This window comes from Anastrepha ludens, chromosome 6, assembly GCF_028408465.1.
Source record: "Anastrepha ludens isolate Willacy chromosome 6, idAnaLude1.1, whole genome shotgun sequence".
In the NCBI taxonomy this organism is placed as follows: Eukaryota; Metazoa; Arthropoda; class Insecta; order Diptera; family Tephritidae; genus Anastrepha; species Anastrepha ludens.
In genome coordinates this window covers 79,823,428-80,100,337 of record NC_071502.1, presented here as the reverse complement: position 1 = coordinate 80,100,337, position 276,910 = coordinate 79,823,428, and the positions used below count along the sequence as shown (strand labels likewise).

Genomic DNA, 276,910 nt, shown 5'->3' with positions numbered 1-276,910 from the left:
AAAAAAACGCTCTATGTTTTCGCAAGTGACATAGATGAAAATTTTGTGTGCTTGGAAAAAAATTAATCGGAAATATTTCACCAGAAATCAGAGTATAGTTTTCGAAAAATTTTCGACATGCTGAATCTAAATTTGTGGTGTGGCTCAAGTGTCCGAGATATTTAAGCTGAAGTGCAAAAAAACGCAATTGTGGCCAATACTGGAGATTATGTAACAACGCGATTTCTGTTTTTTTTTTTGGTTTATATAAACTACTTTATGCACCATCTTAAAGTAAAAGCTTTTTCATTCGAGCGCCATTAAAATTTACATTTTTTAATGTAGACATTTTTTAATGTATAAATTCCTCGAATTGAAAAATTATAGACAATATTCAATACTGAGGACCATGCAGGCATCCAACAGTCGAACAGTGGGTGAGTTAGACCACGTTGTCTTCTATTTTGAAGAACTTGTATAGACCCAGTTATCTATTTATATAACTGTATAATAACTTGCGTTCGAGTGTCAAGATATTTGCACTTCTGGAACTGTGAGGCGAACTCAAATTGCAAAATTAAATGTTTTTCTTTCAGGTGGAAATCGCTTTTCAGTAGTTATCCCGGCCGTTACAGTGATATATGGTATGGAGAAACTAGTAATGAAATCAGCTTAGCCACTGATAATGTTTTTTACATTCAAGCGTTTTGCAGCGCTAAATCTGTACTTTCGTACATTTTCATAACCAAAACGCCTTGACGCGAAAACTATGTCTTTAACCCAGATAACCCGGCAAGTTCACTAGTTTGCATAATTTTTTATCACTGACAAAATGTGTTACAAAACGAAAGAGTAAAAGTATTTGTTCATCACTATCTCCTGTAACACAACAACAAATCCGTTAGCAAATTTGAAGTGCTCTTGAAAAACAGGTGTCCTATATGTAGTACAGTTGGCATATCTGGGTTAATATAGACTCAATCTTTAAAAACGAGTCCACGGTATTCAGCTAATCAAATTACTTTAAGGGTATTTCTCATATGTTCTGGTCCCAATTTGAAATTTGTAGACTTGTGTAATAGAGGGAAGTTTAAGAGTGCTGAGTTATCGTATTGATTTCATCCATCGCTATACATTTGCGACTAAAATAATAGGAGGCGGCAACACAACTAAGAACTGAACTCAAAGTTTGTGACCAAAACTACTAAATAAGGAAGTCATTGTATAGTCAGTTATACCGTTATACCCCTGTGTTAATAGGTTTTTAGTCCTTGCCCACAAAAGAGACAAAACACCACATTCATTGACAAAATTTCCTTGCGATTTGAATCAGAATATTTCGAATACGAAAGTCTCTAACAGAAAGCGTCATAAAACAAAGAGGCGAGACATTTTTGAAAAAGCAAATGAGCAAAATAAATATTAAAATACATACATATGTATAATCGAAAATCAATGGCAATGACATTTTTTGAACTCAAAAACAGTGTGAGAGCGTATATGTGGGTATGAGCGTCGGTATCTGTTTATTTGCATGCCTACTCGTAGATGCCCTGCGAGGAAGACTTCAAAGAGTGTGACAAGTTTCTGAGGCAGAAATAGTAAAGCTGGCGAAAAAGCGAGAGCTCCTCAATATTTTGACAAGTTCTTGAATTTTCATTTATGTATTCATGAAATATTAAATGAAGAATTTTGTTTGTTTTATATAAGAAACAAAACTCACTCCATAACACAGGCCATATTAATCACAATTACATACTTTGTACCAAGACGAACCTCTTAAAAATGATAGCAATAGACTGGCTGATTTGTACTCAGGTATTTCTCTCGCCGTGTACCTCAGGGTGCCAGCATTACTAAAATTTATGTGCCATGAAATTGCATACCAACAAGTTTTATATAAATTCTAATTAAAAACCGTGAATTTGTGTATAAAGTTTGAAATTAGGATTTGTATGGTGTTTGTTACACAATGAGCAATTCTTAATAAAAAAAAAACAATTAACATTTAAAAAAGAAAAATAGTCCAAACTGGTAAAAATTATTGAGGTGCTATAGTTTTTCGACGATATATGTGTAATGTTCTCGCCCTTCAAAAAGTGAAGGAGGAGATCGACCAAACAAATCGTAAGATATGTGTATAATCCACGGACGAACTGTCAATGCGTTCCGAAAAAACTCACTGCTTGATATGGCTTGTGCGGTGAAGTCATAATCGGAGCGGTTTCAAATATTCGAAGATTAGATGAATGAAACCATTTGCCATCACTAATATCACAAAACTATTTACCGGTTAATAGAAAAATCATTATTTTTTTAACAACTCTAGAATTAATTTCCATTTGCAATTCTTCGCCTCGTTAAAAACACTTTGCTACTCGTGAAATTTGTTAAGATTTTTTGTGAGCTACGACTATACTTACTTTTTTTGGTGTACTTAATATTTTTGTCGAAAGATGCTGTTTTTGAGTAAAATACTTCAGTTCCCACAGGGAAGTCAACTTGAGATATCCAGAAGCATTGAAACTCAATATTCTATATAACATAAGTAATATATATTCACGCAAGCTTGAGTCTGAGACGCCAATGCGAGTAGAAATTGAACAAGGTGGCAACCTTCAATTTAGTTAAAACCATCTGAGTTTGCAACCCGAGGGTTACGAATTGTTTGAGAGATAGGATCACCTTGGAGTAAAAAACAAAACAAAAAAAAAATTTTAGTCTTTTGCTTTATTGTAAACAATTTGTGCAAACAAGCACATTTTCTTAGGAATATCTTAAGAGTTTTCTCACAAAAAAGTCAGAATAGAGAAGTTATGACTATTTAAATTTTTTTACCTTCTTCTGAGTTTCGCTCAGAACCACATTTTTCAAAACGGTGAGCCCGAAAAAGCATTTGAACAGATCTACCTAAATACTCGTACACATCTTCTTAGATATATTCTAAGTTGAATAACGTAGGATTTTTATTTAGAAGTTCATTACAAGTATAAAACGAAAATAATTCAATGTGAAAAGTTCTACGACTAATAGGTTCGTAAAAAAAAACAAATATTTGCTATCGTCAATATTTTGTAAGACTGGGGATTTGTTATTATTGGGCTCAGAAAATTTATCATATGTATATACATAACTACTATATGCCTGCCGGGGCGACCGCTATTAGAAAAACCGCTTCCTTAATTTTGGTGTTTCACCGAGATTCGAACCTACGTTCTCTCTGAATTCCGAATGGTAGTCACGCATCAACCCATTCGGCTACGGTGGCCTCATATGTACCTATACCATAATTAAATTTCCCTTTGTACGCGTAGAATACAATACCCGTTATTAAGTAGAAAATATAATTTGATTCTTGAAATGAATCCGGAAGACAACATTATGAGTTTGGTAAAAATATAGGGCACCTTAAAATATTCGAAAATACGTAATTTAATAGTAAATCCTGTAGTAGCTAAAATCCAAATTATATTTCCACCATTTTATAAAATTTCCATTAATTGTCATCGCCTGTACATTCCTGTACAAACTTATATACCTTTCCTATACCTCTGAGCGTAGGGAAGGTTTTCTAACATATGAAAAAAAAAATCAGTAAAAATTATTTATTTTAAATCATAAACATAAACCAGTAAATAAAAGGAAAACAAATTAAAAAAAACAATACTTGAAAAATTTTAAGAAGTTTTCTTCATAATTTAAACTGAAATTCTGGGATATCAGAAGTAAGTACAAATAGTGATATCTAGAGGACATCGAATGATCTGTAATTACAGGGTTTGATGTTATTAATTGTTAGATTGAGTCGAGACAGAAATTATAGAGATAGAATTGCAAACTTTCTTTGCTCTTCCAAATCTATTTCAACTCCTCCAAAGTAATTTCAAACATCAGGATTTGTCTCGCCTGTGCTGAGTTAGACTGATGAAAGTTAAATAGCGAATGAAAAGTACCCTTTTTATTTTCCAATATAAATCCCCCCAACTAACTTTTCGCTTCGTGAATAATACGCTTTATCTACCTTTATGCCACTGAAAAAATTATTATCTATTCTTATTATCTGTAGGGGAATATACAATATAACTCTAACTTAATTAGCACACTGGCTACTAGGGCCTTCGGGGTTCACTGAAAAAATATTCAAATATTTTTCAAATAAATTTCACATAATGAAAAATAAACAAAATTTGTTTGCCTTTCCAAAGAATTGAACCCGCACCTACTAAACTTAATATCAACACTCTCTAGTCCGTCTTTGTATAAAATTATAATAAGAAAATAAGAAATGTGAGTTAGGCTGGCTCTAAATTCACTTGATGTCCATTAGTTCGGTAGGAATGGATTTTCCAACTGGGTTTTTTGGTGTACACACATATACACATATGCCTACATATGCATACGTATGTGTGTAAGAAATCGTAGGATCACCTTTCACAGATGCTCAGCGGCCATGGCTGTTTTCAGGAATACCTGCACGGTTTTAAGCTGGCAGACAGCCATTTCTGTCCAAACTGCCCGAATACAGACGAAAACGCAGAACACGTATTGTGTTATTGCGACCGCTTTAGAGAGGAACGAGCTATACTGGAGCAAGCCCTGGGTTATCAACCGTCCTCCAGCACCCTCTTACGAGATATGTGCGCAACCAGCGGTAAGTGGGAGGCAACGCAAACGTTTGCAGGTAAGATTATGACGCCACATCGCCATATTGATTGGGAACGCAAAGCGTTTCAGCAACAGAGAAGGCGGACAGACTCTGACGAACCGACAACAAGCACAGACGTTTGAGTGAAACACTCAATACAGTATCATACAGAAGACAAGACGGTAGTGAATTAATATAACACTACTGCAAGCTTTCCGATGCCTCCTTTACTTTGGACCACCTATAAACATAGTGGGAGTAATTGAGACTATCGGCGGTGTATAGCCTTCATACGCCTACAGGAGAGGAACCTGGACGCGGCTCTACCAAAAAGTTATACTTTTGTGGTCCCAGGGTAGAACTAGCCGAGGTGGAGGATTGTTATAGTATTAGTGGGAGCGTGCCCCACATACCATAGGTGTGACGGCACCTTTGAGATGTTTCTGACATTTTGATTTCAACCTCCTTAAACAAAAAAAACACTTACTTCTTAAGGGGGCCCGTGTTAGGAAGGTGCCGTTGAAATACAGCCGGTCTGGTAAACCCCCTGACTGCAAGCAATAAAAACAAATAACACTCTATTTCGACACTGTCAATAAACTGTTTTTACATTTTGCCTTTTCAATTTTTTTAGAGTGAGTTGCGCGAATAACCTCGTTTTATCTTTATCTCTGCTTTGCAAAGATCACTTTGATGCTTTCGTTTTATCATTCAGTGACAAATTTTTACTTACCTTACTCGGACTTCAAATTTAAAATCAGAGGTTTTAAAAACCCTGGTAAAAGATGATCTTTCGATATTACATAATTATTAAATTATAATCAGGAATTGTTTGAAATGTTTTCGGTAACACGTCTGACAGTTTTTAATGTTATAAATCGAGCAGAAAAAGAGGGTAGATTAGAGCAAAAGCGTGCAGGTGGGTCTAAAACTAAATTAACTGGACGGGCAGAACGCTTGATGATCCGAAAATTGGATCAAACACCGAGAATTTCCTTGAGAACAATTTCAAAGGAGGTTAACGAGTAGTGTCGAATTTGTCAGTGCGTCAAGCCATACTGCACCACAAATATTCATCGCGATCAGCACGTAAGAAACCATTGCTGTCTGCATAAAATGTAGAAAAACATCTGTATTTTGCTTTGAACCACATTTCCGAACCAAAGGAATAATGGGACGACGCTTTTGCGATGAGACAAAGATAGTGCGGTATTACAACGATGAGCCGACTAGAGGTTGGCGCAAGCCCTTGACAGCTTTACAAAATAGAAATAAATATAATTCCCACGGTTAAACTTGGAAAAATGCCCGTTATGAAAAAGCGACTGGGGAATGTTATTGAAGCTAACGGTTATCATATTAAATATTAAATTAATCCAAAAATTACCTTTTCACATTATGTACGAGTATTTAATAAAAAAGCCTGTATTAAAGTTCATAAAAACAGTTTATTGACAGTGTCGAAATAGGGTGTTATTTGTTTTTACTGCTTTCGTTGTTGTTTTTTCAAAGAATTTTAGATTTTTTATTAATTTCCTTTAAATGCTGTGAACAAGTATGAGTATCAGTACAAAAAAAAAGTCAAAGATAAATAAAGACTGTTTTTTTTCATTATGGAAGTCCAAAAATTTAATTTATTTTCAATGCCAAAACACATTCCCTACATACTGTACATCAGATTTGGGCTCATATGCGGTAAAGGGTTAACTATTATATATATATATATATATAATTAGCGCGTGCACCCTTTCTGGGTGTTTGGTCGAGCTCCTCCTCCTATTTGTGGTATGCGTCTTGGTGTTGTCCCACAAATGGAATGACCTACAGTTTCAAGCCGACTCCGAACGGCTGACATTTTTTATGAGGAGCTTTTTCATGGCAGAAATACACTCGGAGGCTTGCCATTGCCTGCCGAAGGGCGACCGCTATTAGAAAAATGTGCTTCTGAATTTTGGTGTTTCACCGAGACTCGGACCAATGTTCTCTCTGTGAATTGCGAATGGTAGTCATGCACCAACCCATTCGGCTACGGCGGCGACGTTAACAATTATATGTGAAAAAAAACACCATGAGCACATCTACAGGATGTCATACGAGAATTAAAGCTTTCAAGCACTCGCTCACACATTCTCGCATTGCGTTGAGTAATTTCGGTTCGAATGTTGTGTTTCAGCTTTGGAATCGTTGTGGCTTATTCGCATGGACTTTACTTGCCAGAAAATACCTGTCTAGTCTGCCATTCCTTTTTAACACACTTTTATTAGCTCGTGTTGCATGTATGTATGTATGTAACGGAATCTTTGAGCTTAATTTTCACTGTTTCAATAATTTGATAAAAGTTTTCCATTATTCTTATTAGGATTGCCAGGATTAATATTTTCTTTTTTTGGATCTTCTGTAGAAGAGTAAGAAAGACATAGCTAACGCACGGTCTGCGCATGCCTGCACTCTCCGAGTTACTCTTACTGATTTCGGGAGTCTACGACTTACTCTTTCAAATTCGAACTTGCTCGGGCACGCGGCACTGCAGTACGAAGGCTAAAACGTCTTCAGGGTAGTTGTATAGCCTTTACACATGCGTAGATACTACAAGTCTCATACACGCAAATTTACTCTATTCAATGTTCATATAAGATGAAATAATTTTCATATAAAATGTAATTTTGTTAATTACAATAAAATAATCAAAACATAAATTTTGGAATTATTTTACGGAACAAAATTTTGGCAAGAAAAGAAGGAATTTATCATTACCATAATTTCATTTATAAAATTTGATCGATTAAAGTACAATTCACAACAAAAATTAACTAAAAAAACCAAACTGGAACTTTACATCTCGTTTTGATTGTGTCCATATAATCCACGGTCTCCTTTTTCTGTGCTGAGAGTATCTATTCTGTGTCAAGGCCAATGCTGGCCTTTCTTTGGACATGTAGTCGGTAAAGAAGGAATTAAATATAACACAATTAAATCGGACTATAAATCACTGACTAAATGAAAACAATAATTTTCATTCAGAAAAACAAGGCTCGACCTTCAATCAATGATCCATATGGGAAAAAGTATGTAACATATTGATTATGTCAGTATATTTTGTTGTTACCTCTCCGTTTCAGGAGTGGGGTAGCAGTAGTATGTATATTCCGGGCTACAACGCAATATCAAAAATATTAAAATTTTAATATTTTTATCATTTTAACTCAAAAATTTAACATTTTTACCATTTAACTCATTTTTTTAACTTACAGTTACTCAAAATTTTAACATTTTTTAACATTTAACTCATTTTTTTAGCTTATATTATCTCAAAAAAAAAAGTTAAAAATTTTGAATTGGGTCGATTTAGTCCACCCCTAAATTATAGTTACTCGTAGTTAATATTTTTAAGATATTAAAGATATCTATTTTTGATGTACTAGTAATCAATATTTAGGTTGGTACAGTTAAAATTTTGAGTTGGGTCTATTATTATTGATTGATAATTTTAAATATTTATTACAAAATATTTAAAGTAATCTATTCAAAAAAAAATAAAAAAAAAAGTTAAAAATTTTGAGTTGGGTCGATTATTATTGATTGATAATTTTAAATATTGATTACAAAATATTTAAAGTAATCTATTCAAACAAAAATAAAAAAAAAAGTTAAAAATTTTGAGTTGGGTCGATTATTATTGATTGATAATTTTAAATATTTATTACAAAATATTTAAAGTAATCTATTCAAACAAAAATAAAAAAAAAAGTTAAAAATTTTGAGTTGGGTCGATTATTATTGATTGATAATTTTAAATATTTATTACAAAATATTTAAAGTAATCTATTCAAACAAAAATAAAAAAAAAAGTTAAAAATTTTGAGTTGGGTCGATTATTATTGATTGATAATTTTAAATATTTATTACAAAATATTTAAAGTAATCTATTCAAAAAAAAATAAAAAAAAAAGTTAAAAATTTTGAGTTGGGTCGATTATTATTGATTGATAATTTTAAATATTTATTACAAAATATTTAAAGTAATCTATTCAAACAAAAATAAAAAAAAAAAGTTAAAAATTTTGAGTTGGGTCGATTATTATTGATTGATAATTTTAAATATTTATTACAAAATATTTAAAGTAATCTATTCAAACAAAAATAAAAAAAAAAGTTAAAAATTTTGAGTTGGGTCGATTATTATTGATTGATAATTTTAAATATTTATTACAAAATATTTAAAGTAATCTATTCAAAAAAAAAAAAAAAACAAAAAAGGATACATTTATTTTTTAAAGTACCTTTCAAAAAAAACGACGAACTCCTCAAAACAAGAGTCTTTGAGTCAGATTTGAACTTGCAACAAAATTATTGTTATAATTCCAACTGCTTAACCAACTCATCTAAACATCATATTCTGAAGTAATGTAATTACAGCTGAGTAGTATGCAAAGCAAGCAATGCTGATCTTATCAACATTGCTCACAATCTATAAATAGAATAAGCATAAGCACAAACCAAAAAAAAAATGAAATACTGTTGAATACGAGTCACAAACTGCAAGATAAGCATAATATTTGATAAGCTTTTATACATCAACACATGTTTCGACAGAGTCGAAACCGTTTGACTTTGTCAAACATGGTTACAAGTGCAGTATGTATTTAGCGTTAGAAGAGGGTGGACGCAAAATAATTGAAACTTCAAATTTGAACTCTTTGAAGTTCAAATTTATAAAATTTACCCAATATTAGTTCATAATTTAAATCTCTTATTAAATATGTTATTGGATTAGATGGATAAATTTTACTAATATAAAATATTTCTCGAGTCCAATTATTTTTATATTTGTTTTCAAATTGTTTTTTATGTGATTGAATTCTTACTTTTTCTCCAATTTTAAAAACTGGTTTTTCTAAATTGTTTCTATTAATTTTAAAACAATTATCAAATATTAATTGTTCATTTTTTTCATTTACTTCACAAGGTTTCATACCAATAGTTCTATGTACATCTTTGTAATTATATTCATATAATATTTTATCAATTACATCAATCCAATTAGTATTTTTCTGAATTTCAAATCGTATTTTTAGTTTTTCATTAATGGTTCTATTAAATCTTTCTACAATTGATGATTTCTTTTCACTAAATGTTTGATACATGTTAATATTGTATTTATCTAAAACTTCTTGGAAATGTTTATTTAAAAATTCTTTACCAGAATCTGTATGAAGTAATTTTGGTGCACAACCTGCTTTTTTAATAATATTTAAAAATGCTTCAGAAGTTGTTTTTCCATCTTTCTTTTTTAATGGTTCTATATAAGCAAATTTAGAAAATGTATCAATTACATTAAGCATATATTTGTATCCTCTATTAATTCTAACATTAACTGTTGTCATAATTAGTAAATCTGCTGCCCATAGTTCATTTATGCCTTTAGTAATAATTTTTCTTCTTTCAAAATTTTTTCTTACTGGTTTATGCAACTCTTTTGCTATTTTAAAATCATTATTTTTAGTATCAATAAATTCATCTTTCATCATCATCATTAGCATTACAGTCTTGTGCAGACCATTGCTTCCACAACTACGGTTCTCCACTCCGATCGATTCTCTACTACTCCTTTCCAGTTTGTGATACCCATTTTCTGCAGGTCGGCTGTGACCTCATCTACCCAGCGTTTGTTTGGTCTCCCTCGACATCTCCGTCCAATTGGTTGTCTATGGAACGCTATATTGGCAGCTCTCCATTTGGGCATTCGGTACATGTGCCCCAGCCATCTGATTCGTTGACTTTTTATAAAGCGTATTGCGTTTCCATTACGTATCAATGTGTCTAGCTCATGATTGTATCTTATCCGATACGTTCCGTCATCTCGCCGGGAAGGACCATATATTGTTCGCAGTATCTTTCTTTCAAACCTTAGTATTTGGTCCATGTCTTTTGTTTTAAGTACCCATACCTCACTGCTGTATGTTAGTATGGGTCTTATAAGCGCTTTATACATTGCTATCTTTTGATCTCTTGATAGCAATCGGGACTTGAATAATTTTATGTGAGCAAAGAATGCTTTATTTGCCGCACTTACTCGGTCATTTATTGCCACGGAAGTGTCAGAATTACTGCTGATGAAAAAACCTAAGTATTTAAATTTGTCGACCTTCTGTATGCATTCACCATCTATTTCAATGTGTGCATCTTCACTCGGTTTCTTTGCGAAGTGCATATATTTCGTTTTATCTATGTTTACCCGTAGACCCACTTCTAAAGCTGTGTTTTTCAATCGCATATAAATTTTCTTAAGCTCATGTTCATTCTGTGCAATCACGACAATGTCATCGGCATAAGCTAACACTTGCGAGCTGCAATTAAAAATCGAATTGCCACATTTCAGTTTGCATACTACCTCATGTAGTAATAAATTAAAAATTGTCGCTGATAGTGAATCGCCTTGTTTTATTCATCTTTATCCATTTCAAAAATATTTAAAATTTATTTTAATTAAATAACAATGATATCAGATAAAGTTTTAAAAGAATATATTAAAACACAAAAAGACTTAAAAAATAAACTTCAACAATTTAATTTAAACAAAGTAATAAAACAAGAAAAAATTAATGAAGATCTTCAAGCAATTATTGAACCATTAAATCAATCAGTTATTAATGTTCACAATTTAAATGATAGCTTTAAAAATTTAATAGTAGATTTAAATCAATCAAATCAATCATATAAAAAAACAATAGATAGACATTCACAAAGTGAACATGTTTCAACGGAGTCGAAACCGTTTGACAATAATGTGAATTTACAAACTAATGAATTTAACGAAAAGCAACTATCACCAATTAGAAAAACAAACAAACAAAAATTAGTTGAAAGTACATCAACAACTAGCACAGGTTCACGGAGCGAACAGTTGACTCCATCAACATCAAAAGACGCTCTTTTGCGTAGTGCAAATGAAACGTTATCTACACCAGTACAATTTATTTCAGACAAAATTGGAAATATGGCAATGAAATATTTAAATTTAAATAATTCTGATATGAAATTATGTGACAATATTTTTGGTCTAAGATCTGAAGATGGAAAAGATTTATGGATTGGTAATACTGAAGTAAAAATTAGTAATAATGATATTATTTTAAGTAATAAAACTTATAATGGAACAAAAGGGTTATGGGAATTAATAACTTTAAAAGAACCATCAACAGCTGTAACAAATAATGATTTACAAAATTATGAAGAAATTATATTATCAACATATGCTTACATGCAAAATAATGACAAAAGTTCTAAACGTATTAAATCTAGCGTTGGAAATAAATATATGAATTTTATTAGACCAATATTGATTAAAAATAAAATTATAAAAGAAAAAGTAGGATCTGGTTTAAATTCAAAAAATAATCTTTCAAAATCATTACAAAATTTTAAAATTAAAACTAGTTTACCTACTGAATATGTTCGTTTTGCGAATCGTTCACAATGTGAACGTGTTTATTGGAATGATATTAATGAATTAAAAGATAGATTAAATTTGTTGATAGGCGAGTATAATGCAGGAAATGATAGTCCAGAAATACATAATGAAATTATGAATATTATTGAGGAACTAAGAGAAGAAAATATGTTGACTCTCTCCGAAGGAAACGTATTAACTGTTTAATTAAATTACATATAAATTTAAATAAATTAAAAAATTTTTTTCTAATAAATGGGAATTGATAAGTTTGGACAAAAATCTTTTTCAGAAATAAATTCATCTAATGAATATTCTCTTAATAGAATAATATCATTAGAAAATGAAGTTGAAGAAATTCGTTCAAATAGTGATCAAATGAAAGATATTATTAGTAAATTAATGGAATTAAATCAACTACTTCAAAAAGAAGTTGAAAAACAAGAAAAAGATAATGTGGTAGCTTTTGGTGTTGTATATAAAGAAATAGAACAATTAGAAAATAATTTAAATCAAGATATTATTAACATAACTAAACAAGTAGATTTTATAGAAACAAATATTGAAAATTTTAAAAACAGTTTAGAAAAACAATTGGATAGTTATTCGGAAAAACAAATTTTAATTGATAATTATCTTAAAGATTTAGTTTTACAAAATAAAGACAATATTAATCAAAATAATATTACTAAACAAAATGATGAAACTAATAATAAGATTGATAAAAGTATTCAAGTAGATGAATATATAAAACAATTAAATATTGAAGAAAGTGAAACAGATATTGAAGAAAGTAAACTACAAATTGAAACAAATATAATTCAAAAATAATTTAAAAAATTCATACATATATAAATGATAAACAAAAATAATAAATCAAAATAAAAATTCAAATATTCAACATCGTTGAAATATGTTCACATCATATTTCATTTGAAATTAAAAAAAAAAACTTAATCTAATATAATTAATAATTTAATGTATAGTAAATAGGAGGGGTTCGTTTTAGTTACCTACATTTCCTATTTCATAATGTCCCCAGGGTAATTTGTAAGTCTTATTTAACTTATCGTTATCATTATTATTCAACTTTTTATTGAAATAAAACTTATCATCATAGGGTGACAATCCTATTTTATTCTCTTCTGTAGTATATAGTTTATTATCATATGATCTAATATTATGAACAGTTTCATTTTTATTTTTTAAATTAATTAAACAATTCTTATAATCTTCAATTGTTAACTTTTTAATATTATTTTTCTTTATTCCTTTACAAACTTTTTTATCACAAACATCGGTCTTAAATGCATACATTTTACTTCTAAGTCCACAAAATTCTCTAATTGGTATTCCATTATATTCATCTTTAAATTTTCCTGGTACTTTTTTATTAATATTAGATTTTAAATCTTCAATTGGAAAATTATCTATATAATCACTGGTATCATAATTATCTAGATCATCTTTCATTTCAGAATAAATATCAAAATCATCATCAATATGTTTACCTTCAAAATAAAGAATAAATGAATCAGTATCTGTTCCTAATAATTTCATTCTATTACCATATTTAGTTTTAAGTTGTACATACATTTTAAACATTAATAATTTTGATAAATCTAAAATATTTTGACCTCCAAAGATAGGTTTATTTAATTTAATATTTGTATTTTTACCAAACACTACACACATATTATGATCTATTATTTTTCTTGATTGATATGTATTTCTACTTATTAGTTTTCTCATAATTTTTTCAGTTTTAACTATTCTAACATTAAGTCTATTTCTAACATTTTCCATTTGCTTACCATATACACTATTATTCATAAGTTTGAAAAAATCTTTTTCAAAATCGTTTTTAGCTTCTTTTCTAAGTGTTGTATTTTTTTCAATATAATTTTTTAACCATGCTTCTTGTCTACATTTAATACCTCTATGAATTTTAGTTAAAATTACACCATTATTTAAATATTCTTTTAATAATCTTATATCAATTATATAATTTTTCTTTGGTAACAACGTACACATTAATTTTTTAATTTTATCATTTGGTTTACTACCAATCCCTTTATTAATTAAGTCTGTTTGATTTGGTGATAAATCTTCAAATTGTGGAACATAATGATGAGGTGCTGGAGCATAATCATTATAAAAGTTGTGTAATTCCGGAGGAATACTTATATCAACTTCTAATGTATATCCAATATTATTATCATCAAAATCTTTATTTAAAATATTATCAACATTACAAAAATATTTAATTTCATCTTCATTTAACCATTCATGATTACCAACACTTAATTTTTGTGACATGGCCCATCCATATAAATTATTTGCATCTAAATATAAAATATAACTTGTTAATTTTTTAGAATCGTATATACCTTTAAGAGAAGCTTCCTCTTTACTTAATTTATAAACTTGTTCTACAATATCAGCATGTTCACTCTGTGAACCGTTGACAGAGTCAACATGTTCCTTTCGGTAACCGTTGACATGGTCAATATGTTCACTCTGTGAACCGTTTCCTTCGGAAATGTAATAATAACAATTATTAGCTTTAGCATAGTTATGTGCAATTTGTGATATTCCACCTCTAGTTCCACTTTCATAAAATTCATACATATCTTGATCTGTTAATAATTCTAATTTTTGTTTGGTTAATTTTAAAGCAGATGAATTACTTAAATGTGGTGAACTTATATAATGTATAGGATCTAAATTATAATTTTTAAAACATTCTTTTCTAAAATTATCAAATACATCACTTAAAAGTATAACATCTAATTTCAAATACCAGTTATGATAGTCTCTAAATGTTTTACAATTAAAATGTTTCCAAAATTTATTTGCAAATTTATAATCGTTAATATTAATATTTCCATTTAATGATGAATTAAAATTTTCAAGATTTGGAAATTCTGTTATACTTAATTTTTTATAATCATCAATAAATTCATATGGATATACACCTTTTCTAAGTAAATAACATTTATTTTTTAATGATAGATTTTTAAAAATATTATTAAAGTTTTCTAAATGATCAAAATTAATAGGTTTTATATTTTTAGTATTACAAACTGAACAAATACTACAAGCATATATTTTATTCTCAGTATTTTTACCAACTTTATAAGATACATAATCTATATTTCTTATTTTCTTACATGTTACACAATATATATCATTAACATCTAATAAATTTTTAACAGCTTTATCTAATGAAGTATTTATAAATTCCATTGAATCTATAAATCTTAATTCTATTTTTTCGACAACTGTATATAATTCTAAATCTGTTGAATTACAATTACGACAAGTGTTTCTTGTCTTTAAATTATATTGATATTTACATTTTTCATTTTTACATTTTAAATATTTAGTTTCACCTACAATAACTGGTTTTTTAATTTGTTTAAATTTTTCAGTGCTCGTTGCTAGAACACTAGTTTCAGTTTCAGGATGAAATTCATCTAAATATTTTAGAAATAATTTTGAATCATAACCTTTTAAATTATGAATAATAATTGGTAAAAATTTTGGCATCTTTAACTTTAGATTACATTTATTACATAAAGCCATTCTATATTTACCAGTTGTATGGTCATGATCCCAACATTTTTTATTTTCTTCAGAAAATGGAATATCACAAATTTCACAATTGTTAGTATTATCAAACTTTAATATCGATTCTTTATCCTGAATTATATTATTCAATTTTCTTACTTCATAATAATCTTTAGCATATTTTATTAAATTATCTAAGAATGATTTCAATAGCACTTTTCTATTAGAAGTATTCTTTGAAATATATTGTTTGTTATAAGTGTTATAAATACCATAACTATTTGGAATGTGTTCATGAAGTAATATTGTATTTTTACATTTGTCAGATTTTTTTTTATTAATTTTTTCCAAAGTACATTCAAAATCAGCATATAAAGTATATGGATGAAATAATTCTGCACCATTAGATTTATATTTTAAAATATTTTCACCCTCTTTAGGTAACTTTATATTTTGTATTATATTATTATCATCTTTTAATAAATAACATGTTTTTATATGTTCTTCTAATTCATCAGATTTTTCAAAATGTTTAAAACATTTATTACAAATATGTAGATGTTCATGCTGATGATGAATTTTACCACTTAAAAATCCAGATAAATTTTTAAGTAGTACAAAGTGAGATTTGTATGTTTCTTCTGTAATATTTTCTTCTATATATATAATATTAACATGTTTTTTTGGCAAACCATTAACGAAATTACGAAAAGAGTTACTTTTATACATTAATTGAATTTGGTAATATTCATCATCATTTTTTTCTGAATCATAATGATAAAAATTCATGGTAATATTAAAATAATCTTCTAATTTTTTAACATTTTCTTCATTAATTATAAATGGAAATTCTAAATTTAGATTTTTAAATTTATCATCATTTTCTAAATCTTGAAGATATTTTTTATATTTTGTTGGTCTTTGAGGATCTTTAACAATTTCATCTTGATGAATAGAATATAAAATACAATATAAAATACATTTATTATCAGTATTTTTAATATTAACACAATTTCTATTAGTAAATGGAATATATGATCCAGCAAGAATTTGAGACTTATCTCTACTAATATGTGTTTTTACTATTCTAACAAAGCTAGTAGCAGATCCTTTTGTACATTTTTCTGAGAATTTATTATTTATTTCCTCTATCATTAAATAAAATTCTTTTGTATAGTTTAATCTATTAACATAATGTATTTCTGATCTATACCAATATTCATAACTTTCTTTAATTTTATTAGTTTTTTTATCAATAATCACAATATTTACCGCTGTTGCTAAAGACACTTTAAAATTACTATATTTTTTAAAACCTTTGAAAAAATATTTGAAACAATTTCTTTTTATTAATTCTAAATGTCTTTTAATATTAAATTCTTCATTATTTGTAAACTCTAAATCAGCAACCATATTGTTAAAACATGAACCATTTAATTGTTTTTCTTGAATATCAATAATATCAAAATCATAATCATCAAAATTTTGAAATATATTTTGAATAACATCATTATTATGCTTTTCTATTAAAACATTTATTATGTTTAATAAACTATTTTTATTTTTATTATACCAATATTTTGGCAATTGAAAAATATGTTTATTTGCTCTAATATATTTTTTTAAATTTTTTAAATTTTTAGATTTCAATTCTTTAATATTAAATGAATTCATTTTTATTTATTTGATATTTTTATTTAATTTTTCCTTATTTATATAGAAAATTTTTTTTTAAATATTTTGAATTATCGCCAATAAATAATATTTAAATATTAAATATGATGTGGTGTGATGTAAATTAGAAATTAATTTTATTAAACTTAATTGGATATTAATTTTTATCATTAATTTTTTCATTATTTTCTTTATTATTAATAAATTTAATATGAAATTGAGAATTACAATGACGTTTTTTATGTGATACTGTATACCACATTCCACATTCACACTTTAATCTTTCAAATCTTGATGGTAATGAGTTATAATATGCAATTTTTTGATTGTAACAGTTTTTACAATATCTCTTATTCGAAATAAAATTAGAAATAGGTTTCTCTTCTAAACATGAAAAACATATTTTTTTACTATTTATAATAGATAAACATATTTTTTCACCATTTACTATTTTATGATATAATCTTTGTTGTTGTTGTATTATTTCACCCATTGTTTCCAATTTATTAACAAATATTTTTTTTAAATTTATGTTAACTTTGTTAACTATTTTCTTCGAAAATATCAATTTACATTTCTAATATTTAATCTAATACTAATTTTTTCTTTTCTAAAATCAATTAAATTATTATCCTGATCAACAATATAAATAGTTATATTTCTAATAGTATTTGTATTTACTGGATAGTATATTAAATTTTTAGGTATTTCATTTATTTTTTCACCAGGTTTATCATTGATAAAAAATTCATGAATAATATTTGTTTGTTTATTATTTTCATAACTACCTCCTACAATATTACATTTTATTCTAATAGAATTAACATTCATAATATTTACTGGTAAATCAGATGATACTAATGTATTAGGTTGAATAATTTGTTCACTAAATCCTAGTAATGAAGCTATGGAATTTTTTTGTGTAAAATCAATAATATAATCACTTTTAATTTCAACTTTTAATGTTGTCATATTTGGTTTAATAGTAATACCCTTTATTTTCTCTTTTATAAAATTGCTTATATCATTTATTTCATATGAACCAGTTGGGAATGTAATTATTTTGTTAACACTGTTAATTGTATGTAAATTATCTTGTGAATCATTTCCTTCGAAAATAGGTTCACTTTGTGAACCAATGACAGAGTCAACATAATGTAAAATATTATTTTTTAATTTTTCAGATATGTTCGGTATAGAATTATAAGTAGAAAAATTAAGCAAACACATTTCAAAATCATGTTTAACTTCATTTGACTCTGTTGAAATATGTTTATTATCTAAAATTATTGGTTCATCAAAATTACATGAAATTATTGAAGTATTTCCATCTAATGATATAGTCGGCATTATTTAATTAAGTAAAAATTTTAAACATAGATGACCACAAATTATTTCATTTATTTCTTGATCAATATTATTATTAAAAATTACAGTATTTTCATTAGTTTTGAAATATTTTTCTATTAATATTGGTAATTTATTTATAGCAAAGGAATCATAGTAAAAAATATGATTATTATATTTTTTATATGCTACCCAGTGTGTACCATTACCATCATTATTATCTAAATTTATTATTCCACATTCTTTATCTTTTATCTTTTTTGGTAATCTATCTTTCATGAATACACCCCTAAAATTTGCTATATTAAATTTTCTAGCATATTTTTTTAAATCATAATTACTTAATGGTTTAATTGGAATTAATTCAAAATCAAATTTTTTTTAAGTAACATACCATTACCAGATTTTTTAAGTAACATACCATTACCAGATTTTATATTTTTTTCTTCTAATGCTTTATTATGACGTATTTTTTCTTCTAATAATTTATCGTTAGTTTTTTTATCATTATATGCTCTATATAATGTTGTTCCTGCAGTAACTGCAGCTCCTATTGCTGGAATAAGTGGTAATAGTGCTGGTAAAAATCCGCCAATTTTTTCATTATTAAAACTTTGTAACTGAGACATAGATAATTTTAATATAAAAATTTTAAAAGTAGTTTTATTATTATCTAAATGTTTTTTTATTGAATTAATTTGTTTTCTAGTTAATGGTAAATATGTTTCATTCATTACACTTTCTTTAGTTCTTTGTAATTGAATTGGTTCTAATTTTATAGTAATATCTGTTTTATTTTTCATAGCATCATAAACTTGTTTTTGTTGACCTTCATTTAGAGATATTGGATATTTAATATATCGTCCACATTTTGGAATAAAATTAATTTCATTTTCATTTGTATTATGTTCACTTTGTGAACCGTTAACAGAGTCAACATTTATCAATTCTTCAGTTAATGAATTGTGAGTTGTTAAACCCATACCCATTTTTCTTTTAAATTTCATAGCATTAGTAGTTAAATATGCATTTACTTTTTCTGATAAACTAGCATCTTTTGCTGAAACTCTTGACCATGCTTTATCTTCTAAAATTTTATCAGCTTCATGTCTTTTCTTTATATCGTTACTTTTAGAATATGCAATATCATGTTCTTTAGCTGCTTCATCTAATTTATTAATTGGATGTATATCTTTTTCAAGTTTTAATTCAAGATTAGTACCAGGTCCTAAATAATTATATCCTGGAGAATGTAATTCAAATGGAAGATTATTTATAAGATTATTTATAATACCACTACCATAATATCGTACCATTTATTATAATAGAAAATGTGATGTATTTATTTATTTATTTGGATAATTATTAATCATGAACTGAAGGTAAACTTGAAATATCATCATCAACTTTTTTATTAATATTAGACAATTCGTTTTTATTTTTCTTATTTATTTTAGTTACATTCTTTAAAAATCCCTCTGTTAAACTATTTGATTTAGTCTGTCGAGAATTGTATTCATTTGTCGAGAATTGTCGAGAATTGTCTTCTTTTGTCGAGAATTGTCGAGAATTGTCTTCATTTTTAGTGTTTTTGCCAATAATTTCAATACCAAGTAATTTAAGTCCATTATTAAGAGAATCGCGTGAAATATGATTTTGTTCGCAAAATTTTACTTTAGTTAATTTTGAAGTACTAGCTTGTTCTAAATAATTAATAGCTAAATTTCTTTCTCGAATTTGTTTAAGTTCATTAGCATTTTTTGGAATATGAATATTTTTTGAATTTCTAAAACTTTTTGTTTTCCCTTGTAGTGATACAAGTGGTGAAACAGTTTTAGTAGAAGGGCTTGGATGATTGTATAAATTAGTTATATTCTTATACATTTTATTCATTTTAATTTATTTATAAAAAAATTTTTTAAAATAATTATATTTTTCTTAGTGTTTCAATATAAAAAAATATTAAAAATTTTTATTATAATAAATGTCGAATATACATACAATTGAAGAATTTAAAACAAATACTGATGTGCCTATCTTGAAATTAAGAGGATCTAGTATAAAACTATTAAATAAAGAAGAAATAGAAAAAGAGGTTAAACAAACACAAGAATTTATTAGGCAACATAAATCTCAGTTTAATAATAGAAGTGGTTTTGTTCAATGTTTAAATGATGCACTTAAAAATAATGATCATGTATGGCATGAATATGCTGTTTGTATTATGAAAAGTGTTAAAAATATTAAAGATTATAATATTGAATTACATTCAGAATCAAATAAAATATTAGTAAATGAATTATTAAATGAGAAAGCTATATTAGAATTTAGTTTAATGAGTTATGAAGAAATTATTGGCAAATTAAATGATGATATGTATGAGTTACAAGTAAATTATGATATTCTTGAATCAGAACATAATAACCTTATAAATAGCATTGAAAATAAAAACGCTGCATTAGCTGAAAAATATAAGAACAATTTTATTAAAAGACAAAAAGCTATTGAAGAATCTAAAACAATGAAGATTGGACTAGTAAATAAAAAAATTACAACACAAAAACTCAATGATTTATTGAAAAGTGTAAGTAAAATGAAATAAAAAAAAAATATTGTTAATAAATGAATACTTGTGTTAATATTATTCCATATCAAAATGATTGTATATCACAGTTATACATAATTGATGCTAATAATAAATATAATGGAGGATGTAGATGTGTCATAATGGATCCGTCTTTATTAAAATTAATTTCTATTGTAATTTTTATTGTAATTGCAATTCTTATATTTTATGCAATATATTTAGATATACAAAAAAAGGTAATTGAAAATGAATGTAAAAAGATTAACAAAAAAAAAAATATTAAAAATATTTAGGATTTTTTCTATTGCATTAAATGAATAATTGTAAAAACAATTTTGATAAAAATAATCAATTATCAAAAATAGATTTTATTATTTCAAATGGAATAGATAAAATAATGCAAAATGAATACATTTCAATGGTACTAATTATTATTCTATTAATAATGTTTTTTTATAATTTGATAAGACAATTAAATACAAGACTACAATTATTTTAAACATAGGTTTCGACCTAGTCAAAACATATTAGTAAATTTTTAATAATATTTTTTAGTTAAATAAATGAAAGAAGAAAAAGGTATCGAATCTTATGACTTTTATGAACATTTGCCATCTAATTCTACACTATTAAATGAATATGGAAGACCAATAGAAATAAATATTAATAATCAAGACATTAAAACGTTACCATCAAAAAGTTTACTTAATATTAGAGGTCAAATTATTGCTAAAGATAAAGATGGTAAAATATTAGATAAACTTAATCCTGATAAAATAAATTTTGTGAATAATGGTATAATAAATCTGTTTAGTAAAATTACATATTTTATTAATTCAGTTGAAATTGATAAAATTGAAAATCCTGGAATAACAACAACAATTAAAGGCTTAGCATCATTTTCTAATGATTTATCATTAAATAATGCTGGTTGGCAAATTGTAAATAAAGGTAGTGTTTGTAATAAGAAAGGTTATTTTTCTGTTAGCATTCCATTATGTATATTAATTGGGTTTTTTGATGATTACAAAAATTTCATTTTTAGAATTAATCAAAAATTAGAATTAATAAGATCAAATGATGATACAAATTGTTTAATTATTGATAGTAGTTTAAGTGATCATACTTTTTCTATTGATATTAATCAAATTATATGGAGAATGCCTCATGTTAAATTTTCAGTTGAAGTTGATCATGAAATTAATAAAAAAATTTCAAATAATACAAACTTTCAAATGTATTTTAGAAATTGGAGATACTATTGTACTACTGCAATTCCAGCTGTAAAGACTTATACCTGGAATATAACATCATCTAGTGCTAAACCTAGATATTTTCTTATTGCATTTCAAACATCAAGAAATCAGAATAATTATGAAGACAATAGTAAATTTGACCATTGTAATTTAGAAAATGTTGTAGTTAAATTAAATACAAATAGATATCCAAACTATGATATGCAACTATCTATTAATCAAAATAAATTTGATACATTATATAATATGTTTCTAGATTTTAAAAATTCATATTATGGTTCTAGTATAAATAATTTACCAATAGTTAATTGTGATACATTTTTAAAAGAATATCCAATAATATGCATTGATACATCTAAACAGAATGAGGTAATTAAAGAGGCTGCTATTGATATTAAAATTGAATTTAAATGGACAGAAGATTTTCCATCAAATACAGTCGTTCACTGTTTAATTATTAGTGATGATAGTTATTCATATAATCCACTAACAAATCAAGTGATGCATGTTTGACTTGTTTTTTTTAATTTTTATAAAATTAAAATTAACTAAAAATTAATTGAAATAAATATGTAATTAATTATATTAATAGATTAAAAAAATTTATCTAAAATTCTAAATTATGGATGGTCATTTAAAAGTTACTAAATTAGATAATAAAATTAAATTAACTATTCAAAATTTTGATACTCATAAACCAATAAAAAGATTAAATGAAATATTTCCGAATATTATTAGAGCAATTATTTGTGGACCAAGTAATTGTGGAAAAACAAATGTATTATTAAATATATTATCAAAGATTTATTATTCTGATATAATAATTTGTTCAAAAACTTGCTATCAAGAAAAATATAAATTTTTGGAAGATATGATAATTCAATTCAATAAATTGTGTGTTAAAAATGATTTGGAATCTAAAGATATAAAATGTTTATCAATTCAATCTCTACCAACACCTGAAAATATTAAACCATATTCTGTAATAATATTTGACGATATCTCTACAGAACAACAAGATAATATTGCCAATTATTTTGCTTATGGTAGACACAATAACATTTCTTGTTTTTATTTATGTCAAACATATTCAAAAATACCTAAACAATTGATAAGAGATAATGCAAACTATATAATTTTATTTAAACAAGATAAGACTAATCTGAAACACATATTTAATGATCATTGTAATGATATTGATTATGATATTTTAAAAAATATGTGTATTCAATGTTGGAAAGAACAGTTTGGATTTTTAGTAATAGATAAAGAACAAGAAACAAATGATGGTAGATATAAAAAAATGTTTGAATTTTTCTTTACAATATAAAAAAATGTTTGAATAAGATTTTTATTTTTTATTATATCCAGTTATTTTGGAAATCTTTATATTTTTCATTTTTTTCATCAAAAACTATATCTAATATTTTTCTATATTTATATAATCCATCAATGGTTATATCTAAATTTTGCAATTTTTGGTATTGTGTTACCAAAAAGCCTATATAACGTAATTTACAAGCATAGCTTTCGCTTATCTTAAATTTTTTATATATATCTTTCATAGTTGTATATTTACATTTTACACCAATTTTTTTATAACCTTTTTCTAATTGCAATTTTCTTGCATATTCTTCTAAAATTAATCCTATTGTACAATTTATATAAAAAGTATTTTTCTTATTTTGTAATAATAATTTATTAATTTTATATAATTTTGTAATATTATCATCAATACTATCTTTTTGTAAATTTTGTATAAATTCATTATCAATTTTAAAATCTAAACCAACTGGTTTAGATTGGTTTACACGTTTTGATTCCAATAATTCTTTTAAATCGATGAAATCAAATTCTCTTTTATCTTTCTTATAATTTTTTTTATCTTTTTTATCCATAAACATATTATCCAAAAAATTTTTATATTTTTCATTTTTTAATTTTAGGCCATTGCCTTCAAATATATATTTTTCTTTTAGTTGATTAAAAGAAGAAATACGTTTTTCTATACAAAAACTGGTGAAGGTTTCAAGATCTTTAAAAAATTTTTCCCCTTCTTCATCAAATCCATCCTTGCTTTCATCGAAATCCATACTTTCTTCTGAAACAAATAAATAAATTAATAAAAACTTAAAAAATTACAAAAAAAAAAACTTACCAGCCATAGTTATAAAATCTTTTTGTTTTGTTTTTTTTTTGCGTCCACCCTCTTCTAACGCTAAATACATACTGCACTTGTAACCATGTTTGACAAAGTCAAACGGTTTCGACTCTGTCGAAACATGTGTTGATGTATAAAAGCTTATCAAATATTATGCTTATCTTGCAGTTTGTGACTCGTATTCAACAGTATTTCATTTTTTTTTTGGTTTGTGCTTATGCTTATTCTATTTATAGATTGTGAGCAATGTTGATAAGATCAGCATTGCTTGCTTTGCATACTACTCAGCTGTAATTACATTACTTCAGAATATGATGTTTAGATGAGTTGGTTAAGCAGTTGGAATTATAACAATAATTTTGTTGCAAGTTCAAATCTGACTCAAAGACTCTTGTTTTGAGGAGTTCGTCGTTTTTTTTGAAAGGTACTTTAAAAAATAAATGTATCCTTTTTTGTTTTTTTTTTTTTTTGAATAGATTACTTTAAATATTTTGTAATAAATATTTAAAATTATCAATCAATAATAATCGACCCAACTCAAAATTTTTAACTTTTTTTTTTATTTTTGTTTGAATAGATTACTTTAAATATTTTGTAATAAATATTTAAAATTATCAATCAATAATAATCGACCCAACTCAAAATTTTTAACTTTTTTTTTTTATTTTTGTTTGAATAGATTACTTTAAATATTTTGTAATAAATATTTAAAATTATCAATCAATAATAATCGACCCAACTCAAAATTTTTAACTTTTTTTTTTATTTTTTTTTGAATAGATTACTTTAAATATTTTGTAATAAATATTTAAAATTATCAATCAATAATAATCGACCCAACTCAAAATTTTTAACTTTTTTTTTTATTTTTGTTTGAATAGATTACTTTAAATATTTTGTAATAAATATTTAAAATTATCAATCAATAATAATCGACCCAACTCAAAATTTTTAACTTTTTTTTTTATTTTTGTTTGAATAGATTACTTTAAATATTTTGTAATAAATATTTAAAATTATCAATCAATAATAATCGACCCAACTCAAAATTTTTAACTTTTTTTTTTATTTTTGTTTGAATAGATTACTTTAAATATTTTGTAATCAATATTTAAAATTATCAATCAATAATAATCGACCCAACTCAAAATTTTTAACTTTTTTTTTTATTTTTTTTTGAATAGATTACTTTAAATATTTTGTAATAAATATTTAAAATTATCAATCAATAATAATCGACCCAACTCAAAATTTTAACTGTACCAACCTAAATATTGATTACTAGTACATCAAAAATAGATATCTTTAATATCTTAAAAATATTAACTACGAGTAACTATAATTTAGGGGTGGACTAAATCGACCCAATTCAAAATTTTTAACTTTTTTTTTTTGAGATAATATAAGCTAAAAAAATGAGTTAAATGTTAAAAAATGTTAAAATTTTGAGTAACTGTAAGTTAAAAAAATGAGTTAAATGGTAAAAATGTTAAATTTTTGAGTTAAAATGATAAAAATATTAAAATTTTAATATTTTTGATATTGCGTTGTAGCCCGGAATATACATACTACTGGTAGCCGTTTCTCAGGCTCCCTCCACGAAATAAGTTCTTCATCCGGATTACTTCTTTATTACGGCCGATAACTGCATAGCTTTAGACTCACAGTCGATAAGAAAGGAATTAAATATAACACGAATATATCGAATCATTAATTCACTGACTGCAATGATAACAATAATTTTCATTCATAATAAAAAATAGTTAAAAAAAAAAACTAAAAAACACGCTTTTTTGCTTATCGAACTAAAAAGTAGAAAATAAATTTTAATGACAAAGAGACCTATAATGAAGTAATAGCAAATCGAACGATCAGTCATAGTCAACTACCTCAGAACAGAATTATAACAAAAATTAAGATACAAATAGAATAATTCAAATTAGAGTTAAAAGCGTGGGATGCATTTTGCTTCACTTTCATAACCTTCTGTACATAGGTAGTTGCCAATAGAATGATTGTAATATTTACTATATCAAGCATCCCACGCTTTTAACTCTAATTTGAATTATTCTATTTGTATCTTAATTTTTGTTATAATTCTGTTCTGAGGTAGTTGACTATGACTGATCGTTCGATTTGCTATTACTTCATTATAGGTCTCTTTGTCATTAAAATTTATTTTCTACTTTTTAGTTCGATTAGCAATAAAAGCGTGTTTTTTAGTTTTTTTAAACTATTTTTTATTATATTTTCGACGGACTTTGAACTGTTTGCTCATTCGGACGATAATTTTCAGAAAAAAATGACGAGTTTTGCGATAAGTTCTTCTTAAAGATCGACCATTTTCATAATAAGTTTCAATAATTTTAACGCGTTGTTCTATCGTGTAAAATTGTAAATCTGTCTACTCGACAAAAAAAATTGTAGAAAATTGTTATGGAGAATCGTCGAATCACAATTAGAGAAGTTTCTGATGATGTCGGCATATGTATCTGGCTCATGGCCCATGCCACGCAACCTTTTCGGAAATTTGTGTTATTCGTTTGTATTATATGTTTTTCGTACCTATTGATTTCAGTTCTTAGTAAGCTATTTACATATATTTTTGAGGATAATTTAATTATCGTCTGATTGATTTACACTTAGACGTCGCTTAACATTTACTTTTCGTAGCATAGCCTCTCGTTAACATGCTTCATAATTCTAATAATTTTTCATTGTACGCGCCAGAAAGCGTTGCGAAAAATTTGAAATTTAATGCTAGCGAAGTTGACCGAGATCTCAAAGCTTGCGTGCTCAATAAAAGGTACAGGTGAAATATGCTTACCGAAGGTGCTCTTAGCATTGAGTAGAAAGCAATGGACTTGATTGAGATTACAGTATATTTGTAGTTGGGTAACACTAACTAAGCTTCAGCGCTTATCATTACGGGGCGATGCGAATCTGCCATACAGCTGCGATGGAGGTGACGCACGACCTGACACTGCTTCTCAGTAACCAGCCAAACGTACTCTGCTGAATATTACTCGTACTAAAGAAGGTTTCGGCAAAGGAGTAGTGATGTCATCTAAGAACATGTAATTGCTGAGTTTGAGTTTGCGGCTCTCACCTGTCCAGCTACCCAGGGATGATATTCCTAAAGTCATTAAATTGAAAAGAATTGAACTGGATTACAAACTAAACTAGAGTATACCTTCATTTGATGGCTCGAAAACCCTGAATGCATAGGCGTTGGAATATATGGCCCCAGAACCAAGAACCCAGAGATCAATTTAGACAGGAATCTCCAGAATGAGCGAATTGCCATTCTGAGCGGCAGTCAGGTACCACTCAAGACACAGTCATTCTGTGGGGTTAACCCCTAACCTCATTGGTGCTTGAGTGTATCGATAAACTTAATTTGTTAGGAACGCACAGTCGCATCTGATTAATTTGGGTACAATACACAGGGGTACTGGGAACGAAGTTCCGTATGTATTGACAAGAGAGACTATGACCTCGTTATTCCCGAAATGAAAGTACTGACTGGCTTACTCACAAGTCATTGCAGAATGAACAGTCATCTGCTCAGGTGTGGGATATGACCCACTGACTTTTGTTTCGCTCAGGAATCCCAAGAGGCTTTTATACATCTTCTCCTAGAATGCAGCGGGATAGCGCGGAGTAGGTGGAGACACCTCGGACAATTACAGCCAAATTAAACCCACATATGATCAGTACAACCCATCTCTATTTTAAATTTAAGAAGGGAACTGAGTTTGAATGAGGTAATGCGATGAGTAGAGTGTAGAGCACAAAAGACCATAAGGCCGAAGTGTAAATCTCAAATTAAATCTACCTGCATATATGTATGTATATCAAGCCTACGAATTTTAAGGTGTCTTGCCAACAGGCACCTTTTCAACAACTTGTTGTTTGTTCGAGAATAGATTTGAATAATAATAGAGATACTTTTACAATAGGTTGTTTTTGTTTTATTTATGTCTTTATTATCGAAAAATAATAATAAAATGGCTTTCAGATACATACATATTCAATATAGTTGCCTGATTGTGTCTATGCTATGCTATGCTATGTCTAAGATATATTAAAGAGAATAGATTACAGATGGGATACCTTTTGTGGAGTTATTTGAAGTCGTTGGTATAAACTCTCTTCATGCGCTAAAAGCCAATATTCAATCTGCTATTCATAATTTTTAAAGTGGTTAAGTCACTAGGTAAAAAGTGTGTTTATTATTCATTTGACATTTCGTTACTTTAATATAATGTTCACTAAAATTTGTATTGCGTATTATGAAGTTTATTGTTACAAAATAATAAAAATAATAAAACAGTTAAAATTTTTTTTAATTCAATACATATATTAGAAAAACAACAGATTCCGAAAGAAGAATTTCATTAAGAGGCGCATTGAACAGCTCAAATAAAATGTTTATATTGTAATATTGTAATACTAACACATATCAATTACATGTAAGTTCTTATATAAGCACCAACAACTTTGCTTTTTCAAGTCGTTAAGCCGCCACTTTTAAAAGTATCCGTAGGCGCGTTTGTAAAATACCTCTGGAAACCATTATAGTAGCCGTTGGAGTTTTCACCATAGGGATGACCATAGTAGGAGTAATAGTAGTCGCCATATCCACCATGATGATGATGAGGGTGGTGGTGGTGATAGTGGTGGTGGTGATGATGAGGGTGGTGATGGTGGTGATGATGAGGGTGGTGGTGGTGGTGATGGTGATAAATCGGTGGCTCATAGTAATGATGATGTTCGGTTATATCAGTTGGTGCCGATTCTGTTACCTGGACGATCGTCAATAACAGAGAGATGAGAACTACAGCAGACACCTTCAGCTTCATTTTGTCGTTTACGCGAAAATCACTCGATACCTGCACAACAGTCGCTTAAATCGTAATGAAATTCATATGCAACTATTAGCGCATTTTATAGAAATCTGAAGTTTGATTATTAAGAGAACTTTAATGAAATTAATAATGTCGACTGCTTCAAATAGTTTCTGAAGTACAGCACAGCAGTCAACGTTAAAACTTGATGTTGTAAGAACAAATACATGTGCGGTAGTATGTGCAGGCGTAAACAATTGCAAAATTAAAATATACTTCATTGCTGCTAAATGTATAAAGATGTAAACTCTGTTTTAAAAATGTCCCTTACTGGCCCCAAGAAGTTTGGGAAACGATTTCCGGAAGAATCCACAAGTTCACCAATCAATCGGAATTAATCAATTTTCATCACTCAAAATCATTTGCCTTTATTTAGTAAAAAAGTTATTCAAAAACAAAATTGTGTAATCAATTTCTCGTATTCTTTTATATTTGCATGTTCACCTATACACTTATCAAAACGTAGTGAAATTCTTCGAAAAAGCATCACTCAAAAACTAATATCCCGATTTGAGCCTTTTTTGCACCGTTGGAAAGCCTGCGTAGGGATGTATTCTAAGAAAAGTAAAAAAAAAAACCTTTTTTATAGCGTTGCCATCTGAATTTTATTGCAAAAATAGCAACTGATTACAAATTTCACTTGAATATTAAGGGGTTAGGGGTAGTCAGAATTTTCAAAAAATCGATTTTTTTGTTTTGCATTTTCTTAAAGTATAATGTTTTAAAAATATTGTGTAAAAATTTGAAGTGAATCCGACAAATACTTTTCAAGTTATTCAACAATTAACAAAGGGCGCTCGGCCGCTCCGGAGCCGATAGCAAAACTTTAAATGCGTTTTTCTCAAAACTATGTTTTTCAAACTGGTGAACACTGTAACTTAAAAACCGCTACGTAGATTTCAATAAAATTTAAACAGCTTTTGAAAAACATAAAAAACTTGTGCCTGATCGAAGGATTTTTTTTTTTTCAAAAATTTCGATTTTTTTTTAACAATTAACTGTTGGTTTTTTTTCTAAAATCTGGAAAAAATTTTCTGAGGCCGCCATTTTGTTCATTTTGAAAAAAAAGAAAGCTTCGATCCGGCTCGAGATTATCTATCAATAAAAATAATTTTTCTCATCCGATTGGTTTTAGATGAATCTGCAAGGACTTGTGATGTTCACCGCAAGGGACTTCTGGAGAAACGGGCTTCACACAAACAGCGATAACTTTTGCAATTATTAATTTTTTTTTTTTTGAAATTTTGGTGAAGTCAAGTTAAAGCATGATGTTTTTATGCTATGTTTTTATTTTTGTTAAATAAATTAATTAAGTAGCAAAAAAAAATTCGTGAAAATCATCATTTTTTCGGGCCTCTGACTACCCCTAACCCCTTAAGAAAGAAAGGTGTTTAAATAAGCGTTAGTAAAACGATAGTTTCAGAAAATTTGTGCCACTTGTTGGGGTTTTCGGTAAAAATTAAGAAGTATATATGCTTGTATCTAGGTGTCTATATACATACATATACATTTTCACCAATATACCTTTTCAATCGATTTCTTAATTCCCAACAAACAAGACAACAACAAACATGTGGCAAGCTCTTCTCTAAATACCTTAAATATTTCGTTTTAAATGCAAACGACCCGCGGGCACCAGTTAATTTATAATAAATGTGCCTGACCACTTAGACCGTTGCCGATCCATTGTGATACTACAGTACCAGTTTATCTGGCACTCCTCGTCCAACCATTTTGTTTTAAGTGGAAACCGATTGGTCTGGCTGACTCTTATATCCCTTAGGTCATCAGTATCATTCAAGAAGGATGAGCAACTAAGCCTAGTGGCATGTGACGCAGGGCAGCGACAGAGAAGATGTCTGCCAAACTATTCCTCCTCCTCAGTGTCTGCAATAGTGGGAATCAGGTACGTGCAACCTTTGAGCATGTCGCCCTGGGAACCAGTGGCCTAAGAACAAAGCAACTAACCTAGAGACGTTTTTCCCTGAGCGATTAAATAGCGCCTTTGAGCGACTGATGTCCCATTTAGTTTCTAATGGTGCTAATGTAATTAGTAGAAAAGGAGACGATAATCCCTCAGTAAACTCTATCCTTTTGCTATACTGCTCCTTAACCTGGTTTCAGTACTGGAGAAAATGAGAGTAATAACTGTATGGTTGGTCATCATGACCCCGGCTATGAATTGTATAAAATTCGCTTCGTTACAAGGAATTGTTTTTTTGTTCTTGTACCCAAAAACAAATGCATGGAAGAGGAAATTGAGTGTGTTAAGTTATACTTAATTTCGAGGAGAAGTTTGAAGTTTTACTGGACGTATTTTTAATTGCAATAAATTGTCAGTAAGAAACACAGCTGTTTGCCAGCATATACCGATACAATAAATACTAAAAACGGAATCTGTATTGAAAAACTCTAAATAAAAATAAAAAGAAAGTCTCATAATACAAGTGTGAAGCTATACTCTTATAGCTGTATAATTTGCAAACTTCCATTTTTCTTAATTTTTTTCGAGCGAATTTGTTTGTTTGAGCTTGTTTTCTTCAGAGCGAATGCTGACAAATTCTTAGACATTACCTTCCTTGCTAATTTTTATTGGAAAATTAGTATTATTTTTTCTTTTGGTTTCAGGGAGGAACAACGGGCCACTGTTAAGAAACCTATAAACTTCTTAAATTCTTATATTTTGGTGAAAAATAATAAAACAAAAAAAGCAAGGCATATTAAACTACATACACACCATTGCGCATATATATAAAATTCCCAACAAACAATATATAATTGGCGCGTACACTCTTTTTGGGTGATTGGCCGAGCTCCTTCTCCTATTTGTGGTGTGCGCCTTGATGTTGATCCACAAATGGGGACCTACAGTGGCAAGCCGACTCCGAACGGCAGATAGTTTTATGATGAGCTTTTTCATGGTAGAAATACACTCGGGGGTTTGCCATTGCCTGCCGAGGGGTGACCGCTATTAGAAAAATGTTTTCCTTAATTTTGGTTTCACCGAGATTCGAACCTACGTTCTCTCTGTGAATTCCGAATGGTAGACACGCACCAACCATTCGGCTACGGCGGCCGCCGACACATACATAAGGTCTGTATGTACTTTAGGAAATACACGCCTTTTAAAATAGCACAGGTTTCTCTGACCCAACCTGACTGATGCCGGGTTAATGCTTAAAATCCAATAATCATATAAATGCGCTGAGATATTTTTTATTAAAAAATATATTTTTGTCCTTTATTTCAATTTGTACATATACATATACATATATATGATACAAGTAACTTTCCATGAATTTCCAAAGAATATTTTCAATAAAACTACATTTACTCCATTGGAGCAGTTGAGAACAAATTTAACTTTAGGACTCGAGTCTTAATCGCTCTTAAAAATACGGGTAATTGTTTTATCTTGTGAATCCACCGTAGTAGCCGTAGGGTTACCAATGATAGCGGCGATAGTAGTACGGTGAGCTGTAGTAAACTGGGCGGACTACTGCAACAGGTCGTCCAAATGGAACTCCTACACCGACGACACCAACCCCCACTATGGGCGAGGATTGTACGCAAAGGAGCATAAGAGCAAAGTAAAAAAACAGAGTACAAGAACTAATTTCATTTCATAGCTTAAATATCTCTAATCTCGCGGAACTCTTTCCAGAGTTTGTATGAAGTGCGACTATGATTTCAATTATTAGGCAAATGTATTTATACCCTAAAACATTCGAACTGCTTCAATTTTTATTGACCTAGAAACTATAAAAAAGGAAAATCAAATAATCACAATTTCACTAGTAAACACGGTTTCGGATGCTGCATTCGAATCTGCAATTGGTTTTAATTTTCAAGATATTCAATAAATCAACTTATAATATTTCTGACAATGGTTATTTTTCCAATAAAAAATAATTAATCACAAAAGAAGTGCGGTTGACTTGATTGAGATTGCAGTATGTAAGCTTCAGCGCTTAGCAAGCGTGTGCATTACGGGGCGATGAGAACCTGCCAAACAGCTGCGATGGAGGTGACGCACGAGCTGACACTGCTTCACATAGTTACTCAGTAATCAGCCAAGCGTACTCTGCTGAATATTACTCGTACTAAAGAAGGTTTCGGCAAAGGAGTAGTGATGTCATCTAAGAACATGTAATTGCTGAATTTGAGTTTGCTGCTCTCACCTGTCCAGCTACCCAGAGATGATATTCCTAAAGTCATTAAATTGAAAAGAAGTTCAGAATTGAACTGGATTACAAACTAAACTAGAGTATACCTGCATTTCATTGCTCGAAAACCCTGAATGCATAGGGATCGGAATATATGGCCCCAGAACCAATAACCGAGAGATCAATTTAGACAGGAACCTCCAGAATGAGCGAATAGCCATTCTGAGCGGCAGTCAGGTAGCACTCAAGGCACAGTCATTCTGTGGGGTTAACCCCTAACCTCATTGGTGCTTGAGTGTATCGATAAACTTAATTTGTTAGGAAACGCACAGTCGCATCTGATTAATTTGGGTACAATATACAGGGGTACTGGCAACGAAGTTCCGTATGTATTGACAAGAGAGACTATGACCTCGTTATGCCTGAACTGAGAATGCTCACTGTCTTTCTCACAGGCTATTACAGAATGAGCAGTCATCTGCACAGCATTGAGATATTGCTCACTGACTCTCTTTTCTCCGACGAATCCTCAGAGATTCCAATACACCTTCCCCCTGAATGCGCTCTATAGCGCGGAGAAGGTTGAGCCAACTCGGCCAATTGCAGCCATAAGAGCAGACAAGGCAGGGCAACCGATTAGAATGTGTTCTACGGTTATTTGTGGGTGTTTGCATGGGTGGCGATTTGGTTTTAGTTTTGCTTTATTTTGTGTCCTTATTTATCTATATTTAGGGCGTCGAGTAGTAGTAGTCATCTCTGGTTCAAGTGCATCGGTTTGATTCGGATATGTTTTTATGCTTTTCTCAAATTTGTCGTAGAATAGCGAGTCGATTTAATACTCAAAGCCGTTAAGGGGGGAGCCTGCTTTAGAGGCTTCAAAAAATCGATTTTTTTCGTGGATTTTTTTGGGAAGGAAATAAATATTCGCTTGAAACGAAACTTTCTGGTTTTCTTATTACATATTTCAACAGTCTTCTCAAATTTTTTCATTAAAATATATGACATATTATACAAGCATTTTGCCGAGGCGCCTCGAGTGTGCATGTGTCGGGCGGCGGGAAAGATGCAGGTAGCAATTTTCATCTGAAACCAAATACCCAAAAAGTTTTTATTTTGGTATAGTATAGCTTCTAGTTAAACCAAGAAAATTAAACAAAAAGTGAGAAATTCAACAATTTTTCGCTCATTAAAAAAAACATTAATTTATTTGGAAAAGCAAATTCACTTTAGATTGTTTAAAAAGTAGGCTAATCATAACTTTCTTAAGGCTTTTTAGGTTCAACTAGAAGAGAATTTAATTCCGAATACAATCAATGTTAGCTCGTTTCGATAGGACGTTTCACTTTTTCCCTATCTTTCCCGCCAATTAGGAAAAATCGCAAAAATAAAAAACCGAGAAATCGCACTTTGAGCGATCCGATCAATTTCTTCTGTAACTCCGAAAATATTTTGAATTTGCTTCTGAAATTTTGAGGACACATTCTTGAATAGTTTGGGAAGACATTTATGCAAAAAAAAAACAAACTCGATTTTTTGAAGGCTCTAAAGCAGGCTCCCTCATTAAGTCAATAAGTAAAAAATGTGTTAATTATTCATGTCAAATGTCGTTATTTTAATCTAATGTTCACAAAATTGCATTTCTTTATTATGGAAATAGTCTAAGTCAACAAATAAACAAAATAAAAATTTAATCAACAAAATCCACGGATTGGGAAAGAAGAATTTCATTAAAAGGCGCATTGAAGAGTTCAAATAAAATGTTTATATTTAATATTGTAATACTAACACATATCAATTACATGTAAGTTCTTATATTATATAAGCACCAGCAACTTTGCTTTTTCAAGTTGTTAACCCGTCACTTTGAGGAGTACCCGTAGGTGGTTTTGTAAAATAGCTCTCGGAACCACCATAATAGTCGCTATAGTATCCGTTGTAGTGGCCGTCATAGGGGTAACCATAGTAGCCGCCATAGTAGTCGCCATAGGGGTAGTCATAGTAGTCCCCACTATAGCCGTCGCCATAGTAGTCGCCATATCCACCATGAGGGTAGTGGTGGTGGTGGTGGTGGATGTGATGATGAGGGTGGTGGTGGTGGTGATGATGAGGGTGGTGATGGTGATGATGAGGATGAGGGTGATAAATCGGTGGCCCATAGAAATGAGTAGGATGATGGTAAATCGGTGGCCCATAGAAATGATGATGTTCGGTTATATCAGTTGGTGCCGATTCGGATTCCTGGACGATCGCCAATAACAGAGAGATGAGAACTACAGTAGACACCTTCAGCTTCATTTTGACGTTTACGCGAAAATAAGTCGATACCTGCACAACACTCGCTTAAATCGTAATGAAATTCATATGCAACTATTAGCGCATTTTATAGAAATCTGAAGTTTGAATATTAAAAGAAAAGCTTTAATGAAATTAATAATGTCGGCTGCTTCAAATAGTTTCTGAAGTACAGCACTGCAGTCAGCGATAAAACTTGACGTTGTAAGAACAAATAGATGTGCGGGAGTATGTGCAGGCGTAAACAATTGCAAAATTGAAATATACTTCATTGCTGCTATTGCTAGTGAATGTCTAAATGTATAAACATCTAAACTCTGTTTTAAGAATGTCTCTTACTGGACTCAAGAAGTGTGGGAAACTATTTCCGGAAAGATTCACAAGTTCACCAATCAATCGGAATTAATCGACTCTCATCACTCAAAATTATTTGCCTTTATTTAGTAAAAAAGTTATTCAAAAAAAAAATTGTGTAATCAATTTCTCGTATTCTTTTATATTTGCATCTTCACCTATACATTTATAAAAACGTAGGGAATTTCTTCGAAAAAGCATCACTCAAAAACTAATATGCCGATGTTTTTGCCTTTTTTGCACCGTTGGAAAGCCTGCATGTCGTAAATGTTTTGTGTATATCATGGGGTGTTGCCATCATGTTTTATGTATTCTAAGAAAAGTAATTTATTGAAAGCTTTTTATTTGATTAAAATCCGGATATCTGCGGTTATCCAAAACACCTTGAAATGATTCTGCCGGTGTTTCTAACGACCATTAAGGAACAAGGGTGGGCCATATAGCGTTTGCTTTTTGAACCACCTATTTTTTTGAGAATGGTAACACAAATGATATGCCTATTTATAATAATAATAATAATTTATTTACTTAAAGGTGTGAAATTTACGAAATGGGACACTATACGCTTTAACAAAATTGGAAAATATTGAGTCTTCTACTCAAACTGTGAGAAATTTGAAAAAAAAAAATAAAAAAAAAAAGATTTGCCAACAAGACAGTTTGTGGATCAATTTGTTAATCGTATTCATGAGAGTGGATCTTTAATGAATAAAACAACACGTGAACGTGTGTGCACCCGAAAACATTGCTGCTGTAGCCATAAATGTGCGTGAATATCCAACAACCTCAACAGAAGTGTACGCGCCAATTTTTTTTTTTTTATTTAAATGAAAAATTTTGTTTGTTTTATATAAAAACAAAATTCACTCCATAACACAGGCCTTATTAATCGCAATTACACACTTTGTACCAAGACGAATCTCTTAAAGGTGATAGCAATAGACTGGATGGACTTCCTGTCTCCGTGTTCATTAGGGTGCCAGCATTACTAAAATTTATATGCCATGAAATTGCATACCAACAAGTTTTATATAAATTCTAATTAAAAACCGTGAATTTGTTTATAAAGTTTGAAATTTGGATTTGTATGGTGTTTGTTACACAATGAGCTATTCTTAATAAAAAAAATCAGTTAACATTTAAAAAAGAGAAATAGTCCAAACTGGTAAAAATTATTGAGGTGCTATAGTTTTTCAACGATATATGTGTAATGTTCTCGCCCTTCAAAGAGTGAAGGAGGAGATCGACGAAACAACTTCTAAGATATGTGTATAATCCACGGACGAACCGTCAATGCGTTCCGACAAACTCACTAGCGTTCATAGTCCACCATACAGTGCAGTATCGTCTCATTGATGAAGGCAAGGACGGGACAGCACCTTAGATAGCTGTCCGGTCAGGATGCCGAGCTCGAAATTTATAGGATATCACCCTCATGTAGGTGCGCTCAAACTGATTGGTAGTAGGTGGCTTTAATGCGCATCTCCATATTTGGCCTTCAAGCCTACCAAATGATCGTAGGGGACATCTATTGGAAGAGCAGATAGACGATTCGACATTCAGCACTGTAAACGACGACGCCCCCACTAGGGTAATGGGCAATAGCAGCAGCTCGCCTGACATCACTATTGATAACGCCGGTCTGATAAATAAAGGGTTTTCCAATAAGAGGTGTTATTCCCGTAAATGATCAATGGTTTCGTTGCTTTTGCGGCACGTAGCGCCGTCTTGTTGAAAATAAACGTTGACAAGACCAATACATTAAATTCCGGCCATAAGAAATCCTTAATCATCTCTCAAAAGCGCGATCCATTCACCGAAACTGTTTCTCCAGCTCCGTTTTCGAAAAAGTAAGATCCAATGACTCCACCGAATCATAAACCACACCAAACAATCACACGTTGATGATAGAGGAGCTTTCCAACATAACTCTTGGATTTTCTGAGCCACAGATCCGACAATTTTGCTTGTTTAAGAAGCCACCGAGGTGGAAATGGGCCTCATCACTCAAGTTAATTTTTCGATGGAATTCCAGATCATTTTCATGCATTTCAACGACCCAATCAGCAAAGACACGACGTTGTTGATGATTGGCCGGCTTGAGTTCTTGTATAAACTAGACTTTATAAGCCTTCAGACCCAAATCTTTATGCAAAATTTGGTGTAATGACGTTTGTTGAATGCCTAATTCCAAAGAACGACGAGGAATGTACAAACCTGGGGTTTCTTCAACACTTTCGGCTACAACAGCAATATTTTCGGCTGTTCTTGAGCGACGTGCAGGGGTTTTATTCTTCACATCGCTAACTTGTCCCAACAGCTCGAATTTTTTCACCAACTCGCTCACACATTATCGCATTACGTTCAGCAATCTCGGTTCGAATGTTGTGCTTCAGCTTTCGAATCGTTGCTGGCTTTTTCGCATAGACCTTACTTGTCAAAAAACTATAATCTAGTACGCCAGTCTGTTTTATATTCTCGACGGACTTTGAACTGTCGATTCATTCAGACGATTATTTTCACAATAAAAAAACATGAATTTCGCAATTTGATATGTACCCTTTAATTTCAGTTCTTTCTTAGCTATTTACGTATATTTTTGAGGATAATTTAATTATCGTCTGACTGATTTACACTTAGACGTCGCTTAACATTTACTTTTCGTACCACAGCCTCGCGTTACCATGCTTCATAATTGTAGCAAGTTTTCATTATATGCGCCAAAAAGCCTTGTCAACAATTGGAAATTTAATGCTATCGAAGCTTACCGAGATCTTAAAGCTTGCGTTCTCAATAAAATGTACAGATGAAATATGCCAACCGAAGGTGCTCTTAGCATCGAGTAGAAAGCAATGGTCTTGATTGAGATTGCAGTATACCTATATAGTATTCACCGCTTACCAAGCGTGTGCATCACGGGGGCGATGTGAATCTGCCATACAGCTGCGATGGAGGTGACCCACGAGCTGACACTGCTTCTCAGTAACGTACTCTGCTGAATATGGTTTTTTTTTTGTCTAGGCAACTAGCAAATGCAGCACTCAGGCATTAATTAAGTCCATTGTACTACATTTGGATTCCCTTTTAACTTTCTTTAAATCTACCCGATTTCCGAAGAAATCTGAAAAGATCTTTGGGTGCTATGGAGGTCGCTTCTTAACACATCAGTGCGAAGGACCTCAAACCTCATTCGAGCGAAGGCGGAGCAGACGCACAGTAAGTGGTCCGCCGTCTCGTCCTCCTCTTCACAAGCTTGAGCAGGTTACACTGCTCATGTCGCAGATTTGCGACAGTCGATCGGACATGACAGGTAGCATCAGTTAAGTCCATCTGCAGCTTCTCTCAGCCTGCCAAGCTCGCTTGTGGGTTGTAGGAACCCATTTGGAAACCATGGCTTTGTTGACTGCACAAGGAAGTGGCAAAACGGGCTCTGGGCCAAAGAAATTGGCCTCATTAGGAGTCAGAGGTTTCGTTACCCACGATACCCACGTGTCCCAGGACCCTTGTTGGCATCAGGTTATTATGTTTACCGACATAGTTTAGCCTGGATTTACAGGACTCGACTACCCCTGATGTGGTTGAGGGGCTGGCTAAGGCCATGAGCGCAACTTTACTGTCGCTGCAGACACATGTAGATCTGCCTCTCCATCTGTTTTCTACAACAAAGTTCATCACTTCTTGAACTGCATACACCTCCGCTTGAAACACAGATGCATGCATTCCAAGAGCAAAGTGTAGTTTTGTCCTGCTGAGTTCCACGTAGACACCAGAGTTGGGGCCATGCTCGGTCCTGGATCCAACCGCGAAAATGCGAAAACAGTGTTTGCTGGGCTCTTTTTCAGAGTTTGACCACAACTGAGCCTCTGGTAGCACTACACTGTATCTCTTTTCAAGTACGACTCTTGATGACATGGAGTCAAAAGGCATAGAGAGAATCGTTGGACCGAAGTCCATGCCTTCTTCATTGTGTTTCAGCCTGCAGATGGCCTTCAAGGCCTCTCCTTGGATGAATGCGTCAAGTGGTGGTATACTAATCAGAGCATCTAATGCCGGGCATCTAGACGGCCGCCGTAGCCGAATGGGTTGGTGTGTGACTACCATTGGGAATTCACAGAGAGAACGTCGGTTCGAATCTCGGTGAAACTCCCAAAATTAAGAAAAACATTTTTCTAATAGCGGTGGCCCCTCGGCAAGCAATGGCAAACCTCCGAGTGTATTTCTGCCATGAAAAAGCTCCTCATAAAAATATCTGTCGTTCGGAGTCGGCTTAAAACTGTAGGTCCCTCCATTTGTGGAACAACATAATTTCATGCAGGTTCAAGCCTGCAAAAATTGTTGTGTGATTTTTTCGCAAAGTCGCCCTCGGTCAAGCGTGAAAAGCGTATCACGGGCGTCGAGTAGAAAATTGTAGGTTTTGCTTATCTCTGGTTTTAAGCGCATCGGCTTGATTTCGATATGTTTTTAAGCTTTTCTCAAATTTGTCGTAGAATAGGGAGTCGATTTAGTACTCAAAGGCGTTAAGTCAATAAGTAAAAAATATATTAATTATTCATGTCAAATGTCGTTATTTTAATATAATGTTCACAAAATTGCATTTCTTTATTATGAAAATAGTCAAAGTCAACAAATAAATAAAATAAAAATTTAATTTTGTTTTTATTTCAATATATACAATAGATAAATAAAACGTATTGAGCAAAATCAACAGATTCCGAAAGAAGAATTTCATTAAGAGGCGCATTGAACAGCTCAAATAAAATGTTTATATTGTAATATTGTAATACTAACACATATCAATTACATGTAAGTTCTTATATAAGCACCAGCAACTTTGCTTTTTCAAGTTGTTAACCCGTCACTTTCAGAAGTATCCGTAGGTGTTTTGTAAAATATTAACGGATTTGCGTATGTGGTATTGATCTTTCAATCAGCTATAATAACCACCTTGGAGACCACCATAGTAGTCGTCATAGAGGTCCTCATAGAGGTCCTCATAGTGGTCGTCATAGTAGCTATCACAGTACTCGCCATATCCGCCATAATGATGACGGGAGTGTTGCTGGAGGTGATGTTGGGGCTGTTGAGGATAAATCGGTGGCCCATAGAAATGTTCGATTACAACAATTGGTGCCGTTTCTGATTCCTGGACGATCGCCAATAACAGAGAGATGAGAACTACAGCAGACACCTTCAGCTTCATTTTGTCGTTTACGCGAAAATAACTCGATACCTGCACAACAGTCGCTTAAATCGGAATGAAATTCATATGCAACTATTAACGCATTTTATAGAAATCTGAAGTTTGATTATTAAGAGAACTGCAAATAGTTTCAGAAGTACAGCACAGCAGTTAACGTTAAAACTTGACGTTGTAAGAACAAATACATGTGCGGGAGTATGTGCAGGCGTAAACAATTGCAAAATTGAAATATACTTCATTGCTGCTATTGCTAGTGAATGCCTAAATGTATAAAGATCTAAACTCTGTTTTAAAAATGTCACTTACTGGACCCAAGAAGTTTGTGAAACGATTTCCGGAAAGATCCACAAGTTCACCAATCAATCGGAATTAATCGATTTTCATCATTCAAAATCATTTACCTTTATTTAGTAAAAAAGTTATTAAAAAAAAATTGTGTAATCAATTTCTCGTATTCTTTTATATTTGCATCTTCACCTATACATTTATAAAAACGTAGTGAATTTCTTCGAAAAAGCATCACTCAAAAACTAATATCCCGATTTAAGCTTTTTTTGCACCGTTGGAAAGCCTGCGTGTCGTAGATGTTTTGTGTATATCGCGGGGTGTTGCCACCGTGTTTTATGTATTCTAAGAAAAGTAATTTATTAAAAACTCTGGTTATTTGATTAAAATCCGGATATCTGCGGTTATCCAAAACACCTTGAAATGATTCTTCCGCTGTTTCATGGTCGATAGAAATAGGAACAAATATTCTCTCGAAAAAAAATTTTCCGACATACATAAGAACCACGCCGCCTTCAAACAGCACTAGTGAACTTGCATAATTTTTTATCACTGACAAAATGTGTTACAAAACTAAAGAGTTTATAAAAGTATTTTATCCACGTACTTTGTTCATCACTTTCTCCTGTAATACAACAACAAATCCGTTAGCAAACTTAAAGTGCTCTTGAAAAACAGGTGTCCTATATGTAGTACAGTTGGCATATCTGGGTTAATATAGACTTAATCTTGAAAAAGGAGTCCATGGTATTCAGTTAATCAAATTACTTAGAGGGTATTTCTCATATGTTCTGTTCCCAATTTGAAATTTGTGGAATTGTGTAGTAGAGGGAAGTTTAAGAATGATGAGTTATCGTATTGATTTCATCCATCGCTATACATTTGCGACTAAAATAATAGGAGGCGGCAACACAACTAACGGAGTCAACTAAATAAGGGAGTCATTGTATAGTCAGTTATACCGTTATACCCCTCTGTTAATAGTTTTTTAGCCCTTGCCCGCAAAAGAGCCAAAATTATCGCCCTATCTGCAAAATGTCTTACATACCTAAACACTTTGAAAAGCTAGTTCATGATTTGATTTTCTTTCAAATTTCAGATCTCGTATCGCCTAATCAGCACGGCTTTGTTAAGGGTAGATCTACTGTTACGAATGTAGGGTTATTTGCAAATTTTGTCTTAAACCAATTTGAAACAGGCCAACAATGCGATGTCATATTCACCGATTTTTCGAAAGCGTTCTTTAGAGTCAGCCATAGTATCCTACTTAAAAAGCTGAGTTCAATTGATCTTCAATTCGCGGCCTCGTACTCTTTGATCGCGACCTCGCACTGGGCACGATCCTCGATGTCCCGCTCGTGCGCTTTACCGGCCTGTTGATTCTTGGAAATCTTTGCCAGAATGAGTTTCGCCCTCAGTTAGCGCGCGTTGAGCAGGGCACCACGCAAGGTTTCTTTTTCTTTTTGGTAACCTTCACAGTGGTCACCGGGCATCATTGCCAGTGGTCGCCTTGGCAGCCTTACCAGGGGCCCCCATGGAAATCTTTCCAGAGACCGTCTTGACTACCTCACCAGAGGTCGTCTTGGAGGCCGACTGAACTCGGCTTGACCTGAGAAGACGGGTGCTGTGTCTTGCACCGCTCGTCCTACTTGGCTCGACGATCGTTTCCTGGCTGGAGGCCAGAAGATTGTCCTCAGAGAGCGTGCCCAGCATAATCTCGGTTTATTCTTTTTTCCTCCTTCTCTACCTTTCCTTGTTTTATATTCTGTTCACTTTTTGGTCCCTCGAGTAAGCACGGAAGGGGTGGTCCGCCACGGTAGAGCCGTCATACCGGGTTAAGGCACTTAATACAAATGACCTTTCTTGGGCATCGGAGGGACCGTTAAAATACCAGAACCAGAGGAATAATGGGACGCTTTTGCGATGAGATAGACAAAGATAGTGCGGTATTACAACGATGAACCGACTAGAGTATGGCGCCAGCCCGTGACAGCTTTACAAAATCGAAATACATATAATATAATTCCCACCGTTAAACTTGGAAAATTTCCGTTTTGGCTAGGGGGTGCATTTCAAGAGAAGTGATGTTTATTGACAGCCCAATGGACGCCAACCAATATTTAAATTTACGAGGTGTGTTCAAAAAGTATAGTGAATTTTGAATTTTCGCAGGATACGTATATTCGAATTTCGATTTTTTTGTGGCGATATTTTGGTACTCATGTTTCTCACTCACGTCGACGAGTTCGGCCATTTTGAATGTTCAGTTAATTGTTGATAGCGGTTTTGCTTGAAGGTGTTTCGGCTCGTATCCGATTTTTACCTATTCAAAACGATGGATCAAAGAACCTGTATACAATTTTGTGTGAAAAAGGAAATTAAGTGCGCGGATGCATTCCGAATGTTCATTCAAAATGTTCTCAAGAATACCGAGAAGATGTAGAGAAGTTGCTGAGAACCTAGACATATCGATTTGGTTTGGGCATGAGACGGATCGCCGCAAAATTCGTACCAAAACTGCTCAATTTCGACCAAAAGCAGCATCTAATGAGATGTTTGACTCTGGCGGCGACGACCCAAATTTGGTCCAGAGGGTCATAAATAGTGACGAATCGTTGGTTTATCGTTATGACGTGGAAACCAAAGCTCAATTATCTCAACTGAAACTGCCGCAGGAACCAAGACCAAGAAAAGCACGCCAAGTTCGGTCGAATGTAAAAGTTTTTCTTACTGTTTTCTTCGATTGCAGGGGCGTTGTGCATCATAAGTCCTTGCCACATGATAAAACGGTCAATAAGGAATATTACCTGCAAGTTATGCGTAATTTGCGCCAAGCACTCCGCCAGAAACGCTCGGATTTGTGGAAGAACAAAAATTGGCTCTTGCATCACGTTAATGCGCCTGCTCACACATCGTTGCTTGCAACACACTAATGATGCCTTAGCCACCGTATTCCCCAGATCTGGCCCACTATGATTTTTTCTTGTTCCCGAAACTTAAGAGGCCCATGAAAGGACGACGCTACGCTACGATTGACGAGATAAAGACGGCGTCGAAGGAGGAGCTGAACTAGATAAAAAAAGATGATTTTTTGAAATGCTTCGAAGATTGGAAAAACCGTTGGCACAAGTGCATAATATCTCATGGGGATTACTTTGAAGGGGGCAAAATAGATATTATTGAATAAATGCTTCTTGAAAATACCTCGTATTGAAAAAAACTTAATCGGCACTGCAAAAAAATTAAGATTTATCACTGAGAACTAACCAAATTTTAAATTTTACCATTAAATTTTCTGCGAAGAAAAGAGCCGCTAAAAGACATCCAAAGAATGCAGCAACATTAAAAACTGCAGTTTGGAGGAATGACAGAGTATACCGAGCGTATACGACGTTCCATGAAAAAGCGTCTGAAAAATGTTATTGCAGCTTTTGAAGTTTTTTAGTTATTCCCTTTAAATGCTGTGAATAAATATGAGTATCAGTAAAAAAACGAAGTCAAAGATAATTAACGAGTGCTTTTTTTTGCTATGGAATTCGAAAAATTTAATTTACTTTCAATACCAAAACTTTTTCTGGACACACTGTATATCATATTTGATGGACTAAATTAGTTTAAATACCATACATTGGCTCATATGCGGTAAAGGGCTAACAATTATATGTGAAAAATAACACCATGAGCACTTCTACAGGATGCCATACGAGAATTAAAGCATTCAAGCACTCGCTCACACATCCTCGCATTGCGTTCAGCAATCTCGGTTCGAATTTTGTGTTTCAGCTTTCGAATCGTTGCTGGCTTTTTTGCATGGACTTAATTTGCCAAAAAAGCTCTGTCTAGTCTGCCAGTCCTTTTTATATTCTCGACGGACTTTGAACTGTGGATTCATTCAGACGATTATTTTCACAAAAAAAAAAAAAAATCATGAATTTCGCAATTTGATATGTACCCTTTGATTTCAGTTCTTTCTAAGCTATTAACATATATTTTTGTAGATAATTTAATCATCGTCTGACTGATTTACACTTAGGCGTCGCTTAACATTTAGGTACTTTTCGTAGCATAGCCTCGCGTTAACATGCTTCATAATTCTAACAATTTTTCATTATACGCGCCAGAAAGCCTTGTAAAAAATTTGAAATTTAATGCTAGCGAAGTTTACCGAGATCTTAAAGCTTGTGTGCTCAATAAAAGGTACAGATGAAATATGCCAACCGAAGGTGCTCTTAGCATTGAGTAGAAAGTAATGGAATTGATTGAGATTGCAGTATATTCGTAGTAGGGTAGCATTAACTAATAATACGTTCACATTTAAGTGGATGATCTGCTTTTTCGCGCTTAACTCAAAATTCGTAATTAAAAAGTGCGATCTCCCATGCAAAATTTCTCTCCCAAAATCTGAAATTATAAAATAATCCTAGATAATAACCATACTTTTTGACATACAACCCTGTGTTTTCTGTGTTATCGATAATTATTACTACGAATGTAAGGAGAAACATCAAAATAAAAACTACATGAAATGGATGCCGGCAAAGCAAAGAGGTCTTTAAACATAGGTAATTCTAATACAATTTTTGTTAAATATTGTTAATTAGGGATTCATTATACAGAAAACAGCGTGTGTCCATAGACGTTTTGTCCTCTTATTACTTATTATAAAATGTAATATCGAATACCATGCGCATTGCTGCCATAATTTTTTGCAACCTCAGTAAACGTCGCATACGGATTTCCTCCAACTGTTTATTATAAGCAGCCAATTGCGCAATTAAATTAGCTATTCTTTCTCCTTGTATTTTCTTCATATTGTTAATAATAATTAAGAAACCGAGAACACCGAAATATTCCACCAAAATAATTTCTATGAAGAAAAACCTCTCAAAGCAGTATTGACAGCTGATTGTAAATTTTGCAGGTAATCTGCCATATATGAACGGGTAGATTAATTTGGTGGACTTATAGGTGATTAATGCATATGTGAACGTATTATAAGCTTCAGTGCTTAGCAAGCGTATGCATCACGGCGACGATGCGAATCTGCCGTACAGCTGCGATGGAGGTGACGCACGAGCTGACACTGCTTCAAATAGGTACTCAGTAATCAGCCAAGCGTACTCTGCAGCAAAGGAGAAGTGATGTCATCTAAGAACATGGAATTGCTGAGTCTGCAGCTCCCACCTGTCCAGCTATCCAGGGATGATACCGTCAGTCATTAAAATACGGACAGTCATTAAAATGGAAAAGATGTTCAGAATTGAACTGGATTACAAGGTATTCTAGAGTACAACTTTTTTAGATGGCTCGAAAATCCTGAATGCATAGGCTTTGGAATATATGGTCCCAGAACCAAGAACCCAGAGATCAATTTAGACAGGAATCTAAAGAATGAGCGAATTGCCATTCTGAGCGGCAGTCAGGTACCACTCAAGGCACAGTCATTCTGTGGGGTTAACCCCTAACCTCACTGGTATTTGAGTGTATCGATAAACTTAAATTGTTACGAGTACGAACGCACAATCGCATCCGATTAATTTGGGTACAAGACACAGGCGTACTGGGAACGAATTACCGGATGTATTGACAAGAGAGACTATGACCTCATTGTTCCAGAACTGAGAATGTTCACTGGCTTTTTCATGGCTATTGCAGAATGAGCAGTCATCTGATCATCATTGAGATATTGCTCACTGACTCTCTTTTCTGCGACGAATCCAATACACCTTCCCCTTGAATGCAGCACTATAGCGCGGAGAAGGTTGAGACACCTCGGCCAATTGCAGCCAGAAGATCAGATAAAGCAGGGCAACCGATAAGAATGTGCTCTGCAGTTAATCGTGGGTGATTGCATGGGTGGCAATTTGGTTTTAGTTTTGCTTTATTTAGTTTTGCTATTATTTATCTATATTTAGGAAGAACCGAAAAAGCACGAAAAGGAAAACTGGCTCTTTTGTATTTGATTAAAATATACGAGTATGTAGACGTGTATGTGGAAATTACGTGATTAACAGCAAACTAAATCTCACGCAGGTTCAGGCCTGCAAAAATTGTTGTGTGATTTTTTCGCAAAGTCGTCCTCGGTCAAGCGTGAAAAGCGTATCACGGGCGTCGAGTAGAAAATTGTAGGTTTTGCTTATCTCTGGTTTTAAGCGCATTGGTTTGATTCAGATATGCTTTTATGCTTTTCTGAAATTTGTCGTAGAATAGCGAGTCGATTTAATACTCAAAGGCGTTAAGTCAATAAGTAAAAAATGTGTTAATTATTCATGTCAAATGTCGTTATTTTAATCTAATGATTACTAAAATTGCATTTCTTCATTATGAAAATAGTCCAAGTCAACAAATAAATAAAATAAAAGTTTAATTTTGTTTTTATTTCAATATATAGAAAAATAAAAGGTACTGGAGCAAAATCAACAGATTCCGAAAGAAGAATTTCATTAAGAGGCGCATTGAACAGCTCAAATAAAATGTTTATATTGTAATATTGTAATACTAACACATATCAATTACATGTAAGTTCTTATATAAGCACCAGCAACTTTGCTTTTTCAAGTTGTTAACCCGTCACTTTCAGAAGTATCCGTAGGTGCTTTTGTAAAATATTAACGGATTTGCGCCTACAAGTGGTATTGATCTTTCAATAAGCCATAATAACCACTGGGGAGACCTCCATAGTAGTCGTCATAGTGGTCGTTATAGTCGTCGCCATGGTAGCTGTTACAGAAGTCGCCATATTCACCATGACGACGACGAGAGTGTTGGAGGTGGTGATGATGCGGCTGATGAGAAGAAATCGATGGCCCATGAATATGTTTGATTAAAACAGTTGGTGTCGTTTCTAATTCCTGGACGATCGCCAATAACAGAGAGATGAGAACTACAGCAGACACCTTCAGCTTCATTTTGTCGTGTACGCGAAAATAACTCGATACCTGCACAACAGTCGCTTAAATCGTAATGAGATTCATATGCAACTATTAACGCATTTTATAGAAATCTGAAGTTTGATTATTAAGAGAAGTACAGCACAGCAGTCAACATTAAAACTTGACGTTGTAAGAACAAATAGATGTGCGGGAGTATGTGCAGGCGTAAACAATTGCAAAATTGAAATATACTTCATTGCTGCTATTGCTAGTGAATGTCTAAATGTATAAACATCTAAACTCTGTTTTAAAAATGTCACTTACTGGACCCAAGAAGTTTGGGAAACGATTTCCGGAAAGATCCACAAGTTCACCAATCAATCGGAATTAATCGATTTTCATCACTCAAAATCATTTGCCTTTATTTAGTAAAAAAGTTATTCAAAAACAAAATTGTGTAATCAATTTCGCGCACTCTTGTATACACCTATACATTTATAAAAACGTAGTGAAAAAGCATCACTCAAAACGTAGAAAAAGCATCACTCAAAAACTAGTATCCCGATGTGAGCCTTTTTTGCACCGTTGGAAAGCTGCGTGTCGTAGATGTTTTGTCTATATCATGGGGTGTTGCCATCATGTTTTATGTATTCTAAGAAAAGTAATTTATTGAAAACTCCGATTATTTGATTAAAATCCGGGTATCTGCGGTTATCCAAAACACCTTGGAATGATTCTTCCACGGTTTCATGGTCGATAGAAACAGGAACAAATATTCTCTCGGAAAAATATTCCGATATAAGTACCACGCCGCCTTCAAACAGCAAGTTCACTAGGTTTCATAATTTTTTATCACTGAAAAAATGTGTTACAAAACTAAAGAGTTTATAAAAGTAATTTATCCACGTACTTTGTTCATCACTTTCTCCTGTAACACAACAACAAATCCGTTAGCAAATTTAAAGTGCCTACATGTAGTACAGTTGGCTTATCTGGGTTAATATAGACTCAATCTTGAAAAACGAGTCCAAGGTATTCAGCTAATCAAATTACTTTAAGGGTATTTCTCATATGTTCAGGTCCCAAAGCTGATGAATTTGTAGAGGGAAGTTAAAGAAGAGCCATTTTTCGGCAAGATGCGGAGTTGTCGTATTGATTGCATCCATCGCTATACATTTGCGACTAAAATAAAAGTAGGCGGCAACATAACTAAGAACTGAACTCGAAGTTTGTGACCAAAACTATTAAATAAGGGAGTCATTTTATAGTCAGTTATAACCCTCTGTTAATAGTTTTTTAGCCCTTGCCCGCAAAAGAGACAAAAAAGGTCATTCATTGGCAAAATTTCTTTGCGATTTGACTCAGAAAATTCCGAATACGAAAGTCTCTAACAGAAAGCGTTTCAAAACAAAGAGGCGAGACATTTTCGAAAAAGCAGATGAGCAAAATTAATATTAAAATACATATAATCAGTAATCAATCGCAATGACAATTTCTGAACTCAAAAACAGTGTGTGAGCGTATATGTGGGTATCTGTTGGTATCTGTTTATTTGCACGCCTAGTCGTAGATGCCCTGCGAGGAAGACTTCAAATAGTGCGACAAGTTTCTGAGGCAGAAATTGTACAGCTGGCGAAAGAACTAGAGCACCCCAATATTTGGACAAGTTTTTGAATTTTCATTTATGTGTTCATGAATATTCAAATGAAGAATTTAGTTTATTTTATATAAAAACAAAATTCACTCCATAACACAGGCCATATTAATCACAATTACATACTTTGTACCAAGACGAATCTCTTAAAGGTGATAGCAATAGACAGACTGATTTGAACTTGTTTCTCTCGCCGTATACATTAGGGTGCCAGCATTACTAAAATTTATATGCCATGAAATTGCATACCAACAAGTTTTATATAAATTCTAATTAAAAACCGTGAATTTGTTTATAAAGTTTGAAATTTGGATTTGTATGGTGTTTGTTACACAATGAGCTATACTTAATAAAAAATCAATTAGCATTTAAAAAAGAAAAAACAGTCGAAAGTGGTACAAATTATTGAGGTGCTATACATAGTTTTTCGACGATATATGTATGTACATATGTGTAACATGTAAGCATTCGGACACGCAAAATAAGATCGACGACTTGGTTATGGAAATGAAAAAGGTCGGACGAAAGATCAATGAGGAAGAAACGAAATCACTAAGAGTGAATGTGGCGGATCGTGGGAGCAGTTTTAACGCGACAAATACCAGTATTGAAAATGTCGACTACTTCACTGACTTGGGGTGATGACATTCAGTTTAGAATCGCAAAAGCCCGTGACGCTCTTGCGCAACTTATTATTATTATTAGAAGGCCATTACGCACTGTCACCAGAGCTGATCTATTGTGAAAAGCCTATTTTGTAACCCTAGGGTTTAGACATTTTAAAAATTTTGGCACAATTTTGGGTTTGTTGTTCCAAAGATTGCATGGAGATACTACGATACCACCAAGGTGATGGAGTCTCTGTCTGCCCAACGCAGGACATTCACAAAGCACATGTTCTGAGCTTTCTATGTCCATTTCGCAAAAGCGGCAGACATTGGTCTCAGATAGACCAATATTATTTAGATGGTACCTCAGGCTGCAGTGACCTGTAAGACGCAGATCTACTCTGTTTAGTGAGAGAAGTTTGTCAGATATTCCTTTGTTGTAGGCAGTGTGCGGCAAGTTTTCTTTCTTCCCATTTCCTAAGGAATTCATTAATGTGGCCTTTTGTGAGTCCACAGAAAGGCTCAGGACCAGTAAGTTGCATATTTGCTCTTTGTTTTGCAAGGTCATCAGCCATTTCATTTTCCTCATGTCCTTCATGTCCCGGAATCCAGCATAGTGTTACTATGTTGAGGTTTCCTAACGTGTTTAGAAGGTTTAGGCAATCATTTACCAATTTAGAGGTGATAGTTGTTGATAGAAGGGCTTTTAGAGCCGCTTGGCTATCTGAAAGTATGTAGATGTGAGTACCTCTCATTTTCCTTCTAAGGCATTCTCTCACACATATTTCAATGGCATGTATTTCTGCCTGGAATATTGTTGGGTAGGATCCCATCGGAATCGATTTTTTGAATTTGGGCCCATTGATTCCTGCCCCTGTTCTACCATTTTCCAATTTGGACGCATCAGTAAACCATGGCTGGGTGCCAAGTTTGAAAGTGATAGAATTAGTTCTCCAGTCTGTTCGTTCATTAATTATAACTTGGAAGTTCCTGAAGAGTATTGGTTTGGGTGATTGTATATCATCCCTATGAAGAATGGGACTATGTAGGAAGTCTTCCAAGATCTTTAAATGTCCTTTCATATCCCCTCTTTTAAGTTCAGATATACCTTTTAATCTTAGGGCACTCGAGCGAGCTTCCCTTTAAATTAGAATTGGAGGCGGTGGTATGTTCAGGAGCACACCCAATGCATCCGTGGGACATGTTTTCATGGCCCCTGTAATCACGCGATGCAGTTTGCTTAATTCGTTTGCTGCCTTTCTTTGCTTGGCCTTGGGCCACCATGCTAAGGATGCATAAGTGACTATGGGTTTCGCAACTTAACAAAGTCTGGAATTCCTCAACGATTTCCACTATTACTCTAAGATGCGCATTTTTAACTGCAACATCAAATCGGTTCTTCTGTATGGTTGCGAAACATGGTTGATGTCGCCAACAAACTACAAGCTTTCACCTACAAGTGCCTACGGCGGATTCTGCGCTTCTGCTGGCCCAGAACAATCACCAACGCAGATTTTTGGGATCAGCGCACGCAACTACCCATCCAGTGGATCGGGCATACCTTATGAAAGGACACAACTGAAGTCTGCAGACAGGCGCTGGAATGGAAACCACAAGGTAGCAGACGGCAAGAGAACGGTTGAAAAGAGGATAAGTGCTACCGGAAAGTAATTTAAGGAAATTAAAGTCATTGCGAAGCACCGTACGCGATGGGAAGGTTTGGTGAAGGTCACATGTTCCATTCGGAGCAAAAAAAAACGGATGATGATAATAGATTTGCGACAGTTTTATGAGAGTCCTTTTCTGAATAGGGGGAAAATCTGATATTATGGCAGTCAACTAAACAATCACGCCGTCGTTTTATTCACCATTAAATACAGCAAAGAATTAGTGCATTAAGGATTGCACTGAAAGAATTGCCATTAAAATTTTTATTTTGGTCTATATGCGCTTTATTTCATTCATTACAAATACTAAGCGAAAATAAATGCATTTGAGAAAGTTTTACTTGTAACAGTTTCGTCAAAAAAAAAAAAGTGTACGCAATCGCCTTATTTGCATGCCATCAAGGCATCTCAACTACTCGTAGAAATACTATATTATGTGAGACTGGGGATTATTTAAAGTTAGGCACAGAAAAATTGTCATCTGCCGCACTTAAATTTCCCTTTCGACATGTAGAACACAATACTCATGATTAAGGAGATAATAATATTTCTTTCCCATAATATATCTGAAAGAAAATATTATGGGTTTGCCAGATATATGGGGAACTCATACTAAGTAGCCCTCAAAAATAATTGAGGAAGGAGTCATAGTAAATCCTTTAAAGAAGTGGTTAAAGTTCAATTATAAGGCCCATTTATATTTGTGCCATTCTATAAAACTCCCATTCACTTTCAGCATCTGCTCTCTGTAAAAACTATAATCCTTTCTTATACCTCGGAGAGTGAGGATGTTGGTTTTGTTGTAAAATCAAATCAGTAAGCAAGGGAAAGTCGAATTAAAAACATTAATAATAAATAAATAATTACTTGAAGCAGTTAAAGAAGTTTTTTCCGGCATTTAAACTGATTTACCAATCGAGAAATTTTGGTATATCAGAAGTAAGTACAAATAGTGATATCTAGAGGACATCAAATGATCTGTAGCTACGGGGTTTGATGTTATTAATTGTTAGATTGAGTCGAGATAGAAAATATAGAGATAGAATTGCAAACTTTCTTTCTCTTCAAATCTATTTCAACTCCTCCAAAGTAATTTCAGACATCAAGATTTGTCTCGTCTGTGCTGAGGTAGACTGATGAAAGTTAAATAGCGAATAAAAAGTACCCTTTTTATTTTCCAATATAAATCCCCCCAACTAACTTTTCGCTTCGTGAATATTACGCTTTATCTACCTTTATGCCACTGAAAAAATTATTATATATTCTTATTATTTGTAGGGGAATATACAATATAACCCTAACTTAATTAGCACACTGGCTACTAGGGCCTCCGGGGTTCACTGAAAAAATATTCAAATATTTTTCAAATAAATTTCACATAATGAAAAATAAACAAACATTTTGTGCCTTTCGAAAAATTGAACTCGATACCTAATATCAACACTCCCTAGTCCATCTTTGTATAAACTTATAATAAGAGAATAAGAAGCGTGAGTTAGGCTGGCTCTAAATTCACTTGATGTCCATCAGTTTGGTAGGAATGGATTTTCCAACTGGGTTTGTTGGTGTACACACATATACACATATGCCTACATATGCATATGTATGTATGTATGAAATTTATTCCTGCGTATTCACGTTTCATTTTTAAATTCATTTGCAAATAATTGACACTTGTCGCCACGTTTAAGAAGTCCAAACTAATGCAAATTTGGCAAATTTGTAAACATAGATTTTCAATGCCAAAAGCCGAAAAATTTACGTCACCAATAGAAAAGAGCGAAGTACTTTTCTATGCGTTGCTAAAAAAAACAAACATCGACCTTGACATGTTTCATTTTACTCCGATTCGCGTTGCATACTTTGAGGCTGCGAAAACAGTTCTTCATACGCAGGAATGTAAAGTGCGCGCGAATGGTATCAAAAATTTAAATAAACAACGTTCTCAGTACACAAGGAAGTATTTGAATTTGTCGTACCGCTGAAACTAATAACTTTTATTCGGATAGCTAATACGAGTATTTTGTCTTACATAAAAACACCTGCATTCAACCACTACTTTAACAAACTATTATCCAACTGCAGCGAGTGTGTGAATTCGACGCTTCATTTCGTTGGTTTTTGTTGACATTGACATTGCAGCTTGACTTGAATGCAACACGCTGCACTTTTCAGCGTTTGCGTTTTGTTGGTTCGATCGATTTTTTCCTTTACTTCGATACATACACACATGTTACTTCTGTCACATACTGATATGAGTTTGTATGTAAATTTACGGATATCTCATTTATGCCGTTTTTATGTCCGAATTGCAACCTGTTGGTTTAAAAGTGTTGGCCACGTCTATTTGCATTTCTATGCACTGAGTGAATTTCTGTAGAGCTTTCTGAAGCTTTCGAGTTTTTTGTTTTTTCAAAGTATCTCTCAAGCCATGTGCCTTCGAAAGTAAGAGTGCAAAACAGCTGTTTAACGAATGCACATCCGCATACATACGTACATATGGGTCTATGCATTCAGATATACATATATATGTATATATATATAAATGAGTATGTATATTATATTATGTGGACGGAGGGCTACACTTGGGGGCAGGGCCTGGTGAACTTGTTCACGGATGGATCGAAGTTGGAAGGAAAGGTTGACGGAGGAGTCTTTTGCGAGGAACTCCCCATCAGACTCAAATTCAGGCTACCGGACCACTGCAGTGTGTTCCAGGCAGAGGTAGCCGCAATCAAGGAGGTAGCCGATTGGCTGCTCAAATGCGTATTAACGGTCAAGAAAGTAAATATTTACTCCGACAGTCAAGCGGCAATAAGGGCCTCCGGGTATATGACGGTGCATTCGGGATTGGTCATGGAATGCTTGACCTCGCTTTCGACTGCGTCCGAATTCTTTAACATCAGCCTCATCTGGGTTCCTGGGCCCAGCGACATTGCGGGAAACTGTGAGACAGATGAGCTGGCCAGACAAGGGATATGCGAGGTGATTTCCCCGCGAAGGGAGAGAATCGGGATCCCCCTGACTACCTGCGGTCTGCTTCTGGAAAGATGGGCATCGCACCAACTCAGCGAGCGCTGGGCAAGTACACAAACGTGTAAGGTCGCGAAATCCTTCTGGCCACGTGTGGACCGGAGGCGCTCGGGCGAGCTTCTGAGGCTGACAAAATATCAGCTCTCTAATCTCGTGGGCTCTCTCACAGGACACAATGCGCGAGGAACGCATGCTGTGAGACTTGGAATCGCCTCGAGTCCTTTTTGCGCTGGATGTATGGAGGATGAGGTGGAATCATCTCAGCACCTTCTCCTTAGCTCCCTTGTCTGGCGGGGCTAAGATCTAGGCATCTTGGCTCCTACTTCTTTGTCACGCCTGCTGATATAGCTGGTGCTGACATTAAAAATCTGATGAATTTCATCAGCAGCATTAAGCGGTCGACGCAAACATAGTCATAGTTCGTAATCCGCACGCTCCTAACAATCCCAGCACCATCTCTCGCCGCCCTCTCCCTGTATCCCATCGGTCTTTCTCTCCCGCCTCACCCCTCCATAATGGCATCCCAAAGGACGAATCTTTCTTCGTCCAAGTGTGCCCATTCCCTGGGCAACCATATCAACCTAACCTATGTATATTATATATATATATATATATATTATATGTGTGCATGAGTATGTACGAAATGAATGGCACAATGGAAGCCAAGCAATATTAAAATATATTGAAAAGAAACTTAGTCGGCAGTACTAAAAGTGTGGGTTTCTCTACAAATGTGTCCCGACATAAACGTGATTGAAAATTTGTGGACCGCTAAAAGGCATCTAAAGAATGCAGCAGCATTAAAAACTGCAGTATTGAGGAACAGCAGAGTATGCCGAGCATATACGACGTTCCATGAAAAAGCGTCTGAAAAATGTTATTGAAGTTTTTGAAGTTTTTTAGTTATTCCCTTTAAATGCTGTGAATAAATATGAGTATCAGTAAAAAAACGAAGTCAAAGATAAATAACGAGTGCTTTTTTTTTGCTATGGAATTCGAAAAATTTAATTTACTTTTTCTGGACATACTGTATATCATATTTGATGGAGAGAACCCTGCTGAGTCTGGCCGAGTCTTTTCCGGATTCAATGGATTCGCTGTACTCTTTCCAAGAATTGCGTTTCGCATCTCTAATGGCTTTCTTATACTCTTTCAAAATTACTCGGTAATCTTGAAAGTTCCTTATTTGATAACATTTATTGAAGACTCTCCTAACCTTCTCTTTCAAGTCGGACAGCGTCTTGCTTCACCTGGGAGGAAAGTCTTTCTTGCTAAAGGATACTGGACGAGCCACTTTAAAGGCAGTGTGATAGGACCTCTCTAAGTGTCTAACTTGCATGCCCAGTTGTTCCCTAGTGGTAGTCAAAAACTCACTCTTGTTCAGCTTTTTGCAGAAAACCCTGTGGAAAAGAGACCAATCAGTTCTTTTAGGGTTCCTACGGTGGTCCGAAAACGAGTTCTTCCAGGAGAATGTCGAATTTTCAACCCTAACAGCAGAAGAGTTTGTCGAAAGAGAAATTTCAAGAACTGGGAGGAAGCTGATGTTTCCGATGTCGGGAAAACAAAAGTTGGGATGTTGCCCTTGTGCCAGAGAAGTAAATTACAGCTAAGTATAAAATCAAATAGAGACTCACCCCGTTCATTGATCTCGCTGCTGCCCCAAATGGTGTGTCTGGCATTCACGTCGCATCCGATCAGGATGTTCTCGTTTTGGGCTGGAGAGTATCCCCTAATTGCTGCACCTCCTCTGGAGGCGCCGATCTGTCATGGGCCATATAGGCAGACACCAAGTAGAAGCAACTGCCACTGGATGGTTCCACCCTGACCACCGTCAAATCCGGTGAACTAAAATTAGATAGCAAAACGGCATTAATTGTGTTCCTAACTAGGATACAGGTCCTAAGCTTACCATCACTTTGGACATAAAATAGGTCATAGGATCTATCACTTAGTCCCATAATATTTTGCTACCAGATCTAAGGCTCCTGTATCAGGCAGACATTGGGCGGGAGGGTGCCTCGTAGGTTATCGGTGGCTAGGTTAGAGTGACGAAGGTTAATTTGAACTACTTTTAACAAACTGTTCAAAAGCGATGCGTACCTTTGCGACTGCTCCCGCTGTTCAGAATCTGCGACTGTCCCAGACAACAGCAGATCGTCGAGCAGTTTCTTAGTGTCGTCTCCCAATTTCTCCAAGGCAAAAGAGGCGGGGAAAACCTTCACTTTGGCCAACCTGAGGCCAAGACCTGAGTTTAAAGTGCCTCCAGGGACTCGTTGCTAATCAGCAGTAATACGGCGGAGCTATGTTGCTGAGTTTCCCCAACCTTGATGACAAACCAGTCATCCAACGGAACCTCAGGATTTTGTAGCTTGAGACACTGGACAATTCCCGAACTGTCCAGCTCCGTTTTCGGCAACCAAACTCTAGCTCGTGGTCGCCTTGGAATTTCTGAAGCAGGGATGAGCTTTAGCGAAAGCCCTTCCCTGGCGTTGCTAACCGTAGCAAGGCTCCTCTCCAGAAACTCCTTCGAGATTGTTTCGGCGACGAGTCCCAAGAGACTACATCCTCTCCTAGACTGCAGCGGGATAGCGCGGAGAAGGTTGAGACACCTCGATCAAATGCAGCCGAAAGAAACCCACATATGATCAGTACAACCCAGCTATATCTTAAATTTAAGAATGGAACTGGGTTTGAATGAGGTAATGCGATGAGTAGAGTGTAGAGCACAAAAGACCATAAGGCCGAAGTGTAAATCTCAAATTAAATCTACCTGCATATACGTATGTATATCAAGCCTACGAATTTTAAGGTGTTTTGCCAACAGGCACCTTTTCAACAACTTGTTGTTTGTTCGAGAATAGATTTGAATAATAATAGACATACTTTTACAATAAGTTGTTTTTGTTTTATTTATTTCTTTATTATAGAAAAATAATAATAAAATGGCTTTCAGATACATACATATTCAATATAGTTGCCTGATTGTGTCTATGCTATGTTATGCTATGTCTAAGGTATATTAAAGAGAATAGATTACAGATGGGATACCTTTTGTGGAGTTATTTGAAGTCGTTGGTATAAACTCTCTTCATGCTCTAAAAGCCAATATTCAATCTGCTATTAATAATTTTTAAAGTGGTTAAGTCACTAGGTAAAAAGTGTGTTTATTATTCATTTGACATTTCGTTACTTTAATATAATGTTCACTAAAATTTGTGTTGCGTATTATGAAGTTTATTGTTACAAAATAATAAAAATAATAAAACAGTTAACATTTTTTTTTAGTTCAATACATAGAAAAATAAAAGTTATTGGTGCAAAATCAACGGATTTCGGAAGAAGATTTCACTTTCAATAAATCGCCAGGCTAATTACCTAAAATATAGGACGAAATCATTTTTGGGATTTTTTATACTAACCCATCTTAGAAGCCTTAGATTTGGTATATCGAAATCGGTTGGAAAAGTAAATTCTGATTATTAGTAGTTTCTTGTCGGTTTATATACTTAGAGGATTTTTTAATTCATCCCAGATTGGTGCTACTTTCTATTTGTAAAAAATTTCATTTAAGAATTTAAGTGGCGCCTTGAACAGCTCAAACAAAATGTTTATATAAATAATATAATATATTATTGTAATACTAATACATATCAAATGCATGTAAGTACTTATATAGGCACCAGCAACTTTGTTTTTCAAGTCGTTAACCCGTCACAGGATTTGTGCTTACAAGTGATGTTGATCTTTCAATCAGCCACTACCAATAACCACCGTGGAAACCCCCATAGTAGCCGCCATATCCACCATGATGATGAGGAGGGTGGTGATGATGATGAGGATGATGGTGATAAATCGGTGGCCCGTAGAAATGATGATGCTCGATTAAAACCGTTGGTGCCGAATCTGATTCCTGGACGAACGCCAATAACAGAGAGATGAGAACTACAGCAGACACCTTCAGCTTCATTTTGTCGTTTACGCGAAAATCACTCGATACCTGCACAACAGTCGCTTAAATCGTAATGAAATTCATATGCAACTATTAGCGCATTTTATAGAAATCTGAAGTTTGATTATTAAGAGAACTTTAATGAAATTAATGATGTCGACGGCTTCAAATAGTTTCTGAAGTACAGCACTGCAGTCAACGTTAAAACTGGTCGCAATTAAGAACAAATACATGTGCAGGAGTATGTGCAGGCGTAAACAATTGCAAAAGCAAACAAATCTTTTCAAACTATCGTTTCTTACTATTCAAGTGAAATTTGTGATTAGTTGCCAATTTGGCAATAAAATTCAGATTGCAACACTATAATAAATTTTTTTTTAATATAATATAATATTTACCTTAATACCCTTGTTTAATATTTATTAATAAATTACTCTTCTTAGAATACATCCCAGCGAAAAAAAAGGCTCAAATCGGGATACTAGATATTTTGAGTGATGCTTTTTTATAAATGTATAGGTGAACATGCAAATATACGAGAATGCGCGCAATTGAATATTCAATTTTATTTTTGAATAACTTTTTTACTAAATAAAGCCAAATGATTTTGAGCGATTAAAATCTGTTAAAGGAAATCGATTAATTCCGATAAATTGGTGAACTTGTTGATCTTTTCGGAAATCGTTTCCCAAACTTGTTGAGGCCAGTATGTAACATTTTTTAAACAGAATTGTGATGTTTATACATTTAAACATTCACTAGCAATAGCACCAAAATTCATATATTTTACAGAAATGGGTTCCTCCCCTTCGACTGACTCTTCGGAGAAACACCAGGAAAAACAATGCAAGTATCGGAAAGAAAAGTTCAATAACAAGTGGCTTGACAACGACAATTTTAGTGGATGGTTAGAAGCTGTGGCTTACGATCCATTTAAATGCAAATGCGCAGCGTGCGACAAAGTTTTGAACTGCGGCAAAAATGCACCAAAAAATATGAAGGCAATAAAAATACACCTAAAATAAACAGTTTTTTTTTAATAAAAAATCCGAGTAAACCAAATGGTTCCAAAATTTCGAAATAAGACTTAGCATGTTCTTCGCTGAGCATAATGTCGCGCTGTAAGTGGTGGACCACTTAATTTCGCTCTTAAAAGAAATCGTCCCGGATTCTGAAATAATAAAAAACTCTGAGCTCGGAAGATGTACCAGCATAATAAAAAATGTATTGGCAAAAGAGGAAAAAGACAATTTAGTTAGTACAAAAATTACAAGTAAACGAATTTTCCATAATGATCGATGAAAGCACAGACATCGGACTTTTACTTTATTCCATTTAAGGTATGTGCAGCGGGGGCAGCATAATTCCTTTGCATCAAGATAAATTAGGGACATACCAAATGCTATAGTTGTAAAATACATATGTCCTTCTGCTGCAATTATTGCAAGTTAGACTTAACGCTACCCAGAGGACCTGAGGATCTTTTGCGGCAAATCGGTTCGTACGTTTCGATAAGTTCCAAAAGATGCGCGCAATTAGAAGCTCTGCAGGAAATGCTAAACGAGAAGAAAAAGAAAATCCTTCGGACTTATGCAACCAAGTGGCTCTCTCATCACAAATGCGTCGAAAGTGTATTACAAAACTGGGATGTGTTATTGGCATTTTTCAACCAAGCTATGACGCAGGACAAATTGAAATCAACAGAGGCGATTTTATTTGAGCTCAACAACCAGTGCTATAAGATTTATTTATTTTTCCTCAAGTATGTACTCATTTACTTCAATACTCTAAACGCATTTTTTCAGTCGAAGGCACCTTTAATACAGGTACTCTAACGAGAATCGATTAAGATATTTTTAGGCTTAGGTGAAAATTTTATTAAAAAGTCCGAGCCTAAGATTACTTGTGCTGTTAGATCGCCACATATTTCTCTACCGCTTGAGGAAGTTTTTATCGGATTTGAATGTAACGAGCTCCTAAAAACTGTTCCAAAAACGGCTGCGAACAAAATTACAACAGATTGTCTACAGTTTTATATTACTGCTTTGGAAGAGATGAATAGGAGATTACCGCTCAAAACTGAGCTATTCAAAGAAATTGAGTCTTTAAATCCAGAAGTTGCAATGGCGGTAAAGGAAAACAAAAATGATCTCACATTTGAGAACATTTGTAAAATAGTATGTGTGGATGTCAAAGTTTGTCTTGTTTTCAATAGAACAGAATGTAATGAAAAAATCTAATTTTTAGTCTTTTGCTGAATTTTTCTTTATATATGCGTTTATAATATTTATTATTAATGAAATTATATAAAGGTTGTCAAAAAAGTCTTGCGGTATTTCCGCAAGCTTGTCTTTGCAAGCGCGTAGTTCTAGTTGTATTCGTCGCATCGGTTCACGCTAGAGCTTTTTGGAAAGCTCTTTTCACGTGCTAACACGTGTTTGATTAATTGTTGTTTGCTTTTAGTCGTTCGTGAGTTATAGCGTCGCAAACATGGAGCAAAATAAAGAGAAAATACGGCTTATTTTACAGTACTACTACGATAAAGGCAAAAATGCAGTTTATGGACCCGATACAGTTTCCATTTCCACCGCACAACGATGGTTTCAACGTTTTCGTTCTGGTGCTGAGGTGATCGAAGATGCGCCACGGTCCGGAAGGCCTGCGATAAAATCGCTGAATTGATCGAAAGAGACCGGCATAGTAGCAGCCGTAGCATCGGCCAAGAGCTGGGCATGAGTCATCAAACCGTTATAAACCATTTGAAGAATGGGTGCCACACGAGTTGACGCAAAAAAACATTGCCCGTATGGATGCATGCGAATCGCTTCTGAATCGCAACAAAATCGACACGTTTTTGAAGCGGATGGTGACTGGCGATGAAAAGTGGGTCACTTACGACAACGTGAAGTGCAAACGGTCGTGGTCGAAAAGCGGTGAAGCTGCCCAGACGGTGGCCAACCCGGATTGACGGCCAGGAAGGTTCTTCTGTGTGTTTGGTGGGATTGGCAGGAAATCATCCACTATGAGCTGCTCCCCTATGGCCAAACGCTCAATTCGGACCTGTACTGCCAACAACTGGACCGCTTGAATGCAGCACTCATGCAGAAGAGGCCATCTTTGATCAACAGAGGCCGAATTGTCTTCCATCAGGACAACGCCAGGCCACACACATCTTTGGTGACGCGCCAGAAGCTCCGGGAGCTCGGATGGGCGGTACATTTGCATCCACCGTATAGTCCGGATCTCGCACCAAGGGATTACCACCTATTTCTGTCCATGGCGAACGAGCTTGGTAGTCGGAATTGGTCCACAAGAAAATTAGCTCTCCGAGTTTTTTGACAATAGGGAAGCGAGCTTCTATAAGAGGAGCATTATGAAGTTGGCATCTCGTTGGAAACTCGTCATCGAACAAAACGGCGCATATTTGACTTAAATCGCATTATTATAACCAATTTTATGAACAATTGAAAATTCAATAAAAATACCGCAAGACTTTTTTGACAACCTATATATTTGAAATAAAATTTGTGTTTATTATAAAGTGTCAAAACAGCACCAAGTTCAAAACTTAAGCAAATAATTCAATGTTGACGATGCAAGTGTCTAATTTTTTTGGACTGTGTAGGGATTTTTTAAAAAATCATTTACCATCACTGATCTATACACACATATATATATATATATATATACATTTCAACCAATATACCTTTTGAATCGATTTCTTAATTGCCAACAAACATGTGGCAGCCTCTTCTCTGTTCTTGTACTCAAAAACAAATGCAAGGAAGGGGAAATTGAGTGTGTAAAGTTATATTTTATTTCGAGGGGAAATTTGAAGTTTCACTAGATGCATTTTTCTTCTTCTTCTTAATTGGAGCGATAACCGCTTACGCGATTTTGGCCGAGCTTAACAAAGCGCGCCAGTCGTTTCTTTCTCGTGCTAACCGGCGCCAGTTGGACACACCAAGTGAAGCCAAGTCCTTCTCCACCTGATCTTTCCAACGCAGAGGAGGCCTTCCTCTTCCTCTGCTACCACCAGCTGGTACCGCATCGAATACTTTCAAAGCCGGAGCGTTTGTATCCATTCGGACGACATGACCCAGCCAACGAAGCCGCTGGATCTTTATTCGCTGCGCTATGTCTATGTTGTCGTAAAGCTCATACAGCTCATCGTTCCATCGCCTGCGATATTCGCCGTTGCCAACGTGCAAAGGTCCAAAAATCTTACGCAGAATCTTTCTCTCGAACACTCCAAGCGTCGCTTCATCGGATGTTGTCATCGTCCACGCTTCTGCGCCATACGTTAGGACGGGCATGATGAGAGTCTTGTAGAGTGTTAGTTTTGTTCGTCGAGAGAGGACTTTACTGCTCAATTGCCTACTTAGTCCAAAGTAGCATTTGTTGGCAAGAGAGATTCTACGTTGGATTTCAAGGCTGACATTGTTATCGGTGTTAATGCTGGTTCCTAAATAAACGAAGTCTTTTACAACCTCGAAATTATAACTGTCTACAGTGACGTGGGTGCCGATACGCGAGTGCGCCGACTGTTTGTTTGAAGACAGGAGGTACTTCGTTTTGTCCTCGTTCACCACCAAACCCATTCGCTTTGCCTCTTTATCCAGTTTGGAGAAGGCAGAACTAACAGCGCGGTTGTTAAGGCCGATGATATCAATATCATCGGCATACGCCAACAATTGTACGCTCTTATAAAATATTGTGCCTGAGCGATTAAGTTCTGCGGCTCGTACGATGCTCTCCAACATCAGGTTAAAGAAGTCACACGACAGCGAGTCACCCTGTCTGAAACCTCGTTTGGTATCAAACGGCTCGGAGAGGTCCTTCCCAATTCTGACGGCGCTGCTGGTGTTGAGCAACGTCATCTTACATAGCCGTATTAGTTTTGCGGGGATACCAAATTCAGACATAGCGGCATACAGGTAACTCCTTTCCGTACTGTCGAATGCAGCTTTGAAGTCGACGAAAAGATGGTGTGTGTCGATTCTCCTTTCATGGGTCTTTTCCAAGATTTGGCGTATTGTGAATATTTGGTCGATGGTAGACTTTCCAGGTCTGAAGCCACACTGATAAGGTCCAATCAGTTGGTTGACGGTGGGCTTCAGCCTTTCACACAATACGCTCGCTAGAACCTTATAGGCGATATTTAGAAGACTAATCCCGCGGTAATTGGCACACATTGCAGGATCGCCCTTCTTATGGATTGGGCAGAGCACACTTAAATTCCAATCGGCAGGCATGCTTTCATCCGACCATATTTTGCATAGGAGCTGATGCATGCACTTTACCAGCTCCTCGCCGCCATGTTTGAATAGCTCAGCCGGCAGTCCGTCGGCGCCCGCGGCTTTGTTGTTCTTTAGCCGTGATATTGCTATTCTCACCTCGTCATGGTCGGGTAACGGAACGATAATTCCGTCGTCAACGATTGGGGTATCGGGATCTTCACTTTCTCTATGACATGCGCAGCTGTCACTGTTTAACAGGTTCGAGAAGTGTTCCCTCCATAATTTAAGATTGCTCTGTACGTCAGTCACCAGATCACCGTCTTTGTTCTTACAGGAAAACGCCCCGGTCTTAAAACCTTCTGTTAGCCGCCGAACTTTCTGGTGCATTTTTACTTGCAATAAATTCTCAGTAAAAAACACAGTGTTTTCCATCATATACCGATACAATAAATACTAAAAACGGAATCTGTATTGAAAAACTCTAAATAAAAATCAACAGAAAGTCTCTAATACAAGTGTGAAGCTATACTCTGATCGCTGTATAATTTGCAAACTTCCATTTTTCTTAACTTTTTGCGAGCGAATTATTTTATTTTGTTTTCTTCAGGACGAATGCTGACAAATTCTTAGACATTTCCTTACTTGCTAATTTTTATTGGAAAGTTATAAGAAAAAACCGATTATTATTTCTTTTGGTTTCACGGAGGAACAAAGAGCCACCGTTAAGAAACCTATAAACTTCTTAAATCCTGGTACTTTGGGGACAAATAATAAAACAAAAAATTCAAGGTATATTAAACTACACTACATTGCACATATATATCATATTATATATATATAATTATAATATATATATATATAATTGGCGCATACACTCTTTTTGGATTTTTGGCCGAGCTCCTTCTCCTATTGGTGTCGTGCGTCTTGATGTTGTTCCACAAATGAAGGGACCTACAGTTTCAAGACGACTCCGAACGGCTGATATTTTTTATGAGGAGCTTTTTCATGGCAGAAATACACTCGGAGGTTTGCCATTGCCTGCCGAGCGGCGATCGCTATTAGAAAAATGTTTTTCTTAATTTTGGTGTTTCACCGAGATTCGAACCTACGTTCTTTCTGAATTCCGAATGGTAGACACGCACCAACCATTCGGCTACGGCGGCCGCCGACACATACATAAGGTCTGTATGTACTTTAGGAAATACACGCCTTTTAAAATAGCACAGGTTTTTCTGACCCAATCTGACTGATGCCGGGTTAATGTTTAAAATCCAATAATCATATAAATGCGCTGAGGTGTTTTTTATTAAAAATTATATTTGCGTCCTTTTATTTAAATTTATATATATACAATATATCTATGATACAAGTACATTTCCATGAATTTCCAAAGAATATTTTCAACAAAACTACATTTATTCCATTGGAGCAGTTGAGAACAAATTTAACTTTAGGACTCGAGTCTTAATCGCTCTTAAAAATACGGGTAATTGTTTTATCTTGTGAATCCACCGTAGTAGCCGTAGGGATACCAATGATAGCGGCGATAGTAGTACGGTGAGCTGTAGTAAACTGGGCGGACTACTGCAACAGGTCGTCCAACTGGAACTCCTACACCGACGACACCAACCCCCACTATGGGCGAGGATTGTACGCAAAGGAGCATAAAAGCAAAGTACAAAAAACAGACTACAAGAACTAATTTCATTTCACAGCTTAAATATCTCTAATCTCGCGGAACTCTTTCCAGAGTTTGTATGAAGTGCGACTATGATTTCAATTATTAGGCAAATGTATTTATACCCTCATTTTAGGTTGTATTGTGAATCATTCGAATTGCTTCAATTTTTGTTTATCTAAAAACTGTGAAAATGGAAAATCAAATAATCACAATTTCACTAGTAAACACGGTTTCGGAACTGAGTGGCCAAAAATTGTTTCTAAAACAAATCTGCAAATGGTTTTGATTTTCAAGATATTCAATAAATCAACTTTTAATATTTCTGACAATGGATATTTTTCCAATAAAAAATAATTAATCACAAAAGAAGTGCGGTTGAACTGAGTCATTTTAATTGATTCAGATGCGTTGCACTGCTCTTCCCAAACCCATTGGTAGTAATTTTAATATTTAAAAAAGTATTTATGTAGTTCCTCATATGTCGCTCTCCCTGGTCAAGTTTTCGACGAAAAATCGATATTGGAAAGCGGAAAATGTTTTTTATAGATAATCGAGCACCAATTTTATGGTATTTTATTAAAAGCTCCGATTATTTGATTAAAATCCGGATATTTGCGGTTATCCAAAACACTTTGGAACGATTCTTCTGCTCTTTCTATCAACCATTAAGGAACAAATATTCTCGCCGAAAAATATTCCGTCTTTGGTGTATGCTTGCGATAGTTCGAAACTTAGCGAAGTCCTTAAAAGGCAGTTGTTTGTAATTAAACATTTTATACGAAAAGGTGAAAAAAACGGACTTTGCTTTCGCAAGTGGCATAGATTAAATGTTTTTTTTTCTTGTGAAAAATTAAGCGGAAATATTTTACCAGAAACCAGAGTATACTTTTTGAAAAATGTTGGATATGCTGAATCTAAATCCATGTCACAGAGCAACTATCCGAGATATTTTGAGCTGAAGTGAAAAAAACGCAATTTTTGGCAATATTGGAGGTTATGTAGCATCGCTATTTCGTTTTGTTTTCTAAATAATTTATATCCAGCGTCTTAGAGAACAAGACTTCTTCCTTCGAATGCCTTTAAATTTGATCCAGTACATTCTCTGCGCTGAAATAACGCCCTAATGTAACATTTTTTAATTTATAAATTTCTCAAGACTTAAAGCACGACTATGGACCACGCGGACATCAAGCTGTAGATTAGTCGACGAATTAGATGACGTTCTTTTCCTTTTTCAAAAATTTTAGAGCTCCCAAGTAGAGTAATTTGTGTTCGAGTTTCAAGATAATTTCCCTCCTGGAGTTGCAGGCAACTTTCAATTTTTCTTCTTTGCTTTACCACTGCTTCCAAGTTTACCAGACTTTGAAAGGATTTTGCTCTGTTGTGTTGTCTCTGTATTTTTATATGTACATGCAAAACAAAGCGTTTTGAACTGATTTTTCTAGCGGCATAGGTATTTAAGAGTTGAGAGATCCAAGTGTTGTATTTTGGATATTGTCGTAAATTTTTCTGAAAATTAGTTTATAGTAAGCCTGGGTATAATTGGAAGCTAACTGAAAAAAAGTTTATAATTTTCAGATTTTGAATTGCTGAAAATTCTTATGGAGAGGTTTTTAACATGCGGTAAGTTTTACAAATTTTTAATGTTTTAGAGTAGAGTATGTTTTCTAAAACAAATTTTAAATTTTCAAATACGTTCAGCGAACTAGTAATAAATATGGATTGAAAGATTATGGTAATCCCACTATGAAATTTTCGGAGATTACTGAGCTTACTCTCATATCATATTTTCATTATTAGTCCTTTTCATAAATTCCAAACAAATTTTTTTCCAAAAAAAAAAATAAAAAAACATAAAATTTTTTTCCAAAGAATTTGTTTTTAGACATTTTTTTTTGAAATGTTACAAAATTTAAAACAAGTAATAAAAATGTTACAAACAATATAAGTTATTTTATTTTAAATAACCCTGTTCCGAAAATTTCAAAATCTTTAATTAAAAAAAATATATATATCAGTTCCCCTACTCAAATCCACCAACCATAACCAATTTTTAGAAAAATTTATGACAATGTCCAAAATACTTAAGTCACTTGACTTGGAATCGCTCAGTTTTTACGATAGCGTGATTCTACCCACACATGTTAACGCGAAAACTATGTATTTAATGTAGAACTAATCTCGAGAAATGATTCGAGCATTCGAAATGCTTAGGTCCAAAAACTGACGAAGTTTGTAGACTTGTGTAATAGGGGAAGAATTAAGACGTGCCATATTTCGGCAAGATGCTTAGTTATCGTGTTGATTCTTGCATCGACATACAGTAGCGGTAAAAAAATTATGGTATTGGGTGCTTTTTTAAGAGCATGAAAACTTAAAATGATAATACAAAACAGAAATATTGTTGGAATTAATTTTTTTTATTGTGGTAGATAATTTCATGGCATCTATTTTTGGAATATTGTATCCGGCATATGTCCCCCGCCGCTACCAGTTACATAGTCAACTCGATGAGTTCTATTTTTGTCTAATTTATCAAATAAATATGAATAATAAATCCCAATAAGCAGAAATGGAACACAAAAAATGATTATTTGGCTTCAATTCTTGCACGACCAATATTTTATAGGCACTCAAGACACGAACCTTACATACATTTTTCTACGTAGTCGAAGGACAAAGGCCAACAACTTGAGAACGACGACGAGTGGACATTTTGCCATTTTTTTCAAGACTTTACTATATAAACTTAGCGATCAGATTTATATTCTCAAAGTAAATTTGCACAATTTGGAAGAGTTGTTCTGACGTTAAACAAGAACACCAACACAGTTTGCCATTCTCAGCTGTCAAACCATAGTTATCGATATCGATAGTTCTCATACAACTAAAATACCACTCTTTTTACGGTTTACGACCATAGTTATATGATCAAATAATGATTAAATTAATTAATTACCCAGTTTAACACATTTAGTTTTCAGCTGGAAATAGAAGAAAGGCCATATAATCTAACATGTAATCCTACATAGGTATGAGTAGATCACTTTTGGTGAACAAAGTAAAAGTCTAGCACGCCTCAATTCTTTTACAGTTAACCTTTACAAGATAAAACTATCCAAGTAATATACACGTACAGAAAGTGTGATCCACAAATATTGACTATAAATAATAAAGTTATTAAATACGATACAGAATTTATTGAAGGGGCATATACGTCAAAAGAGAAATGAGGTCAAAAACAGATTCAGACAACTCTACTGGCTACTACGAAACGACTCGCGACTTTCACTAGGTAATACATTTATAATTTACAAAACTCATAAAACTCCAATCTGGAAATATGGCATCGGACAATGAGAACGGCAAGCAAATCAAACCCTAAAATAATGCAACAACTACAATCAAAAATTTTAAGGACTATCAAAAACGCAGGCTGTTACATAACCAATGACGATATACACAGGGACCTTAAAATTAAAATCGTATTCATAGATTGGCAACACACACAAACGAATAAATGCTGAAAATTCCACATTAAGAACTGCAAAAAGGAAGGCTAAAACGAATAGCTCCGACAGCCCCAGTAGATAGTACATATAGTCCAGTCAAAAGAGACAAAAAAAATAGCCAACTAAGTAATTTTAGGAGTATGCGAGTTTATGGTTTTATTATGTAAAACCCATCACTGTGAACTTAAGTTTGAGTTTTCGGGGTCGGGGGTTGTATCCCGCGGCCGCCATCTAGGAAATAAGGGTGCAACTGGTTTTTTGCGTTTATCTCGTGAATTCCGAAAGTTACGAACATTTTGTAAGATCCTTTTTTGTAGACAATAATATTATCTACAACTTTCATTCAAAACTTTTTATTGTAATATAAAATTAATAATAAAAAAGTTATAAACAAAATTACGCGAAAAATTAAGGGATGAATTGTTTTAAAGCGTAATAACTTCTTTTTTATAGATTTTATGGAAAATATACTTCAGAGCTTTTTTATAGAGCATTCTTTTGTGAACATTTTTGTCTATAAGTTTTTTCCGCTATCTTTATTTAGTCGTATGATTTTGAGCTGCTAAGCGGAGCAACCAATACATTAGCGAAGCGCGTACATGATTACACAGGCCGACAAAATTTAACCAACATTCAGACCCAGAAACCAGACTATATATTTCCGAAGGTTTATGATGCGCTGAATCCAAATCTGGCCTCAGAATTGCTCTATCTGAGATATCCTAACCTAAAAGTGCAAAAAGCACCATATTTGCCCATATTTGAGGTTATGTAGCCTTGCAGATGTTTTCTTTCACCAAAATTAAAGGATGGCATCTTTAAATACAAGCCTTCTTTTTTCAAATGGCGTTTTTTTTGCTCAAATATCATTTTTTTTCGCAGAGATATCGCATTTTGAAATTTTCATGTTTCGAAATTTTCCTACACCTGAAAATCGATTAAGATAACATAGACATGATATAGTCGATTACTAATTTAATTATTTTTTGTAAATATATTAATTGTTCAAATGCTGAAAGGGGTTTCCCATCACTTCTTGAGTGGTTTTTATTTAATTTTTCATAGTTAATGGATGAGTTTTACGTGTAATATTTTCTACTTTAATGCAACTAAAAGTACAAATGTATACATTTGTATACAATATTTCTGAGAGATATACTGAAAACACAGGCTTACTTTCTGTTCCAAAAATTCATATTAATGTACATGTAAATTGTAAATGTAATGCAAATCTGAGTTAAAAATCAAATATTGATACTAACAAAACATACCAATTGACCGCACAGAGAAAGTACTGTTAAATACATCACCGTATTTTGGACCAATTTGTGTTATGCATCTTTATGTTGCTTCAAAAATCGAGGACTTACAGTTTTATACAGACTCCGGCTTTTATGAGTAATTTATTATAGCAGAAAAAATTAAAATTATTTATTTGGTAAAATTGCTTAAACCTGCAGTGGTAGTGTTTTACTCAGCTTAGAAAAGCATGCGTGCATCCATGTCATTTATATTTGATGCTACTTCCATTTGCTCTCTTAGTTTTCCTCTAGGTATACTTTTATTTTGCCCTTAGCTGTATCTACACTCATACGTCTTTTCATTTATGTTTGCCTTCTTAATAGATAAAGTGTGTCATATAACAATCTAAAGCAGAGCTTTAAGAGCAGACATGAACGGGGTTATAAATGGTAAATCCCGAAAATATATTACCAATACTGAGCAAATATTTTGACAACTATTATGTTGACTATTCTAATGTCAGCAACTAATATATTCCTAAAGCTCGTTAAGCATCGTTAGTGCATTTGCATTTACTGTCACTATACACACACATTCATATACGAGTATACGAGCAATTTAGTTGTGCCATATTTCTAAGCTGAGTTGACGTAAATATTTGGACACTGGCAAGTTTTCATTAAATCTTAATTATTTTTTGTAAATATATTAATTGTTCAAATGCTGAAAGGGGTTTCCCATCACTTCTTGAGTGGTTTTTATTTAATTTTTCATAGTTAATGGATGAGTTTTACGTGTAATATTTTCTACTTTAATGCAACTAAAAGTACAAATGTATACATTTGTATGCAATATTTCTGCAAAATCACTCTCCTTTAAAAAATGAAAAAAATTGTGTGAAATTCTACAATACAGTTAGCCTCATGACCCATGTGAAGTCCCATTCAATATTTGCATATGTTAAAATGTTTCATCAATATTTTTGTTACTTTATTATTGTTTTTTGTTTTTTCTTTTTAACAAATAAATATAAAACTACTAACAACTATGCGTAAGCATTTGAGCAAGCATCTAAGCACATATAGTACATACATATGCAAATAATATCACATTTCTCTCAATTAGAACTCTCTTCGCACATCCACCTGAAGTTGCTTGTACTCACAATCACTGAGAAAATTCCACTCATGGCCAAGTATCTGTGACACCTCGCGCTCTACCGATTCATAGGAGCGCGACGTGTGCCTCAGCCAAATATAGAACTCATCAGTCCATTCTGGATGTCGCGGCCAATCGCAGCGTATAATGACCGCAAAGCGACGCACATGGAGCCGACGCAAGTTTTTGGCGGTTCGCGCAATCAGCAACACTGTGGAGGTAGACACTTTCTCGCGTATAAACTGATTTAAAAATATATTTGAAAAGTAAAGCTTTCAAGATGGAGTAATATCTTTAAGCGCACTTACCAAAGTATGCAGATTGAAACATTGTCGACTAATCAGCATCATCAGGCTATCGACTCGATTGTGAAACGGCTTGGGACTAGTAAAACGGGGCAGCATCTCATACCCATAAACGCTGAGCCTAGTTTTATAATTATCCACCATACGCAGGATGAAATCAGTTTTGATCTAAAGTAGAAAAAAGTGTTTAGAAAAAATTGTTAATCGTAGAGATTCTTACATACATATGATTATAGAAATGCGCAAAGGTTCCAAACAAAATTTGTAGTATCATATTTTGCGGGAGATGTAAAATATTTAAAAAAATTAGGAAAATCAGATTTCAATTCACTACAAAGGCAGTATTTCGACTTTAGCACTCTAATTACAACTACAAAGGTTTACAAGTAATGAACGATTTGTTTACCCAAGAACTAGAACATCTAATTCCTATGTAAAATCGGCAGCTCAGTTTGAAATTTCACATACTTTTTTTTCTGTCATATAGTTGTCGAAATTTCCCCAAATAACGGTTTTTGGTGTAAAAAATGTATTCATTTATTTAATTATTAATTTTATCACTCTCCTGTTTTTCATTATATACCCTTTGCGTGTGTGGTCGGGCTCTTACACCTAATTTGCCATTACTTGCTGAGGGGCGACAGCTTTTAGAAAAAAAAACGTATACTTGTGCAATACTCTAATGAAATGGGCGTGGCTTTTATCCAATATCATGTTTTTTTTTTGGAAATCGTATTGTAGTTTTTTATTTTCAAGGCAGATTTATGAGTATTAAGAACCTTACCCACCTTCGATTTTGGTGACTCGTAGGTGATGCTGTACACTGGCGCTTCTGGCTGAAAAACAACTTCGCCATCGCCCATCGATTCGACGCGCAGATGCACTTTTAGCCTGGGATTATCACGTTTCAGCTGTCGCCACGCCTTCACAGTGCAGGGCGAAATGGATAAATACGTGGAAGTGTAACGGTTTTGCAACAAATGCAGATGTTTCAGTTTTGTATCGGCTAATAGCAACAAAACATCGTCGTCTATGTTTTGTGGCGAAATCGTCAGAATCTGAAATATGGAACACTACTTTAACGCATTTGCTTTTAATTCTGGCATAGATTTTGCACTCACCTGCAAGTTGATGAACAGCCCCACATGCATTATTGGACAGTGAGTGGTTGTGACATTCACCAGATTCAGTACGCGCATCTTCGTGCAGCACGCCTCCAGCACTTCATCGAGCAGATGTTTTGCCTCGAAGCGTTCCAATACAAAATCAATTAGTTTCAAAGTGCGTAGATCACGTAATTTAGACAACAGTTCCTTGAGACCTTTGAGCAATTGACCGCCAGTGCCGAAGAGTTTGATGCCTTCTGGATCGTTCGCTTGCGACATATTGCAGGGAAACACATAGACAAGAGATCGTATGCGCGAGCCAACATCCTTAAGATCAGCTGGTGGTTTCACACCAGAACCCTTTTTTTAATATATTGACAAGAAAATATTTTCATGGACATAGACTTAAATATTTTCATTAAAATTTGAACTTACTTTTTCCATACTCCATGAGAGCATTGTCATGAATTGAAAAATGTTATTGAAGCTATGCTCTGGTCGGAATTCCAACCCGCGCAAATATTTACCAACTCGTGAAAGACAATTCTGCGTACGCATGTGATCTAAACAATATTGCCAGCCTGAGTAGTAGTTATACTTAGCGCGTGTGAGTGTTCGATCGTCAACTAGAAAGTTGTACCAAACCATGGGCAGATAAAAGGCGTTATACCAATGCTTGCATACCTAGGAAAGAAGTGATATTAAGTAAATATTTTAAAAATCACTTCCAACTAATTTCGATTGTGTTGAACCTCGACTGCTCTGGATATACCATACTTATGTAGAAGGTGTCACAAAATGATTTGAGATTTTGAATAAAGAGCTGTTTTTGTGCACTATCTTCAGGATGTTTCAGAGAGCTTTATATTAGGAGTTAGTCATCAATATATGTTAAATGTGATAGAGCAGTTCATAGAAAAGTTATTAAAATTCCCTTAATACCACTGAGTTAAAGCTGCAGTTTTTTCATAATCCATCTTTGGATCTTTCGAAACGAGGTGCGGGAAGAGTATGCACACAATTGTGTTGAATTTAGGGAGATGGTTGACAAAATAACTGTGACTTTTGGTAGGTGTATATTGCAGTCATTTAGAAGAATAGGACTCAGCGGCTCTAGAATTCAAGAATCAAGGTCTAGAGATCAAACACGCAGCATAAGCCTATAGGGAGAGAAATTTAATTCAATTACGGCGAAAGAAGAGTGAAGAGCACAGAAACTGGAGAAATGCCAGCATAAGTTCCAAATGATTGAAATCATAATCTCAAAGCCTAAACAGATTATCGAACAAGGGCTTCAAATGAAAGAGCATGCCCAATATCGTGTCAGAAATCAATACGATTTTTGAGGGACTACGTTTTGTCTATTTCCTGTAATGGAATGGGCTACAAGAGTGCAAATGTTTTCCATAAACTCAGATTAAAAAGTGGAAAAGTTTGATGATAATTTTTTGAAATTTTTAAGGATTTTATAGTTTGATTTATAAAATTTGTTATCTATGCTATGTAGTTGTAAAAAATGTATCATGAAAAGATTGCTATTATTGTGGCGAATGTGCAAGCGGCGACATATGAGTTCTTTGCGTGTTCGGCGAATTTCTGCTATCGAAAAAATGGATCAAAGAAGCTGCATTCAATTTTGTGTAAAAATGGAATTACGTGCTTAAAAACACATGAAATGTTGATACGGTGAGAGTACTCTGAGTCAAAAAAATGTTTACAAGTGGTACAAGCTTTTCACAGAAGGTCGAGAAGGTGTGAATGACGACGCCCGCTTTGGACGCCCCAGCCCATCATGGACCGATGAAAATGTTGAGAAAGGGAAGAAAATTGTTATGGAAAATCGGTGAAACACAATTGGAGAAGTTGCTGAGGATGCCGGCATATTGATTGGCTAATGCCATGTAATAATTTCGGAAAGTTTGTGCATGAAGCGTGTGTCAACGAAGTTCGTTCCAAAATTGCGGAATTTTGGCCAAAAACAACATTCGCATGAGCATCGCTCAGGAATTGTTGAATGATGTCAACGCAAAACACTTGTCTTATTGTCACAAACAAACTAATCAGGCTAAATTGCTTAAACCGTGAACATATTTTCGAGACGAGTGTACCAACATAAAAAAATAATAGTCGAATGGTAAATGTACGTAGCCTGCAAAATTTTAAAATTTTGCCTCATTTTTTGAACAGATCTCGTATGTTAGCATATCCAGCTCTGACTGCAAGTTAGAAGTGGCTGAAAATTCACGTAGAATTCTATATAATATAATTTATATATAACAAATCCGCGGCATTGCGTTACATAGGGTTTGATTGAAAAGTAATGAGCCTTCTCGCGCGGAGCGTCTGCCAAGCGATCAACCGAATCGGCTGGTGGGGGAAAATTATCGTTGGACATTCCCCTTCCACTAGAAACCGGTCCCAGTTCGCTGGCAACAGCGGTGTAGTCAACATCGCTCTGCATGTGAAAGCTGTTTTAAAAGTGTGTTAGGATTTTGCAGTGGCGAAAATGCAGCGATCGTTGGAGCAACGTTACTCGATCAAATTTTGCGTAAAGCTAAACAAAACGAGTACCGAAACCATTGGGCTACTCAAGGAGGCTTACGGGGACCAATCTCTGTCCAGTGCCCAGGTAAAACGGTGCCACAAGTCGTTCAAGGAATCCCGGGAGGACGTCGAAGACGAACAGCGCTCTGGATTCTCAAGGCATCGTCCACAAGGAGCTTGTACCACCAGGAAGCACTGTAAACGCGGCATTTTACAAAGAAGTGCTCCTTCGACTGAAAAACCGCGTCGCCCGGGTTCGGCCCGACCTCTTCAACAGTTGAACCCTTCATCACGACATCTGCATTGGCCAAGATAGGGGTTCCGGTGCTTCCCCACCCTCCCTACAGCCCAGACCTGTCCCCTCCGGACTTCTTGTTCCCGCGCCTGAAAAGCAAGCTGAAGGGGAGGCGTTTCGACTCCATCGAGGCGATCCAAAAAACTGTGACAGCCGAATCGAACGCGATTCCGGCGGATGAGTTTAAAAAATGTTTCCTGCAGTGGACGGATCGCTACCAGCGATGTATTGACGCTCAAGGGCCCTATTTTGAAGAATATTAGCTGTAAAGGGTTTTTCAATTGGCGCGGGTCAATTTTGGCGCCCTGTGGCAGCCATTTAGTTTTGGTGACATCTGTCAAACCTTTTGTTTATTATTCAGTTGTTTATGCCAAATCATCATGACAAGTTACACGATTGAACAGCACGTTCATATGATAAAACTTTATTATCAAAATGAGTGTTCATTAACGCAAACATTGCGCGCATTGCGCCCATTTTTCGATCGACGTGGTGGCCCTTCCAATTTCTTATGGCCCATATTGAACCATATAGACCTAGACGACATCTGATTCCAGCAGGGCGGCGCTACGTGCTATACAGCAAACGCCATTTTATTCCATTTCAACATCTACCCGCCCTTATTGAAAAACCGTATATAAGCCAAAGATTTAATAAAACTGCTTAAAAAAATAAGGCTCATTACTTTTCAAACAAACCCTGTATAGAGGAAACGCGTCACGCCGCCAAAGCAAAAATTATATACAAGGTGAAGTCCAAAATAAACAAGATTGGTGTCATCAAAATGTTTTTTGATGGTACCAGCTATTTAATGAGTTAGTGCGTTGGAAGTTACATCCCTAGCTGACTTCCAATGAAAGCTTGGTGACATTCAACAAAGAACTAATATCAAATTTTGTTTTAAAATCGGTAGAACGTTTACCGAAACATTTGAATTGATAAAAAAGTTTATGGCGATGATTGTCTATCCCGTGCAAGAGTTCATGAGTGGCTTACACGCGTCAGAGATGGATGTGAGGACATAAATGACAATGAAAACTTCTTCCAAATTGTTCGTAAATTTATCAAAATGTACCGAAATCATCGTTGAAATTCATGAAATCAGAGTTGAATATCATGAAAACACCGATTTATTGCATTTTACGCATTTCATTTGGGATTACGAAAGGTCTGTGCACGTTTCATTCCGCACAAGTTAACTGACCTCATTAAGGAGGCGAGAAAAGGTGAGAACTTCCTTTACAAACCGTCAATGCATTTTTCTATCTTGGCGTTTTGAAGCGTTTGTTACATCGCATTCGTCGAATTCGCCCTGAATACCGCGAAGGAGGAAGTTGGCTCTTATTGCTTGATAATACACCATCTCATCGATTTACTCTTGTGACTGATTTTTTGACTAGAAATCGCATTTTAGCCATCAATCACTCACCGTATTCGCTTGATATAGCTCCCTGTGACTTCTACCTAAAATTACATTTGGCCATGAAAGGAAAACGTTTTGCACGCGTAGAGGCCATCCAAAAGGCACGTACCGACATCCTGAAGGACATTCCAGTCAATGTCCTGAAACACTCTTTCGAAAAGCTTTGAGATCGCGCAGAACAGTGTACTGAGGCCAGAAGAGACTTTTTTGAATAAATAAACTCGAAGTTATCAGAACAAAGCTCCTGTCGTTTCTATTTTAGCTCAGTCTTGCTTATTTGGACTTCACCTTTTAAAAAATCAAAAAAGCAGCTTCAAATTTCCTCATTATTGTTCTAAGATTAAATAAGCTATAAAACTGAATACCAAAAATTGTTCTACAAATCTTAACCAACGTCTTCATTCCGAGGAATTGCAATGGAAACTTTGTGAAATTTTTCGAATTTTTATGCAAAAATTTTTAAATTGGAATTATATGATTTTTGTTAGACAAAAATTTGTAAATTACATGAATTTTAAACTAAAAACAAAGAGAAAAAAAATAGTTAAAAGTACTCAAAAAGCTGATGTGCTATCGCTTTGTCACGGGGTGTATATGTGAACATTTATAACTGGGACTTACACCCTTTATCAGTTATTTGGCCGAACTCCCCCTTTTATTTGTGGTGTGCGTCTTGACGATTTTCCACAAATAGAGGGACCTTCGACAGATGGTTCTTTATGAGAAGCTTTTTCATGACAGAAATACACAGGCAGGCTTGCCATTGCCTGCCGAGGGGCGATCGCTATGAGAAAATATGTTTTTTTTTTACCATTTGATGTTTCATGCGCGTCACGTGAATAGGTATAGGAGCTTGTGGAATTTTTTTGATACATATTCATATGCGTCAGTTTTTGCATGAACGGTGTGCTTTTGAGAAACCAAAGCATAAAATAAAAAAATATTTTCGAAAATCGTTTGTAAAAAAAAAGTATTTCAAATAATGAACAAGTCCATCCTTACTTCAACGCAGAAAGAAATTGTGCATCTACAGTTAAAATGTAAAGTCAATAGGTCAATAGTTTTCTGAGATATGAGCCCAGCTGAGGAGAAAAATAAATGTTTGGGAAAATGCGTTTATATTTTACGGTATAGATGGCATCGGACTGAGGGGAAAGTGTTAAAAATTTAATACTATACACAAGCATTTTATGGTATTAAGACACCTTTAATTATTTTCTTTTTTAAATGTTCTTTTTTTAATTTCTGCATTCCCTGAAACCGTGTGAATATTTCCTTTAAATAAGATGGTTCTACTTGATTCACAATGAGGAAGAATGCAAACAACTATTATAGACGGAGTTCTTTGAACTCACGACGAGGCGATGTGCACATTTTCTTATTTTGAGTTTCAAATTTAATCTCTATACTCTTTTCTCATATCATAATACCAATATTCGTTTAGAGTAATAATAACAGTAATACATTTTTTTCCACATCAAACTTGTTGATCATTTTGAGACACCCAAAAGTTCTACTCACCAAACTTGCATAGTAGCGCTCTCTGTAAGTTAGATATGAGAAAATCTCCTCCAACAATATGTCCGGTAAAGTATTCCAGTGCGAGTAGTTGTTATCGTCTACTGCCAGTGCTTCATCTTCGCTTTCATCAATGTCAATGTAGCAAGCTAAAGATGAAATATTACGGTATTAAAAAATCCTATAAACCAAAAAAGCAGATGGTGGAGAAATCCAAACAGATGTAAATTTATCCAAAGGGCCATATATGTACATACATAAACTTGTACCATTAAAATTCACCTATTAAGGTTAGTTATAGAATGTAGGTATTATAGAAGTTTAATACTCGTATAAGAAATTATTTTAAAGTATTGATTATAGACATTGGGGTAATCCACAATTAAGTTTCAATGGTCTGGCATCTTAGCATATGTGAATTGTTATTGCAAACATACATATTTTGTATATACAGTAGGTTCTGTTTTTATGCGGTAGATACGTTCCGCAAGAAACAGCATAAAAAAAACAGCATAAAAAAAAGCTACTAGTTCTATAGTAAAACTATAGATAGTAAACTATAGATACGTTTCAAATGCTAAAACCGCATAAATCTGAAATAATGTAATAAAATCGCATAAAAAGGGCACTAGTCCCATATAATAACTATAGATACGTTCCATAGACCGCATGAATCTGTGATGAGTTTTTGCTTAGCTGGTTTAGAATCTTGTTTATATGTACAATTCCCGATAGGTCGACATGTATTTTGTAATTAAAAAAAAACCGCACTATTTCAAAACCGCATAAAAAAAGCCGCATAAAAACAGAACCTACTGTATGTACATATAGGCATTTTCAACATGTTCAATGATAACGAACCGCGAATATCAAATGCAGTTGATACTACCTGAAGTACAAAGTCACTTGTGTCGGAAGAATACTACCGATTTGTGAACTAATTAGAAGAAGTCTGAATTTTTGGTCCAGTCTGAATATCAAGAATTATATTTTAAATCAATTTAAGGGTAATATTTCTAATAAATTAATGGTGATTTTGTGCAAAAAATGGTTAACTCAATAAAATAATAAATTTAAGTTAATATAGAAAAAAAAATTTAAATACCCCATTTCTATAAATGGACTAAAAGTAGAAATTATTTTTTCCAAAACTTAAAGAATTAGTTCCGATGATCTTTGATCTTAATACTTTAAGAGGGTATTTTAGTCCAGAAATTTGAAAAAATCGAAAATTTTTTTTTTCAAAATTCGATAGTTTAGGTATTCAAAAATATCTCCCTAAAAGGATTTTTCAAAATTCGAATTATTTTCGAAATTACAACTATTTTAGTGACGCGACAGCTAGACTGGTTTGAGCGGACGGCGAAATTCAAACGCGTGTTTCTCGAAACTACTTCGTTCGATACGGTCGGCACGATATCTCAAGTTCTAATTAACCGATTTGCTTGAAATTTGTCATGAATATTCCTTAAATATGTCTCTATCGTATGAAGCTCGAAAAACTGGAAATTTCAATTTTTTAATATGTGTAAACAATTCGAGAAAGCTTAAAAATAAGAGAAAAATCGACCTCAATTTTTTGAGTAGCCGCCATTTTATGGAAAAAAATTTTTTTTCCGTTTTTTCTAGTTCATACGATAATGACATTCATATTAATTAAGAATTTGTATTTTTTTTTTTTTTCAGATGACCACAAGGGTAGAAATCGTGACGACGGGGACACTGCCTTTTTTCCCCCCCTTCCACTTCAAGGACGCATAACTCCATGAAAATTCATTTTTTTTTTTCAAATTTATTTTGCGTGCTCCTAATATATGAATAAATAAATTATAAAAAATGTATCGTAAAAATAACAATAGCTTTTTTTTTATTCATCGTCAACAAATGCTCGAAATTCGGGCCTCTAGACTAGAATACCCCATTAACAATGAGCGATTCCAATGTCAAGGGCTCCAAAAATTGTTGTTATTATTTTTAACAAACAGTACCACTCAGATTTCTCTGATTAATAACTGAGACTATGCTGTAAATTTCAAAGTGGAATTCCCATAATTTTTGGCGTTATATTCAAATACGTACAATGAACCAGTGAAACATTTGTAACTGTCAGTCAAACTGTCATGCATTTCTATAAATACGATGTGCGTGACAACCCTGGGCACTGCCAAAACGTCTAATCTTAAGCCGTGAGCTGAGTTGTACACTTATTGAGTTTGATGAAGTATTATTCCTTGAGCCAAGGAGAAAGGGTACATTTTTATTATATTTTATTCTGATCTAATTCCCTATGTTACATACAGGAATAAAAGGATCAGATATAAATATATGTATGATTAAAACGTTCCGCACTTGGAACGTTCCACCAATGGACTTAGAAATCGGGGTGGAAATTTACATTTATTTCGTAAATCTCGGCGAAATCTCTACAAATTGAAATCTTAAAGCTCATAAGGTGCTACGAAGCAATTGAAATATTATTTATTGTAGTTCATATGTAAATGGAAACGATAAAATCCCTTAAACTTCTGTGACGATTTGATACTTCAATCTGTGTAGTCGTTTATTCGTACTCTTCTACTACAAACATAAAAAAATCTGCCTCCCTGTGATTTCGAATTTATATGTGTATGTATATATACATATATATAATTGGCGCCTACAGCCTTTTTGGGTGTTTGGCCGAGCTCCTCCTCCTATTTGTGGTGTGCGTCTTGATGTTGTTCCACAAATGGAGGGACCTACTGTTTCAAGCCGACTCCGAACGGCAGATATTTTTATGAGGAGCTTTTTCATGGCAGAAATACACTCGGAGGTTTGCCATTGCCTGCCGAGTGGCGACCGCTATTAGAAAAATGTTTTTCTTAATTTTGAGTTTCGAACCTACGTTCTTTCTCTCTGTGAATTCCGTATGGTAGTCACGCAGCAACCCATTCGGCTACGGCGGTCGAATTTATATACTATATATATGTATATATATGTACGAGTATACAAAAATGTTCGGGTATACAAAAAAAAAACAGAAGTATTTTTCAATGAGCTCTTTTTTTATTGGAAAGAGTACCCCATTAACCCCTTGGGTGCATTTGACGTCTGAGACACATCATGTAATTGTTTGCCCAAGGAGTGGATAGCGTATTTTTTTTTATTAATTTATTTTTGTTTTGCAATTCTAATTACCTGAAGTCATCTTGATAGTACTTATACATATGACACTAATATTTTAGAAATAAATGAATTCTTAAGTAAAATGTACTCCAAGCAACAAACAATTTTTTTTTCAAATAAATCCGTACCCAACGGGTTAAACTTGGAATAATATTAATATTAATAATATAACATAAATAATATCATTGAACTGACTTCCCCGACTAGCTTTTCAGTTTCCACATTCTCCCGAGGTTTGGTGCGATAACAATGGCAAAATTGTTTTTATATTTCGACTCTTGAATCGTACGTGGCTGGTTGGCATAACCTTTAGAATAGAATAGTCTATTGAAGTCAAATCCCTGCTTTCATCTGATTACTCGATTTTCGAAAACGGTACGCAAAAAGTTGTGTGTAGCGTTGGCTGTGTGCCATTTAGCGGCGACCGGTTCAAAAAATTTTGTTGTCTTTAGCAGATACTAGCTTTAATCCGCGGCCCTGCAAGCGTAGGAGTGGTTTTGAGGGATTTAGGATATGTAATTATGTAAAAGAATTACAAACAATAATTTCATAGAAAATATTTTTTTATTAATAACCATAATACTCGTATTACAATACCCGGCATCCGTTGCTATGCCTCGTTAAATAAAATCAAAACAACCAATCAGAAAAATATCAATTATTTTTATTAATTTTCTATCTCAAACCGTTTTTAACTTTGCATTTGGGTCATAGTTGAACAGCTTATGCGGATTATGAAGTCTAGAGTGTGCCATAAATACTGGGAAATAGGAAAAACTAAAATTTTTAGATAAAATTTAAGCAAATATTCGATTATTAGTGTCGAATGAGAGTGGTGGCGCGGCCTGGGGGCTGTGGGAAACGAGTTCCATCATAAAAACATGCCTAGAACCTTCATTGGGTGAAAATATGAGTGTATAAAAAATTTTACGTCATTTGGTGTTGTCGTTTCGTAGTGATGCGCGGATAACGTACAGACATTCACCTTTATAGTATAGATTTCTCGTCGCTTGATCAAAATTCACACCAAACACTTATAAGGGCTAGTACTAACTTCACAGCCGTGCAATGCTGCTAGCAACATTGATTGTCAAAAGAGAAGAAACGTCAAAATGATAAGCATCGCCCCAGAAGCTGTTGGCAAATCTTGGTAAGAAAAGTGTTTTTAAACAAATTAACGCACATACATACGAGTATATTTTGACACAAAAATTATAAAGAAGATTTACTTATACTCTTTGCGAAGAAGTTTCGCTTAAAAATGACATGTGCACTTTATGTAGATAACACCAAGAAATCCGAAACCCCACTTGACGGCTAGGAAACACGCGCAAGCTTAACTAAGCTGGCAACGCACCTACAGTTCCCAAGGGGACGGGGAACGGCTTTCGACGCATTCACCTGCAGTTGCAAAGTGACAGAGGCCGTCGAGTAGGTTAGCTTTGAGATTATTAAGTTTTTTAAGTTAGTTATTTTTCGTCAATAAAATGAACCACTGCATAAGCCGAGAAAAAAGAAACTTTGTAATAAGTTAACTTATATAAAAATATAATTTTGCGGGAAATTTCGGGAAATTTCGGGAAATGTTTAATCTTAAATTAAATTTCTGAAACATAACGATTGTTATTTCAGCTGTTAGATTAAAAAAATATGAATTGCTCAAATTTCAAACGCTAAATGGACTGCCCAGTACATTTAAAACATATTCTACTGTAAAGTACAACATTTATGAATTATTCGAATGATCTTGAGTTTGTTTTTCTCCATAACTTATGTAATTCGAATAACTTTCTGGTAGCTGCGGAAGCCGATTGGATTTCAGTTTTCCTCAGGTGGATATAAATTTGAATACCGATTTCTAGCGGTCTTTATATGTTTACTACGACTTTATGTAAATAAACCTAAGTATAAAATTCGAATGTAACAAAAAAGAGCATTGCAGGAATATTATGCATAAACTGTATGTACTTATAAATACGTACTGTATGTACTGTAATATACTTATAAAAACTGTAAGTACGTACACGAAATTTGTGTATACATATCTATACAAGAAAAGCATTATTAAAAATCTGAAGAAAATTGCGCTTCAGCAAATTACCAGCTAACATCAACAATAGAAAATCTAACAAAATTTTTACGCAATATAGAACATCAAAATCAAAATAGGCATACCTACGTACAAGTACAGTACCGACCAACTGAATAGTCGCAAAGATTTTCAATGAACGACAGAAATGTGTATGACTAAAATCTCTGCGGTGATTAATACAGGGTGGGCTATATAGCGTTTGCCTTTTGAACCAACTATCTTTTTGAGAATGGTAACACAAATGACATGTCAAATGCGTTCATAATTTACTTAAAGGTTTGACATTTACGAAATGGGACGCTATACGCTTGAACAAAATTGGGAAATATTGAAAACTTATTTCCAAAGTGGTGAGTCTTCTTCTTCTTCCGCGGTTACAGTAAATGGCGAGCGTTACCGTGACATGCTCAACGAGTTTTTGTTTCCAAAAATTGAAGAGGATGACATGGACGACATTTGGTTTCAACAGGACGGTGCAACTTGTCAGACTGCCAAAGTTACATTCGAACTTTTGGCTACCGTTTTTGAATTCAATTGGCCGCCTCGGAGCTGTGATTTAAGCCCGTTTGACTATTTTTTGTGGGGAGCCGTTAAGGAAAAATGCTATGCGAACCATTCAGAGACGATTGATGCTTTAAAACACGAAATCGAAGTTGCCATTCATGAAATTGGAGCCCAAGCAATCGAAAATGTGCTTAAAAATTAGGTTGATCGAATAGCCTACTGTAAATCCAGTCGTGGCAGTCATTTGAACAATATTATTTTTCATTCATAAATGACAATGTTCAATCTTCGAATTAAAAAAAAAGTTTAAAAAAATATTGATTAGTTTTTTTTTATAGCCGATTCAAAAGGCAAATTTTACATGGCCCGCTCTATAGTAAGACGAATTCGGAAAAGTCCAGATGATAGTGTGCCATGAAAAGGAGCTAAAAATATTGAAATCGCTGCTACGAACTCATTAAAAAAGAATGTAACGTTAAACTAGTGTTGCGACTGTAAAATGTGTAACATAGACTGCTAAAAGGGCATTTGCTGAATAAAAGTTGTTTTTAAATTCTTTAGGTGCTGATATTTTGTGACCCTACGCCATCTAATGAACCATCTCAGGTGTTTTTTTCCTAGTAATTACTACTATAAATTAGTTTACCATGGTCTGAATTCAAAATTTTAAAAGGGGCGTGGTCGAATATTGTAATATACAACTTACACACATACATTCTATATGCATAGTCAGTCGATCTTTAAACTAACTCACTTAATAATGATTTTTATTTATTAAAATTTAAGAAATTGAAAACTAAAAATACTTATAAATTCTTTAAGGGCCGTCTTCTCAGTTGATCTCTTATTTTACAGGCAACTTTATAATGACGATAAGCCCATTTTCGTTCTCCTTAGCGCTTTTGAAATTCTCGAGCAGGTATACGCATTTAGAGGTCGATTCTCCGTTCAAAATTTTGTAGCTAAATTCAAAGTTGTTTAGTTCAATTTGTACTTTTTAAATAAATTATTCGTGCATTGTGATAGTTTCGTAATTGAGACATTTTTTATTATTAATACTATTATTATGTATTAGATATGTACATATGTATATTGGCGCACTCCCGTTTCGGCATCCGCGTTATGATCCGAGGTTGAATGAGACTTCCTCTATTTATAAACCAGCATTGACACCGACAATAACATCAGACTTGAAATCCAACGAAGAATCTCTCTTGCCAACAAGTGCTACTTTGGACTAAGTAGGCAGTTGAGTAGTAAAGTCCTCTCTTGACGATCGAAACTAACACTCTATAAGGCTCTCATCATACCCGTTCTATCGTATGACGTAGAAGCTTGGACGATGACAACATCCGATAAGGCGTCCCTTGGAGTGTTTGAGAGAAAGATGCTGCGGCAGATTTTTGGGGCTTTGCACGTTGGTAACGGCGAGTATCGCAGGCGATGGAACAATGAGCATTACTTCGAAATAGACACAGCGCAGCGAATGGCTGGGTCATGTCGTCCGAATGGATGCAAATGATCGGGCTTTGAGAGTATTCGATGCGGTACCATCTGGTGGTAGCAGAGGAAGGGGAAGGCCTCCTCGACATTGGCAAGATTAGGTGACGAAAGACTTGGCTTCACTTGGTGTGCCCAACTGGCGCACTTTGTTAAACTCCGCCAAAATCGCGTAAGTGGAAGAAGAAATATGCATATACTTGAAGTCAAATAAAAAGTACAGTCACAGAATCTTACGAAAATTTCGATTGCACAGTTGTATAGTTAATTGATTTTGATATTATATGGCAGGTTTGAAGTGGTTCGAAAATTGAGTTGATTTTTGATAGTTTTTGTTTTTTTGTTTTTGCTCGCGACCTTGCGCTTTGTCTCCATATAATGAATGCTGGACATTTCCTTTATATTGAAGAAGGAAGCAACAAAAATTCTATGGGCTATAAAACTATGAAAAAGCTCCTCATAAAAATATCTGCCGTTCGGAGTCGGCTTAAAACTGTAGGCCACTGCATTCGTGGAACAACATCAAGACGCACACCACAAATAGGAGGAGGAGCTCGGCCAAACACCCAAAAAGGGTGTACGCGCCAATTATATATATATATAAAGGGTGATTTTTTAGCTATTATCTTTTCGAACAGTTAGTTTAAGCAGCTGACGCACGTTTCGTGTTTTGTTTCACTGTCAAATATCTTCAGTTTGGTCTATAATTTAACCATGAATCGTCTTACAAACGAACAACGCTTGCAAATCATTGAATTTTATTATAAAAATGCGTGTTCTGTTAAGAAAGTTTAAAGTCGAAAAATTGTGTTCAGCGACGAAGCTCATTTTTGGATCAATGGGTACGTAAATAAGCAGAATTGTCGATTTTGGAGTGAAGATCAGCCAGAAGAGTTGCAAGAGCTACCAATGTATCCAGAAAAGGTCACAGTTTGGTGCGGTTTATGGGCTGGAGGTATCATTGGACCGTACTTCTTCAAAGATGCTGCGAATCGTAACGTAACTGTGAAAGGTTAGCGCTACCGCCAAATGATATCCAACTTTTTTTTGTCCAAAATGCAAGAGCTTGACTTGCATGACATGTGGTTTAAGCAAGACGTTGCCACATGCCGCACAGCACGCAAAACAATGGTCTTGTTGAGAGGCGAGTTCGGTGAACATTTTATTTCATGTTCGGGACCTGTCAATTGGCCACCCAGATCGTGCGATATAACGCCTTTAGATTATTTTTTGTGGGGCTATGTTAAAGCTCATGTCTATTCAGACAAGCCTGCTTCAATTAACGCATTGGAAGACAACAGTAAAACATTTATATGTGAGATACCGGCCGAAACATTGGAAAGAGTATGCAAAGTTGGACTAAGCGGATGGACCATTTGAAGCGCAGTCGCGGTCAACATTTGCATGAAATAATCTTCAAACATTAAATTATATGGACTGTACTATCGATTTAAATAAAAATGGTATGCATTTTTCTGAATTTTACGTTTTTTGAAACACTTTCCTATAGCTCTTAAAAATTCACCCTTTATATATAAAACTACTTACTCGAAATTTTGAAGAAAATTTGTTGATTTTTTTATTTGATTTCAAATTAAAAAAAAGGAATAATTTATCTAAGACAGTTTGAAAGTTGTATTTATATGATTTTTGTGATGGAAATAGCCATGTTTCAATTATTACAGTTTTGCTCACTTGTGACATTAGAGTATTTAAGAAGGCTGAAGAAAATGAAAAAAATTAAATCATTTGGACAAAACAGTTAGCAAAAAAGTATTTTTATTACTTAAAGGGAATCAAACAGCGAACGGTTTGGGAAATAAATTTAAAGTAATATTTTAATGGAAATAATATATTTTATATAAAACAGAAATAAATTTCATATATGTGTCTAATTGTGTGTGCGGATAAATATATTATACCATTAGAAGTTATCAGCGGAGGTTTCCAAGTGTAATATTAAACCAAAAAATGATTTAATTTTATCTAGAATTATATTTAGTTATTACTCTTACATTACTAATTATTTGACAAGCGACCTGTACTTATTAAAATTAATTATTATTATTTTATTTATTTACAGAGCTTTACAAAATTTCTTTTATTGTGAATTTATTTGTGTAAATTTTTTACTAATTGATACATTTTTGTTTTGAAAAAAGCTTCTTGACATCGGCGGTGGTATTCACGTGCTAAGGAAACTTCATCCACCCATGAAAAGTTAGGCGCATTGAAAACATGTTCCGTCAAACCCAGCTTCTTATGAAGATGTCTAGAATACATTCCATCACGTCCTCGTGGAGGACTCCCAACTCTTCTCTCTTTTTGGGCTAGTTGTTAAACATGAATTACTTCAGAATCACTTCATCATCAGAAAAAAAAACGTATAAATTTTCCATTGATATGTAACTTTCGCACGCATTGCCCCAAAAAATGTTCTATGATATTCTGATTTAAGCGATGCATTCCATGGCATAATGGTATTGGATATACCGACACAAATCCGTCAACGAATTTTTCCTACAAATTTCACTTTTCATAAACTTTTAGCTCTACACTTTCTTGTGTTAGCAATCCAGTCTTTCTATGGGGACCGATTTGTCAAGAGAGAACGAGAAAGCTGCTTAATGGGCAAACCTTTTATTATTGAATCATGAGGATGAGCTATATTTTCATAAAAAATATTAAAATTAAATAAGAAAGAGATAAGATGCCAAATCTACTCAATAAGTTGCTGTGCACTAGTTATGAAACGCACTTTAAAACTGTTAATGAAACAGAAACTAGTATTTTTTAGTCTATTAAGCTGACCGGCATTGTACGCAGGTGTATTGTACAACCAATGGTTTATGTAAATAATATACATGTAGCGGGTGTTTTGTTTTTTGTGAATGATACAACTTCTCGAAGGAATAACTGTTAACGCAGCTGTCAGCTATCACAGAGAGGTAGATATTTTTATTTACTCCACTCGCAGTTTACTATTTCATTATGAAAAGATTCACGGTTTGAAACTATAAACTTTGAAAATCGGTCATCAAACCCATGGTCAGTCAAAAACGTATAGATAGAGCTTAGAGCGTTAGAGTCAACGGAACACGATATCGATCCACGGATGAACGATGTTTGCTTTCAAAACATGGGAAGTATTTATGCACGCGAAATTTGGTTCCAACCAACTAGAGTTACTGCCCATACAACACGTGAAAGCATTGATTTGTCATAAACGAACTTTAATGAAAACTTTATCTCTCGATTTGTGCTTGTTAATCGGCCTGCTGGGTCATGAGACTTAACAACACTTGTTTATTTTTGTGGGACTGTGTTAAGTTAGTGATTAATTATATAATTGCTGATCTGGAAGCAAACATTGATCGAATTATTTCAGAAAGTCACGGGTTATACAGGGCAACATTCTGTTCGTGGAAGAAGGACGAGCGGGGAAGAGAGAGTGGCTTTTGTTTCCCGTACTAGCGACACTCTTTGTGCTTCTCATTCGTTTTGTCATACTTAAAGTTGGTTGCAAAATAATTTTTGACAGTTGCTGCATTCGTTTTCTTCTTTTGTGTGAGAAATTTCTGTGTTCTTTTCCAATCAAATGAAATAAAACAGGCAAACAGCAGAACGCGGTTTGGTAGTAAAGTGGGTATGATTTAAAAAACTTGTGGGAAATGTTGTGGCATATGTTGTAATCTAATTTCCCCGCCATTTTTAGATACTCAAGCGCCAAAAAAGTGCATTTAAAGCCATTAGTTACTTGAATTTTAGTATTTATAATATAATATATTTTTTAAGTATTGGGTAGTCGAAAAAGTCCTTTCGTATTTTGTCAATAGATGTCGTTGGAGTCATCTATCTCCAGTGCTACCAATCACATTGTGTCATATCATATGGTGTTAGAAAGGTGACATTTTAAGCTTCATTTAACCAAAACAAAATTAAATTCGGAGAAGTTGAAAAAAAGTTATAGCTGTTCAAAAATGAGTGAAAATAATGAAGAAATTCGCTATAATTTGAAATTTGTGTATAAAAAAGTGAAGAATGCCACGCAAGCCACCAATGAAATTTGTGAAGTTTACGGATACGATGCTGTATCAGTTCGTGTAGCACAACAATGGTTCGTTCGCTAGCGTTCTGGAAATTTCGATATGAAAGATGCACCTCGCTCCGGTCGACCTATCGTTGAAAAAGTCGATGAAATTATGGAAAAGATTGACCAGGACCGTCACATAAACTGCCATGACATCGCCAAGGCATTAAACATTCATCATCAAACGGTTTTGAACCATTTAAAAAAGGCTGGTTACAAAAGAAGCTCGATGTTTGGGTACCACACGAATTGTCTGGTAACAGGAGACGAAAAGTGGATCAAATACGACAATAATGTGCGAAATAGATCATGGTGCAAGGGTGGTGAAGCTCAACAAATGGGCGCAAAGCCAGGATTGACGCCTCGAAAGGTTATGCTGTTGTTTGGTAGGATTGGAAAGGAATCATCCACTATGAGCTGCTCCAGCCTGCTCGAACGATTGATTCTACACTTTACTGTCAACAATTGATGAGTTTGAAGCAAGCAATAGAAAAAAAAACGGCCAGAACTGATCAGCAGAAAGGGCGCCGTCTTCCATCAGGACAACGCTAGGCCACACACATCTTTGATGACTCGGCAAAAACTGGGAGAGCTTGGCTGGGAAGTTTTGATGCATCCACCATATAGCCCTGACCTTGCCCCATCGGACTACCATTTGTTTCGGTCAATGCAGAACTCCCTTAAAGGAGTAAAGTTGGCTTCAGGAGAAGCCTGTGAAAATTACTTGTCGCCGTTTTTCGCCGAGAAACCACAAAAGTTTTACAGTGATGGAATGTCTCTAGAAGAAAAATGGCAAAAGGTGGTCGACCAAAATGGTACATATTTGGTTTAATAAAGTTCATTATAAATATAAAAAAAAATTAGTTGAAGCTTCATTAGAAATACGAAAAGACCTCTTCGACTACCCAATATTATTCAAATATTTAATTACAATATATTTTTAATTAATTTTTTTTTATACAAGTAAAAAAATTTATATTGTATATACTTATTATTTATTAGTTTACCAGTTGACCTTCTTCGTTGAAATATTTAACAAACTATTAACGAAAGTGCTCCACTCAGTGATGGTAAATGTAGGGAAAATTCCCTACGTGTAGGGATTTTTGTCGAAAAATGTGGGTGTAGGGAAAAGGAGGACAGATTTTTTTAAATTCTGTAAATGTAGGGAATTTTCAAGAAGGGCAGAAAAAATTTTAAAATAGCTGGAAAAATTAAAAAAGTTCATTTAAAATAAAAACATGCAGTAAGATTTCATGCCAGCTTTTTTCCTTATGGCAGTATACTTTTAAAAGCGTTAATACGGCAACATTGCCATTTTTTCTTCGTTAACGCGAACACGATTTTTTCTTCGCGCGAAAATTGTTAGTTGTCCCATGTTTTCTGGTGCTTTTCACTTTTGAAGTAAATTTGCAATTATTTTAGTTTTAGCTTTTTTTATATTTAAAATTTATATATTTTACAGAAATGAGCTCCTCCTCTTCGACTGACTCTTCGGAGGAACACCAGGAGAAAAATTCAAGTATCGGAAACAAAAGTTCAATAACAAGTGGCTTGACGACGACAATTTTACTGGCTGGTGGGAAGCTGTGGCTAACGATCCATTAAAATGCAAATGCGCTGCGTGCGACAAAGTTTTGAACTGCGGCAAGTCTGATTTGCAGAAGCACGCCGAAACAAAAATGCACCAAAAAAATATGAACGCAATAAAATAAACAGTTTTTTCAAGAAAAAGCCGAGCATAATGTCGCGTTGCAAGTGGTGGACCATTTAATCCCACTCTTAAAAGAAATCGTGCCGGATTCTGAAAAAATAAAAACTCTATCTTGCAGAACTGAATGTAATGAAAAAGTCTAATTTTTAGTCTTTTTGCTGAATTTTTCATTATATATGTGTTTATAATCTAATAAATATGTGTATATTTGGAATAAAATTTGTTTTTGTTATAAAGTGCTAAGTCCAAAACTTAAGCAAATAATTCAATTTTGACGTTGCAAGTGTCTCATTATACTGTAAACACAGGAGAAAAAATGTTGGGAATTTTGTAGGGAAAATTTTTTGTAAGCGTAGGGAAAAGGAGGGAATTTTTTTGGGCTGTGTAGCGATTTTTCCAAAAATCATTTACCATCATTGGCTCCACTTTACCCCAGCTGGGCGGGTATTTTCAAGAATTACTTTAAAAAATCACAGCTTCACGAATAAGAGAAATTTCAAAACATGCTAAAGAAGTAAACGTCAAAAGCAACGAATGTTGCCGAAAACAATTTTTCCCGTGCGACCGCGAATGAAATATCAAAAGAGAATTTTCAGGGAGACACTCCAGATGTCTCTGTGTGTAAACCGGCACTAGCAAGACCTGATTTACTCGAAAAAGTCGTTAAAAATTGGAGTGATCGCAGTTCGGCATTTATTTGAAGATAGAAGCATGCGATGATAGTGCAATTGGATCGGCTTTTCGTTATTTAATTTTGTGCTGGCATCCGAATGTACACGCCGAAAGAAAACACAAATCAGCTATTCTTTCATCCTTAAAGATCCGCCTTGACTGGTATGCAATGAACTTCCAAATAAAAACCATTTCATGAATTAAATAAATCATTTTGAATTTTTGACTTTATATAAAATTCTCAAACTCATAAAGAAGCACCCAATACAACTTGTATGGCCTTCAATTCGAATTTGAACGTAGCATTTTGTGTGCAACTTTCAATTTTAAAATTTGTCTTTTTTTAAAAGCTTCCGAATTCTTGCAAGGTGCACATTTGCACAACTTTTTCTGCTTAGACTATAATGGAGGCGCATAAAAGTTGAATACATATGCAGATTTATATTTCTGTATATTTGCATGAAGCTCCTCGTATTTATTTTATCGCCGATTAAATAAGTTTCCAAGTATACATTAATATGCACATGTGCACAGACATATATGTATGTACATATGTATGTATGTAGTTGGCTTAAGGAAGTTTTTTCAATGGCGCTTACCCTCATCGTGTTGGTCAATCTTCCAACCGGCTTTTTGCATTACTTCCCTGCGACGGGATATGGTTAGAGCGGCCATTTTGTTAGTCTGGTTAGTTTCTTACTGCTGTGTGTTACTTCTATTATTTGGATTATGTTTTGTTTATTTTTGAATTTTTCACCAAAATAACAAAAGAAACAAAAGGAGTCCAACAAAACTCCACTTCACAAGCATCGAGTTGAAGTGTACCAAATCGGTGTCTGGAAATAATTCAACAGCTGTCTCAACAATTTTCACTTGCTCTATTTTCTCTACAAAATATTCAAATATAAAAAAAATTGCACAACGTTGTCAGCATCAATTTTTCACGTTACCAAACCGATTCGCGACAATATTTCGACTAGAACGTCGGATGCGAACCAAAAGCCGATCGTATAGGTACGCGCGATATATATGTACATACATACATACGTACATATGTATCATATGTATTTTCGAAATGTAGCAAATTTTGAAATTTTCTATTTTTCGTTGATTTCGTGTCACACTAACAATTGTTGGTACAAACGTAGGGAATAGAATTGAATTAAATAAGAAAAGAATTATTTAATCGTTACGTTTTGCTTTTACTATAAAAACAAGAAGAAACAATTAGCTAAACGCTGTGTTGCTTTATTTTTTGTTTTGAAAAAACAAACACAAAACAAATTGAAATTCGCTCGAAAATATCCGACAGAACGCGACCACTGACACATTTTACGTTTGAAAAACAACGCACGGCCGCTCGGAGATTCGTTCTTTTACACTGATTCGGAAAGATTTAAATGTTTTCCTCAATTTTTATTTTCTTTTCGAAATGTTTTACTTTAGTTCCTATACGTTGATATTCTAAACACGCCAACATTGGATGAGATGCTGATTATTTACATATTTACATACATTCATACACACATACTTTCACATATGTATAAGTATAAGCAAGTTTTCCTCGATATTTCCATGTGTTTTGTTTTGCTTTGCGGTTTTTGGTTTTCACATGTCGTTTTATCCGTTGGTTGAGTTAAGTCAACATCATCACATTCCCGAGCAGAAATCAAAAGCTAAATCGTTAATTCGAAGGAAAAGCGTACGAACGTCTGCGGTGTAGAGTACAAAAACCTCTTATAATAAACTCATTTCTAATAGAGCTGGAGGAGAGGGGAGTGCGTCGCAAACAATGCTCGTACGCCTTAAGTTTGTTTGGATTGTTTACGAAAATGATCTGTGATCATATTAATGAGATTGGATTTAATAACAGAGAAGGCACGCGACTGCATTTATCTACTTTTGTGCATATGTATGTATGTATGTATATATGTACATATATACATATGTATGAAAACATTATGATCCCTTAGAGGTTTAATTGGTATGAATTGCGTTTGACTAGCAATCAGGTAATAACTTCAGTCGTACACCCAATGAAGGGTGTAAAATAAAAGGCAATTAACAAATAATAATGATGTATTCCTTGCAGCATGCTTCATTTTCTTAAATCGCGCTTTGTTCGCCAAAACGAACTTCACCACGAAATCCATGGCTGTCATTTTTTTTCATTTAAATATTTATTTGAAGAAGTTAAGAAAACATAATTTCAGTCTGACTTGTAAAACTAAAAAATGAAGAAAATGTATACAAATTCAATTACAAACTTACATCTAATTAAAACAAATTTTAAAACTATCTAAAAGATAGAGTTCATCATTACAGAAAATGCTTTCTTAGAAAATGGGAAATTTAGCACGTTAGAATTGAAGATCTCATTAAAATCACGAAGGGCACGTTCAATAGGAGCATTACGAGCATAATTTGTATTGAACTTATTTACATAGAAAGGAAGAGTGTTACGTAGAATTGTGGGAGGTATAAGAAAATTAATACTTTGAAGCAGAAATGGGCAACCAATGTCGCCCTTAATGACATTGAAATTAAACGAAAGGGCAGAATCGATCTTCTACTTTCTAAAGAATTCAAAATGATCAATAGACAAAGGGATGTGTAAGATGGGATAGGATCAAAAAAATTTACTGATCTTAGTATAAATTTCAGAGTTATCATTTGTACACGTTCCATTAAAAATTTACGGTATGGGCTCCAAATAAAGGCGGCGTATTTCAACCTGGAGCGAACGAATACAGTAAAGAACAATTCCAGGATATAAGGGTCCGTAAACTTTGAACTATTCCGTCGTACAAAACCTAAGACAGAATATGATTTTGATAGGATGAAATTAATGCGGCTATTAAATGAGAAACGACTTTCAAAAATTACACCCAAACCTTGAGATTCTTTAACATATTAAAGTATAATGTTAGACATGGTATAAGAAGTATGAAAGACAATAGGAATTTTGGAAAAAGTGACATAATAGCATTTTTTGATATTTAAAGAAAGTTGAGATTTTTGACGCCACATATCAAATTTCTCTATATCTGCTAGAAGTCTGCATTCGTCAGTTGCGTTGTTCATAATTGAAATAATTTTTAAATCGTCAGCATATAACAGGAAACTGGTAAATGAGAAGCCATTTCGAATGTCGTTTATGAATAACACAAAGAGCAGCAGACCTAAAACACTGCTCTGTGACACTCCAAAGCAGGCAATGCATGTTTGAGAGGATGTATCATCGATTGTGACCACACAACGGCCTCCGCATAAATATTGGATTTCAACCATTGCAGGGAAACAGAGTTAAACCCAAGAGCAGATAATTTATGTGGTAAAATGCTGTGAGAGACCCCGTCGAAAGCTTTGGAAAAATCCATGTAAATGCAGTCCGCTTGTTGACCTGCTCAGAAGGTTCTAATACAATGGGTCTGGGCTGTGTCACTCAGACAACATCCACTATAATAGTCACTAAAAAGGGTGAGGTTAGACACTGTGGATCGTCCAGTGACGAATACATGCTGATTGAACGAAATTAGGCTTTTAGTGGCAAAGGACATCTTTTTATTTACAATGGTTTGAAAAAGTTTACAAATTGTCAAGAGCTTGGAAATTGGGAAAATTTGCAAACTGGCTGCAAATGAGGTTAGATCTGAACCATAGGGAAAAGAATTCAGAAGGTGAGGTCAGGATGAGACCTTTACCGGTTCTAAGAGATTTCAAAAGAATCAGCGATTTTTTTTCGTGAAAACTGAGATTGTGTTGTTGATGTTCGAAAGCAACCAGCACAGCCAACATTCATCGTTGCTCCGTTGCCGTCTGAACCATAGATGACTAATGTGCGAAACTCTTTTTCTCGTGAGAGCGAGCATTTTTTATAACATTCGTCAGTAATGCCACATGGGAAGAAACACTGAATGGGTATTTTTTAAACAAAAATTGTGATTTTTCAGTTTCCACACCAGCAATGAGGTTAGTATTTAGTGCGCGGTTGCCCAGCCGGCTTATATCTCCCGTTTCCACCTACATTTAATAAAAATTACCACAAACAGCATAAAATACATAAAAAATAAAAAACTCAAAAAGTAATATTTTAACGAAATTATTTAAAAGTAATAAAAAAATAAAGTAATGAAAACGAAAAACAAGTATAAATAAATACTTAAAATATTGCAGTTGTTTTAAAACATATAACATAAAAAGAGGGTATAAAAAAAGAAACAAAAACAATTGTGACACAACAAACAACATAAGTTAAAGCAGATAACCATTTAAATTTTTCATAACTTAAAAATAGTTAACGAAAGCACGTTTGTAAAATAACTCAAACTCAAATTCAAGTCCCTTACCTACATACCCTTTTTAACAATAAAATATTTACATATATACAAATTTCCATACATAAACCCACACCCAGTTTGCAATAAAATTACATAAGACGATTAAAAAGTAATTTAAATTATTACGTTTCAATTGAATTCATTTTAAAACAAATAATTATAAATATTGGAATCGCGAAATGTTTCAATTAACGCAAATACGATCTGTTTTCTTCAATTATTTTTGGTGCCTTACTTCTGGTAGCCCGCCATTTCGCCTATTAACTGTTCATCCGCCCAGGGATTGACAATGCTGTCAAGTATTGAATCGAGTTCCTGTGCGCGCTCTCACACAAACTGAAGGAGTTTCGCATCTTATTATCTATGGTCTGAACAGCGACTGATTGGACGAATGTGTGAATACGTGCGAAATGAGTGGACAAAATTCGGCTGCCGGTACTCGCTGACAGCCGGAGGTGCTCGCACAATTTTGTTTTTCATCCTAGCAGATTGGACAATCATGGTAATCTAACATCCTTACATCTGAAGAACATTAGTAGCTTTCAATGCGGAAGATGTCTCACCTTTTCTCTACTGGAACTGTTGTACAGCTCAGACAGTACGAGTATGCCACGGTGAGGAGAATTGAAAAGATGGGTTCAACACCCGACTGTTAAACGATTCTCAGCTGATTTTGAAGGAATGAACTGATTCGCAGACGTAATAAGAGATATAACAGCGGTTTGTCTACGACAGAGGTCGGCATAAACTCAAATTGTTTTCATGATTAAGACGAAATCAACTCAGCTACTACTCATGTTTATTCGTTCTTGTCAAAGCCTCGTAACCTTCTTCTTTCTTTCTCGTGCTAACCGGCGCCAGTTAGACAAACCAAGTGAATCCCAGTCCTTCTCCATTCGATCTTTCCAACGGAGAAGAGACATTCTTCTTCCTCTGCTACCACCGGTTGGTAGCGCATCCAATACTTTCAGAGCAGAAGTGTTTGTAACCATTCGGACGAGATGACCCAGCCAACGTAGTCGCTGGATGTTTATTCGCTGCGCTGCCTCGTAATCTATTATCTTTAAATTATGCTAATTAATTAGTGTTTATTTTCATTAAATACTACTGCACTAAACACTCCGCTACTGTAGCTTAATGAGTTGGTGCGTCACTACCATTTGATGTGTCCTTGATTCAAATTATAGGAAAGACCTCTTTCCTAGTCGAAGGCGGCGGTAAATTGCAAAGTATTTTGTTTGCAGAACGAAGTTAGACGTTGAGAGGAATAGGAGAAGAGTTTCCGCTAAGCACTTAGCAAAAATATTAACGGTCCTTCTGAGAAAAATTGTATCGTATGAAAGTTGCAATACTTTCAACGAAAATAATTAGTACCTATACATAAAATATATTCCATTGTGCGCGGTATTGGCCGCTGACAACTCGCAAGTATATGGAGGATATCAGAAGCTTTATCTTCAATACTTCAAGAGCAGCGCCAACAAATATTGATCGACTGAGCTTTTTGTTATTGATAGAGAAAATGAACCTATCGGCGCAAAGTGGCACTCGTCGGCAGAAGTGAATGTCCGTCTGTCGACTATGTTTGCGTTGTTAATGCTAGTGCCCATATAAGATAAATCCTCTACTATTTCCAAACTAGATCTTAAACTGAATTCTGCAAGCGAATGTTTGATAAGTGGATATGTTTCACCAGCTCCTAGGTCACCACCTATCTCATCTGCTCTCGAAAGTCTCGCTACATTAATAATAAGATAAGATCTTTATTAATAAGATAAAATCATGTTTGGTTAAAGTGTGCATCTTTTAAGTATGTAGGGAAGAGATCGTTACTTCAACAGTTTAAAAGTTCATTAATCGTACAATAAAAAAACGCTTTAAAGATGTCTGGTGAGTTTGTTGAAGGGGATAGCGTGACTAAATACATGGCGTTGAGCTTACGTAAAGGCACAGTTCCAGACTTAGATGTCATACTTTCGAGTTTTAACTCCACCATGTGTCATGATCAATGGATACCTAGCGCCTCTTACTTCTTGCCTCAGAAAGACTCTTATGGAAAAGATTTGATTAACAACTGAGGAGGATGTTGGGGTTTTTCAACGCCGAGAAAAATCAAGTTTTATATTGATGTACACTGCGCTGTTGTGGAAAAAATGCTATGCATTCGGTTACGCTTCTCTCAGGTACTAAGCAATCTATGCCTTTGGTTGAAAAAGTAATAGGGGCACTCAATATTAAAAAAAAAACTAGTGGTGAGCTCGAAAGGTAAAGGTGTCTTCCTCGGAGTTTACGTCAAACCGAAATATATAGATTGCGCTTCTAGGATGAGAAAGTGGCCAGGCGAATGCATCCAGCACTTTTTCAAATAATCAAATAGGATTATAGGGGTAGAGGAAGCTTACATATTGAAATAGATATTAAATCAAATTAGAACGTTTCGCAGCGTCAGTCTCGTTATTTAGCAGCCAGATTACGTATATTGAAATTAAATTTACTAATTGTATAATGAGTTTGTGGATTACTAACAGTCGATTTGCACCGAATATTGTATTTTTCTTCTTCTTTATTGCCGCGATAGCCGCTTACGTGGTTTTGGACGAGTTTAACAAAGCGCAGAAGCCATTTCTTTCTCGTGCTAACCGGCGCCAGTTGGACAACTCAAGTGAAGCCAAGTCCTTTTCCACCTGAAGAGGAGATCTTCCTCTTCTTCTGCTACCACCAGCTGATACCGCATCGAATACTTTCAGAGTCGGAGCGTTTGTATCCATTCGGACGACATGACCCCGCCAACGTGGCTGCTGGATCTTTATTCGCTGCGCTATGTCTATGTCGTCGTAAAGCTCATACAGCTCATCGTTCCATCGCCTGCGATATTCGCCGTTGCCAACGTGCAAAGGTCCAAAAATCTTGCGCAGAATCTTTCTCCCGAACACTCCAAGCGTCGCTTCATCGGATGTTGTCATCGTCCAAGCTTCTGCGCCATACGTTAGGACGGGCATGATGAGAGCCTTGTAGAGTGTTAGTTTTGTTCGTCGAGAGAGGACTTTACTACTCAATTGCCTACTTAGTCCAAAGTAGTACTTGTTGGCAAGACAGATTATCCGTTGGATTTCTAGCCCGACATCGCTATCGGTGGAAGATGGTTCCATGTGTAGAAATCCACACAAGTGAGGAAAGTACCTGATTGCCATTCACTCGGGAGTGGGCGGGACAATTCTTCTGCATTCGGTCAAAGCAGATCACAACTTCTGGGCTTCGCCCAAGTATCCTCTGGATAGCTCTCGAACATCCTCTTACCTTGGCAGAATAATGCATATTGGCATTATTTCAGGTGTTTAGTACACAAAATAGTTTTTGTAATTAACCTGAAAAAATGGAATCATGGAAAAATTCAAAATGCAAAACCTTTAAAAATTACACTGTTATATTAAAGTAATTAAGGTACAGATAAGTCTATATAAAGGGTGTCCTACTCAGAACGCTTATTTTGAATCTGTCCTCTCAATTTTTAATTTTGATCGTAAATCACAGTCGCGACATGTCGTTAGAAAGCTACCATTGAGAATCAATGAAATCTACTTCAGTTTTGTGTAGATAATGCAATACAAAAATATCATTTTCTTGCAACGCTTCGATTTGAATTTGAAAGAAAGATTTGTGCAATCGAAAATGTTAAATCGAAAAGAGCCAACGTTAGTAGTCACTTATCGTATATTGCATTTCATAGATAATCTCCATGACTATTTTCTTTTTTTTAATTAAAAATCCAAAATTTTTCAAACGAACACTAACCTTTTTTCAAATCCCCAAAAATATGCGTTCGTAATGCGTCACCCTATATTTTTTTATGCAATTCCCTCCCGCCTTTGTGAACATCACAACAATAATACACAACGATAACACACACGTCTGGCATGATGCCCTGAACTCTATTTTTAGATTTCCCGAAGAAAACCACTATTCTAATTTTATCCATACATACAGACATACACTTGTGCCTAAATACATTTATCGGCAATGCAATATTTTTTCTCACGCCGTAAGTTACATACAGGGTGCACCATCTTAATATTGACAATAAAATTATTGAATAACTTTCATAATTCTTAACCGATCGGCATCATAAGTAACTTTTTTTTAAGTTCGGCTCAGTACAAGTTCGCTTCACATTGAAACCCAGCGAGCGCTTGTACCACCACAGGGTACGACTGTTCGTAATTTAATTTATGTCCCCATATTAAAAAATTCTAGTTATAAAGCACATTTTCATACTAAATTTCAAATTGAGAAAATTTGAAAACTTGATAAACAACTATTCCAAAAAGTTTTAGTTATCAAACTCCATCACTCATAAAAAAAAATATTTGCATTTTTCTAGAAAACTTAAATCTTTGGACAGGAATTTAAAGCAAAATTATGTTCCAATCGGACATAAAACTCATTCCTGTTCCTTCTGCCGATATGTTAAGTCCAGGAAATCATGGTATTCTTTCTGTTGTATATTATAATGAAACTTAAGCAATTGCTTCTTCAGATGCTGCTAACTAATCTTTTTGCAGATTTCTTCCGGTAAAATTTTGAAGTAGACTCGAATTTGATTGAATGCCACCTGAACATGAGTTCCTCAGTTAATGTCAGTTTGTTAGCCTAAATCATGATTCAATAATAAAAGGTTTGCTCAGTAACCAGCTTTCTCATTTCGTCTTGACAAATCGGCTCCCTTAGCAAGGGTTGCTAACTCTAGAAATTTTTATCAAAAGTGGAAGAAAAATAAAATTTGTAGTAAAAAAATGTTGCTTCGAAAAGGGTTTTTATGCACAAGAACTTGCTCGGTATGTCCATAACCAAAACGATATGGAAAACATCCTGACATACGTTTAAATCAGGATATGATAGCGCATCTTTATGGGGCAATGAACGTGAAAGATGGACGTTTTGACAATTTGAGCCCGATGCCTTTCAAATATAGGTTGGGAAAGTACTTACTAGGTTACTTTAAAACTACATAAGTTACTAACAAGAGCTCATTTAGCAATATGTAATTAATCACAGATTCCGGATGGCAGATGATTTTTATGAGGAGCTTTTTTATGGCAGTCGGAGGTTTGCCATTGCCCGCCGAAGAGCGACCGCTATTACAAACCACATTTCCTATCGTTTGGTGTTTCAGGCCCGGGGCTTTGAATCCTTGCACTTCCAAATGGTAGTCCCACAGCAAGCTATTCGACTACGGCAGCTGCCGTCGATATAATAATAATTAGTTTAAATAGGTGCAGGTAGTTTGTTAAGTATTTATGAATGTAAAAATATTCTTGACTGGGTGGTCAAAACTCCAAACTTACGTGGGCAAGGCATGGTAAAGTAAAGCCCCGTGAGTATGTTCAAAGTTGTTTTTAGTCAACCAAATTCATATTGAATTCGCTTCTTCTATGAAAGAATTTAAGGTCATACTTAGGTAACATAATAGTGCGATACTTCGTGATCAGTTTTGAATTTAAAAATTAATTCACAAAATATAATTTTGGCATTAAGTTAAACCATTTTTTTAATATCATGTCATATTTTTTTATAATTTAACTAAAAACGGACGATTTGGTACCATTTTAAGTAAAAAGTTATTTAATATTTCCATTTTCTGCATCCCTTTTTAAATGCGACCTTTTGTAAGCGAGTGCCAGAATTCGAATGTCATAAGTGAGCAAACCTTTAATAATTGAATCATGAGCCTAAATGCTTTCTGATGTTGAAGACGGAATGCGGCAAGTCAAGGCATAAATAAAATCTGATTTAGACAGGCTATCTTTGCAACCTTTTATAAACTGCTCTGCATAGCCTATTTACTTTTATTAATATTTAACAAATCCCTTGAACAGGGAGAGAACAGATGTCTGGAGAGTAACAGCTATTAATCCAGCATTCAAAAGTGGCAATAAGAATAATATTATAGGTAGATATACCAGTTAGATCAATCTCCAAATTATCCACGGTTTCAAAATTATTTGAACTTATTGGTCTCCAGCGAAAAAATAATCGATTTTTTTTTTTTGCATAATTTTGTTGTATGTGTATGCGAGAATACGCCACAGAAAGGATTTTTTGAAAATCGCATTTTTTCACATTTTTCTGGGCACCGAAGTGTACCCTCCTCCGGTCGTTTTCATCATAAACTTTATCTTTAAACGCGTTTCCCCGAAAATCGTGTTTTTTAAGCATTTTGGTCACACTTTTCATAGTAGTTATACTCCGATTTCAATGGTTTTGGTCTTAAAAGGTTCGGAAAACTTACCGCTAAGTTTCCACGTGTACGATTTTTGAAATTTTTTTTCATTCCATTTTTATAACCTTTTAAAGTTCAAAAAATGAGCAAAAAAAAATTTTTTTTGCAAATTGTTGCATAACTTTTGAAAAAAATTAAAAAAGAAAAATCTGTCACGGGAAAACTTAACCAGGGCAACTCTGAAGACAACGCATATCTAATTTTTGCTTTCTGATTACCCAGGTGGAAAAACCGTGACCAAAATGGAGACCTGTTTCGTTTGGAGGTGGACGTCTTCAGCGCCATTTCAAGGTCGCGGGTGTTAATTTTTTTCAAAGTCAAAACCATTTTTTAAAAGCCAAGACATGTACCTTTAAAATAAAAAAAATTTTTTTTTAAAATATTCACAGGATTTGTCACAATCAATCCCCAAAAAAACCCTTCATTTCAGGGCCTCGAGACCAGAAGACCCCCTTAAGATTAGCAAAATTTATTTTGCAGTTAATCGTTACATCTCTGTAGACCAGATAGGTATATTGAGAAGTAGATCCACTGTTTCGAATGTGCAGTGTTCTCTGAATATTGTATAGCAGCTTTTCAAATTAAAGTTCAAGTTTACACGGTGTACACATACTTTTCAAAAGGAGTAATAAGGTTAATCACACGGCTTTAATTTCCAAATTGAAGGGTATAGGAGTTTGCCAACACTCTTTTAAAATCGACTAAATTCTATCTTACCTCTCTGAAATGTGTTGTTAATGTTGATGGTGTGTCAGCTACTTTTTTATTGCCTCCAGGGAAGTATACCAGGTTCCCTACTTTATAATTTTTGTTAATGAAATTTCCAGTTGTTTTAGTAACGCAAATTCTCTTTTGTGTGCTGACGATTTAAAGATATACTCGCTGATTGCAAGTACAGCAGACTCAAATAATCTCCAGTCTGTGATTTAGATAACGTTACTTCTCTTGCTTGGTGAAAAAATAAGTTAAATTTAAATGTAAGCAAGTGTTTTTATGTCTCTTATTCTGAATCCTATTCTCTTAAACCGACTTTCTATGATTCTAGGTTATCCAATCCAAGTGAAATTATTGTCTAAAGTACGTTCACATATGCAGTAATTAGCGATAAATCCACAAAATTAATATACCCGTTCACATAGTATGGCAGATTACCTCCAAAATTGGCAATCAGCTGTCAATACTGCTTTGAAGGTTTTTCTTCATAGAAATTGGTTTGGTGGAATATTTCAGTCTTTTTGGTTTGCTTAATTATTATTAACAATTTGAAAAAAAATGCAAGGAGAAGGAATAGGTAATTTAATTGCGCAATTGGCTGCTAGTAATTAACAGTTGGAGGAAATCAGTAAACAAAATTACTTTTTACTTCCTTTGTTCGCTCTAGATTAGAGTACGCAACATTTTTCTAGAGACCTTGCTACCAATTTGCAATTGAGAGGATTGAACGTGTACAGAAGACCTTCCCTTAATATACTGTGAAGTCGTTAAAACTCTCAAATTCTATCCCTTTTTATAATTACCGTTTGATTTTTATTAACTTAAAACCTGCCTGATTCATATGATCTTCAATCAGACCTCAAAGCATTTAATATCAACCTCATATTTTATAAAGAACTCGCGTCTAAATACTCTTAATGAAATTACTGATTTGTGAGTAATCTATCTTCGACTCCACATTTCAGTTTCGGAGTCATTTAAATTTGGTCATCGCCAAATAGTTTTCTACACTCGGCCGTTTGCTTCCGACTTTACGGATCCTTATACTTTGAAGTCACTATTAACTTAGACTTGAACGTATTCAAAAGAAATTTCTTCGTTTTGTACTCAGAAATTTGAACTTCGCTGACCCGATTCCTTCATGTGGTGCAAAGTGTGCATTACTAAACTTGAAGTCGTTACAAAGTAGACGAAGTATTCTTTCACTCTACTTTGTTTTCGATATTATAAATGAAACAGTTGACTGGCCTTTACTTTTAGAGCGCAAAAAGGGTGGTTTCATTAATGGAAGAGAATCCACAATTCGCAAAAGGGATTTGCACAAAAGTTCAAGCAGCAAAAAAATGGGAGGAGTTTACAACGGAGCTGAATTTATTGGGATCACCAGTTAGAACGGCAGCAAAATGGATTAAGGTTAATAATGGTTTTTTTTTCTTTGTGATGTTTGCAGAAATACATTTTTATTTTCCCTTCGCAGGTATGGGCTGACGAATGACGAATAATTGAATAAGGAAAATTTATAACAAAAATAAAAAGAAACTATGGCGTAAAGGTTTTTATTTAATACCTTTTAGTTTTTTCCATAATATTCTAAGAATTTCATTCCTTATGTTTTCTGCTTCTCCGTTATTTGACTTCACTTCAATATCTCCAGCATCATCGTTGAGGGTCTCATCGGATAACTCTTCATCCGGAAGTTGAACATTGTAAAGCAGACAAATGTTGTGAAAAGCTGCACACACATTAATAATTTGTGTTGCTTTTTGACGTGATAACGTCTTATAATTCGATTTAGCCGGCTGCACGCACGAAAAAATGTGTCGTTACCTTGCTCATTAGTGTTATCTTGCTCATTAGGCGTTACCTTGCTCATTTGTCGTTACCTTGCTCATTGTCGTTACCTTGAATGAATTGCAAGCGGAAGCGCGGAACGAACGACAAATCAAACAAAGCAAACGAACGGCAACGTTCGACATCTTGCTCTCTCCTACTTAAGTGAGCATATATATGTATGTATATGAGCATTTGTATATAAATTCACATACTTGTATTTGCATATGCCTTCTTATTGATTATTATTAATTTGATTCACTTGAAGAATTTAAAATAAAACCAAGTTTGTTAATAATACCTGTTGTTTTAATGTTATTATTATTAATTTTTTTATTATATATGAAGGAAAAAATGTATGGTAATAGGACTATGAATAAGTTCGTGCGGTTTTTTTCGAAATTTGAAACTTTATTGACGTAAAATGGTTACAAATTTAATATTCAAAATATTGTCCATCGCTTACTACTACTTTTTCCCATCTTTCTGGCAATTCACGGATTCCCTTTGTGAAAAATTCGGTCGGTTTTGCCGCAATCCACGAATCGATCCATTTTTTGACTTCATCGTAATTACGGAAGTGCTGGTCAGCCAGGCCATGTTGCATCGATCGGAAGAGATAGTAATCGGATGGCGCAAGGTCTGGACTATACAGCGGGTGGGGTAGGACATCCCATTTGAGCGTTTCTAAGTATGTTTTGACCACTTGTGCAACATGTGGCCGAGCATTGTCATGTTGCAAAATAACTTTGTCGTGTCTATCGGCGTATTGCGGCCGTTTTTCTCGCAGTGCTCGGCTCAAACGCATCAATTGTCGTCGGTAGACATCCCCCGTAATCGTTTCATTCGGTTTCAGTAGCTCATAATACACAACACCCAGCTGGTCCCACCAGATACACAGCATAACCTTCAGGCCATGAATATTCTGCGCCGACGTCGATGTTGAAGCATGGCCAGGGTATCCATACGTTGCCCGACGTTTTGGATTGTCGTAATGGACCCACTTTTCATCGCCAGTCACAATTCGATGCAAAAAACCCTTTCTTTTGTGCCGTTGAAGCAGTTGTTCGCATGCCATAAAACGGCGTTCAACGTCTCTTGGCTTCAATTCATACGGCACCCAATGGCCTACCTTTCGGATCATTCCCATGGCTTTTAAACGTTTGGAAATGGTTGATTGATCAACTCCCAAAGTTTTTGCAACCTCTTCTTGCGTTTGAGCCGGATCTTGATCGAGCAATTCCTCCAATTCGGTATCCATGAACTTTGGCGGCGCACCCTCGCGTTCTTCGTCTTCCAAGCCAAAATCACCACTTTTAAAGCGTGCAAACCACTTCTGGCACGTTCGCTCAGATAGAGCATGCTCACCATAAACTTCCACCAAGATACGATGACTTTCGGCTGCTTTTTTCTTCATATTAAAATAATGAGCAAGCAAATGTAAGCGAATGTGCTTGAACTGCAAGCGAGAGCGCGGAACGAACGACAAAGAGCACAATCGGCCCCCGCGTTCGGCAACGTTCGACATCTGGCTCTGTCCTACTTGAGTGAGCATATATATGTATGTATATGTATGTATATGTGCATTTGTATATAAATTCACATACTTGTATATGCATATGCCTTCTTCCTGTGTGCATGGTAATGAACCATTTCTCTGCGAGAATAGGACGATGATAGAAAAAGTAGGAAATGAAAGGGAGTGTTTCGAGTGTAAAGTGTCTTGAAAAAGGTAAATCGATGATGGTGCCTCGTAGTGTTGTTGACTTATTAACGGCTGATGCACAATCGAAATTGAAGATATCTTTCATGAATTTGATAAATGTTTCGTAATTTTTCACGTTTGTGTAAATGTAACTTGACCTATTCCATTGCAATTCCATTTATCTCCTCCTCTATATCCATACAAAATATCTATCAAACAAATAAAATTGAAATTTTGTTTTGAAAATTGCAACCATTCCATCAATATTTTCTTATGACGTTGTCACGTTAAACTATCGTCAGTAAACCGACTTTACAGACAACCTCTTTTTTTGGAGAATAGTGGAGAGCTTTTGCCTGAAACAACCATCTAAATCGGGTTTTCAAGACTCCAATTGTTCTCTCAATGATACTTTTCGTTTTAGCATGATGTTTGTTGGAGACCCTTCCTCAGAGTTTCTGAACGCCGTCATTAAATATGATTTTAAAGCGTATCCAGCATCACCTGAGACAGACAAAAATTATTAAAAACGGAATTTCAATTGGTGTTTATTACATACCGAGGAGCCAAGTATTACGACGGTCATTGAGATGTTGCTCCTCTAAATGCGCTTGCAATGGCGACATGTTGAAAGCCATAGAATCATGAGTAGCTCCTGGATTTTTCGCATTTATATAAGTTATTTTCATTGTATGATCACAAACCTAAAATTTACATTATTCGCATTGAGATGAATCGTCGCACCACAACTCCGTTGTACTCATTTTCACAAAAAATACTTTTTTTAACTTTTAAAAATGTTGTTGACAAAGAATTTTAATACAACCGCTTTATCTTTTATATTAATTTGCTGTATCAGCTGAGAAAAAATTATCTATTTTAAATGCGTCGAGCGATCGAAATTCACAATAGTCCTATTCTTCAGCGAATGAGCACCATAATACCAAATGAAAATTCGTTCGATCAGCACTTTCGACTACAGTTGAATATCGAGTGGTGCTCATAATAAGGGCCTATAAGAGACTTTGTATTTCTTGACTTACTAAATGAGTAAATGAATAAAATAAAAAAAGAAATCTCTAGAGAGTAGATCTACCTTTATTCTCACTGTCTTTTGTTTATTAGTACAATTAGAGGAGAAATTGAGAATCTAATAAGGATCATTCTTTAATACCCTCGCAGATCTTTACGCAATACTTACCCATTTGATCTTAAATTGCTTAACACGAGATATGCGCGTAGTGCTGCTATTGCCCGCGCTCTAAGATATTTCAACGTTCGACTTTTCGGTGTCAAAGAATGAATTTTATGAATTTCAGAACTGTTTTTTTTAATTAATTAATTTAAGTACCTGTAGTAATTCAAGCTCATATTTGCTCTAAGTGGTCTGTAAAAACTATTTTACGTTTTAGACTCGAAATAAACGAAATGAAATTTCAAATAAAATGAAATGAAATGAAATAAATGATAATTCTCTGAAATAAAATTAATTACATATTCCCGCGAAAGCTCCGATTAAAAGAATGAAATATCATTCGCATCCAATGTCATTTGCTATGATGTCTAGGGACTATCTAACTTAAACAAACCAGTAACTATTTTACAATTTGTGGCATGCACCTCAAATGCTTGAAAATGTTTCGATTAAAAAAAAATATATATCTTATTTCTTCTTCCTAAATTTACTTCCTTAAAGATGTATTTTGCATGCATGAAAAATCATCCGACATTTTCAATTTAAATTCTCTTTATCTCTCAGTGTCATTTTATTTCTCAAGAATTATATAGGTAGTTTACAATAATCCAAAAAAATGGAATGCAATTTAAAGGTATTAGAGTCGTATTACATACGTTTTATTAGTAGTTACTTTTTCTTTGTTTTAATTTTAACTGGCACTTAAATTCTAGACAAATCATTAATTAAATTAGCTCGACTTTTTGTAAAATATACATACATACATACTGCATACACACATACACTAAATGCATAAGGTGCCATGATTTCGCATGCATTCTACGCCCCCAAACATGCTGAAACTCTAACGGTGTACTTTGACGAGATATGCCGTAAGTAGCGGTTATTTATTTGTGTACGAGTATGTATGATATTCATTACAAATTGCGTAAAATTCACTTTCGCACTGGGTGCGCTCACGTGTGTGTGTGCATGCTTACATTTATAAGTATGTTTGTGCTTAAAAGCTAAATTACAAGCTTTCGTTACACGTATTATGCATAATGATTAGGTTTTAGAAAAGGCTTTTCAAAGAACTAAAACTATTAGAATATAATTATGCGCATTTGTCAGTATGTATGTTTTGGCACGGCCGTTGCACACTTTTCGCTCGCGGGCAAGTGTGTTGCGTTTGTTCTACGAGTTTATGAAAAGAGCACCAGTTGCTACGTTCGACACACACATCGTGGAGCTTTTTCTGCTTTGCTCTCTTACATTGCAATTGCTTGAGTGTGTGCGTGCGTGTGTGTGTGTGTGAAGTATTCCAGTATACATAACGCTCGTAACGTTTCAACACAAAGCTAAAATATTTCCTGCAGTTAAATAATTCTAGGTTGGTTAATATTCCTTCGCTCTCTGTTACGTTCTTTATTAGCCCAATTTATTGGTCTTCCCGCCTACGTCAGTTTACTTGATCTTCCTTCGTCCATCTCCGCTGCGTAAATTCGAGGAGAGTGCCGACTTGGAGGCACTTGTAGTGGATGAATGCCTCAACGATGACTGATCGTCCTTGAGGTGGTCATGCCGCCGCAAAGTTCGACCAGTAGGCGTTTCCGATTTTTTGCTAGTACGCGTAAGAGTGCTCGAACTGTTCATGTGTGGCTTTCGTGGCATTGTTGCCATCTGTAATAGCGTAAAAAATGAGTTTAGTTTGATTTTTCTCCACTTGCTATTTTATATTCATCTCACTCGTTTGTTCTGCTCTTGTGAGTAATTGATCTCATATCCTTCGCTAATGAGTTTCGGCTTCCATGGGGCCAGCATTGACACCGATCGTGAGACGGTGCGCGTCATCGGCTGTAGTGGTTGAGGTTTACCCTTGTTCGAGCGAAGGTCGTCTCGTGATATAGAACGACGCCTCAAATGGTATGGCTGTGGTATGGCACCGACTGTCGTAGCGTGCAGATAGACTACGCTGCGCTGACTGTGTAAACTGGACTCGCCTTCTGTTCCGGAACTCTCTGCTGGAAAGCGATCACGCTCTCTGAAAGAGTATAAAATTTATGCATGCACTTCTTAGTATAGGATTTCTTTGCTTTTGCATTCTTATTGTATTAGAACTCACCTCGAGTAGGAAGATGTTAGGCGTCGCTCAGCACTCCGTGCCGGCTTCGGCGGTCCCATCAGATGATGTGGAGTTCGCCTGACATCTCTTTCTTTTCCACCTGCATCAATACCATTCGGTGTTGAAGTGGACATGGCCAAGGGTGTGCTGTGACGATCGTTGCTGCGTCGATAGGTGTGATCATCATACCGATGCGAACGATCCAAACGCTCACGGGACAAAGTGCGTGCGCCACCCACACCACCGTTTGGACGTTTATTCTGGTCTTCCGTTTCCGAACCACTCTCTGAAATGTCATCCAAATCCCGTGATCTTGAGTAATGTCGACGTTTGCGGAAATCGACTTCATCGCCAGTCACTCCAACACCATTTTCCAAGTTATGCATTGAAGAACTCTTGTGGCGCGAGCCACCAACTCCTGTCTGAGTGGCAGAGGACAGTGAACGACGGTAATCGTTTTGTTGTGGATTGGCGTTGAGGCGGTCCAAGTGGTAAGCGCTCTGTGAGTATTTTTGCGAACGATTAAGTGTGGACGGAATCGAAGATCGTGTTCTGAAAGCAATTAAAAGTCAGTGGATTGTAAAATACTAACTAAAGGATCTTACTTTGTTGTTGTATTAGCTTTGGTTATAGTTGGCGGATTCGAGTCTAGATCTGTATCACCAAAGAAACGCAAGTTTTTGGGCGGAATTGGTGGTGGTGCTGAGGTATTACGTCCAGAATTTTTAGTGCGCTTCATGGTTGAGGATTCGCTCTGCCCGTTAACTGAAACATCCAACTGCGAGGAAACAGAAATAAAAATAATATTTATACGGATACAATAAGTTGAAACACAAGCAATAAATAAATGTGGAGCAGCCTTGTTAAGGCGGGGGAAATCTTTATACCCCCAGCCTAAAATTTGAGCATTTGGGCATTGCAAGATTTATATTTTGGAATAACTTAGTACATCTGTATTAATGTGATAATAAATTTTGTACCGTAGAAAAATAAATTGTTTAACTGCCTCAAGGGTGGCACTAGAATGAAACCCGCAAGGAAGTAGAAGTCGCGGTCACCCAAACAATACTTGGAGAAGATCAACACTCCGTGAACCTGCAGTAGGCGATATAACGTGGTACACTGCAAAAAGTACTGCCCGGAACCGGTTCAGATGGAGAAGCCTTGTAGAGGCCATGTGCTCCCAAGAGGAGTGAAACAAGGAAGGAGATGGAAGGTTTTTGCTGTCTAATTTCATTAACCTTACTCTGCTAAGATACGTAAATTTTTGTAGTATAAGCTGCATAAAAATGCCATTTACGCTTTGTGGGTTTGACAGTGTTTTTTGCAAACCTTCGATACACACACGAGTGCCAAGCGTTCCCGGCAATATCAATTAACAGCATCTCATAAGAGATACGTCCTTACACTTACTTTTACTAAGGGAGCAATAGTAAACTGAACAATTTTGAAGTCGCTCTCATAGCGATATGCTTTATATTTTCTGTTCTCACGTAATGAACGACGTCTTGCTAGCAACATTCTCGAAGAACACAGGCCCCCACAAAGCGTTTCAAACAGTGACTCGTAGTGGTTGCATGGAACACTAAATAATCACTAACGGATTATCAGCTCTCCGAATGACAAGGTTCTGTTTGCTGGCATAGCCATTAAATTCTTACAGCAAATTGCAAAAGGGGCAAAAGGAATCATTCTCTAGTTACGGACCCATTTCTAAGCTCTCTATTATTTCTATACTCTTTGAAATCATCATAAAGAAAAAGGAGTTATATTTTTTATTAAAAATTTAATTTCTTCACACGGCACGGTTTTGTTTCTATCAATTTCTATTTTTGCCTTTATTAGTCAAGTTCACTGTATCTAAACCGAAGCGTTTGATAAGCTATCGCATAGATTTTTATTAGACATGCTAGGCTGAGGTCATATTTAAGTAACAGAGTTTGTGGAGTTACTGTTGATGGCGTCTCCTCTAGACCGTTCTCTCTGTTTTCTGTGGTTCCACAAGGAAGTAACCTAGACCCCCTCATTTTTATTTTTTTGTATGAATTTTTAGATTTTTCCTTTGCTAATTTTTTTTAAAGGATCTTTTTTTAGCTGCATGGTAACTACCGATATCGTTAACTATGGTTTCACAGCTGAGAATGGCAAACTGTGTTGATATTTCAGTAAAGTTTGGCAAATGATCATGACTCGTTTAACGCCGAAGCTTCCGAATTGTGGAAATTTACATAGAAAAACAAAAAAAAAATTGTTCGCGAAGTTCATAGAGCGAAGTGTTGAAGAATGTCGATTCCTCGTCATTCTCAACTTGTTGACTTTTGTACCTCGACTTCGTGGAAAATTTGACTAAAGGATCTTGGCTTAGGTGCCTATAGATAAGAGTTCGTGCAAGAATTGAAGCCAAATGACCATCGTCGGGGTTGCGTTTTTGCGGGTTGGGCTCATTCCGATTTACTATTCAGAAAAAGTGGAAAAAGTAGCCGCGGCGGACATATGCCGCATATTCAAAAAATAAATGCTATGCGATTCTCTTTATATTATCATTTTAAGTTCTAAAGCTCTTAAAAAAGTACCCGATAAATGCCGATGACTTTAAAATATTTACTGTTATAGCTAACTCTGCAAAGTCGCAGACAGTTTAAGCCGATGTTAGCAGTTTAGCTAATTGGTGTCATTATGCGCCATACTCTTTTATTGTCAACAAATGCTTTAAGCTCTGCTCTTCGAAAAAAGAGGGGTTTCCAATAACAGGTGTTATTTTGAAAAGCCCTATATTTCGGTAGATGCCACTTTTGAAGCTGTCATTTTTTGATATTTGACAAGTAGAAACTACGCCATTAATAAAAATGAAACGATACACGCTTAAACAACGCATTGAAATTATTAAAATTCACTATAAAAGTGGAGAAAATTTGGCAGAGACGGTTCGTAAAACTCGAACATTTTTGAGTAATCGTGAAGCACCTTGTCGGACCGCAGTACAGATATTGGTGCAAAAATTCGAGCTGTTGGGATAAGTTAGTGATGTGAAGAATAAAACCCGTGCACGTCGCTCAAGAATAGCCGAAAACATTGCTGTTGTAGCCGAAAGTGTTGAAGAAAACCCAGGTTTGTCCATTCCTCGTTGTTTTTTGGAATTAGGCATTCCACAAACGTCATTACACCGAGTTTTGGATTAAGATTTGGGTCTTAAGGCTTATAAAATCCAGTTAACACAAGAACTCAAGCCGACCGATCATCAAAAACGTCGTGTCTTTGCTGATTGGGCCGTTGAGATGCATGAAAATGATCCGGAATTCCAACGAAAAATCATCTTGAGTGATGAGGCCCATTTCCACCTCGGGGGCTGTAGGTCCCTCCACAAATAGGAGGACGAACTCGGCTAAACACCCAAATATATATATGTATGTACCGAAGGCATCTAAATTTCTTCCTCTCAACGAAGCAAAACATGTTCTTTTTTCTACTTAATTTCTACAATTCCGAACACGGGTGTATATATTTGGGAGACCGGTAAATAATGTCGCTTTTTAAGGTAAATTCGAATAAATAAAAGTCTTATACGATTTTCTTTTTAGCCAATGACATGTATAATCACTCTCGTTGGCAACAACCTTTAGCCATCTAGTGTGCAAATTTTCAATGTCAGCCTTACATTATCGTGTAGCCTTGCAAAATAACGCCTTTTCTATTCATACGCTGGATATCAATTAATGAGTGATTTACTCGGTCTAATTGTTCACAATTAAGATCTGCATTTACAGTTTCTCCGGGTTTAAGCACTTCAAAATGGACGATTCCACGCATACTTCACCAAACACACAAAAGTGCCTTTTTCGGATGTAAATCTTGGTCAGCAGTCCTTCGTGGCGGTTCATTCGGAAAGAGCCACTGCCTTTTGCATTTTGGATTATCAAACAGTACCCATTTTTCATAGTTTTCATCTTCAGTGATCACTTAATCAAAAAAATGGTTCTGTATTGTATCGTTGAGGTACTAAGTTGCATGTCGTGAATCGGCTAGCTCTGTTTTCTTTAGACAGATTATGCGGAACCCAAGCACTTACTCTCTTTGTTTTACCGATTTATTGTAAATGTTCTCGGATGGTTGACCAGGGTTAGTTAAGAGTATTTGACAGTTCCTGGATTGTCTGACACGAATTTGTTTCCTCGTCCGCCTTTAATGTCATTGGCTAAAGTTGTTGATCTTTCTAATCGATGCGAGGCGGAAAGATCGAATTTACTGGACCTGTAGAAAAACACCTTTGGCATTTACGAACATCCAAGGCACTTGGGTAAAAATTGCAAATATTTTTGGGGGTAACAAATACAAAGAAACTCCAAAAGCATGTAATAGCGGATATGATTCTCTTCTGGTATTTGGCTAGCCATTTCACTCAAAATGGCGAAAGGTTTAAATTTCACAACTAAACAAGTCACTTTAACTTTGAAATGCCTCTGACGCGACTTTCAACTACGCAATGCAATAAAGAAGCATTGACATGTATAGGAACGACATTACTTTTCGGTCTCCCTGATATATTTTTTATTTATTACCGGTTGCTTGAAGACTTCTTCACCGAAAATTTAGAAAATCAAATCAAACGGCCTCAAGTGCGTCATTATTATAAAAACGTTATTTTCTATTTCTGAAAATTTCAACTTACAGCTGCCAAATAACAGCGCCGTATGAACGATACAAAAACTAGCGCTGAATTCTAAATACTCGTACCATAGGCTGCCTTAATACGGAATCCCATACGTAAGTTGAGTGCTAATCCTAAAGGCTTGGCACTTGGGAAAGAATTGCATCAAATCCACTTACCTTTTCCTTTGATTTGCTCTTCGAACGCCTGTCCAACGATTTGAACCAGCTGACTTTTTCGGGCTTTGCAAGCGGCGACTCCTTTTTCGGCTTATCGGATGAGGTACGCTTGAGCAGCAATGGACTAGCTTTAGGTGTAGACAGACGCCGACGCATTGAGATATCCGTGGCCTAAATTTCAAATTGAAAATTAAGTAAAATTGCAATTAATATGAAATTGTTTGTATTTTTTTATTTATTTTTATTTATAATAAAAACTGTTTTCCAACTCGCTACGAGTGACAACACGTGGCACACTTCCACGCCTATAAAAAGAGCTATACTAAAAATAAGAGCAAATGGTGACGCTAAAATTGTGGTAACCTGTTACAGAATCCACAAATACACCAGTGCAGATACGAGTGAAAGAGTTTGTACACAGGTGCCAATTGCTAAAATTGCAAAAAAGTTAAAAAAAATTGATTTTAAAATACAACTACGCGCATATGAACTCGTTTATGTGCTTATGTATGTGTGGGTGATACCAAGCAGCGATGATCGGTCAAAGAAAAGTAACAACAACAGTTTCCATATATGTATGTATTCTTGGTACGATGCTGCTGTCAACAAACCAAAGCTATAGCCCCTTCCCTCCCTCTCCACCTGCATCTCCGTCACCACCAGATCCCTTCGTCCGTTCCATGTTTCTGTGACTGTTGTCCCTTGCCTGTGGCCTAATAAGCGAAACGTGAGTTCACATGCTAACAATACCTGTTCGGTGCAGCCACCGTTACCGCCACCGCCGCACCCGCAACCGCACAGTTAACCAAAAGTACCGTAAATGCAATGGCAATAGCCGCTGTAACAACACCAATCGTACAACAAATATACAAAGACCAGCTACAGTCGAACTGTGGCTGGTGCAATAATAAACAACAAGTGCAGTTTGCGGTTTACGAATAAATGCACTACACCGCACACCACACACCAAACGCAAACATACATACGTACATAGCGCATACTCTAATGTACGTACGAATGTTCGGCGCCCAATAAATAGCAGCTTTGGCGTGTATGTTGCATGCAACACCACAACAAGCGGTTGACCACAAGAGCTGTGTGCATTGGCAATTGATTTCGTAAGGTTTCGAATTTTGTTTTATAAGTCAACCCTCTGCTCGGCGCCGCCCTCCCGCGCGTCTTATTACATATTTAATATTGCAAACTGTAGCAAAAAGTTGCTGGTAAACGTGTTTACCCAGTTCGCTGAGGTTTTTTTGTGGTGGTTGACGTTGATATTAGACCTGGTTATTCGAGGTATTTCTTTTTGTTGTAACTTTTGCTCCAATTGCGGTTTGTATCGATTTAAAACAAGCTTCGTTTGGGCGCCGTGACTTACTTTCATTTCATGCATTTTCTCCCATATTTGGTGGCACCCTGTATTCAAGCCGTAGTTGCGCTCATGTGCGCGTTCACATTTTCCTTGCGGCGGCTTTCAATTAGCGCAAATATTTGCGCGCATAGCAGCCAAATTACAATGGCCTACAGCACATAGTGCCTCACCCTTGCTCTGCCACCCTCAGGTATTCTGCATGTTGAGTGGATTTCGAGCCTGCTATGAAATGCCAAAAGGTAACACTCGTAGACCGGTAATTGTTTTAGCAGCGCCCTCCTCGTTGCCTGTCAGCACTGGGTCGGCATCTCCCACGTCTGCCAACCCGCTTATTTGGCTGCCAATAGCACCGCCCACCTGTGTACATAAATTTGTAGTATAAATTCGAATTGCGACTAACAGACTCGCTTTTAAAGGCACGGCACCTGCTACCCTCACACCGCACCCCTAGTTTGTGTACTAATGAATTTGTTAGAAAGGTCAGAGGCTGCGGAAAGCGTCTGGCAACAAGTTTCGCTTAGCATTTGCATTTTTGTTTACGAGCAGCGTTTTAGAGAGCTGGCACTGGTAAGTAATAATAAAATTAGCTACAATTTTTTCAGCAACAAAGTGTCTCAGTGTCGCCGAACTTTGTTTTTCGCTGCCTTGTGAATGAGTACCTGTTACAGGTGCGTGAAAGTATTCAGGATATGTGGAAGTAAACTAAAGTATTCTAGTCACTGAAATAAGCGAACTCCTTCCGTGGTGTAGACTCATAATTTCAATCTATTTTGGAGTCTCTGAGTCGGCTTTGGGTGTCAAATATAAAAAATGGGCTAAATAATTCGAGGCTAAAGAAAAAGTAGCAGCCATATTCGAATTTGAAAAACTCCTAAAACTATTCATTACAAATGTACGAATTTTTTATATGGAGAAAATGCGCAACACTGTCAAAGAAAAAAATTATAAAACATCAGTGAGAATTCTGAGCGACTTCAAACTTGCACTTTATTGGAACAAAATTTAATGTGCTATAAAACTGCGGACCCAATTTTTTTGTTTTAAGTCTGATTGAAATTTCAAAGAGCATTATTCGAGTTGTAAACAATTTTTCGCTTTGAGAATTGGCATTAAATGATTTGTTTTGTAAAATGAACTGTATCTTTATAAAAGTTATTGTAAAAATAAAAAAACATAAGAAAGCTAGTCAAAAGCTACGGTCAACCTTTTAAAATGATGTAATACAAAAATTGTTTTCCATGTACTGTGGAGGGAGAGAGGGGATGTAACAAGGACCGCGATTGACTGGAATTTCCACGGAATCCCCGAGGAAGACCAACGGACAACTGGAGACGACTGCTGGAGTCAGAAATCCGCGCCATTGAACGGAGTTAAGATATTGGCGCAAAACAGACTCGCATGGAAGAAATTCGTTGTGGATCGATGGTCCAATTTGGAATTGATGATGGTGATAGTTTTTTGCAGGCGATAGGTTGCCTCCACATTGCTGATGATGCAACTAGTAAGTTAGTTCAATTTAAAATCAATCGAGTAGTTAAACATGCTTTTTTATTTTTTGCTCTTCTGTACAATTTCTGTACCCCAGTAGACGTGGTGTCACATTTGGCGTATACGAGGTATGGCGTACCAAATGACTTTCAATGCCGAAAATGAAAACCTACTCTACCACGTAATTGTATTGTAGAATTTTGTTTATCAAAGTTAAAAATTACCAATTTTTAGCGACATAAATTCCTCGCTTTTTATTCATGTTAATTCAAAAATTAAACAAAATTCTTTCATCCAAATTATAAGAAAAGAAACTAAGAAACAGTATTAAAAACAAACCATAAAACTATGTAGGTAAGAAACCTAAATCGGTAAGCCGGCTAACTCGAAGACACGCCTTTGAAATCAACGGGACGGGTATGTTGTGGCATATATACTAGCGGCAAAAATTTATATCGTTAATTTTGTATATTTCAAGAAGACACATGAAAAGTGATAAATATCTGGACGACACAGATACAATATTCCCAACAACAACAGCCACAGCACAGCTATCGAGAAACATCACCACCAATCACATTCGCAGCATCCATGAAAGTGCCATAAACAGCGGCGGTGCAATTAATTTGCTTTTATGCCTTTTAGTAATTTTCGCCACTTTGGCGATTTTTATCAACCAGACGGGCACGCGGATCTGAAATATTTGAAAGCTCCTCCGCCAAATAGTGGCCTGTTTGATTTTGTCGCTGTTAGTTTTATGACTCGAAGTGCCGCCTCGCTATTAACAAAATATTTGCATATTTTAATTAGAAGCCAATAAATTTTTTGGAAGATACATTAACCATTGCATATCAGCGATTGAAGAAGGGTAAGGTAGCAAATACGAGCATCCACTTATAGTTAAAATATTTTCTGAACATCTGACTGGGGTGTGCCAGGGCAAAAAGGCAATATTATAGAACATACATGGAATTTAAATAAAATCAGACTTAAGACGGTTTGTCATCCAGACACTTGACATCCAACGAACAACACCAAATATATTTCAAATCAACCACCGCCTGATGGCACGTAAATATTACAATTCGCGGAAAATATAAAAATATATAAAATGTAAGTACTTGGTATGCAAACTAAATAGATGTAAAGTTAATGCAATTCAATAGAAAAAAGTGAAAGAAGTTTAGGTAAACATTTCTCTACTTAAAAATCCAAAATTGTTGGCTATGCCTTTTGAGCTTCGCGCCTCACTCACTCGGAGGCTTCAGAACGCATTTAATAATAAAAAGATGAAAAACGAAGAGTCCTATCTATTTTTGTTGTATTTTTTTTTTTTTTTTTTTTTTTTTGTAATAAATACTCCAAGCTGATTTGGGTTTTTTTTTCTTTTTCTTGCTTCTTTCATTTGACACCTTTTCGATGCCGCATCAAATTTTAGCATTAGGTGCGGCTCATAAGCTTAATTGGCTTTTAAAAAAGCGGAATAAAATTTGGCTGACTCGCAAATTGTTTTGTTTACTTAATTTTAGTGGAAATTTCAGCGCATTCCAATGTCGAATTCCCCTGCCCTTTGCACCGTTGACAAGGCGAACATCAAAGTGATTATCGGGCAATCAAGCATTGCAGTGTAATTTTCACGCTCAACTGATTCGTTCGCGCATGTGCGGCGTGTACAGGAATATGGCTCGAAAAGTGTGGTGCAACATCCGCCGCCAATTTCAAAATCCGATAACTGCCGACTTTCCGTAACTACTTGGCATGCACTGCAACAGCAACAATGCCAACAAATACGATGGTGTTTATTACGGCGACGGCGTTGGCTGCACGTTCCAGTGCATTAGAATACCAAGGCCGAATGCCAAATGCCTACAAATGCACAACCTATGTAACTGACACTCAAGAAGAGCACCAGCACTGCAACGACTACCAGACGAGCTGTCTTTCGTGAATGGGGCAAAAGTAGAATCAAAAGATTGACGAAGAAATAGAAGTGGAAGTACAAAAAAAAACAGAAAAAAAGTGTAGTCGCATTAGAAAGACTAAAGTGCTAAAGAGTAGTGCGACGAAGAGGTACATAAGCACATTCTAACAAGAGCATCGAAACGCTAAGTCTCAGTTACAACTGCGCGTCCAACCAACCGTCGCTAATTATGCGCCAGCAAATGCCGCAGACAAAGACGCGCCTGCGCACAACACACCAAGCCAACTGAAATCCACATTTTATGCCACTATTATAGCTTTTACGTTGGAGCGGTAAGTGGTGATCGGTGTGAGTGCATGGTGTGAGTGGTGAGTGGTAAGTGGTAAGTGCCGCCTATACGTCTATTCTGTATCCCAGCTGCAATGCATTTTCAATTTTCTTCGGCGCCGTTAATCGCCGTTTCCACTGGTGGCTTCCGTTGCTATTGATTTAAGTAGTCTGTTGGCTAACGGGCTTCAAATTCACTCGCTCGCAGTGCCTCGAGCCGAGGTTTCCTGCAGCAGCTAAACGGTGGCTTGTGGAATTGCCTTGTTAACATTTAAAGTAGTTTGATAATTTGGTATTTCCGCTTTAGCAGTCAATGTGTAATCGCCTGAAACTTTGAAAAAAAAATGAATGACAAACTATTGGAAATGCTATGGGCCACTGCATTGGCGAGCGATTGGCTACTTTGCGTACGCGTGTACGCATACACACCACATTATTCAAAATCGCTCTTATTTACATAGTCTTGCGTATATACATATATATATCTACATTAGACCGGGTCGATTTAATCAAATGGGGGAATGAAATGATGATTTGTCATATTGAAACATATACCTATGGGGCATTCTTTCTGAACGTGAGACCCCCTGCCCCCAGAATAGATTTTGACGAAAAGAGGTCTATGAGGGCTTAAAATGTAGGTAATTATGTTTACTTTCGAAAGCAAAGTGGCACTTCTTGAAATTCAAAATGGCGGATCCTTCCTTCCTTATACTCCACAAGCTTGCTCACAAGAAAATTTTGCTTGCGCAATTTAAGGAAGATCGTGTTCTACGACTTATACAACCTTTAGAGCCAATTTAAAGACTTAATTAAATGACTTTCCAATTATTGACAGCAATAGTGACACCATTTTTGGTTTTGTGAGATGGTGCATTATCTTTCAATAAAAACAGCTGCTTCCCCTCTGGATATTCAGGTCTTACACGAACAATTCTTGACCACAAACGATGTAAAACTTGTAAATATTATTCTCCATTAATAGTTTGACCTTCTACAACAAATTCCTTGTGTACAATACCCTTGGAATCGTAGAACGTGATCAACATTGTTTTGATTCTTGACTTCTGAAAACGCAATTTCTTTGCTTTTGGCTCCCCTTTCGTCTTCCATTCTGCAGATTGACGCTTAGTTTCAGGGTCATATTTGATGCACCATGTTTCGTCACCAGTTATGATCGAATCAAGAAAATCTGGATCGTTTTCAGCTGTTGAAATGATGTCTTTACAATGCTCTACACGAGCGATTTTTTGATCTTCATTTAATTGGTGTGGAACAAAGCATGCATAAAGCTTTCTTTTACCCAAATCGTCAGTTAAAATTTTCCAAATAGTACCAGTAGATGAATTTAATTCTTCAGCCAACATTCTTACAGTGAAATTTCCGTCAACAGCAATGATTTCGCGGACTTTTTCCACCAATTCAGCACGATTACTTGCTTCTGGACGACCAGGTCTTTCATCATCATTCAAATCTTCACGACGATTTTTAAATCGTCACCATAAACTTTTTGCATCAATTCGTACTTCTCACTAAGTGATTTTCCAAGTTTAACACAAAATTTAATATTTGCTCTTTGCTTTTTAACCTGTCAAACGATTTATATGAAGTTGGCTGCGGTTGAAAGCTGACGCCTGTACCTTTTCAATATGATCAAAGTTTAATAGATAGCTCTACGTGTTCCATGATTTAAATAAAAAGTTCTGTTATTTATTGAACATACTGTGTAACATACATTGCGTTTATATGCAGTATGTCTAATATTTAGATGCGTGACGGCATTAACTTGGAAACTATTTCACCACTTTCATTCTAAGAAACTGCATTTGCCGAGTTTATAATATTTATTAGTAAAATGAATAGTCATCAGAATGAACCCCCCAACTCCTTTTTCGGAGGAAAAACCCCAAACATGATATTTAACTGGGTGTTTATCAGTTTCTTGAAGCGGTTGATTGTCAGCAGTAGACCATAGTCAGCGTATAAGGAAGATTCAGTCGTAATTATTACATTCGTCCAATGCCGCTCAGAATTTGTGTTAGCCCATGTAAATCTTTTTTAGATGTACACATATGATAATGAGCGCTCCGGAATTTGAGATATTCCGCGCGTAATCGTTCTCGAACCGTGTATTTGCATACCACTACTTTTCTTGAAACTGCTTCGGCTTCACATAACGATAAATTCGGCTTTTAGAGGAGTTTTTTAGGGTCTCGTCTAGCTAATTCATCAACGTTTTTAGCTTTACTATACCGCTTGGCGGCTGCCGTAGCCAAATCGGTGAATGGGTGGCTACCATTCGGAATAGCACTGGTTTGAAACCTCGGACATTAAATACCAAATGATAGAAAAAGTTTATAAGGTCATAAGACTTATACTCAGCTACGGGTGCGAAGTCTGGGTTCTGAAATGCAGTGATCAGTTATTTATTTTGTTCAAATTATTTGGAAATTTCTTTTTTTCATTTGCGAGAAACAACCTACCATTAGCTTGCTAGTTTCCATGCAGCTGGGGAATCATCAAAACCAAGGCGAATTCATTGAAGGTGGTGGCACTAGAACAACAATAACATTGTGAACGTTTGATTGTCAAAGCAAAGTATTGGGAAAGCAGAAAACAAAGAATGAATTCGCCTTGTTTCATTCTGTGACGACAGCCTCATTGACACGGCCAAAGAAAAAAAAACGAATCAGCTGATTTACCTATACCACCTTTAATATGTATATTCATCTTGGTCAAAACGTACCTTAAATGCTAGGTAAATTACAATACTTAGAGTTCGAATATTAAAGTCGATAAGTTTCCATTCATTTTGAAGTTTCGTATTGAGGTCAGTGGTTTCAAAATGGAATTCAAAAGATGACAAATTACTTTTATAACATCAATAAAAATCTTTGCCGCCGCCACTTCTGCAATCAGTTGATTACACGAGTGTGTGCATGGTATTTACATTTGCACATATTTAAATGCAAATGTGTTTTGTTGTAAACACACAATTTGCCTTCAAAAAACGAAACATTTGTTTGTTATCTGCATAGCTTGCGTAAGAGTGGGGCCTTTATTGTAAGAGTGAATGAGGCAAAGCAGCAGCACAATAAGGTGACCTCAACGACCTTTCCCAAACTTTTCATGGATCATAACGGACCGGGCGTCTAGTACATACATGAGTATGAGCGCAATATTCAAATATAAAAGCCCTCAGACAGCCATTGCAAAATTGCATACAGATGACGAGCTAAAAATTATTTTTCAGCAAAAAAAGTCTAAGTGGAAATGATGATGCTTTGTTTGAAATTGGTATTTGCACGTGGGACAGTAGGTGCGAAATGCAACAAGCGGTAGCGGGGCTACAATCGCGCAATCATACTGATGTTGCAACGCTAACAAGGCTCAATTTGCATGCCACATTATACATAATGGCTACGGAAGTGTGGCAAGCGACGCCAAACGGCAGACATAAAAACGAAACGCCACTGTGCCACAATGCCACAAGTAGCACCTCACATCAAGTGCGGCTACCACAGCCAGGCTGTCTATAAATAATGTTCGACCAAAGCGCCAACATGCCACAAGGAAGCGAATTTTCCACAACTAGCGTACAGCCTACTCTTCACTCGTACATACCACGTACTACAAATAGTAGGTACTCGTATATGTGTAGTTGTGCGGCCATTGTGTAGTGCACACACATTGCATGCTGCTTATTTGCGGCGATCGCCAACACGATCATCAACGTCAGTGTCTCGGTGTCAAAGTGGAGCCGTCGAAGAAGCGAGCGCCGTTGCGTCATTCGAATACGGACTTGAATTGCTCGAATAACTGCTTCAAATAAAAAATTTACTACTGCGCATTAACACATTGACATTTTTATAGCGGTGCAATTGTGCATGATCACTCGTAAAATATTATTTTCGTTTTTAGTCTTTTTCTGAATGGATCGGCCACATAGAAGTTGGCGAGACAATAGAATTTACCATGCGGAGATATGCTTTGTATTGAGTTAAGTGTGTTACGCTTAGGGTAACCAGATATGAGGAATAAATTGGGTATCTACTATACAACTGCTTTAGGCAAATTTATGCTTGTTTCCCATCATATTGATTTAGAGTTCGATGCGAAAATAATTGCAAACGTCGCATACCGGCTTGGACACTGAACTCGCTTGATATCTCATACATCTCCAGGCACTTCCAACAATACAATCACTTTATAATTAACCATACCTGATTTCCTCACCACACTTATCTATGACACTTTCTAATAAAACGGTCTACTTCTTGTTTTGGTTACTCACCTTTGGTTCGCGGTATGCATCAACATGCGTAGTGGTATTTGCTACCGCTCCTGCAGCTCCGCGGTGCTCACTGTAACGCAAACGCATTTCCTCTTCCTTCACCATGTAACGCTCACGTTCTTTCTCACTACCATTACTGTCTTTGTCTTTGTCTTTGGCTGCTCTCGCTCCCCGTGTAGTCTGCGCGCTACTGTTGGTTGTCACTGTTGTTGTGCTGCTATTGGCGCGTGCTTGTCGGTCGCCATCCTTCTTGCTAGATTTACCACCCTCACTGCCGCTGCCACTTCCTCCACCGCCACTTACTCCTGTGAAGAGCTGTTTGACCTTTTCGAAGCCACCGAGCTTTTTATTACGCTTCAGCGTCTCGTTGCCGGCTGTCTGGGATTGTTGATCCTTCCGATGAAGTGTGCTCGTTGCAGTCGGGTACTTATCTAAGTGTGGATCGAAGTGTGAACCATCGTCGATGGATCGTTCTCGATAGACGTAACTATCTTTGCGTCGTGCCACGTGCAGCTGCTCGATGTGTCGGCGTTCTTTACGAAGAAATGTGTCGCAAGCTTTTATATCGTCAGCAATGGTGCGTTTACGCCATCTAGAGGCAAATTAAAAAAAAAAATGTCACTGGAAATAACATTTTCAGCTTGTAAGCAACTTACCTAGATATTAGCTCTCCATTGAAAGATTCTTTCCGGAAGTCATTCTCGATTCCTGAGTCTCCTTTGTCGAAGCTTCGCTGCTGGAGCTTGTCACGTTTCAAACTGCTGCCATGCCAATCATGAGGATGTGCCGCGTTTGCTTCATAACGCTTCATGTTCTCAGGTGAGGAACGATATTGATCTGTGTTCGTGAATTGTGAGTCCAAACTTTTTGGTTCATAGTCCTGCAGTTGCGGCCTTTCCAAAGAATCATCCATTCGCTCGCGATGTCGTGTCTCGCGCACATGTGGTTTTCCTTGTGCGTCCAAATGTGTCTCCCGCTCATACACTTCTTTCACGCCTCCACGTCCGTCATCGTAGTACTTTGTGTGCTTGTACCGAGATGTCTTCTCCATTGTAGGCGTCGTAAGTGGCGCCGTTGTAGGTGCAATAATATCCAGGTGTGAGCGTTCTGGTGAGTACTTATTAAGTATTTCCGAGGTCTCCATTTTATGAAAACGCGGTTCATATGATTCCCTCTCGCGCTCGGGACTGAGGTAGCGATGATGCGCGGACTCTTCGCGCACATCTCTATTACGCTGTGGAGAGACGCCGGTATCACGATGATATTCATTGCGTTCTAAGGTGCGCTCAGGCGATGTGCTTACAACTCGATTGGATCCATTGCGCTCCAACGTGCCCGGCTCACCAAAACGACGTGTTAATATTCGCGACTCTAGTCGGGCACGCCTATATCCAATATCGTCCATGGGATCATCGCGTACAGGCGATTGATAGGCACGCGCATCATAACCGTTTTCGCAAGTTGGAGTAATGCTACGAATGACTGGTACAATTGGCGGCTCAGCAGGGGACTTGCTACTGCGCGACTGTGTCAGCGCAGGTGTCTCATCTTCATAGTATTTGCGCGTTTCAATGCCAAGCCCCTCATCTTCATCGCTCAGATTACGAGGACTTAGCTGTTGCCATGGAGAAGGAGAGTGTGAATTTGTGATGCGTATAGTAGTGGGCCCAACAGCGCCGACTGACGCTCCATATGTGTCATGTGCACGGGTCGATGGTTCAATAATGATGCGACTGCCATTGCTATTTCCGATTCGACTGTTGTGGTTGCTGTAGTTGTAGGTATTCTTCATGTTATTTTGACTAGTAGCAAAGTCAGTGCGATCAACTGACTGTCGGCCCATCGTCATACTTGACGTGGGAATATCGTGCTCTGTTGAACGCAAATCACGAATGTCGCGCGCGGGGGAGCGGTACTCACGCAACGGCGAACGTAATTCCCTGATGGGTGAGTGCACGGACTCACGTCGATAATTTTGCTCCTCATTATGATCTAACTGGGCATACATGATTCCTTCGTTTGGACGTATGTACGAGAAAGCTGGTCCGGACAGTGGTGGGGGCGGTGAAAAGCGTTCCATTGACAAACGCTTCGCCAACCCATTGACTGTAACACCTTTGGTAAGTGGCAACTTCTGTACTGGTAACTGTGAGCTATGCATATTCTCTTGCGACTTGGTTTGTAATGTGAGAATTTTATCGCGTATCGCGTTAGATATTGGGCCCCTTCCTATAATATTACCGTCTTCAATAGCTTGCGAACGACTGCGCTCGAGCAGTTCACTCAAACCGCTCTCATGCTTTTCACGCTCTGTTATTGCTTCAGATTTGCGACGTTCTCTATTGAATTGCTCTGCAAAGTAGTCCTCCTTTTGGGCGTTCTCAATAATCGGACTTAGAGGAGTATTGATCAGTTGTTGTTTGCTGGAGCTATTTAAAGCATGCAGGCCACTGGATGCAGTTGCTGGCTTGGGATCTTTTAAGGTTTTTTTATGTTTACGCTCCTCCTTATTATAAGAACCAACATCACTCTTGCTACGTACTAAGCGCCTGCCACCGCTATCCTCAAAACGTGGATCACGTTCCACTTGATTGACATTCGTGTCACTCCGCCGACTGAAGATATTAAATATGGATGGACGTTTGGTATTCTTTTTGGCAGCTACGTCACTGACACTGCGCGACACTGGCTTTGCGGGAGCTTTCTTCTTGCGCGTTGGCAGTGAATGGAATTTCTTTGGGTTCGAATCGCCGCTGCGCTTCGTACGAACTTTAAATGTGGGGATATTATCGCCGTTCTCGGCTTTGCTCTTATGACGCTCTGCTTGAGCGAGTACTAAGGCGGCTTCTTTACGTATGCTCTCTTCGGAAAGATCAGCGGGAAGCTGGTGATAAGGTGGTGCGGTGTTTTGAGGTGGTTGTAGGTTAGTTGTTTCGTAATTCGTTAAGTCGTTTGGATGTTTTCCTGAAATCAAAGTAATAGGGAAAGTTCATATGATTATACAGTTGAATCAAATAGGAGGTGATTTTATTGAATAAATAGCTAGTTGACAAAAGTGAAAGCAATTATGGAATTCTGTCTTAAACAATTTTGCACAATTTTATGATGTATTGCCCATGCGGATGCACTATGTATGGAATAATTATATTCCTTTATTGCCAGATATCCATCAGACTCGTGGCAAAAAATTCTTAGTCTTTAAGATTTCCGGCGGATATCGTTCAGAGATACATATATATGGAGAGGTTCACAAAGAATCTTACATATTTCTCTGAATAGGAAATATATAAATAAAATTCCTCAGACACTTCACTTAGAAATCTGTGAGAAATCTGTAAGGTTTGTCGAGTTAGTCACCAGTTTACTCAAAAGTGTCCGACGTGAATGGGTGAGTAGTAGCCGTCCGTGAGTAGGTTTGAAACCCACTGTCGACATAAAGCACTAAATAATAGAAACGGTTTTTTTTAATCGCGGTCACCCCTCGTGCGGCAATGGTAAACCTCTGAGCGATTTCTTGCCGTGAAAGAGCTCCTCATAAAAAACGTCTGCGGAGGCAGCATAAAACTGTAGGTTCCTCCATTTGTGCAACAACATCAAGACGCATATCGCGAATTGGAGGAGAAGGCCTAGAACCAAGCAAAGGATGTTCGAGCCAATTATATAGGGTGTTTTATTAAGACCGCAAAATTCGAGATATGAAAAAATCCAATATTTACTTGAATTTTATGAAGAAAGTAATAAATTGTCATTGCCCTAAAGAGTATTCCAGAGTATCTGATATATAGTACATATAGCCACCTCGTGATTGACGGCACTCACTGCTTCTTTGAGCGAAATTTTCGATAATATTTTAACATAATACCGACGCAATAACAATAACGATGCGCCGAGTTTTCCAGTTAAGGAATTAGACACACACGTTTTCTTCTCAGAGGAGAGCTTTTGGTTTCAAACTCATCCCACCTCGGTGCGAGATATTAAACTTTTCAAGCTATCACCACAAAACTACACTATATAGCTAAGCCCTTTAGTTCTAATAGTAGCTCTGAAGCAACAATGCTGAGTGAGCGACACAAAAACCGGCGCCAATTTTGAAACAGTCATATAAACACATTCTATAAAATGTGCTTTGAAATTTGCTAAATTAATTCATTTCGAATTTATACACGCACACATATAATATATACAGTGGCGTGCTTCTAATTACTGACACGGATTTTTTTATATCAAAAAAAAAATTCCTGCATTCGTTATATGAAGAAAATGCAAAACACTGTGAGGGGGGAAAATATGTAAAGCCAGAATTTTTAGCCTCTTCAACCTGCACTTTATTGTATGTACTAAAATTAAATGGGTACTTTTTTTAGAAATTCATTTTGATAAATATTTTTGTAAACTTTGTTCAAAAACCAAAATTTTTATTTATATGACATTTTTTGGAGAATGAACAATATTTTCATAAAAAGCTAATGACAATTAAAAAACAAAACAAAGAAAAGTGGTAAAAATTGTTCAAAGTATCGCGTTGCTATTTACCTGCACACCACTGTATATATGTATACATGTACCCATATAATGATAATGTCAATTTAAAGAGCAAAATTATATACTTTTTTTTCAATCTAATTAACACTGAATTTCAGGAAGCAAAAAATGGCATATACGTGTACGATTATTTTACGTTGGCGCATAACAAGTGGACGCAGCGACATTTGCGCTAAGACATAAGAAAAAAAATCTTAAAAAAAAGTTGAAGATTATACAAAATTGACGCAATAACAGAGAGCAACACTCCGAAAATCGCTATACGAAATTTCAAGGTTAAAAGGTGTAGACAAGAGGCTGAACGACAACAAGTGAGGAAGCGTACACAAAGTAACAAAGATAAAAGAACAACTAAACGTGATTTCAACGACTTGGAAAAGCAAGTGGCAATGGCGCTTTAGCCCGTAATAAAATGGTAAAGTTTTTTTAAAAGCATTATTCACAATAAATGTAAAATCCGAAAGAGCCGTGTAAACTTGAATTAAAAAATATATGAGTAGTTATAATAGTGTTAAAAATAAATTATCACAAAAGTAGCCAAGCTAAAGATTCCACTCACCGATAAGTAGCAAATGCCATCAAAATTGTATGAAGAACGATCAAGACAACAAAAATGAGCGTAGATTCTTGTGGATCAATATCGGAGTATATAAGTTAAAAAAAGAGATGTATCTGATGTAACAGACTGGACCCGACTGGTGAATATTACTTTTATATGTAGATTGTGTGTAGTATTGATGTAGTGCACACCCTACAGGGAAAACCTGCACTAGAGTGTGAGGGTATAAGTTCAAAAGTCAATAACGCCACGGATTTATTGAAAAATTATATTGCTGGCATATTTTTTTGTCAGAATGGAAAATATAAATAATATAATACAAAACTTAGACTCAATGCGTCTGCTCGCTTAAACTTCTGTTAAAAAACTGAATTGTCAAATCTCCGCCTGTGACGATTCTCAGTACGTGGTTTGTTTCGTACGGTTCCCGGCAGTATTTGTCAAGAGAAGCAGATTTCTGCTGCAGCAGCAGTGCTAGAGATCCACTTCGCCACTCATGTTACGCTTGTCTTTTGAATGTGAGAAGTAAACCCTACTCGCCGAAGACATTCTGATATAAAAATTCGAGCTTAGTGAGAGCATTGTCAAAATGTGGAGTTTCTAATAAATTCTTCCAATTAATTTTTCTGAAAAATTGTAGACATTTTCATGCTCTATTTTTAGAATGAAATTAGCGTAGTTAGGATTATTAAACTTAGGTAGAGCATTCACCATTTTGTTCCATAATTTCTATGCCATTTGAAGTAAATTTCCGAATTTCTCAATTGAAGAAGCACTGACCTCTGTTGATAAAAAACGTAGCCCGCTTATACTCACAAGTCTCTTTTGAAATCACTTCTGTACCATCAAAAAAATTTTGCAAATGCTGGAAGATAAAATAATCGCTTGGTACCAGGTCTGAACTCTATATTATTCAAAACCTTGAAATTTCCGGCGCATCGCTAAAGATGTGCGACTTGGCATTATTTTGGAGCCAATGTGCGAGCTACGTTATATTTTTGCTTCTTACTAACAAAAAATGATGCTGAGTATATCAGATCTCATCTTATGAATTAAGACAATTAAAGATATAAATTTTGGGACGTGCAACACGGCGAACGCAAAATCAAAAAATCGATCACACTGGTTGTCACACTGAAGACTGTCAGGCTTTTGGAGTCGCTGATTAAAGCTCCAGTGGCATGTTGGCTGCGTCATGTCGTCCGAATGGATACAAACTCTTCGGCTCTGAAAGTATTCGACGCGGTACCAGCAGGTGATAGCAAGGGAAGAGGAAGACGCAGAGGAGGTTGGAAAGATCAGATGGAGAAGGACACAGATTAGCACGAGAAAGAAAAAACTGTCGCAATGTGTTAAACTCGCCCAAAATTGCGTAAGCGGTTATTATAACAATCAAGAAGAAGAGAGAAGAAAGAAATCGACTTTTTAATCAGCGACCACAAAAATTCCCGAAAAGTCATTTTTAAGAGATTAGCTCACAATCATTTGACCAACTGACACCGCACCCTAAAGGGTTAACCCCACTTTATCCAAAATTGTCTATATATATTTTTTTTTTGTACCTGCATATCGTCCCCTTAGTATTAAAATAGCCTATAAATTTTTTGATGTTTTGAGAAAATGAATTTCAAACTTTTTGTCGAAAGTAGCTCTCACTCAAATCTCGTTATGTCTGTAAATATTTATTATTTTTTGACTGACGTTTTGACCCACTTTGTGGAACTAGAATTTGACAAAATTTTGACCACATATAAAATCGACGATGGAGAATCCAAAAATTCAATAAAAAAATAATAGCCTATGAGCACATAGGCTATTGTTATACTAAGGGGACGATATGTTGTATGGTTATTATTATCTAAGATACAGGCTTTAAATTGAGTATAAGTCTCTGGTACGTTAAGTTTCTGAGAAAAGGATGGGTAAAAACTACCAAAAACACATTTTTATGGGTCTGCACTTGCAATCTTCAAGGGAGACGTGATGTGTACTTTTGGGCCCCAGAATCGTGTTGAGCGCCCCAAAATACGTATCGACCCAATCATTTAGAAAAAAACATGTAGACCTGTATGCAGACCTGTGTAACGATTCTAAATACACCAGCAGCGCATCGATAGTTGTTAATTTCCCTGCAGGGTACTCATCCTTGCTCGACACACACATTGGCAATTACTTTTTTTAACCTCAGCTTATCAAACTCAAAAACAATAACAACCACTTTAGGCAAGTGTAAGCAATTTAGATAAGTTAAGCCAGACTGCAAACAGATCAGATCCGTACGAAACAAAATGCGACTATTGGTTGTAGATCAGGTGCATAAGGTTGAGTTGAGATGTTCAGAAGTTTTAATAATAATTGTTATGACTAAGCGTAGTATGTCGACAACCAGCAGCAGCAGTTAATCAAGCATCATTGTCTCTTCCTATTAACTACAAATAAGTGCAAACAAAAATAGAAAGAATGAAAATTATAGGCAATTGTGCGATAATGCAATTACTAAAGGGAAATATGGGTTAACATAAAAACTTCATAGCTGCTAGTAGTGCAAGTGTGAAAAAGCTAAATTATTAATTAAAGTCAGTCTTATACAAACATAGCAAACACATACGCTTCGCAATATTTCTTATGATAATATACAAATAGGAGGAGGAACTCGGGCAAACACCTAACAGAAGTGTACACACCAATTAATTATTTTAATTTTTTTTTTCAATTTTTTATAACATTTTTTTATACTTTTTTCAAATATTTTTTTTTTTAATTTTTTATAATATTTTATTAATTTTTTATAAAAATAAATTGCATCGTATGTTATGCCAAAAATGTTATAAACCAATGCTCCAAACTTTGTACAAAACTCACAAAAATTTAACAATTTTAAAAACATAATTAAAATGGTAAACTTTTTACTCAAATCTCTTGTAGACTTCTGCGTACGTAGTGTCTGATTTTTGATATTATTTTTGTTTACGATGCTGAGCATTTTCTTCCATAAAAAACTTTCCAAATAAGTAATATTGTGAATTACAAACAAATTCTGAAAATTCAACGTGATTTTTGAGCGACTTCAAACTTTCACGTCAAAGTGTAGGCAAAAAGTAAGGTCAATTTGGTTGTAAAATGAAAAATCTTTATTTATTCTTGTAAATCAATTTCATCCCCTTCGAAATAATCTCCTCTCGATGAAAAACACTTATGCCAACGATTTTTCCAATCCCCGAAACATGCCAAATAGTCCTTTTCTTAGGCCCAAATGGTCTTTCAAAATGGTTTTCACAGATCCTTCTGATATTCCGATCATATCAGTAAGGTCTTTAACAGTCAACCGACGATTTTTGAGCACTAACTCCCTCACTTTATTGACGTGTTGGTCATCTGTTGACGTCGATGGTCGTCCGGAGCGCTCCAAGTCATCAACACGTTCTCGACCCTCTTTGAAGTCTTTGTACCACTTATAAACATTTTTCTGCGACATGGTCGAAGCACCAAATGCCTTCTGCAACATGCTAAACGTTTCCGCAGGCGAAATTTCATTCCGCAAACAAAATTTGATGGCACATCTCTGCTCAATCAAATCAGACATTGTAATAATCGAAAAATGCACTCTTGGTCGTTTAGTAAACACAAGCGTAAATATATTACTGATAATGACATTCCCTTGAAAGTTGGCCCAGATGTTATTAACAGTGCTGCCAACCCGCGAAGTTTGACAAATAAACTCATCTTACTTTTTGCCCACATCAAAATTGAAAGTCCTCTAAAACTGCAAACTCTGAAGTTTTTTAAAAATTTAAAAAATTTAAAAAGTTCATTAAAAATGTAATTTCTTCGAGCTTGTTGGAATTTTTATGAATTTCGTACAAAGTGTGGAAGTTTTATTTATGGCGTTTTTGTTAAGCAATGCTATTTTTATAAAATCTTTGCGATTTTGTGTGAATATTGTAAAATGGTAAAGTGACTTAGTTGTGTGAGCACAAGTGTAAAAAGTGTAAATTTGAATGCGAATAACACTTTGTTTTTGCATATTCAATTGGACTTCATACCAGCGTGTTATGCGTTTATTCTCACAAGGATTGCTTTTAACAGCTTATGGAAATCATAGTGGATGTCCGTCTACGTATACGAGGCGCTTTTATACTTCTATAAATGTCAAACCTGCACCGTGCTTCCATATAAGGGTGCGTAAAAAATACAAAATTACAATACCTACTATGAAAGGGGAACGAAAAATTACGATTGTTATAAAATATTTTCAAAATGAGTATTTTAATTTTAACCAGATGTTGGTACTCGCAAAGCTTTCAGTCTAATTTAATCAATATGAACTTAGACGTTTATTTACTTGACTTTCTTCTTTACTGCATATTTGTGGTCAACGGCGACTAGTTGGGGTTAATGCGGCTAGGGTAAAATAATTAAAGTTTCAGCTGCTTTACCTTTGATCTCTCAGATCGCAGTTTATTAGTGTTGAGTTTTGCGGTTTGCGGTGTTTTCGTTTCGTTTTCGTTTGTATAAATTAAAAAAAAAAAAATTAACTACTCCGCAGCGTAAATAGTTCATTGATTTATTTACAAAACTAAAAATGTGAGTTGTAATTATGTATGTTTTGAAATTTTTCTAGATTTGTTAGCTTTAAGAATTTAAATAAACATATAAATAACTAAATAATATAAATGATTAAAAAAAACTATTTTTAATTTAAACTATTGTATTTGTCCTATTTTAGGTCGAATATTATCATACTAAAAAAAAAACCTGGGTTTTTAAGAAGAGCTTGGGATAAAACAGAAATGGTGTTAGAAAGCATTTTTATTGTAATCTCGTAGATAATTTCATAGCATTTATTTTTCTAAGATGATGTCCGACAAATGCCCGCCGCGGTTCCAAGTTACATGGGCCGATCGATCAATCCACTATTTGATCAGTTTTTCCAATAAACCTGGCCGTATGGCGTCAAGGGTGTCTTGAATATTGGAATGATTCGATTATTAAACGTGCTGTATGGCAACTTAAGCCGTCTTTTATTTTTTAGAAACAAATTTCGCGAAAAATTAAACAACAAAATTTTAGCCTAAACTGAAGCGAAAACAAAAGTTTAAAATTTAATTGCGTTGATTTGGTATATTATTTGGTTAAATCAGTTAGTAAAGACCAAGTACTAGACATTGCGATACCTCAAAATCTACACAATAGAAATAGATGAATTTTCGAGCACAGTGAGTGATTTAGCGTAGGCGTTGGCCGCTCTGGGTACTGGGTTTTTTGGTTGTAATCTACTCCCAGGATTACATTTGGCGATTATAGGAAAGCAACATGAAACGATAGAAACCATTCAAGTCGCTGTTACCACCAACTCGAAGGAAATTCCATAGACTTAGCAATCGCGTTTTATACCATAGAAAAAATGTGAATTCGTATTCCAAAATAGAGCTTCAATCAAAACTATTTTTTCCACAAAATGTAGATAAATTGTTCCTATTTGTAAAAAGTGCGATTTCTTTTTAAGTAACAATTTTAAGTTAAATTTTAAAAAACAAAAAAATTTAATTACAAAAGAAAGCGGTCGGGAGGTGTTTTTGCGCAAGCTTGCAAATATACTTATACGAGTATATTGTGTGCATTTATTTCTATTTGGGCATGTTTTTCCATACGTCATTTGCACACACACACATTCAGTTACTGAAATGCCGGTGGTGCAAATTTATCAACTTGCTTGATATTGCAGCCAATAATAGGAAACGAATGTGAGACGGCGCGATGAGTTTCTTGAAATATGAGCGACAATATTTTCTACACAGATACGCTAACACTGCTCGAATAGCAACAACTAAAGCAATAGCAAAAAGGAACCATTACAACAACAAATAATTTATTTGACTGTCAGCGATTGTGGATAAGAACAAATGAGTGCGCATGCGCACATACTCACAATTTACTTTTATTGCGCTACCGATCGTCGGCACGCCAAAGCCAATCAACTACCAAAACAACAATAAAATAGCAGGCGAAATAACATTAAAGGCGTTAACAACACACGACTACTGCAAAAATTTGCAATTCATTTTATTTTTTCGAATTCAAATCAAAGCAAACTCGCAGTGAAAGTCATGCGTCGCTGCATACCTGAAAAGCTAATAAATGTAGGTATGTAGGGTCGCTTTCAACCTACCTCCCTTTACTATTTGTGTTGGTTTTGCAGTAATTTGAGCCTCATTGATGTGAGAAACTTTGCATATAAATGATTTTTTTATTCGTGAATGTAAAACTACTTCCGCCTCACAGCACAAATATGGAAAACAAAATTCAAAATAATCGGCTAGAAATATATGAGAGCAAATGCACTTTGTGAACTTTTACAAAATCACTTAAGTCGAGTTAGCACTTTTACACTGACAGGTATAATCAAGTTGGATTCTGATGTCATATTTGGGCTTACAGACTTAGCTTAAAACTTATTTTTATAAAATTTTAATTTAAGGTAGTAGTCTGGTAACTTATTTTGAAAATTTCGAATTTCAGTTTTTTACATATTTTGAAAAGGCGATATATTGGTAATATACTGTACAAATTTTAGACCGAAATTCGAAATATTGACGAAATTATAGCACATAAATGAGAGCGGCTCGCACTTGCGCGCGCTATAAATAATCAATTGCTAAAACTTTAAATGCGTTTTTCTCAAAACAACGTTTTTCCGGATGGCCGTCGTGAAAACAAATTTTCTATCTAACGGATTGAGCTGAAGTTTAGATATGTTTTTCTACACATCAATAGTTCTGGCGGGTAGTAGATTTAATTTATTTCGTCCCTAACTTTCCATTTTTTAGTCCGATATCCACTTTAAAAAAAAGGCAATTTTCTTACGAAGTCCGCCATTTTGTTATTTTCTGTCAAAATCATTTGATCTTACTACCCGCCAGAACGACAAGCACACTGATTAATAAGCAATTTGTTTTTTCTGTTTCAGATGACCACAAGTGATGAAATCACGCCGGCCAGCCACTGTACCTCTTTTTTTTGCCGCTTGCTGCAGTGTACAAAAATAGTATCAAAACATTAAAACAAAAAAAAAAAATTTTTTTTGGTACACCTTCTGATACCTTTAATAACATATCAGAAAATCAAATCGATTGAATTTTATTTTCCTTTCCAAAAAATGTCCCAAACTTGGCCTCAAAAAAACGTGTAAGTTACCAGACTACTACAGACCTTAAATATTAAATTTTTGCATCATAAAATCAAGCAAAAGCACAATTTACTAAAATCAGATAAATTTTTTGTTGAAAAGGACATAGATATACCCTTATTTATACAAAGTTACCGGGAAAGTCGGCGTGGATACTTAACATTATTATTTAGCGAATTTCTGTGTCATTGGATTATATAATATTATAGTATGTCCAAAACTTGGCACTTTTCGAAACCAAACGTAATTAAAAAAAGATATTTATTTTCTCTTTTACGTCCACTTTTTTAATGTTAGATCAAGGGTCCAATTTTTGTTCGTTTTTTAGGTTTTTTAAAGGTGTGCCAATTAATAAAAATCATCAATAAAATTTAAACCGAGCTCTGGGAGCTAAAATTGTGTTTTGAATTTACCAAGTGATTCCTACTTCACATCATTAATAAAGGATTTTTGTATAGAAACTATTAAGCAAATTATTTTTAAAACTAGTAATTAAATAGTAATATACTTTATCAACGATGCAAATCAAACTCAAAAGCCATTAATGGTCTTCGACCTCATCCGTTTCGTGTGTGGACAATTCATTAAACATGTCTACAAATTATGCCTGCTTATGTAAAAAAATAATGCTTATGAATGCAGAATAATTAAAGCCAGAGCAGCCTTTGTCTCACTCAAAAGAATTTGGCACTCCCAACAGCTAACCACGAAAACAAAGCCAAGGATTTTGAACTCCGACGTAAAATAAGTACTGGCTGTATGACTGTTAATGACTGGCCGTTACAACAACAAAAAAAGCTTCAGAACTTCATAAATCGTAGAATTAGAGTCATCCTGCGCATGTGGTGGACGATAGCTTGGTGCTAAATGATGAATTTCTTGCGGGAGGTATTTACTAACGTTAGATTGGTCATACTTTGCAAGAGTTTGCGACCGATATCAGCAGAATGTCTTTAGACTGGACTTCACAAGGCTCACGCCATAGAGGTCGACCGAAAGGATTTTTTAGAAGAAGCCTGTACGATGAATTCACCACAGCTGATAAGGCGCTGACATGGCCGCACATAAAACTTAAAGCTAGGAAACGATCTCAGTGAAATTCATTTGTTTCGGCCCTTTGCGCCCCCAGTCGGCGCCCTAACAGATGATAATATACCTTCTTGGAAGAATTATAATTTTTGCAAAAGGTCGTACCTTAATTATATTTGACATTTGTGAACTACTCATCTGCATTATACAAACAGACAAGCAATGGAGCGCGTAAAGGTCTAAATAAAGACTTCCATCAGTCAAAATCATGTGTTGTCATTTAATATAAAATCAAATTTTGCGCCATCTTTTATAAGTATGCGTTTGTGGTATTCGCCATTGACAAAGTGCAAAGGTCCATAATTTTTTCATAGAATCCGCTCTCGAATTGTCAAAAGGGCGTCATATCGGATTTTAGCATCGAACGAGATTCTACATCGCAAATGTGTCTTAAAATGTGCTTAAAAGGTACCGCGGACTATCTGTGAGGTCTGCTTGGTGTTCTTGCACGTGAGTGGTTAATGAACTGGCTATTAAAAACCTACCAGTTACTGAACCAACTTTCTCGCCGGGTCAACACTCTGATATATGTAAATATATTTTCAAACCTCAGAGCACTGTAAATAAATCTAAACATGGCTTCTGGTACATCCAAATGCCCAGATACAGATATACAAAATTAAAAATACATAACTCTTTTATATTAGCTAAAATACTATGTAGCAATATTGCCTCCTTACTAATTCAAATATTACCTTTGATTATTATATTTAAAAAAACAAATCCATGTCGTTGTCTATGTAAAGGGTTTTCCAATAACAGGTGTTATGAATGCATGGATTGCGCTATCGAGAGATGAATAACGATTTTTTATGGACCGAATTGGATGGTATTGATCTTGACGTTTATTTTCAACGAGACGACGCTACGTGTCACACAAGCAACGAAACCATAGGTATTCTAGGGGAAAAGTTTCCGGACCCTGTTATCTCTCGAATAGGTGATCACAATTGGCCTCCCCAGATGGAATTCGTGAGGCTATCGAGGACATAGGGCAGCCACTTTGCAATTCGGTTATGAAAAATTTCATGAATAGGATATTGTCTTGTAAGCGAGCTCGTGGTGGTCATTTGCCTGGTGTTATTTTCCACTATTAACGGTATACCTTCCTCTTTATAATAAAATAAACTTCCGATCATTTAAATTAAAAAATAGCATTTTTCTTTGAATATCAAAATAACACCTCTTATTGGAAAACTTTGTATATCAAAAAACTTAATTGAAACCAGCTCAAAAAGCATGCAGTTTACATAAATATATTTAAGCTAAATTAAACAAAGAAAAAAACCTATTGGCGCTGTGAACCAATCGCGAATATATATTTTTTTGAACGGAAAATATATAAAGTGGAGCATAGATTTCTTAAAAACTGGATACTACAATAAAGCAACCTAAGCACTGAAATTCCGAAAACAAAAAAATATCATTCAACAGTGGCAACAAAACCAGTTATCAGCACATTATGTAAACAATAAATAGTAAAGTGAAAGAGAGCAAATCAAAAGAAAATAATTTGTATAGGTACTTTATTGCTGGTATTCAAAAATTAATATGTAATTCGTTTGCTTTTAAAAACTTACTTCAATAATAAAAACAAAATCTTTAATAGTTGTGACTTTTCTTTTGTTACTTGTTTACATAACAATTTTTTGCTTTTTTCTTTCTACTTCAATTTCTGTATTTATATATATATATATGTATATATATTTGAATTAGCGTCACATAAATGTTTGAAAGCTGTAACAAATTTATAGATTCAATTTAATTTGCTATAGGAGGAGAAGCTTGGCCAAACACCCAAAAAAAGTGTAAGCACCAATTATATTATATATCTAAATATCATATATACATATATAGTAAATTTGCCGTTTAAATAATGAGTACCAACCACACTAAATGATCGTACGAGCTGCTTATGCTCCTGAACGAATACCTACACTGACCAATAGCTGCAAACGCTTCTAACATATTGAGTAAACAATTAAATCACTCAAATACTATAGTTGAAATAAATATATACGTGTCTTCATTCTACTTATTTTTATTAAAATTCGGCCTATAATTTATTCGAATGCATGCCCCTCGCTTTGTTTAAAGATCAAGTTCGTTGCTTAAGTCTTTTGCTCGTTACCCGCTTCATACACCAAACTTCAGAACGTTAATGATTACTTTTATTCATTTAGTGCGTTCGAAATTTTGGCACTTTATAACATCTGCACAGCCAAATAGGCATTGATCTCTTAACTGAAAGGTTTACACCACTACAACATAAAGCAGAGCAACGAACGCTTGGAAGGCGTAGAAAAATACAATTGTGATTCTGTGTTTTTCGTTTACAATTCGTGCGAACTGCTCGCATAAGTCTCTCGTTGATAGTCAATTGACAGCACTTAAATTAATTCCGACGGCCGTCTTAAGAATTAGATAAAATAAAATTTTCGACTCCAAATACATAGCACCGGCAACACAATGGGCCCCAATGGTCTAAGTGAGATCGTTTTACAGATCAGCCAGCACTACCTGATCCAACTTTTCAGAAATGGATGGTGTTTAGGCAATGTAGGCTCAAAAAATAAGAGCTCTGCTTCACTTCTCTTTATTTTATTTAACTTCATATTATATTATTTAATTTCACTCAAAAAACCTGAGTGGGATCAGAAAATTTACTGATCTTAGTGCCAATTTCAGAGACAACTTTTGCACGAAATCGATACTGTCCATTAAAAATTTACTTGAAGAAAAGAGGTGCAGTTGCAGAGATATACTATAGATATTGCCAATCAAACTTAAATGCGAAGGAAGTTTAATAAAATTCACTTTGGAGGTAAATATTGCATTTCTGGGAAAACTTCAGCCGAAGTGAACCGAAGTCAACCCAAAAATTGATATGTTTTAAGGCTAACATTGAGCATTATAATTGAATTTTGGGTACTCGAATTTTATAATGAACAATTATATGAGTTTTAATCAAATTTTCTTAACTTTAGAAAACTACTTCTGCAATAATTTGATAATCGTAATCGTTATCGATCAGCAAAGCCGCAATAAACTAAAAGTCACAAATCAAAAGCAATCCTCAAAAACTATTGGAGAACTCAATGGGAAACACAGGATGAGGTTTGACGAATAAAAGCGAGGACTTTAAACATAGACCGAGAGAATGTTGCTCGTCACAGAAGGCCTAAACTAATCAGTAGCATGCAAAATTAACTGCCTTTCTAAATAAGCACAAAAATGAAGTTCTCTACTTTGTTTAAATGATGCCTTTAGTGATGGAGATTTTGCCTTTAATAGAAAGTTAATAAAAAATTTGTGGAATAACATCAAGACGACGTCACAAATAGGAGGAAGAGCTAGGCTAAACACCTAACGGAAGTGTATGCGCCAATTATATATTTATTTTTTTATAAAAATAATCCTACCGCATTCATGCTCTGGAGCTGTAAAACCCATACAAGAGCAGGACCAATTTAGCATAAAGGAGGCATTGCGATCTACTCTACTTATCAAAACAGTGAAAATGATTCTGAACTCTCTCTTTTCAAATGGTTAGCCTTGATTATTGAATGAAAAAATATTTCTTATTGTACAGATAAAGAGAACAATGAAATCTAACGAGATCAAGAGATTTATGATATTTTTTAGGAGTGTTTCTCCTTTTACGGCAAAACTTTTAATAATTGGACATCCATACAATTTAAATAACTTCACAGATGGCAGTAACAAAATTAGCACAAAATAGAACCTACATATGTCTTATTTGGACGTTTCTAGATCCAGGGAATCACTTATGGGATTATTTATTTTGTTAAATTCCAACTACCTTTTTTGCATGAAAAATCTCAGGGAATGCAATAGAAAAGAACAATCCACTGGTTATCCAACAACTACCAATGTATCTCAAAAATTTCATCGTACGTTTTGAGTCTACAAACCGCGACGAGGATATGTATACTGCTTCAATTATGTGATTAGTTTCAACAGCACGCAAACCAAACGACTCGATGAAGAATTTTGATATGGAGAAGCGGTTCTACTACCAAACGAGAAAGCTACATAGCCAATATTCCTTATTAAGAGTTTAGCTAAGCTTCTCCTGCAGATTTTTGTGTGTCTCTATAGGGTTGTTCTACAAATTAACAAACTTCACGTACCGCTATTTGGCACCGCCTCTGAAGCGCATATGGGTTTTAAGTGAATGTACACCCATTTAAACATTTCATTAACTCCGCGCCAAGTGATACGATTATCTCTAAATTAGAAACTTACACTAGCGTCCAAGATCACCTAATATGGCGTTTGCATAATCCACGTTATCTGAGAGATACGGACTTATTGAATGGGATTATTTGAATTCATGGATCTTATTGAAGAAGCCAACAGCTATTGCCACCACGGAAATTAATATCAATTTTTATGGAGCATAATATTTATGTGCATATACCAGAAACTATTTACTTTACTGTCCGCGGATTACAAAATTCTCTTACTTTAAAATTTTTATTTTTTCTGAAATTTATAATTCTCACAAAAAGCATCCTTCAAATATATTCCGTATTCCAACTACGCAGTCAAAAATAAAAAAATATCTATAAATAGAGAGAGTTTGAGTGGTCAAATATTTCATAAACAGCGCTTCATATGACCAAATGAGATCGATTCTTTCGAATCAGAGCTACTTCCATAACTGAGTTGATAGTGTACTCACTCGGAATTGTCTTAATCGCCGCAGGCCATTCATTCAGCCCAGCGAACTGCACTACGAGTATCTATGGAATTTGCAGCAACCGAAGCAGTTGCATTTAATTTTATTAAGTGTTGAAAAGTAGCAACAACAACTGCAAAAACAACTATGTAGGCATCACTAAACAATAGATGCGAAAAAAGCAGTGCATTCCAGCGAACTATATTGCATTTACCGTTGCTTAGCATATAAATTTCAGTTTCACTCGGCCAGACTGCAACAGCTTAGAACTCTACTTTGAGGCACAGAAAATGCTTCGCAAACAATGTGAACACGAACAACTACAAGAAAACAACTGTTACTGGCAAGCTGTCGCTTCTTTGATGAATTTATGTTTTCCTGCTTCCACATCTAACTTTTTCATCAAACGACGCGTGTTGTCATTTTTTCTATTTTCGCAACTTTCTTGCTTTACTCGGTTGCAAGCAGAACAACAACAACGCGTACTCGTATACTTGCGCATAAATACTGTGACACCAACGCAGCCAAATAGCAAAATAGCAAACCCTCACACAAGTGTTGGCAACGGAAATCTGCGCGCGCATGCCAACAACAACAATAGAAACTTCATCGCCTTCACTGGCACAATCAAGAGTCAACAATGACATTGCAACAACAGTGGTGAGCTTATTCGCATCAGCAATCGGCAATCGCAATCGACAACAACAACACACACAGCAACTGCATATGGATAGCTGCGTGCAGCGTGGCTGGCAACAGCATCCGTCTGTGAGTCTGTCTGTCAGTCAGTCAGTCAGTCACTCTGCCAGTAAGTTAACACGCGCGACAAGCGAGAACAAATGGGACAGCGTTCGGCAACACCAACAGCAGCAACAACAATATGCATTGAAGAATTTAAAGCAATGTTGCACATAAATGCCAGTTTGTTGATTGTGGCGTTGTTACCTTCGAGTTGTTGCTTTTGTTGTCTCACTGTTGGCTGTTACTTACATCCGCTTGCCTTGCACATTCGCACCGCACTGCCGCATTTCGCTTCACCACATCGATTTTCCGCCACCGATTTGCTGGATGGATGCCGCTTCATGTCAACATTTTACCTTGACACATTTCCTGACAGTTTTTGCCAGTTTATTTATTTTCCTTCACCTTTTTTCTATTTTTACTTTGAACTCCATTTTTAACTCATTACAGCAGTTTTTTCGAGCGAATACCGTTAAAATGCATTCTTTTATATATCTTTCGTCCGGGAGCCGTTTTTCTTATTCATGAAGAGAAAATTTCATAACTTTTTGACTTTATCGCATTTAAAATATGTAATATATATACATATTTACGTGGTGAAATATGTACATGTCGTTCAAAATACAGAAGCAGACAATTTCTGTGAGTTTTTGAAAAACAATATTAATATTGTCAACCTAAGTTGACTGAGCACTTGCTTTCTGCCATGCGCACAAACAATTCCGAAATTTAAATTTCAAATGTAATATTTAAATTTTTAATCACTCGAGGCCGAAGCTTAAGAATTCGTACTAATGAAGGTATAATAAGAAATAAAGTTTTTAAAATATTAATGTAAATGAACTCTACAAATTGTACCGCCTCGTCTGTGTCGGTAAAATAGATGAAAACAGGGCATTTAAAGATCTTAGAGGACTCTCGACATTCTTTCTTTATTCATAGCGTTGATACTTTATCACCCTAACTCATTTTCTACAAGAACTTTTAAGTTTTTATTAACGAACCTACGGTCTGGCGAAATAATGCTATCAACTTCAAACCCGTATCCCATTTTTGGTTTATTGATGGTTTGAAATTAAAAGATGATCAATGGGCTTAAATTCAACAAATCGATTCCAATGGGTTTTTACCCAACAATCTTCCAGACATAAATACATGCTATTGAGGTATGTGTGAAGGAATGTCTCCATAGAAAAATGAGAGGAACTCATATTTATATGCTTTTAGATAGTCAGGCGGGTGTGAAAGGTATTTTCTCACCTGTAATCAACTCAGAAATAGTAAATGACTGCCTGAAGTTTCTTAACATATTAGGAAACTTCAACTCTGTTTTATTAGATTGGGTTCCTAGACATGAGGGGAATGAGAAAAATCAAATGGCTGATCATATATTTATTTAAAATATATACATATTTACGTGGTGAAATATGTACATGTCGTTCAAAATACAGAAACAGACAATTTCTAACTAAAAAAGGGGCAAAAACATGCCTCTAATTGGTCCTGAGCCTTTCTATGGACTTACAAAGCCTGAACTAAGGAATTTCGCAGAAAAAGGGAACACTGGCGAAATTCTATCGGCCAGCGACAAGCGGAACAATTCCTAACACTGGATAGAGGAACTTTTGATAAGCTACTTTCGCTCAGCAGAGTAGGCTTTAGACCTTTAACTGGTTACTCTACAGGTCACTGTAGCCTGACCATCGTCTGCCTATTCTGTGAAGTGAAGACTGAAAATTCAGAGCACATCCTTCGTGACTGTAGTATATTAGTATTGCCGTATATATTATATATAAATTATGGAACAATAAACCCGGGAATGTGCTAAAATTGTTGAAACCCCTTAAAATATAGGGTGCAATAGATCTCTCTGGCGGCCGCCGTAGCCGAATGGGTTTGTGCGTGATTACCATTCGGAATTAACAGAGAGATGGTTGGTTCGAATCTCGGTGAAACCAAAATTAATAAAAAAAAACATTTTTCTAATAACGGTCGCCCCTCGGGAGGCAATGGCAAACCTCCGAGTGTATTTCTGCCATGAAAAAGTTCCTCATAAAAATATCTGCCGTTCGGAGTCGGCTTAAAACTGTAGGTCCCTCCATTTAAGAAACAACATCAAGACGCACATCACAAATAGGAGGAGGAGCTCGGCCAAACACTCAAAAAGGGTGTACGCGCCAATATATATATATATATACATATAATAGATCTCTTTTGGTTTGAATGCGAGGTAGCCGTATTTAATATCTCTGCAAAAACAGACTGATGAAAAAAGTGGTTTAGCGCAAAGAGGATCTGTAGTAGTACTTGTTCGTATATTTGACAACTAAAGAACTTAACGCGTGCATCCGAAGATCTTCTGGGTCTTAGTGTGTTACCCTACAATCTTCTGGAAAATCTTAGAAAAGAAAAAAAAACGCTTTTTTTTAAATATTCGCTTTGACAATTTATACGCTTTTGCTTCTGAAGAAATTAATTATCGAAACATTTATCTGATTTACCTACCAGCGGCGAATTCTATCTGATAACTTTGTTGTTGTTTTCGCATGCAAATTTTTCGTCAAGTTAATCGAGCATAGAGATAGTGAGCGGGAAAATGGCGAATAGAAGAGGTAATAAGTCAATTGGGCTGTAAATCAAGAGAATATGGGCAATGCGTCAAGAATACAATCTTTTTCTCTTTCAAATAATCAATTGTTTGAGTTGCTGTTTGAGAGCTTGCGTTATCGTGGTGAAGAATGTTGCTTTTAATCAGATGATTATCGAGCTTAGGTCGTGAAACTCCGTTTTATAATGTTGACCCGTTTACCACCAATGCATTCTACCATTATTTAAAAAAACTAAAACACAAAACAATGTACGAATGGTTTCCAAGTTGAAAAGACAAAAATCTGATGACCAATTTAAGCAGATCCTAAGATGTTGAGAAACGATAACGAAAATGCTGGTCATTTGCCTTAAAACGCCGAGTCGTACGTATGCAACAATAATCACGAAAGTACATTTGCAATTGCCGCAATTAAATAGTTTGAAAGCTTACTTTGAGAGTATTTTAGGATCTTAAAAATGTTCGTCCTTGGCGAGTTCTAAAAACAGCCAAAGTCGAGTTTCATTCATAACTCTTCTATTTATTACTGTCTGTCTCCATCTCAGTCATTTTACCTTAGAATGCCTCTTTAACTTCAAATAACTCAATTTTCATCCCATTAAATAAAACTTTACTGAATGTCTTGAGATTTGAAACAATAAATTTATTATACAGTAAAATTTTCTTGGCGCTCCCACCTTTTGGCTTTTTTTTAGTGTTTGACCGAGCCTTTCCTCCAATTTGTGGTATGCATCTTAATAGTTTTCCGCAACTAGAAGTGATCTGTAATACAATTTATGCCGCCTCTGACAAATGGTTTTATACATTCTTTTAATCCATTGCTTTATCACGATCCGATTTTTAAACATTAAGCAATATTTTTACTTAAAGCTATTTAATTAATTTAAGAGACATCTATGGAAAGCACTCGAAATACAATCGGAAGTTTGCATGCCTGCCGAGGGACGACCGCTGTTAGAAACAACTTTTTCTAATATTTGATGTCTCGTGCCCAACAACACATTCAGTTACGCTGTCCGGGCTATTTCATGGATATACTTACATATATACACACTTTGGAACTAGAGCAATCCAGAGTTATGCTGCTCAGGTATGGGGAAACTCATTGTTTGAAGAAGTAGACAAAATTCAACTTTATTTTTTAAAAAGGGTACTTCATCTCCCGAGTAATACGCCATCTTATTGCTTTCTCTTGGAGATAAATGTTCCAAGTTTTCATTTGTATACACTGCAGCTTCATTTAAAATATATATTCAAAACGTTATTTGAATATGATGATAATAGATTGCCTCATATACTATCAAAAAATATTTTAGAAAAAACAGATATTTTGGGTTGAAGATATTATATTAGTAATCTGGCATAAAAGTTAAATATAACATGTAACTGGGGCACTTCAAATAAAAGAGAGTGGAATAGAAATATAATTTAATAATAGAAAATCTTCATGATTCGAATATTCGAACTTTAAGGGAAAGGGCACACCAAAGCATCCGATTATTTAAGGAATTAGACCATAACAACGCCAGAAGCTATTTAAACGATAATACTGGAATCTATAAAATTATGTGGATTATGAAAGCCAGATGTGATTTAATATACTTGGGAAGCCAAAGGGATTTAAATTGCACTTTATGTAACTTAAATGAATTAGAAGACATCACACATTTCTTAGGAAAATGCCTGATACTTAAAAGAATTCGTCAAAGATTTTTTGGAAAATATAGTTTAAACCGAGATGAAATCATAGACATTTTAAATGGTATTGGCCCTTCTGGATAATAACTGGATAATAACTTATTTATGTTCATCACTGGCGCTATAGAATATAAAAATTAATTTTAAACATAGTACCATAGTAACATATGTAAAATGTAAGATTTTTTTTTCCGACAAACGACCTAGTGTCACTGTCGTACGTTCTAATGTTAATGATTAAAAATGAAATGTAATGTGTATTTTAAAAAAAAAGTCGAACAATAAATAATAATAATAATACACTTTGGAATAGATTTTAGTTGTTTTTAGAACTTGCCAAAGACGAAAATTTTGATAACCTAAAAACCCTCTCAAAGAATATTAAGTTTTTAAACAAACGTTTTTCTGAAACTAATTGGAATTCCACAGGCTGTTTGAAGTCCGTGTACGCCTTAACCCGGGTCTACTGGACCAATCAAATGTTGTAAAGCATATAATTAAAACAAAATGATATTTGAAACACCCAGCATATGGCTCCCCAGATTTAGTGCGCAATCATTAATAAACACTGATTTTTATAAAATTTTCATAAGAACTGGCTGTGAATATGCATATTGAATACTAAATGTAATTTTTAACAAGTAAATACTCTAATGAATACGAAATTTTGAAAATATGAAAAACCCACTTTCTTCGAGATTTATGCTCTTGAATAAATTGGGACGTTTAATTATTGCAAACTTCTATTAAATTCGATTCAATTACGAAATGTTGTTTATCTTCTGCTTATATTGTTAACGCAAAAATTTTAAGAAGAAGAAGCATGGCAGACTTACGACTCATGCGAATTCGTGTGGGCGACAGGGGTCTCAGGCAGCAAACGTACAACAAGTGTAGCGGAGCTATGATGTGGGCGAACAATGTGTCAATTTTCCGTAATTGCTCTTAGTGTTCTGCAATGTAATCAAAAAAGCACAAAACTCCCAAAAAATATATACAAGTTTTGTTCAAGTTTCTGCTGAGAACAATGCAAATTAGCGCAAGCGAGATAAATCGGTTAGAATGTCGAAATATTATAAATTATGACAATGACAAGCCAGTAACGCCCTAAATGCTTTCTGAATGATTTGTACGCGATATTTATGAATTTACTAAATGTACTCAATATTTGCAATATTGCCAGAGGCAATAGCAGTAAAAAATTTTAATTTGGAGCTCAGCACGAAAAATAGATAAACAAAAATGGGTGCGCAAAAAATATTGTTGGCGAAATATGAGTCGATTTATGGATGCAGGTTATAACATATTTTCAGCCCACCTGATTTGGCAAATCAAATTGTACAGAATGTGACAAGGTAAGAGATATATACTTATATACTTATAATTACAAAGGAGCTGGCGGTGAGGCAGACAGGCGTGAGACATTAAGATACACATTGAAGAATGAAGCTGAAGTTAAAATGTCGGTATTTTTCCCAACAACTTAATCGTTGATTTCAATTGTTCTTCATTCTTGCTCTTCATCGAATGATTCGCACGTGAAATTTGAACGCCAAACTTCTAAGTGGTTGACTGATATGCCGCCTAACTTTAGAGGATTTGCAACTGTCTGGTCGCAGAATAATAGACTTGTTTGGTTTGTCTTGCAAAAACGGCAACAAATCTCGACAAATCAATTGTTTCAAATGAAAAGGTATGCTCATAAATACACACACATATATACATACATACACAGTAAGCACCAAAAGAAAGTGTACACTACATATTGACAAGTTTTTTATAAAAATATAATTCATACCATTTAACGTAAAGTTTGAGACTTTTTTGTAGAATATTAGTTTGGGGAAAAAGAAATCCATTATGTCTGCATAAAAATTTTGCGCAAATGGTTTAAAAATGTTTTATGATTAATTCTTTTATTGTGATATGTCACCTTGACAATGAGTATATATTTTAAATTGCTTGATCGATACTTTGCGAGATATCGATCACTTCAGCCATCCATCGAGAAAATAATGGATTTCTTTTTTTCCAAACAATACATCAAAATTCCACAAATTTTCATAAATATTTTTGTGAAAATTTGTGGAATTTCTGGAAAAATTTTGAGTATGCAGTATTGTTGTCCTTTACATTTTGATAATAATAAGTGGGTCAGAAAGCGCATTGATATTTTAATTTTTATTTTTGCGGTGGTATTTTGCATTTTTGTTTTTGGAAGAAAACAGCCGACACCGTCAACAAACAAAGCTGCCCAAACTCAATGCGGGTTTTGAGCTACTTGAAACTTGCACTTTGTTATACCAAAATCCAATGAGCTATAAAACTGGATTTTATCTAAGGATTCTGAGTAAAAAGTTAGAAATTTGTGAAGAAAATTTGCCGAATTTTTATAAATTTTGTACACAGTTTTCAAACTGTTTTGTGTTATATGGCTTCATTTAATATGAACTAGGTTAGCGTAGGTTAGCCAGGTTGCTTGTCTAAGACAAGACACTCAGCGGCCTTAAACCCCATTGTGATACCTGCATTGGATTTCCATCCCCTAACTAAGTTGCTTGAACCACTTAGATCTTTTTAAGATGGTAAGAAGAAATAATCGCAATTGGCACGGCTTCTTTGAAGTGCTTGATATTCACAGAGGTGGTGTAAACTGAACTATATATCTATAAAAAAATACTACCAATTGAAAAATATGTAAATAAATAGTCAATATTTATCAATATGTAGCGTACACTTTCTTTTGCCGTTGACAGTGCGTTCATGTGCTCAGAGCCACTAATTATAAATTAATTAATCACCAACTCACTTATAATATTTTTAACTTACTTTCCAACTCAACCAGTTTGTTCGATTTATTTTTGTTTTAACAATTTTGAAGAGTTCGAAAAGGAAACAAGAACTAGGGAACAGGTAAAAACTTTTGTTGTAAACTGTAAACGCAAATATGTTTTTCCATATTAAGCTTTAAACTTCAAACACAAAATATAATTTATACTACAAAATATAAAGAGTGGTTAAGTTTCAAGGGCCGGTGTTGATTTTGAATAAAATACAATTCTTTTATAAAATTATTGTAATTTCTCTTTCTTATGATAATATTGGTATAGCTCAATTACGTATTGAACAAACTATCGGCCAAATGGCCGCACACCTCCACACTGGTTCAAATTTTCGATGACGCTGAGGCATAATTGAGGTTCTATGCCGTTAATTTGCCGAATTATCTCATCCGTTAGCTCTTGAATTGTTGCTAACTTATCGACGTACATCTTTTCTTTCAAATAACCTCAAAGAAAGAAGTCCAACGGTGTCAAATCACATGATCTTGGCGGCCAATTGACATCGCCGCGACGTGAGATTGTTCGGGCATCAAATTTTTCGCGAAAAAGAATTTCGTTAGCTGTGTGACAAGTGGCACCGTCCTGTTGAAACCACATATCGTCCACATCCATATCTTCCCCTTCCGGCCATAAAAAGCTCGTTATCATCTCACGATATCGAACACTATTCACCGTAACTGCCTGACCGCCCTCATTTTGGAAAAAAAGGCCCAATGATGCCGCCGGTCCATAAACAGCACCAAACAGTCACTTTTTGTGGGTGCATTGGTTTTTTGGCAATCACCCTTGGATTACCATTCGCCCAAATGCTGGTTATTGACGAATCCAGTGAGGTGAAAATGTGCCTCTTCACTGAAGATGATTTTCTTCGAAAATTGGTCATTCACTGCCATTTCCTGCCACCATTCTGACCTTTGACGACGCTTGAAATGGTCAAAAGGCTTTAGTTCTTGAGTCAATTGCACCTTGTAAGCGCGTAAATGCAAGTCTTTATGCATAATGTTCATCAACGACGAGCGTGAGAGGTGGAATTGTTGGGCACGACGACGAGTTGAGGTGGACGGCTCTTCAACCACACTATCGCGAACAGCAGCAATATTTTCTGCAGTACGAGCTGTACAAGCATGCACTGGTATTTTCACATCTCCTACTGACCCGATTTGCTCAAACTTTTGCACAATTTTTCCGATTGCACGCACATTTGGACGATTAAATTGACGGAAAAAATCACGAAGTGCGCGATATGCATTTTGATTTGAACGCCCGTTTTCATAATAACCCTGAATAACTTTTAAGGGTTGTTCGATTATATGTCTTTCCATGGTTCAAATTGAATTAGTCTAAAATTGAAAAATGTCGAATCAAATGCTGAAAAAACCCTCACGTTTAGGTGTGGTTCACATTCAACATCGGCCCTTGAAATTTAACCACCCTTTATAATAGAGACAATAATTCACCATTTTTATTCATCAAAGTGCCCTAATGTACAGAAATATTACAACGTGTTCACGTAACAACCTAGGGCATGCCGAAATGTTCAGAATGGCAATAAGAATCTATTAGGCCATATCTGTCTAACCGTCCACACCATAACTCAAATTAAAACAGTTGATACGAATATATAAGTATTGCGTTATAGCGCAAAATTAACCATCCAATTTTGTTTTTGAATAACTTTTTTACTAAATAAAAAAATTATTTTGAGTGATTGAAATATTTATTTTGACTTTTACGTGCTCCATTGTTTGTCTGTTGGTATACTGCAGCTGTCTAGTTCACAAATATCATTTGCAAATAGGAAAAATATTATATAATATATATTACCGTAGGGGGATTAATTTTGCGCCACCTTAGCCGCTGCTTAGCCCAGAAAACCCTTAGCTCTTCCAAGTAGAAAAAAATCGATACTTCAGTAATTAGCAGAAAAAGAGAAAAGAAAAGAATAATAATGGAAAATGGGACTTGCCCCATCAACCGCATATCTATGAAACTTCGACGAAATGAGAGTGAGGAAGAGAGTGGAGGAAGGAGGGAGTTGCGTATTTGTGCATTGCAAACTATGGCTAAGCTGCGGTTGTTTAACCGCTTTATGCTGATGATGAAGTTCATTATATTTTTAATATCAAGGTCTGCTATATCAGCAAGCATAGAAACTAGAACCTAGATGCCTGAATTTCAGCCCAGCGGGAGCTGTGCAGGACTCGAAGTAATTCAAAGTCTCACACGACACATACCTTGCTTAAACTCTTCGATCTCAGAAAACCCCACGAACGCCTCCGATGAACACATGGCTAGTAGGATTTCCCGACCTTACAAGTTTTTATATAGTAGGAATAGCATAAAGTAATAATTTATTATAAAAATTGTAAAAAATAAAAAGCTGAAATCAAAAGATTCAAAAAGTTCCCCTTGAAATAGAGAAGTCATATAAGACCATTTGACTAACACCACTAAATAGAGTTTCAATGGAGGTCGACCGATGCGAGCACTATTTGGCTAAATAGTTCTTAAGCAATCCCAATAGAACGGAAGTAAGCTACGAAGAGATGTTAGGTGACACTCAACTTTATTTGTACTAACAAATACGAGTAATCAATTACCCTATTGATGACTTTATAAGTAAAACGATTCTCAGAAGATCGTGATTATGAAAAAAATGTGAGGGAAAGTATTATCTAAAGTTTAAAGGATACATTTAAGACACATTTTTTGCACACTTTTCATACATATTTCACACACTAGAAAATTTTATTTATTTGTTAGAATTTTAACTGCATTAATTACCTGTTGCATTTAATTATTCTCCTCCTTCAATTTTGCTCACTACGTATTTTGTAGCACGATCGTCATAGCTTTCGAGGTACGTCATAAATTTGTTCCTCGTGCGCTGTGGCATTCACTTTATAGCTCTGGTTGAAGTTTTTTGTTGACTGCTTTTATTTTTTGGTTTTCTCAATTTTACTATTCAAATACATTTATAGTACTTTTATTACATTTATTTTTCTATTCAGACTGGGCCTCTTTTAGTTATTGTCAGTTTGATCATGACCAAACTCCACCCACGCATTGCTGGAGTATACCCCGGTGGCATTCAAAGCATACGCCGAATTGAGAATATACTTACATGTACACACACATGCATACAGGAGAAAACACACATGCGCGTTTAATAGATTCTGTGACAAAGACAAAAGATTTCTTACAATTTACGGCTTTTATTCTTTATTGCTCTTTTATTTCGTTTTTTTTTCACGACTTTACAGAGTTACAGAAGTGGCATTCCTATATCATTTTGCAGTTGCGTAGTGAATAATTAAATGGAAAATTGTATAGTGGTACAGTTATGCAAGGAGATATTTATTTTATTTTTATTTCAATGGAACGTACAGTTATGCAAGGAGATATTCCCCGTGATCTTGCTGACGGCTCAAAAGTATAAATATTTCTTATTAAGAAATATCAAAGAAGAAAGCAGTGAAGTTAAAATAAATTAAGCATATATTAAAATATTTATTAACCTTGCCTTTTTAGAATTATACAGGTATACGAGGTATGTTCACAAAGTATGCGAATTTTGTGTTTTTTCAAAACTTATTTATTTACTCGTATTCATTAATTTCTACTTTAGATCCGCTTTATCCATGTACAATAAAGTACTTCTCTACAAGCAAATGCTAAAACCAATTTGGACGTATGGGATACAACTATGGGGTTGCTCAAGCTCCAGCAACATACTTCAAATCCAAAGGTTCCAGAATAAAATTTTGCGATGCGCTACTAACGCTCCCTGGTATGTACGCATCAGCGATCTCGAACGCGATCTCGGCATAGAACCAGTTGCCGTCGTAATTTAAAAAAATGCCCTATCTCATATAAATAGGCTATCTCATCATGTCAACAGTGAAGTCTCAGCCCTCACCGACCAACATAAATGGTTTGAAAGGCTGAAACGCAAAAAGCCGCACCACCTCGTGCAGTAAACAACTCCTTTGCAAGTTTTGTACAAAGCAGCATCATATTAATTGTATTATACAAAATCCGAAGAAAATTGTTCGTTAGTTTATTTTTGTTAACTAGTTACAATAAAATTGAATACAAAAAAAATTAATATCTACTTTGACCCCTTCAATGTAATCCCCATAAGATATTACGCACTTGCCAACGTTTTTTCCAATCTTCGAAGCATTTCAAAAAATCATTTTTTTTATCTTGTTCAGCTCCTCCTTCGATGCCGTCTTTATCTTGTCAATCGTAGCGTAGCGTCGTCCTTTCAGGGGGCCAGATCTGGGAAATACGGTGGCTGTGGCATCATCAGTGTGTTGTTCTTGGCCAAAAAGTCACGCACAAGCGACGTGTGAGCAGAGGCATTAATGTGATGCAAGAGACAATTTATGTTCTTCCACAAATCCGAGCATTTCTGGCGGATTGCTTCGCGCAAATTGCGTATAACTTGCAGGTAATATTCCTTATTGACCGTTTTACCCTGTGGCAAGAACTCATGATGCACAACGCCCCTGCAATCGAAGAAAACGGTAAGCAAAACTTTTACATTCGACCGAACTTGGCGCGCTTTTTTCGGTCTTGTTCGTGCGGCAGCTTCCGTTGAGATAATTGAGCTTTGCTTTCCACGCCATAACCATAAACCAACGATTAGTCACCAGTTATGACCCTCTGGAGCAAATTTGGGTCGTCGCGGACAGAGTCCAAAATCTCATTAGCAATGTTCATGCGATGCTGCTTTTGGTCGAAATTGAGCAGTTTTGATACGAATTTTGCGGCGACCCATCTCATGCCCAAATCATTGAAAAAAATCGAATGGCACCAGCCAATCGATATGTCTAGGTCCTTAGCCACTTCTCTAACGGTGATTCGACGATTAGCCAATACCATTTTCTTCACTTCATCAATTTTTTCGTCTGTTATTGAAGTGCTCGGGCGTCCGGCACGCTTTTCGTCGGTCACGTCTTCTCGGTCTTCAGAAAACATTTTGTACCACCGATAAACGTTGCTTTGGTCCAAAGTAGCTTCTCCGTATAACACAGTTAACATTCGGAATGCATCAGCGCACTTAATTTCGTTTTTCACACAAAATTTGATACAGGTTCTTTGATCCATCTTTTTGAATAGGTAAAAATCGAAGACGAGTCGAAATACGTGCAATCAAAGCAGCTGTCAACATTTAGCTGAATATTCAAATATCGCCACAAAAAAATCGAAATTCGAATATACGTATCCTGCGAAAATTCAAAATTCACGATACTTTTTGAACACACCTCGTATAGTTTTACTTATATGGAATTTTTATTAGAGGAAAAGAGAGATAATATCAGGATTTTCTGATGTAAGAAGAAAAATTAGCAGTTTTCCAAACAATTTTGTAATGATTGATAATGATAATAAATATGTATGTCCAAACAATTAATACGACGGCTGCAGTAACCGAATGAGTTGGTACGTGACTACCTTTCGGAAGTGCGTAGGCTCGCATCTCCGTGCATGAAACAACAAAATTATAAAACTATTTTTTTCTAATAGCGGCCATCCCTCACTCCTCGGCAAACCCCCGAATGTATTTCTGCCATAAAAAAGTCCCTCTTAAAAAATTATTTAACGTTCGGAGTCAGCTGAAAATTGCAGGTCCCTCTATTTGTGGAACAACATCGCGTCACAAATATGATAAATTACCTTAAAATTGTAACAGTAATAATAGGAAAGATAATGTCAGATAAAATGAGAAATAGTACAAGAAGAAGGAGGGAAGTGTAAAGCCTTGATGATGAGACTATTGAACTATAATCAGACTATTAAATTATGGGACACTGAACCAAGTGGAAGATGGAGGGCGAAACTCATTCCATCAATAGGCAAACAAACTTCGGAGAAGTGAATTACTTCTTAACTCTGTTCCTCTCGGGTCACGTATCCTTCCGGAGATACCTATACCGCATGAGCAAAGTAAGCGATCCCACGCGAAGCACCGAGCGCTAATTACGTAAATGCAGCTGAGACTCTTAGTTGTCGGAGTTTAAGAGTACACATTATTTTCCCCTCGTTCCAATCTTGCCTACTTGGAAAGATTGTCCTAGCACGACCCTCAAACTCCAGTTTGCGGACAAAGAAATCTGCCTCCAGAGGCCAACCTCCTTTAACTTGATTGCACTTTGAACGGCGATAGGTATGTAATATGTACAATAGTTGTAACATAGATGTTTGGCAGGTTTTTATAAGAAACATTTCCATGGCAAAAAGTACACTGAGAGTTTTGCCAGAGGTAGGTCATTGAGGAAAAAAATGGTACTACCTTTTGATGTTTCATGTCGACCAAAAAAACTCAACAAAGTTGGCCGCCGTTGGGTTATTTACCTTTATGAAACGTAGATATGATGGTCCGCCTTATTCGGAAAGCAAATTCAAGGTAAACTTAAATATTACGTTAGCTCATCAGACATCATTTATTATCAGATAATATATCTGCGGCACTTAGCTTAATAATTTTCCATCTGATTTAAATATAGGATTTTATTTTCACACGGAAACAAGAAATACCGTTGAACATATGTACATATGTGACTAAGAGACATCGCGCATTAGCATTATTTCATATTGAGTTGCTATTTTCTGATTGCTCAAAACGGTTTTCGATTTATTATAACCAGAAAAAAGCAAATCGTAATCATTGATTTCAGTGCTGCTGCTACGTTGATTACAGTTATTTTGCCATTGTGCTGAGTAACCAATGCTGCACTAACTACATAGCAGTAACAAAACAAAAGCGTCTAATGAAAAACACCTGCAGCTAAAGCATCGAAACAAACTGTTCGTATGTAATATCGCGTTGCATTTTAAAAAATTTGTACTCTATAATTTTTGTGAGAACCGAGAAAAGATTTATTATTGTCATAAATGAAAAATTACATTTAGGTAACATCATCATTCGGTAAAAATTATATTTTTATTGTTTTACTAACATTTTTTTAGTATCTGCTAGACGATGCTCATTTAGTTTGATAAGTTAATTGGTCATCATGGCAATGACAGCGTTGAATATACATTTGTTTTTGTGTTTTTTGTTTTGAGAAAACCAAAGACATCACAAAATTAACTCGAAGATATGGGAAGAGAAAGGCAGAAGAAAGAAGATATTACAGCCAGCTCTTTGTTATGAGCAAATTGCATGTTAAAAAACATACTATATGACACCCAGCTGTGGGTCAGCGGTGAAACCAAATGTCGAAAATAGATTTTCGACAAACTGTTGACACCATTTTTGCATAATACGCGAAGAAAGAAAGTTCATAAAAATTAAATATTATTCAAACATACGTCACAGCTACTCTCCGAACGTTCGCTAACCCAACTGGTCAACCGCCAGACTTGTCACTGTGGGATGCCTTATGACGACGCTATTTGATGATTTTGCGATTTTCTACCATTTTCGCCTGGCAACGTTGAATTTACATAATCAAATCCACTGTCTGTTTTATTTGTTAATATTCATTTTACTATACGAATTTAAGTACAAGTATTTATTTATTTATTTTTGTATTATTTTTATTTTTCCCCCATTTGACGCTTTCTTTGTTCAAAATTACAGCAACCACAGCACGATATCTTTTTTGACAAATAAATTTCGCAAACTCCCTCCTAAAATATTTTAAATGTTTTTTTAATGAATTAAATTAAGGCGAAAATTAACTGCTGTGTTGCATGCAGCCGTGTTTGCTGTGTGGCACGCACTGCTTTTGCCTCACAGCTTGCTTAAGTTTCACTTTACCAAGTTGCTGTTATGGTTAGCTCCGAATTTGGTAAGATCCAGCGTATTCCATTAACAACTGTTAGCTGTAGCTCTGGTAGACATCAACCAAGCGACTAACTGGCCAGCCGACCTACTAACCAATCCAGCACTGGTGTGTCTCGTTTTGGCGCTTGCACTCACACACAGTGGCAATCGTCCAACTATGGTGATTGCACAAAATATCTTCGCAATGGCTACGATCGCCAAAATCGCCACCAACCAACTGCTGTACGCCGCATAAATCAGTCAAAAACATGTTGCAGCGAGTAAAATCCAGCACTCAAAAAAAGTTACACAAAACACGAACTGAAATATAAGGAAATAAAAATAATACTAAAAATAAAATCAGTGCTAACAGTAGTAGCTGGAAAGAAAAAAAATCGATACCTCTTTGCTACTTTTTCTTAATAAATATGACTTTTTTGGCAACTTCGCCTACGATCGGTGAGCTCATCTTCAACTTTTCTGTTAATCTGTCCATAATTTGAAGGCTATTTTCTGCCGTAACTGGAATGACGACTAATCTTTGTTAAATTAAGATGATGCTTTCAATTATTTGGTGTTCCGTATTAAGATCTTCACAAGTAGTTTGTCGCCTCAGAACTTTTATCTCAGTCTAAATACGATTCTGCACAAGACGGCAGCCGCCTTAGCCGAAGGGGTTGGTGGTGCGTGACTACCAATCGGAGAACGTAGGTTCGTATTTCCGTGAAACACCAAAATGAAGAAAAAGTTCTTTCTAATAGCGGTCGCCCCATGGCAGGTAATGGCAAACCGACGAGTGTATTTCTGTCATAAAAACCATTTGCCGTTTGGAGTTGGCTTAAAACTGTAGGTTCCTCCATTTGTGGAACAACAACAAGCCGCACGCTACATATATATTATATTATATATATAAAGCGGCGTAAAATTAAACACCCTATCGGATGATTTATAATTTTTGAAAATGGCGACGTACGTCAATCATATTTGCCACTTGCGAACTAGACAGCTGCATTATAACAGGTGGCGCTAAAGTAATCTTCCTATCAGAAAATGCTATAAATTTTGCGATTGGCCCCTAATGTCAGTTCTGTTTTGACATTTGTGTAGTAAACACATGCGAAATACACGTTAATAAACAATGTTACGCTACACTGCTCCAGAACGCGGAATATTGCTGACTATTAATTTGACCAATAATCGGTCGGTGACTTTGGCACAACGTGAATTTCGTCCCCGATTTCCTCGCCGTCCAACGCCTACTGGTGAAACACTGCGACGTTTAGCCGCTCGCCTCGAAGGGACTGGCACAACACGAGATGCTGCCAGGCGTGGCAGACCCCGGAGTAGCCGTTTTGCAGAGAATATTGCTGCTGTAGCCGAGGATGTCATGGAAGCGCCGTCGACATCGACCAGACGACGTGCCACGCAAATGGGTATCAGTCGACGGTCTTTACAGCGAATTTTGGTACAATATTTGAAGATGTTTCCGTACAAAGTCCAGACGGTGCATCAGCTGTTAGCTGCTGACCGCCAATCGCATCTAACATACGCTCAAGCCATTCTTAATCACCACCAAGAGGAAGATGATTTTTCATCAAAAATAATCATGAGTGATGAGGCCCATTTCCATCTTAGCGGGTACGTAAATAAGCAAAATTTGCGCTTCTGGGGCACTGAAAATCCGCGTGTACCCCCGAAGAGCCATTACACCCGCTCAAAGTCACTGTATGGTGTGTTGTTTTCGCTGGAGGAGTCATCGGACCTTTTTTCTTCGAAGACGTCGCGGGCCAAACGGTTACTGTGAATGGTGAGCGCTACAGAGCAATGATCAACGAGTTCTTTTTGCCGCAACTTGATATCTTCCTTCAACAATATAGAGAAAAATTCCCTTCATAATTCAAGCTTACTTACGGCTCATTTTGCTCACTGTAAAATAATTTTATCGAGTATTGGCACCGAGCCCTCTGTTAAATATCAGGTCAGTCCATAAGTTCGTGCGTTTTTTAAGGGTGGTTTTAAAATTAATAAAAAATATGTTTAAAGTATTTATTAATCAATAATATTTTTTCCTTCATTATTTACAATGTCTTCCCAACGTTTAGGAAAATTTTAATTCCCTGCTCAAAAAATTTGTTGTCCTTGGAGCCAAAATACGCTTCGATATCCCTTTTTATATTGTAGCTTCTTTTGAGGAGTAGTTCTTGTTACTCATATGGGATTGAAGTCCACAGAAAAGGTGATAATCACCGGAGAGTATGGTGGATGAGGCATTAGCTCCCATTCGAGCTCGTTCAGCTTGCCTAATGTTTGCGTTGCGGTATGAGGTCTTGTGTTGTCGTGGTGAAACAAAACTTCGCGTCTATTTGATAGCTGATGGGAATAATAATCAGCAGTTATCGTCTGGTTCGGTTCCAGAAGTTCATAATAAACAATACCGGTCATATCCCACCAAATAAACAGGAGAATCTTCTTTGGGTGAAGGCCATCTCTAGGGGTCGGTTTTGGTGTTTCATCTTTATTTAACCATTGGCGTTTGCGAACAGGATTATTGTAAAGGACCCATTTTTCATCACAAGTAACGATACGGTTCAAAAAACTTTAATTTTCAAGCCGTTGCAGCAGCTGGGAACACACATTCACTCTCTGGTGAAGGTTGGCGACAGAAAGTCTATGCGGAACCCATTTTCCAGCTTTGAAACCTTTCCCAACTGAACCAGGTGCCTGTGAACTGTTCCATGCGATGCATTTAACCTCTAAGCTATCATATCGACTGTCCAATTTGGCTCAGCTTCCACGAGTTCGAGCAAGGCGTCGGAGTTAAAGACTTCAGGACGACCAGTGCGCGGGGCATCCTCCACGTCGCAGTTACCACTTCGGAATTTTGAAAACCACTTTTGCGCAGTCCTTAAACTCACGGTATCCTCTCCATGAACAGTGTTTATTTCTGCAGCAGCAGTTGTTGCATTTTTACCACTTTTATAAAAAAAATACAAAATATGCCTCTTATACGCGTTCGAAGATTCCATTTTATTTTTTAACAACACGTGCTTCTATCCACGATTAAATTCACTTGTTGAATGCACAATATATCAAAGAAAATATAAACAGTTTCGTTATATTTCGCGAATAATTTTTTGTATGCAAAAATCGTACAAAAGTGAAATTATGGGTAAAATACGCACGAACTTATGGACTGGCCTGATACATATTTTGAGCATTTATTCAAAGCAAATTCCATTTCTACTCCCCACCACGATGATGCCGCTCCCACACAGCGCTCATTATTACGATCGCATAGTGATCATCTTACCACAATTATTTTTCGCTGTTGAATCGGTGAGTACTAGAATGGCCTTTACATAGTCATCGCAAAGGGGCTATAGAAGTATTTACTTCCACCGCACATTAAGGAGCCGAGTATAAGTATTCTTAAATACTTTTCACCTACAAAATAAGATCGATTTAGTCAAAAGCCTTTTGTGTTATTCTGAAACTTTAAATTTTTAATTTATGATATTTTGAAATATTCTTCCACAAACTGTTTTGATTCGTTTTCCTACAATACCCTTCCTTGGCAATTCTGGGTTTCCTATAGGCAATTTTCTTCTTGATTAGAGCACATATAGTTTTCACCTTGAAGCGATCTTTGGTTGCTGCTTAATTAAGAAAATACATACATATTTGCATGAACGAAGTTTGTTAAGTCGAGGAACACATTGCAAGATGCAAAAATTATTATGCCCGGTGCATTTTTAGAATAGCGATCGATGACTGCAATCAGTCTGTTCTCAACTAATTCCTAATTGAGAAGAGAAGCCGGTGCATAACTTCAAGTCATATTTTTAGATTTTTCTTTATTTACTATTTATTTATAAAAGTTAGAAGATTAGCGCTTAAATCAGTGCCTTTTTATTGATTTCGAGATCTGTGAAGCGTGTTGTTTTTAAGTACATAAATATAATATGGCCGAGGTTCTGCTCCAATTTGTGGCGTGCGTCTTGATGCTTTCCACAGTTTTGTGCCGCCTCCGAACAGCAGATGGTTTTTTATCAGGAGCTTTTCCATGACAGCAATACCCTCGCAGGTTTGCCTACCGAGAAAAAAGCTTTTTCTATCATTTGGTGTTAAGGCCCAGAATTTCGAACCCGTGTATTACAGAATGGTAGTCACGGACTAACCCATTCGGCTACGGCGGCCGTAGACTAGGAGCAATCGGAAAACATCTCGATTGTACTGTCAATTGTTATTCTCGATGCCCTAAACATCTCGGATTACTCATCTAGATTTTAGATTCGTTATGCACAGTACAACAATTTTGTAAGAAAAATTACTCTCTCACGAACTGCTCCAATTTACAAATAAATAAAACCTAATCTTACCTAAAATAATGGACATTTTAACAAATATTATGGAAGTGGCTTTGCTTTAAAGCAATCAGTTTCTATTTACAAAAATATCAGCTTTTCTAAACCACAAAGTGTGCTCACCCACAAAACTGGAAGTCTAAATACCCCCAAATGCTACACACTAAAATAATAAAAAATTAAAAGTAAAAAATTAACAATCAAAAATACTTATTCCATCAACAATTATATGCTGTCAACTAAAATAATGTAGTAAAGAATTAAACTTCATCAAGCAATCCGCACAATTGAAATCGAAAGTGAGCAAAATTGCACAGCGGGTTCATTTCGTAAGCCGCACCCAACAAGATTGATCGAGTGTTTGGCGCGTGAGGGCTTTAATGTGCCACAAATAAGTCTGCTACAAAAACGGTCATTAAAATTGCTGACCATGTGCGGACGGACAAAAATTCTGCGTTGTTTTCTTATATTTACTTCGGCTAATGTTTCTAAGTACACGAAAAATGAAACTGAAATACAATGAAACTGTCACGATTTCTATTTCGCTTCGCTTTCCCTGTAGCGCAAATACGAGCTAACATAACAAATCTCTAGTTGAGTACTAATACTATTTGTCACTAGTTACTATAACGACAAATGGTAATAAGTTTGTTATTGAGCAGATTCTGGAAACTAAGCTAAAGAATGTGCACTTTGAAAGTTTTATTTATTTAGTATTTATTATTGCCTTTAGTAAAGTGCTTGATAGCAGTAATGCACGAATGAACTTAATGCTGTCTGAACTTGAGAAGCTCTCAATTTTTCTAGATCTCTCGTTCCCAAATAAGGTTTTAAATAATAAATTTAAGATTTACTTATAATAAATTGAATTCCAAGAAAATATCTCTTACCAACAACTTACTTACTTATTTTGAACTAAGTAGGCAATTGAGTTGTAAAATCCTCTATTGACGAACAAAACTATCACTTAATAAGGCTCTCATCATGCCCGTTCTACTGTATGGCGCAGAAGCTTGAACGATGACAACATTCGATGAGGCGTTCCTTCGAGTGTTTGAGAGAAAGATTCTGTGAAAGATTTTTGCACCTTTCCACGTTGGCGACGGCAAATATCGTAGGCGATAAAACAATGAGCTGTATGAGCTATAAAACGGCATAGAAATAGTGCAGCGAATAAAGGAACCATCGGCTCCGTTAGATAGGCCTGATTGAATGGATACAAACGCTCGGACTCTGAAAGAATCGATGTGTTACGAGCTGCTGCGGAAGAACCTCTCCTGCATTGAAGATATTAGGTGGAGAAGGACTTGGCTTAACTTGGTGAGAGTCGAGACAGAGACAGAGAAGAACAGTGTATGATTCTAAGTTGTACATACTTTTTTTTCTATTATACACTGTATTTGTATTAGAATAAAATGATAAATATATTGTAAAAGAATTACATATCAGCTCAAGCATTTCAATTTATATTGTCAGAGAATTAATTTTCGCAAGGAGATGTCATTATGAGAAAAAATAAAGCAATGTTGATAATTAATAATAATTCACCAACAAATTTTAAATTCGAGAGCCTGTTAGAGTCTAAAATAACAAAGTTTCGTATTGAAACTGTACAACTTGAAATTTTAATTGCTTCATAAATTTTAAAGTTATTGGTTAAACCGGGCATGCAAGTTTAGACTACTTTTGGGAAAGTTATAGCCAATATAGAACACGGACTAAAAACGTTCCGGGCCGAACACATAGATGGTACTAGTTTTATTGTATTCACCTCTTTTTCAGTTAGTACTAACCTTAGAAAAACGGCTGTTACAATTTCATGATATTCTGTCCAATAGTTCGTGTGTTATTGTGCTAAGAGTGACGCGACTTTTGTTATTTTCAAAACAAGGAATGAAAAAGAATTTCGTGTTTTAATTGTAGTGCTTCTTGATGGGAAAAAATACCGTCCAAGCGATGGCTTGAAAAGTGTTATGGGGACTCCACTCCATCGGAAACAATAAAACGAGGGTTTGCGGACTTCAAACGTGGTTGTAGAGACACCGATGAGGCACAACGCAATTGACGTCCAAATGAGGCGGTAACACCAGAAAACATCAGAAAAATCCACAATTCGTTTTGAATGATTGAAAAGCGAAGTTGCATGAGTTAGCTGACATCGTAAAGATATAAAATGAACGAGTTGGCTTTAAGTTGCATGAGCATTTGAGCATGAGAGAGCTCTGTTCAAAGTGGGTGGCGCGTTTGCTCACTGTTGACCAAGACAAGATCGTATTAATGATTGAAAAACAAATTGCAAACAACCTACATGAGTTGGACTTCGAATTGCTCTCATATCCATCGTATTCGTTAGATTTAGCTCCCAGCGACTACTGGCTGTTCGAAGACCGAAAGAAATGCTCGCCGGTAAGAAATTTCGCTCGAATGAAGAGGTTATCGCTGAGACTGCGACCTATTTTGAGGCGAAAGATAAATCGCTCTACAAATGTGGTATTGAAATGTTAGAAATGCGCTGGAATGATTGCGTTGTTCTTTATGGACATTACGTTGATGAATAGCGCTAATTTTGAACAAAAAATAAAACAACGTGTTTTCTTTGTTGGGCCGGGGACTCTTCAGCCCATACTGGAAATATATTTTATTCAGATTAATATTGATCCAAAACAATAGAAAGGTGAATGAAAAGCACATTGAACCTCTAAATAGTTATCCCAAATAGGAGATGTTGGGCCCTATAAATCTAGCAGGCAAATTTGGATTTTAAGCTAGTTTCGGGGTGTATACAAAATGTAATTAAATCTAGTCTTTTGCTAATGGAATCAAATTTTTCCAGCGTTAGCTTAACAAAGCGCAAATAAAAAGTGTGAATACTCAAGATTACTAGTTCAGAACTTGTCTTTTGCACGCAGTTGATTGAGGTGTCATTTCTGTCATCTCTACTGTCTCTACTATTGTAAAATCTCTACAGTACCAAATATTTTAACCAAAGAAGCCATTGAACGCATAGCTGTAATTTATGTCATAAGCTGCATAAACAGTGCGCCACAAATGTTGCCGAGGACCCTGTATACAGACCCATTCCTGGAAATCGCATCGGGGATGATTTTGCTAAGAGAGAATCTTAAATCTGTTAGTTCAGCCCAGTATGTGGGTATCGCCTGATCCTCATGAAAGCTCTAGATCAGGTCAACCCATTACAATGCATGGGTCTAAGGCTCACTTGTTAGGTAACTGGGCAGGTCCGACCTAGGGCGAATGAAAACGGAATTTGATCCCTCATCAATCTCGACCGACCCTCCGATCAGTATTGTAGTTGTTATGATCAATTGGCACTGTTTTATAGAATGATATGAAAAACGCGTGGCTTCTGGTGTTTCTTCTAATGAGGAAGTAGAGAGCGTTTAACACTTCTTTTCCACTGTCCCGCCTTTGCCCGAACACGATATTACTGATTAAACTTTTACTTGTTTGTATGTCTGGTAGCCATGGAAACTACAACCGTGCAAAATGTTTCAGTAAACGAAGTGGTTTCATCCCAAGTGGTATCTAGGGCTAAACCGTGCACCCAATTTTATGTAAAGTAGAATGTAGAAATTTTGTGTTCTGCATCCTTAATGAAATGAAATCTCTTTAAACAAAAATTGAAAATTATACAAATTTTCACAAGCGCAAGTGAACTACTCATTTTACCACTGACCACACTATACAATTCAACACCTAATTTTATAATGCAAAGGTTTCCGGATTCCTTGTTCATTACATTATGCTAAAAAAACCATTTGTAATATTTCAAACCTTTGTTTGTAAACAGACGCGTTTTCAGCTCATAATATTCATTTTCCATACCATCTGTTCAGCAATAAATTATCTTGAAAACACTTACTCTAGCTATGATGTCATTTAAATTTCTCACTGCGTAAATTTCCACAGAGTTGGCTTTCTTCACAGCCATTCATTGGCACTTTGTTTTATTTTGTTTGTACACAAACCCAACAAACAAATCAACTCGGCTACTCAGCCACTCAGCTAATGAAACACTTGGCCATTTAAAGAGTCAACATTCGAGTAAGTAGTGGTCAACCAGTCAAACAGCTAGCCAACCGGCCCATTGGTCAGGCACTAAAACTAGCTGCGGCACAGGTTGACACGCTATCTCGACGGCCACTAAAATGCATGTCACATGTGCGCTTGTCAAAGTTGATGACATCTCCGTATGTCGTGTGGCAAAGGCAGCAGCAGCAGCAAGAACAAAAAATGCAGCAGCAATAACAACCACAGTTGCTTTGGCAGCGACGCAACTGGACAGAGAGACAGACACGCGACACGCAATTATTATTGGAGGCCTGATGTCTGCCACTTGCGGCATGTGGCTAGCGGCGTGCAGCAGCCGTCCTATGCCGCGTTAATCAACTGCAACCACTTGGCATATCAGCCAAAACGTTTTAGCCATTAAGAAAGCAAAGGCAATAGCGCAATGAACGCAGCAACAACCATAACAAGCATAGCCATTCTGCTAGCAACAAAAGTGCGAGCGCGTTATTGTGGCAGAGCTTGAAAAACGAGAGTTGCGCTGGTAAGCGCATTGAAGCGTAAATATGTATTTACGTGTGTGTATGAACATGTATTTGTGTGTGTATGTGGGTATGTTGGGTATTTTTTCTGTATGGAAATGAAGTGGAAAAGTCACAGCAGCTTAATGGATAAATCGATTAAGGTCCCAATGACAGATTGTGGGAGCCTCGCAGTGGAGACAATGTGGCATGAAACGAATTCCGCATGCTGGCAGAAACTGGAAAATTAATTTTGAAGTATGTAGGTAAGCACAGTCAAGCGCATATCCATACGAGTATATTGTATGCGTTGGACATAAGATGAAAATAAGAAATGAAAATGTATGTAAATAAATGTAAAGAACACCATTTGATTTTCTTGATTGAAAAATGCGATTTGCAAAATTTTAATTTAGCACTTAACAAACCTTTTTTTTTACTTTTCCGCTACTCTTCTCATTTTTATAGACGCGGCCACGTGTGCCCAAGTGTGCTATAATTTACCTCAAATAACGGTTATATGTAACAACATAAGCAAATCGAGCAAAATTACACACATTTTTGTACAAATAATAAGCCCATAAGCATAAATCTTATATTATTGAGATCGGATAAAAACCACTAAGACTAAATTTGTGTCCGTCTGTCTGATGGTAGAAATGTAGAATGGCAGTTCTGCATGAAATTAATTGTGTGATTTCGATATCGTTAACACGCCTGGTTCAAAAATAATGGACTATAAGAATTGGCCATCTGAAGCAATTTTGTGAGTATAACTTTGGCAATTATGTCATAGAGAATTATCAGAGAGAGGCGAATGAAACGGAAACAATAATAAAGTGAGTTTAGTTGAACACAATCAGTCTTCCAATCAGTAGTTGTTCAGACGGCACCGAAGTAACATGAGTAGCAGCTGTGCTGATTTTTTCACATATCACCAAACCGATCTCAGTTTTTGTCGGTCTCTTTTGTAAACAAACCGCTGTCACATCCCTTGTTAGGTCAGCAAATCAATCAGGATTCTGGGTGTGAACCCGTTAACGATCTGATGTTGGCCAGAGCTTCTGAATTCACTTGCACTGATTTTGGTCACTCCAACGATCTCTTCAGTAGAGATCAATCAATCCGCTGGTGCAAAATTCATCATCATGGCTCCATATAGCCGTACACAATACAGGTTGGCTATTGTACAGGGTGGCTGATGAATTTTGCTACATTAAGAAACTCAAATAACTTTTTTTTTAGTGTATGGAATTCATTTATTTTTTTTTCAAGTTGAAGGTCATTAAATTTTATTAAATGTAGCTTAACTAGTTTTAAAAATAATTCAATTTAAATGCCCCCCATGCTCGTTGACACAAGTGCGGTATCTTAGTAAAAAGTTGTTCATTGCTGCTTTGAGAGTTGCGACAGGAATAGCCGGGTTGTTGCCCGAATGGATTGTTTTAGTTCATCCAAATTTGTTGGCTTTGTTTTATAAACTTCTTGTTTACATAAACCCCACAAGAAAAAGTCAGGTGCAGTAAGGTCAGGCGACCTGGGGGGCCAACGAAATTCGGAGTTTCTTGAAATCAGTTTATTGGAAAATTTTCGTCGCAACTCTGTCATAACAGTCTGGGCTATGTGAGACGTTGCCCCATCTTGTTGAAACCACACAGAGTTGAAAGGAATTCTCTTTCGGCGTAGTTCTGGATAGAAAAATTCTTTCAGCATTTTCAAATAACGGTCTCCAGTAACCGTAACGGTGTGACCATTTTCTTCAAAAAAATAAGGCCCGACAATACAGCGTGAAGAAACCGCACACCACACTGTCACGCGAAGAGGATGCAATTCCGTCTCGTGGAGTATCTGTGGGTTAGAAGTACTCCATATTCGACAATTTTGTTTGTTCACATTGTTGTTTAAATCGAAATGGGCCTCATCAGACATGAAAAGGCAGTTTAACATGTTTTGGTCTTCTTCCACCATTTGCAGGATCTTCTGGCAAAATTCCAAGCGAATCGGTAAGTCTGCTGCATTCAGTTTGTTAACCATTTGAATTTTGTAGGGAAATAAGTCTAAATCTTTGTGCATTATTGTTTGCAAAGACTGTCGGCTGACACCAAGTTGAGCAGATAAGCTTCTTGTTGAAACCCTTGGATTGCTTTGTATAGCTGCAGCTACAGCAGCGATCGTTTCCTCCGTCCAAACTGGTGGGTTTCGATGACAAGGCCTTCTTGCGACTGTTCCTTGCTCAGCAAAATTATTCACCAGTCTCATTATGGTCCATCTGCTCGGGGGATCGCCGCCAAACATCCGCCTGTACTCTCTCTGTACCAAAACTACGGACTCCAGTGCGTGATAGCGGCGGACTATCCAAATTCTTGTTTGCGTGTCCCAGTTATCCATTTTAATAAATTTTAAAGATCAATCTGCAAATTGAAACAAAAATGGAACTTAAAAAGAAAAAAAGTTATTGAATTTTTTTTTGGTAGCGGCTTTCATCAGCCACCCTGTACTTTAGTGGCAGCCTGATAAGCTGCCTGCTGATAGTAATCTAAGGGCTGCATGACTGTTCCATGCAGAATATAACCACTCCCTCACCTCCAGTCATTTAAGTTCTATATGTAAAGAAGTTTTTAGGTGGAGGATCTTCTTGTGGCGCACATGTTAATCCCTTTCTTCGAACTACAGCTATTTGTATTGGTATTTGAATTATAGGGGAATCCCCTTCTATCGTAAGGTAACTTAACTTGGGTTAAAGCAATAGTTGTAGTTCAGGGCTATTATATAAAGTAGCCAAGAAGCACACATCGGTCCAGACCGATAAAATAAAATTAAATATGTGCTGGCTGTTCATTTTTGGAATCAAGGAACAAAGCTTTTTTCCCATCTATTTTTCCTACAAAAATTTATAAAGTGTTCCTACTACTCGAGTAGTTAAAAGAAGGTTTAAATATTTATAATTTACCAATAGAAATATCCCGGTTACTTCATCTATTTCAAATAAAAAATTTGACGATGGCATAAATACTAGACGGTTCTCTCTAAGCATTAACAATTTTTGATGTCTCGTACCCCTTTTTATTTTTTTATATTCTTGTTTTTCTTTCTTATGATTAAGTTGAAAGACCCGCTTCAGGATACTCAGGATATGTATTTTTTACGTTCATGAAGAAAAGCGGAAAATGTTATTTACGGCACAGCAGAAACACTTAAGTTAAAATAAGTGCATTTAGTGAGCCAATCAAATATTTTAGGGATATTTTTAATTATATATTTACCTGCGAATACACCTGAAGAACCATGGCTTTTATTAAATGATTTCATAGGCATTACTTTGCAAGTCTACTGACTAACTACTACTTATATATGAAGGTTTTGGAAATTTTCCCAGTTAAGCCCAGAAGAGCAACTAATTGACAACGGAAGACGCTGTAAAAAATTCGCCTCTAGGGGACTCTCTCGATGAACGAAAATTACACTTCACACAAGTATATTATTTTGTCTGTCCTATTATATGGCGCTGAGGCTTCATCCCATGAGGCGTGCCTTGGAGTGGGCACGAGAAGGATTCTGCGAAAGATTTTCGGACCTTTCCCCGTTGGCAAATGTTGTAGCCGATGAACTAATGAGCTGTATCATCTTTATGACGGCATAGAAATAGAGCAGCGATTAAAGCGACCAGCGGTCATGCTGTCCGAATGAATACAAAAGATCCGTCTCTAAAAGTATTCAACGTGGTACCGACTATTGGTTGCAGAGGGGAAAGAAATTACTTGTACAACCAAAATCGCGGAAGCGGTTAAGGCGTCAATCAACAAGAAGAAGAATAACATAAATTATATTTATGTGAACTCCAAGCCCAATGGCGCCATTTATAGTTTAATTACCTCAGCTAATTGATCTGTTTCAATATAGTCTAGCTGGGGGATTAAGTTTACTTGCGCACAATAAAATAAATAATTCTTTTCCAATAGAACTTTTCGACTAAGTAATAAATCGCATTTAAAACATAAATATAATTTACATACTATGCATTTTTTTATAAACTCAACTCTGATTAAAAAGTGCGACATTTTTGCTGTTTTTTTTTTAATTAGCAAAAGATTTGAAATTCGGTATAGTTTTGATAGATGAATTATATTGAAGTATGAATTATATTTTCGTAGACGAATTACTAAAATTAAATGAGTAACAAATAAATTGTCAAAACATGTCAACAAGTCCTTGTGCTATATTTTGTAATGCATAGTTTTATTCTAACCGACCAACCGATCAGCAAAAAAAAATCTACCAATCCAAGCAGCAACACAGACGAATCATTTGAGTAGAGACGAAGACGAAGAGAGGCTCAGTCATCGCCTGCCAAGAGCGAGGTTTAACCTTTAAATCAAAATTTGTGTATATCTTTCCATTCAGCCACGATAAGTCAAACGCCAATTTAATTATTCGTAACAAAGCATTGTGCCGAAGTTCGGACTCCAGAATCTTCTTTGAGCGTACAAAAGTGTCTATGTATGTGCCAATGTGTGCAAAGTTAATGCAGCGAGACATTTTCGTTACGCAAATATGCGATCAAGCAAATAAGACCGCCAACCAATACGCTAAGCCGCCGCCGCCATCATAGCAAAAGAAATCTAAATATTTGAGCTCATTGCGAATTGTTTATTGTCGCTATCCTGCCGCGCCTGCACCACAAGCCACATGCCACATGCCAATTGCTCCACACTGCATTGGCTTGGACGTACAGACGCTGGTGTGCACTGAAAGTCAGCGCCTGACAAAAACGCCGACACAACCTTGACTTAAGGCCATGGCGTTCTGCGGTCGGCGACTGGCTGTCATGCGTATTCGCCGTTTTTTTGGTTTTTTTTTTTTTTTGCTTTTCTTTCCCCTCCTCTATATTTCTTTTATATTGTTTTTTTATGCGTGAGTGAAACTTAGCAAAATACTTTTACAAGTAGCGCGATTGGCGGCACATTGTGATTAAACAAAAGTAAAAAAGGTTGAAATTTCAATACGACAGACTGGAATTGCCGCCCCTGTCGCCAGTGATAATCCTAATCACAGCAGGCGCGACTGTAGCGACCGAAACTGATTCTTGCTTGGAAGTCTGTCAGTGGGGTGGCTGCCGATAATAGCGTTAATGGCTGTAAGTGAAGGCGTAGCCTTTCATTTACATGCGGTCGCATTTGTGCAGGTACGAAAGGGAATTGTGAGAGACTTGTGACGGCGCACGCTTTTGAACAAACAATGAATATTGCCGCTACATGGAGAGCGAAGCGATTTGCAACATTGTTACCGTAAGTTGTTCGCCATATTTGCACATGTCATTGGTGTCTTAGGTGCTACATATACACATATACACATACTTATATGTATGTGTGGTAGATATGTCCTTCAAGGTCATTCAGCTCCCATTGAAAACAGCGCTAGACTAGTAAACTCTAAAAACATTATACTTTCGAAAATGTACTGCACAATGCAACAAGAAATAAATAATAAATGTTGGTACTTGGACACATTTCAGGTTTTATCACTTGGACGCAGTGAGTGGTCGCAGTCGTAATTAAGAAAAACTGAAAGTTTAGGTTTGGTAAAATCTAAAATTTTGAATTCGTTGTGACGCTGCCATGCGAATTTGTTGTTCGATTTGCTAATGACAGAGATACTGAAAATATCGCCCGAAAACAAGCGTTCCAGAAATGTCAAAAATAGATGCAAAATAAAGGAACTAAAATTAAATAAAGAATATCAACCAAAAGTGTATGAGTTGACAGGCTTGTGTCGTAATTATTTCTGTTTTAATTCATTAACCTAACCTACTTGCATCCATACACATCATGCTCCTTATTGCAGGAGCACTAATGTGTAAATTTTCCTATTTAGAGTTAATGGGTTGACTTGATTAACCTTTGGACTTTCTATGCTATACCAAAATCCAGCACATCATATGGAAGGAAGGATCCACAAATAACTTTTCATATCAGAAACCAAATCAGGGCAGGATGCATGCAATTTCCATGGGTGAAATGAAATGAAAGGAATTGAAATGGATTCACTTCAAGAAGATGGGCTAGAATATTTGACAGACCTCATCATTAACAAACAACATTTAAAAGACAAAACTTCAAGAGAAGCTCCATGGACTACGGTCGATCAACTGAGCGCGACTGGTTAAAAAAATTATGATTTTTATCAAAAATTGGAAGTTTAAAAAAAAGTTTAATTAAATTAAATTGCTGTTAAACTTAATAAATTTGCTTTAAAATATTATTCCACCTTTTTTTTGTTTTTCAATTTTACTTCAGTTCAGCATAAAAACAATAAAAGATATAATGAAAAATATGAAAATGTTTCGATATTAAAAAAAATGTATTCTTTCGTTTTCAATTTTACTTCAGTTCAGCATAAAAACAACAAGTAGGCAGTCTCCCTCTAGGGGACTCTCTCGATGAACGAAAAACAGAAGTCTATTATTATGTCTGTCCTATTATATGGTGCTGAAGCTTGGGCGTTGATAACATCCCATGAGGCGTGCATTGGAGTGGCAAGAGAAAGATTCTGCGAAAGATTTTCGGACTTTTCCCCGTTGGCGACGGCAAATATTGTAGCTGATGAAATATTGAGAATTGAAAGATGTAACGAAATATACAAAAATTCTTCGATATTTTCAAAAATATTTTTTACAAAAATTTTTTTTTTTTTTTTTAATTTTACTTCAGCTCATATAAAGGCGCAACAACAATGTTTTGCACGTTTGATTGTCACGGCAAAGTATTGGCCACATGAACACAGCGAAAGAAAAAAACACTAAGCAGCTGATTTACCGATACCTCCTTTAATAGATTCGCTTTGGCTCATACTCTTAAAGCATAAAAACAATAAAAGATCTAACGAAATATACAAAAATTCTTCATATAAAGCTTCAAAGCAGAAAAATAATTCAATTATTCCATAAACAAAATTAATTCATATTGTTGTTTTGGTATACAAGAAATATTTCTGGTAAATCAGAAATCTGTATCTATTGTCGCGGGCAACGAAAATGTTCTTTCAACATCCTAGGCGAAACTGTTCATTTGATTTAATAAGTCTGCCGCATTTATCATTAACTTTGCGTAAACTATACTGCCATGAAATCGTGCAATCGATAAGCAAAAAATCACCACAGACATATTGAAAGTAAACTCCGAGTGAAAAACTTTAGTAATATTAAAAAAACAGATGCTAATTTTCCCAAAAATTTCAAAGGAATCAGACCAAAATAAGAAAAATGGTTATTACATTTATAAATAATCGATCGCGACATGCCGGAAGTCGGAAGACACAAAATTAAATAATGGTTTCACTATTCTTTAAAATCTGAGCCAAGGAAACAGAGCAAAAAGATTATTAAACACAAGAAAATATTATTTAGAAAACATGAAAAGCAAATTAAAAAAAAAATAACAAAAATATACATATATAAAAAAATATATTGAGGTTGTTATCTAATTAATATACATATAAACAAAGAATACAGCCCTTGCATGATGCTATGTTTCAGATAGCAAATCAACCGAAAAAACCACATTTTTACGAAAAAAATCTCGTAACAACCGAATGAGAAAACAAGATATGCACTTAGATCTTAAAACCTAGTTTGCCCTCTCCTCTGCAAACTTATTAATCTAGACCCAATAATCTTGTGAAGTCTGATAGAGCGTAGTTGTTGGTTTAGTTAAACTATATCGAGCTATTTTCCAGATGACATTGTATTTGAGAAACAGATGCATTTCTGTCCCTGAAGATGAGCTGCAGAACCGACATCAACCATTCAACCATATCTCGAGTCAATGCAAATGACATCGCAGTCTGATGTGACTCATGAGATGGGCTGTAACCCATCTTTTTTCTCTTGTATGTTTTTAAGTATTTAAGTGTTTAAGCCATTTGAGTTTGCACCTTCCTAGTAAGAGCTTTACCAGTATATGCCCCGTAGACTTACTCTCTTCTTCTGAGCTCCTCGCTGATGGTGTGTTGCCGATAGCCCAGAAGAGCCACCGGGTTATTAGCTTTTAACTATCACAAAGTCTCTATTCGGTCCATCAATGCGTTTGTGGTTCGCGAAAACCTTAATTCCAGCTTAAAATGGCGATGCACTTAGTACTACTCAATTAGTTTTAAATTACTGTTAGTGATTAAAGAATGAACAATGAACTCTTTTGGTCTCAGTGAGTAGTAGCCTAATAATAATAAAGCATTAACAATATTTAAAAAATAAGAGGGAAATTTTAACTCGAAAATCAGTATAAATAATAAAAAAACTGCACGCACTCAATTATGCTCGCCACTGTAAATCTAAAAATTGAAAAGAAGTATAAAATCTTTATTCTAGACAAAACAGCTCTAGCTATTCAGTCCATGGCCATTTTTAATCTTTTTCACTTATTATTTATGCGGCCGCAGATTCAAAATTCCTGCATTCAATTTAAAAACACTTCAGAAAATTATAAAATTTTTCGTTTAACATCGTAGAGCTAGAATTGAATTCTTTCATTCGAGCCAGCAGATGTTTTGACGACAAACTTGTTCTTGTGGACGTCAATTTATGTTGAAACCTCCAAACTTAACACACACACACGCAGCGTATATATACAAATTAAAAGAAATCACTACAATAGTCAGCAGTCTACGCACGCAAATTGAAAACAAATCGAGTGTCAATAAATGACGTAATCACTTAAAAACTACCAGATACTCTCAGCAGCATTAGGTCCGGCGATTACAAGGAAATTTTAAATGAAAGACATGAAAGACTTAAACCACAAACTTGTTGACCGGTGCGGTGTGAAATTGCAATCGATTGCTATGAGACTACAAAATGAGTAAAATTCACTTGTATATACATACTTACATACATACATAGACAGCATAAGCAGCTATTGAACGCTTCCAACGATTGAATTTTAAGCTGATTAAACTGGCTTAAGCAATTTGAATGTAAAACCACGCAGCAACCGAGAGTTTTGAATGCCGAGAAAGGTGACAAAGTTGTTAACTGTTTAGTTGGCTCGCGTGCAGCCCCAGTGTAATTAGGCGAGAAAGCCTTCACAGCAAAGCGATAGTGTCAACTCTTGGGCCAATTAGGCGATAAAATGCCATATTAACTTGCGAAACATGATTACTTGCACAAATAACATATATACATTTATACATACATACATAATGCATGCATATAAATATGAATTGAGACATAAAATGTTGAAAGCAGCTTTGTTAAATATTTGAAAACGAATGTTGGTGGCGAGAGAGGAGGTGAGAACAAATGCAAGCAATTCATTTCAGACACTTAACGGTAAATCAAAGGCATAATTTATGTGCGTGTCCGCATACCTGTTGTTGACTGCTACTCATACTGCAGCTGCTGATGCTGTTGCTGTTGCTTGCTGCCGCTTTTGTTCGTGCTGCTTCCACAAGCCGCCAGTCGCTGGTATGCAAACGCGTAGGAAACTCGCACAAAGCAGTCAACCAGTGCGCAACGAATTCGCATACAAAAGGAATACTTGCATAGGTGTTGAAAGTTGGTTGGAGTTGAAGCTACAGCTGGAGATTCAATGGTTGCCTTTGATACTTTTACGCGTTTTATGATTTATTGCAGTTTTTGTCAGCATTAAAATTGACGCTACTTTTATTCACAGCACTTAAAATTATTATTTTTTTATCTTTTTTTTTTCATTAAGCACTTTTTATTTTCATTACAAGCAGGTAAGAGTTGTGCGCACTCGAGCGCGTCTGTGTTGAATGGCTTAGGGTAAAGCCAGGAGAGTGAAAAGGTTCAAGGTCATATTTTTCACACATATAAGTTAACGGGAGTTATTGCTAAATTAATATTACAAGCTCAGCAAACAAATTGTGCCAATTCTTGCCAGTTGGCGGAAGTTATGTCGATTCTGGGGAATTGTTTACCAGTCGACGGAAGTTATTATTAACAATAAAAATTGTGCCAATTCAGGAATTGATATTAAAAGCTGGTTGTTGCAAAATAGAAAATAAGAATAAACAAAAAAATAAAATTGCTGAATTGCACTTTAGCTCTTAAGTTTCATTATTGTAAAATTAATTAATAAGTTCAGTTCCAATAAAGTGTTCAAATAAGAACAACGTCTTCGAACAGAAGATAATTTATTTTTTTTAACTAAAAAGTAATAATTGGAATTAACTGGCGCCCAACGTGGGGCCCAGCAGGATAATCGTATTAAAAAAATAGTAATTTTTTAAAAAGAAATTAAAAAGTGAGTGTGTAAAATAAAAACCTCCATAGGAGCCATTACATCCGACTACACTTAAAAATTTGTTCCTGACTGGGTTCCAAAGAACAACACCACTAACCCATCGCCGTCCTTTTCTTGTGAAGTGTGTACCGAAGGCCTGAGTCACCCGTTCGTGGGATAAAAAGGAACAACTGGAGTCACCAACTAATCACCAATTAGGAGAACGCGATGCTGATGTTATTGTAAGTTTAAATTTAAGTATATAAAAAAAAAGGAAAAGAAAATTAAAAAGTTGTTTTTTGAAAAAAAAAAGAAGGTGAATTAAAATATTATTATTGAAGAAATTAATTAAAACAAAGAAAAAGATAAGTTCAAAAACTGTTTTTTGATAAAAGTGAATATAAATTAAATAATAAATACAAATAAAATATATAAAGTTATTTAAAAAAAAAAAAAGAATATTATAAAATTAAAAAAATTAATTAACGAAATATTAATATGAAGTAAAATTTTTGTTATTATTCAAAAATAAAGAAATTAAAATTTATAACTGAAATTTACAAGAAGATTACAATCAATAGCATGCAAATTTATTTTCATTGAAGTTCTTATGTGTTTGTTTGCCTCGTTTGTTTTGTTGTTTTGTATATTTGTGCCTGTTCGAGAAACCTTTTAACTCATTCGCATACAAATTACAAATAAGTTCTGCAAAAACATTTTTTTTACGGAAAAATTTTTTTTTTTGACGAACATAGTGAGGTCCTTGTTAAATTTAATAATGTCAAACCCAAACAACCTTGTTAGGCCAGCTGTCTTGAATGCGCCACAGAATCAGGGAGTTAATATGGCGGAATTACAACAAGAAATTAGGAGGATAATAACTGAGACTCTTCAGGAGCAGGCTAGGATTTCTGCTGCTCAAATTAATCAGGATCAAGTGATTGACCCTCAACACAGGGGAACTTTGAGTGACTTGGATAAGATACCAGACGTCGTTAGATGTCTTAGGGACTTTTCTGGTCAACCAGGGGAATACAGTTCCTGGAGAAAATCTGTTGATAGAATACTAGGCATATACCAACATCTTAAGGGTACACCAAAGTATTTTGGCATATTGAATACTATAAGGAATAAGGTCATTGGCAATGCGGACGCCATACTTGAGTCATATAACACACCTCTCAACTGGGACAGTATCTCACGTTGCCTTACTATGCATTATGCAGACAAGAGGGACGTCAGCACTTTGGAATATCAGATGACTTCTCTGATTCAAGGTGCAGAAACAATACAAGATTTTTATCAAAGAGTGTATAATCATTTGTCCTTGATATTAAATAAAATAAGTTCAATGGATGTAGGACATGAATCTATGTGTCTACTTACTCAGACGTATAGGGACAAAGCTTTGGACACCTTTGTTCGAGGCCTAAAAGGCGATTTACCAAGACTTCTCGCAATAAAGGAACCTACAGATTTGCCCAATGCTTTGCATTTATGTTTAAAGTTAGAGAACCAGAATTTTAGGACAAATTATGCTCATAACTTGAGATCAAATAGGAACTTTAGTACCATTCCTTCAAGGAATCAATCTACTCTATATTCTTCGCGACACCAACTTCCTTCTTATTCTTCACGAAATCAATCTGCTTTACGAAATCAGAATAATTTTCATCCTGAGTTGGCATACATTCCATCGCCACCTCGACCTAATAGAATTCCAGATACAATTCAAGAAAGAGATATGTTCAACCAAGGACAGAGAAATTATCAGCATCAAGGTGCTATTCCTAAATATAACCAATATCAAAATTATATACCACCACGACCTTTTGCACCGAAACCACCACCAAGGCCTGAGCCCATGGACGTGGACCAAAGTATTAGGACGAAAAATATTAATTACATGAACAGACCTTCAAACAATGGATTCCTTGGCAAACGACCACCACCACTACAGAATACAGAAGCCCGGAAACAAAGCAGAAACTTTCACTTAAGAGCCGAGATTGACCATACTACGGAAAAGCAGGACACGGACGAAATTTACCAGGAACCAACAGAAGACATTTCTCACGAACAAACATTACATGATTACGACTATGACAACGTTGACGAGATTCATTTTTTAGATTAAATTCGTCCACTCTTCCATATTTTGAGTGTAAGAGGGACAACGGACAAATCCTTAAAATTCTAATCGATACGGGCTCGAACAAAAATTATATACGACCAGATCTTGTAAAAAATCCCATTCCAAACAAAAAAAACTTTTATGCAAATTCAATTGCAGGTAAAGTAGACATTAAATTTCACACGAACGCCACATTATTCGGAAGAACGGACTTACCAATTAAGTTTTTTTTACTTCCAGAACTAAGGACTTTTCATGGCATCCTTGGTAATGACACTCTCAAAACCTTTGACGCCATAATTTATACCAAACATAACTATATGAAATTAGGAAACGATAAGAAAATTTTTTTGAAACAATTTCCAACAGATAGCATTAATATGACTTCAATTCGGACTAACCACATGACACAACGACAAAAAGCCATGCTTAATAAAGCTGTATCGACTTACGCTAATCTTTTTTCTACTCCGGACGAAAAACTAACTTATACCACAAAAATAATAGGAGAAATTCGGACGAAGACTGATGACCCAATTTACTCTAAGACATACCCTTATCCTATGGGCTTGAAAGACGAAATAGAAGATCAGGTGAGAGCTTTATTGGAAGATGGAATTATTAGGCCATCAAAATCCCCATACAATTCACCGGTGTGGATTGTTCCAAAAAAAATAGACGCTAGTGGGGAAAAGAAATTTCGTATGGTCATCGACTATCGTAAGTTAAATGCAATTACCATAGCGGATAAATACCCTTTACCAGAAATCAATGAGGTACTAGCACAATTGGGAAGAAGTAAATATTTTACAGTGTTAGATTTGAAAAGTGGCTTTCACCAAATACCATTACGGCCAAAGGATATAGAAAAAACAGCATTCTCCATTAATAATGGTAAATACGAGTTCACTCGGTTACCATTTGGACTCAAGAATGCACCGGCAATATTTCAGCGTGCACTGGATGAAATTCTGCGCCCTCATATTGGAGTTAGGTGTTATGTCTACATTGATGACATAATCATTTTCAGCCCTAGTGAGGATCAACATAGCAGTGATATCAATAAGATTTTTCAAACCTTACATCAAGCTAACATGAAAGTTCAGCTTGACAAATGTGAGTTTTTTAAAACCAAGGTAGAATTTCTAGGATTTGTCGTTTCCCAGGAAGGGGTACAGTCAAACCCGAAAAAAGTAGAGGCCATAGTAAATTTTCCCTATCCCAATACATTGAAAGACCTTCGATCTTTTCTTGGTTTGTCCGGTTATTACCGCCGTTTTGTCAAGGATTATGCTAAAATAGCAAAACCTCTGACAAACCTTTTAAGAGGGGAAGAGGGTCGTGTGTCCCGAAACCAATCCAGCAAAAAAAAGATAGAACTCGATATGTCTGCAAGAGAAGCTTTTGATAAACTGAAGGCTATACTGTCATCGAGGGACGTGATCTTGACATTCCCAGATTTTAATAAAACTTTTGAACTTACAACTGATGCGTCTAGCTACGCTATAGGAGCCGTTCTTAGCCAGGAAAATAGGCCAATCACTTTCATTTCAAGATCCCTCAATAAGACCGAAGAAAACTATGCGGCCAATGAAAGGGAAATGTTGGCCATTATTTGGTCTTTAAATCAGCTCAGGAACTATTTGTATGGTCGCGCTAAGGTAATCATATATACCGATCATCAGCCTCTCACGTACGCTTTAAGCAATAAAAATAACAACGCAAAAATGAAGCGTTGGAAAGCAATACTGGAGGAGTACAACTACGAACTCCATTATAAACCCGGAAAGGGTAATGTGGTAGCAGATGCCCTTTCGAGGCCTCCATTTAATAGGGATGCAGATGTAAATGTTTTAACAGCCACGGTACATAGTGATGAAAGTTCAGGCGAAAACCTGATTCCTTCAGTGGAATGCCCTATTAACGCATTTAAGAATCAAATTTTAATTCTTTTAGGCCAGTCAAATGAATACCAATTTAAGTTACCATTTCCAACATACCATAGACATATTATAACAGCTCCAAATTTCACAGATGATGAATTAGTAAGGATCCTGAAGAAATACCTTAATCCATCTATTGTAAACGGGTTGTTTACTTGTGAGGGTATACTGGGGAGAATTCAGGCGATATATCCACTTCATTTTTTAAAGTATAGGGTCAGACATACGCAGACAAAAGTAGAAGATTTAACTGACACTGAAAGGCAGGAAGAAGAGATAATCAGAGTTCATAATAGAGCACACCGTAATGCTAGGGAGAATAAAATGCAGCTGATAGAAACTTTCTACTTTCCAAAAATGAGTGAAAAACTTAACAGAATAATAAGCCAGTGTAAAATATGTAAAGAAGCCAAATATGACCGTCATCCTAATAAATTCAATATATCACCAACTCCAGTTCCTCAATATGCGGGAGAAATACTTCATGTAGATATTTGGACTACCGAAAAAAACTTTATACTCACTGCGATAGATAAACTCACAAAGTATGTTCAGGCAACGCCCATAAAATCAAGATCAATCGGGGATATTCGGGAACCACTGAGGAAAATACTTTTTAATTTTGGAGTACCTAGAATTGTTGTGCTAGACAACGAAAAATCACTAAATTCCGATTCAATCCAATTTATGCTAGAAGACCAACTAAACATACTAATATACAAAACTCCACCATACAAGAGTTCAGTAAACGGGCAGGTGGAGCGTTTCCATTCGACCTTAGGAGAAATTATGCGTTGTTTAAAAACAGAGAAAAAACATAGAAACTTTGAAGAATTGTTAGATAGAGCAGTCTATGAGTACAACTACACCATTCACTCCACTACGGGGAAAAAGCCAATCGAACTTTTCTTTGGAAGAAGAGTATCTACTAGTCCAGAGCAATATGAAAGAGCTAGGAGAGAGAATATAGTGGCAATTGTAAAAAAACAAGAGAAAGATATTAGGGTTCATAACAAAAGCAGAAAACCATTTAAAGATTATCCAAAAGGACAAAACATATATGTTAGGATCAATAGAAGACTGGGTACGAAATTGTCACCTCGATATAAAGAGGAAATCGTTTTAGAAAACAGAAAAAGTACTGTGTTAACAGAATCAAACAGAATTGTACATAAAGATCTTATAAAGAGCTAGGATAGGCAAAAGGCAAAGAAAGAATAAACTTATATTTTAATTTTGGCTTTTTAGATTTCTGTTGCCAATGCTGAGAGCAGAGGTTCAAATACATAACTACACTGACTCCTACGTTGTAACTATAGCCAACGGCTACGGGAAAATTCAGGACGGAAGTTTTAAATTCATACATCCAATTAATCTTGAATCATATTATGACTGTTTGTATAACACAAAAAAATACGTCGATAAAAATATTTTAAAGACAAATCCATTATATCCAACCATGTATCTTGAACTAAATCAAAGCTTGGATCTGTTGGCGACTCTTAGGATCATGACACCACAAAGGAACGTCAGATCAATAGATACTTTAGGAAAAATTTGGAAGCTCATTGCAGGATCACCCGACCATGATGACGCTGAACTTATTTATAAGACACTAAACGAAATAGCTGACAATACTGAGAAGCAAATGATAATAAATACGGATTTCGCTAACAGACTGAACAACATTACAGGCTTGGTAAATGATTTTTCAAATGCAATAAGAAAGGACGAAGCATTTATTAATGAAGAAATAGAAATTTTAAGAAATAAAGTAAGATTGATAAAAGAAACAATTGTTAATATAAAGTATGCCATACAATGGGCTAAAAATAACATTATAAATTCATTCCTATTAAATAAAGAAGAGATGACTATTGCTATAGAAAAATTGAAAAAAGAAAACATGCCCTTTAACAATATAGAGGAAGCTTTAGAATTGGCAAATGTTAATATATTAAGTAATAACACAAACCTCTTATACATAATTAAAATTCCTTTGACAAATCCTATTTTATATAATAATATTATTGTAAAACCAATCATTAAAAATGATTATATTATAAATTTAACTTTTAAACAAATGTTTGTAGGTGAAAACGAAATATATGCAATAAATAATAATTGCTTAAAATATAATAAAATTGAAATTTGTAAAAGAAATCAAATTATAGATCTAAGTAAAGATAAATGTATTAAAAATATCATGGCTAATCAAAGACCAACTTGCACAACCAGTAATATTCACCATGTTCAACGCATTGAAGAAATATCAGAAGGACTTATTCTTCTCAATAATGTAAACGAAACTATAAGAACAGAATCCATGAGATATGAGCTAAGTGGAACCTTCCTTATAAGATTTGACAACACTACAATAAAAATCAACGAAAAAGTATATAAGAATCTGGAAGCATCTTATATGACGCCTATACCCGCCATAATACAAGAATCTCCAATAGAAGAGAAGAGACTTAACCTATTATCTCTAGAGTCACTTCAAGAACTACATTTAAAGAACATAAAAATAATTCATAGAATACGAAGAGAAACATGGGTATCTAATGCTACTATCTTTATTGCTTTTCTTATTACACTTAGTTTAACACTTTTGGCTATTAGGAAAGCAAAAAATAAAAAATTATTAACCACAGTAATCGTGAATCCCGAAACAGAGATACCAGCCCCAAAAGACATTAGTCCAACATCAACAGCAAGATTACATAATCTACCTTACTTTTAGAGCGCTCGTGGACGAACGCATTTAAGGGTGGAAGAGTTAACGGGAGTTATTGCTAAATTAATATTACAAGCTCAGCAAACAAATTGTGCCAATTCTTGCCAGTTGGCGGAAGTTATGTCGATTCTGGGGAATTGTTTACCAGTCGACGGAAGTTATTATTAACAATAAAAATTGTGCCAATTCAGGAATTGATATTAAAAGCTGGTTGTTGCAAAATAGAAAATAAGAATAAACAAAAAAATAAAATTGCTGAATTGCACTTTAGCTCTTAAGTTTCATTATTGTAAAATTAATTAATAAGTTCAGTTCCAATAAAGTGTTCAAATAAGAACAACGTCTTCGAACAGAAGATAATTTATTTTTTTTAACTAAAAAGTAATAATTGGAATTAACTTATACAAACACTTGACACCAGCACACACGGGCAAGTTGTAAAATAAATTTAACGGCATACGTAACTGTTTAATAACTGAAAGTGAGTGCTGGCGTGTTTTGTTTAATTTTCAACTTCAGAAATTTTCAAACAAAAACATGCGCTGTTAACAAATGTTCGAATTAATTGCCTTTGATTAGACTAAATTTTTACTTATTTATTATCGTAAAATATATTTTTCTTAATTACTTTTAATTAATACGCTTATTCACTTCCCTAAATTTTCCTTGCTTTATTTGTGAACTATAAGAACTACATTTCAATAGATTCGCGCACATACCAAAAGTTTGTTCGGTTTCAAAAATTAACCGCAAAGTACAATACTTGAGTTGAAACGATCGCGATCAGAAGCCACCCAAAAAGCCGTCAGCTCAAAAGAACCTGACTTAAACAACTGAAAGCGATTGAGATTTCAGCTGAATGGCGGTATTATTTGCGGTACGGCCTTTAGACACTGTCCAACAACAAGTTCAAAATGAATACAAAACTCGAATACAAAAACAACAACAAATAAACACTAAGCTACTACTTACTAACAAACATCAATAGCAAGACTCAGTTGGAGACGTATTAGGAGCTCTCTGTCAAACCGCAGAGCAACACCCAAGTACACATTCACATGCTTATACTCTCATTTAAATAGGCGCACATACACACGCATACTCGCTCATACTCGCATTCAAATGTGCTGAAATTGCGAGACGCTGCTCAGCACAGCACTTGCTCTACCTACCCGTTAAGAGGCTGTAGACGCAGACAGACGCAGCGCAACAACCTCAGCCATTGATAGCAGCAGCAGCAGCAGCAGTAACAGCAACTTAACACCCAAATGAATTATGCCAAAAGCAAAAAACACAGACATACGAGCAACATCGTATAAGTGACTAGCTAACAAAAATAGTCATTTGCAGTAGTCATCATAATAAAAATAGTCAAATTAAAAGCTTGCGACGACGCGCAGCAGCGTACGAACGGCAGCAGCTGTTGAAACAAGGGCCGTCACGGAAAGGCGTTAAGACATTAAGTGAAGGTGCGTAAGAGGGAGGAGCAGTTGAGAGTTGGTGGCTAAGGTGGTAGAACCAGATGAAGGTAATGAATGCAAAGGCCGGGCGGCAACAATGGCAATCGGAAAGCAGAAGAAGCAGAGAGCGAATACAAATAAAGGCAGAAATTAATGAAAACCACATCACAAAACAACTGCAAACAAAATTTATTAATACAAACATTCATACATACATAATTACAATAAAAATTGCAAAAAAATAATCTTAATTAATGAGAATACTAAAAATTTGCAAAAATGTGCTTAAAATTGAACGGAAAATATTAAGACGTTTGATTTCCTAGCACAACAATTGGTGAATAAATGAGGCTGAGTGCGATTTAGCTGTTATACTTATCTGCTGTTGAAAAATTCGTATGCATGAGAAAATCACGAGGGCATAAAGTGAGGCAAAATTGGGTTTTAATTAAAACACAACAACTAGATTTTGTTAAATCACTTTGAATAAATCCAAATCGAATTGTGCAATAGGAAGTGTTGGCGGGCAGCTCGTCTTATAGAAAAAAAGCACTTAATTGTGCTTGTATTTATAATAGGGATGTTCATTTTTTTCTTAATTTCCAATTTGAAATCTAACCACAAATAAATAGATAAATAATTACTTTTCACTGTCGCTACCTCCAAGGAATAAAACTTCCTAAACACTTCAGTTATTTTCAAGCAAGTTCACACATAACCTCAAATATTTTTGTGATTTTTTACTCCTAAGTGGCCTAATATACATTGTTTGACTCTTTCGCGTCACATGTTCCACACATAATCATACCATCTATCCTTTTCTCGCGGGATACTCCCTTTTTAGCTTTCAAAAACATATTTCGCGAAAATCACACAAATTCTATTTTGTACTATTCATAGCGCATGCACGTTTTGGCCAGTTTTGACTATTGTTCTTTTTTGTTTTCGAATGTAAATAATTGTTTATACATTTAAAGCTCCTTGCCTAACAAAAGCCAGACAAATCCAAATTTCAAATTTTATACAAAAATTAGAAAAACTGATCAAACTTTTTATCACAATTGCACGGGCTTTAATAAAAGTCTTTAGAAAAGTTATTGCTGCGCAGTTTTATAGCTTCTTCAATTTTGGGATAATAAAGTGGTATTTTTAAGTTACCAGATTTTTTTCAAATTTTTTTTGCCATGAAGGTCTCCAGTATAAATCCTACGTTATGCGCAGAAGACAGTTTATGTCACGGCAAACACGATAACAACGAGTTTTCCGATCAAAACTTCTTCTAAGCAAAATTAAACACCCTGAAGCGCCTGAGATTTTATGGTTTTATTCTGATGAACAATATGTTGACCAAGACTAAAAGACCAACCGCAAAAATGGCAGATGGCTATGTTCCAATCCTACAGAAGTTTCTGTTGTCATGTACACGAAGTTTCTAGCCACTGTTATGATTTTAGGTGTTGTAAGCAACATAGTCATGCCACCACAATTCTTTACTCAAAGATTTCGAGTGAAGTCTGTTGCATATATCGAGGATCTAGAGACAGTAGCGAAACCCTGGATTGATAATGCACGCGGTGAGAGCCCATACATCTGCAAGGCTGAAAACTTCCATGATCACATAATACCAAACTCTCAAGTTGTCCTCAAATACCATAGGTACCCTGTATTTTGTTTGCTGAGTAGAAGCACCTCAGTGGAATGGGAGAATGTTTTCAAGCGTCAATGAATCGTGACTAGAAGAAAAGTCACAATTAAATTCGATACGCTGAAAGTAATTCTTGTAGTTAAGTTCAATTTGAATTATGTATTCGTGTGAAAAGTTTTACGACATTTTGAAAAAAAGTTAAGAACTATTCCGCCAAATTGCACGAAAAAAAAATTACACAAAAAATTATATTAACACTGAAGACTAAGACGACCCAGCCGCTAAAGATGGAAATAAGTTTGTCGATAGTTAATTTTAGAACATTTTTCTAAGACTGAAAGGATTTTTTTCATTCCGATATCCCGCGAAATTTTTCGGCAATACTGGTTTCAAGTTCAGGGCTAACGACAGGGGAAATTTCGAGGCGGGCTACTGACATATATAATACAATTTAAAGGCCTCTCGAAATTCGCTGCGTCTATCTCGGAGCGAGCGGCTGCAAAAGGAGTGTGTTCTTCAGATTAGAATCGGTCTAATGCTATTGAGTGTCAGGTCATCTGGTCTCAACAAGTTTCGTGTTTTTCTTTAAACGAGTGTTGGCTAAAATAAACTGGATACTCTATCGGTGTTAAAACTGAGCAACAGCTGCTAGGAGCAGTTTCAGCCCTTACCTCAAATATTAAAAAAAAGACAACCTAGCAGAGCTTGCATGCTTAGACTCGGTTTCTTAAATGCTTTCTGAAACACAGTATTTTCACAGGTCTGAAGCTTGCGAATCACTAGTGTCAGGCTTCCATGCGGGGGCGGCATAATTCAGTACTAGCCGGCCAATTCCTTCAAATATTGCCAACAAATTTCTCTGCTTTTGCCCCTAATTCTTCCGTCTAGCGATTTCAACTCTCTCTCTCTCACAATACTTTCATTCATGTCTCAAATTTCCTCTCGAGGAAAGAATTCAAAATGCGAAAACGGTTTGATTGCGTATTATTCGACAATAAAAGAATTATTTGTAAGATACTGCAAAGGCACATTGAACAGGTAATAGAACAGCAGTAGAGCAAAAACAACAAAAACAATGTATTTTATTTTTCCTTTTACTCCATAAATTGTCGAAACTTTGAACACAATTTGACAATCTAAAGTAGCACAAAATCAGGTGCTCGCATCACTGAGCAGGACTTGGATACTGCAAACTATTTTTCGGGCGATATTTTTAATTAGGAATTTCTTCATAAATTACTCAATGAATTTACCAATTGCCTCAGAGGATTTTACATATATTTATTTAAAAAATGGTACACAAATAAGGATGTCCCTAATACCCACACGTATATATCATTGCATTTAGATGAGTATGGGGGTTTTGCTTTCCAAGATATTAAACTAAAATATTGTGTTTACTTTGATTTTATTGTCGTTTCTCGCTTTAATTACCAAACACGTACAATCATCAAATAGAAAAAAACCACCTGGCCAATTATTGTCATCAAATATGACGACATTTCCTTATTAGAAGCGATCTTCGTCAATGTCGCAAAGCACTGATGATCTCATTCGTAACACCGTAGTAAAATGGATCTGCTGTAATAAGGCATCTCGCATAGTAAGACACCCACTATGCTATCCAAAAGACGAGAGTGATTAATTTATGTTTTATTTTGCAAATTTCTTCCACGAAGCTTTATTGTTCATGGTTTCGAACAGTTGGGCGTGCCAATTTACATATTTGTATATGAAATATGCTCAATATAACATTTCGCAGAATTGATTAATTATTGAAACTAAAGCATAGAAAAAATAAGCAGTCTGTGAATTTCTTTCACTGGATCGGGTGCTGCCAAAGAAGTTAAAAAAAATATTTAATGCAATCGCTAAAATTAGCACCTTTGTGGAATATGACCATATCGAAAAGATTGCTTTAATATGGATGACTCATAGGAGTGATGTATTATACTTTTTTAATATTATTTTGCATATGTATGTGTTAATGGCTGGGAGTTTTCAAAGAAAATTCGAATGCACTGAATCTTGACATGGAACCCTAAAAGAACCAAATTCATTGAAGTCTTAAGGCAGTTAATTCAGCTGTCTATTATGCGCCAATTTCAGATTCTAATGAGCATACATCCCCACATATATAGCTTGATGGCTGAAATTCATATTATTCACAAATAAATTTAAATTTTCCTTACAACATTGTATAAAACGTAATATGTACTTGATCCAACCATTTACCATTATTTGTAGCTTCTATGACTACTACTCTATCTAAGATTCCACTTAGGTAAGATATCGCATATGATGACTAGTCTGCAAGTGATGACAGAGATACTTGCCTACCATAAGCTGCATTTGCTTAAAATATAAAAGGGTTACCCCAGCTATAACCTCTTTAGCTATAGGAATTCTTTCTATGACAATCTCGAACTCATCTGCCACCTAACGAAAAAACAATTTTTTTTTAACGTAATTCATAAAATAAATATTTTTTATATAAACACATAATATAGGAGTATTCTTCGAGAAGCTCCACAAGAGTATTCGGCATTGTGTTCCCAGCGGAGGTAGTCGCAATCACAGGAACTGCTGATTGGTTGCTCACTTTGCGAACAACTGCATTTGCTCTAAGAGTCAAGCAACAATAAGCGCACTGTGCTCGATGAGGGCGCGCTCGCTACTGGTCGGGGAATGCCTGACTTTCCTTCCGACCTCATACGAATGGTTTCAAATTAAGCTCTTATGGGTATTTAGTAGCAAAACAAAGCATATTTCGCACACACAAAATTGCTGAAGTCTAAACTGTTAACACGCGAATGTAAACTCCGTCTCTACTAGTCAATAATACTGCCGGTGCTATCATACGGCTGGGAATGCTAGACAATGACAAGCAAAGACGAAAGAAACTTCAGAGTGTTTGAGCGAAAAGTGGTCCGAAGTGTGTTTACACTGCAACGATGGAACGTACTGAATACACTGAACGCATGGAAGACAGTCGCCCTCAAAAATCCGTTTTAGCCACAAACTCCCCGAAGACCCGGACCCGTGGACGTCGAAGGTTAACCTGGCTTTACCAAGTCATAGCCGATCTGAAAAAACTACGAGGTAGGAGCTGGAAGTCTATCGCTAAAAGCCGATTGTGCACGAAGCTAAAGCTCAGCCCGAGCTGTTATCGCTACGTCATGATGATGATAATGGGTATTTAGTCACAAGTGTATTGCAGATAGCTGCTGGAGAAATAGCTAGACAGGAGACCCGTGAAGTGGTTTCTCCACGAAATGACCGTTTCGCCGTTCGCTTAACTACCTTTGGTCTGCTTCTGGAAAAATGAGCTTCGCAGCAACTCAACTAGCACTGGGCAAGAACGCCAACATGTTAGGTAGCGAGATCCTTGTGGCCACAGGTGGAGCGCACGCGTTCGAGGGATCCCCTAAGGTTAATAAAGTCGCAGCTCTCGAATTTTGTGGGTGACCATTCTGGACACTGTGCATTGGGTATTTATCAGTGAAACTCGACATTAATTCGAGCAGCTCTTTCCTTGCCCCTTTTCCTTTTCGCCGGGCATCTTCGCTCTCTGCGTTACACCTGCGGATCACAAAATATGTTCTTTGATTTATTGCCCAAGTTTGCCCTCTTGTGGTCAACCACATAACCTAACCTAAATAAACATACAGCACTTACAAAACGGCTTTCAGCCGATTTTATTTCCAAGCCTTTGCGGTTAACTGGTATATTTAGTGGTCATAAGTGGAGGCAGTTCAGAAAGTGGCCCAACCTAGTCGGAGCTTATTGCATCTAGTTTACTGGTAAACGTCGCTGCATTCCTTTTTATCTGAATCTAAAGTCTTAAGATAAGCGAAAGTAGCCGCGTGGGTTTTAAAGACTTTTGACCGAAGGCATAGTGTTTACCCCAATAAGTAAAGGTAAAATGTCAATAAGTTAATCGCACCAAATGTTTAGATTCATTCGTTTGCGCTAATCTCTGTGATTCTCACCCAGTTGAAGTAACGAATTGTAGACCTAGTGACCTACCCCCCTTCGCTGTACTCAATTTGTTCCTTATGACTTGCAACAAGCAAAGACAGTTATCGGATTACCACTGACTTAATACTCCCTCAAACGGAGTACTAGCTTTTCCCCGTCAATGAGGATTTCTTTCTCAAAGGGGCAAATGTATCCAAACAAAAATAACTCAATATCCAACTCTTTTTAACTCCTCAATTAAATCCATAACGGTTATCAATGCTCTGCGTCGCGTAGTGACCTTCACGAACGACTACTCAGCTATCTCACAGTTGAATGAGCAAGTAATTACACAATATCCAGTTTGTAGCATTTTCCCACGCAGGTGTTTATTTTACGTAATTCACACACACACAAATTTAGTGACTGGAATTTATATCCTGTTTTGTTAACTGAACAATACAAGAATAATAATGGAGTAAAATAAATAATAATTGAGATAAAAAGCAAAACATGGCACATGATTTTTTCGCAGATTGTAGATTGGCCACATTCACGAGATTTATGCTAAATTGAATTATGTAAAACACCTGCTCTAACACTGGTGTATATATTATATGAGCATTGCACACAATCTGATTGGAGCAATTATGTCCCACTTCTGCACTGCGCATGGGGTCTAATGGTTCGGTGTGCCGCTGAGCAGAAGAAAGTTGGTTAATGCAACTTTTGTACAGCCGCATTCACTTGTAAGCACTAGTGTTTACTTATAAATGTATGTACATATAGGGGTTCTAAATAGGGGCATAACGTAATTTAGGTCATTTGAAACTGAACTACTTAACGCTGCAATAATTTCAGTGCATCGACCAGCCACATATCTTGACTGACACAATTGCCGAAGGCGGTTGGATTTGAACGTGACTACCACTCTACGGATACCGGGTTCGAGATTCACTTTGGATATGAATTATCACTTCTTCTAAAAACTGCAGGCAGCAGTAAACCTCCGAGTGCGATGGACAAGTGTCTCATAAAAACCATATACCCTTCAAAGCCGCGTATAAAACTCTAGATACCTCGCGTCTATCGAACAAAACAAAGACAAATTCGAGGTACTTTTTTTGTTTTCGTCTGTTGTTTGAGATCGCCATAAAACACATTTCGTTTCGACAATTTTCAAAAAAATATCAAACAAAGTTTTTGTTGTGGTGATTATTAGAAAAAATTAGTGCCTTGTGGCTGAAGTGATTTGGTTTGGGGGTTGTTTTTGGCTTGTGGCCAGGCGGACCATACGATAATTTACGCTTGGGATTGGAGAAATACACCCATTTTTCGTCACCCGTAACGATTCGATGCAAAAAGGACTTCCTTTTGAACCGGGAGAGCAGCATTTCGCAAGTGGTTTCACGATGTCGGCAAATCGTAGTTTGAAGGTACGAAATTCGACATTTTTACAAAGCGACAAAAAAGCATTGTTGTATGAAACGTAACAAACAATGAATCGAATATTGTTGAAAGATGACAGACGAAAAACACAAGACATATGGGAAGGTTTAAAAATACTCATAGCGACATCTATGGACTAATAGCTGAAAGTCTCACTTCATAGGCATATACCTGGTATATATATATATAAAGGGTGATTTTTTAAGAGCTATAGCAAAGTTTTTCAAAAAAACACACGTAAAATTCAGAAAAATGCATAACATTTTTATTTAAATCGATAGTACAGTCCATATAATTTAGGGTTTGAAGATTATTTCATACAAATGTTGACCGCGACTGCGCTTCAAATGGTCCATCCGCTTAGTCCAATTTTGGCATACTCTGTCTAATGTTTCGGCCGGTATCTCACATATAAATGCTTTAACGTTATCTTCCAATGCGTTAATTGAAGCAGGCTTGTCTGAATAGACATGAGCTTTAACATAAATAAAAAAAAATAATCTAAAGGTGTTATATTGCACGGTCTGGGTGGCCAATTGACATCTCCCGAACGTGAAATAAAATGTTCACCGAACTCGCCTCTCAACAAGTCCATTGTTACGCGTGTTGTGTGGCATGTGGCATCGTCTTGCTGAAACCACAAAAAAAAATTGGATATCATTTGACGGTAACGCTCACCTTTTACAGTTACGTTACGATTCGCAGCATCTTTGAAGAAGTACGGTCCAATGATACCTCCAGCCCATAAACCGCACCAAACTGTTACCTTTTCTGGATAAATTGGCAGCTCTTGCAATTCTTCTGGCTGATCTTCACTCCAAAATCGACAATTCTGCTTATTTACGTACCCATTGATACAAAAATGAGCTTCGTCGCTGAACACAATTTTTCGACTTTAAACTTTCTTAACAGAACACGCATTTTTATAATACAATTCAATGATTTGCAAGGGTTGTTCGTTTGTAAGACGATTCATGGTTAAATTATAGACCAAACTGAAGGTGTTTGACATTGAAACAAAACAGGAAACGTGCGTCAGCCGTTTAAACCAACTATTTAAAAAGATAATAACTAAAAACTCACCCTTTATAATTGGCGCGTACACCCTTTTCGGGTGTTTGGCCGCGCTCCTCCTAGATTTTTGTGGTGTGCGTCTTGGTGTTGTTCCACAAATGGAGGGACCTACAGTTTCTAGCCGACTCCGAACGGCAGATATTATATTTTTATGAGGAGCTTTTGCATGGCAGAAATACAATCGGAGGTTTGCCATTGCCTGCTGAGGGGCGGCCGCTATTAGTAAAATGAATTCCGAATGGTAGTCACGCACCACCCCATTCGGCTACGGCGGCCGATTACCAAACAAAAAAATCATTTCTCTAGTAATTGAGGCCCTCACAAATATTAAAAACAATCACGATTGCACTGGGCCACAGAAAAGAAGATCAACTCGTGCGGTCCTGCTCTCCAGTTGAAGAGGAACAATTTGTGTGCAGAGACAAATTTTCAAGGGATAATTGGGGTGCATATAAATGTCATTATGGAAAGTACAAGTATGCTTTTGAAGGCCCTCAGAAGTAAGAGGAACAGCAGTTTTCCAACGAGGAAAAGACGACAACACTGGTGCTAACAAAAAATAAAAATATATTTAATATTAAGCGGGAATAAAATATACAGAACACGTATGCACGTATATAACTGGGCATATTTTCTTAAACAAACGAAGCAAAATACTTTTTTCTATACACAAGAAAAATCTATAAGTTAAAATTTTTTGATAATAATTTTTTTTATTTTTAATCATCAACAAAACTAAATAATTTATAAATAATAGTTTCGTATATTATGGAAACAATTCCTTCTTGTTTACTTCTTTGTCTAGCCCAGCCTGAAACCTAATATTCCCAAGTTTCTCAAGCAGAGTCTTGACTAATCGCTTGCCTCACTTTTCATATACGAGTGGCAAGTTGGGGAAAAAATAAGTGGAGTTACGGACACTAATTGGGCCTTGTGACTAATTAATTATCTGGTAGGTCGCACATATAATATACATATACATACAGCCATATGTGTGAATTGATTTGATTTCAAAAAGCATTAAAAACAGAAAACTCAACGAAATACAGTCCATTCGCTATACGCAAAAGGTAGACTTCCAAATATTGCAATGAAAAATTTACCGAAACCGGCAAACAAAAACTGCGCCGTTCACCCTAGTACATATATGGTAAGTATACACTTATATATTGCAATACAAATTTGTAAAGGCTTAATACAGGAAATGTAAAAATAAGCGCATAACAACACAAATAAATGCAAGAAATTGGAATTAAATTTAAATTAAGAAATTTAAGTGCAGCGCAAACAAACTCAATAAACGTCATAAACACTTCAAAAAGAAAACATATGATTACATACATATGTACATATCTTTATTTTCATATGCCCACGAATATGTCTCTACATCTGAGGCATGCACATAAGCATGTATGTAGGTATGTGCATCAATTTAAGCAACCGAGTTGTAGCCGATTTCTTTCTATATTTACTGCAGCCGCTGTTTTCCAAATGTTGTTGTCCGCGCTTTACAAGTGTGTCGAGTGCCGATAACTTTCATAACTTATTGACTTGTGGCAAGCACTTGCAAACCACTCCGGCAACGCCATATTCCACCAACAAATTTAGTTTTTGAGTCGTTACTTCGCCACCCGGAATGGATTTACAAAGCTAATATGCTATGTAAAGGGTTTTCCAATAACAGGTTTTATTTTAAATAGTCCGCTATTTCGGTAGATGTCACTTTTGAAGCTGCCATTTTTTGATATTTGACAAGTAGAAACTACGCCATTAATAAAAATGAAACGATACACGCTTAAGCAACGCATTGAAGTTATTTAAATTCTCAATAAAAATGGAGAAAATTTGTCAGAGACGGTTCGTAAAACTCGAACATTTTTGAGTAATCGTGAAGCACCTTGTCGGACCGCAATTCAGATATTGGTGAAAACATTCGAGCTGTTGGGATAAGTTAGTGATTTGAAGATGTATCGCAAAGTTTGACATTTTTTGGCTTTTACGTACTCAGAACGTTTTGAAATACCAGCGCTATTTGTGTTGTTTACAGTAACTCCATCAAGGGTCAGTGTCTATCGTGAGATTGCGACAATCTTAGGCATTAGTGGGACCAGCATACATTCAATATTGCATAAACATTTGACTGTCAAAAAATTTGTTCACGTTGGATCCCACCAAATTTGTCAATCGCTCAAAAAAAGGCTCGTGTCGATTGGTCGAAGGAAATGCTCAAAAAATAAGATCGCGGGGCTTCGAAACACGTCTATGACATCGTTACAGGTGATGAATCATGGATTTACGCGTATGAGCCCGAAAGTAAACAGTAGTCCACTGTATGGGTGTTTCAAGATGAGCCAAATCCAACAAAAGTTATTCGCGCACGAAGCACTTCCAAGCAAATGGTCGCCTGTTTTTTCGGAAAAACTGGACATGTCGCAACCGTACCACTAGAACAACGCAGAACAGTAAATTCTGAGTGGTACACAACCATTTGTTTGCCAGTTGTTTTCCAAGAAATTAGGAAAACCAATTGCCAAAGACGGATCCACTCTTCACCAGGACAATGCGAGCTCTCAGACATCGGCTCAAACAACTGCATTTTTGACCACCAAAAACATCGAATTAATGGGTCATCCGCCGTATAGTCCTGACTTGGCACCGAATGACTTTTTTTTATTCCCGTACGTAAAAAACAAACTGAGAGGTCAACGTTTTTCGACACCTGAAGAATCGGTTGCGGCATTCAGAATGCATGTTTTGGAGGTACCTCATTCTGAGTGGCAAAAGTGCTTCGACAATTGGTTCAAACGCATGCAAAAGTGTATAGATCTTCATGGAGAATATTTTGAAAAACAATAAAGTGATTTTCGACAATTAAAATTTGTTTTTGTTCTCTAATCCCGAAATATAAAAGGCACCCCTCGTATATAATTGGCACGAACACCTTTTTTGGGTGTTTGTTCGAGCTCCTCCTCCTATTTGGGGTGTGAGTCTTGGTGTTGTTCCACAAATGGAGTGGCCTACAGTTTTAAGCCGACTCCGGACGGCAGATATATTTTATGAGGAGCTTTCTCATGGCCGAAATACATTCTGAAGTTTACCAGTGCCTGCCGGGGGGTGACCGCTATTACTTTTCTTTCATTTTGGTTTTCACCGAATACCGAATGATAGTCACGCACCAACCCATTCGGCTACGGCGGCCTAAACTAAAAGTTCGACCCAAATTGGGGGACATCAGAATTCGTTTTAGAGGTATGGTTCCTTCGGCAAAGTTTCTTATTTTGATCCCTAGAATATGATTTTCCCAGAGCAATGGGCGATTTTTTTGCCTCCCAACAAATCGACCCGGCCTAATGTATATAGAATATATGATATAAGAGTATTCTTCAAAGCATAAAAATTTTATTTCTACTTTTACCCTAACCAACTCCACAAATAGCAGGAGATGATCCCACATCGAAAAAAGTTCAGTGCGCTTGGACGGTATTAAGCCATGAGTCTCAATAAGCCTAGACTGCGATCAGATACAATTCTAAGTTTTCGTTATTTTACTCTTCCTCCGACCCGAAACTTTTCCTTCTTCCTTGTGAGAAATACAAATAGCACTCCATCCAATTTCGGTTGATTCAAATGTTCTCCAAGAAATTTCGTTGCATAAATCAAACTAAGTAGAGAAACTTCCAAAAATATTATTCTTAGATCCGCAAAGTTCTGCTGTGTTCTCAGAAATCATTTGCGACTATTATTTCTTACATTTATTTTAGTTCTCTAGAATTTGTTTGGCTTTCTTGCTACCCCTTTGCACCAGCATCTATTCACTACAATTCGTATTTGCGCCTTTTCATGTAGGCGTTCAACTTGATTTGGCTTCTTGTCGTTAATTATTTTACTTCGTTGTTGTTTTTGCTTTAGTTATTGCAAATGCATGCAAGCGATTGTGGCTTAGAATTGCAACGAAAAGTTAGGACTTTTAGTTACTTTGCTTCATTTGCAGTCAAACAAGTTTACGTTGCCAGTTGGACGTCTGCTCAACTAAAAAACCAATCGCTGTGGGAAGCTTTGCTATCTTCGATGGAAAAGAAAAGAAAGGCTTAGGGGATTTCGTCAGAGATTATGAAAATGTCGTAAAAATGCACAAAGCGACAAATAAGACATAGACAGTTAATAAAGTTGTTGCAGCCAGTAATGATGTTACAATGATATTGTCAGTTTTGTAGCAACGATGAATAATGCAGCTGCAGGCCTTCTATTTACATATTTATATAAAATTAAATCGAGAAAGATTCGGAAACGAGCACGTCTGCTGCTGACTGGTTTGTTAAACAATCGCTACTGATCAAGTTTTCGTAAAGCGTTAACAAATTCATGCATTCAACTATGTCTGTCACATCAGAGATGGCATTTTTGCAAATTAGGAAAAGTAAGTTTTTTATGTATATGGTATGAGTTCGCATGCCAGCTACTTACGCAATAGGCAAGAAATTGCACATACATAGCTCGTACGGCGTAATGTTGTGTAACTCTACTCCATTTCACTTTACTGCGCAGATTTTTATGTTACTTTTTTCGTTGCTTATAGAATACCAAAAACCGTTCATACATTGATAAAATAAACCAGAGAGCGTTGATTTCTCACTACCAACAGAAAAAAAAGAACAAATAATAGTAACACACAACAAACTGGCGGTATAAAGCAATCAAATATTCAAGTGAATGGCAGCCATATTCGTACACATACAAGCATGTAGTATGTACATTTGTATATGTGCGCCAAGTTGTGGGCGTATTTTAGCGAACAACAGGTGTTTTGCTTTATTGCACACAATCACTGCTCATGTCGTCAAATCAAGTAGTGCACCGAGCCAAACCAGTTTTGCTTATTACCTCATCACTTTCATACATAATTAAAGTTTTAAAGAAAGCTTGGGCGGGCGCTGCCCTCGTAATTCGAAAAAAATCAGTGTATGCCATAAGGAAATGTTGCTGCATATTGTTATTGTTTTTGTAGCAGTATTATTATACCCTGACTAGGAATGTAATTTTCTTCGTGGAAGCGGAATCATCTTCCAGGCAACGCACAATGGGGATTTTTCGAAAAATTCTGTTCATAAATCTCAGAAAAGGCAATAACTGACCGATTTGAATAGGAGTTTTCTTAAACTGCTCGTGAATGATTTTGGAAGATATGGCCTAGCACCGAATTTGTATACTTTTTTTATTGTATCGAAACACGTCCTTGAATTAAGGGTATCCTTATGAAAAATTCATAAAATGCATTCAAACCCGGTTTGACATTTTTTTATTGTACATAATTCGAATCAACGGTAATACATCCGGGGAAGGTAGGCAAAAAAAAATATATAATATATATGTACATTTTTGGTGATGCTGAGTCCGAATACGTTATCCATTTGTACTTGCGCAGTCAAATTGAAGGCAAGTTCAAGGTTAAGCACAGAATATTCACCGGAAAAGTTAAATACAAAATTGTGTATATATTTTTGAGGTTGCTGAATCAGAATTCATTGTTCGTTTGCCTTTGCGAGGTCAATCCTAGCTCTATATCCATCTGGCTTTATTCAAAGGTAATCACTAACCTTGACATCGGGGTAAGCACTCCTGAATTGGAATGAAACTCTTCCAAAGATATAACAGTCACAGCAAAATATAAAACATTTCTATTATTTTTTATTTTTATTTTGCATTTTTTTTGCATATTTATTTTTTTACCTACATACTCGTCTTTCTACCAATTTTTTTGTATAAATTTTATGTAAGTTTGAATGATCCATTCAAAGCCAAAGAGATAGCACTACTGGCGCGTATCGAGGTTATGTTTAGTTAGCAGCACCTCTTGGAAGAATACACACCAAGTTTCAGTTAGCATTCATTTGAATCGAGAAAAGAAAGCGATTGGTGTTGTGGAAATAGGGTTTAAACTCGTTTCACATCTCTCCTATTCTATAGACTTGGCTCCCTCGCAAAAATGAGAGCCCAGTTGTCTGGGAGGAAGATGCTGAGCCGATTCAACCTCATTCTCCACACAGCTTCTGTAGAAAGGACTTGAAGCAATCCCAAGCCTCACCTACCAAATTAGAGAGCTGTAGCTTTGTTAGCCTTAGAACTTTCCTCGAGCCCTAGCGATCTACCCTTGGCCAGAAGGATATCGCGACTTTTCACGTTTCCGCACTAGCCCAGCGCTCGCTGAGTTGACGCGAGGCCCATCTTTCCTGTAACAGACTACAGGTTCTCAAGGGAATCCCGATCCCCTCATTTTGCGATAAAAACCGTCTACAGGGTTCCCTGTCTAACCAGCCCATCAGCCCAGCCGTTTCCCTCTATGCCGGTGTAACCAGGCAAATAAGCCTATATGCAATCAAGAGAAAAGCCAGACATTTCCCGACTAATTTCTAACGCACAAACAACGAGCCCATGGCCCTAATTTCCGCTTGGCTGTCGGAGTAGATATTTACATCCTTTACAGTAATTACTGAACTGAGCAACCAGCCCCCCACTGCTTTCTCAATTGCGGCTACCTCCGCTTGGAAATCACTACAATGGTCCAGAAGCCTAAATTTGAGCTTAATGGAGAGCTTCTCGCAGAATACGCCCCCACCAACTCTTCCGTCCAACATCGAGCCATCCATAAATATGTTTGCCATGCCCTGTCTCCAACTTTTATTTTCCTTGGTGAAATATGAATGGAAAAAGTTTAACTCGGACCTAGCGTGGGTGTTCAATGATTCAGCATCATGATGATGAACTCAAAGTTTTTAAGAATGCTAGAGTGTCCGTATATTAAGTCTAGCTTATGGTTTGAACACCTCAATCAGATTGCGACGAGGGCAGCGGTAGTTTTTCCTGCAATGTCCACGGATGCCACATTCATTAGTTCCATCTACCTTTCACCAAACAAAAACTTCAATACCAAAAACCTTCAGGATATATTTGACAGGTTACAACCCCCAATTTTAATTACCAGTGACTTTAATAGTTGGCATCCAAACTGGGGATCCCCAAAAGCAACAACAAAGGTAATAAGCTCTTTAAATTCGTTAGTCAATCAAGACTAATTTTTTTGAACGATGGCTCACCAACCCACTTTACAACACACCATACATGTTGATTTAACCATAGCCTCACCTTCCATAGCCCTACAAAGTAATTGGCAAGTAGAATCCTGCTTTTTCGGCAGCGACCACTTCCCAATAATCACAACCATCTTTAACAGTCAATCAAACACCACAATAAATATCAGACCCAGGTTTAACCTTAATAAAGCTAATTGGAAAAATTCAGCACCCTAGCGAATATGCTTTTTTCAAGCTAAACCACACAGCAATAATACAAATAAAGAAGCGGCCACGCTACACAAAGTCATATTTCAAAGCGCAAATGAAGCAATCGCTCAAACAAACTACAATACGAAGAAATGTACCCCTTGCTGGAACAAAGAACTCGAAAGATTCAAAAAAGATGGAAATCGTTTTTCGAATAAAGTAAAAAGACACATAACAACTGAAAACATAATAAACTACAAAAGAGCAAACGCCCTATTTAAAAGAGAACTTAAATTATCTAAAGACAAGGCAATGCATAAAATACATCAAAAATTTTATGACAAACAGAAAAATTAAAATAATATTGTAATAGATTCTCACTCCACCGAAACATATCCAGAATGGGATACCGGCTGGGTACACACGACTAACACATGAATATTTAATAAAAAAAGACGTAAATAATGGTTGTCAAAAAAGTCTTGCGGTATTTTTACTGACTTTTCATTTGTTCATAAAATTGGTTATAATAATGCGATTTAAGTCAAATATGCGCCGTTTTGTTCGATGAGGAGTTCCCAACGAGATGCCAACTTCATAATGCCCCTCTTATAGAAGCTCGCTTCCCTATTGTCAAAAAACTCGGAGAGCCAATTTTCACAGGACTCTCTTGAGGACAACTTCCGACTACCAAGCTCGTTCGCCATGGACAGAAATAGGTGGTAATCACTTGGTGCGAGATCCGGACTATACGGTGGATACAAAAGAACCTCCCATCCGAGCTCCCGGAGCTTCTGGCGCGTCACCAAAGATGTGTGTGGCCTGGCGTTGTCCTGATGGAAGACAATTCGGCCTCTGTTGATCAAAGATGGCCTCTTCTGCATGGGTGCTGCATTCAAGCGGTCCAGTTGTTGGCAGTACAGGTCCGAATTGAGCGTTTGGCCATAGGGGAGCAGCTCATAGTGGATGATTCCCTGCCAATCCCACCAAACACACAGAAGAACCTTCCTGGCCGTCAATCCAGGCTTGGCCACCGTCTGGGCAGCTTCACCGCTTTTCGGCCACGACCTTTTGCGCTTCACGTTGTCGTAAGTGACCCACTTTTCATCGCCAATCACCATCCGCTTCAAAAACGGGTCGATTTTGTTGCGATTCAGAAGTGATTCGCATGCATCCATACGGGCAAAAAAGTTTTTTTGCGTCAAGTCGTGTGGTACCCATACATCGAGCTTCTTTTTGAATCCAAGCTTCTTCAAATGGTTTATAACGGTTTGATGACTCATGCCCAGCTCTTGGCCGATGCTACGGCTGCTACTATGCCGGTCTCTTTCGATCAATTCAGCGATTTTATCGCAATTTTCGACGACAGGCCTTCCGGACCGTGGCGCATCTTCGATCACCTCTGCACCAGAACGAAAACGTTGAAACCATCGTTGTGCGGTGGAAATGGAAACTGTATCGGGTCCATAAACTGCACAAATTTTATTGGCAGCATGAGATGCATTTTTGCCTTTATCGTAGTAGTACTGTAAAATATGCCGTATTTTCTCTTTATTTTGCTCCATGTTTGCGACGCTATAACTCACGAACAACTAAAAGCAAACAACAATTAATCAAACACGTGTTAGCACGTGAAAACAGCTTTCCAAAAAGCTCTAGCGTGAACCGATGCGACGAATACAACTAGAACTACGCGCTTGCAAAGACAAGCTTGCGGAAATACCGCAAGACTTTTTTGACAACCTTTATATCTGCAAATACTGCAATACCTCAGCTCCAAACATCAAACACGTCCTAGACGACTGTACACATTTTACAAACCACAGAAAATCACTAAACAACACAAAACCTACTGATCTATTTCTTAAACAACTCTACAGAGAGCGTTATTAAACTTATAAGCTATTTAAAATATTGTAATATCTTAAATAAAATTTAGCTAACACTCTACATACACATATACATATATACATATCCAGTATAGTTAGCTTAAGGCCACAGTAGCCATAGCTATAAGCTTATTGTACTATATTTTATGGTTAACTATACATACAATTGTCAATAAACAAAAAAAAAAACTTTAGACGGGAGGCCCCATCTTTCGCCCATAGCGCCTCTACAACCATACAAGACGACTGTTGCTTTCCCAATTCTCTCTTCAATGTGGGCTTCCATGTTAGCACTCTGTCAAGGATACGTCCTAGGTACTTCACCCTATCAGAGAGCACCAACGGAGCGCCCGCTATTGAGGTAAGAAAGACTCTAGGTATTTTATATTTAATCGTAAATCAGATGAGCTTCGTCTTCGGAAGATTTACCGAGAGCCCGCAACTAGATTCAGATAACTCTGCGTCAATTCTATCAGAGTATCTAAAAACTTTCCTCTGACAATAAGTGGCACGTCATCCGCGTAAGCAATCATTTTGCAGCCTCCCCTCTCCAGCTCCTCCAACAAGCCGTTAAGTACAACAACCCAGAGCAGTGGCGAGAGAACACCGTGTCACATTCACTTTTCAGTTACAATCAAACAACAGAAATCTACCAGCATAGAATAATTTAGCTTGCCAATGAAACGATATTCGAGTGTCATTATGTTTGACAAAAATTTTCACCGGCTTCGTCTGTTTCTGTCAGCTATTGCTTATGAGACAATGCAAATTTAAAATTTAAATATTCTAAACAAATAATCTTTTGCAGAAAAAGTACCTCTTCCCAAAATTAAGTTTACATGCCTTAGCATTTTTTATTGTGTTATTTCAGAACTTGATATTTTACCTACACTGGAATAATTACATTAAGACTGAATTATATTCCAACACCTTTCGATCTATAAAGCAATCGACCAACTCTTCTTGAAGAACAGAGACACCTCCCACCTTGGACTTGACTTCAACCTTCTGTTTGCTTTCAAAACAATTGCTGCCACGGTACGCTCCCATACACAAAAGACACATTGCCAAGGCAAAGTTTTTCAGCACATTAACAGTTCACCCTATGTTAAATGTGTATGTATGTATGTGAGTAATAAAAAATTTACGAAAGCACAAGTACAGTGCTAACTTGGCTATAGAAATTCACACATAAAACTACTTAACTTAGCACAATCGTAGCACATAAGTGATGCATGATCGAGGGCAGCATGCAACTAAGTAGAAACAAACAAGGCCTTTCAAGGTGGCACGCACACATCCAAAGACAAAAGACTGCGAAAAAATAACAAAAGACTTCAGCAATAAACTTGTTACTTACATTTCACTCATTCGCTTGACACGCCATAAAACAATAAAACGCTGTCATGCAACCACATGCAATAAGCGGAGATATGGGTAGTAGTTGCAGATGTGTAATGCTGGCAGTGATGCTGCAAATTAGTGTATCTGTGAAGTTCACATTTGCTCTTATTTAATTTGCAGCAAAATTATGTCATCAACGAGTTGTAGGCAGTTGCTGGCTCGTTTACGCTGCAGTTGCATGCAGCAGACATCGCCCAACTCAATAGACATAAATCGCATTTTAATAATCACTTTCGCACACACGCACGCATGTGACGGCATAGAATTGTGGTAAGCAATTAGCGAACGTGCAACATGCCAAGAAATCAGTTAAAAATAGTGCCAAGTAATAAGAAGTAAAAAAATGGCGCATGCATTGTATTACTGCGACTCCTGCGGTTCGTTTTGTTTCCAGCGATAGCCTATAAAACACATACATACATCCACACTCGCGTTCTTCACACACATACAAATAAGTGAACATATTATTTCTGATGTGAGCTCAACTTGAAATATTTCCGAATTTGACGTTGGCAAGGTTGTCGGGTGTCACAATGCAACGAAATTATCAAATGTATATATGGAAGTATGTATGTATGTATGTACACATATTAGGATGGCGCAAAAATAAAATAAGTTTTTTTGTGATGTTACCCACTATATTTGTTCTACGTGTAACAAAATGAGGCAACAAGTTTTCTTTAATATTTCCAACGCTTTGAAAATTACTGCTGAATTTCTAGAGGAACAAAATAGCTTTTTCGTAAATTTAGCATAATTTGTTAAAAGATCGATATTTTTTAATCGGATTATTTTAATTTTCTTGCACAAATTTTCAAAAAAAAATATAAATCTCTTTTTTTATTAAAAACAAAAAAAATTAATTTTATTTAACTGTCACCATTTTTTATGGCAGCCTGGAGAACCACGTAGAAAAAAAAATTTGTTTAAATTAAAAAAACGCAAATATGTCTTTTTGGGGGCCGCCGTAGCCGAATGGGTTGGTGCGTGACTACCATTCGGAATTCACAGAGAGAACGTAGGTTCGAATCTCGGTGAAACACCAAAATTAAGAAAACACTTTTCTAATAGCGGTCGCCCCTCGGCAGGCAATGACAAAACTCCGATTGAATTTCTGCCATGAAAAAGCTCCTCATAAAAAATATGTCCCATTCGGAGTCGGCTTGAAACTGTAGGTCCCTCCATTTGTGGAGCAACATCAAGACTCGCACCACAAATAGGAGGAGGAGCTCGACCAAACACCAAAAAAAGGGTATACGCGCCAATTATATATATATAAAGGGTGGTTAAGTTTCAAGGGCCGGTATTGATTTTGAATAAAATACAATTTTTTTAAGAAATTATTATCATTTCTCTTTATTATGATAATATTCGTATGGCTAAATTACGCATGGAATAAAATGTCGGTCGAATGGCCGCCGTGGCCTCGGCGGCACACCTCCATCCGATGGTCCATATTTTCGATGACGCTGGGGCATAATTGAGGTTCTATGCCGTTAATGTGCCGAATTATCTCATCCTTTACCTCTTGAATTGTTGCTGGCTTCTCGACGCACATCTTTTCTTTCAAATAACTCCAAAGAAAGAAGTCCAACGGTGTCAAATCACATGATCTTGGCGGTCAATTGACATCGCCGCGACGTGAGATTATTCGGCCATCAAATTTTTCGCGCAAAGGAGCCATTGTTTCGTTAGCTATGTGACAAGTGGCACCGTCCTGTTGAAACCACATATCGTCCACATTCATATCTTCCAATTCGGTCCATAAAAAGTTCGTTATCATCTCACGATAGCGAACACTATGCACAGTAACTGCCTGACCGCCCTCATTATGGAAAAAATACGGCCCAATGATGCCACCGGCCCAAAAACCGCACCAAACAGTCACTCTTTGTGGGTGCATTGGTTTTTCGGCAATCACTCGTTGAATATCATTCACCCAAATACGGCAATTCTGCTTATTGACGAATCCACTGAGGTGAAAATGTGCCTCATCACTGAAGATGTGCGCGATATGCATTTTGATTTGAACGCCCGTTTTCATAATAAGCCTGAATAACTTTAACGCGTTGTTCGATTGTATATCTTTCCATGGTTCAAATTGAAAAATGTCAAATGAAGTGCAGAAAAAAGCTTGATGTTTAGGTGTGGTTCAAATTCAACATCGGCCTTTAAAATTTAACCACCTTTTATATAAATATTTATTTTTTGTTTTTTTTTTGGTGTTTATGATTTTTTTTATAATTTTTTGACATTTGTGATTTTTTTTTTATTTTCTTTCCCAAATGTTCAAAAAACTGGTATGCTTTTCTTTATTTAAAACACAAAATAAAATAATTATTTCTAACTTTAGCTTTTTGTATGGCGACCTAGAGACCACGTAAAATTAAAAAAACAAGAATATTTCTTTTAATATTTTTATTTTATGATGTTTTTCATAAGTTTTTGACATTTGTGAAGTGCAAGAATGATAAAACAAGATTGTGCCCTAAGAGAGTGCGTGGCGTCACATTAGTCTAGTTGTGCAATGTTGCCAACTCTTTGTTCTTTGCAATGAATTTGGTGCTTTTTTGTACCCAAAATGCGAAAATTTTCGAGTTTCGTGTTTATTTCTTTTTTTAATTTAAAGCTGCCAACAGGGTAAGTTAAAAAAAATTATAATTAAAACCAGAAAAGCTAACAAAAATCCACTCTTGAATTTCAGCTTATGCTAAGAAGATTTCAGTACTATTGAAAATTGATTGATTCTTAAAAAATTTGATCTTTTGAAAGTACAAATCTCATTTTTTGCTCCTTTTGAGGTTATGCAAGAATATCAGATCTTCTTCTCTCAACTCATCTTATCATTTAAATACATTTTTTATGATATAAATCTTCAAAAGCCTTTGAATTTACTGAATACGAATTAAAGCCATAGTAAAAAACAAAAACAAAACAAAAACAGATAATAATAAAGAAACCCACCAATTTTTTTAAAAGTGTATATTTTACATAATTATAAACATTCATCTCATTTTAATTAGAAAAGGCTAAACATGTCAGAGAGCAAGTCAGAGAAGCTAGAGTAAAGTAATCTGGTCACACTGATCTCCCCTTCGACTAGGGTGACGTCACGAAAATCAGCTGAAATTGTCAAATTCGCTGAGAGCAAAGTAAAAGGTGCCAACTCATTATTCCCTCCATCGTGTGTGAAGAAAATAAAAAAAATTTGGATATGTAAACGTTTTCTAGCAAATTTTACGAAAAATTTATATTTCCTCTAGAAATTCAATGGCAATATTCAAAGCTTTGGGGTGTGCCACGGGCTAACATTAAATAAAAAATAAGAAATAAATTTCTCTTCTTTTTGCCTTCCTAATGTATATGCCTGCACACAATATAACAGATTTTGATTGCGATTTATTGTTTTTGTGGTTTTAAAATGGCATTGAATAGTTTATATCTGACACCGGCCAACACAATGCATCATGCACACCTGTCCCTAACATATATACATATCTACGTAGGTATTCTGTTTGTATATATGTATGTAATTAGTATGTAATTAATTTGGTATTGTAATTCTCCCTTCCCTTCCTAAAGGGTCTCTCAAAAGCAACGCTTAGATGTCAGTAGTAAATAATTCTTAAACGGTGCCTTTTTTTAAGTCATTGGTGACATTTTTCACGGAGGGCGCCGTGGCCGAATGGGTTGGTTGGGGGCGTGACTACCATTCGGAATTCAGAGAGCGAACGTCGGTTCGAAACTCGACGAAAAATCAAAAAATTAAGAAAAAGTGTTTTCTAATAGTGGTCGCCCCTCGGCAGGCAATGGCAAACTTCCGAGTGCATTTCTGCCATGAAAAAGCTCCTCATAAAAAATAACTGCCGTTCGGAGTGGGCTTGAAACTGTAGGTCCCTCCATTTGTGGAACAACATAAAGACGCACACCACAAATAGGAGGAGGAGCTCGACCAAACACCCAAAAAGGGTGTACGCGCCAATTATATATACATATATATATATAGATATACAATTTTATACGATAGAACAACGCGTTAAAATGATTGAAATTTATCATGAAAACATGAAATTTACAATGAAACAGCATACCGCAAAATTCGTAATTGCTTTTTTTTGTTTTGTGGAAAAACTCCTCCGAATGAGTTTGCAATTCAAAGGTTGTTGAAAACACCAAACTGAAAAACTTAATTTTTTTTCCGTGGATAAGAGGGTCAAAAATACCTAAAGCATCATCAAAGCTCGCAGCCATGATATGTGCGGAGACTAAAAAGCTCTCCCTCGGTTGAAACGCCACCCACTCTGACAGACCATAAACTGGACATTCTGTTGTAGCGCAAAGTGTTGCAGAACAACCTTCAACTTCGATATCTCGACTGTTCAACAATTAGGCATTCAAAAACCGACTTGAAGGACATTTAAATGATGTCGTTTTTCAAATATAATTGTTAAGAGCCGTATTTTGAACAAAAAATAATTTTAAAACAACATCTAGGTGCGTCTTTTAAAAGACCCTTTATTATTTTATTTGAAATATTTTTTTTGTTTTGTTTTTAATTGCCTAATTTGTTGTTCTACATTGTTGAAGATGCAACGATACGTTGTTGTGCCTTAGTGTTTGAAATTTTGTATTATTTCACGACTCGGTCCGTCTGATGTTACATGCGACCGCGCGTTTTAAGTCATTTGTGATTCGCTTGCAGTCAGGCCTTTTACTACTGGTATAGTGATTTATTTAGCGATTTCGTACTAATGCTACTATCACACGCGCACGTACTTGCAAATACGTATGTCTATATGCGAACGTACCATATTTCAAATACGTTTACTATGAAGCATCGCGACATTCTAGCTGGTTTTCAGCGAAATCTATTATTTTTGATTAAATTTTTTTGCAATAATTACCAGCTCGTCTTATTAAAGCCAATCTATAGTTGCTGCATCCGCTCAAATTAGGGAAATATGACAGCAATTTTTTAAACCATTTAAACACATCATTCTACTCACATTTTCCAGTAATACAAATACCATGAAGCATTGGACAGATCAGGTCTTCCTAAAATACATACCTGAAAAAAAACAATAAATTAATTAGCCGATTTAAAATAAACAAAAAACTGCTTAATAATGTCTGAGAAAAAGTCTTTAAAATAAGGCATATGCTTATAAATAGATAAATATATATATATATATACATATATAACTGGCGCTTCCACCCTTTTCGGGCGTTTGCCCGAGTTCCTCCCTCTATTTGTGGCGTGCGTCTTGATGTTGTCCCACAAATGGAGGGATCTACAATTTTAAGCCGACTTCGAACGACAGATAATTTTTATGAAGAGCCTTTTCAGTAGAAATAAACTCAGAGCTTTGCCTGCCGAGGGGCGACCGCTATTAGTAAAAACTTTTTCTTCATTTTGGTGTTTCACGGAGATTCGAAACTATGTTCTCTCTGGATTACGAACTCGAGTCGCAAAAGAATCGGCAGTACCCGATTAGCAGTACTCAGAAATACTCAGCACTGGACATCAAATGGGAAACTGTACTCAGTATGAATTCATTCAATTTCCAGACTTGAATGAAGTTAATTCGGTGAAAAAAGGCAAGTTTTTAAGAATTTTGTGTTTTCAAGACAGATAGCTTTGATGTACTCAGTCAATTTCCAAATAATAATTCAGACCAATCAGTCTTTCGTCCCTTTTTTTTTAACTTTTAAAAGGTTTTTGGATATACATCTAAGAAACTCATTGAAGAGTTCTGGTATATCAAATGCACAACATGCGTACCTTAAAGGCAAATCTACGAAGACAGCGCTTCAGGAGGTAAAGGGCGCTGATAGACTTAGGGGTGGACAACTGCATTTGTAATTGGATCATCTCTATGCTAGAAACCAGGATAATCAAAGCTAATATGAGAAATACTAACATAAACAAGAGGGTCAATAAAGGCACTCCACTGGGGGGAGTGTTATCTCCACTTCTCTGGTTATGTATGATTAGTAAAATCAGCGGTGGCGTACGCTGAAGATGTGGTGTAAATGGCATCAGGACTATGTCCTAATACGATCAGTGGGATAATTCAAAAGCGAGCTTCACTCTTGGGCCACAGGCTAATAGAAGCATTCTTTGGTCGCAACGTCCTATTATTCCACCGGGACGTGGGCGAGATATTAAAACATCACGCTTTGATGGGGATTATTACGAGCATACGAAAATACTTGGCGACGAAGTTTCACTCCCACTACAAAAAGAAACTCTGCTAAATTTTGCATAGGCATTTTTTTGACTAACTGACCTTCGAGACAGCCATTTCAAAGCAAAAAGAATGGAGTTTATTTATTTGTATACAAATTTTAACTCTGGAAAGGTAGTCTTCAGTTGAAATAACTGCTTTTGTTAATAATATTTTGAAACTATTTTTAATTTCCTAGAATAAAAAAATCCAATTGTTTTGCAAAACAGAAATCTTGCATTTTCTACTCAGCAGTAGGTCTCAATTTAAGTATTTCTTTTTTGCTACATTCTTTACAGTATTCTGTTTCTGCAACATCTCACTCTACATATATATATATATATATATATATATATATATATATATAATTGGCGCGTACACCCTTTTTTGGGTGTTTGGCCGAGTTCCTCCTCCTATTTGTGGTGTGCGTCTTGTGCATGTATATAATGAGCAGATATTATTCCCATTTGCATTCCCATTTTGCACTCTCACAGTTGAAACACATCTGGTGCTCTTATAGGAAAAACCACATAGAAACACTCTTAACTAATTCAAAGGAGTTAAAATATTCAAGATGGCTTGTTTTAGGCCAAAGTTGATAAAAAATGTTTTTTGTAATTTTCATCCTCAAACCAAGTATTAAAAATTTTCAATATGGCAATGCGGTTCTAAAGTTTTTTAATAGCTTCCTAAAAAATGCACTTAATTTCTATCATAAACCTGCCAATTTATTTTTGTAACGATGTTCACAGTTTTTATAACCATTTATTTGTATTGGATTCTCTTAAAATTATTGACAACGATTAAACAACTTTTAATGTCGCACCGAGTTTACACAAAAAGAAGCGACAATACTTAAATGAACATACGCTCACATGAAAAATAGGAAACTTACATGACTGAAAATTGAAAATAGACTGGGTGTGTCAATGACGAGCATATTTTTTATATGCCATGAAAAATTTCTAGTAAAACTAGCAAATACGTAGCGTACCTGGGTCGGACAATGCATAGAGAATTTTAAAAATCAAGTGTGCAGAAGCGATTAAGTCTAGAAAAATACAAATTTGGCTTAAGAGTTTCATAATATCCTGGCTGCATTTAAATTATTTAATGTGAACAGGTCGGCTTAAAACTGTAGGTCCCTCCATTTGTGGAATAGTATACGTACGCAGGCCACAAATAGGAGAAGGACCTCGGCCAAACACCCTAAAAGGGTGTAAGCGCCAATTATATATATGTACACATGTGTATGTATATATCATATATAATTGTGTTTACGGTCAAGTGTACAAATTGGCGTAAATTTCGAATTAAAAATGCAGCAAAATAAATGGAGCAAAATATAAATATAAATTTGAAAGAATCAGAATACCCTTTGGACTCCGGGTATATAATAACGCAACTTTGAAGGCACAAGTTTATAAAATTTCATGATTTTGTGACTAGCGCTTCAAACTCACTTAAAGCCATTTCGTAGATAAAATTATTCCACCCTAATATGAGAGTTTCTTAAATTTAGTTTTGGTTTTTAATATGAGAGTTTTGAAACATCTTTTCCAAGGTATAAAATTTTGGTATGTAAAATTTGTCTATATTGTTCTTTAAAAATAATTTATTTTACTTTATTTCATTTTATTTTCTTTTTTTAACTATATAATTTTATTTTATTTCATTTTGCTTTCCTTTTTTAATTTAGTTTTATTTTTTTTTTCGTTTGTTTTTATTGCGTTCTATCTAGTTTTGTTTTATTTTATTATTTTTATTTTCAATTTGATTCACTTCATTTTATCTTATTTCATTTCAATTTATTTCATCATATGTATGTTTTTATTTTTAAAGTTATCATTTGATTTTTTTTAATTTTAGTTTTATTATTCACCTTATTTTATCTTATTTTATTTGAATTTTTAAATTTTAGTTCATTTGTATTTAATTCAAACGCTTTACTTTTTTTAAGTTATTTAGTTTTAACTTCATTTCGTTTAGTTTTATTTTGATTCATTTTTCTTTTATTTCATAAAATTTTTTAAATTTTTTCTTTTGTCTCATTTTACTTTCATTTGATTCATTTCATTTTATTTTGTTTAATTTTTTTCGTTTCAGTTTCTTTAATTTATTTGTGACTTTTTTTCATTTTACTTTTCTTAACTGCATATCATTTTGTCGTTTTATTTTTACTTTTAATTTAATTCACTTTATTTTATTTTAATTCGTTTAAATTTATTTTATTTCAATTTCTTAACTTCAGTTCTTTTTTTAATTTTGCTTTATTTTATGTTTTTAAATCATTTGTATTTTATTCATTCTTTTCGCCTTTGTTTTATTGTATTTTACCTTCATTGCTTTTTAGATTTAATTTGATACATTTTATTTTATTATTTTTTCAATTTTTTTAATTCTTCCTTAACTCTTTTTCTTAAACTCTTTTTGATTTTGTTTTTTCTTATCTTCTTTCATTAATTTTTTTTGTCTTTTTATATTTTTTATTTCACTTTTCTTAGCTACATTTCATTTTTATTTAATGTAATTTTATTTCTTTTTATTTATTTTATTTTTATTTTTTAACTTCAATTAATTTTATTTTACTTTAATTAATCAGATTCTTTTTTGTAGTTAATTTGTTTCTAATTCATTCGTTTCCTTTTAGTTAATTTAATTTTAAGTTGTTTTACTCTTTTTGCCTGAATTTCATTTCAATTAATTTTGTTTAACTTTTTATTTATTTAATTTATTTTCTTGATGTTTAATTTGATTCGCTTTGTTTTATCTTAATCCGTTTTAATTTACTTTATTTTATTTTTAACCTTAATTCATTTTTCTTTATTTTGTTGTATCTTATTATATTTTTTCTATTCTTTCTTCTTAATTTTGTCTTCGATTCACTTTATTTTATCGTATTAAATACATTTCATGTCCTTCATTTACTTTTACATTAAGCTTTATACTTTTGTTTTTTACGTTATTTCTTTTTATTTTATTTTTTTTTATTTTATTTTTTTTTATTGCATCCCAAAAAAGGAGTGTTTTACATTAATTGGGGACAGCTTAGCTGCAAGCCAATAATTTATAACAGGTACAAAATATTACAATTAAAAATACTTATATATAAATATTATACAAAATAGTTAACAAATTTACTAACAAGAAAAACGTTTACTGTAAAAAGTTTCGGACGATATGGCAAGAATTGAGTAAAGCTGCTTTCTGCATGTCGAAAATTAAATATTCTGGGAGTTGAAGAGTTTTGACATTGTCTGCTAAGTTTTTATGCACTAGTCCGTGGGCTGAGATGATAATTGGTAGTATGCTTCCACTGGCGTTTGACATCAATGCCTAAGTCAGAATATTTGGATATTTTTTCTGCATATCGCACCCTAAATACAAAAGGGTCACAACTCAAAATGTACGTTCTGCTCAAATATGAACGAGACGTTATCAATAAAACGGTCCGCGGATGACATATGGCAAAAATAAATTTTTTGTTTTTTGGTAGGACTGTTATAAGCTTACATGGCAAATTTCAGCGTGATATGTCATATAGTTTGTTTTCTGTGCTACTGTAAACAAGTCAAGCTCGAGTGTGGAAAATTTTGAGTTGTGACCCTTTTGTATTTAGGGTGCGATATGTTTTTTGCATGTTTCTGTTTAGAGGAACAGCAATATCAACTATATAACCAGTCGCTTGAGATTTATCAATAAGGAAAATATCTGGCCTATTGTGGTCTCTTGTGGCATTTGTTAAAATTGTTCGGTCGTAATATAGAAGGTAGTTGGAGTCTTCTTGAACAGGTTCTGGGGTGTACCTGAAGTACGGTATTTTGCTTGGATTGAAGTTGTACATCTGCGTCAGTTTTAGATGGATTATTTTCGCGATGTCATTATGTCGCTTCAGGTACATAGAGTTTGCCAGTGTGGTGCATCCCGCTAGCACGTGGTCTAATGTCTCACTTCGACTATTGCATCTTCGACATCTGTCTGCAGAGGCATTTGGATCTCGCATTACGTATTTAATGTAATTTCTCGTTGGAATCACACCATCTTGTATGGCGAAAATGGTACCCTCCGTTTCGGCAAATATCGACCTGTTAGTAAACCATAAGTGCGACAATTTTTGGTCGACATGTGGGCTCAGCAAGTCTTTTCAATATACGCCGTGGACAGCCACATCAGACCATCTTTGGATTTTTTCATCTATTGTGGTTGTGTTCCTGATTTCGTATGGTTGACTCATCCGAAGTGGGGTATAATTATCATCCGCAGCACTTGCAGCCTTGTGCAGATCAGATTGGGAGCACTTAAGTTGGAAATATGATCTTATGTTCAAGATAAGTTTGTCATGCAGTGCTCCAACATCAATCTGTCCTCTGCCTCCCGCTTTTCTAGGTAGCTTCATTCGAACGACAGAGCTTTTTGGGTGACGTGACTTGTATTTAGTCATAATTGTACGTATTATTATTATTTTATTTTATTTTATTTTATTTTATTTTATTTTATTTTATTTTATTTTATTTTATTTTATTTTATTTTATTTCTTCAAGTTTTTTATTAAATGCTTAGGCACTAATCCAGTGGACGATATAATTATTGGAATTATATTCACTTCCCTCGCTTTGTACATCTGTTTCAGTTCTATGGCCAAAGCTGCATATTTGGTGAAGTATGTGCTTTGGATGTTGCGATTAAGGGGCACCGCTATATCGATTACTTCGATTGTTTTATTTATCTTGTGGAACAAGATAATGTCAGGTTTGTTGGCAGCTGCGGTTTGATCTGTGGAAATAAATCTGTCCCAGTACAGTTTAAAATTTGCATTTTCCAATATTGCCGATTTTATTTTATTTTAACAAATCGGACACCAACACAATATTTGCTGTGGCAAATAGCGACGGTGCCACAATTTCTGTCAGTGCACTGCCTACATACTGCTCAGCTTTCACAGCAAAAGCTGTAATGTTTGCCTCCCAAATGAGCAAAAAACATCTAATATGCAGCGACAGCAAATCCGTCATTGAAGCCCTGCAGAACCCAAAAAACGATGTGTTACTCATCAATATGATTAGAAATATTATATATGAAAAGAAAGACGCAATAAAAATTATGTGGGTTCCTGGTCATGCTGGAATCAAAGGCAACGAAGTTGCTGATGAACGTGCAAATAAAGCACGGATGCAGCCATTACATTTCTTTAACCACCTCACTCCTAAAGACCTACGGAGGTATGCGTCAAATTTTTTAGCCGGAAAACTCACGCATGATTGGGCCGCCTATCGTCACTACTACAAATTAAATAATCCCCGTGGAACTAAACCGATTTTCCCATCTGACTCTCCTTGCAGAGGTATCAGAACTTTTGTGCGAGTTCTTGTTAAATTTTAGTGTATTGGTTATTTAAAACTATTACTCTTACATATAAATAAATAAAATAAATATTTTATTTTATTTTATTTTATTTTATTTTATTTTATTTTATTTTATTTTATTTTATTTTATTTTATTTCATTTAATTTTGATTTATTTCATTGAATTTTTTCTTAATTGATTTTTTTTTTAATTTTTTGTCATGTAATTTTAGTTTTATTAATCATTTCGTGATTATTTAATTTTTGTCGTATTTCATTTTATTGAAGTGTTCTTATTTCAGTAGCTTTATTTGTAATCCCATTTAATTAATTTATTTTTTATTATATTCAATTTTTTTAATATCGCTTTATTCTATTTTATTTTACAATATTTTCACTTTTTTATTTTTTATTTTTGTATATTCTATTTAATTTTTGTATTTATTTTTTTTATATTGTATAATTTTATTATAATTTCTGCTATGAACAACCATCCTGCCTATACCCAAATCTATGGCTGTAAGTATACACGTAAGTACATACTAATTATTTCAGTAACAAATTAAGTAAAATCACAACAAATTAAACGGCATTTACCACCACCACTACCTCCACTATTCACGGATAGCATCGGCAGCTGAGCATAACGAGCAGCGAAATATGCCAGCAAAACAGATGTTAATAACTCATTAGCATCAATTACAGACATATACTTGTACTCGTATATGTATGTATGTGTTCATAAATTCCAAAGACTTGTACCAACGACCACTAACAACAACATAAACGTTTATTAAGTGTGCGTTCATGGCAGCCAAATTAAATGTCGTTTTGCCAATTTAATGGCTTATAATGAATTCACAGAGGTGATCCGTACACCTCAGTACATACACACATATGATACATACCCATGTCATGGAATTTTAAGCATGTCAGTTTCGATAATTCACCACTATTTGACACTCAATGACACTGTTGTTATTGAAATGTGTTTACTTTTGCAGGTGGGACCGCTTGTAAAGTGATTTTTTTCACATACAAAACTAACAAAACAAACAACTTAAAAAAATTATCACACTTAATAGGTAAATAAAATTGTTTCAAGCGTGCTTGGATTTTTTACTGATTTTCATTCTAATAAAGAAACCTATTGCATACCCCCTGACTGTGGTTATTTTCGCATAACCGATTGTTGCATCATGGGGCTTAAGACGGGATTCACTTAGTTCGAAGGAAGTAATTAATAACTGCATCGGTTAAAGCACCCGCTCATTCGTAACAAAATCGTACAAAAATTTTGTAGAAAAATCACTGAGTTAGAGAAAGAAAGAAATTAGGCCAACAACAAAACTGAAACTACTCTCAAACTTTAAAATTTAACTCTGTTTGTTAATAATTTATTTGACGAGTATCTTGCAAAAATTTGTAAATCAGTGTCATCTACGCGATTTGCATAGAAATATAGGTGTATTATATTGTAGTCATGGAAACGCTATGTCACCAAGCTTCAGTTTTTAATTAAAACCATTAAGTCTGAATTATTTGCGGCAAGTTTTACTTCTGTATTGGCTGAAAGCCATCGAAATCATTAAACCTTATGTTTAGTATTTCCCAACTGATGGAATTTGTCAGGCGCGGTTTGGCCGACTGAAATCTGGTGATTTTGGTGTAACGGACAAGGAACCTTCATAAAAAGTCTGAAAATACAGATCTGAAAGGATGACTACTTGCAGACCCATGTCGAACAGAACAACTTTCCAATTGATAGGCAGCTGGCTACACAGCAACACAACGATTGAAATTACTAGAAATGTTTAAAGCGAGCTGAAAAGTGTTTAAAGGCCTTTTCGAAACATATGAATTTGCACATATGCGTCAAGTGGGAACCAGATTTACATACAATACGATAGCTTCAAGAGAAAAAATGCTACACTAAACTTAGAGAGCCGGTATCATCGACGCCTACATCAACACCAAAGCTCGGTGCGGTCAAGTAGGTCTCATGTTTTTGAGCTGCGCAAAACGCAAGGAAACCGAGACAAGACACTATTAAATCATACCGTATTAAATAAATATTTCACCGACAGAGCTACAACACCAACGATTTATTTTAACGAAAAAAAATTCACTTTCAACAAAATACGGGACATTTTAACACTTTTTCTCAAATTAGCTGAGCTGCTGCTCCTAAGAATTTCATTAATAATGATCGCAAGAATTTTCCCAGAAAATAATATTTTTGCGCTTCTTTTCTAGAAGTAACTCGAAAATTGCCCGAGAGATGGGCTATTCAAAGTTTAAAGAACGGAGGTTGTTTAGTTTTGATCCAGATAAAATGATAAAGAGTGGAGTAGAGTAGCAATTTTTATGGTTTTCATGGCCGCAGATATACTTTTTTCCATCTGCGAAATTATTTTTCTTCTCGATATGCGCCGTAAATGTTTAAGGGAATTTGGCTGAGCTCATCAAAATGTCTTCACGTCAGTCACAAAGTCGCTGCCTTTACTTTTACATGAAATCAGGCGTATTTTCTGCCGAGCAGCATCTCAGGCACTAACATTTTCATTTCGGCGCTCTCACACGTTATTCGAGATATCTCGAATATATTCCTTAAACATCATTAAAATCACAACCTTATGACACACACAAATGTGGGTATTTTTTAATAGAGTTATGTGAAATTCAGAGGCAATTAAATAACATTTGTGAAAGTTTTCAAGACTGGAATGTTCACCAATGTGAATGAATGAATGAAAAAACTGAGGTTTGCACTTCGTCCTTTTGGTCTTTTGTGCCTTCTACTCATCACAGTAACTCACCAACACTCACTTCCCTTAATTAACCTAAGGTAGGGCTCGGTTGGGCTGGTCACATGTGCCTTACTTCCGGCCGCATCCGGCCGAGATGTCTCAACCTTCTTCGCACTAAAGTGCCACATTCGAGAAGCAGATGTGCTGGAGTATCCAAAGACTGGTCGCAGAAACGACAGAATTCAGTGGACCATATCCCAATCTTGTACAAATGGCTACGCAATCTAGAGAGACCTGTGAGAATGTCCATAAGCATTCGCTATTTATCCTGAACTTATGAACTGCCCGAACCATTCACCAATGTAGTTGACTTTATAATTTCTGATTTTGAATAAAGATCATTTCGCACCAATTTATTTTACCACTGCTATCTCTTTCATACTCGAAATATTGACTGTCAGTTAGTGTCATATCTCCGCGAAATTAATTACCTAACTCTTGAATAATTTTGTAAAATATTACAGTCTTAGAAACGGCAGTAAGGTAGTGCATTTTTTAGACAAATAAATTGAAATGCTGATATGAGACAGGGTATAAAAATATTTCACAGTGTTTTCCGACAAGTGAAGGATGCTATAATAGATGTTGTGCCACCTCCGGAAGGCAGTCATAGGTGTGACTTTTCTCGACGTCGGGTGGCTATTGAAAAAAATGTGATTATTTGTTATTGTATAATGACCGGGAACTTGTGGTCACACCTACAATAATACTGAAAAGAAGGCAAAGAAAGCAAAGATGTGTCTTATGCCATCCAGGTAAACATCAACAATGATTTATGATTAGTGATTATTTTCGACGAACAAATTTAAAAACACTTATTTCGAGGTTCAACAGCAGTCGGCAGTAGCCAAATTAATTAATAGCCACTAATAGCGTTTAGCGACTGCGAATAAACGAGATATTATTTCCACATTTGAAAAGCTCAGGCCGCGGCAAAAGCAAGTATTGCATTAAAAGTTGCACTCTGTAGAGATAATTGGAGATTATATAAGAATTTTAAACGCTACTATGAATAAAACTACAGTGATCGACAAGGTTTTTGTCACACGAATGCTGTATGCCAATTATTACTTTACTAACTACCCTCATTATAAAACAGAAATTATTTTGTTTTTCTATCAGCAACAGATTTGTCGTGGGAGCTTATAATTTTTCTGTATTTTCCGCTAATATTACCGTACATAGTGTCGAATTGCATCAAGTTTCCCTTTAAAAGAGTGCGTGAGTTTAGCATACGTAATTAAGCTGCACTATTGGCAGCTCAGTCAGTGAATGGGTGTACATCCCAATAACTTCTGCGGTACAACACCTCCTCTGTGAATGTCCTGCACTTCACAGAAGCCGTGCCAAATATCTTGGCGATTATTTCTTCGAAGATGAAATTTCGATGAGAAATTTGCAAAACGTTTCATTTAAGGGACTTGTTACCTTCTTAAAAAACTCTAAGTGGTTTAAGCAAACTTAGATACGGGATGCAAAGCAAATGCAGGAATCACAACGGGACTTAGGGTCACCTAATATCTTGTCTTAGACAAACAACCTGGGAACCTAACCTAACCAAGTGGTGAATTGACTTCCAAAAGCTAACGACCAAATGTCACTGGAGAAGCAGCGTTACTCATCAAGGTAGAGATTACACATCTCAAATATGCTTAACGCCACAGGCAAAGGATCTTACAGTTTCGGCAAGAGGAAACCGATAAATGCTTTCAGAAGACCCATAATTTGAGGTCAAAATGTACTGTAAAGTGTGGAAATGTAGATGCTGAAACTCGACCACTTCCTCATTATTCTGATTTTTCTAGTTATATCTGTAGTGCGAGATAGTTTCACTTTTTTTATAAAATTTAAAGTATCTGACACAAAAAAATATCGATGCCAAATTTTTTCTTCCACCTTAATAAAAATAAGTTTAGCTTGCACCCTTTGAAAGATATTTGGCCGAGCTCCTCCACCTATTTGTGGTGTACGTCTTGATATTTTTCGAGGGACATACAGTTTTAAGCTAACTCCGAACGTCAGATATCTTTTATGAGAAACTTTTTCATGGCAGAAATACATTCGGAGATTTTCCATTGCCTGTCGAGAAGCGTGCGCTAATAGAAAAAACTGTTTATATCATTTTGGTGTTTCATGCACTGGGACTCGAACCCACGCACTCCCCAATGGTAGTCACGTACCAAGCCATCTTACCGCCCAATATGACGTCTTGCAGCGTTTTGTTGAAAACACATATTCTTAATATTAACAACATTAATATATCAACAAGGCGACATCTATACCCCCCGGTTAAGTTAGAAAAAATGATATACCAGTGCTCAGCGCAAGAGGAAAGAACTGGCATTCCAACGGATAGCCCAAGCATTTGAAAAGTTGTTACAGCGGTAAAGTCTCTTAAAAACGACAAGGCTCCTGGGCACGACAACATCTCGCCTGAATTGTTGAAAGCGGATCCCGTGGTCAGCGCGAGCTTAATATTTGGATATTCTGCGTAATATACAACTTTTCTGATGAACTGAAGAAAGGAGCGATCGTAAAAATCCCTAAGAAAGGCAATCTGACGGAATGTAAGAACTGGAGGAGCATTACCTTGCTCAGTATGATTAACAAAATAATCGCACAAATCATAAACAAAAGACTTTCAGTGGCGCTGCAACCAGAATTCAGACAGGAACAGGCGGGCTTCAGAGCGAACTGTTCATGCATCGACCACATCAACAGTCAATGAGTCATCGTTGAACAGTCAATTAAGAAGAGGACTCCGCTCTATCTCGTCTTTAGAGACTTCCAAAAGGCGTTCGATACTTTACATCACGGCGCTATTTGTAACGCCCTCAAGTGCAAAGGGATCTCATTGATTCAACTTGTCGAGGCACTTTACACGGACGCAAGCTATCGGATAATGTATGAGAAACTTCTGGGTGGCAAAATCAAAATATTAGTAGGTATACAACAGGGATGTCTTCTCTCGCCATTTCTTATTAACATCGCTTTGGACGTTGACATGAAAAACGGTTCATCATCTGGAGACGGTATTACCTGGTGACTACAAGGGCGCCTAGGCAATCTTAACTATGCAGATGACATCTGTCTTCTGCCCCACAACTATCTTGACATGGCAGCGAAGATTCAAGCAGTGCGAGAACCAGCTGAGAAAGCCGGAAGCAGTGTTAAATTGGTCTCTGGAGATTCGAGCGATGATGTCAAAAGCCAAAGAAAGCTGTGGCGGCATTTGGCTCTCTGCAAGCAATTTTGAACACATTTCACGGCTCACAAAACTACGAATTTTTAATTTCAATGTAAAGTCGACTTTACTTTATGGTTGTGAAATGTGGAATGGGACTTAAGCTGACACAAACTCATTACAAGTTTTTGTAAACGATGCCTTCAAAAAATTCTCAAAATATTCTGGTCAAATATTACCTCGAATACTGACTTATGGGCGAGAGCTCAGCAGAAGCCAATACTATTAAAGATCCGAAAGAGAAAATGGGGCTGGATTGGCCATATTATACGCAGAAGAAATTGTGACTTAACAAGGCTCACCATGGATTGGAACCCCCAAGAAACCCGCAGACATGGAAATACAGCGAATACCTGGACAGAACTGGTGGAGTCAGAAACCGGCGCCATGCACATTAGTGGAAATGAAGTTAAGATATTGGCGCAAAACCGATCTGAATGGAAGATATTCCTTTTTGCTATGTTTCTCACTGGAACTCTAGGAAGTTATGATGGTGAAGCCGAAAAAACTAACTTTCTAACATTCCATTGACGGTAAGCGCATTGAGATATTTTTCAATACTTTCTCTTGCACCCGAAATATTTAACGTGCACCTTTACTTCTTATTTTATCTACAATTTCTACGACTACAATTTTTGATTAACTTGTTTTCTGGGCTCAGTTGGACGATTATAACGAAGAATAAAATCATTTAACCCTCTGTTGGATACCTTTTTTAAAACTTTCAGTTATGCACCCGGGTCTGACCTTTTTTAGTCCTTTTCGAGGATCCTTTTTAAAAGGTTATACCATAAATCGATAAAAAATTAAATTTTAAGAAACTACTTGGAAGGTCAAGTCGTTAGCTACAATAGAAATATGTTAAATTCACGTCAAAGGCGATTTGGCCAGATCCGGGTGCCCAACTGAGGGTTAGAAAAATGTATTATATACCACGCTTATATTATATAAATGTAGACAAAATGTGAAATGTAGAAACATTTTTCCTAGACTCATGGAATTGGTCTTAATAAGTTTTAAAAATAATCATAAAAAATATATGACATGGAAAACGTGGGGCGCATGCAATAAAATCGAAGATGAAGATTTATGTAACATAATTCATTAACAATTAGCAACCAATGCGAAAAGCGGCGATTCGATCGATTTGCACACGGACGTAAAATTGCCATAAGTAGGTACGTATGTATGTATGTGTGTTAGCACTTTGCTAGAGCAATAATTTGCACTGATTTTTTACTGGTTCGTTGTACGTATTTTAATATAACTCGAAAAGTTATAGAAATTACACTATTAAACTTTAAGGGAATACTGAGCAAAGTCTGAGCTGTTAATAAAAAATAAGAAAAAAACTAAGGGGAGCGTGATTTTCACAATTGAGAAAACATTTTTTTTCATAAAACTTTTAAGCAGAGAACACATTTTTCCCAACAAAATATTTTTCAAAAATGAAATGAATTCTTTAAAATTTTGAGCCGAGAAATGAAATTTGAAAAAAAAAGTTTAAAAAGTATATTTTATCCTAAAATATTTTATCATAATAATATAAGATATTTCACTTTAAAAACTATACCAAGCTTCTCAACACTGCATAAAAATCAAATTTATAATAATTTTTTCAAAATTTGTTCATTTAACTTCTATTATACTCAAGTCAACAAATAAACCGATTTTCAGAAAAATTTAGAAAATCTTCTACAAATTTTAAAAATCTTGGATCTATTGACAGCTGTCAAACCGACAAACTGTTAAAAAGAGGCTCAAACTTGAAAACCCCTGTCTGAAGTTTGTATTGATACAATACATTAACTTTAAGTGACCGACTACTAATCCCGAAAGGATTAATTAGACTTGACAAAATTGAAAAATTTAAACACATATTTCTTATCAACCCAGTCCACTTGGTTACCTTTTTTTACAAACTAAATAATGCCACAGCAAATTTAAAATAAATTTTCAACTCTAATAGCTCGTAAAAATTTAAATAGAGAAATAATTATAGTAATCGTTCAGCAAAGAGTTAAACAAAAGGTGAGGAAATGACGCTGACCAAGGCGAATGTGCTCGCTGAACCTCAGCAAACAAAGAAGTATCTGAATAATTTTTATCGCTTCGCATTTGTCATATTCAATTTTAATTTCTTATTTTACAGTCATTTCATTGCTGATGCAGTCAGCTGGAACAGCAATAACGAGCACAGCCACAGACACAATTAGGAATGTGCATAGTAGCAGAAGAACAAGAAATACGTCTGCTGAAGTAAAGTTAGCCAGTTGGCGAATACCGAATGTTTGGTGTTCTTTATGCTGCTTGCGCCATGGGTCTCATCTCCGCTATTCTCATCAAAGAGGGGTGATGCACGAGCGCATGCAGCATAAATTTAGCGCAACTATGAAATAAATCTTTTCAACACTTTTTAATGATAGTGAATGTAAGGAAATATACGTACAAGTGCATATATATATGTGTGTATTAATATTCATATACCCAGTAGGAAACATAAATCAATTATACCAGACCACGTAAGAAGCAGACAGTGTATTTGTAATCTAGTTTAGAAAAAAAAGAATAGTATGTGTCGTCACTTCCTTGGTTTTTCTCTTTTGTGTTCACTTCTTTGTTTGTTTACATTTTTTTTGTTGGTTTGTTTGCCATTTAGAAGTGATTTTATCAGCGTAAATATGCATATTGAGAAATATAATTCAGCTCATATCGATGGTTTTCGAGCAAAGCGACACAACTCAAAATTGACTCAAATTCGGAGTTCTGCCGTTAAAAGCAAAAATCAACTACAGAGTTTATATATTTTTATCTGGAAAAGCGTCATAAGCGAATTTTGAAGCAATTCTGAGAGATGGCGTTAGTGTCGTTTTGTCAGGTGATCGAATTGGCCGGTCACTTATCGAGAAAACTAACCCAACTCAGTATTTTGTATTTTTGAATTATGTCATTTCTCGAAAACCATCGATATATCCATTTCAGCCACTATTTTATTAAATTTTAAAGAATTTTCCATAATAAAATGTTTCTTCATGCGTTATAAAATCACTGATGGTTTCTGCATTTTCACTTCGTCGTTTAATTCGTAGTAGTTTCTGACAACAACAAAAACATGGTGTTGAGAAAGTGACATCACGTTTTTGGCGTTTTTATTCTCTCCCTCTTACATGATCTTGTGACGTTGGTTCTTTTGTGACTTTTGTGACGCATGTGAAGATGCATCCAACATCTTGAACGCAATTAAGCATCCTTACAAAATTATAGTAATTACACTAAGGCTCCATTTGGAATTGTCAACTAAAAGAAAACTGGAGGCATGCTGGCATGCAGCTCAAATGCAGCGAACGGCAATCTTTATTTGGGCTATACTAGAGAATATAACTGTACTTTTTTTTAATTTATGGTACCATATTTTGTCACCTCTCTCCTTTCTTTTTTTTTTAACACATATTTTCCCAAAAGACGCTAAAGACAGCGCGTGAAATCAGAGATTGTAAAACGATTATGAGAGTATAAAAGGCATGAAAGCAATTAAGGACTACAAAAAGATAAACGCATTCATATTTGGTAAGGTTTGAAATTATATTTCCGTAACTATAATGCGGCTAAGAAAGCCGCAACCCCCAAATTTGGTGAGTATTCTTAGGGGACATTGTCCGTTAGGTGGTAATGCGGTGAGACTTGGGATTGCTTCAAGTCCTTGCTGCAGAAATTGTCTGGAATCATCTCAGCACCTTTTTCTCAGCTGCCCTGCTCTCATCGCGCAAGGATTCAGACACCTGGGCTGTCACTTTTTGGCTACAACTGCGGATAATGTAGGTTTAAATATCACACACCTGGTGAATTTCATCACTAGCCTGAAGCGGATAATACAAATATAATTAGCCACTGTTGGCCGTCATTCTCTAAGCCAAAGCTCCTTCTTCCTTCTTCCCACCTATTGGGTTCTTTTTCCTCTGTTTCCCTTCCCATCAGAATGGACGAATTTTGATTCTTTGTATAGATTTTGTCAATTGAACTTTGCAGAATGCCTTCAAAAAGTGCGATTTACGGAGGTATATATAAAAAGAAGTGAAAGGAGTGTTCAACTCGTTAAAGCCGAAATTAAAAAAAGATATGTTTTCCACAAGAATTTAATTTTATTTCTTCTACCAAGCCAACTTCACCACTCATTATTGTTTCTAAATCTTTCATGGCATTAGCCTTTACTCGATCCTTATACTCTCAAACTGTTGTACTGGCCTTCAGTTCGGTCCAGGTTGAAATGCGCGGTATTTGTCAGCAGACCTCTTTATGCAGTTGATGTTAATAGATTGAAATCTGTTCAGAGGGCGCTTTACTTTGCACTCGATGACATTTGTAGAACCAAGCGGGACAGGTTGCTTATTAACATCGTTGCTTATTGATAAATTGCAAGTTCTCTGTTGTCGATGTCATTGCAGGCTCTATTGATTGTCCGCACCTCTCCATGGAAATTTGTTTTAATGTTCCCTCCCGTAGTTTTCGTTGTAATTAATTGTGTTTGTGGGTGTTGCAAAAACTATTTATGGGATGAATGATGCTTTAAGGAGGGCACTATCTCAATTTAATGCTTAAGACTTTGGAGTTTTTTTATTCTAAAATATTTAAAAATCTACCCCTAAGGTACTTGTCTATTTTTGTTTTATTTTTGTTATCTGATATGTACTTATGCAGGTACATATATAAATTTCATTCATTTCAATCTTGATAGTCCAACAAATTATTGTATTTATAGAATCGATGCCACTTTATATGGATTCGCCTAGCTGGAACTCATAAATCTACCCAATGAATAGATGAATACGATTGTGGAGAGAGTGAAAGAGGGGGTAATCGAAACTCAGTAAACAAATGAGCTGATACGAATCCATGACTTACCTAAAACAGCGCCGTGAGAAAAAAAGATGCATCCTGAAATGTGTAGTGCCCGAATGAATGGTGACCAATTCCAAGTGGGTATTGGGTATAAGCGTGTGAGAGTAAACGTGAAATGGGCGCATACAGCAGCACGTAGAGTGTCAGTTAAAGATATTAATAGAGGATAGTAGCGAGATTTGACTAACTTTTCTATGAAACAGAAAGAATATAGTGTGCATACACATACATACGTACATACATATGCAATTCATTTAAATACCAAATTCCGAAATGAGAACGAGAAGAAAAAGTCTCGTTTATCATGCATACAACTGATGCGACACAGATTAAATGCAAGGACACTCTACATATGCCCAGCATTCCAACAGACGAGCCAATGAAGCGCTACCGATATGCCAAACGCATACATACATACATATGTACATATAAAGCTCTACGTATTGAAATCATATGAGCGTAGGTATGTATGCTCTCGCGCAATACGATGTGCAATCATTGAAGGTGAACTGCATTTTATGATGGACCCCGTCCTCCCTCATTAGCTTGATCGAGATGTAATGACGAATGCTACGCATTCGTTTCATGCTTTAGCGTTATTTAATTACTTACGCGTAAGTAACGCAAACTGTTTAAGTTGAGTCTCAAATAACTTAATTATATCGTTACATCAGCGAGTAAAATACCATCATATTTGGCATCAAAGAGATCATTTAAGAAATCTTTACAGATTAATTAGCTTATTTCGATCAGATTTAGCGAAATGCTTCCATTAATTTTTTTTTTTTTTTGTTTTCGATTATTGACTTTTTACGATTAATGCTAATTTTGAACAGAAATATGGAAATGTTTTTTATCGGCTTGCGGAGTCTTGACTGTGGACACCCTTCATAAAGTAATTGGCCGAGCTTCTACTGCCATTTTCGGTTAGCGTCTTAACTGAGTTCTACAAATACAGGGACCGTCTCCATTGGGCAGACGGTTTCCATGAGGGAGCTTCTTCATAGCCAGAATGCACTTGGGACTTTGCCAATAAATTTAGGTCTGGCTTGGAGGATTGGAATGCTTTAATTGTAGATTTTATTTAGCATCACACTTTAATCGAAACAAGCAGTAATTTAATCGCAAAAAGTAATTAACTAACATATTTGAAATACAACAAATAAAATTCTACGATTCATTTCGGGACGGCCCCGAAATAAGATTTCCAGGTTCCTGAAAATTGACAACCTTAGTTCACTGCCAACCAAATGGTAGATACGAATAAAATCGCTCGATGGCCTTGGCGTCTGTTGTTCCCAATTTTAACTGAACTAACTAAGGCGGGTTCAATCTTCTGAAACCCTTTTCATGGCATGTCATACAAAAACGCGCTAGGTTTCCGCTAATGAGAATTTTTATATGAACTCGTAACTTTCGTATGAATTTTTTTTTAAACTTAAACAGTGAGACCTCGACATAACGAACCTTGATAACGCCTGGAAAAACCACGTCGCTGCAAAATTGCATGTATAAAAATTTATTATAGATGTAACGACGAAGTTTTGAGTATCGGAAATTTCATTGTACCAACTGTTAAAGACGCAAAGGCTTCTAGCGAATTCTGAATATGTTGACTGACAGTATTGTTTTAGTTGTTGTCAAATTGAATTACCCAATTAAGCTTAAGTCGATTTGCTTACGCAATAAAACTGCAATCAAAAGGCACCAAATATTTTCCGAAGCGAAACATTCTACGCTGCATTTAATATTTGAGAATTTGACATCTGTAAAAATAACCTACGACTTACGCAACTGCAGTCACTTTTCGACGGACAAATATTTTGGCTACTAAACAGCGGCAGCTGCCGTAGGCGAATGGGTTTGTTTTGTTTTTTTCTAATAGTGGTCACCCCTCGGCAAACAATGGCAAACCTTATAGAGGGTTTCTGCTATGAAAATGCTCCTCATAAAAAATATCTGCCGTTCGGATGCAGCGTAAACCTGTAGGTTCCTCCATTCGAGGAAGGACATCAACCTGCATGCCGCAAATACGAAAAGGAGCTCGCCCACACACAACGGCAGTGTATGAGCCAATTGCTTGACATTTCTCTATTTTTTTACCAACTCTTTTGTATTCCCGAGAGTTGCCAACTACACTTTTTACACGCATTTCTAAAGCAAATGGCTTTTCATACCTCACGTACAAAAAACTCAAACGGGTTAATGTACACAAATACACAAAGTGTTTGTTTTCGCGTTGCCAAATAAGCTTACGTCAAATATTTTTTCCACATAGTTTAATAAAATTGGGCTATAGAGATTTTTCATAAATTTTGCATTATTGTAATATCGAGGTTTTGATACTCGTATCCTATAAATAAATAGAAGAATTTGTGCAACCCCTTTAACATCATTATAACGAGGTTTTACTTCACCTCTAAGCACTATTTCAAGTTAAAATTAATATTGCATCAAACGCAGAACTGAAAATTCCCACCTATGCTACCCTAATGGCCGAGAAATCCAATTAATTAATATAGAAAAATTGCTTGTGTGTGTAAATCTCTCTTTATTAAACATTCCACTTGAACAAATAAAATGAGTTTTGAAAAACGACTTTAATTAAAATGTAATTGCAAATTATTTACCCATTCAGAATTAATTGATGGTCACGTTTTATTTTGCATACCGCCATTGCACTTCAAATAGTGAGTAATGAACTCGAACTAATAAATAGCAAACTAAAAAACTTCCGACATCAAACAGCAAATTCATTGAAGCAACGAGTATGCCCCCATTAACCTTCATACAAATAAAATTTCGGATTGAATGTTTTGACCAGCAGCGGGGCGCAAGCAGATGCCACTACAAAATCATAAATTAACGAACTTTTATGCTCACAAAAATTGCTAAATTGTATTTATATGCCATACAAATTAATTTCGAAAATTAACTACAACAGCAATAATTAAATTGAACTCAATTGAAAACAAAAGTTATTTATTCATACTTAGGTTTATCACTTTTGTTTTGTTTTTATACACATAAAAATGTATATGTATATGTATGTATGGAAATGTGAGTAAGTGTATGTGGTAGAGGAACTATTGAGTAAGAATGATTGCTGGTTTTGTTGTGCTATTGCTTCGCTTAACCTACCTGACTTCCTAAGTAGGCGTCAATACATCGATTTCAGCAGTGCGAAATGTAAAAGCTGCACACTACTAAGACGCAATCTATTTTCTATTTCGCGTCAAATTAAAATACATTCAGCGATAAAATAAACAAATTGAAATCACTTCAAATCAGCTACAATTCCACTCGAGACAAGTGGATAAAAATCGAAAAATAAATAAATAACAATTCAAGAACAAAATAACAATCCGATTGAACGGAGTAGTAAACCCAGTCAAGTATACACAACTAATGTACTTATACGTAGTATATTAAATGTGAGCGTGTGTATGTATGACAAGCCGTTCTCGAAATGGCATGCCAAATGTGGGGGCATCAAGGCTACTGCGTACAGCTCCAACCACCAGGCCAAGTTGCTATTTAGCAACAAAAATAAACCACAGTAGAACGATTTCAACACAATCGAATATAAAAATGTATATGTGCTCGTATGCATACAGATGTGATGGTAAAAACGGATATATTAGTTTGAGGTCACTCTTCCACAAATCTCTTGGATTCATTGATGAATTTTAAGAGATCCGGAAGAGGAAGAGTATGAACTTTGTCCATACTCAGTGTATCGCAACCCAATATCCTAAGTCTGAGTTAATCACTTTGTTCACTATTAAGCTATATCTTCAATATTCACTATCTACTGGCGTTTTCATTGCCCGTTGTAAGGTCACGTCCATCACTCCAATCTTCAGCATGGATTTGTTGATGGACGATCTGCTGTTACCAATTTAGCTTTTTCTTCTCAGTTCTGTGTCTTTGAGTTTAAGAGTAGGGGTCAAGTGGCCCCCATATACACCGATTTTTCGGGAGCATTTGACACGGGATCGCACAAAATCCTGCTCTGGAAACTTGAAAATCTAGGCTTCAAATCGGCTTTGCTTTTATTGCTGAAATCACGAAATAGAATCTCATTTGTTGAGATTCGATTGTTACCTTAATTACAAGAAAACTTAAAGAGTTTAATCGACTTCCTAGAAGTCTTGATCTTGATTTTACGATACCAAGGCCTTTGTTTAAGTGATTTATTGAATCTTAATATTTGTCAAATAAACTCTCTATTTAATTTTAGTTCTTAAGTGTTTGATATTTTACCCTGTAAATAGATATAGTCAGTCAGGATGTTACCATTGAATTAAATAAAGCAATTAATTCGCTCAACAACCGGATAAATCATTGAAATCCACTACGTGGAATTGGTGGGTCTTTGAAATCGTCGATCGATCGTAAATATTGGCCCTTCGTAACAGAATCCGGAGTAAAAATTGAGTCAGGAAATAAAGGATATTAAAATTCAGCTGGAAATACGTGTACTGTCAACGGATTGTGACACCGAGTTATGTTAAAAACTTTATTTAGCAGGTGTCCGTTAGTTATTTTTCTGCTAGAAGCTTTTAGCGAGTCATAACTCATGTTCTGAGGGGTCACCCCTTATGCTTAAAAAAAAGTTCTATGACAGTTTCATATTTGAAGAAGCCGACTGTGTGTTACAGCGCTCAAAAGTAAAGATAAGAAAAGAGATACATTTGGAATAGGAGGAGCAGGAGGCCAAAAAATGTGTACTGTTTATGGTTCCAGTATCGAATACAGTAACGAATGCGAAAGCAAAGCGCTGGTTCCAACGATTCCGTTCAGATGGGCCAGTCCTGGATGCTTATAAAGTCACTTAAAACGTCGAGTAGCACCAGCATGTGAGCATTTATTCTATTTTCCAGGAACTGAAGATTAAACAGAACCAGTTGGGACCACTTGCATGCAAATGTTTATTTAGTCGTCGAAATAATGCGAGAAAAAAGTTGGAACAATTCAAATTGTTGAAAAAGTGCTCTGAAAATTGAAGAAGTGCTTTCCGCAAAACAGTGTAGCATTTCTCACCCCCAAACGAAGCAATCAGCTAATTAAAAGGGAAATTTCAAATAAAAACAACTCTTCGATATTCTGCAGCAATTCGTCTAGCGAGATTGCCCGTCTAAGCGCCTTTGGAATGTTTTTTGTGGGCCCATCTCTGGATTTATGTGATTAAACCAGTAGCTATGAAAGATAATTTTTGGCGCTAAAAATAGAGCTCCAATTTCGCCTAAATGGCATTAAAAAATTTTTCAAAATAATCTTCTTATTCAGCGTGGATATTTATAATTCATTACGATAAAATTCCCATTTCCAATGCATACGCAAATTGAACGCGAATATAAAAAAAAAACTCGAAGTTGAAAGACCCTGTTTCAATATACATACATACATGCATTTAAGAATATTGTACTACATATAACATACATGCATATATGGGGTTCGAAAATTTTTTAATGAGCTCCTAATTGTAATTACTAACTTACTTTTCAGGCCAAAATTTTCGATCTGAATTTAGATTTGACAATTAATATAGTAATGTTAGTCATATCTACATTCAGCTTTTTTGAGAGAGAAATGTGTACATGTGCTCTAAAAAAGTGTTCTGATTGCTTTTGGTAATAGTAGTTCGCACATAAACACGTAGGTATATATGTATTTCATTGTCATCTGAGAGAAATTTATCGCATACTGAAGCATTTCAAGGTACAAAATTGGTTGAAGGTAAGTGAGTGCAGTAAAATATTCAGCTGTCACACGAAAAATTTACCTTATCAAGTCACTAAGCAAATTATTTTTGGCGAATGTTTTGATGTTATAAATGCTCTACTTATATTACTCACACATGCATATATCCATGCTTATAAGTGTGTATATGCAGGTCAGATTTGATGAACAAACTACGTTTAATTAACTCAATGGTTTGGAATGTTTACAGAGGTATTGTTATTGAATGAAAAAAATCTTTGGAATCTTTTTTCTTTAAGTACTCTTAAAATCAGGATAATGCAGCACTAGAGAATAGGTGGAAAAAAATTATTAAAAAATAGAACAAATTATTAAAATTTTGTTCAAGTAAACAAATGGTAAGTATAGTGATTTGAAAAATTTTTAAAACATCATTGAGAATAGAATTGAAAAACCTTCTCTGCACACGAAGAGCTGGTTTTTCGAGAAGTCGGATGCTCGGATTTTTTATTTGCGATATTTATAATTTTCCTTTCGGCACCGTCTTAAATTGCACCACCAATTCTACTCAGAATATGTTAATTATAAAGTGAATTTCGTCAAACGAGGCTTTATCGTTTGTTGGCACATCAAAATAATCTAATCATCTCCAAGAAGTGCTGCCTGCTGCAAGATGCTCTGAGATTTCTTCGCACATTTCCTCAGACGTATGAAAATTAAAGGCACATCTATTTTCCACCGCAATTTACTATAATAACAGAGCCTGAACGGCAATATTTTGAACCTGTCAATCAGCTGTTTCAAATTTACAAACAACTAGAAAAATTCTCTCTCTAAAAATTACCTACCAGAAATGTCTCACCAATTAATCGCATGTTTAAACAGGTTCTCCTAAGTTGGTAACACTGATTTCTTCACTGATTTCAAAATGATTTTGTTCAATGCTTTATCTAAAACTAAAATATTTATCAAAGTATTTATGCCTACTAACCGATTCGTTTCACATGCACATCCCGATTAAAAGACACGCGTGGACCACCATTTGGGACTGTTCCCGCCACTGTCCCTGCTCCCGCTGGCATCGTCGAAGTTGTTGCCTGCCCAGTAACACCAACACCAGCACCACCACCACCACTCGATATTTGTGTGTGGTGTCCCAATTCTGTGGCAACGTTTGCTGCGGCTTGGCCGAATTTCGTTCGTGGTTTCGCCAACGGCTGTGTGGCGTTCGAAGTTGTTGTCGCTTTTTTCGTTAGATTTGTTGCAGATTTTTGTGGCAAGTTTTGATTTTGTACAGCCATTATATTTTTTAATTTCTTATTATTATCGTTGTTGTTGTGGTTGTGGTTGTTGTTATTATTGCTATCTTTATTATTGGTGCGATTTATTTGGCAGTGCGCATTCGCACAAGCGCACAACAAACTACACTACTTCGCACAAGTAGTCGTAATTATCGATAGGAAAAGAGCGCACGAAATGATTGCGACGCACGCGATCTGCCAACTCGATGCGGTTGAGCGGAAGGTACTAAATGTGAATTTTACTGGGCCGCAATCATAGGAGCCCCGCACGCTCTACACTGCACGCGAAAGTGTACATATGTATGTATTGGCAAGATTGTGTGGCAGAGGTTTCGATTTTTTCGTTTACACTTTCAGCTGCGCGCTTTTGAGGCTTTTGAGGCCACCGCATCCGTTTCCTACCTTTTGCGATTTTATTTTCGTTTTTACTTGGCCCACTCGTAATTTGTCGCCACTTTTTCTTTATGCGAGTACGTACTGGTGTGGGCTATTTGTTTTTTCGTTCACTCTCACTCATCAGCAGATATTCATAGACAAGGAATGGTTTTTTGCCTATCGCACTTTTTTTCAATGTGATTACATGAATTTAAATGATTTTTTCTTTTTTTTTTGTCGTTGAACTCAGCTGCACGTACTAAGTCATTTAATTATTCAATATCTCATTCCAGTATCAAATTGTAGTGGCTGAAGCGATTGAATTGCCGCTTGGTGGGCTGTGTGGCTCAAAGTTGTTGCAGGCTGAAATTTAGAAAATGAATTTGCACTTTGAGTTCCTTCAGTCTGTAGCATTTTCAAAAAATGTTTGGAGAGTTTTGTTCATGTTTGCATATTATTTGGTAGTAGCGTTTTTAGTTAGTGGTTCGGTGAGTACAACTTGATTGTTTCATTTGATTATTGGTGAGTGAATTAGGTGACTGAGTGAGTGGGTGAACAGCTCGAAGTTGTTATTAAAAATCGCTTAATCATAGTAAGAGTGTTCCCGAGCGCGCAAGGTTTGCATTAGCGTATTACTGAATTGCAAATGAGGCGGTGAGGTGTTATGATAGATGCATATACATAGATATTAATTTTTTCTAATTTAACTTTTTCCATTTCCGGTGTTTACTAATATTTGGCTATCATTTCCTCTATGGCTTAATTACAATGATGATTTTTTTGCTATTGTTTACCTTCCAGAGTGAAAGAAATATCCAGCGTATGAATAAGCAAAAAGCGCATAAAATTTGATTGATGGCTGGTGATTGGAATTATTTTCTAAATGCATTTTATTTTTCATTTCCCCAGTTATATCGATTTTATATTATTGCATGCGCCCAAGATTTTTAATTTCATATGCAGTTATATTTAATTGCGCTGACTTATTATTTGATATGGTGTTGATTAGCAGCTTAAGTAAGTACATACATACATATTTACATTAGTTAACATTTCAAATTTGTCTAAGAGAGGTTGTGAGCAGACAGAGCAGAGAGTAGCGCGCGAAAGTAAAGTTTGTTAAAATTTGTAAGTAATTATTGTTTTTAGTTAATTAAATGAATAGTTGGAAAAGATTTATTGAGTATTTAAAAAATCATTTATGATATTAAATAAATATAAATATTAAATAATTAAAAGTAATAATTATTTTCTGATACTCCTAAAATAATTAATTTCAATACATTTAAGTACAATAATAATAATAATATATGGGCAAAATGTTAAGAAAGTGTTGTTCAGTAGTATCCTTTCCATATTAAGAAACTTATTTAGTAGTTTGCATTACTTCCTCTTGGTAGCCTTTGTTTGACCAGACTCAACGGCCGGAATTATAAAGCGTTTTTCAGAGCGCTTCAACTTTTTTTTTGAATAAAACACAAACGGTTTGACTTTTTAACTAATTTTTTATTTATTATCGAGTTTGAATATATACATTTAAGTATGAAATTCGATTTCTTTTGCATGACCACCGCGTGCGCGTTTTACGAAGTCCAATCGTTGAACCCAATTTTCGACCACTCATTTGCATAAATCGGCCGAAATTCCAGCAATTTCGCGTTCAATATTGAGCTCACAAATCGTCGCCGGCTTGTTACTGTAGATCAATGACTTCACATAACCCCAAAGAAAATAGTCTAGAGGCGTCAAATCACACGAGCGCGACGGCCATTCGACCGGTCCATTTCTGGAAATAATGCGCTCATCGAACTTACTCTTCAACAAATCAATTGTAGCGTGTGCTGTGTGGCTTGTGGCCCCGTCCTGTTGAAACCACATGTCGTCTAAGTCCATACCATTCAATTGCGGCCAAAAATAATCGTTTATCATATCGCGGTATCGATTTCCATTCACAGTAACGTGGCGATCGTTGTCGTCAACGAAAAAATATGGGCCAATTACGCCGCCGGCATGTAAACCGCACCAAACAGTGATTTTTTCGGGATGCAACGGTGCCTCATGAATCACGTGTGGATTGCTTTCTGCCCAGTAACGCATATTTTGCTTGTTGACAAAGCCATTGAGCCAAAAGTGAGCTTCATCACTGAAGATGATTTTTCGACTTTAAACTTTCTTAACAGAACACGCATTTTTATAATAAAATTCAATGATTTGCAAGCGTTGCTCAAGTGTGTGGCGTTCCATGATGAAATGTATACTAATGAAGTTTACAAATGACAAGCGAAAAATAAAAAATATTGCGTCGTTCGCCCTCCCTATCGGAAAAAAGTTGAAGCGCACCTATTGAAAAACGCTGTATTAGTGGCTTCAGCTTCGATTGGGTCATGATGGGAATACGAAGTAGTTTGTCATTTGCCAATAACTCTTTTCCAATATTTTTCACTTAAAGTACATTAAAAAATTGAAAACCAGGTTTGCACTTCGACCTTTTGGTCTTTTGTGCTCTCCACTCATAACAGTACCTCATTCAAACCCAATTCCCTTAATAAACCTAAGATAGGACGGGGTCGGGCTGAGCGTACGAGTATGTGACTTTCTTCCGACCGCAGCCGGCCAAGATATCTCATACTTCTTCGCGCTATAGCATCACATTCGAGATGCTGGAGTCTCCGGAGACTGCTCGCAAAAACAGGCGTCAGTGGACCATATCCCAATCCTGTACAGATGACTAAGCTATCTGCAGTGACCTGTGGAAATGTCCATGCGCATTATCAGTTTGTCCTTAGGGAGAACTATGAGTTGTTTCAACCTCCTTTAATTATACCCCCCAGTAAGGACTTAGCCTGGCGTATCACCATAATTTGGTACCACCTCACGTCTTTTAGTCTTAGCTTTTCATTTTTTTCAAGGAGTGCTGTTGTCCCGCAGCAAAGAAGGAGGCTGCAGCCTCTCTAGCCTATGCATCCGCTACTTCGTTTGCAATTGTACCACTGTGTCCTGGTACCCATATGAGCCGATTGCGATTGTGCATTCCTAGCAAGTTCAGAGTCTCGATGCATTCAAGGCCTAATGAGGACTTAACTTCGAAGGATGACAATGCCTTGAGTGCCGCCTCATTGTCGCTCAAAACGGCACTTCATTCCGGAGTTTTCTATTTAATTTGGTCTCTGCACATAGACAGATGACATACATCTCCGCTTACAAGATGTTGGGAGAACTATCCATTGGTACAGACCACTTTGTTTCCGTATACCAGTGCAGAGTACACTCTAGGAGTTTAAATATGGTAAGACCCATTCAACTCAAAGTTTCAAACTTTGTACAAAACTTGAAAACATTTATCAAATTTTCAAACTTTTTTGACAGAATCTTTAAAAAAATTCGGTATATGCAGTTTTATAGCTCATTCATGTTTTAGGTGGTCCAACATTTGCGTTGATTTTTAATAATATCCAAAAAATTCCCAAATAAAAGTTAAACATTTTTTAAACTTTGTTATATTGAGCTATATTGATTTTGTTGTAGTATGAACTATATTTTAATCTCCAGAAAAACTAAGATGGTATCTGGCATAATAAAAATCACAACACACGAATTTGAAGCGGTGAAAATTTGTACGTATTTTGGGTTTAAACTAAGCCCCAACAATGCAATGAGCATCACAATAAACGAGAGAATACCAGCAGCATATAGAGCATTCTACTAACTTATCAATCTTTTTTAAATCAAAGCTGCTGAACAGACCTTGCAAAATTACGCTGTATAAATATGTAGTTCGACCAGCTCTTTGCTACGGATCGGAGTCGTGCACAATTAATGAAAAAGGCAAAAACCAACTCTAAGTACTTGAGATAAAAATTTTCAGGCAAATCTTCGGTGTAGTCAAAGAAAACGGTGAATGGCATATTAGATGGAACTATGAACTGGACCAACTAATCAGAAGATAAAAGGTTGTACGGTTCATCAAAGCTCAAAGACTAAGATGGCCATGAGAATGGACTCCACGATATCTGAACGAAAAATAATTGACGCTAAAATATTAGCAACGAAAGCAAGATGGATTGACGAAATAGAACACGACATGAGGAAACTCAAGGTCAGCAACTGGTAGGAATCAGCCAAGGGTCGAGTCAAATGGAGACATTTTGTGCAGCAGGCCAAAGCACACACAAAGCTGTAGCGTCAAGTGATGATGATGAAGGGCGTTGTGGGGTTGCCCAATCGCAATGTAAGCAATTAGTGCTCCCCGAAGAGTAGCCCAAAAGTAAATACTGTTCCTACCGGAATTTTAATTTTTGCAGTTGGAGGTGCAGGAAACATTGGATTATCTACCCTTGTTTCACTGCGGGTATCTTGGCAGGCCTCATAACATTTTCTCAATCATATTTTCAAGAAAACTATGAGGTTTATTCAAAAAGTTGTTATATGTATTGCCCCGATCTATATGAGGAGTTAAGGCGCCCCACATGTCGGAACCATACAAATTGTACCTGACTGTGTTAACTTCACGCTCAATGTTATCAATAAAGTTAGGCGACCTAGCCACAGCCGTCTGAGGCTGCTAGTAACAAAAAGGCAAACAGTAGTTCCTTAAGTGTTAATTTTATACACCGCCATTACTGCCTAGCTTTATCTAAATATTATATAATAAATATTTGCTACCCAAACGCTTAAGTTCGTCGTTATCGCTAAAGCCGGTTTATCTGTCTGTAAGATATTCGCGTTCTTTTATTTATTTTTTTATAGCCATTTACCGAACTACCTGTCTTTAAACCGTTTTTTTTTTCTTTATTACTATAGGTATATAACTTGAATTGACTTGTTTCTTGTTTTGTAAGGTGGTTGGTTCCTGTTCTGAATTCTGACATTTTTCACATTAAAAATGCTTGATAAATTGATTCTCAGACAAGTGCACATACAAGTATACTTACATACATATGTATATACATAGTCATATAAAAGGCTCCTCATGGAAATGCAGAGCTCTAATTTTATGTGCGAATTTTATATTTTTTATTTAAAGCTTATTTTGGCAACTACAAATACGTATCCCATAAATTATCTTCCATACTGAGTATTTGGGCATTAAAGTCAAGTGGTATAATGCTAATTTAGAGCGGTTGAGGAGCAACTAAAAATTAAAAAATAATTGCAATAATACACAAAAGTTTATACAAAGAATAAAAGGGTAAAAAAAAACTCATCCAGAATAGATATTTGCAAGTATTTTAGAATAAAAATAAGCGAAAAGCCATTAATCGAATTAAGTAGTGTAAACGAGAAATCACATTTCAGAATAGATTTATCGCAAAGAATAGCTGTGAGTTGGCGTTATGAGTTGGTTTGTCAGTGAACGCAAACAATACAATTTCGCCACACCAACACCCCCGTTTGTTTGCCAATGGTGTGCGTACTGTTGGACGGCTCATTAGCTACGCTTGTTATAGCGGAAACAATATTTGCTAGTATGTGTGTGCACATGTATTATATATAGGTAAAAACACTATAGCATGCATATACATTAGGGCGGGTCATATTTTTTTTCTACTTTGTTTCGGTGACTTAAGTATTCTACTTACAATTGTGAATAAGAAAGGTCGTGGCAGCATAGACTTAGAATGGATTTCTGGTCTGCTTATTTTTAATTTTTGTTATTAATCCTTAATCACTTTTTTTTCTATTTTGTTACATTTTTTTGGAATAAAATGTAAATATGTAGTGTCTAGGTACGAGAAATTAATTTTTGATGTTTATTTTCCTTAAAACCCTCCGCTAGGGAGAGTTAGAACCAGCAGTTTTTCACATTGATCCAAATTTGGTGCCTATTGAAGACCCTGACCCTCTTCTTTTCGATTTGCCCACTGCATCATATACAGGTAGATGACGAAATTGCAGTTCATAAAAATGTAGAAGACAAGAACTATTGTAAAGGTATTTTGAACTCTGCTTCGAATAGTGTAATTACACTGTACAACACACAAAACTACAACTTTCCAACATTGGACTAAAAAACTAGGTGCACTTTAAATTTTAGATATATGTATGTATGTAAAAAAAAAAAAAGCAGGCAACATTAATAAATGGAATTTTTTTGTCTCTAACGAAATTAACCTTCAAAAACATTTTCGGTTTTCACTTATTTGCGGCGTTTAAGCTAAAACCTTTTCTTTGGTGTACTAAGAGACTTTTTGTAGAATTTAATGGCAAACATTTTTGTGGAGCAGTTTAACCCGTTATATCCCACTCACGGTAGAGAAACAAGGTAACACATCTAACCCAAGCTTCAGTGGACTTTCAAAACTTCTAATTCCCGTTAGTGTATGCGTCAATCTAGGAAAAACTATTTTTTCTACTCGAGTCCAGATTTTGAGGTTGAATGAAAAATTCGGAGTATGCACTGTTTTCGACTGACTAAGTCTGAGAAAAAGTGCATCCAAAGTATTATTTTTGCCACACAGTGCAATAGTAGTGAAAAATATAGTGAATTATATTGATTAGAAACCGAAAGCTCCAGTTCTTAGTGTTACTCTTCAAATAAGGGGGAACAAATAATTGTAGGTATTATAATTGTATTGTCATTTTTCTCTTAAAAATAATAATAATGAAATATTCAGTGGAGTTCTTTATGGAGCATTTTACTGCTATAGCTTTTTTATCAAATATTTTCATGTTATTTGTATATTATATTATATATTTTTTTATAGCTTGAAATCAAATAATTGTAATATATGTGTTTTATATAAAATAGGGAAAATAGACTTTCTTCCTTCAAAAGTAGTAAAATTTGCTAAACTTTTCTTTTTTACTCTGTTTAGCAAAGGGGTTTGAGCAAAATAAATAAAGGACTTTCCAATAAGAGGTGTTATTTTGATATTCAAAGAAAAATGATATTTTTTAATATACATAAATGATCGGATGTTTATTTTATTATAAAGAGCAAGGTATGCCGAGAATAGTGGAAAATAACATCAGGCAAATGACCACCACGACCACGCTTACAGGCAACATTCTTTTTATGAAATTTTTCATAACCGAATTGCAAAGTGGCTGCCCTATGTCCTCGATAGCCTCACGAATTCCATCTTTGAGGTCTTGAATCGACGCTGGGCTGTTGACGTAGATCTTCTCTTTTACGTGACCCCAGAGAAAAAAGTCACAAGGTGTTAACTCACAAGATCTCGGTGGCCAATTGTGATCACCTCTTCGAGAGATAATAATAAAGTCCGGAAACTTTTCCCGTAAAACATCAATAGTTTCGTTGCTTGTGTGGCACGTAGCGCCGTCTTGTTGAAAATTAACGTTATCCAGATCGATAGTGATAGATAACACCGGATATTGGAAAACCCTTTATTACAAAAACATTTATTGGGTATTAATAACTTAAATTAAAAGTAAGGGGACTCAAAATCCATTTTCGAGCTATGCTTCTAGGAATTTTTTTGTTCAGAATTGCCAGTAAAATACTTCAGTCGCCGCAACAAAATCGATTACATTTTTTAAGAACAAATTGACCCGCCCTAATGTACTTACATAAATAGCAGATATAATTACATGTGTATGAGTATACGCTGACTTTACGAGCGCGTATTCCCAAATTTCCAAAATGAGAGAATAATTAATATTTATATTCAGGTTATAAAGCGCCTGAATTAATTAGATTGATGGCTTGACTTTCAAAATAAAACGCGCACAAACGGCTGCAGTGGTTTGAGGTTTTTGTTAAATAGCAAATCTTCCCATTAAATGTAGAATGTATTATATGTTTAAGTACATGATTTGTTTCTGGACCATCGGCATAACATCAGTTTTTAAGGGTATGTCACAGACACAAGTATGGCGGGTTTACTATTACCCCTATCCCTTAAAGCCGATTTCTACTTAAACTTAAATCATTAGGTCCCTGAAAGAAAAATCGACCGAGCCTTAAGCTCTTAGCCTAAATAGTGCCAAGTAAAAGCAACGAATGTGTTGTATTTTTTCCTCCTCCCGCACATGACGTCAACTGGGTAGGTATGTCAGCATGCCTGTATGCTCCGCAATTGCAAAAAACTTTGCATTGATTAGTAGCTTCATGATTACAAGAGGATACCTGGATTATTCCTGATTAGAATATAAAGCAAGATGGCTTTGAGTAAACACAACAGGTTTTCCAGGAATTTAATATACCATAGCTGCCATTAAAAACTTACATTTCATGGTACAGAATCATATCGACTCATAAATAAGTGAAAAAGTCGCTCCCGTGATCAGGCAATCGAATATAGAAAACAATACCTAATCTTTCCGAATGGATACCAGCACCAAACCTCCAATCGTATTTTAATCCAAACAGATGGATTTATGGCACCACACCCACGCAGTCGGGTCGTGAATTTAGTATGTGTAGGGAGGGTTGTAAGGCAAAAATTGGTTTGAAGTTGGGTGAAAATTCAAGTTGGGTGATAGCATATATAGTAAATTTGTTTAATACATGCGATCTTACTACATAAAGGTCCGTTCTCATGCCTGTTTTTTTTTTTTTTTTTTTTGTTTGTCAAGACAACTAGCAAATACAACACTAAGTCCATTGTACTGCACTCGGATTCCCTTTTTTATTTTCTTTACATCTACCCAACCTCAGAAGAAATCTGAGTAAATCTTGTAGAGCCAAGGAGCCAAGGTGGTCGCTTCTTAACACATCAGTGCAAAAGGCCTTAAACCTGATACAAGCCAAGGCCGAGAAAAACGCACAGAGGTGGTCCACCGTCTCATCCTGCTCTCCACATGCTGGGTACAGTGCAATGTATGAGATGCCCACCTTTTCCATGTGCTTTGCCCATAGAAAGTAACCCGTAATCAGTCCAACCAGCTGCCTACAGTCCCCTCTGCTTAGTAGCAGGAGAAACTACGACACTCGGTCGGGCATGAAAGGTAACATAAGTTTTGTCTCATCAAAGGTAACATCAGCCTCTCTTAGCCTGCCAAGCTCGCTTGTGGGTTGAAGTAACCCGTTTGCTAACCGTGGCTTTGATGGCTGGAGAAGGGAGTGGCCAAAGAAGTTGCTCTAAGAGCCCATTCTAGCTAAAGAGTCAGAGCTCTCGTTACCCGCGGTACCCACATATCTCATGACCCATGTAAGCATCACGATATTATGTCTGCCGACATAGTTCAGCCTTGATTTACAGAGCTCAAGTGGTTGGAGGGCTGTCTAAGGCCATGAGCGCAGGTTTGCTGTCGCTGCATACACATAAAGATCTGCCCCTCCACTTGTTTTTCACAACAAAGTTCACTGATTCATGCCTAGTAATATTTATCATCCCACGAAAGTAAGCCACTCACCAGATATTGTTAATTTCCTTGATTTTTGACTTTTTGCTGAGAGCCTCCACCATAAGCCAATGATGACATTCCTCCAAAATCTTCACTCCATACGGATGCTTGTAGTTTTCGACAACAATGTACAGATCCAAAGACTTGCCAATTTCTTCGCAAACATAACAACCGAGCAAAAACCCTCCCTTCTTAAATTGATTTCATTAAACGCCTAGCGGACAAAACGGCACCCAATTTTGAAACACAAAGTCTTTTAAGATGTAATCGTATGTACAAACATAGCCTTTTAAGATGTATGCATAAACATGCATCGGTAGGAAGTATGATGTTTTGATCCCAGATAGAGATCTAAAGTTAAGTTCAGAGAACCTACTAATGCGATATCAACACACCTTCTACACCGACAGATCCAAACCAGTGATGGTAGCGGATCTGGACGGCACTTAGACGAAGACACTAAGTACTCCTATGCTACAGCACAGATGGCCACGGTATTCTTACGGAAGTCTATGCCATCTTGAACGTGGCATACTGGCTAATTGAACAAAAGTGGCGGGGTAGCAGTATTGGAATTTGTAGTGACAGTCAAGCTGCACTGCAAGCCCTTCCTAACCCCCGCTACTCTATGAAGTCGGAGAATGTGAGACAAAACTGAACAGTGTTGCCAAACACAACAAAATTAATGTTATTTGGGTGCCTGGGCATTGTAGTATTACAGGGAACGAGCTGATACACCGGCTAATGAAGACTCTGCAAGTATCCTACCCTTTATAGGTGTCAATTCCGCTTCAATTCCACTATGGATTGACGGCATCATGAGATCTACAAAAGTAGCCAAGTGCTTTGCAAAAGAACCAAACAGGAAAATAGCGACCATTCTCTTAAAACTCAACAGAAAGGACCTGAGAGTACTGGTGGGTGTAATCACAGGGCACGATACCTGTGGTCGGCATATGGCTGACAAGGGGGTCGTCGAAATCCTGTCTTGAGGACGACGGCACTGCAGAGCATTTTCTCTGTAGCTGTCCGGCGTTTTCCAGAATCAGACTTAGGATATTGGGTTGCGATATACTGAGTATGGATAAAGTTCATACTCTTCCTCTTCTGGATCTCTTAAGATTCATTAATGAATCAAAGAGATTTGTGGAAGAGTGATCTCAAACTAATTTTTCCCTCTTACCACCCACATTTTATCTTGCCTATCTCTCTATTCTTTCTGCTGAAATCTATCAGGGTGTAGTACAATGGTCTTCTGACTGAGTGCTTTGACTTGTCCAACCCCCACAAATATAATCTAATCTATGTATAAACATATCCCAAGCGCGGAAAAGTAGCAATTTCCAACATTGGAGGCACGTTTGAAAAGGTCTCGCAGTTTTGAGGCCAAAGAACAAATTTAAGAACAAGAAAACGTTTAATTTTTGGTTTGGGGTATCCTAATGTATACTTTCATATCATCTAACTGAATTAATGAGAGGGCTTTTTCCGAAAAGAAAACAGGTGCTGAAATAAGAATTAATTCATCCACGAATCAAATTTGCTTATATGCAGATCACACTACAAAAAAACTTTAAAGCTTATGCAATCTTAACTCGTTTAATCAAGGTTATTTTGTCTTAAATTTTTTATTTTTATTTTATTTTATTTTTTGGTTGGCCAACGCCAGCCAACCGCACAAGTGTAAATTACTATCAATTCATTAACGCATTCAAATCAAATTTGAATTGAAATTAATTAGCAACCCACGGCGCTGCAACAAATTGTCCAACCATTCGTCGGGCTATGAGGTAAAAAATTTGTATTTAATCAAAATATGTTGAATATAAACATTTTAACACTAATAGAAATAAACTCAAGTTTTTAACGAAAATGATCTCTACTGTTGCGGAATGTCCTCGTCATTATCCGCATCCTACCAACACCCATTTTACTCTTTTTCTTTTTTTCTTCGCTGAAATCGAAAGTACAACGAAAACGTGATTTCCATTCAACTAATCAAATAAACACGGCGCGCGCACACAGATTGAATAGTGAGATTTACAACGGTTATGTGAGTTAATTAAATACAGTGCCGAATAGGAAACAGATTCCAAAAAAAAACAACAAATGAGCATATTTGTACTCGATTTAGGCAACTTAAATGATCAACATTCGCTATTGTATTATAGTGTTTGAGAAAAAAACAAGTAAAGCAATATAGATGCATGCATACATACATACATACATATATTATATATATCTATGCATATAGTAGATATTGTGGGGGAAACTGCAATGATTTAGGTAATTGCTGACTAGTGTTTCAGATCCACTAGGAAATGGCGTCGGACATAAAAAAATCAAAAACTAAATAAGCAAATAAGATTTTGTTTTCCCATCGTTTTGAGACTCTACAAACACTTTTTTTTAATAACTGAACGAATTTATTTAGGGCGAATCTTCCATCTTGAAAAAAATTGTATTTCTAATCAGCAACTCGGGTATTCATTACTACGAATTAGGCTCAATTCGTTCGCTATCCTCGGATCTTCAAATTGCAAAAACTTGTTTTTTTTCTTTTATCTTTCATATACAGTTGTTATAGTGTTAGACTAAAGCTTTAATTAGAGTACAAGCTGAAGGCTCTAGCGCGCCAGGTTTTTCAGAAAAGGTAGGGAAAAATACATAAATCAAATCAATTTTTTCAAAGCTATGGGCACTTTTGGTCAACAAAATTACGTTCGGCGCATAAAAATACATCGTATCCAGTACCAGTATGAAGAAAGCAAAAAAACAAAAAAGTGGAATTTGTATACCTGTATTAACATAAGGCCAGCACTAGCTATAGATATTAGGAAAGCATCCTATTCAGAAGTTGATAAAGGGCGCCAAAGAACGATGCGACCCCTGTTAGTGTCACTAAAAATCCTGGAGTTTTCTTGAAAGATGACAGACCTTTTTAAATTTGAAAATTTGCTGGCACAACAGACAACCGATGAGTGCATAAGGTACTACCGGATATAGAGCTGATTTATGGGTTCCACTTTTATTGAGCAAATCATATCTTATAACGAGGCATAGCCTTAAGAGGATGCCACGCAGTCACGATAACAGTATTTGGGATAGCTATTGAAAACACTTCGAAATATCCAAAAACCATTTTAAAACCGTCTTGGAAATCATGGTCATTCTAACAGTTCTGTTGATTACCGCATACTGTATACGCTGTATAATTACTTTCAGAGAAATATGGGGGAAAAAAATTATTGCGAAAAAATCAAAAACCAGATTTTCCAAAGAACAATTCGTATCACTAAAATCTAAATATACAAAAGAAAGTCATGTTACACTATTTATAACTCGAGAACGGCTGAACCGATTTGGCTGAAAATTGGTGTAGAGGTAGCTTAGAACCAGGAGACGGACATAGGATACTTTTTATCCCTTTTCCGTGAAGTCACTATAAAATGTGGTATAAAAAAATGCACCTGATATGGAATAACAAATCGCAAATGACAGCTAAACGTAATTTTGAGTATGGTTAAGTAGAAAATTTGATAATATAAATTTTGTCAGAATTTCAGTAATTTGTATTCTCTTTGAATCATCTTATCAATGCCGCGACCAAGACGAAATAGACAAATCTTTCCCAACAAAGCCATAATGCAAGAAGGATACGAAGCATTCTAATGAAACGACTGAAAAAGCACAAGGAATTGCTCGTGAAGAGCGCCGCGTTAGTATGGCTTGACTTCGTGGTTCTCAACCACAAGAGCAAAGCGAGGCAGCCCGTGAAACGGCTCGGTTGGCAATGCGAAATCGTCGAGCGAATAACAGAGATCAACAAGTAGATCATTTTCGACGCACAAGAAGGGAATTATTAAGTGCTGATTTGAATCGAGCAGCGTTTCGATATGATTGCAACACTGATTACTGCTTGCATGCTAGTGTTTGCATTGGGCCAATGAACGTTGTTTGCGAGTATTGTGGCGCATTGAAGTTTTCCGGAGAAACGCCCGGATTGTGCTGCCTTAGTGGAAGAGTGAAATTGCCATTGTTGACTTTTTTGGAGGCGCAATGATTTTACTGTCTAGCGACTTCCGCCAGACACTGCCAGTAATTCGAAGATCAACGAAATAAATAAAATGACGAAATAAACGCTTGCCTCAAATCATCGAATCTATGGCGCTATGTGAAGAAACTTCAGCTGACAACAAACATGAGAGTTGCATTACTTAATGATATATCTACTGAAGATTTCTCTGAGCAATTACTGACTATCGGTAATGGTCGAGTACCTGTCGACGAATCGAGCGGATTGATTTCATATCCTCAGAATTTCTGTAACTTTGTCTCATCGAAAGACGAACTTATCAATAAAGTATTCCCAAACATCATTAATAACAACAAAAATAATGCATGGTTGAGTGAGCGAGCAATTTTAGCGGCTAAGAATTAAGATGTAAATGACTTAAACTACATAATTTAAACTGATATCATTGGAACAATGCTTTCATTCAAATCCTTTGACTGTGTAACAAATGAAGATGAAGCCACCAACTATCCAATTGAATTTTTAAACTCCTTGGATGTGCCTGGCTTACCCCGCACAATTTACGCCTAAAAGTTGGCTCCGTAGTAATCATGCTTCGAAACATAAACCCACCAAGGCTTTGCAACGTTACGCGTTTGGTGATAAATAAATTAATGAACGATGTGATTTACGCGACGATACTCAAAGGAAAATTCGAAGGCGAAGAAGTTCTCATTCCGAGGATCCCGATGATCCCAACCGATCTTTCGCTTGAGTTTAAAAGACTTCAATTTCCGATCCGTCTTGCATTCGCCATGGCCATTAACAAATCACAAGGCCAATCCTTGAAAGTTTGTGGTCTGAATCTAGAAAAGCAATGTTTCTCACATGGTCAATTATATGTGGCATATTCACGGGTCGGAAAACCATCTGCGTTGTTTGTTCTTGCACCTGATAATAAAACAAAAAATGTCGTGTATCACAAGGTGCTTAACTGAAGAGTGCAATCTATTAAAGCTAAATTGAAATACTTGATTATTAAAAAAATTAACTTAATAAAATCAAAAATCTGCTTTTTTATTGCTTCTAGGGCGGAACAAAGTTCGCCGGGTCAGCTAGTTAAAAATAAAATAAAAAAAGAGACTTATCAAATCGATTTAAATTTTTTTTATTATGTTGGTGTACAAGTGCCCCAAAATTTGCAATATCAGTTATTTTGCATTTTTAGTTTGTATTTGATAGATATGAGGGTTTGATATATTTTCGTTAGTTTGGCGATTTTTGTTCAGCGATTGTAAAATTTCACCATAAGCACCGTCGCATGAGCATTGCTGGCATAGCATGGATAATGTGTTAATAATCTCTCCTTTTTTGAAGCCTACTATCACCATTAAATCACTGATTCACTGAAGCCATCTAGCGGCAGTGGCGCAGGACATTTTATTTCACCTAATAAGTGCACAAATTTTACAAGAAATTTATTTATTAAAGAATTAGTGCTGTTTTCGGGAAAATATAAAATTCCACAATTTGTGAAGCCAACATTAAGTGGTATCCGACTAGAAGTGGGAAATAGCGCCAAATATTTAGGGGTACAGTAATTCTCGACAAGAAAATAAATTGAAACATGACTGTAGAAGACAGAGTAAGGAAAGCTACTGAAGCTATATTTCCATACAAAAAAAAGCCATAGGGCGCAGGCTGCAGAAGGTTGCAACTAATCAATGGCGCGATTTAGGTATAGGACACTCGGTCATAACACTCGGTCTGGGTCCAACCAATACCGTTGACTATTGTCTAATGAACCAGAGCTCGAAGCTTGACGATAAAGTTTGCTTTTGTGTCACTGTAAGAAACCAAAAGTGAGCGTTTCTGCTCGTCTTCCTAGTTACTGTAGCGAATTTCAGGCTGAAATTGCAGCCATTATAGAGGTTGTTGCCTGGTGAGGCAAAAAGGTGACTACCGATAGCCCACCGGCGATTAAGTCTCTTGGTGGGGTTGTCACCAATTCTATCGTTGCTCGTAAATACCGGGCATCTCTTAACGAGAGGGCGGAATATTTCCGCATCTTTTTGATATGCGTGCCAGGGCATAGTGACATACCAGAGTATTGTAGACAGAGCAATTAGCGAGAAAGGTCATTACCACTCGCCTCTCTCTTTATATGGAGATTGTAGGTATAACCCCCTCAAGCCATACAAAACTCATTGCGTAATAACTTGAAATTTATTTAAACTCATTCAATGTTCTAATCAAAGATACTTTCGAGGAATATACAGTTAGACAGTTATACAGCGGGTTAAAGCTATAAGAAGAATAAATCATTACTCGGAAGATTTTTTTGAGGTATGTGAAAATGAATGCGCTCTAAGAGTTAAGAAGAGACAGCTGTCACATTTATATATAATGTCGAAAGCAAAGCAGAGTTAAGGTATACTTTTTCTTTCCCTAAAATACCTCCAAATCGCAGTTTGTAAATGGAGAGACCAGACAAAATGCAAAATTAGCAGAACGTTATGGGCCACCTACAACCTTAAGCAATCGTCAACATTGATCAACATGAAACGACGGGTCGCCTGGAGAGTTACGGCAGTCATAACTGGCTTTTGGTCTGTGGGAGAACAAGCAGCCAAAATGGGCATCCCTCAAAACACATACTGTCACAGTTGTAAACAACCGGAGAAAAAGGAAACAATCTTCCATTTCCTCTGCGAATGCCCTGCCCTATGGAAGGGCAGAATGTTAACCCTGGGTAAACCGCTGTTCGAGAGTCTGGAACAGCTGTCTGGCTTAGATGAAAACAACCTGATAAGGTTCCTGAACCGCACAGACTGGATATAGTCATGCTGTAAATAAATGGTAAACAAGTTGGTAACGAGGATGTGGCAACAAAAAGGTGCGGAAGACTAGTTGGATTCTGGAAGAATCACCACTTAAACCAACCAACCAACCATACTTTTTCTATTTATTTTGCAACGATTTTAAATTTAGTAATCCACAGCTTGCAGTTCATGAAGGAATAGGATCAGTGTAGTTTAAAAATCTGAGTGCAAAACGAAGAAATTTCTTTAGAATGCGCTCTAGTCTGAAATTAAAGTAGAAATTAATGCTTCGATTTAGAAAACGAGAACATTTCTTAATATTTAGTTAAAGTAAATTCCTATCACATGTTGAAGTCTGCTTGAAGATTGTATGAGTCAGACAGGCTTAATACAGTTTTAAAACTTCTAAGACAGGCTCGAAACAGTTTTAAAATTTCTTAACTAATAAATCGTGCCTCAACTTGTGCCTTTTTTTATATTTTTTTTTAATATTATGTTGTTCAGTCATATCAATGCCTTTTACTGTGTTCATGAGAATTAATCTATCGCCAATTAAAATTCCACTCAGCGCAGGCGCCTCGGCAACGCACCCAAAACGTGCAAAATATGCAGGACAAAAGCGTACGAGCAGTGGCTCCTTGACTTTCGTTTTTCCCCATTCTCAACATTGCAAAAATATCAACTTCTTACAAAGGGCACTTCATGCACACACACATACACACATATACTTATATATATTCATGTTTGGCTGCAAATTATAATATTTACACGAGCACATGACGTAGTGAAAGAGTCGCTGCCATAAAAATCAAATTAATATATAATATAAAATTCATGTGAACTGCCAAGAGACAGACCTTTCATGCTGTCTTATCAAAGTAGACATACATAAATACAAAAGCAGCTGACATTTTTTGCCAAGTGTCAGCGTTAGTGCTTTTTATTAAAAGAAAAAGTAACGAAGAAATAAGAACCTAATTTTTTTTAGACCCTGAACGCCTGTTAGAATAAGAAAAATTAAACTCAATCACATGGAAACAATGCCAAGCACATCACAAACTGGTGGAAACACGCACATGCCGGTATAGTAGTGTCCAAAGTATAAAAGGCCAGTGATTCCAGTGTGATTGCTATTGACGGAGTATGTAAAAGTTATGATAATACTTATCGTCAGTACAATCGATTGTTTTATTTTGGCCTTTTGTGGTGGTAGACTCCTCCACTATTATTTGTGTGTCCGGTGAATGACCGCACCCAGATATGTAAGCACGTATGGTCATGCGACAAACCGCCATAAATAAGTGGCGTAGACAACGCATGCCGCTATGTGATCACAGAGAAGAAGTAAAATGTGAATACATAGCTTAGCCATGCTGGATCCTGGTCATATTCGTTATATTAAAAGGTGGCAAATCTAATGCCTGGCTTTCATTTAGTCGTTCATGAACGTTTTCGCGAGTTGTAGCAAATCGTTCAGCCTTTTGTCAGCAATATCCTTCATGGATGAAAGATATGCTGATCCTAGGCACATTTGTCGTGTCGTACAAAGAGCAGGACACTGGCAAAATAGGTGTTCCAAAGTACTCCTAGCATTTGCTTCGTCGCGTGTGGCTACGTGATGTGGGGTGAAACAGCTTCCACATCGACTGCGTTTCCATAGCTAGTTTCTCATTTATCTCCGTTTCCAGAAAGGAAAGTGATGGGTATATTTATGCGGTGGTCAAGCTCGGCAAACAAATACCTGCCCTAGCGAGGTCATCCATTTTGGATCTGCATTCTTGTAGCCATTTCGAGTTAGTCCAAGGAGCCATAATTGTTTTAATAGCCGCTTGGCTATCAATGAAAATGTTTGTCAGAGTATTAGCAGAGGTTAATTCCAGAACCAATTCAGTTGCTCTTGTTGCTTAATAGACTTCAGCTTAAAATATACTAAAGCAATCAGAGAGTATGAAAGGCTTTTGGAGATTAAATTGTGGACAAAAGAAAACCGTTCTTACTCCTTTCGCCATTTTGGATTCATCTGTAAAAAAATTGTATGAATGGTAAGTAAACTCCAAATCTTTCCGCCATTTACTATCCAAAAATGATAACAGTCCATAAATTGTGTATCATAAAATGTTTCTAGATTTCGCAGAAATTTATTGTCAAAATTTTCAATGTCCTAATTCAGCAGCCGCCAAAGCGGAATAAGTTGATGCATGACTAGTACTCAGCAGTGCGCGTGTTCGAAACCCTGGGCATGAATAATTTTTTTTTTTTATGAGCGGTCGGAGTGTATTTCTACCGCAAAAAGGCTCCTCATAAATAACCATCTGCGTTCCGAGCGGGGGCGGCATAAAAAAATTGTGGAAAAAACATCAAGACGCTCACCACCTGGTCAAACCCAAAAGCAATGGATGTATAGATGTATAAGTATATATATTTCAGCAGCTCTTACTTTAAAATTTTCACACCTGCATATATTAAGAGCAAAACATAAATTTTCAATTTTTTAGTAGCCACAAACTGAATTTTAATAATTTTAAAAATTTCATGAGACGAAGCAAAACGCGCCTTCTAAAAGGCCTTATAAATTAGACACCAGAAATATTCCCTACCAACCTATTCCGCAGTGAATATTCGTTGTAAGTAAATCAAAAAAACTGGCGCCTATTTTCTATTCATATTCCCTCAGTCTCACCTTTGTAAAATGCCTAAGACTCAATATATTCTTCTTCTTCTTACGATTTAATATATAAATCTAGCATTAAAAATAGCAACAGGCTGAAATTAGGTGTATGTGTATGTAAGTAAGCAGATACACATGTCTACAAATAAATTTATACTCATTTACATATGTATGTAAAATTCCCTGAAGAGATCCCTACAAATATTTCAGAAATCAAACTTTATGGTTGCTACAGTCAATGAAATGAAAAATTCAAATCATCGCTTGACTACAAAAACACATTACTACGACAATAACAATGAAATCAGCAAACTCAAAATAAAAAGAAAAAAATATGAGAAGTAAACAAAAACTTATCAATTGCGACCAGTCCCCCGTGGCAAATAGAAACAATAATCGATGTAGTTGTTGTGCCACTGCTGAACTGCGAAGATATACAAACGGCGCGTGGCACAGTGAACCAGGCTTCCAAAAGGCTACCCAAAATAAGTGGAAATTATTAGAATGACATATGTACATATGTAAATATATTTTCGAAGTCGCTGGCGACAAAACTTGAATAAGATTAGTATAATGGACAAATTTTGAAAGGGTCATTCAAACTCAACGAGGCTTCGTATATTTATATTTCGTTGGTGGGTTATTATGCTACTGAGTTTGGATTCTGAAACTTATAATACGTTCACATATGCATTAATCACCTATAAATCCACCAAATTAATCTACCCGTTTACATATGGCTGATTACCTGCAAAATTTACAATCAGCTGTCAATACTGCTTTGAGAGATTTTTCTTCATAGAAATTATTTTGGTGGAATATTTCGGTGGTTTTGGTTTTTTTAATTATTATCAACGATATGAAGAAAGTACAAGGAGAAGGAATAGCTAGTTTAATTGCGCATTTGGCTGCTAATAATGGTTAATGGTTAATGGTTGTAAAGGGTTAAGGTATGGCCCTTTAGCACTGCGACCATATTGATCTATTGTGCACCCTATGCTGTCTATTGACTGTTAAGTATGCTTATGAATTGTACCAGCTCTTTCTGAGGGAGTGATTGAAGGTCTTCATCTGTAAGCATGAACTTGTTTAAAAACCTTTTCCTTCTATGCGTCAACCCCGGACATTCGATAATGAGATGTTCTATAGACTCCTCATCTTCGCAGCAAAATCTGCAGGTGCTGGTGTTAGTTATGCCTAATTTATGTAAGTGTTTGTTGCAGGTGAAGTGACCCGTGAGGGCGCCTGTGAGAGTGCGAATGCTCTTTTTGTTTAACGTGAGGGCCATGTTAGCTCATTTAGCGATGAAACTTAGGAACTTTTTGGAGTGTCTAAGACCCTCTACGTTGTTCCAATGTTGATTTAATAGAGTTTTGGCCCAGTGTTTTACTTTTTGTTTCAGGCTGTTTTTGTTGAATCCGAACATGGGACTAGGTCCGATGAAGTTTGCATCTGCCCCTTTTTTTGCTTGAAAGTCTGCCTTTTCGTTGCCGTCATATCCCTCATGTCCCGGTGCCCAAATTAATGAAACATTGTTTTTGGATGCCTTGTGGCATTCTAAGAGGGTTTTTGAGTTGTAGGTATAGCTATCTAAAGCTTTTAGAACTGATTAGCTGTCCGAGAGTATTTTGATCTTTACTCTCTTGTGGTTTCTACGTTGCATGATGTTTGTTGCTTCCATTATTGCGTATAGTTCCGCTTGGAAGATAGTTCTGTCCCTGGTGAGAGTGTATGATTTGTGGATTCTGGGCCCCACTACTCCTGCTCCTACGCCATAAGGTGTTTTTGATCCATCAGTGTACCATTTTTGTAAATCATCATCCATCCCTTTCGGGTTTGTTTTCCACTCGATCCTCTCAGGAAAGGTAACTGTGTATTCTTTTGTGAAACAGAGGGTTGGGTCAATGTGGTCTGAAACTTGAGCCATGCTTATGGTGTTTTTGATTTTATTTAAGATATTTAGGTGATCGGTGAGGTTGCCCAATTTGAAATTTTCTTTCATGTGTAGCACGAGTGCTTGCGTAGCTGCTTCCTCTTGGATTGCTATATGAAGTGTTGGGAGATTAGGGAGTGCTTCCATGCCAGCTGTTGGGGTAGTTCTCATAGCCCCTGTGATGCATAGGCAAGCAAGCCTTTGTACTTTTCCCAGTTTGGTTATCGCTGTTTGTTGGATAGATTTGCTCCACCATACTAGTGCCCCATACAGTATGATTGGTCTAACCATTTGGGTGTATTGGCTAGCTAATAATAAACAGTTGGAGAAAATTGCGGAAATTGAGGTTGCAAAAAATTATGGCAGCAATGCGCATGGAATATTTTATATCATATTTTATAATAAGTAACAAGAGGACAAAACGTTTATGGACACACGTTTTTTTCTGTAAAATGAATCCCTAATTAACAGTATTTATCAAAAATTGTATTAGAATTATGTTTACAGACCTGTTTTCTTTGCCGGCATCCATTTCATTCAGTTTTTATTTTGATGCTTATCCTTACATTCGTAGTAATAATTATCGATAACACAGAAAACACAGAGTTGTATGTTAATAAGTATCGTTATTATCGTCTTATCCGCGTTTCCACCAGACCCTTCGACACTTCGTAGATTATCTCAACTTAAAATTACGAGTATATTTGGTACCTCTTTTCAAGGGAGATTATATCCCTTAGACAATATTCCGGTCAGTACCAGCTAAACTTTTTATCTTCCATATTACAAATAACAACACCAGCTGAGGCTTCGACCAACCCATCTGTGTATTCAGGTCATACACAACTAGTTTTGTAGCTCGACAATTTTCTACGCTGGCTGTCCTTTGTTCTCAAGGTTCTTACGCGTTTGTACACAGCCAAATAAGAGCGCTTTCTTGGTCCCAATGCGTGAAAAATTTGTATTGCATTTTAACGAGCTGCATTTGCAGCAGCCGGCTGTCGGATTAAGATTCAAACAATCTTCGAAGGCATCATCTATGAGAAATGTTTTATGCATGCATATAGCCTCGAAGAATTTTGGAATAGTTGTCTTTTGGCATAGAGTTTAGAAAATTTTTCATCGAAGCTAATGCACCTAAAATATCATCATTCTCTGGAAAGAAAGAATCAGCTTCAAATTGGAAAGAAGATTTTCATTGATTATATTATACTGAGTACAGGAAAAAAGTCCAAATTGTCTTATTCACTCTAACTGCACAGTGATTAGCTGATAAATTTTTGAGCTCAATACATTTTTTTATTCAAAACAATTTTTTTGTTCAAAACAATTATTTTGTTCAAACAACAATTTTTTACAATTCCAGTTTTGTCCATCTCTAGCCTCTCTCAGCCTGCCAAGCTCGCTTGGGGACTGAAGTAACCCGTTTGCTAAACGTAGCTTTGATGGGTGCTAAAGGCCATTCTCTATGCCTCTTAAAAATCTATTAAAACTGAGATGCCTTACTATGTTGCACAAAATATTGATAACGAAGGAACCGCAGTATCTCAAGCATAGACACCATCGCAATAAGTCAATCCGATCATCTCAATTTTTTGCTTTCGCTATTCGTCTTTGGAACAGTCTACCTGTACCATAAATTTACTCCGTTTTAAAAGCTAACTTCGATAGCCTTTTGGCAATTGTTAGGTAATTTTATCTGCTTCTCGTCTTTTTTCCTCATTAGCTTAATTTCTTATCTTTACTATTTAACGTTTCTTTTGAATACGCTCTAAGTTCATTGAGCTTTGTTGAACCGATTCCTAGCTATCTCGTTAGCTTTTGAGTAACCTAAGGAAGTAAGAAAATCATTCCCCTCGCTTTTATAACATCATCAATGGCAGCATTGACGAGGGTTGGGAAATTTTTTAGTGCAGTTGAAATAAGTGTTTCATTATCACACAATATTCAGTTTTCCATTGTTTTAACTATCCGCTTATTGCATTAATTATTTAGTGAACTATGTCCAACCCTGGTATTGACTACTCATTTATTCGGGAAATAATTGATTTCAATGTACCACAGTGTAATCTTCGTAGCTCTTTCCCTTTCCATGGTGCTAAATGTAAAACCCGTAATGGTCCACTTATTCGAAAATTAAATTCAATCTCGAGTCTTCTTTTCAATTTCTCATCTTCGAAAAGTTAAAATGGTTTTTAATTACTTCATTTCTTTTTTTAGGTGTTTCAACTATGTTTGATAGTAATTCTACTTTCCATTGTAATTAGCTTATGTTAACAGAGTAAAGAATAACAAATTTTAAGCCTACTAGATTATGTCGATATTAAATTGTAATTGAGCCGATACGCAACTGTCCGGACTTTAATGTCCGCTACTGTATGTTCATTTTAAGAAATGCGGAAAAGAAATTTTTCGAAAATCATCTCTTATATATTTCTTATAACATAAATCGAAAATTTTCATAATTATGTAAAAAAATATTAGTTTTGCTTTGTAAATATTTTAACAGCATTTAATTTAAAAAAAAATAAAAATGCAAAACGAAATATACCAAATTTAGCTGCCTTTAGATATACTTTTTTTTTGTGTTGATCGATTAACAGATTCTTCTGACATCAGAAACTTTTATGACTTACATTTTTTTTTAATTCCAAAGCCGTTATTTGGTGATACTTAGAAACTACACGACAAAAAAAAAACTGTGAGGATTTTTAGACATAGCTACCAATTTTACAGAGGAATTGGATGTAATTTTAGTTAGGCTCCAATCGTCACAACCGTGAACGTATCGAATATCTTACGAAAAACGATTACGTGACACGTCAGTTATATTATCTGAATGATGGCATACGAAATCAAGCGTAATGTATTTTCAATTCACAATGGATTTTAAGTTCCATTGCGTTTTGAAGTGTATTTTTGATTTCGTCCAAAAATGTCATGAGGGAGAACGGTTCAGAAGGAAGTCGAAGAGTCTGGAAAGACGTGGACCGAAATTGAGGTATTGGCTAAGAACAGAATAACATCGAGATGATTATCAAGGCGCTATCCTGCAATGGGAGAAACAGAAACCGATGATGATATTTTAAATTTATCAACTCTTCCATCCTCTTGAAATCAATTTTGTTAACGTATTGACGTTCGTTCGATCACGGATGTTATTATCCGGAAACCTGCGAAATGCAGTACGTTCACGTATGTCGTAATCCAAAATATGATTTTTTTCAGTGACGAGTTGTCCGTTCACAGGCGTGAAGCTTTGAGCACTGGTTCTGGGTTAATCAAAAATCATTAATTATTTTTAAATCCCGGTTAACAAAGACACTTTCACGAGTATCAGTATAACTGTAAACTGTGTAAAACATGGATTTCGGAACTTTGGTTACGACTTTTGCCACCGTTTCCTTTCTTTGGACCACTGTGCGCCAGTACTATGGCAAGTGCTTAGAGACCTGTATGTGCATACAGTTACACATACACATGTGCACATTTGTTTGTATGTATTCACTTACGTACAGGTAAGCGTGTGCCGCGTATTTTGCCTTATTTTTGTTAGCCCAAGCGGCAGCTTCGTTTGAAGTGGTTTAGAATGCTGGACGATTTCGAAATGAAAACCAGCAGCACCACATTTTTCTTCATTTCTACTTTTATTTATTTAGGTAGTTATTTATTCATTTGAATTTTTGTTTATTGTTGTTGGTAATGTTGATGTTGCGTGCTCCCATACTCGTTTGAGACGGTGTTTGTTAGCTTTTCTGTTTTTTTTTTCTTCTTTTTATTCTACTATGTCCAAATTAAAAATATGGAAATGTCGTGCGGATCGCGGCAAGCCCAGGCCACTGAGCCACTATGATGATTTATTGAAGGCAAATGCGCAAAGTGGACAACCAACTTTGATTGATATGCCACAGCGATGGTGCCGATGGTGGCAATAGTGGCGGTGGTGGCGCTGTCGAAATAGCCACAAAGCACAAAGTGATTGGGAAATAATGCTTAAAAATAAGCAAACAAAACAAGAGACGCAGGTAAGCGGCGAAATACAGAAGCGCGAAAATAGTCTTGTTGATTTGTGATTGAAAATTAGTTTTATTTCCATTATATCCCTTAGTTGGATATTTAATTTTATGATAATTTAAGTTATGCACGGCAAATGTAAATTAAAAGACCTAACAGCCAGGCGATGGGTGAGTAAATACGATTCATTTCACAAATTTACATAAGTCTAAACTGTCGGTTAGCAATCGATGCTGAAAGTCTTTTAAACCCGTTATTATTGAAAAATGGCCAAAAGCGAAAAAAATGTTTTATTACGTTGCACTTGTAAAAAAAATAAAGTGTAAATTAAATTAAAAATACAAATACAAATTATTATTTTCATAAAAACCTGTTTCATGATTGGGAATGCTTTCGCGGGTTTGTCATTTACTATTTTTGACTGGCGACCGATGTAAGAACTTTTTGAATCATTTTGGATATGTAAGCCGGGCGATGTGGCAATCAAACAACCCCGAAAGTTGATACATTTTTTGCGCTTTTTATGCGTTTACTCATTAAAAATTAATTTTCTTTCACTCAAATCTTCTTTCTGGATCTTCTTGCTTTCAATTAATAGAAGAAGCTTAGAAGGGAATCTGAGAATCTTTCGCAGCACTGTTTCCGTAATTCAATGATAATAAGTTGAAGTGATTTTTAGCTTGCCTACTGCTGCTACACACTAAAATAGAATAGATGTGGTTTAGAACAGAAAATATATGATTTTCATATTATTTATTTCTTTATTCTTTATTCAAGCGCTTTGGCATAAACAATATTTTTTGTTTTTCTATTTGTTTTTGAGTAAATATAAAATATAAATTGAAAATCAGGAAAAAAGAAGATTGTTTTCAAATTTCAAATCAACGCATATGAATAAACAATCGTCTTTTTTCCTGATCATCCCTGAATTTTTCGTTTCAATTTATATGTTTTATTAAGCATTGGAGCTTTTTTAACCATTTTCCATTTATATTTTTCAAAAAAAAAAAAACGAAAAAAAAATTTTTTTCCACGAACACATAATTTCATTCGGATTTCACATTAAATTCTCAAATTTCGTAAGAAATTATTCACTGTTCCAAAATCCACTCCAAAAAAATTCACTAACAATTTTTACATGTTGCACTTACGTTTTTTCCTTATGGCATCCAAATCAGAAAGAAATATTGACACATTGTAACTCACACTGTCAATTTGACAGTTCAGTTCCGCCCCAAGCGTTAAAAAAGTAAGCGGCATTATGGCTGGTTCAAAAGAACGCTGTACCCGTTGCCAGTGCACCAAACTTTACGAAACCCATTTTCAATACTTACTTAACAATGTGCGTAAGTTTGGTTTAATTCGGTGCAAAGACACGGCGGGTCCACGTTTTGGCATATATTTCGAGACCCTAGTCATCAATAGGTATGAAAATTACCCCGTATTAAAGCACTTATCAACAGCTTTCATTTGATATCCATATTGTACAAACACATTCTAGGGTCCACGTTTTGGTCTCTATCTCGAGACCCTAGTCACGGAGCGGATGGAAATACTCTGAACTAAAGCATTCACCAACAGCTTCCATTTGATACCCATATTGTACATACACATCCGAAGGTTACCCGGGTCCACGTTTTGACCTATATCTCGAGACCCTATCTACCAATAGGTATCCAAATTATACGGAAACCATCTTCAATACCTCCTTAACAATGTGTGTAAGTTTGGTTTAATTCGGTGCAAAGACACGGCAGGTCCACGTTTTGGCATATATTTCCAGACCCTAGTCATCAATAGGTATGAAAATTACCCCGTATTAAAGCACTTATCAACAGCTTCCATTTGATACCCATATTGTACATACACATCCGAAGGTTACCCGGGTCCACGTTTTGACCTATATCTCGAGCCCTATTTCCAAAATAAGATATAATCCATGTTACTCGTGGATGATGTAGCTTTCGAATGGTGAAAGAATTTTTAAAATCGGTCCAGTAGTTTTTGAGCCTATTCATTACAACCAAACAAACAAACAAACAAACAAAGTTTTCCTCTTTATAATATTAGTATAGATGAAGCCACATCATATTTGTGGATCTGCGACAGTTTGCCGGTTGAGGCGAGATCGCAAAATATTTTCAGTTGCATACCACCAAAGTTAAAAAGAAATCTACAGTAAAATCTACAATATGTTAAGGGGTTATATACCTTTTGTTGGACTAAAAAATCGAAAATTTTTTATGGCATATTCTAAAAGTACATCATCTTAAAAATGTAAATTCAAAAAATCACAAAGTTCGGAACACTAAAACGAAAGTTACAGACCGTGGAAGTGCGCAAATTTTCCATAAATGAAGTGCATGCAAAACTTTAGACGCGAATATCTCGAAGTCGTGTTTTTTGAAAATTACCGTCGCAGTGATCATTTTTTATCAAAAACTATTTGACCGATTTGCATAAACTTTTTTTTTAATTATTCGAAGTTACAACCTCGTGAAGCTGAACGGTTCACTTTTTACAAATACTTGCATAGTTCGCTTGATGTACTTTCTTTTTTAAATTTTTCAACTCCTCACAAACCGTTTTTTTGATGCAAAGCGGTTTTCATTTCAAGAATATTTTTTTTTGCGTAAATAAAACGTTCAGATTCATTAAAAAACATTGTTCTACAATAATCATTTAATTTTTTTGATTTCAGTTGAGCTGCCCATGCGCTACCGTGATCACCGCAAGCCTCTTCGATCTAAAACATATTTAAAAAAAATTATGACAATCGTCAATTTTTTCGCGCTCACCCATTAACTTTAGTCTTAAAGCGTACCCGATCATTTCTGTGGGTTTACGATTCTTGCAGAATGAATTTCGTGAAGGCCGTCCGATTGTTGTGTCAGCAACAAGCGATGTCATACGTCGTCGCAAGATCGCCTGGAGGCATATCACGAGATAAAGGCATCGTTGGGCTATAATGCATGAACATTTGGTCGTCAAAAAGATTTGTTCTCATTCGATACCGCATATTTTGGTAATTGGAAAAATAGAGGTCTCATTTAGGTTGGTGTAAAGAAATGTTGAGGAAATTTAGCCGCGGTGCTTCAAAGCAGGTGCATGACATCGTAACAAGTGACGAAGCTTTGATCCATGCATACGAGCCGGAAACAAAACAACAATCGACGGTATGGGTGTTCAAAAGATATTTTAGGTCAAAGTGTCGGCCATTGGGCATACTACAGATACAAAAGTATTATGGGTGTTCCAAGACGAGCTTAATCCACCAACAGTTGTTCACGAAAGAAGCGCCTCAAAGCAAATGAAAGCCTGTTTTTTCGGAAAATCTGGTCGTGTTGCAACTGTACCACTAGAGAAACTTTAAACAGTAAAGCCATTTGTTTGTCACAAATTTTCAAAGAATTAAAGAAACCCAACCGCCGAAGAAGAATCTTCCTTCATCAAGAGCTCTCAAGTGTCGACTCACAGAAGAGAGTTTTTGAGCACTCAAAATATTGAATTAATAGTTAATCGGATAATCCGTTTTACTGCCTTGATTGTGTACCTTTGTGATTCTTTTGTTCCCAAAAACCTTCCTGAAGAAGCTGTTGAAGACTTTAAATAGCTTATTGTGGAAATATTCACTTCCGAATGGCAAATGTGCTTTGAAAATTGGTTCAGCCGAAAGCAGAATTGTATTGACATCCAAGGAAATATTTTGAAAAGCAATTAAGCTATTTGCGTTATTATTTTACTGTGTTTTCATTATTGGACACAAAATTTTAAAGGCAACCCTCGTATAGTGGCCACCGTAGCCGAATGGATTGCTGCGTGACTACCATTCAGAAGTGCGCAAGCTCGAATCTCGGAAAAAGCTTCTCATGAAAGATATCTGCTGTTCGGGTAGGGAATAGAATTTGCCCGAGGTAAGGTATGCCTTTCGTAAATGGCGAGTTCGCTCTGACCTGTTCTTGGAAACAGCTTTTAGGGGAGGTTTTCGTGGTGGTTGTGGTTAATACCTAAAACGCGGGTAAATCTTTCCCGGTTGATGTGGAGTTGCATTGCAACCGGGTGCCGGATCCAATAGAATGGCAAAGGTTTAGATGTGCCTTGAGCTCTGCTAAGGCGATTAGTGTATCCATGCCACACTGCCAATTGGTACCAAGACCTTTAATTACTTAGAACAATAAAATAATACTTCGAACAATAACTTCATACAAAAATAAAAAATAAATCAGATACATATCTTGGGTTCTGATCAATAATACAATATAAAGGATCTGTGTGATTTTGAACACTGTGGATGTAGGCAGTCGCCGGCAGGTACTCACGTAAAAAATCGGACGTTGTAGGTCCCTCCGACAGCGTAATATCATAACGAATGCCATAAAGCGGACAAAGAGCTTGACCGAACACCAAATAAAGTGTGTAAATGCCATTCATAAATAATTAATTGCTATCGGATAATTCTACCGAAATCCACAATAAAATTTACATTTTTGCAAATGTTGTTTTTTTACACCTTGCTGAAGTTGTCACAAGACTACTCAAAAACTGGGTGACCTGCCATATGCTGAGAGTTGTTTTTGTTAGTAATGCTTTCAAGTTAATCCTAGAAAGTCTGTCAAATGTGACAAACCACAGCTTAAAAGTTGGCTTAAAAGTCGACACAAAGCAGACCAAATCTATGCGAATAAAAGTAAGCAACAACACACAGTTCGAAATAATTGGAGAAATAGTAGAGGAGCGAAGCAGAGTATTTCGGCAGTCTCTTATTCCCCGATGGTCGTCTGACAGCGAAGGATATTCAGGATACATTTGCTAGGCTGTCTCGAGTGTGATCCAACAAAGCCTTTAAAACAGTAAAAAATTAAGGATTTCTGATGATTGTGTAAAACCAGTTTTATGGGAGTGAAACGTGCAACTTAAAGCAAGATTTGGCAAGAAAACTGCAATAATTTGTAAAAACATAGATTTTTGCATAGTACCAACCAACCGAACGCAATGGATCGGACACACGTTTCGTGAAAATTCGAACGAAATAGCTCAATCGGCTTTGCAGTAGAGTCCACAAGGCGCAAAAAATAGGGGCCGGCCTAAATTGACTTGGAGAAGTTGTATTGATAAGGAGACCAGCAAATCATTCAACCAACTAAAATTACTTATTTTGGAAATCTTTAATACTTTTAGACTAAGCTCTTAATTACGATATAGATTGTAATGAATAAACAAGTATATTGCTCACAACCGTGTCCGTTGGCGAAGAAGCGTAGTTGACGCCCAATACTCCAATAGGAGCTAAACGAAAAATATAATAAATATAATAATGCCAAAACGTCCTCGCAAACTTCATGAAAAAGACTAAGTATATTATTATAAAGCAAATCTATTGCAAAAACATCAGAAGTACTAGTTTTTCTTCACATTCGTCGAACAAGGGTCCATTACAGCAAGGAAGATTCTTGCTAATCGGTATACGAGAAACTATAAACTGCAGATGAGCCTTAGAAGGCAGTGACTAGTTAACATTAGATCAAATCCGGGACGAAATGGAGCACCAATTTTATTATTTTTCACGCAAATTTCTCAAATCACAAACTATTCCAGTCGTATGAATGGCATAATACCCAGGCAACAAAAATGTTTTTTGTAATTACACAGGAAATTGAAAACAAAAAATTAAAAGCTTTCGGCAACAACAATTAAATAAAGAGACGTGTGGAAAGTAAAGAAAAATGTTTTAAACTCCAGCGAGACCTACAATTAGCCAATTCTGTGTAAACATAAAGCGGCAATTGCCGATACAAGACAAGAACAAGTCGAAAGCTTTACATAAACGCATTGGCACAGCATGAGCATGCACAGCAAGAAGAAGAGGCTCTTGCAGCGACACAACGTCACAAACGAAGAAAAATTAGTCTGGAATCGATATGTAACCGAAATGCCGCCTCCTTTATGGACCCAATGTGGCGTTAGTGGCGATGGTGCCAACAGCCAAAGTTATGTTGGCGGAGAAGGTGGCGACCGAACGAGCGCGCGCGCGTTCAAAGCGCACAGATGCAACCACATCGATATCGAAAAAGCAATTAACCGTTTATGTGTGAGGCCCTGCGCAGTAGTAGAATGTTGCAAAGCCAATTGAACAACAATAACAACAACAACTGACTTTTACAACAATGACAATATTTTAAAATCGAAGTAAAAAGCAGAAAATAGCAAAAATACCAAAGTGGTTTGCTAGACAAGGAGACACATACATACTTACATATGCATTTGTGTGTATGTGTATGAGAACATCTGTATGTATGGTTAACAAATATATGTTTGTAGGTATGAAGGCATCAAGAAAGCCGCCACTTTAGCCACCGGTAGACTGCAATCGAATTCCAAAAAAGATGAAACGCCGGCAATCGGGAGCAAAAAGTAATGAAGTGTTCTGCACTTTTTGAATGATTAAATATGTGATAGCCAAGTCATGCTCTGCCCGCCCCGCAATGGCGTTAAACTAGTGCTATTGTGTAAACATATGTATGTGAGTGCATGTGTGTATATTAGGCCGGGTCGATTTGTGGGGAGGCAAAAAAATCGCCCATTGCTCTGTGAAAATCATATTTTAGGGATGAAAATAAGAAACTTTGCCGAAGGAACCATACCTCTAAAACGAATTCTGATGTTCCCCAATTTGGGTCGAACTTTTAGTGTAGTTTGTGGGGAAGCAAAAAAATCGCCCATTGCTCTGTGAAGATCATATTCTAGGGATCAAAATAAGAAAAGGAACCATACTCTAAAACGAATTCTGATGTCCCCCAGTTTGGGTCGAACTTTTTAGTTTCTTTTCTCATGTAAAGGCCAAAAATGGTGATATTTTGAAATGATTGTATGGGGAACCCCCCAGGGGAGTTCCAGGGGGTGTGCTACTGGCATGGGCCGTCCAAAGTTGGTGGGGGTCGGTCATACATTTGGACTCGATTAGAGCACTCTAAATGGGTCAAAGTGGGATTTTTCGTTCGACCCAAATTGGGGCAAATTTTCTTATTTTGATCCCTAGAATACGATTTTCACAGAGCAATGGCCGATTTTTAAATCGACCCGCCCTAGTGTATATGTATTTGAAAAAATGTGTTGGTACTCGATGCAGTGGCGCGCAAAAGTTTTGCATATTTTTTTATTTCTTGGGTCGAAAATATTTTGTTCCTATTTAAATTACAAAAATTACTTCCATTGGAAAAATATTTTGGATGAAATGCAGCTAATAAATATGGATAACTGAAATTCCATATCCTACACCTAATTGGGAGTTCTGATGGATGCCTAAATCAAAGCTTGAAAATGAGAGGTTCATTTGGAACGAGCCAAAAAAATTTCCAGTCTGAGAAAATTTTCCATAATTTCCTTTCAACTGCTGAAAATAATACTTTCCAAGAGACATAGCTGTTTTCATTGACCTGTGGGCAAGAGTATTCAGAAGAAAATAGGCCAAATGGTTTATTCTTCTTCTTCTTGATTGGTGCGATAGTCGCTAACGCTATTTTGACCGAATTTAACAATGCGCGTCGGTCGTTTCGCTCTCATTCCAGTCGGACACACCATGTGATGAAATCCGTCCCCACCTGATATTTCCAACGCAAGCGACCCCATCCTCTTCCTCTGCTGCCAAAAGCTGGCAGAAAAGCAGAATACAGAGCCGGAGCGTTTGCTTCCATTCGGACGATTAGACCCAGCACATGGAGCCCCTGAATCTTTATTCAAATAAACTCCCTCTCATCAAAAGAAATAACAAAACAGATGCCTAATTAGTTAGAGAGAAATTTTATACCTTCACTTAATATTAGTGACTATACGACTCTGCTTCCGCGGCAGCCAAACCAAATCTCGCAGATACAAATATGCGTATGCGTACTGGAATGGGCCCGAGATGGACCATGTTTTGATTGATGTTTCTACGCAAACTGAGTTAATCAGTTTTATTTAAAAAGTGTAGTTTTATTTAAATTAATTTTGATTAAAAGCATATACTGATTGCCGTGTGTTTCACCTCGAAACGAAATTGTCCCATCTCAAGGAAAAACTTGTGAAACTGGACAAATTCAAATTCTACGTCAGTAAAATACTTTCTGAGGGGCAGATTAAAAAGTTGGAGGACTCAACTAAAACAATTCATTAAGTTTCGAACGAAATGACACAGTCAATAACCAAAATTCCCCTTCTGAGAATAAATACTCGTATATAGTTTTTGTAGAAAACTTATATTTTTTAAGATATTGGTTGTCAAAGCTTTTATGAAACGCATCGAAAGTTGCAGAAATTGTTAAAATTCAACAATTAAGTTACAGCCTTTCAATAATACAATGAAATTTCTGCGAATTTTTTGCGGCAGCCTAAATACGTGCTAAAGTTGCTCTATCAAAAGTTGCATTCTTGAATTTTCATAATCTCTAATCCAATCTCTAAAGACTCTAAGCAAATAGTCAACATTTTCTTTTATGGAAGGAGTGAAGTGAAAACTTCTTTAGAATCGTTGTGAGTGATTTGAGACTCGATGAAACGAAAAAGCGACACTCTTGGCTACGAAGCGTTATATGTTGATATACGTATATGTGTGTGGCTGCGTACTGCTGAGCCACGCTAGTATAGTGAGTATTGTAGTATGTATACTACACTGCCTATTACTTGCTTTTGTGTTTAGTTCAAGCGTCATACGTATGTATGTTTGTATGTATACAAGTACGTATGTGTGCGCGCCTGCGTATTACGGAGCCATGGTGAGCGAGAAGGCATTATGTATACCTATACTACACTACCTAATACTTGCTTAGACCAAGCGTCCTACGAATGCTTGTGTGTATGTCAGTACGTCTGTGTAATATACGCGTTACGACGCTCATAATAGCAACCGCGTGTGCTGTATAGCGTCCGTATTTTTATATTCGTAAATATTTTCATTTTTAAATATTTACAGCCATTATGCCGCAAAATATTGCAGAAAAGTGTCGTGAATATCGACAGAAAAAAAAAACAACAATTGACGCGGTATTTCAAGGATATGTTGACAACATCGAAACCAAAGCATTTGTATCATATTTTAGCTATCATAAGCCACTCGTATCATTTGTTGAAATTGAAAACATTGAGGATGAATAATAATAAAATGAAGAAAATAAAATATGAACTTTATAGCAATATTATAATGAACCTATAATTATCCCGCTCCTAATGCTGCTTTCGTCTCATTCTCTCTCAGTTTGTTTTACGGAAGGTTTCACTTCTATCGCGTCTAACCGTTAGGCTGATATTTTTTTTATAATAATTCTGATTCAAAAGTTTGAACTTTTGATGAAAATTTTTAGAATATTTTTTGCGATTGACATTTGGGTTATTCCTTCCTGAAGAAAATTATGATGTATGGCGCTTTTTTTCATCCCAGCATAGGTCTCAATTTTATCCTAATTGTTGACCCCGAAATTTCGGGATATTTTCCCAACCACATTTTCGTAAAAAACATATTCAGTCAAATTTTTACATGCAATTCGTCTTTAAAACAAACCACGTCTCTTTTATTAGTCGGTCTTCATTTCGTTGCATTCAATAAACTACTCTACACCTAGTCGTTATTAACCGGTTTAACCTTTCGGAATGAATGAATTATAGGCCGACCTTCGAATAATAGAAGAACAACCTTTTCATTAACACGAAACAAAAGTATTTTCTTTTTTTAAATAATAGTATTTTAGTTCCCTCGATTTATTGAATTTTATATTTTTTTTATTTTTTTTTATTTTTTTATACCTCGATTTCATCGATGCTATCTTCATTTGTCTCAGGTCTCTTACCCTCAACCCGTTTCTTTATAATAAAATAGAAGTATTTCTGCGACTAGCAGCTATGCTTGAGGACGGAGCAACTCATAATCTTCTCCATGCAACTCTACCAATTCCCCTACGAACCGGCTTTTCAAGTTCGTACAGCTTCATAATATCGCACCATAAAATTGTTAACTGTCCAAACCATTAGTGGGTGGTTCTACATAAGGGAATGTGAAAAGTCCCTAACAGTGTTCAATGAACACAGCAAATTCACTTTTTTCTATTCTTAGAAATAATCGTATATTTGATATGGCTGTCCCAGCAATACTCACATCGGGTGTTTTCTTTGATAGCTTGAAAACTTAAAATAATAATATAAAACAGAAATATTGTTAGAATGGTTTTTTTTTATTATAATATGCGAAATAATTTCATGGCATTTATGTTTTTAATACTAAATATATCCCGCATATGTCCGCCGAACCAAGAGTTACATTTATTCGATGAATCCAATTTTTGACTACTTTTTGCAATAAATCTGAATAATAAATCCAAATGAGTCCAATCAACAAAAATGTGACGCGAATGATGGTCATTTATATTCAATTCTTGCACGAGCTGTATTTTATAGGCACGTAAGCCAAGACCCTTATGGTGCTCAGACTCACCAACGTAAAGGTACGCCCGTACCAGCTGATACGACGAACTAATGAGAGCCCAATTCTCACCACCGTTCCGTCTCTTATCGTCGGTCGTTGTTTCATCGTGGTAGCTGTCGTTAAACAATTCATTATGAATTGCCAAACCTTGCGGAACAGAAATATCAAAATTTGCCTTTCTCAACTGTCAAACCATAGTTATCGATATCCACAGTTCTCGTGCACCTAAAAAACATCCGATATATACAACAAATTAGTGGGAAAACTGGGCATTTTCTTGGCTTACAAAATGTTGGATGTTATGAAATGCCATAAATTCTGCTTTTCATGGTCATATTGAGCCACCTTCGAACATATTTCTGGTGAACCAAATTTCTCTGAAATCCTCCTATGATTCCATGATTACTTGCATCGTCAGCCACCAACTGCGCGCTAAAATAATAGAAACAATATGCATGGATGATGAGAATTGTTGAAAATATGCTTGACTACAATATTTACCTGACCTCTGAATTACTTTTTCTTTCAACTACATAAATGAAGCTGTACGGGGTGCTGCGGTCACTAAGCAAATCTGATTTATAGACGACCAATTTACAAATTGAACTGCACCCACCAAGCAAATACTGCGTGTTGGCTGCTGTTGTTGCAACAACTGCTGCATGCCACCATGTGAGCAGTGACTTCAAGGGTCATCGATGTTAGAATTCGCCCAAAGCCAATATAACGCAAGAAAGGGAGTGTGCGCGTGTTGGCAACACAATTCGATCGAACTGTGTTTGGTCGGTGGTTAGTTGAAGTGCAATGGAGATCGAGGCGCCACCGCACGCACCACACACAATAGCAATAGCAATACAGCCAAAGAAGGTCTGCTACAAGTAGGTATATAATAAGTAGCAACAACAAAACATAAAATGTTACAATGAGGTTCCCGGACTAACATTCTGATCACCATTTATTTTTGAATAGTAAGAGTCGATGTCCATACAGAGCATTCAGCGCTTTTCACGATTTCAATACTTATTGATATCATACCAACCTTATTAGTGAACAAAAGTGTTGCAAGCGCCAAATGGCAGATCACGCATTGTGTTTATTTTAAGAGAAAAAAATAAGCTCTCTTTTCATATAACATTTTTCAAAGGTTGGCAATAAAGCTGAGACATATTTTTAGGGTTTGTGTGCTTCTAAGTAGTGGCATTCCAATGCAAGCCATCATTCAACTTAGCATAGCCCACTGGTTGTATGCTGTTTAACGCGTCGTACAACCTAAGATTAGGTCGTTTATACGAAGCAGATTCAAGCCAAACTTACCGCATTATGATACAAATGAGGCTTCAAGTGGGGTTGGCTCAAGACGCCGCCAATCTCAGAGCATTTAAAAATTATGAATTAGTCTAATTTACTGCTCGTAAAAAAAAATTCCGCGTTTAAGTTAGTGGTACCACTAATACATTATTTGGGTTATGCATCGATTAAGAAAAGTTAGTTGGTGAGTTGAAGCGCGTAAACTCTGGATTTTTGTGCCCTGATAGTGCGATGTCTTGTTATTGTGCGTGATATAATTCAATAGCCAGCGACCAGAGTTACCTGATGAAGGTCCGTATGACTTCTTGAGCTGTGATAGTCATGCAAAATAAAAGGCCAAAATATATATGCAAAAATGCATGAAAAACTCTGGAATATGCGCGAAAAAATGCAAAACAAGACAAAATATGCACGAAAATATGTATGAAAAAATGCAAAAAAAGCCCAAAATAATATTCGAAAATCTCTTAAAAAATACCGAAAATGCAAAAAGGTAGTTTTTTCTCCTGAGCTAGTAAACGTTTTTATTTTAGTTAGCCAGCTACTTATAGTAATTCATTGTTGCGAGTGAAAATAAGATGTTGTTTCAGACAATCGAATGAGAAACACCGCCGTTTTTCAGTTAAAATTGACTTGTAGGTTGAGAAGGAACGGTCTACATCCACCGATATAGCAACAGCAAAATTGAGTCGTTTTTCGAGTGTTTAGGTAAAGACTTACCTTTAGGCCATAAAAGAAGAAATGATTCAGTAAAAAATGTTGCCATCGTGTTGGCGTTGCATTTGTCTAATTCTTTAACGTTCAACAAATAACGCGCGCTCATTTTCATTATCCAATATGCCAAAAACAAAATTCGCAACTGATCTTTTTTCAATATCCGTTGTTTCATCCAGAGTAACCCAAATATGTTTTCCCCCAGCTTTTAAACGCAATTTTTCAATCGATTTTTCATACAAATGTGGCACATTATTACGACGAAGTGTACTTTGTTCTGGAACTGATGGGAAGTGTATTTTTCTATGAATTGTACTACACTCGGATGATTCATTTTATTTAATGGAATGTTCGCCTCGATCAAAGTTTTACATAAATCCATATTGAGTTCCGTAAGATTTGGCCCATGTTTCTGTTGATAATTTGATATTAACAATTGGCTCATTTCACGTTCAGAATTCTGTTTTTTTCTTTCTTGAGCATCCTTGTGTTTCACTGAATCAATGTGCTGTTTGACTTGAAATATTTTTTTCGCACAAACCAAACAATTGCAATGTGAACAAAATAAAGCTGATTTGTCCGACCGAAAAACATTGGGAAATTGGTTTTTCATACGCACAATAAATTCAGCCGGCGTTTCTTTTCTATCTTTTGTCAACTGAGAAGAAATAACTTACTGCAATAACTTACTGCGCTTACTATGCATTTCATACTAACACAAGTGGCGCATAGCTCCTGTCGTTGTGCTCTCTTCACAAATCATAGAAACCAGTAATTGCGCCAAACTGATTTCGTGGAAATTTTCGAGTCACATTTTTATAAACAAATTTGTCGGCTCATTGGAGAAAGCAAATAAAAAAAATTTGAAACAAATGTTATAGATCTGTTCTTTAAAGGAAAGTTTAGCTGCGAATTGTTTTTCTTTATATTTTGGTTAGAGGAATGATTTAAATTTCTTAAAATTACTCAAAAAATATGCAAACATGCATTTTAAATCGAAATATGCTTTTATGGACGAAACATGCAAAATATGCATGCAACATGCATCTGCATGACTATCACTGCTCTACTATTCACTGAACTATGCAAGAGGTCACTCTAGGGGCATCTTTCCATTTCAGGAATAGAGTTTAACAAGAGTTTCTAGAATTTGGGAGATAAATTTAAAGTAAATGAAAAAGATAAATTTAAGGTAAATGAAGAAAATAAATAAAAATTCTAAAATGACAAACAGTCTCCTACTCTGTAATCATACAAGAAAACTTCTTTTCCTTCTAACACGCCTTGCAAGTCAGTCAGACTTAAAAAATTATTTCTTTTTTGCATGCATATGCATGTGTGTATATGATAAGCTCTGTGTTATAAGCTTCCTTTTGAATGATAACGAATCATTTTCTTACCTTATTGAAAAAGTACCACGACGTTAAATTGTTTCTCCCTTTAAAGTGCCATTTGACTCTTCGTTTTCTCAGTAGTCCGTTAAACAATAATTAATCCGACCATTTGTTTACAAGTTACAGTGCTTTAAGTGACGCTACTTTTGAGTTTTTAAAAAAAATGAATTCAAAGCAATTCCGTGTGCTGATTTATCATTGTTTTTTAATGAAAAAAAAATACTGTTCAATGCCAGAAATGGCTTGAAAAACGTTATTCGGACTCTGCTCCATCAAAAAGAAGCATTTGTTATTGGTATGCCGAATTCAAACGTGGTCGTACAGACACCGATGACATTCCATCTACTGGAAGACCAAATGACGCTGTTATTCCGGAAAACGTTGAAAAAAAACTGAAAATCATTATGTCCGACCGTAAAGTGAAAGTGAGGGAGATTGCTGACATTCTAAAGATATCAGCAGGCAGTGTACACGCCATAATACACGAACATTTGGGTATGAAAAAGGTGTTTTCCAAATGGGTGCCGCGTTTGCTCACACCGGAGCAAAAACAACAACGAATCGATGATTCAAAGAGTGGCATGCAGCCGGTGAAAGCCGCCCAAAGCGACCAAAGACGCAGCAGTCGGCTGGCAAGATTATGGCGTCTGTATTTTGGGATGCGCATGGAATAATATTCATCGACTATCTCCAGAAGGAGCAGACCATCAACAGCGACTATTATATAGCGTTATTGGAGCGTTTGAAAGACGAAATCGCAAAGAAACGGCCTCATATGGCGAAGAAAAAACTGTTGCTCCACCAAGACAATGCACCGTGTCACAAATCAATGAAAACGATGGCAAAATTGAACGAATTGGGCTTCGAATTGCTTCCCCATCCACCGTATTCTCCAGATTTGGCCCCCAGCGACTACTGGCTCTTCGCAGACCTCAAAAAGATGCTCCGTGGTAAGAAATTTGGCTCAAATGATGAAGTAATCGCCGAAACTGAGGCCTATTTTGAAGGCAAAGAAAAATCATTTTACAAAGGCGGTATCGAAAGATTGGAAAAGCGTTAGAATGATTGTATCTCCCTAAGTATAACTGCAGCTTCTGGGAGGGTACCTTTATGGATTTACTTATTTGAGCTTCTTAGCTGAAGATTTGTTATCGTACATCAGTGTAATACCGCTAAATACCCTTGGATACAATTATTGAGCCTTGTGGCTCGGTGACTCCTGAGATGAGCCTTGCTCGTACAGACAGTGAGTGATACGATACCATTTCCGCAGGATGCACGCAGTGTACCCTTTAAGTTTATCATTTTCGAGCTATCATTTTCTAAGCCCTTCGAGAGATGCAACGGCATATGATAAAAACACAACTTGTTGCTCACAGGTGAGAGTGAATTTAAGCGGAGGTTTCTTAAACACCGACTTCAATAGTTTTGGTAAAACTTATTATTTTATGCTGAAACACCAATACAAGGTCTATAATGAGATAAGAATATCTATCCAAATATGCACCACTTGAACTTAGTTTCCATAAAATATTCCAATGCTCTTTTATATGACGTACGATGTATCAGCTGATTGTTGCCTGATTGTCAAAGTGAGAGTGTTTGTATTTTCCTTCCCTCTTCTTCATTCAATAGCTTTTCAAATTGTTGTATTTGTAGAATCCGTATCACTTTATATGAATTCGCCTTGGAATATTTCTAACGGACTTCATTATGATCTTTCTCTCTCTCTAAAGACAAAGATCTTGGTTTCACCCTTCCCAGATGTATTTTGTCTCTTGTTTTCTTTTTAGTTTTAAGTTAGTATAAATTCTCTCATCGGGCTAAGATTCAGACATCTAGGCTGTCACTTTTTTGCTACACCTGCGGATGTAAAAGGTTTAAATATCACGCACCTGGTAAATTTCATCAATAGATTGAAGAAGTTAATACAAATGTAATTAGCCACCGTTGGTCGTCATCCCCCAATCCCAAGCCTGTTTTCTCCGAATTTTGATTTGGCAGGCATTTATCCTAACCTAACCTTGGTATAAATAAATAAATGGCATTGGTAAACACAAAATCTTGCTTTTGCTCAGAGCTGGATAGCATCAAATGTAATGTGAAAGATTCGCCTCCTCCAAATTTTTCTACTAGCTTTGGTGGAATCTAAAAATACACCTATTCCAAAATTTAAACTAGTATTGAACTGTCTTCTCTGCTAGGAACGCCACTCTCATTTTTATTTTGCCCAAACGAACACAGACCCCGGCAACATTTTAAAATACAGACGGCATCTTTAAGATTAGCAATCGCACTGATCAAAACAATCTTCAATCAGTTGAATTCTATATCTACCAGACGTGAGTTCAGCATAAGTTTGGTATTGGATATTGCTCTTATCCAGTCTTGCCTAAAATTGAAAATGTACTGAACTTTCTTAATGTGTTGTTATTATGAATCACCCGAATCACATGCACTTGCTTATTGTTATTGTTATTGTAGAAGCATAAACATTCACCGTACATATACCGGGAGTGCTGCTGGAGTGACAGCCTTTGGCCAGATATAAATCCGGGCCGATTCGATAACGTAGAACTAACGGTGATTCAACCCCATCGCTGAAACCACCGTTGTACGATTTTCGTAGATTATTTTTTATGAAAAAGGCATCGCTGGGTTCGACTGATTACGTTGTAAATCTGAAATTC

General features: G+C 35.7%; 3 protein-coding genes across 3 annotated transcripts; all 3 read right to left on the bottom strand.

Annotated features, from left to right (window-relative positions):
* Positions 1 to 72,255: 72,255 nt before the first annotated feature.
* Positions 72,256 to 94,423, bottom strand: LOC128867800 (uncharacterized). Its single transcript, XM_054109307.1, has 7 exons — positions 94,023 to 94,423; positions 79,690 to 79,835; positions 74,342 to 74,590; positions 73,922 to 74,266; positions 73,589 to 73,858; positions 72,804 to 72,968; positions 72,256 to 72,737 (listed from the first exon to the last, which is right to left on the bottom strand). Exons 1-7 carry the CDS (start codon positions 94,096 to 94,098, stop codon positions 72,459 to 72,461), a joined length of 1,530 nt encoding a protein of 509 aa, XP_053965282.1. The 5' UTR covers positions 94,099 to 94,423; the 3' UTR covers positions 72,256 to 72,458.
* Positions 94,424 to 110,018: 15,595 nt separating this feature from the next.
* On the bottom strand, positions 110,019 to 128,778 carry LOC128867743 (uncharacterized). Its single transcript, XM_054109201.1, has 7 exons — positions 126,471 to 128,778; positions 125,815 to 126,406; positions 116,413 to 116,583; positions 112,194 to 112,366; positions 111,589 to 112,140; positions 111,213 to 111,507; positions 110,019 to 111,146 (listed from the first exon to the last, which is right to left on the bottom strand). Exons 1-7 carry the CDS (start codon positions 127,973 to 127,975, stop codon positions 110,931 to 110,933), a joined length of 3,504 nt encoding a protein of 1,167 aa, XP_053965176.1. The 5' UTR covers positions 127,976 to 128,778; the 3' UTR covers positions 110,019 to 110,930.
* LOC128867744 (uncharacterized) lies at positions 128,724 to 236,354 on the bottom strand. Its single transcript, XM_054109202.1, has 3 exons — positions 234,909 to 236,354; positions 210,699 to 210,760; positions 128,724 to 128,778 (listed from the first exon to the last, which is right to left on the bottom strand). The coding sequence occupies exons 1-2, from the start codon at positions 235,216 to 235,218 to the stop codon at positions 210,738 to 210,740; spliced, it is 333 nt and encodes a 110-aa protein (XP_053965177.1). The 5' UTR covers positions 235,219 to 236,354; the 3' UTR covers positions 128,724 to 128,778; positions 210,699 to 210,737.
* Positions 236,355 to 276,910: the final 40,556 nt, after the last annotated feature.

Coding starts and splice junctions, on each gene's coding strand:
- LOC128867800 (XM_054109307.1), bottom strand. CDS start 94,098: ATGGCCGCTCTAACCATATCCCGTCGCAGGGAAGTAATGCAAAAAGCC. Junction 74,591..79,689: donor AGCGCTACTATGCAAGTTTG/GTGAGTAGAACT, acceptor CTTCTTTCCTAG/GTATGCAAGCATTGGTATAA. Junction 73,859..73,921: donor GGCTGTTCATCAACTTGCAG/GTGAGTGCAAAA, acceptor TCCATATTTCAG/ATTCTGACGATTTCGCCACA.
- LOC128867743 (XM_054109201.1), bottom strand. CDS start 127,975: ATGCATAGCTCACAGTTACCAGTACAGAAGTTGCCACTTACCAAAGGT. Junction 112,367..116,412: donor AGAGCAAATCAAAGGAAAAG/GTAAGTGGATTT, acceptor GTTTCCTCGCAG/TTGGATGTTTCAGTTAACGG. Junction 112,141..112,193: donor AAAGCTAATACAACAACAAA/GTAAGATCCTTT, acceptor AATTGCTTTCAG/AACACGATCTTCGATTCCGT.
- LOC128867744 (XM_054109202.1), bottom strand. CDS start 235,218: ATGGCTGTACAAAATCAAAACTTGCCACAAAAATCTGCAACAAATCTA. Junction 210,761..234,908: donor TGTGCATGTGAAACGAATCG/GTTAGTAGGCAT, acceptor GTTTTTTTTCAG/GTATGTATTTTAGGAAGACC.